This window comes from Phacochoerus africanus, chromosome 5 (assembly GCF_016906955.1).
Source record: "Phacochoerus africanus isolate WHEZ1 chromosome 5, ROS_Pafr_v1, whole genome shotgun sequence".
In the NCBI taxonomy this organism is placed as follows: domain Eukaryota; kingdom Metazoa; phylum Chordata; class Mammalia; order Artiodactyla; family Suidae; genus Phacochoerus; species Phacochoerus africanus.
In genome coordinates this window covers 30,572,537-30,860,894 of record NC_062548.1, presented here as the reverse complement: position 1 = coordinate 30,860,894, position 288,358 = coordinate 30,572,537, and the positions used below count along the sequence as shown (strand labels likewise).

Below are 288,358 nucleotides of genomic sequence, written 5' to 3'. Positions count from 1 at the left end.
TGACTTACAGAATTTTCTGTTCAATAACAACAGAATACACATTCTTTGAAATTCTCATGGATCATTCAACAAGATATTACGGGTCATAAAACAAGTTGAAATGATACGAGGTACACTCTGTGAGTATAATGGAATTAAATTAGAAATCAATAGCATAAAAGATATCTGAAAATTTTCTAAATACTTGGAAACTAAACAGCACCATTCTCAGTAACCCTGGGATCAACAATGAAGGTATAAGAGAAATTAGGAAATACACTGAATTTAATAAAAAAGAAAACTTGACATATCAAAAGGTGTGGGACAAAAATAAAACCGTGTTGAAAGGGAAATCTATACCATTAAATACTTATGTCAGAAAATAAGAAAGGTCTTAAATTATGGCCTAAATCAGAAAATAAGAAAGGACTCAAATCATGGCCTAAGCTTGCACCTTAAGAAACCAGGGAAAAAAGGAAAATAAAATTAGACCCAAGGCAAGCAGAAAGAAGGAAATAATAAAGATAAGTGCAGATCAATGAAACTGAAAACAAGGAGTTGCCATTGTAGCTTAATGGTAATGAACCCATCTAGTTTCCAAGCAGAAGTGGGTTCGATCCCTGGCCTCGCTCAGTGGGTTAAGGATCTGGTGTGAGCTGTGGTATAGGTTTCAAGAACAAGGTTCGTATCTGGTGTTGCTGTGGCTGTGGGGTAGAGTGGCAGCTGCAGCTCTGATTCACGCCTAGCCTGGGAACTTCCATATGCCGCAGGCGTGGCCCTAAAAAGATGAAAAGAAAAAAGAAATAAAAATATAACTGAAAACAGAAAAGCAGTAGGGAAAAATTAATGAAACCAAAAGTTGATCTTTTAAAAAATCAGTAAATGTAATAAGCCCTTAGCCAGACTCATCAAGAAGAAAAAAAGGGAGAAGACACAATTTATCAATATCAAGAATTAAAGAGGTGACAGCACGATAGTTAATGCAGATACAGATACAGCAGACATTAAGATGATAACAAAGGAATATTATGAACAACTTTATGCCAATAGACCCAACCAGTTAGATGAACTGGACAAGTTCCTTGAAAACAAAAGCTAACAAAACTCACTCAAGAAGAAATAGAAGATCAATACACAAAAATCAATTGTATTCTATATAGGAGCAAAGCTCAATACGAAAATGAAATTAAGACAATTCCATTCACAGTAGCATCAAAGAGTAAAAAATACTTAGGGATAAATTTCACAAAAAAAGTACAAGTCTTGTACACTGAAAACTATAAACATATTGCTGACAACAATTTTAGAGTGAATAATAGAGAGAAGTTCCACATTCAAGGATCAGAAGGCACAAAGCAATTAAAATGGTAGTTCTCTTCCAAAAGGTCTGCAGACATAACATCATTCCTAACAAAATCCCTGGAAGTGGAGTTCCCATTGTGGCTCAGTGGAAACAAATCTGACTAGTATCCAGGAGGATGCAGGTTCGATTCCTGGCCTCACTCAGTGGATTAAGGATCTAGTGTTTGCTGTGAGCTGTGGTGTAGGTTGAAGACACAGCTCAGATCTGGCATTGCTGTGGCTGTGAGGTAGGCCAGCAGTTGCAGCTCTAATTCGACCCCTAGCCTGGGAACCTCCACATGCTGAGGCTTCGGCCCTAAAAAAGACAAAAGACAAAAAAAAAAAAAATCCCCGAAAGCTTTTTCAATTCCATCAGTTTTTGCCTTATATGTTTTGAATTATTTGCCTTATATGTTCCAAACTATTATATATTGTAGTATAATAGTATATATATAATAGTTTATATATATAGTATTGTATATTAGTATATATATAATAGTATATATATATAGTATCGTATATTAGTATAATATAATAGTATATTTGAATTATTTGCCTTATATGTTCCAAACTATTATATATGCTATTATACTATTATATATTACTATATATATAATAGCATATATATAGTATCATATGTTAGTATATATAATAGTATATATATTATACTAATATATATGATACTTATATATATTAGTGTATATATAATAGTGTATATATGATACTAATATATATATCAACTTTTGGAGAGATATATAAATTTATATATATTTACATATAATATTATATAAAAAATATATACACACACACACAAATGCAAAGGACCTAGAGTCTCCAAAATAACTTTGAAAAAAGAACAGAGTTGGATGACTTGCATGTTCCAATTTCAAAACTTATATGAGCATTTACAATGGCATCAAAAGACATGAACTACTTAGAAAAAATGTATATGTGCAAGATCTGTATGCTTTAAACTACAAATACTGATGAAAGAAATCAAAAAACCTGAATAAATAGAAACATACACTGTGCTCACGGGCTGAAAGACACTGTTAAGCTGCCAATTCTTCCCAGGTATAAATTCAATGCAATTCAATCAAAATCCCAGTAGGATTTTTTTCTTTTTGCTAGATATCAACAAGATTCTAAATTTTATATAGAAGGTCGTAAAGAACTAGAAGAGCAAAAGCAAATTCTTTAAAAGATGAACAAAGTTGGAGAACTCATGCTACCTGATTTTAAGTCTTACTATAAAGCTATAGTAGGAGTTCCTATTGTGGCTTAAAGAACCTGACTAGTATCCATGAGGACACACAGGTTTGATCCCTGGCCTTGTTCAGTGGGTTAAAGATCCAGCATTGCCATGAGCTATGGTGTAGGCCACGGACGCAGCTCGGATCTGGTATTGCTGTGGCTGTGGTGTAGGCTGGCAGCTGCAGCTCCAATTCGACCCCTGGCCTGGGACCTTCCATATGCTGTGGATTTGCGCTCCCCCCCCAAAAGACAAATAAATCAATAAAGAAAGCTATAATAATTCAAGAACATGTGGTCCTGGTGATGAGAAACACATAGATCAATAAAACAGGATAGGGAGTCCAGAGAGTCACGCAAATATAGTTAACTTATTTTTCATAAAGGTGAAAAAAGAACAATTCAATGGTACCGAAATAATAATTGAACATTCGTACTCAAAATAACAAACCTTGATCCATGTGCCACATCGACTGCAATAATTCACTCGAAATGGATCCAAGACTTAAGTATAAAACCTAAAATTATAAACCTTCTAGGAGAAAATGTGGCAGAAAAATCTCTGTAATCTCATTACGCAAAGATATTTTAGATAGGATACCAAAGGTATGAATGAAAAAAAAAAAGACAAATCTGACATGACAAAAATTTAAAACATCTCTTCAGTAGCCACTGCTAAGAAAATGAAAAGGCAAGCCACAGGAGTTCCTTGGTAGCTCAGCAGGTTAAAGTTCCTGCATTGTTGCTGCTGTAGCTCAGGTCTCTGCTATGGCGCACGTTCAAACCCTGGCCCTGGAACTTCTACATGCCCCAAAGGGAAAAAGCAAGCCACAAACAGGGACACGCAAAATGCATATCTGATACCTGGACTTATATCCAGAATATATTTTTTAAACACTTAAAACACAGTAATAAGAAACAAGTGATTCAGTAGAACACAGGCAAAAGACTTGTGAGTGGCAAATTAGCACCCTAAAAGAAGCTCAACATTACTAGTCATTCACCAAAATCACAATGAAATACTACTATGCGCCTATTAGAGAAGGTCTTTTTTTGGCTACGCCCACAGCATGCGGAAGCTCCCAGGCCAGAGATCGAACTTGAGCCCCGGCAGTGACAAGAGCCACAGCAATGATTAACTCCAGATCCTTAACCGCTGGGCCACCCACCAAGGAACTCCCAGAGAGGCCTTTTTTTTTTTTTTTTTTTAACTGACAATACCATATGTCAGTGAGGCTGCAAAGCAAATGGAACACTCGTTCATTGCAAGTGGAAATGCAAAATTGTCCAGCCACTTTGCAAAGCATTTTGGAAGTTTCTTATAAAGTTCAGCCCACATTTACCAAATGATTCAGCAATCCCACTCCTGGGATTTACCGAATGAAATAAAAATGCCTGCTCATGCAAACTCTTGCATGTCAATATTCTGGCAACTTTCTCATAGTCACTCAGCCTTGGAAACCACCTAACTTATATCCTTCATCTGGTGGATGGACAGACTGTGCAAATACCTAGGCAATGGACTCAGTGATAAAAAGGAAGGAACTATTGATACATGCAACAACTTTATGAATCACATATGCTAAGTGAAAGATGGCCACAAGCTGTATGGTTTCATTCAAATGCAAAAGGCCTCTCTGGGAGTTCCTTGGTGGGTGGCCCAGCGGTTGCATTTTGGAAAAGGCAAAAGTATAGAGACAAAAAACAGAGCAGTGGTGGCCAGAAGCAGCAGGTAGAAGGAGCAGATGGGAACATTTTGGGGGGGAAATGATTAAAATGTTCCAGATCTTGATTGAAGTGATTGTATGTATGTGTTTGTCAAAATTCATAAAAGAACAAAGTCAGAGGACCAATTTTTCTTTTTTTTTTTTCTTTTTTCTTTTTAGGGCCGCACCCAAGGCATATGGAAATTCCCAGGCTAGGGGTCAAATCAGAGCTACAGCTGCCAGCCTACACCAGATCTGAGCCACATCTGCGACCCACACCACAGCTCACGACAACACCGGATCCTTAACCCACTGAGCGAGGCCAGGGATCAAACTCACATCCTCATGGATACTAGTCAGATTCATTTCTGCTGAGCCACATGGGAACTCTGAGGACCCATATTTTGTGATTTCAAAACTTACTACCATTTATAATAGCACCAAAAGACATGAAATATTACACATATCTTTAAAAGGTTGAGGTTTATTGCATGTGAATTATGTCGCAATTAAAAAAGGGTGAATTTTCCTGCATGTGCACTCTAGCTCAATATTTTTTTTTTGTCTTTTTTTTTGCTATTTCTTTGGGCCGCTCCCGCGGCATATGGAGGTTCCCAGGCTAGTGGTCGAATCGGAGCTGTAGCCACCAGCCTACACCAGAGCCACAGCAACGCGGGATCCGAGCCACGTCTGCAACCTACACCACAGCTCACAGCAACGCCGGATCGTTAACCCACTGAGCAAGGGCAGGGACCGAACCCGCAACCTCATGGTTCCTAGTCGGATTCGTTAACCACTGCGCCACGACGGGAACTCCTCAATATTTTTTAAGTATTTTACATCTGATAACATAAAGTAGCATCTACAACCATGCCTGGCCCATAATAGATGCTTAATAAATATTTATCAAATGCATGCAGTCATTGCTACTAGAACAGATTTTCATCGTTGCAGTGACTTTCGTCTTTATCTGTTCAGCACCTCACGCCCCACCCCCTTCTTGGCCACAACAATCTCATCTGGCATCATAAGCATGTGACACAAATTTAGGCAATTAGGAGTTCCTGTCGTGGCTCAGTGGTTGACGAATCTCACTAGGAACCATGAGGTTGCGGGTTCCATCCCTGGCCTCACTCAGTGGGTTAAGGATCCAGTGTTGCCGTGATCTGTGGTGTAGGTCGCAGATGCAGCTCGGATCCTGCATTTCTGTGGCTGTGGTGTAGGCCGGCAGCTGCAGCTCCATTAGACCCCTAGCCTGGGAACCTCCATATGCCACAGGTTCGGCCCTAAAAAAGCAAAAAAAGAAAGTCACTTTTTCCTTTCTGGTCATACACGGGGTGCCAGATCAGCCTAAAGTAATGCCTTCTTTCAGCAGAGAAGCTGGTCCAGAGTCTGAAACTGACAGGAGAGGGAGAAGCAGAAACAAGACAGCAAGAGAGAATTGATGAGGCGAGTCCTCAGACCCCAATGTCCTGAGCCACGTGGCCCCTCCTGTCTTTTCCTAGGTTTGGTTGGTTACATGAGTCAGCAAATACTCCCTCTTCTTATTTTATTTTTTTTTTCTTTTTATGGAAGTTCCCGGCTAGGGCTCAAATTGGAGCTGCCTACGCCACAGCCCCAGTAAAACAAGATTTGAGCTGCATCCGTGACCTATGCTGCAGGTGCAGCAATACTGGATCCTTAACCCACTGAGCCACAGAGGGAACTCCAGATTTTTACAGTGCTATATATTTGAGCCACAAAGGGAGGTAGTCAGAACAGTATAACCCTAAGCTTTATTAAGCCTCCAGTGATGCAAGGACTTTGCCAATCCAGCCCGGCTATCAGAACAGGAGAGATGCAGGAAGAGCATTCTTGGAGCCTCAGTGATTGGGTTTTACCACCTGAATCCTGGCTCCGACACAATAGCAAGAGTGATAAAAACCTATGTCCCCCAGACAGTGGGGCTTTCTGCCATATTTTCATCCTATTTTCAGCGAATGTCTCAACAGACAAAGGCTTTTTCTTTGGGGGAGACTTGCAGAAAGATAAAATTTGGGATCTGTCACTGCGTTTATCCATCACTCTGTCAGCCGGGTGTAAGGAATTACTTCATCACTCCGTTATTCTTCCCTTTTTCTGCGAGAAGAGTTGCCACGGATGTTCTCAATCTGGCTTTTTAGACAGAAATAAAGCTGTTCCTTTCCCAGGAACGAGTAGCACTGTATTCTCTAGAGGAGACGGAGCTATGTGGGATTCTAGCACATGGGACAGAAAACATTCATCTGGACCTGCTGGAAAGGTTGGCTTCATCCTGCCCAGGAGACGTGACCTTACACTAGCCCTCAGCTTTAGGACTCCAACACTCATTCTAGCCCTGTTGAGGAGACAGCGCCACTCCCAGGCCACTTTCTATAAAGATCCTTTTTATTCAGCTGTTAAATTTCGTTGGGGAGTCTAGTGGTAGAAGCCAGTTAGCATGAGGGTTAAAAAGATGAGATCTGGACCCAGGCAGACTTGAGTTCCATAAGAGTCCCCTCCGGCTATCATGATAAAATACCGCGACCTGCATGGCTTAAACGAGAGAAATTCATCCCCCCCCCCTCCCCCGCCTCGAGTTCTGGAGGCAGGAAGTCCAAGATCAAGGTGCTGAAAAATTCAGTTCCTGGTGACATGAATATTCAGTCCATACCACTCTCTGAGCCTGTATTCACCGGGATTTTTTCGATTGCAAGGGCCAGAAAACCCAGGGCAAAACTGGATTAGGCACAGAAGTGACTGTTACAGAAAGAGAAAATAGGAGTTCCCGCTGCGGTGCAGTGGGTTAAGAAATTGACCGCAGTGGCTCAGGTCTCTGCAGAGGTGCAGGTTTGATCCCCAGCTCGGCACAATGGGTAAAGGATTTGGCGAGGCCATAGCTGTGGTATAGGTCACAGCTGTGGCTCAGATTCAACCCCTGGTTTGGGGACTTGCATATGCCACAGATGTGAAAGAAAGAAGGAAGGAAGGAAGAAAGAACAAGTGGTTGCCAGAGTGGAGGAGGATGGATTGAGAGGTTACAAATTTCAAGTTGTAAAATAAAAGAGTATGAAAAGTGCAAAGGGGGGAATCCAGCCAATAACTACACAGTATCTTCGTACAGTGACATCATAACTAGACGTATCGTGGTGATTATTTTTGAAATGTATAAAAGTGCCAAATCACTATGTTAGGGCCACAGAAACGAACATAGTGCTGCAAGTCGGTTGTGCTTCCAAAACCAAAAAAGCCTAACGAACTCATCGAAAAGGAGATCACTGTGCTTACCATAGGCAGTGAGTGGGCGAAGGGGGCATTGGATGAAGATGCTCAAAAGGTACAAACTTCCAATGATCAGATAAACACGTACTAGGGGTGTGATGTACACCATGATAAATATAGTTAACACAGAGTTCCCATCACGGCTCAGCAGAAACGAATCTGACTGGCATCTGTGAAGACGCAGGTTCCATCCCTGGCCCTCCTCAGTGGGCTGAGGATCCAGCTCTGCCATGCGCTGTGATGTAGGTTGCATATGCATCTTGGATCCTGTGTTGCTGTGGCTGTGGTGTAGGCCGGCAGGTGCAGCTCCAATTCGACCCCTAGCCTGGGAACCTCCACATGCCACGGGTTGGGTCCTAAAAAGACAAAAGACTAAATATTTCATATTTAACACTGTTGTATGTTACATATGAAAGTTGTTAAGAAAGGAAATCCTGAGAATTCTCATCACACACACACACAAAAGGTTTCTTTTCTCTGTTCTTTAATTTGATACCACTATGAGATGATAGCTGTTCACTAAACTCATGATAATCACTGCACAGTGTATGTAAGTCAAACTATCACTGTACACCTTAAACTTATACAGTGCCGTATGATAATTATATCTCAATAAAACTGGAAGTAAACAAAACAAAACAAAAAGAAGTGAGTGTGTTGATTCACAAACAGAAAAGTCCAGAGATATTCTGGCTCGAGGCAGGTCTGGACTCAGAGGCTCAAATGGTAACAACTAGAACCATCCTCCCATTTTCCATCTCTTTCCTTGCTGTTGGTTTCATTCTCTGGTAGACCAGGATGCCCCATCTCCTCTTGGCTCATCTTCCACAGCCTGAGCCACCAGAGCCCAAAAAAATGACAGCACAGTCGCTTAAGCCTCCAACAAAAATCCCTCCCACATCTGGCTCTCATTGGCCTCACACATCTATCCTTGAACCAATCACAGGAGCCAGAGAAGTAGGATATTCAGATTGGCCAGTTCTCAGGTACAAGCAGCCAAAAGAGGGTTAATTCTATTTGAGCTGTGGGCTAGGAACAACAACAACCAAAAAAAAAAAAAAAAAATGTTCTTTTTGAACATAGCAAGAAAACTAAATATAGAACTACCATATGATCCAGCAGTCCCACTCCTGGGCATATATCCGGACAAAACTCTAATTCAAAAAGATACATGCACCCTTATGTTCACTGCAGCACTATTCACAACGAAGCGAAGACGTGGAAGCAACCTAAATGTCCAAGGACAGATGGATTCAGATATGGTACATCTATACAATGGAATATTATCTGCCGTAAAAACAAATGAAATAATGCCATTTGCAGCAACATGGGTGGACCTAGAGACCACCATACTAAATGAAGTCAAGTCAAAAACAGAAAGGCAAATGCCATATGATATCGCATATGTGGAATCTAAAACACGGCACAAATGAACCTATCTTCAAAACAGAGACAGACCCCGAAGACATAGAGAACAGACTTGTGGTTGCCAAGGAGGAGGGGGAGTGGGAGAGGGTTGGATGGGGAGTTTGGGATTAGAGGATGCAAACTACTACGTGTAGGATTGATGAACAACAAGGTCCTGCTGTACGGCTCGAGGACTATAGCCTGTGCTAAACCATAACGGAAAAGTCGATGAAAAGATATTCAGATATGAAAGATTCAGATATGTATTACAGCAGAAACGAACACAACATTTTACATCAACTATTTATCAATCAAAGAAACATTTTAAAAAGAATCAAAAAAAAAAATGTTTTAAAGATAGTCACCACGCAGCCCCAGTTACTTAGTTACAGAGTGGGAGAATGGTTCTGACCTCTCAGGAGTTCTGTGAGAACAGAATTAAATTGTATGCATTCACAGAATACGGCATGGCACCAGCAGCACAAGTGGACTTGAACAAATGATCATGCATGCATGTACGTGCTTACGTACACGCACGCACACACCTGTATTCCAATATTCTATTTTCATAAAGCCCTGCCCGTGACATTCCCCTTCTGCAGCGATCATATATCTCCTGTAAATCACAGTAGAAATGAAAGTATTGTTCAGACATACCGACCCTTGGGAGGGAAGATGATAATTAATGAGATTTCAGCAGGGATGAGCAACCCTTCCAAAGGGACGTGTCCAGAGTCGCCCCCAGAAGGAGAGACCAATCGAGGCCTCAGGAATTCCCCCCTGAAATGCAAATGAACCAGGAAGGGCTTTATCTTAAACACGAGCTAATAGCTACAGAGCTATCACTTAGAAGAGCAGCAGGGATTATTGCAAATAGGGCCTGATAGGGCCTCTGGAGGCAGAAGGGGAAGGAAGGCGTGTCTGGTGGTAGCAGAGAGGAGAGGAGGCCCAGTTTCTGCTTTCAGCTTTTTTCCCGGGGCACCGTCTTCACACAGTTCTTTCTCAAATCCGGGCTGATGAATCTTTTCAAGGAATGACAGCAGCCGCAGTTCAGAGAGATTTCCCCTAGGGACCAGGCTCCATGCTAGGCACCCAGGAACATGATTTTATTTGATCCCAGCTCTCACAGTGCCCTACGCAGTGTGTGGCCTTGGGAAAGTTACAGCAGCTTGATGAGAGGTCCACCCCCCCTCCATTTTTTTCCAGCCAAAACATCTAACAATACGGGGATAACACGAACTATTTACCAGATGCCAAGCATGTTTTTTAACATGTATTAACCCATTTAGGCTTCATAATATCCCCACGGAGTACAAGTGTTATTTCTGTTTTATGGGTACAATTACTATGATTCAGAGAGGTTAAATAACATGTCCAAGGTCACAGAGCCAGGAACCGACAGAGCCTAGATTTGAACCCAGGCAAAGCCCTCTTGGCTCCTACATTGCCTCAACACTAATAAGCTCAGCAAGCAGCAAGCTTTCAATTACATTAGCTATCATTGCTATTTCTCTATGTTAATAGGAGGATATGAAAAATGGAAGGATTTTTAAAATTTTTTAAATTAAAGTATAGTTGATATACAATGTTGTGCCAATTTCTGCTGCACAGCAGAGTGACCTAGTCATATAAATATATATACATATTGCCTGTGTTATACTATTTTCTATCATGGTCAGTCCCAAGAGACTGGATATAGTTCCCTGTGCTGTACAGTAGGACTTCATTGCTTATCCATTCTAAATGGAATTGTTTGCACCAACTAATCCCAAACTCCCCGTCCACCCCACTCTGTCTAATGGAGGGATATTTTATCATCAACATCATCATTATTGGAAACATCAACAAAGATATTTTTATTTTGGAAAATAAAAATAATAAAATGAACTATCTTATGTTATTTACATCTGTATCACATAGGGGTATTTAAAAGCAAGCAACAGATGCCTCCCCTAACACACTCAAGCAGGACTTAATACTTATTGAAAAGATATTTGGAAGATCACAACAATGAAAGGAAAATGTAGCTAGAAAGATATAGATGCAGGTATGGATACAGATACAGATACAGATAGAAATATAGATACAGATCCAGAGGTAGATGGATGTGTTAACCAAAAAAGTCTCCTTTTAAAATGTATATTGCATCAAATCATCACAGTCTATGGTTTAAATATCTTACAATCTTATTTGCTAATTAAACTTCAGTAAAGCTTAAAAATTTTTAAAGAAATGAAGGGGAGCAGAAACTCATCAACAGCCTCTAAAGTAAACGACTTTGCTTCAGTCATTTCTCAGACTCCCAGAAGAGAGAGCTTGGACTGACCAGCATGGGTCACTGACCCGGCCTTCTAGCCAGCGGTGGGGTGCGGGGGAACCGGATGGAACAGGGATACAGAGTTCCATGATTGACAGCCCCATCAGAGCCCTTCAACACACACAAGGGGTAACTCCCTCAAAGAAAGTGACACTGAGCAAACAGAAACAACCAATGCCGCCAAGAGCCACTCCCATCGTACCAGGGCTGCTTCTCAAAGTGACAGAACCTCGTGGGAGGGGAGGTCTTCTCAAAATCTGTCATTGGAAGAGCTCCAGACAGGCATAAAGGGCTCAGGTAACAAAGAGAATGTAACACTCAGTTAAGAGTTGGAGGGTGTCTCTGACCCTCTTTGGGATTCAAGGCCAGAGCTGGATAAGGACTGTCAAGGTCCTTAAGTGGCTTCCCAAGGTGCAATACCCAGAAGGAAACGTTAACCGGATTTATGGGGCATGTTACTGATAAACCCAATGACCATGTGTCATAATTTAACAGGCTGAAGAAGAAGCAAAAGGCGCTAAAAGACTTTGTATTAACTAGATAGACCCTGAGCCTGATTTATGTGTTGAGTGCAAATTGCTCCCAGGGGGACCCAGAATGACACGTCTAAACTACCTCTTGTGTCTTTGCTTCTTGATGCCTTCCTTTGTGCCTGAAAGGATTCACCAGGCAGTACGACCTTTGCAATGTCAGCATTGCCTGTTATATCTGTGCTGAGAGTTGGACCAGAAGTGGAACCACACCCATGAAATGGGACACAGCCACTGTTGGACATTTTTAATGTACTTTGGAAGGAGATATCATTGCCCCTTGTCTTTATAGATATAACATAGCCATTTATTTACGTGTTTATCCTTCTCTTTTATTTTATTTTTTTGTCTTTTTAGGGCTGCACCTGCGGCAAATGGAAATTCCCAGGCTAGGGGTAGAATCAGAACTACGGCTGCTGGCCTACACCACAGCCATAGGAACGCAGGATCCGAGCTGCATCTGCCATCTACACTACAGCTCATGGCAATGCCAGATCCTTAACACACTAAGTGAGGCCAGGGATCGAACCTGCGTCCTCATGGACACTAGTTGGGTTTGTTTGTGCTCAGCCACAAAAGGAACACCTGTTTATCTAACACTTAATTGACAACCATTAAGAAACAGACTCTGGGAGTCCCCTGGTGGCACAGTGGGTTAAGGATCTGGTGTTATCATTGTTGTAGCTTGGGTTGCTGCTGTGGCACAGGTTCAGTCCCTGGCCCTGGAACTTCCACATGCCATGGGTGTGGCCAAAAAACAAAAAAAGAAACAAGAAACATACTCTGCTAGGCATTATGGTTACAAAAACATACGAGATGTAGTGCCCACCATCAATGTTTCTCATAAAGTAGTGGAGACTGAACATACTAGAAAATGTACTAAAATGGGGTGAAAAGACATAGGTTCTCACCACATCTGGATCACCTCTCTATTCAAACTCAAGCATATTACTTACCCTCTTTAATCCCCAGTTTTCTCATCTGAAAGATGTAGAGGAGTTCCCGCTGTGGCTCAGAGAGTTAAGAACCTAACATAGTGTCCATGAGGATGCAGATTCAATCCCTGGCCTCTCTCAGTGGGTTAAGGATCCGGCGTTGCCACAGGCTGTGGTGTGGGTCACAGATGTGGCCCCCATTCGACCCTTAGTCCGGGAACTTCCATATGTCGAAGGTGTGGCCCTAAAATTTAAAAAAAAAAAATGCAGATAATAGTAAATTTATACCTGTGCCAAAGGCCATTAGGAAGCTCAAACCATCTAGAGTTGTGCGCGTCACAGCACGCAAATTCAGAATGACTCTCAATTCATGACCATTCTCATACAGCACCTGCAGCCCTAAAAAAAATTTAAAAATAAAAGGCCACCAATCTATTGGACTAATCCCTCCCCCACACCTTATGATCGCTTTCAAACTTAATCACGTCTTTAAAGGCTCTATCTCCAAAAACAATTACACTTGGGGGTCAGTGAACCATAGAAACACAAACCAGTTCACAACACTATTCAAACTGACGCCATCAATGAGTGTTACTTACGACATAAGAAATTGACAGAGGAAGGGATCTTCGCTTGGCTGATGCAGCAGCTCAACACTGACATCAGGAATCCAGAATTTCTCTGCACACTATGTGCCTGCCTCACTCTGCAGCATGGGTTTCAGCCCCGGCCTTGGCTCCCCTCGCTAACAGGGATACCCGAGGAAACTCCTCAGTGGGCTTCTTTCATGCACGTACCATTAAGGCGGAAACTGGGTTTCCTTTCCCGGAAGCCCTCAGTAAGTCTCTCCCCACATCTCATTGGCTCAGATTGGCATGGGCCCGCCCACCCCTGAACCAATCACTGAAGAGGGGAAAGGCGTTGCTGTGATGGGTAAACCATCCGGAGGGAAATGGATGCGTGGGGTCCACCACGCCGCCTGTCAGCGCTTCCTGTCCTCAAGGAGTTTAAATTCTAAAAACGAAAAGCAAAGGTATCTTTGGAAAGGGGATGCTGGGTGAGCCAATTTTTCTTTTTAATTTTTCATTTGTCTTCATGTGTATATATACTCTCTGTAACTATCTGCTTAGAAAACTATCTGGTTAGAAAAGTTTAGAAGTTGACTTTCAATGACGAAAAGGGGTTCTGCTGTGGTGCAGCAAGTTAAAGATCCAGTGTTGTCATTGCAGCAGCTTGGGTTGCTGCTGTGGTGCAGGTTCAGTCCCTGGCCTGGGAACTTCCGCATGCCGCTGGGCAGCCAAAGAAGGAGGAGGAGGAGAAGAAGAAAAAGGAAAGAAGATTGTTTGATGGGGCAATGGCGCAGCCATGACAACATTTTTACCTCCTCGTTAAAGAGGGAAAGTACAGTAGCTGTGTTACTAGGATGTGATCACATTTTATCCTCGCACCCTGCCTAGAATACTAGCAGCATGAACGTTATTCCCGCTATAGAAGAAAAAGACGCCCATAGGTTCAAGGAATGTGTTCAAAGTCATACAGTTAACAATGGCATCAGAACCAGAACCCCCGTGTGTCTGACTCCACATCCGTATTATTTCCAGCTCTTTATGATGATTCCTAAAGACAGCTGGAGGTCTTCTCTCCCACCCACCCCCTTCTTAAAAATCTTTTTAGGGCCGCACCCATGGCATATGGATGTTCCTAGACTAGGGGTTGAAACAGAGCTACAGCTGCCAGCCTACACCACAGCCACAGCAATGCAGGATCTGAGCCGAATCTGTGACTTACACCACAGGTCATGGCAACACCAGATCCTTGATGCATTGAGTGAGGCAGGGATCCAACCTGCATCTTCATGGATGCTAGTCAGATTTGTTTCTGCTGAGCCATGATGAAAACTCCTCCCCCTTTTTAATAGCTGCAACAATGAGTTACATTTATTGAGCACTCACCATGTGTCAGGCATTATACAGAATACCTAAGAAATGCTAGCAACAGGAGTTCCCATCATGGCGCAGTGGTTAACGAATCCGACTAGGAACCATGAGGTTGCGGGTTCAATCCCTGCCCTTGCTCAGTGGGTAAGGATCCGGCATTGCCGTGAGCTGTGGTGTAGGTTGCAGACGCGGCTCGGATCCCGCATTGCTGTGGCTCTGGCGTAGGCCAGTGACTACAGCTCCGATTCGACCCCTAGCCTAGGAACCTCCATATGCCGTGAGAGCGGCCCAAAGAAATAGCAAAAAAAAAAAAAAAAAAAAGACAAAAAAAAGAAATGCTAGCAACCAAAAATATAATCTGTGAAAACTAATAAACAGAAACCTCAGTTAAGATAGAGTCAGAAGAGAGGTTCCCACTGTGGTGCTAAGATATTGACAGCACCTTGGGAGTGCTGGGACGCAGATTGAACCCTGGCCCGGCACAATAAGGATCCAGTGTTGCTGCAGCTGTGGCTTAGATTGCAACTGTGGCTTGGATCTGCTCCCTGGCCCAGGAGCTGTGGTGTAGGTGGCAGACGCGGCTCTGATCTGGCATTGCTGTGGATCTGGCGTAGGCCAGTGGCTACAGCTCCAATTAGACCCCTGGCCTCGGAACCTCCATATGCCCCGGGTGTGGCCCTAGAAAAGGCAAAAAGACAAAAAAAAAAGAAAAAAAAAAGAATGGTCTTTTCCTTTGCTCTCTGGACTTGCCTGTGGTTTGCCATACATGGCTTGTACTGAATTGCAGTTTTTTGCTGTTCTTGAATAAACCAATTTTGCTGATAAAATAACCGGCTGTTTTATTGCTTTAGGTCAACACATGTATTTAAATCCTCCCCCGCCAAAAAATGAATGTACTAAGGCTTCTTGGAGAAAAATAAAACTCTTATAATGACTATTTAAAATAAAACCCTGAATGAAGTAAAACAAATACCATGTTCATGAATATAATATCTAATATTGTAAGGATATTAATTTTCCCCAAGCATTAATCCATGGATTTAGTGCAGTTCTAATGAAAATTCCAGAAGACTTTTTTGAAAAACTGATTCTAAAACTTATCTGGTGGAGTTGCCATCGAGGCTCAGTGGTTAATGAAACAGACTAGCATCCATGAGGATACGGCTTCGATCCCTGGCCTTGCTCAGTGGGCTAAAGACGTGGCTTGGATCCCACTTTGCCGTGGCTGTGCCATAGGCCAGCAGCCACAGCTCGGATTCGACCCGTAGCCTGGGAACTTCCATGTGCCATGGGTGCAGCCCTAAAAAGATAAATAAAATAAAATAAAATTTATGTAGCAATTTAAAAGGCATGAATATAAGAAGGTAACTTTGAAAAATGGAAGTAGAGGAAAGATTGATTTTACTAAATATTAAGACATATTACTAAATAGTTGTAATTTTTAAAAGTGTGATATAACTAGATGAATGAAACAGCATAGAGATTCCAGAAACACTCCTACACATTTAGGAGATTTGGTGTCATGGCCCAATTATGAAAAAATGAATTATTTGGTAGATTTTCATGGGAAAATTGGTACGCTGTATGGGAAAAATAAAACTGGATTCCTTTCTTCACATCCGAACATGAAAGACAAATTGTAAAAGTAAACAAAGAAAACAAAAGCAATATCTTTTCGACTTCAGAAAATGATAGGTTCCAGAGTTCCCACTGTGGTTCCGTGGGTTAAGGATCCAGCATTGCCACAAGCTGCGGTGTAGTTCACAGAAGGAGCTTGGATCTGGTGTTGCCATGGCTGTGGCTTAGGCCCCAGCTGCAGCTTCAATTTGACCCCTGGGCTGGGAGTTCCCATATGCCACAGATGTGGCCATACAAAGAAAAAAGAATAAAAGGAAAGAAAAGAAATGGGGGTTTCCTAAGCAAGTTCTACAAAGAGTCAGCCATAAGGAGAACAGGACGTGTGTGATTACATTAAAACAGCTTTCTGCTCAGTAAGCATCATCCACACGTTTCACAACTTTGTAGATTATGAGACCATCTCTAAAACGAGGCTGACATTGATATCTGGAGAAATCCCTACTACCAAAAGGGGGGGGGTGCAGGAAAATTTCAGGAAACCCAATAGAAAAATGGGCAAAGTCTAGGGAAAGAAAATTAATGGAAGAGGAAACACCAATGTCTAATAAGTATATGAAGAGAGACTCAACCTCATTAGAGAGAAACAAATTAAACCAACAATGATCTATCACTTTACTCCCATCAGATAGGCAAAAATTACAAAGCTGGGGACCATTAAGTGCCAGGGGAAGTGTAAATTAAGCTGCCATTCCAAGGGGCAATCCCTCGGAAGTCAGTGAAATTAACTATTCATCTGCCCAACAATCACATGCTCAGATATGCACCCCAGAGAAACTTTCCCACAAAACGGTAAGGACACGTGCCTAAGGATGTTCACCATTGTTTTCTTTGGGACCAAAAAGACCATCAGGTCCCTGTTCTTCATCCCTTAGGGACAAGCCAATTGTGGTCTATGCATACATTGACTCCCAAGCCATAGTCAGAATTTAATTCATTAGATTTACATAGAATAAATGAAGAGATGTCAAAAAGATAGTGTTGAGGACATTCCCGTTGTGGATCAACAGAAACGAATCTGACTAGTGTCCGTGAGGATTCAGGTTTGATCCCTGGTCCCACTCAGTGGGTTAAGGATCCAACATTGCAGTGAGCTGTGGTGTAGGTCATGGAGGCGTCTTGGATCCTGCATTGCTGTGGCTGAGGTGTAGGCCAGCAGCTGCAGCTCCGATTGGACTCCTAGTCTGGGAACTTCCATATGCCACAGGTGTGGCCCTAAAAATAACACCATATATATAGTGTTGAGTTAGGGAGAGTGAGGTTTGGGACCCCAAACTGTTTATGTAAATGAATCAAAAACATATGAAAACAGGAGTTCCCCCATGGCACAGTGGGTTAAGAATCTGTTTGCACTGGCTCAAGTCACTGCAGAGGCACGAGTTCAGTCCTTTAACTGCAGTGGGTTAAAGGATCCAAAGTTGCAGCAGCTGTGGCATAGGTCGCAGCTACCACTCAGATTCAGTTCTTAGCCTGGGAACTTCCATATACTGCATGTGCAGCCATTAAAAAAATAAGAATAATCATATGAAAACACCTCTCTATGTTTTATCAATGGTGTACCTATATCTACAGTAACATGTGAATGGAGAACTGAGAAAGTGTCCATCCTGGTACCAGAATGATGCCTATGGCTTCGGAGAAGAGTTTAAGGAAACCTTGAGCTAGAGGGAAAAATATAACAAAAGGAAATGAGAACGTGAGGGGCTTTGCTCTGACCAGTGGATGTGGAGACGCCTACTCTGTGCTTCTCCAGCACCAACCTTGGTCACCAAAATGGTACGGAAATTGCTTTGCGTGCAAAATCTAGTACACACACATACACACACAACATCGATATGAGGTAAGTTATCACTGTTCATCCCATTTCTGTTTTGAAAATTATGTCTCAGGGAGGGTAAGGAACTTGCCCAAGGCCATGGAGCAAGTAGGTAGGAGAAGAGGGATCTGAAATAGGCCTGGTGCCCCTAGAAGCTCCACCCATAGCAACATCCTCCACCCTCTGTGGTCAAAGAATCCCTCTACTCAAGTTCAATGTGAAAGAATGTAACAAAATGCAAAGCTATGCAATTACTTCACTCACATCTGAGTTTCCTTAGAATCTAAGACTTTCTCTGACACAGGTTTATTTTTAGTGGAGTAGCAACACCTGACCAAACAAAATAACAACTTGAGCTCAACAATTTCACAGCTTCTAATGAAAAACAAAGCCTAAACAAAAACTGTTCCTTGCAGCCCATCTTTTTGCATGATGCAGCAACTCACACCACAGACCGTCATTTCCCAAATAAGTTGCATGAGATTTTCAATGCCAAGTATACAGTTATGTAAGAGTCAAAATCTATACAAACTCAATTCAACATTTTGCTTTACTTTAAAGAAAACACCAGAGTTCCCATCGTGGCTCAGCAGAAACGAATCTGACTAGCATCCATGAGGACGCAGGTTCGATCCCTGGCCTCACTCAGTGGGTTAAGGATCCGGTGTTGCCGTGAGATGTGGTGTAGATCACAGACACAGCTCTGATTTGGCTTTGCTGTGGCGGTGGTGTAGGCCAGTGGTGACAGCTCCAATTCGACCTCTAGCCTAGGGACCTCCATATGCTGTGGGTGCAGCCCTAAAAATACAAAAAAAAAAAAAAGGAGCACCCATAAAGAAAACACAAAGGGCAAGTTTACCTTCCAAAGTCATATTATAATAGAAAATGCAGTCTTGGAACCCTTGAGTATAGATGGCCTTAGATAATACGTGGCACGTTGTCTATGCTTGATAAATGTTGAATGGGTGGGTAAAATGAGTGGCTAGATGGATGGAGGAAGGGTGGATAAGAGCCCGGATGGATGGATGGATGGATGATAGGGAGATAGATGATGGATGGATGGGAGGGTGAATAAATAAATTATTCTTGGCTCCATGGCTGGGATTTCTAACTAGTAACATAACTTAGATGCATCCATGAGTACATCGCAGTGGCTATAGTATTTCACCCTCTTCCAAAAAAAAAAAAATGTCCTTGAAAATCTTACTGCTATTTTAAGCTGGTATTTTTTTTCTTAAATTTCAGAAAACTCATTAATCTGCCCATGACTACTCCAAAAGGACAAGCAGCCGGGAGGATGACAGCAGTGCGACTTAGTTCAAAAACCATCCTAGGGACTCTGAAGACTTTGGAAATTGCTTCTTGTTTTTTCTTCCCTTGCATTTTTGCTTAGTCCTAGTGTTAGGAGGAAAGATGAAAACTCATCATTAGCTTAACAGAATGTCAGAGTTTTCAAACAGAGAGCTACATGGGACCCTGGGCTCAGCTCTCATGTTTTTAAACGCCCTGGGAAATGTCTTTCCTTGAGCTGTCCTTCGTAGAAGTTGGGTCTGTCTAAAAAGAATCCCAGTTTCTGCTGCTACATACCGAACTCACGCCACACCCTGAGCTGTGTGCCTTCCTTTCCAGCCCTTCTGACACAGCCCAGGTCATCAGAATTATTTATCAAACGTGTCCACGATACAGACGAGGGCTCCAGAGACCAGAAACTTCGAAGTAAAAAATTACAGTTCAGATGCCTAAACAAACATCTCCTTTTCCATAAACGATTTCCCCACCGGAGTCATTTCCACTTGCTCTTTGTCCAGCACCATTAAGCAAGGTTCTGCCTGCTCACGAGTTATCAGGAGCTCAGTTGAGATGGCGTAACACAAATGCAACTTTCTTTCCCCAAAATCTCGATGCCGTTCTCTGCCTGGTAACCCAGCCTCACAGAGCCTTCATTAACCTCCTATATTGAAACGTAGGATGATACCGACGACTCCTCTCTTTAGCTTATATAATAACATCTGTCTCAATTCTCAGTTGAAGGAGGAAAAGTCAGGATTATAGGATTATATTTTATGAATGCCAGTTCCTAGCCTTAGGTAACTTCCTTAACCATCCTCAGCTTAAATCTGCTTCCGCGTAAATGGAAAGAAAATACTCATCTTGCAAAGTGGCTGTAAAGATCCCTTTGTCCAGTTTTTGAGAACTACTCGATGCCTAAAAAGTATTAAGCAGATGATGACATTTAGTGCTGTGGGAAACACAAGTTGATGGGAGCGAATACAAGCCAATGACAGTGTCGCTATGCAGGAGGCTCACTCTATTTTTTTTTTCTTTTTCTTGCTTTTTTTCTTTTTTCTTTTGGTCTTTTGAGGGCCACACCTCGGCACGTGGAGGTTCCCAAGCTGGGGGTTAAATCAGAGCTACAGCTGCCAGCCTACACCACAGCCACAGCAATGCCCAATCCTTAATCCGATCCTTGAGCAAGGCCAGGGATCAAACCTGCATCCGCTTGGATGCTCGTCAGATTCGTTTCTGCTGAGCCACGATGGGAACTCCTGGAGGCTCACTCTAAATGTTAGACCATATCCATATCTCTTCTTCCCTACATAGGTTATTACCTAATTTGAGCAAGGCAAGGAGAGAGCTAGAAAGGGACCCAAGATCTGAGAGGTGCAAAGCTGGCAGAAGATCCTGGAATTCTCAGGTTGGATGCTCTCTGGGGCAGAAAGAAGTTCAACTGCGTTCCAAAGGAACCACTGAACTACTGGGCCAAGGTAGGGGAGGACAGGACATCACACAGGTAAATACCACCCACTCAGAGCATGGGTACAGAACAACCATGACTAGTTCCAGCCATGAGAAGTCTTGGAAGGACCGAACAGCAAGTTCCTGCCGTGGTGCCTCGGAAACGAATCTGACTCGTATCCACGAGGATGCAGGTTCGACCCCTGGCCTCACTCAGTGGGTTAAGGATCTGGCATTGCTATGAGCTGTGGTGTAGGTCACAGAGGCAGTTCGGATCTGGTGTTGCTGTGGCTGTGGTGTAGGCCGGCAGCTGTAGCTCCGATTCAACAGAGAAGATGCACTAAGCCAAGACCCTCTGATTATGCTATGAGCTAGAGCAGTCGCTGCCACCTGAGGAGAGTCCATCCTCCGACGGTGACCACTGACACCAGAAGGAAAGAGAGCTGATACCATGTTCTCATTACAGACACGTGTAATGCTGTGCAAGGACCCTCTCGTAGGCATGAGACTTACTGAAGTTGGAAAAGAAAGCGCTTACAACTCTGTTGGCGCTAAGGGCCAGAAACCCAATTCAAACTGATTTAAGCCAAAAAAATGAAATGTATTAGGTTGCCTGATGGATGAGTAAGACTTTAGACATAGCTAGACTCAAGTATTCAAACGATAGCATCCGGAATCTGTCTTCCTCCATATCTTGGCTGTTTTTCTGTTTTACCTTTTCTTCGAGGGAGAGGAAAAATAACTAAAAATTGTTTTAAGTCTTGTTCTTTCAAGCGTTCCAGAGAGTTCCTGTTGTGGCTCAGCAGGTTAAGAACTGGATGTTGTCTCTTTGAGGATAAGGGTTCGAGTTCCATCCCTGGCCTCACTCAGTGGGTTAAGGATCAGGCGTTGCTAAAAGCCACAGCATAAGGTACAGATGTGGCTCCGATCTGGTGTTGCTATGGCTGTGGCGTAGGCTGGCTGCTGCAGCTCCAAGTCGACCCCTGTTCTGGGAACTTCTGTATGTTGCAGGTGTGGCCATAAAAAAGGAAAAGAAAAACAACTCCAAACCAAATAAGCAAAGGTTTGGGAGTCCCTGTGGTGGCGCGGTAGAAACGAATCCCACTAGGAACCAGGAGGTTGCGGGTTGGATCCCGGGGCCTTGCTCAGTGGGTTAAGGATCCAGCATTGCTATGAGCTGTGGTGTAGGTCACAGAGGCCACTCAGATCCCACATTGCTGTGGCTGTGGTGTAAGCTGGCAGCTGTAGCTCTGAGATTCAACCCCTAGCCTGGGAACCTCCATATGCCATGGGTGTGGCCCTAAAAAGCAAAAAAAAAAAAAAAAAAAAAGAAAGAAAGAAAAGAAAGAAAAGGTTCTCTTTCCCAAGAGTTGTAGAAAAAGCCCCAGAATCACTGGCTCTGATTGGTCCAACTTGAGTGATGATGTTTTGATTGGCGAGGTCTGGGTCATAAGCCCACCCTTATCACTAGAAATAGATCAAGTCAGGAGTTCCCCTCTTGGCTCAGCAGAAATGAATCTGCCTAGTAGCCATAAGGATGCAGGTTCGATCCCTGGCCTTGTTCAGTGGGTTAAGGATCCAGCGTTGCTGTGGCTGTGGTGTAGGCCAGTGGCTACAGCTCCAATTCAACCCTTAGCCTGGGCACCTCCATACACCTTGAGTGCGACCCTAAAAAAGTAAATAAATAAAAAATAAAAAGATCAGGCTCATCTGAATCACCTACTCTCAATGGAAACTAGGGGTGTTATTACTCAAAGAGGGGGCATGCATCTGTGGACAGGTGAAAAACTTCAGAGAGTCACTAAAACTTCTTCCACCATTGTTCTTGTTCTAGGCATCCTCAGAACATCTTCAAACATATTCAGAAGCGAACCAATCTCTGATGATGTCAGCCAGGGTAAAAAGAGAAACAGAAATGCCCGGACTTTGGAGTTAATTATATGAAAAGCATCCCCCGGACTGATCATGCAGCGTTTAACCTCAAGAACACAAGCCTCCAAGTCTTTGTTGACCAATGGGAGGTGAAGTTTCTAAAGACCAGCAGATAGGACCGTGACTTACAAAATGAAAAAAAAAGGAAACAAGAAACCCAATTTGGTGTGATTTAATAAAAGATCTGTTCCTACCACTTCTCGTGGGAACCTCAGCCCATTTTCCTTCCACTGACTGTTATTATCTCTGCCTTTATGGAACACAGGCACTGGAACACAGCTGCCGAGGATCAGTCGAGAAAATCATTCTTTTATTAATAAGACTGTTATTAGCAGGGAAAAGAAAAAATCCACGTTGGGGGGTTTGCTCTGAAGTTACAGGCCATTTCGAAGAACGATGGCTGACTAGTGCCCACATCATTTCAGGCAATTTCATGATCAAATGTCCTGTTAGGTTGTTTAAAAATTTTATAGAGATCGTAAATCAGAATGCTTTGTTATTTGCCCTAAATATTTAGATGCTACAGGGAAAGGCGATCGAATGAAAGGGTATTGTGCACATTTTTAACTGGGATCTCCCAGGGATATCAATCATTCTGCCTGTACCACGGAGCTCTCTGGTAAACACGTTTGTGAAAATATCACCCAATGCTCCTCCAGCGCCCTCATTAAAGGGATGATTTGGGTTACAACAGCAAAGCCAGGTCCTTCCCACCTGCGAACCAGGGACCAACCACAAGGCAAGATTCCGAGAATACTTGTCAAAGTTTCCCCAGAGATCCACTAGGAATAGGTTTTGGGCTACTTCTGTCCATTGCCTCAGCCCCAAATCACACTATGGGATAAGAATCAGAAGAAAACAGGAGAAACAAAGACCTGTAGCCATGCTGGGAGGAATTCTTCTTGCTTTTTAGAAACAGAGGAGGGATATCCATCCAACGTTAAGGTGCATATCCCTGGAGTTCCCTTCCTGGCTCATAGGTTAACGAACGTGACTATGCTCCATGAGGATGCAGGCTCGATCCCTGGCCTCGTTCAGGGGGCCAAGGATCCAGCATTGCCGTGAGCTGTGGTGTAGGTCACAGATGCGGCTCAGATATGGCATTGCAGTGGCTGTGATGCAGGCTGGCAGCTGTAGCCTGGGAACTTCCACATGCCAAGGATGTGGCCCTAAAAGGCAAAAAAAAAAAAAAAAGATGCATATCCCTTGACCTAGCAATTTCTTTTGAGAGATTTAATGTACACGCACGCATGTGCATAAAGATAAATGTTGCAGGATATTCAATGCCACCTCGGTTGTAGTAGCCGAAGATTGGATATGATCCAGATGTCTTTCAATATGGTTCTAATGAAATAAATTACGGCACGGCCTCGCAATGGGAAACAAGGCAGCCGTTTAAGAGAATGGAATGAGTCTAGCTAAACTGAAATGAAACCATCTCTAAGATAGGCTATTTAAGAGGGGGAAAAAAGGAAAGCACAGAGGAACAAATCTAGTAGAATGCCATTTTGCATTTTTTTTAATTTTTAATTTTTTATTTTTTAATTTTTTTGGTCTTTTCTAGGGCCGCACCTGTGGCATATGGAGGTTCCCAGGCTAGGGGTCAAGTCGGAGGTGTAGCTGCCGGCCACAGCCACAACCACAACAACACAGGATCGGAGCTGTGTCTGTAGCCTGCGCCACAGCCACAGCAACGCAGGATCCTTAACCCCACTGAGCAAGGCCAGGGATCAAACCCACAACCTCATGGTTCCTAGTTGGATTCATTTCCACTGCGCCATGATGGGAACTCCTCATTTTGTATTTTTTAAGTGCATGAAAATATTTGGTTGTACATAGAGAAAATACCTCCTGCTGTGGCCCAGCAGATTAAGGATCCAACGTTGTCTCTGAGGTGGCATGAGTTGGATCCCTGGCCCAGCAGGTTAAAGATCAGGCATTGCCCCAGCTGTGGCACAGGTCGCAGCTGTGGCTTGGATTTGATCCCTGGTCTAGGAATTTCCATAGGCCACATGTGCAGCCAGAAAAGAAAAAAGAAAAAGAAGGAAAGAAAAAAGAAAACACCTCTGGAAAGAAACTCCAGTATTTACTTCCATGGAAGGAAACAGATCAGTCTTATTTTCACTGTTATATATTTTAGTACTACTTTTATAGGTTTTACTAGGGGTACATATGTAATGTTTAACTAAAATTTTAAACGAAAAGAAATATGGCACCTTGCATTAAATTTAACAAGGCATAGAAAAGATTTGGAAAAAAAATAGTAAAACTATCAGACATATATATGAAGAAGTGCACAATTTCCTAGGATGGTGTGACAGATTGAACTATTGTTCCCAACCCTTTCCTCCCTCTGTTAAGAGAAAGGAATATCTCTGGACTTTTGCAAACTTTCCATGGTGGGTGGAATGTTCTTCGTGACTCACTGATGGAGTCTCAGCCCTGTGACTTGCTCTGACCAGTAGTGTTAGGGAAGGAGATATCAGCAGAGGCTTTAAATGTACCTCTGCGGGAGTTCCCATTGTAGCGCAGCTGAAATGAATCTGACTAGTGTATCCATGAGGACACAGGTTCCATCCCTGGCCTCACTCAGTGGGTTAAGGATCCGGTGTTGCTGAGAGCTGTGGTGAAGGTTGCAGATGGAGCTCGGATCCCGAGTTGCTGTAGCTCTGGCGTAGGCCAGCAGCTGTAGGTCCGATTCAACCCCTAGCCTGGGCACTTCCATATGCCCCGGGTGCAAAAGTACCTCTGGATTTAGCTTCAGCTTTGCACTTCTTCCATTCACCATGAAAAAATCAAACTCTTGGTTGCCATTGGCCCTGGAATGAGGAGATATACAGAGAAGACTGGAACACTCAGAGCCTGGAATCAAGCCAAGCTACTCCAACAGAGCCCAGCTAATCCAACAGAGCCCAGCAGAACCATACCCTACATGAAGACATGTGAGTGAGAAAAATCATTCTTGCCTAAGCAAAGATTTTAGGGGATACATGTTATGCAGCTTGTTGAAACCATGTCTTCCTGATACAGTTGGGAAGACTCAATTACTTCCTTTGGCACTCTCTCATCTCTTCTTTATTATTTTCTTTTTCTTTTTTTTTTTTTTTTGTCTTTTTAGGGTCACACCTGTGGCATATGGAGGTCTAATCAGAGCAACAGCTGCCGGCCTACACCACAGCCACAGCAACTCGGGATCCGAGCTGCATCTGCAACCTATACCACAGCTCACGGCAATGCCAGATCCCTAATCCACTGAGCGAGGCCAGGGATCGAACCTGTGTCCTCATGGATACTATTCAGATTCATTTCCCTTGAGCCACGATGGGAATTCCCCTCTCCCACCTCTTCTAAGAAAGGGTTCCTGACTCACCTCCCCCTCGCCAGTGGCCTCTTCAATGACAGAAACTGTATGTTACTCACCTCTGTGTCCCTAGTCTTCTGTGCAATGCCTGGCATAAACTTAAGAACCCCAGAAAAACTTTGACCATCCTCTCCAGGTGCAACCTCTACCTGACAGTTCATCTCCATCACATCACACAGTTTATTTAGCTCAGACCATTAATCACTTCAGATCATTAATCTATCATTATCCTACTACTTTCTCTTATCTCCCTGGCTAGAATATAAACTCCCAGAAGGAAATGAATCAAGGATTTGGGGGAAAAAAAAAAAAAAGATATATGACCTTCTTACTCTGATTTGCATAATATTAAGACTGTTTTACCACTCTCTCCAAATCTCTTGGCCTACCCTTCAAGGCCTTTCAAAGGCTGGCCCCAGAGTTCCCATTGTGGCTCAGTGGGTTAAAGACCCAATGTTGCCTCTGCGAGGATGCAGGTTCAATCCCTGGCCTCACTCAGGGGGTCAAGAATCAGGTGTTGTCATAAGTTGTGGCGTAAGTCGCAGGTGCTGCTTGGGTTCAGTGTTGCCAAGGCTGTGGCATAGGCCTGCAGCTATGATTAGAGCCCAGCCTGAGAACTTCCAAATGCTGCAGGTGTGGCTGTAAAATAAATAAATAAATAAATAAATAAATAAACAATTAAAAAAAAAAAAAAAACAGTCTGGCCCCAAACTGGCCCCAGTTCTCTCAGCCATTGCTCCCCTTTAGGCACTGCCAGGACATTTTTTCAAGTTCCCACCCATTAGTCACAATTTTCCTTTTTCAGCAACATTACCCATGATGTTCCCTCTGACATGAGTGCTCTTCTGTACCCCCTCTGCTTATCTAAATCCTGACCATATGTATTATTTTAGATAAGGTTCAGCTATGAATAACTGTAAAACTCAAAACCACAATGGCCTAAACAAGATAAAAGTTTATTTTCCCCTTTCTTTAATAAATTTAGAGATAGTCAGATTAAGATTGGAAAGGTAATCTAGGGTCTCACATGAAAGAGACTCTCCTAGTTTATGACTCTCCTTGGGTTTCTTCCATTTCTAAATGTACTTCATTGTCCAGAATGGCTGCTAGAGCTCCAGCTATTATACTCTCATTCCAGTCATCAGTAGGGAAGAAAGCTAGATGAAGAGCATGCCTCCTTTGAGTAAGTAAACTCCTCAAGAATCATGCATAGCATTTCACTTATATGTCATTAGAGAAAATATAGTTACATAGTACCCCTAACTGCAGGGGACATTGTATTAGTTACTTTTGCTATGTCATTAATATACAAACACCACCACCTCAAAACATAGTGGCTTAAAACAATAAGCATTGATTTGACACATGATTCTGTGGGTTGGCACTTAGGACTGGATGCAACTGGACAGTTTCTGTGGTCTTAGCTGAACCTACTCATATACAGGGCAGTTAGCTGTCTGGTCGGCTGGGTGCTGACTGGCCTAGGACAGCCACTGCTAGGACAGTTTGTCTCTGCTCCAGGTAGGCTCCTATCATCCAGAAGGCTGGCTCTGTCTTGTTCACATGGTGACTGGGCAGAATTCCAAGAGGTCACCTGGAAGCATGCAAGGTTACTGGAGGCTTAGGCTCAGAATTAACACAAGGTCACCTCTGTCACATGGTATTGGCCAAAGCAAGTCACATGTCTCAAAGCAAGTCATCAGATGGGGGACATAGAGGATGCTAATACCAAGGAAGTAGAGGGCAATGAAAGTGAGAACAGCCTGCGTTCTCTGTGACACCACCTTTAAAGCTCCGTTCTAATGTACTTCCTCCTCCTGGAAGCCTTCCTTGAATCAACAAGCTAGAATTCTGACCACTGAAGACTTTTACCTGTATGTTTTACGGCCCTTGCCTAACTTCCTAGAGGGATGATGGCCCATGAGTGTTGGCGCAGGGTGATAGAAAGTGAGCCCTCAGCCCTCTTCTTCTCTTTCTTTCTTTCTTAGGGCCCCACCTGAGGCATATAGAAGCTCCCAGGCTAGGGGTCAAATCAGAGCTGCAGCTGCCAGCCTACACCACAGGCCCAGCAAGGTGGGATGCAACCCACGTCTGTGACTGACACCACAACTCATGGCAACACTGGGTCCTTAACCCACTGAGCGAGGCCGGGGATTGAACCCACATCCTCATGGTTCCTAGTCGGGTGCGTTACCACAGAGCCACTCCAGGAACTCCAGCCCTTAGCCATCTTCTGAAGCCTCTATGAACGTGGATGCCATCTCTTTGGACCCATTAACATTTCTGTTGAAACAAGCACCTCTCTTATTTGAAAGCAATCAATCTCTTGTTTAAAGAGTGGGAGTATGGAATTTTTACTCTTGCTTCCCGCAAACCCACAAGAGGTACAAAGAATCCATGCAATCCAAGGATGAGAGGTCAAATACGAAAATCTGCCAGGAATCCCTCAGCACCAAGAGCATCAATGGACATATACACTCCTCGTCAGAAAGGGTGTTGGAACTAGTCCGTAGGCTGGTTGGCATTTGCTTTCTCCCTTCGTAATTTGTTTTCCTCTCGGTATGACTGGAATACAAATCAGTAGCCTAGAGTCCTTCTGGTTAACAAGGTTCTCATTTGGGAGGTTGTAGCCTAGGAGGCTCTTAAGAAGAGAAAGAAAAGCTTCTTCTATCAACATTTCCTGCCAGCTGCTGCCAGGGCTGAAGGGGAGGGAGGGAAGGCGCTGGGGTGAGAGCGCAGAGCAGGGCATTCCAAGGAAAAAAAATCTGTAAAGAGTAAGAATTCTTGGTCTGGGTTCCTGGCAGATGGTCCATGAATAGAAGCCCAATGAATAAAAAGAACCCCCCCCGCGGGGGGGGGGAAGAAGAGCAAGAGAGAAGAGAGCCTTCCACGGATCCAAAGGGTTCAAAGCACAGCAGGAGGTCAGAATCCCCATGGGGACTTCCAAAGGTTTAAGACTAAATAGCGGGACTTGAAAAGCTGGAGGAGGGGTGGCCTGATGCCTCAGCATCCTCCATCAACTCCAAGGGGAAGAAGACGGAGGAGGAGGAGAGCCTGCATTTGCTGGGTCCCCACAGTCAGCATCTTCGATGCATTAAGGATCTCCACCAGCCTTCCTCACGGTGCCAGGAGGTTGGAGCTATTATTATCCCCATTTTCCCTATGGGCCTGGTGGATGCTCTGAATTTGCCCAAGATCCTTCGGCTAACAAGCAAAGAGCAGAATTCAAAACTGGTTTCTCTGACTACATAGGCCGTACTCTTGGACCTCTGCACTATCCCAAAGAACGGTGCCAGATTCTGTCGTAGAATCTATGGTAAGATCTAAGAATCTACAAATAAGAATTAAGCAGCAACTACAATAATAAATGGAGCAGGGAGTTCCCATTGTGGCTCAGCGGTAATGAAGCGGACTAGTATCCGTGAGGACAAGGTTCGATCCCTGGCCTCGCTCAGTGGGTGAAGGATCCGGTGTTGCCTCGAGCTGTGGGTAGGTTGCAGATGGGGCTCCGATCTGGCGTTGCTATGGCTGTGGGGTAGGCCAGCAGCTACAGCTCCCATTCAACCCCTAGCCTGGGAACTTTCATATGCCGTGGATGCGGCCCTAAAAATAAATAAATAAATAAACGGAGCAATTATATGGTGCCAGACACTGAGCTGTTATATATATAATCTCACTTAATCCACTGACATAAGAATTACTGTTCCTACCTTAGAGATGAGACAACAGGAGCACAGAGACGTTCACTCACGTGGCCAGGATTTCACAGCCCAGGAGAAGCAGAGCTAGAATTCAAACTCAGATTTGACGCTGAAGGGTAAGCTCGCTTCCAGTCCTGAGGCGAGTCTGCAAGTACATGGGTGGTTCAGCCAGTCACTGCTTCATTCATGCTTCAAACAGAAACTGATATTCACCGGAGTTCCTGTCGTGGCTCAGTGGTTAATGAAACCTGCTAGTATCCATGAGGTTGCGGGTTCGATCCCTGGCCTCACTCAGTGGGTTCAGGATCCAGCATTGCCATGAGCTGTGGTGTAGGTCACAGACACAGCTCGGATCTGGCGTTGCTGTGGCTGCGGTGGAGGCAGGCAGCTGCGGCTCCAGTTCGACCCCTAGCCTGGGAACCTCCATGTGCCAAGAGTGCGACCCCTAAAAAAAAAAGAGAGAGAGAGACCCAAGAGATTGATATTTACTGTGTTTGGAAATTTTTAAAAATATCTGAGATGCGGAGGGGCTAGAAAAAGAAAAATCTTTATGTTTCTGTTTGACGAAAGGACAACAACTGCTGCGATGAAGTCAGGAGGGGAGAGGATAGGAGGGAGAAGATGAAAATAGGGAAGGTCTCAACTAAGGCAGTCGGATCTAACATCTTTTTTTTCTTTTTATGGCCGCACCTGCAGCCTGTGGAGGTTCCCAGGCTAGGGGTCGAATGGGAGCCGCAGCTGCCAGCCTACACCGCAGCCACAGCACCAGATCAGAGCCGCATCTTTGACCTACACCACAGCTCACAGCTATGCCAGGTCCTTAGCCCACTGGGGGAGGCCAGGAATCAAGCCCACATCCTCAGGGACTCTAGGTTAGTTCTTAACCCACCGAGCCACAACGGGAACTCTGGGGTCTCACATCTTTAACAGGAGGTCAACGTGGGGTGGCTGAGGGCGGCAGGTGGGACAGCATTGGAAGGAGGTAACACAGGAAGGAAGAGGCAAGAATGGAGCTGAGGCGGGTAGAGTCACATGACCAGACGTAGGAGGGTGGGGGGCGCAGGTCTCTGAGACATCGGGATGGTGTCACGGTCAAGACCTGGGACACCAGAGTCAGACCGCCTGGATGCAAACCCCAGCTCCTTTCCACACTACTCTAGTTATCCGAAAGCCCGCTTCCTCTCGGAGATCCGCTTTCCTCGTCAGTAAGAACCTGTTCCCTCACAGAGTGGCCGTGAGGATTGAATGAGCACATGAAAGTGGGTGCTCGGCAAGGTGCCTGACTCCACGCTCAATGCTTTCCGCCAACGCATCCCCCGGGCTCAGCTAAACCTGGGATTGAACGGGGGAGAATGAAGTTCATGGCAGTGATGGGAATAATAGGATGATAATAACTTACATCCTTCTAGGTCCTGCCGGACAGCACAGGGAACTGTATCCAGTCTCTTGGGATAGAATGTGACGGAAGATAGCATGAGAAAAAGCATGTATATATAGATGGGACCCGGTCACTTTGCCGCAGCAGAAATGGACACAAACTATCAATCGACCACGATGCTTTACAAGTTTAAGTAACTTGCTTAAGGTCACAGAGAGGGCAGCCCTTCTCAAATGGAAACTACTTATTTCAGACCCAAGTTTCTTAACCACCACATTCTACTACCTTCCTTCTGTTATTATTATTGTTGTTGTTGTTGTTATTAGGGAACCATTGACGGAAACCTCCCGCCAGTGGCCAGGCGTCATAGTAGCTGTTGGCATGAGTTGGCTCACAATAGCGGCCCCCAAGAAGGAACGTGGCGCTACCCTGAAAAATAACCAGGAGGATTTGGAAGGGGCCAGTGGGAGGGCAGGGATGACCGAACTCCCAGGGTCCTTAGCACTGGAATCTACCTTGGCTGAGAGGTGCATGTACCACCAAGAAGGACCCTGAGCCAGACCAAGGATGGTCTGAGCAAGACGACTGGCCAAAGACAACCTGGAAACTAATCCCCTTCCCATGAAACCTGAGACTTCGAGCCACGTGGCAGAGGAGTTCTCCTGGGTTCCCTCACCGTGAAGCTCTCCTCCCAGGCGCCCCTTCCCAACTAAGTCTTTTGCTTTGTCCATTTAAAAATAATTTTTTCCTTATGCGTTAGTTATCGATTGCTGCATAACCAATGACCCCCCCAAACTTAGCAACTTAATACAAAAACAGTAGTTATCTCACAGTCGATGTGAATCAGGATTCTGAGTTTAGCTTATTTAGGCGGCTCTTACTCAAGATCTCTCATGAAATTGCAATTAACCCATCAGATGCGTGCTCCCAATTTGAAGGTTCCGCTGTGAGGAGGTCTCCTGCCACAAGCATTTATGTGATAGTTGGTGGCCTTGACCCCTTGCTGCATGGACCTTTCCACGAGACTACTCATGATACAGCAGCAGTAGCTGGCTTCCCACAGGACAGGCAACCCAATAAAGAGCATCTAAGACAGAGGTAATAATTGTTTATTTATTTATTTAGTCTTTTTGCCATTTCTTAGGCCGTTCCCGCGTCATATGGAGGTTCCCAGGCTAGGGGTCTAATCGGAGCTGTAGATGCCGGCCTCCGCCAGAGCCACAGCAACGCAGGATCCGAGCCATGTCTGCAACCTACACCACAGCTCACGGCAATGCCGGATCCTTAACCCACTGAGCCATGCCAGAGATCGAACACACAACCTCATGGTTCCTAGTCAGATTCGTTAACCACTGCGCCACGACAGGAACTCCCGTAATAATTGTTTAAATCACCATCTCAGAAGTGACAGTGCATCACTCCTGCCACACCAATTCATTGGAAGCCAATCAGTCCAGCCCACGCTAAAGAGGAGATAGTACACAAGAGCATGAACACCAGGAAGTGAGGATAACTAGGGGCCACCATACATGGGACGCCTGCCACGTCGTATAGTCAATAAGGTCACAAAACCTTCCGTCGTTCTATCACCTGATCTCAACATCTGATCTGCTTGCTCACAGAAAATGATGGTATAAATCGAGTTCATCATCCTCAGGAAAACGGAATCAAAGTAAAAATGTGGTTTGCAGGTTTTTTGGTGACACATTTCCCTAAATAAAATTTTCTTCAGTAGGTGAATGGATAAACATGTTGTTTTATAGTCATAAAAGCAAATACTAAATTCAAAATTTAAAAACAGAAAAGAAGGACTGATACACACAACACCACAGATGAACAGTCAAAGCATTATTCTGAATGAAAAAATCTGAACACAGGCACACACATTGCACAGGAAGCTCTTGAAAATAAAAACATGCTGTATTATCGGAGTTCCCGTCTTGGCTCAGTGGAAACAAATCTGACTGGGATCCATGAGGATGCAGGTTCCAAACCTGGCCTCACTCAGTGGGTTAAGGATCCGGTGTTGCCGTGAGCTGTGGTGTAGGTCGCAGGTGCAGCTCGGATCCTGTATTGCTGTGGCTGTGATGTAGGCTGGCGGTTACAGCTCTGATTCAACCCCTAGCCCGGAAACCTCCATATGCCATGGTGTGCCCCCCGCCCCAAAAAAAGGGAAAAGTACCCAGAAGAATCACCCCATATATGTGGTTTAAGTCACCTCTCTGGCACTCTCCTTAATGAGGGGGACCCCCACACCCTCCCCTCCCCTCTGGGTGTGTGTGACTGCTTTGCTTCTGCCTCAGATAAACAGACGACTGCTCCGTGTGCTCTCCTGCCTGTTGTCCTGTGTTTCTAACAATAAACTTTATACTGTCGTTACAGTCTTTGCCTCCCTGAAATATTCTTGTTTTCAACAGGGGGCAAGAATCAGGGCCCTTCTGCTTTTTAGCCTCTCGCTGGTCTAGTGGCCAGGATTCCTGGTTTTCATCCAGGCTGCCCAAGTTCAGTTCCTGAGCAGAGAATTAAGATCTCATTTCAAGCCGTCACCCACTGCTATCTCTCCAAGATCAGTGCTGCGTAAAATCACCATACAGACAGCCCTTTTGTACCAGCAGTAAAAGTCTGCCTTAGTTCTCATGGTTTCTGGTGCACACTCAGCCTCCGCAAAGGACAGAAATACCGGTCTCGTCTCCCTTCCTCTTTCCTTCTCTCTCCCCCGCCCCCTTCTTACTCCTTTGTCCCCTTTATTCATCTCTCCCTCCTCTCCCCCTTCCTTCCTTTCTCCTTCCATGCATCAATTTAGATCCTAGTTGCTCTTTTGCAGTTTTTGCCCTGCTGCACCTCTCTTAGATACCGGCTCTATACAGATCCACCTTCTGCTGTTTAATGGCTACATTGAAGTCTATTGTATGGATCTCCTAATGTGTTTTAGCATGGACTAAAGTGGTAAAAAATTTATGATGTTTCCAACTTGGATTTTTTTTCTTCTTCTTCTTCTGAACTGTTTTATTGTCAGAATTGCTTGGGACAAGACGATTACATCCCACGGGTCGGGAGATGCCACTTCCAGTTAGAAAAGGCCAGCATCTGTCCCGATTGACTTAATATCCATCTTCCTCATTCTGGACATGGTCGGGCCGTGGCCATCTTCTTTCCCCAGGGACCCTTGTAGATGGGCGCATCCTATCTGGCCCTCCTGGGATGAATTTCCAACACCCACCTACAACCCAGAGACGAGAGAACACAGCAAGCGTTTTGAACATCCTCTGAAGGCTGTGAAAAGAGACAGCACTTGAGCTGTTATTAACACCTGATAACTCATTAAAACCAGACGAATTATCAACAAGCAGCAGGTTCCTCTTGCCCTCTAAACGAAGCAGCTCCAGTTCCGTAATGATAGCTAAATTAAACCCAGAGAGTCTGCCAAAGGCCTCCTCCTATATAGCCCTGCTCCTTTTTGGGACTAATTAGTTCTCCTTTCTTCATCAACTGCTTGGGAAAATAAATGACCGGGTGGTACATGTTCCTCCACTTCGTGGGTAAGACTTTCCATGGAATATGCTGATAACGGAGTTGATAATGACAATGGCCATCGCATAGGGAGCCACTTGCCATAGGCTCTATATTTTACACAGACGATCCCACCGAACTATATTAGTGTGCAAAGGGCAAGTTCCCATCGTGGCACAGCAGAAATGAATCCGACTAGTATCCATGAGGACACAGGTTCGATCCCTGGCCTCGCTCAGTGGGTTAAGGATCCCACACTGCTGTGAGCTGTGGGGTAGGTCACAGATGCGGCTCGGATCTGGCATTGCTGGGGCTGTGATGGAGGCCGGCAGCTGTAGCTCTGATTGGACCCCTAGCCTGCGAACTTCCATAGGCTGCGGGTGCAGCCCTAAAAATAAATGATAGTAATAATCCCCCCTCAAAAACCTCTAACTCATTTCAAATATCTCAGTAAAACATGTCTCTCTTAAATATCTAAAAACATCTAGATGCCTGATACCCTGTAGGAAAAAAAAAAAAAAGCTCATGTTTGCCCACATTTTTCAGTGTGGGCATCATTTCAGCACCTTTCAAGTCCAACACCCTTTGGACAATGTGCTCTTCCCCAAAGACTCCAGCACTGTGTTATGGAAAATGAACAGGTCCAGAAGTCCTGTTAGTATTGCAGGAATATCCGCTGCCTCTGTGCACCAATGCCAAATCGAAACATGGAGACAGAGTTAGAAGAAACAGAAAGAGTAGTTTTAGTTGTCAGGCAAAGAGGGGAACACAGCAGGCCAGCATCTCCAGGACTGTGGCCCCCCCCTCCCCCCGTCCCCATGGAAGGGGTAGTGAGGAGTCTTAGAGTGTTTGAGGAGCAGGGCGTGGCCAGCTCATGGACAGTTTCCTGATTGGTGGGTGGTGAGGTCACTGGGAATCAGCGTCATCAACCTTCTGGTTCCAACCAGTCTGGTTCCATGGTCTGGGGTCTATGTGCCTGTGGGCAGCATACAGGCAACTTCTTCCACCGAGTGGGGGCTTCAGCACCTGCAAACCAACTCCAAGGACACGGCTCAGAATATTCTCTATAGCCCTTGAGGAAGAACTAAGTGTCCTTGACCTCGTTGAATGGCCAAACTATCCTTATTCTGTCCTGCTTGACTGTTTTCCTTTTTCTCTGTGTTTTCTCATGTTTCTGATTAAATTGGTTCTTTTCTTTCTTTCTTTTTTTGTCTTTTTTTTTATGGCCACATCTGCAGCATATGGAAGTTCCCAGGCTAGGAGTCGAATTGGAGCTATAGCTTCTGGCCACAGCCACAGCCACATCCATGTCAGATATGAGTTGCATCTGCAACCTACACCACAGCTCATGGCAATGCCAGATCCTTAACTCACTGAGCAAGGCCAGGAATTGAACCCAAGTCTTCATGGATACTGGCTGGGTTCTTTACCACTGAGCCACGACATTAACTCCAAATTGATTATTTGAGTAAAGTTTTTCTATAGATAAAAATGCAGGTGGAGTAGGAACCCACTTGCAGGGTCCCACTCAGTTACACTAGGGATCTTGGGCAAGTCTATTCTCATGAATCAGCTGGTTGATCTATCGGACCCAAGTCCTAGGATTTTCTCCCCCAGGAATCTGAAACTTAGAAACTGGGAGGGGAGGCACATTAATGGCAGAACCCGAGAAGTCGACCATGAACTCCATCTGCTACTGAGCGCTCAGAGCTAGGCTGGTATGTCCCTTCCTAACAAACCTTTCTCTCCTTCCCCAGCAGCCCCTGCCATCTTAGTGATCAGGAATTGATCTTCCTTATAGTAACCAGAGTCCGTTGCTTAGAACCAGCCGAGACTTCGCTGTGGCTCAGATGGAAAGAAGTCCTTCCTGTACAGGGTGAAGGGAACTGGGCAGTCAGGCAAAGGCGTCTGACCCCCAGGGAAAGGCTGCCGCAGAGAGCAGCTGTCATCCTTGTGCTAAGAGGCAGGGACCCAACAGGGCAAGCTGTCACATTTAATAAAGATTCTCAGTTGGCCGGGCTGCACTCTCAGAGTACCCAGGCGTGAATCCCCCAGGGTGAGGGAGCAGAAAGAAGTGACAACAAACAGGATGTGTAGTCTCCACCTCCCAGCTCCCCACACCTGGCTGGCTGTGTGCCCACCTGAAACCACACCTGGCTGTGGGCTTTGATGTCTCTCCTTTAGACACTTTTTGCAGCTGCTGTTGGAAACTTTCTAATGCCATGGCTCCCAATTGGGGTGATTTTGCTCCCCAGAAAAACGTGGCAATAATGTCTGCAGACATTTTTGGTTATTGCAACTTGAGATGGGGGACTACTGGCATCTACTGGGCCAGTGTGGAAGTATTTGCTTCCTGTTGCTGCTATAACAAGTGCTTATAAACTTAGGGGTTTTTGGAGTTCCTGTCGTGGCTCAGCGGAAGCAAAGCTGACTAGAATCCATGAGGATGCAGTTTCGATTCTTGGCCTCGCTCAGTGGGTTAAGGATCTGGCATTGCCGTGAGCTGTGGTGGAGGTTGCAGATGTGGCTCAGATCTGGCATTGCTGTGGCTGTGGTATAAGCCAGCTGCTATAGCTCCAATTCTTTTTTTTTTTTTTGTCTTTTGTCTTTTTGTCTTTTGTTGTTGTTGTTGTTGCTATTTCTTGGGCCGCTCCCTCCGCATATGGAGGTTCCCAGGCTAGGGGTCTAATCGGAGCTGTAGCCACCGGCCTACGCCAGAGCCACAGCAACGCGGGATCCGAGCCGCGTCTGCAACCTACACCACAGCTCACGGCAACGCCGGATCGTTAACCCACTGAGCAAGGGCAGGGACCGAACCCGCAACCTCATGGTTCCTAGTCAGATTCGTTAACCACTGCGCCACGACGGGAACTCCTATAGCTCCAATTCTAACCCTAGCTTGGGTACCTCCATATGCCTAGGGTGCAGCCCTAAAAAGACCCCCCCACAAAAAAACCCCACAAATTTATTTTCTTACAGTTCCAGTTCAGAGGACTAACATGAGTCCACAGGGCTACTTTCCTTCTGGACCCTAGGGAAGAATCGACTTCCTGGCATTTTCCAGCTTCTAGAGGTTGCCTTGGCTTGTGGTCCCTTCCTCCAGCTCCAAGGAAAAAAGAGCCGTATTATCTTCTCTTTCTTCTCTGCTTCCATCATCACATCATCTCCTCTCGCACAAGGACCCTTATGATTATAGGTCAACCAGGATCAACCAGGATAATCTCCCCATCTCTAGAAACTTAGTTTAAATCATATCTTCAAGGGGTTAGTCGGGTTGGGTTGGTTTGAGTTGGGTTTTTCACCATGTAAAAGTAACATGGTCACAGAATCTGAAAATAAGGATTTAAATGTCCAGGGGCTATAATTCTACCTCCCACATTAAGGATCCTGCTAGATGTCATATGGCCCCGGCAGTGAAGAATCATCTGGTTATTATTAATTTTTGTTGCTCCAGAACCACTCGATTACAACCTGAGCACATAGTAGGTGCTCAGGAAATATTATTTGATGAGATGAAAAAATAGTAACAGTGTGTGCTAAACTGGGTTTCATCTGGATATAAGGAAGGCATTTCTACCGTAATAATGGTAAACACAGGTAAATATAATGAAAACAGCAGCTGGAATCACCTTTCCTGAAGATATTTTTGAAAGAATGGAGTCTTTTTCTGTGTGTGTGGTTTTTGTTTGGGTGGGGTTTTTTTGGTTTTTGTTTTGTTTTGTTTTGGTCTTTTTAGGGCCACACCCATGGCATATGGAGGTTCCCAGGCTATGGGTTGAATTGGAGCTGTAGCTGCCAGCCTACCCCACAGTCACAGCCACGCAGGGTTGGAGTCGTGTCTGTGACCTACACCACAGCTCAGGGCAACGACGGATCCTTAACCCACTGATCAAGGCCAGGGATTGAACCTGCATCCTCCTGGATACTAGTCAGGTTTGTTACCACCAAGCCACAGTAGGAATTCCAGAGTCATCTTATGATCATGAAATGAGGAAAGTTTTCTTTAATATGTCATAAATCCAGGAGCTGGAAAAAATATACATTTGATTACGTAAAAGTTTTTTTTTTTTTTTTTTTTTAAGTCTGCAGACCCCAAACCACCACAAGCAAAGTCAAAATGCGAGTAACAAACCTGGAAATAATGTTTGTGAAGCTTAGCCTAGACAAAGGCTACTTCTCCTAATGTATAAAATCACTAAGAAAAAGAGCAGACCAATAAAAAATGAGCAAGAGAGAAGGACAATTTATAAGAAAAGAAATATAAGCAATTCTCAAAGGAAGAAATGCTCTGTTTCATAATAAGAGAAATTCAAATGGAAACTATGCTGAGCTATCGATTTTCACCCAGCAGATGGGCAAAAGCAAAAAGAACCTGATAATCAACTGTGCTTGATGGAACGATAGGGAAAGAGACACTCAGCTCTTGCTGGGGATGGGGTGGGAATCGGGGCAGCCTCCTTGGAGAACATTTGGATGGTATCTAAAAAGAATGTACCATTTGGCCCAACTCTTCCACTTTTAGAAATGTACTCCACAGATGTATTCATACATAAACAAAGTATGCAGGTTTCAGACTATCAATTGCAGCTTGGTTTTTTTAGTTTTTAATTTTTTTGTCTTTTTAGGGCCGTACCTACAGCACACGGAGGTTCCCAGGCTAGGGGTCGAATTGGAACTACAGCTGCCGGCCTCCACCACAGCCACAGCCACGCCAGATCCAAGCCATGTCTGCCACCTACAGCCCAGCTCACGGCAATGCTGGATCCTTAACCTACTGAGCGAGGCCAGGGTTCAAACCTGCAACCTCATGGTTCCTAGACGGGTTCGTTTTCGCTGTGCCATGATGGGAACTCCAGTGGCAGCTTGTTTATAATAGCAAAAGAGTGGAAATAACCCAAACATCTGTCAATAGGCTACTGCTTGAATGAACTATAGCCAATTATACAGTGTACTCTGCGGTTGCAGATAAAAAGAATAAGAAAGTTCTCTGTGTCCTGAGGATAGAATCTTCTCTAAGCTGTACTTAAGAGAAAGGAGGGAAAAGCAAATGACAGAGAAGTGGACATTTTTATGTTAAAAAAAAAAGACAGAGAAAACATTTACGCATGTGTATACATACATATATGGCACAAAAATTTTGGTAACGTATACATATTTCTAGAATGACTCATCTGTTGCCTCAAGGGCAGGAGGGATTGTAAATGAAAAAATGAGAGAATCTTCACTGTTTATCCTTTTGTATGTTTCAAAGTTTGAACCATATGAAAGTATTACAGGAGTTCCAGTCGTGGCTCAGTGGAAATGAATCTGAGTAGGATCCATGAGGACACGAGTTCATTCCCTGGCCTCAATCAGTGGGTTAAGGGTCCAGTGTTTCCATGAGCTGTAGGTTGCAGATGCAGCTCGGATCTGGTGTGGCTGTGGCTGTGGTGTAGGCTGACAGCTGTAGCTCCAATTTGACCCGGAGCCTGAGAACCTCCACATGCCTCGGTTGGGCCCTAAAAATACAAAAAAAAAAAAAAAAGAACAAAACCATTAACGTCTCAAAAAACGAATGGGGCCTCCCTTCTACTTCAGAACCTTCTTTTTATTTATTTATTTATTTTTTTTGTCTTTTTGCCATTTCTTGGGCCGCTCCCGCAGCATATGTAGGTTCCCAGGCTAGGGGTCGAATCGGAACTATAGCCCCCGGTCTACGCCAGAGCCACAGCAACGCGGGATCTGAGCTGCGTCTGCAACCTACACCACAGCTCACGGCAACGCCGGATCGTTAACCCGCTGAGCAAGGGCAGGGATCGAACCCGCAACCTCATGGTTCCTTGTCGGATTCGTTAACCACTGCGCCACGACAGGAACTCCCCAGAACCTTCTATACAGTGTTTCCACAGTCAGAGATCCTCTGCCTGTAACTCACACACGCATACATCTTCCTCCTGGAAATATCTTGTCTTTCTTTAAAAACTTTATTCAGATGTCACTTCCTCCAGGAAGTCTTTCCTGAACAGCCCCACCTACTCCACAGACTGTGAGTTCTCTCTGTTATACCCATTTGCAGTACCCTGTGCAGCTATTACAACTGATGTCCATTAGCAGAGCTCCCTGGGGGCCTAGTGGTTAAGGATCCAGCACTGCTGTAGCTCAGGTCACTGCTGTGGTACAGGGTCACTCCCTGGCCTGGGAACTTCCTCATGCAATGAGTGTGACAAAAAAACAACAACAAAAAAACACTGGAAGCTATTTAAGTCCATTAATAATTATTTAATACCTGTTTCCCCCACTGGAGGGAGGGACTAGCCGCAAGGGACTGGTTTACCAGTGGATCCCAGCCCAAGATGTTACACGAGAGGCTTTCTTCCTTTGGGAGGGAGGCTTACAAACCAAAGGTTTGTACCCTCAAAACTGCTATGTTGGAGTTCCCATTGTGGCTCAGCAGGTTAAGAACCTGACTAGTGAGGGTGCCGTTTCAATCTCTGGCTTTGCTCAGTGGGTTAAGGATTTGGCATTGCTGTGAGCTGTGCTGTAGGCCAGCAGCTGCAGCTCCAATTCACCCCCCCAGCCAGGGAATTTCCTTATGCTGCAGGTGTGGCCATAAAAGAGAAAGAGAAAGGAAGAAAGAAAAAAAGAAAGAGAGAGAGAGAGAGAGGAAGGAAGGAAAGAAAGAAAAGGAAGGAAGGAAGAAGATTGATTCATCTGTTGAAATCATAACCATCTCATGATGATCCATAAGGAGGTGGGGCCTTGGAGGTGATTAGGACATGAGGGTGCAGCCCTCAGAGACGGGATTAGGGCCCTTATAAAAAGAGGCCCCAGAGAGCCAGCGAGCTCTGTCTCCCATGTAAGGACAGGCAGAAAAGGCCTATGCACACTGGAGGAGGCCCCCCGAGAACTTGACCAGGCTGGCACCCTGGTCACGGACTCCCAGACTCCAGAACTGAGAAGAATCAATGTTTATTGTTTAGGCCACTTGGTCTGTAGTAATATTTTTAGGCAGTCTGATTAAGACAAAAGGACGAAAAAAGAAAGGAATACCAACAACAAAACCAGTTGCTGCACACCTACTCCGAGCTAGCCGGTGGTCTCAGTGCTTTACCCATCTTAGCATATTTAATCCAGACAACACGTGGGTCCTGTTATCACCAGCATTTGACAGATGAGGAAACAGAGGCTTGGGGAGTCTAAGTCACCTCCCCACGGTCACCAGAGACAGAGAGTCTGTTTCGGGAACGCCGGAGCTTAGCCCCTGGAGGAAAGAATGGATGGGGAGAAAGAGGAAGGAAGAGGAAGGAAGGTTCCCACAGAGCAGTGGGATGGAGCATCTGAGCACCCCTCCAACGGGGGACCTCACTGGGCCAGCAAGCTGCCCAGTCTTTGGGAAGATACCAGAACCTCATTAATGAAGGTTTGATATTATACGTAAAACACTTGCAAACCTCAATAAAGAGACTGCAGGCCTGAAGTATGACAGCTGTCTTGTCTAGAGGAGCAGGTAACATACATGGCAGACAAATACACTATCTGATGTGAGTTAATCGGTTTCATTGAATTAATGATGACAGAATAATTACAGCGACAAGCAAAGCAGCAGGGAGACTGGGGATTCTAATTGAGGGTAATTCCAGGGCCAGGCAGGAGGGGAAGTTTTGACTTCAGGACTGTCAAGACTTCCCTGAGATTGGAGCTTTAATTTAATTTAATTTAATTTAATTTAATTTAATTGCTTTTTAAAAATTTTTATTTATTCTTTTTTCTTTTCTTTCTTTTTTTTTTCTTTTTAGGACCACACCCGTGGCATATGGAAGTTCCCAGGCTAGAGGATGAATCAGAACTGTAGCCGCCAGCCTACACCATAGCCGAAACAACTTGGGATCTGAGTTCATCTGCGACTTACACCGCGACTCACAGCAATGACAGGCTCTTTAACCAAAGGAGCGAGGCCAGGGATCAAACCCGAGTCCTCATGGTTACTAGTCGGGTTCATTATCGCTGAGCCATGATGGGAACTCCTATTTATTTGCTTTTTAGGGCTGCACCTGCTGCATATGGAAGTTCCCAGGGGTAGAATCAGAGCTGCAGCTGCCAGTCTACACCACAGCCATGGCAACTCAGGATCTAAGCCAGGGTGTGACACAGCTCATGGCCATGCCAGATCCTTAACCCACTAAGCGAGGCCAAGGATCGAACCCACATCCTCATGGAGACTTGTTGGGTTCATAACACACTGAGCCACAGTGGCAACTCCTGGAGCTTTGTTCGTTTTATCACGTTCAGTCGATACCATCACCAGGACTTGTCTGAGCTCTCTGCCAGGCAACAGTAAGTCCTCCGTAGAACAGGAAAAATTACTAAGAGAAAGGAATGGAAAATAAGAAAAGCAATGGAGTTCCGATTTCTGCTGTTTCTTCTCAAATAGGATTTGTCCCTGATCCCTAAGGTTCAGACTGGATCCTGGCAAGCACAAGGGAATGGGGATTACGTTTGAGTAATCACAACAGCAATGCAATATAGCTGTCATCTACTCAATCCTTACCTCCAACCAGGCTCTGTAATAAGTCCTCTTTATGCCTTAACTTACTGATCTCCCAAAATAATTCTGTGGTTTGGGAGCAAACATGTTCCTTTATTTTATGAGTAAGACATCTAAAGCTCAGACCAGCAAAGTGACTTGTCAAAGACCACACAGCCAGAAAATGTAAAAAAGGGGAGGAGGGTTAAACCGGAGCTTGGAGTTCCCATTATGGCTCAGCGTGTTGAGAACTCAACTAGTATCCAGGAGGATTCAGGTTCGATCCATGGCTTCACTCAGTGGTTTAAGGATCCAACGTTGCTGCAAGCTGCAGCATATGTCACAAACATAGCTCAGATCTGGCGTTGCTGTGGCTGTGGTGTTGGCCTGCAGCTGCAGCTCTGATTTGACCCCTAGCCTGGGAACCTCCATATGCTGCCGGTGTGTCCCTAAAAAGGAAGAAAAAGAAATTAGAAAGTGGGAGGGGAGAGGAGGGAGGGAGGAAGAGAGGAAAAAAGAAAGAAGGAAAAGAAGGAAGGAAGGAAGGAAAAGAAGGAAGGAAGGAAGGAAGGAAGGAAGAAGAAAGGAAGGAAGGAAAGGAAGGAAGGAAGGAAGGAAGAAAGGAAGAAGAAAGAAAGGAAAGGAAGAAAGGAAGAAAGAAAGGAAGAGGAAGGAAGGAAGGAAGGAGGAAGGAAGAAGGAAGGAAGAAGGAAGGAAGGAAGGAAGGAAGGAAGGAAGGAAGGACGAAGAAAGAAGAAGAAAGGAAGGAAGGAAGGAAGGAAGGAAGGAAGGAAGGAAGGAAGAGAAGGAAGGAAGGAAAGGAAGGAAGGAAGGAAGGAAGAAAGAAAGGAAGGAAGAAAAGAAAGAAGGAAGGAAAGAAAAAAAGTAAAGGCTTTAGAATAACCTCCAGGAAAGAGTCATTTCTGAGGGAGGAGGTAGATTAAAGAACTCAGCAGAAAGCCAGTCCTTGGTATAACTTGTTGATATGCATGAATTCCATTCAGTTCAATAAGGATCCCCTGGATCCCCGCCCTGGGCCCAGCACAAAGCAAGTCTCCTGTTGTAGATTATTTTTTCCCCAAACAGTCAAGGCGATAGCTCCCATGCCACGTGTCCTTAACAAGGTGACCTTGGTGCCATTCATGCCAAGTGATGGTGATGGAGTCGATGATCCTTCTCCCTTGGACCTTAGCAACTGCCTCAATCCATAGGTTATGCGTTGAAAGGATGCTCTGTGACTTCCGGAGACAGAGCGTGATAAGTACACGCGCTTCCTGCTAGGGACGCTCACACTGGGATCCGGGCCACCACGTTTTCAGGAAGCCCAGAGAGCCCAGGAGGGGAGACCACAGGAAGAGCCCACGCGTACATGTTTTAGGTAACTGGCTAGCTGAGGTCTTAGCTAACAATCAGTCGGAACCATACACATGTGACAAAATAGGCCTCCAGATGAACCCAAGCCCTGACCATCAAGCCACTCTCACCTTTTGCATTTTCCCAGCTGAGTCACCAGATATCATGAAGCAGAAATTAGCCACCTTGTCTGCACCTAGTCTGAATTCTTGACCCAGGGGAGCCATGAGAATAATAACACCGTTGTTACTGCCATCAAATATTGGCGGGCATGACTTGTTACAAAGAAATAGTAACTGGATGAGCCCCCACAGAGTAATTTTGTACGAAACAGGATCTCTCCGTCTACTTGGGGAAAAAAAACTCCTATGATAGAATTTTAATCAAAAGACAATGTGTCCTTATGCTAAGTGAAATAAGTCAGAGAAAGACAAATACTGTACGATATCCCTTGCATGTGGAATCTGAAAAAGGCAACAAACAAGCGAATATAACAAAAAGGAAGCAGGAGTTCCCATTGTGGCACAGCAGAAAGGAACCCTACTAGTAACCATGAGGATGCAGGTTCGATCCTGGCCTCGCTCAGTGGGTTAAGGACTTGGCATTGCCATGACGGCAGCGCAGCGTAAGTCAAAGACATGGCTTGGATCCCACAGTCTGTAGCTGTGGCATAGGCTGGCAGCTACAGCTCTGATTCGACCCCTAGCCTGGGACCTTCCATTGCCATGGATAATAAAAAGTGAAAAAAAAAAAAAAAAAGCAAATTTATAAATGTAGAAAACAACTAGTACAATGTTCCCATTGTGGTCCAACAGATTAAGAACGTGACATAGTGTCTGTGAGGATGTGGGTTCGATCCCTAGCCTCGCTCAGTGAGTTAAGGATCCGGTGTTGCCCTGAGCTGTGGTGTAGGTCACAGATGCAACTCAGATCCTGAGTTGCTGTTGCTGTGGTGTAGACCGGCAGCTGCAGCTCCACTTTGACCCCTAGCCTGGGAGCTTCCATAGGCTGCAAGTGCAGCCAGAAAAAGAAGAAAAGCACATAAAGAGAGAAGCCAGACACAAAAAGCCACACATGGTATAATTCCATTTATATGAAACCTTCAGCGTGGGCAAGTCCACAGAAAGAGAAAGTAGATTTGTGTTTGAGAGGGGTCCAATGAAGAGTAACTGCCTAAAGGGGTGAAGGGTTTCTTTGTGGGGGTAACTCAATATATTAGAATACATATTAGATATATATCATCTATCTAATAAAATATCTAATATTTTAGATAGTGGTGAGGGTTGAAAGATCTTGTGACTATACAAAAGCCACTGAATTGTACATGCTTAAAAGGTGAATTTTATAGGCTATGAATCATATTTCAACTTAAAAAAAAAAAAAGCCATGTGCCATACGAGGGACTTCTGCAGGAGTCTTAAGTTCACACGCTCAAGTAAATGTGGGTTATTATCCACAGATGGCCAATTTCTAATTGTGTGGACTTGGGCAAGTTCTTTGATCTCTCTGGGGATCGAATTATACATCTGTAAAATGGGACTAAAAGGACTCACTTTGCAGGGCTCTTGAAAAGGATTAATATTTGCCTGGTCAAAGTTTGTAACAGAAACCCACTCAGGCCGCAAAAATCAAGCAAAGGATTTCATTAAAGGAATCAAGGACGGGAGTTCCCGTTGTGGTGCAGTGCTTAATGAATCCGACTAGGAACCATGAGGTTATGGGTTCAATCCCTGGCCTTGCTCAGTGAGTTAAGGATCCAGTGTTGCCTTGAGCTGTGGTGTAGGTCACAGATGCAACTCAGATCCCGCGTTGCTGTGGCTGTGGCGTAGGTCGGCAGCTGTAGCTCTGATTCAACCCCTAGCCTGGGAACCTCCACATGCCGCGGGAGCGGCCCTAGAAACGGCAAAAAGACAAAAATAAATAAATAAATAAATAATAAAGGAATCAAGGACATCTCACAGACGCCCAGGTCACTAAGAAGGATCAGCCTCATAAGAAACTTGAACTGGAAATTTAAAAGCAATCCAAAGTCATGGCTGAGATTCTTTCTGGCATATGTGTAATGACGAGGGGAATGTCTTTGAAATCGTTGATTTGTAGAAAATTGAGATTTTGCATCATATTTTAAAGGTAATCCATTAGTCACTTAGTTATTTGCAAAAATAACATTTTTGTAAAGGAGACTTAATTTGAATACCAAATAAGAAAAGGCTCAGTCTCCTAACTGGACGAGTTGAAAAGCAGTTAAGGTTCATAAAGCTTGGAGCACAAAATCAACCTCCTGTGACAAATTGAGTTTATGACCTTAGGAGGACAAATGGCCTTTTCTACAACAAACATTTGAACACACAGAGGTTCTTAAAACACGTTTTTAAAATCTCAAGGTTATAAGTTAACAGTCCTAGGATCTCTGACAACAAACTTTAAAATCGTATAGACGAGTGCGCGCCTATTTTATGAATAAAATTAGAAAGCAACTGAATTTTATGATAACAAGAGACCACATGATATATAGACTTTGCTAAATTCTTTATGGTAGCTGCCCCAGGATTTAATGGTCTTCTTTATTCATCTTCAGATGAATGAGTGGTTCCCAGCCTTGGGTGTACCTTAGAATCACGGAGCACATTTTTTAAGTATATACTGAATTCATTAACTTATGTATTTATTTTTCTTACTTTTCTTTTTAGGGTTGCCCCTACAGCATATGGAAGTTTCCGGGCTAGGGATCAAATGGGTACTGCAGCTGCCAGCCTACACCATAGCTGCATCTGCAATCTGTGCTACAGCTTATGGCAACGCCTGATGGTTAACCCACTGAGCAAGGCTGGGGATTGAACTCGCATCCTCATGGATACTAGCCCAGTTCTTAACTCACTGAGCCACAATGGGAAGTCCACTGAGCACCTTTCTAAAAATATCAGGACCCTGGAGTTCCCTTGTGGCCAAGAGGATTAAAGATCTGGTGTTGTCACTGCTGTGGCTCTGGTTACAGCTGTGGTGCACGTTTAATCCATGATGTGGGAACTTCCACATGCCATGGGTGTGGCCAAAATATATACATATAATCTCAGGACCTCACCAAAATGTCTGATTGAATCAGTATGAAACAGGACTGGCGTGTTTGAGGGACAGCAAGGAGACCAGGGCGGCGGGAGCAGAGTCAGGGATGGCGGGAGGAGACTTCACTCTAAAAACTAGGCAGCCACGGCTGCAGGTGCGTGGTGACAAGCAACATAAACCCAATTCAAATCAGCCCAAGCAAAAGTGGGAAATCACTGGTTCTGTACATCCAGAGCAGCTGCCTTGCCCCTGTCTGCCAGTCTGAGCTCTCATGCCTGTGAATCCCAAGAGATTGCCCCGTTTTCTTACAACCACCCCTCTGCCCTTTGGTTCTTAAGCTGCTTTGATAGTATCAGCGCCCTGAAAAGACAGTGATAAAAATAGTTATATGTTGAGAGTTCACCTTGTGGCACAGCAGAAATGAATCCAACTAGTATCCATGAGGAAGCAGGTTCACTCTCTGGCCTCGCTCAGTGGGTTAAGGAGCCAGCTTAACCGATCCTTACTGTCAGTTTGCAGATGCGGCTCTGATCCCGCATTGCTGTGGCTGTGGTGTAGGTCGGCAGCTGTAGCTCGGGTTGGACCCCTAGCCCAAGAACCTCCACGTGCCACGTGTGCGGCCCTAAGAAGCCAAAAAAAAATTTATAGATTTATACCCACAGCTCAGGATTGCTATGATGACCATCAGATAAGATCAGGCATTTGGAAGTTCCTGGTAAGCTCTAAAGTTCTATGCAAAAAACAGCTGTAATGCCTAATCCTACTCTTTTAACGCTGTCTTTGGAGTCACTGAGCAGCTGTAATGTCTAAACTTAGACCATCCGAAAAGCTGCAGCAGAGGAGACCAGACATTCAGAGTCGTGCTGTCCAGTACTATAGCCCTGGTCATATGCAGCTACTTCAATTGAAAGTTAAGCAAAAGGAAATTGTAAATTGCCAATGGCACTAGCCACATTCAGAGCTCAGCAGTTGCTTGTGGACGTGTGACTAGTGATTGAACAGCAAACATACAGATGACTCGCCGTCGCGGTGTGGATGATTGGGACAGGAAGCTCTCACAGAGGAACTGAGGACACATTGCTAAAAACAATTCCGAAAGGGAGCTCCCAGAGTGGCTCAGCAGGTTAAGAACCCAACTAGTATCTAGGAGGATGAGGGTTTGATCTCTGGCCTCACTCCAAGGATCTGGGATCTAGTGTGGCTGTGGCTGTGGTGTAGGCAGGCAGCTGCAGCTGCGATTCAACCCCTAGCCTGGGAACTTCCAGATGCCGCAGGTGCACCCTAAAAAGCAAAACAAACAAACAAACAAACAAAAAACCAATTCCAGAAAATATTGTCAAAAGAATGGGGTCATGTCCCCACTCAAATCTCAAATTTGTACATGATTCTTTTTTTTGAAGTGTATCAATTTTGGACCTTACGTATTTATATGTTCATACTCAGCCTCTACCACTGGTTGGAGTAAAAATCCCACGCAGGTCCTGCCCATCGTGTGACGTCACTTCTTTTGTTTTGACCTCATTCTAGCTTGTTTTCCCAGCTTAAGCTGGCATCATCTCATTCCACATTTCCAGCGACAGGAGATTTACTGGCCTCTGCCAGGTGGCATCTGAGGTTGACTAGAGCCAAAGTAAGTCTCTTTCAGAAATGGGATTCATGGTTTTACCGAAAGTCAGCCTTCCTCCTCTCCCTTTGCAGCTGGGCAGGGAAGCAGCCATGAAGGATCACAGTGAGAAATTCTATCACTGCGAGAAACCAGGTGACAGAAATGACCACTTAAATATAATCACCCACACGGAGGTGTTGGGGACTCACCAAACACCCCCATTTCAGGGAAGAATACTCAATTTTGATAAGCATCAAACTCTTTTCAGAAGATGCTATGGGGAGTTCCTACTGTGGCTCAGCAGGTTAAGAACCCAACTAGTGGAGTTCCCCCTGTGGCTCAGTGGTTAACAAATTCAACTAGGAACCATGAGGTTGCAGGTTCGATCCCTGGCCTTGCTTGGTGGGTTAAGGCTCCGGCGTTGCCGTGAGCTGTGGTGTAGGTGGCAGAGCGGCTTGGATCCTGCTTTGCTGTGGCTGTGGCGTAGGCCGGCAGCTATGGCTCCAATTAGACCCGCAGCCTGGGAACCTCCATATGCCGCAGGACCAGCCCAAGAAACGTGAAAAAAGACAAAAAAAAAAAAAAAGAATCCAACTAGTAACCATGAGGATGCCGGTTCAAACCCCAGCCTTGTGGGTTAGGAATCCATCGTTGCCGCAAGCTGTGGCGCAGGTCACAGATGTGGCTCCGATCCCTGGCTGGTGTGGCTGTGGTGTAAGCCAGCAGCTGCAGCTCCTAGCCCAGGAATTTCCATATGCCGCCTGCACAGTCCTAAACAAAGAAGAGAGAGGAAAAAAGCTGAAGATGGTATGAATGTTAGAAGCTGCCTTTTATTAGGGACTTACACCATTGGGTCTGTGGTGTTGATTGTTTTATGTGCATTATTTCAATCACCCACAGCGATTGTGGGTGGTAGAAATTTCCACTCTAGAGAAGAGGAAATGGATCTCAAAATGGTCTATAACTTGTCCAAATTTACACAGTAAGTTGGCAGAGCCAAAAATCCCACCAAGTGTCTTTGATTCCACAACCGGCATGAAAAATTACTAAACCAAACAAACACGTTTCTCTCCCTGAACGATGATAAATAAACCATAGATCATAAACTCGGAGACTCCAGTGTATATACATTAATGCAGCTTCTTTCACTGAAGTTCTTTCGAAGTTTAATGACCAAGCAAATTATCAACCGTTGGCAGTAGTTTCCCTTCCTGAAAGGCCAAGCACTAGCTGCCACAATAAAGCGTTTACTGTTAAGCCTCCTTTTATTACAGCAGGTGGGTTTGATTTTTCTCTTTTCTTTCCTGTTTCCTTTCTTCCATTCTGAAGGGAATTGTCCCTAAGTGTTTGGTTTAAAGGTTCAAAAACAACATCATGACTTTGAACCGCGGGCTAAAGGAATTGTCCGCAGATGAACACAGGAACCACCTCTAGGAAAACAATCAACCACAAATTCCTTCCGGCCACGTTCTTGGGAAAAGTCAGTGCTGTGACTTCTTTTGTCCACCGGAATCCCTCTCTTTTAACACTTGACTTCTGTATATGTGCTCTACCTCATTTTCGAATTGCTCTCATATTAATATTTCTTGGTATTTCACTGCCTCCGTTTCCTTCCCTCTGAAAAGGAGGCATTGAAGTCTGTATCCCAGCATCTGGTACATGATAAGGGCTAGATATGTGGCACTTTAATGATAGGGCTACTGTTAATCAAACTATCATTCATTCATTCAACAAACACCTAGGTAGAACACAGCCAAAGAAATCCAACATTCCATCTACCTCTGGTTCTTTTTTAGTATTTTCATTTGTATTATTTTTTTGTAAGTCAAGAATTTCTCTGTAAGAATTTATGATATGTTTATCTTCGGGATTCACACGCGATTACATACAAACTTTTTTATGGCCTCACCTGTGGCATATGGAAGTTTCCTGGCCAGGGACTGAATCTGAGCCACAGCTGCAGCAACACTAGATCTTTAACACACTGTGCTGTGCAGGGCATCGAACCTGTGCCTCCACAGTGACCCAAGCCACTGCAGTTGGTTTCCCAACCTACTGCACCACAGTGGAACTCCACAAATTTTGTGTTTGTTTGGTTGTTGGTTCTGTTTTGCTTTTTAGGACCACATCTCTGGCATACAGGGTTCCCAGGCTAGGGGTCTAATTGGAGCTGTAGCTGCCAGCCTACACCACAGCCACGGCGACAGCAGAGCTGAGCCTCATCTGTGACCTACACTGCAGCTCACAGCAACGATGGATCCTTAACCCACAGAGTGGGGCCAGGGATCAAACCCACATCCTCATGGATACTAGTCAGATTTGGTAACTGAGCCACCCACAAACTTTTTAAAAAATTTAAGCGGAGTTGATTTACAAAGTTGTGCCAATTTCTGAGATCCTCTGGGCACGTTTGAGCGCTGTCAGCCGAGCCCAGGTCCCTGGAGAAGAAGGAACTTGCCACACTCAGCAGCCGGGGGACAGGTGCCTTGGCCTCTTCACTGGGATCCGGGCGGGAAATGAATAGTGTCCCAGACAACATTCAATAAATACTTGCTGGATGAATGAGTCGTAGCCAGAACATAATTCTGCTCTCTCTACGTGCTTTCTCTATACACAAGTCGGAACTTTCGCCATATGGAATTTCACAGTCACTGTCTCTAATTGAGGAAGCTTCCCCACACCACTCAAAAGGATCACAGACAACCCAGCAGGCCAGGGTCACATCTGACGGGGTTTGATTACCATGTTGCAGGAGGAAGGACATAGCGCTTGAGGTTTTAGGCTATGAAAGGATACCCTCACCCGTAGCCAAGGCCACTACAAATTCATGGTTGTGCTGGGGTTTTGTCTGACAGCTGGATAAAGCCAACTCATGCCAAGGGACCAGAGACATCACGTGAAAAGTCCACTAGAATTTTATCTCCCAAAGAGAATATGTGCTTCTCATGTCCTTGTACTGCCCCTGGGCTGAGAACTCAACCTGGGGACCAATACACCTGTCATCCTGGCATCAAGCAGGAAACTCTGGTAGGAGGAATTAGCCAGCTCTTTCTACCTTTTTTCCCTCAATTACACCCATTCTCCACCGGGCTCTCAAATGCCCTGCCATCCCCCTGTCCCCTCCTGCCTCCATCCCACGAACAGAAGTGGCCCTAAGTGGGAGGGAAGAGCTGCAGAGGGGAAACTTAGAACGAAAGTTTTTTTCCCTAAAGGAGAGCCCTGATCCATGCTCCACGCTGCAGCCAGAGTGAGCGTCTGCAAATCTGTTGATATCCCTCCTCTGCTTAAAACCCTTCAACCTAGGGGCAAAATGAACAATCTTTAATAGAGCCTGTTAACGTGGCCCACACCAAAGTTCCCATCGTGGCTCAGGAGAATCGAATCTGACGAGCACCCATGAGGATGCAGGTTCGATCCCTGGCCTCGCTCAGTGGATTAAGGATCCAGTGTGGTCGTGAGCTATGGTGTAGGTTGCAATCGGAGCTACAACTGCTGGCCTACACCACAGGCACAGCAACACCAGATCCAAGCCGTGTCTGCAACCTACACCACAGCTCATGGCCACGCTGGATCCTTAACCCAATGAGGGAGGCCAGGGATGGAACCCGAAACCTCATGGTTCCTAGTCAGATTCGTTTCTGCTGCCCACGATGGGAACTCCTGCTAATGCCTTAAGACCGTGCCCCTGTTAGGGGAGATTAGAAGGTGGTTTTATAATTTGGGGCGTGAAAACTAGGGCTGCAGATAAGGATCAGGGCAGAGGCCAGCTTGCCTTGTTTTCGAAGCTTGTGTTCAGGGGTCTTCGGATCTTCTTTCCCGAATAAAGAATGCTTCATTAACATCTTCTATTCATTGGGGGGGTTACTTCTGTAGACGAACTTAAAGATATTGTTATGTATATTCCTTGAGGAGGAGCTAGGACCCTGCCCCCAAGGCTGCACTATTGTGTCTCCACTGCTCCTCCCCGACTCGGCATCCCCTCCCTTCCCTTGAAACGAACAGGACTAGAGGCCTGAACGTAGCCACCACACAGACTGGGACTTGAACCCACATGCCAGGACTCCAACCCGGCCTAAACCCAGATGGGGACTTGAACCCACATTTTAAATTAGAATCACTCACCCTGTGTCTGGATTCACTGAGGTTCAGGTTCTTCATGCATCTTCTCAGAAGGAAATCAGCGAGAGACAAGGTGATTGGCAAGCAATAGATTTATTAAGAGAGGACGCTTGTGAGAGCTGCGAGCGGGCAGGCACAGAGGCTCTGCCCCCAGGATGCCCTGGGCCACAGTTTTATCCTCCAAGGGGAGTGGGGGTGGGAAAAGACCGCCTCCTCCTCTTTCTTTGGGCAGGAGTTCCTCCTTAGTATCCGGTAAGGTGTGTATTTAGATCCGCAGAAGTGCGGTCCTCAAACTCTTGCCCTTCCTCTGAATCCAAATGCCGGCCCCATCCAGTCCCCGACCCAACGACCTGAGGCAGTTCTCCTCCGCTAGTCCAGCAAGCCTGCTTTGTGCTGATGGCTTTCTCGAGCAATTATTAACGTACGGTGATCTCCCAGCGTCCTCTAAGTTTCCCTCTTTATCTGTGGCCCCTTACTGGGACTTCTACAACTACCCGTGCCTACTCCATCCCTATCAGCTTCAGGAGCTCCAAGGATCGCCTTGGATGGTGGACTCCCCGCCTCATCACCCTCACTGGGGGTTGGACCCATATGCAGGACACCTGCTGCTTTGGATTCATTTGCTCAGCATCTGGGCCTTCGCACAACAGCAAGTCACCCCTCCTGCCCTCTTGGATGGCAGAGGGGCACAGAAGGAAGCAGTCTGTCCCTCAGGGCCACCATGAGGCTCCCCCAACCCCAAATTGAGTCTGTCCATCTGAGATCCCCAAGTCTACTTGGTCCCATTCATGCTATTTGGTCCAGAACCCAACTCCTGTGCATGGAGCATCCTCTCAAAATAAACTCTCGGAGCCTTCCCCACCCCCACCTTCCTCTGCACCTGAGGCCATTCTTACTTGTCATAAACAACAACTGCCAGCTGTGAGTAGCATTCAGCTCACTGTTCTTAAAAAGCCTTATAATCGTTTCTCTCCGAGAAGAATTCTCTAACCCCATGATGGTTCTACCCAGCCAATCACAGTGCCGTCCTGAGCCAATGTTTTGGTAAGATCATCTGTCACTGTCAGCTAGAGAGATGCTAGGTTCTTGCTGCCGGGAGGGGAGGAGAAGCTCCAGGAGGGAAGGGTATCTGACAGCTGCATCTGAAGGCTGGACAAAAGTCAACAGACAGAACGAAAGCCACTGTTTCTCAAACACCTGCATGCCTCACCCCCGTCCAGCTTCACACATGCCTGCTTCTCATTTGAGCCAGCTTCTCAACTGACTTGAAGCCAGAAGGAAAATGTTGGAGGAACAATGAGGCCATCTGTGGTAGCCAGCCTTGAAGATGGTCCCCCAGGGTCCTCATCCTCTGGCACTAACACCCTGTGTTATGTCTCCTCTGTCCCCATAGTGCTGGAAATGAAAAATAGCGCCGCCACGTCAGTAAACCAAGGACGTTGCAGCCATCGAGCCACCGTATTACAGCTGCCCTCCCTGAGGGTGAGCCCTATGGAAGGTCAGGATGGACATGGGTGCCCATTGCCAAGCCCTCAGCCACGACAGTCACCCCGAGCTGTGAACCCTGAGGGAGTTCAGGATGGTGAAAAGCAGGATGCTCAGGTTGCTGCAAAGGTGCAGCTTCCCTCTCTATGCCATGGGAACGTCCATATGCTATGGGTGTGGCCATAAGAATTTTTTTTAATTTGTTTTTAATTGAAAAAAAAAAAAAGACCCACCGAGCAATCTCAATGTGTAGGACTTCAGGTGGATTCTGATTCAAAGAAACTAAAACATTTTTTTAGCTGATTTTAAACAGCAGCTGGCTATTTGATGCACTAAGCTATCTTTTTTTATTTTATTTTATTTTTGTCTTTTGTCTTTTTAGGGCTGCACCTGCATATGGAGATCCCCAGGCTAGGGGTCCAATTGGAGCTGTAGCCGCCGGCCTACACCACAGCCACCGCAGTGGGGATCCGAGCTGCATCTTCAACCTACACCACAGCTCACGGCAATGCGGGATCCTTAACCCACTGAGCAAGGCCAGGGAATTGAACCCACATCCTCATGGATTCTAGTTAGGTTCATTAACCACTGAGCCACGACAGGAACTCCAGTGTGTCATTGTTAATGGTCTAGCTGTACTGATGGTATCGAAATTATGTTTGTAAGAATCTTTACCTGTTAGAGGTGTAATATTTACAGATGAAGTGTTAGTGTCTGGAATTGGCTTCAAAATAATGTGAATTGCCAAGTTTCCGCTGTGGCACAGTAGGTTAAGAATCTGACTGCAGCAGCTCAGGTCACTGCAGACGCAGCAAGTGAAGCATCCAGTATTGCCACAGTTGTGGCGTAGGTCACAGCTGCAGCTTGGATTCCATCCCTGGCCCAGGAACTTCCATATGGCATGGGTTCAGCCTTAAAAAATAAAAAAGGTGGATTGGGGGAGGGTATAAGTGGAACAAGCCTGGCCCTGAGTTAATCATTGATGCTAAGGAGTGGGTACCTGGGATGCAACACACTGATGTCTCCACATTTGCATATGTTTGAAATATCCTTTAATAAAAAATAATGATAAAAATGAAAAATAAATAATTCTTTTTAAGGTATTTACATTTTTTAATTTTTAACATATATATATTTTGTGTGTGTGTGTGTGTCTTTTTGTCTTTTTTTTTTTTCACGGCACATGGAGGTTCCCAGGCTAGGGAATCACAGCTAGACCTGCTAGCCTACACCGTAGTCACAACGACTCGGGATCCAAGCTGCGTCTGCGACATACATTGCACCTCACGGCAACGCCAGATCCCTGATCCACTGAACGAGGGCAGGGATTGAACTCACCCTCATGGATACTAGTCGGATTTCCACTGCGCCACACGGGAGCTCCTTGTTATCACCGTTCATCAGCCTGCACACCTACCTGTAGGCCCTGTTGTCTGTTAACAGAGATGGCCCCTCCATGTAAAATGCTCTTCTGCACAACTTTCCACGAATCCTCACCAGCCTTCTGTTCCCCTGGTCCCTGTTCTGTGGGGCTTCAGCTCTCCGCCCAGTATAAGCAGACAACCCCATGTCTCCACCACACTTGCTGTTGCAATCCTCAGCACTCTTACCATCGGAGAGTATCTGGCTTCTCCAACCATTTGCTTCCTTCTGTCCCTCTTGACCTCACCCCCTCCTCCACTCTCAAATGCATTCTTCCTGAGGACAGGAAGTTTGTCTGCCAGTCCATTACCAGGCACAGTGATGAGTGATTGAATGAGTGAATGGATGCCGTAAGTACTTTGATGAATAGCTCTGCAGAGCCTGTGATTTAGCAGAGCAAATGCATTCTTGCTAAGAGGCTTGTACATTCGTATAGCTGTATCATATGTTCTGTAGTCTTTCTCACCAAATCAGAGGATTAGCTGTGAAGCAGTGATTAAAGTTTCTTTTCAAGGCAATGGAGATGCACAGACCATTCCTTTCAAAAAGAAATTTAAGGAGTTCCCACTATGGCACTCAGATACTCAGGTCACTGTGGAGGTACAGGTTCAATCCCCTGCTGGTGCAGTGGGTTAAAGGAGCTGGCATTTCAGAGTCCCCATTGTAGCTCAGCGGTGGTGAACCTGACTAGGATCCATTTGGACTCAGGTTTGATCCCTGGCCTCGCTCAGCGGTAACCCTCACGGGATCTGATGTAGCCGTGAGCTATGGTGTAAGTCATAGACACGGCTCCGATCCAGCATTGCCATGGCTGTGGTGCAGGCTGGCAGGGACAGCTCCAATTCGACCCCTGGCCTGGGAACTTCCACATGCTGCAGGTGCAGCCCTAAAAATAAAATAATATAAAATAGGGAGTTCCCGTTGTGGCGCAGTGGTTAACGAATCCGACTAGGAACCATGGGGTTGTGGGTTCCGTCCCTGCCCTTGCTCAGTGGGTTAACGATCCGGTGTTGCCACGAGCTGTGGTGTAGGTTGCAGACGCGGCTCGGATCCCACGTTGCTGTGGCTCTGGCGTAGGCCGGTGGCTACAGCTCCGATTCGACCCCTAGCCTGGGAACCTCCATATGCCGCGGGAGCGGCCCAAAGAGATAGCAAAAAGACAAAATAATAATAATAATAATAATATAAAATAAAATAAGACTTTGGATTTTTATCCTAAGGGCGGGGAAAGCCTACCTAGGGTTATCCTCAAAGGGAGTAAAAAATCAGATTTGGTTTTTTGGAACCATGACACTTAGTGTATCCAGATAATGGACTAGGAGAGAGAGATACTGGGAAACCAGGAGAAATTAAAAAAAAAAAAAAAGAAAAAAAACTCGAAAGACTTACAGCACACAAAATAGAGCTCTGAGGCCAATTCTCATGGAAAATCAAAGTTGGCCCCCTGGAGGTTTACCACGCCAGACAGACTCCTCCTTCAAACAGGAACAAGAACATGTTTTAATTTTTCAAAAAGTGGCTTGAAGACCATCATGAGGGTCTAGAAGCTCAGCTTCGAATGAGTCGAGCCAAGAAAAAAGGATAGGGAAATAAAACATAAAATGAGACTCTATTTTCCACTTTTGGTGAAGCCAATACAGATGGAAAGGAACCCGCAGTTTTCCAGGGACAACAACGGAAGCAGGAAACACAGCTAACTATGATTATGATGACTGGTGTTATTTATGTTACTAACAACATTCAATGGGACTATTTAAAGAGAGGCTGCCCCGAGGGGCAAAGACGGTCCAAGGAATTTCATTGTCAGGGTTTCCTGTGCAGCACCCACTCTCCTTAGCATCACTAATTAATATTCTCTCCCTGAACAAATTAGGATGGAGGAGGTGGGCGAACTACCGAAATAGCGTTTATCACAGGAACTGAGGGAGAATAAGCAGAACGAAAGGACTGGGGTCACACTCGCGATTATTATCATCCGAAAGTGCTTCTGAGGCACAGCTCGGCTAAATGCGCCTGCACGGTGATGCCTGGCAGATAAACAGCCTCAAAACAATTGAAAATTAAAACAAAGCTCAGGTTAGTCACTGTATTTGAACATTGGGGAAAATGCACATTTTGCTCTAGCCATTCATTCTTGGCAGGCTGGTTTGAGTTTGGTTTGGATTTGTCTTTTTTTTTTTTTTTTTTTTCATGCACTGGCTTTTACAATGTGATTCCTCACCATCTATTTCTCATACACACTGGATTCCTGGTGCTGCTGAAAGAGTGACTCATTAGGACATGGGCTCTGGGAGTTCCTGTCGAGGCTCAGTGGTAATGAGCTCAACTAGTTATGAGACTCGGCCATGAGGATGGGGGTTCGATTCCTGGCCTCGCTCAGTGGGTTAAGGATCCGGCATTGCCTTGAGCTGCGGTGTATGTTGCAGACGCAGTTCAGATCTGGCACGGCAGTGGCTGCAGCGTAGGCCATCAGCTGTAGCTCCAATTTGACTCCTAGCCTGGGAACTTCCATATGCCACAGATGCAGCTCTAAAAAGAAAAAGAAAAAAAAAAAAAAAAGAACATGGGCTTTGACAGATGTGGGTTCAAATCCTCATTCTGCCATTAACTACACGTGATTAACAGCCAGTCTGTGTCTCTTTCCCTAATCTGGAAAATGGGGGCGATAATGCCAGCTAACCTCACAGAATCTTGAAGGGTGATGAGTTTAAGGCGATGAAGCCCTGAAGCACCTGAATGGCAATTGTTACAGAATGGCTGTTACGCTGCAAGTCCTTCCTCTGCTCAGGGAAGGTAAAAGAAACTGCCCACTCTGGGTCAGATTCTGCACTGGGCCCCCTGACTTTGAGTAATGTGTGTTATTTTATTGTGAATGAATGCCTGATCCTGGTAACTGGTCACTCTGATTTCCCACCCAGTTTCTAGAACTACCTGACTTTTTATTGTGTAAATGGCAAGTGGATCTTGTTGTGTGCTGATTATAACAAGCCCTGGTTGACAGAGAGAGAGGAAGTCCTTGAAAGAGCACAGAGAGGGCAGAGAGCCCAGACCATGAACCTTGAGAAATGGGGTCAGTGAGATCAGAAGTTCCAACTATTGGCTAGGTGGGGGGTCCAAGGAGCAATTTTTTTATTTTTATTTTTATGTTTTTGCTTTTTAGGGCCACACCGGCGGCATATGGAAGTTCCCAGGCTAGGGGTTGAATCAGAGGTGCAGCCGTCAGACTACACCACAGCCACAGCAATGCAAGATCCAAGCCACATCTGCAACCTACACCAAAGCTCACAGCAACGCCAGATCCTCAACCCACTGTGCAAGGCCAGGGATTGAATCTACTTCCTCATGGGTACTGGTGGGATTCATTTCCACTGCGCCACAACGGGAACTCCCCAAGGAGCAACTTTTAAATTCTACATAGCAGAGGTCTCTTTCGGACTCAGTAAATATTGCCAACGATCACAAATAATACCTATCACTCATCACGTGTTTACTACACGCCAGGTATTTGGCTTAGCGCTTTAAATGCATTATCTCGTAGAATCCTCACGACAGTAACTAGAAGGTCGAAGTCTCCATCTTTCCCCCATTGTATTCTGAGGAAACTAGAAACGGAGAGATAAAATGTAGTTTTCCCAGATGACCCAGCTGGAGATATCCAAGTTCTAACAATCCCCATACTTAAGCACCATATAGTATCACCTCCCAAGCAAAGACAGATCCTTGGCTAAATATCATAAACCTATCCCCTGCTTTAGTTTCTCATGACTGCTGTCACAAAAGCCCCACAAACTGGGGGCTAAAACCACAGAAATGTATTGTCCCACGGTTCTGGAGGCCAGAAGTCTGAGATCAGGGTACTAGCAGTGTCGGTTCCTCTTATGCGAAATCTCTGTTCCACACCTCTCTTGGTTTCCGATGGTTGTCAGGCACTCTTTGGCATTCCCTAACGGGCACCTCACTTCATTGGCACCTGGTGCCCTCCTTATGTGTATGTTTATCTCCAAATTTCCCCTTTGTATTTATTTATTTTTAGGCAGATGGAGGTTCCCAGGCTAGGGGTCCAATCAGAGCTGTAGCTGCCAGCCTACATCACAGCCACAGCAACACCAGATCCGAGCCAGCCTCGTCTGTGGCGAACCCCACAGCTCACAACCGTGCTGGATCCTTAACCCCCTGAGCAAGGCCAGGGATCGAACCTGCCACCTCATGGTTCCTAGTCAGATTCGTTTGGGCCGAGCCAGGACCGGATCTCCGATTTCCCCTCTTCAAAGGAACACCAGTCCGATTGGGTTGGACGCCCACTCTCTCCCACAGTGACCTCATCTTAACGATCCACACCTGCCATAGCCCCAGCTCCAAGTAAAATCACATCCTGCAGTCCTAGAGGTTGGGATTTCAACAGTGCATGGGGGTGGGGGTGGGGGGCTGGCAATTCAACCCAGAACATCACCCAGACCCATTTGCCTTAAAGGCTTCTCCCCTCATCTTCTGACCCAGGAGTACGGGGGAGGGGTGCGCGTTTTCCCCACACTCACAAACATGCTGCAGGATGTACCTCTTATTGCAAACCCCGCAGAGCCATTTATCCTCTGTTAGAAAGAAGGACTGAAAAGGGATACAGCGCAAAAGGTGTCAAACCAAAGATAAATGTTTCCTCGGGGGCAACGACGTTCAGATATTTGAGTAGTAAGTTTTTGAAAAATGGACACACGAAGAACAAAGGTTGAGTTTTGTGAAATCATTGATAACCCCCAAGACAACGCCTAGCCTCCCCCCATGATTATAAATGGAGGGATTCGAAGTGGAACTTCTATTGTGTGGCTTTCACAGCCCTCCGTGGCCCAGAGGTAGTGAATCATTTCTAAGGTAAAGCGCTTCCTTCGAACCCAGGGGAAACAGAAGTAGGCAGACAAAAAATGATAACGCAGGAAGCAGATTTATGAGCAACCTGAAATCTGAACACGGCTTCTTTATATTCTTGAAGAGGGACCCGTCCTGTGGCCCAAGTGGGGATGAAGAAACTTAAAATTGAACAGCAAGAATAAAATCTCCCCGCGTGTCCCAAACTCCTGCAGGAAATCTCACACGAGCCCCTCCCCGACAGACAATAGATAGGATGTAAAATGCAGATTCCTTTGTCTAACAATGGACACAAGAAGATGAACATTTGTTTCGTTCTTTCAACCGTTACTTCTCCTGAGCGACCACCATGTGCTAAGCACGGACCCAGGTTTCCAAAAAGAAATACATCAAGGTGGAGTCCCCTCTGTGGCGCAGCGGAAACAAATCCGACTAGGAACCATGCGGTTGGGGGTTCGATCCCTGGCCTCGCTCAGTAGGTTAAGGATCTGGTGTTGCCGTGAGCTGTGGTGCAGGTCGCAGACTCGGCTTGGATCCTGCGTTGCTGTGGCTGTGGTGTAGGCCAGCAGCTGCAGCTCTGATTTGCCCCCTAGCCTGGGAACTTCCGTATGCTGCGGGTGTGGCCCCAAAGCCAAAAAAAAGAAAAAGAAAAAAAATACATCAAGGAATGTTTACAGATTAGGTGGATCCCAAATTGAGTAATTAAAGCACAGATCTACAGGGGAGTTCAGGGGTCATGTATGCAGTGGAAGGCAAAAGAAATAGAAATAGAGGAAGTGTGTCTTGAAATTCTGTTGTGTGTCAGTGAATGAACTTGTCACAGCAGCCTGTCACGGTGATGTCTTTCCTGTGAACCAAGGTTATTGGTGTCATTCCTACCATTTTGTAGGAACCAAAGTGACTGAGTGAGTTCCTTTTCCTCCTTTTTTTTTTGTCTTTTTTTAGGCTGTACCCATGACATATGGAGGTTCCCAGGCTAGTGGTCGAATCAGAGCTGTACCTGCTGGCCTACATCACAGCCACAGCAATGCCAGATCCAAGCCACACAGTGACCTACAATGAAGCTCACGGCAACGCCGGATCCTTAACCCACTGATCGAGACCAGGGATTGAACCTGCATCCTCATGGATACTAGTCAGATTCATCTCCACTGAGCTCTGATGGGAACTCCCTGAGTTCCTCTTCTTTTGATCCAGCATAATTTCCAGCTACACTCTCAGAACCATCATTTCCTTTTGAGCTCTTCCTATCTCGCGATGGCCAAAGTTATTCAAGGAAAAAGAGGTGTTCCCTATTGGGGGATACTAACAGTTCAGAGGAATTCAGATACATAAAAACGTTGTTTTGGAAGTTCCCTGGTGGCGCAGCAGGTTAAGTATCTGGCGTTGTCACTGCAGTGGTCTTGGTCACTGCTGTGGCACAGGTTCAGTCCCCAGCCCCGGGAACTTCCACATGATGCAGGCGTAGCCAAAAAAAAAAATAAGAAACAAACAAAAGAACAAAAGGTTGTTTCCGTAACAAAGGTAATGATGCAAAAAATACTTTCTTAGGGAAGAGGTTGACAACTGGCAGCCCCTATAGGTCACCTCCTGCCCGCACATATTTTACTGGGCCTGTGCTTTCCCCTCCATGCCCCATCTGACATCTTATTTTGAAAATCCTCAAATCTAAAGAAAAGTGCAAATATAGTATAATTATACTCAGACATCCCTAAAACACACGTTTTTTTCCCTGAAATAGTTGGGTTTTTTTAAAGAGTTCTAAACTTTTTATTTATTTATTTTTATTTTTTGCTTTTTAGGGCCACACCTGCTGCATATGGAAGTTCCCAGGCTAGGGGTCGAATCAGATCTGCAGCTGCAGCCTACACCACAGCCATAGCAACACAAAATCCAAGCCTCGTCTGCAACCTACACCATAGCTCATGGCAACGCCAGAGCCTTACCCCACTGAGCAAGGCCAGGGATCGAACCCAGATCCTCATGGATACTAATGGGTTTTTTTTTTTTTAACCACTGAGCCACAATGGGAATGCCCCTGAACTATTTGAAAGCAAGTCGCAGACAAGAGAATACTCTGGAACACTTCTGCAGACATTTCTTAGTAATAAGGACATTCTCCAGTATAGCCACAGTACAATTATCATACTTGAGAAAATAAGCAATTATTCCATACATGTTGTGTAACACATAGTTCATATTCTGATTTCCTCAACTGACAAAATTAATGTCTAATATATGTGGGCGAGTTCATTTTTTAGATTTGGAGACTTCACTCAAGGATGCAGACTTTCAAGAGTTCCCGTCGTGGCTCAGCAATAACAAATCCAACGAGGATCCATGAGGACGAGGGTTCGATCCCTGGCCCTGCTCAGTGGGTTAAGGATCTGGGGATGCCATGAGCTGTGGTGTAGGTGGCAGATGTGGCTCGGAACCCGCATTGCTGTGGCTGTGGCGTAGGCCGGCAGCTGTAGCTCCAGTTCAACCCCTAGCCTGGGAATTTCCACATGCTGCAAGGTGGGACCCTAAAAGACAAAAAAAAGAAAAAGGAAAAAAAAGAAAAAAAACCCTCTAACCCTCCATCTACAGCCCCATGACATTCCCAATCCCCCTTATCCTGCTTTACTCTTTCTTTTTGGCCTAGGACAGATCATTCTCGGCACTGTACATATTTATTTATTATAATTATTGCCTCCCCTCCCTCTGCTAGAATGTGAGGGTCAGTTCTGTTCACGATGCATCCAAGCGTGGTGACGAGCATTTGAAATGGAAACGTAAAATGATGTAGCCCTGGAGGAAACACTGGCTCAACAAGCTAAACACGTACCCTGTGACGCAATAATTCCACTCCCCAAAGAAGCAAAACAGATATTCACACAAATGGTACACGAATGTACAGCACCCCCTTCACAACAGCCCAAAACGTGGAAACAATTCAAACGTCCATCCATGGATGAGTGGATAAACAAACTGGATTAGATCCATAAAATGGAATGTTATTCAGCCGTAAAAAATGAATGACTTATTGGAGTTCCTGTTGTTAAGAACCCAACGTAGCGTCCCTGAGGATGTGGGTTTAATCCCAGGCTTCGCTCAGTGGGTGAAGGATTTGGCATTGCTGCAAGCTGCAGCATAGGTCAAGGATGTGTCTCAGATCTGGTGTTGCTGTGGCTGTGTGGTAGACGCCAGCTGCAGCTCCGGTTTGACCCCCAGCCTGGGAACTTCCTTCCATATGCCACAGGTCTGGCCCCCAAAAGAAAAAAATAAATAAATGACTTACTGATATACATTACAAGGTGGATGAACCTCAGAAACCTTATGCTAAGTGTCAGAAGCCAGATGCAAAGGTGATTTTTTTATATATAAAATATCCAGAATAGGTATGTCCTTCGAGACAGAAAGCATATTGGTAGATCCCAGAGACTGGGGGAAGTAACTGTGCCATGAGCATGGGTTTTTACTTTGGGGTGATAAAATGTCTTGGAAATAGATGGAGGTGGAAGTTGTGCAATACTGTGAATATACAAAAGACCACTGATTTGTTCACTTTAAATTGATTCATTTGGTGACAAATTCATTCAATTTATTTTTAAGTTTTTATCGAAATATGATTTACATTGCTGTGTCGGTTTCAGGTGATTCAGTTATACATGCAGATAATACACATATATATTCTTTGTTCACATTCTCTTCCATTATAGGTTATTACAAGACACTGAGTATATAGTTCTCTGTGCTCTACAATAGGTCCTTTTTGGTTATCTATGTTATATATAGTAGTATGTATATTTTAATTAAATCCATTCAATTTAACCTCGATAAAAAGAGCACCTCAAAAAAATAGGTCTTCAACAAACATTTGGGTTTTTGGGGAGGTGGGTTTTTTTTTGTCTTTTTAGGGCCACACTGACAGTATATGGAGGTTCCCAGCCTAGGGGTCAAATCAGAGCTACAGCTGCCAGCCTACACCACAGCCACAGCAACACTGGATCTGAAATGCATCTGACCTATACCACAGCTTGCAGCAACACCCGATCCTTAGCCCACTGAGCAAGGCTAGGGATCGAACCTGCATCCTCATGGATGTTGATCAGATTTGTTTCCACTGAGCCACGATGGGAACTCCTCAATAAACATTTGTTGAATGAATGAATAAACAAACAACAAATAAATGAATACTTACGGTCCCGAAAACAGCTCACATGAAAACGTAGTCTAAGGAAAAGCATTTGGGGAAAATCTGAGGTCTTTTACCAACCACATTTAAATTATGTGGTGAGGGTGCCGGTTCAATCCCTGGTCTCAATCAGTGAGTTAGGGATCTGACATGGCCACAAGCTATGGCACAGGTCACGGATACAGCTCAGACCTGGCAATGCTGTGGCATAGACCTCAGCTGCAGCTCTGAGTTGACCCCTGGCCCAGGAACTTCCAGGTGTGGCTGTAAAAAGAAAATACATACATAACACATACATATATAAATAAATAATCCCGGGAGTTCCTGTCGTGGCTCCGTGGTTAATGAACCCGTCTAGTATCCATGAGGAAGAGGATTCAATCCCTGGCCCCCCGCTCAGTGGGTTAGGGATCCGTTGTTGTCATGAGCTGTGGTGTAGGTTGCAGACGTGGCTCAGATCTGGTGTGGCTGTGGCTGTGGCGTAGGCCAGCAGAGGCAGCTCCAGCTCGGATTCAGCCCCGAGCCGGGGAACCTCCATATGCCACAGGTGTGGCCCTAAAAAGACAAAAATAAATAAATAAATAAATAAATAAATAAATAAACAAACAAACAAACAAATAATCCCATTGGGGGAAATGTAAGCATTGGAGTGGGTGTTGGCCTGGGGGTCTATAGCCATTCTTGGTGGCCTTGGTGCTCATGGAGAACAGAGACAAAGCCTGGGGTCCTACCAGGGAAAAAACCCTTCCTGTGTTGGAATTTTCAGAACCTACTGCCTTCCTCCATGGCAAGACACATCTCTGATTGCTGGGAGGACCTCAAGCCAGTGGGAGTTAGTTCCATCTGCCTGCAGAGAGGCAGGAACATGATCTGTCTCTTAGTCTCTTACTGCTTCATGAGAGAGTCTTCTGGCCGGGGTGGGGCGGGGGTGGGGGGAACCTTTCCTGTCCCTCACCGTGACCTCAGCCATAGGACCACGTTAGAGAGCATTACCAGGCCGGGGAGAGGGGGGCGGGCGGGAGCTGACGGGCTGCCAGACTGGAACTAAATTAAAAATAAAGCTCCCCTTATTAAATTCATAATTATTGTGAAGCTGTGAAATCTTATTTTAAACCTCCGGCTCCTTTCTTTTGTCCAGGGTACAGGCTGCCTGCTTCCGAACCCCTATTTTGCTTTATGGACAATTTCTTTTTAGCATTCTGAGCATTTAACCTTGAAAAATAGTGTTGTTTTGCTGCCGTATTTTCTGATTGTTAGTCTCCAGGCATCTCCGTGGCATCTTTATAAATCTGCAGGAGCTGGTAAATATTTCTTTCCGACCGGCAGCTGAAATCTGAAAATACCAGCTCACTTTTTAGCTGTCAGGCAATTAATGTAATTCAAAGGAAATGAAAGGTATGGGCAACTGGGACGGCTTTTAATAACAGGAGGGTTCTTGGCTCAGACTTAGAAAGGCAGGAGAGAAGAATCGATAAAAGGCAAACAGAAAAGGTAGAGCAGGGCATGGAGTTCTCCAGAAACATTTTGTCAGCATCCAGCAACACCACTAATCTGTGCCCAGAGAAGCTGATAAACACAGCCATTGACGGTCAGCTTAAAGATAGGTCAACCTTCAAGGCATGGACCTGAGCCTCCAGGCTATAAGGAGCTTTTGCGTAAAGGGGGAAAGGTGCCCCACCTGAGCAGGTGAATCAGGAAAAAGTGTCACATGTGCGTGGGTGCAGGCCCACACTGGGACACACAAGCTTGACAATCAGAGAAGAACTGGATTTCAGCCCTCTTCCTCCAAACTCATCCTTCTAGCCAAGGGGTTTGTGCAGTGCACAACCTGTCCAACTGTATACAGCTGCCCAATCCCGATCACTTACCACTTCTCCATCTGTTATAATAATAGTTCCCCGTTCTTCTCGCTAAGAAAGAATCAACTTTGTTAGCTTTGGATCTCAGAGGAAAGAGAAGTATAATTAGCTATAAAATGTAATATGAAGAGTTAGACTATGGAGAAGAGTGAGGGGAGTGCACTCGGGTGGCAATGCTGTTTCCTTTCTCAAACAGCCCTCAATAGGTTAGAAGAGGGAAAATTATTTCCTTTTAGTCATAGGTAGACTAAAGTCATTAAAGAGAGGCATTTTCCAATGCAGGGAAGGGTAAGTCTATCTATGTCTGCCAACTTTCATATACTTCTAGCAGGGTAGTCAGGGTTGGGTAACAAGCAGGGTGCCGATCTTGTGCTACTTTATGTATTTTTTGTTTGTTCATTTTTGTTTTTTGTTTGTTTGTCTTTTGCTGCACCCGTGGCATATGGAAGTGCCTGGGCCAGGGATCAAATCTGAGCTGCATTTGTGACCACAGCCGCAGCAACACTGGATCCACTGTACAGGCCAGGGGGGATCAAACCAGCGATGCCACAGAGACAAGGCAGAGCATGAACCCCCTGTGCTGCAGCAGGAACTTCACATGTGACTCTGTGCAAACGCTGCCTTCCTGAACCACAGCGTGAATACTGTCCCCTGGTGGTGTACAGTTTGGCAACTCTTAGTCTATGTGGTCTGGGTGGAATTCCATTCTTCGTCCTACATGTAGAGGGCGTAATTCTGGTTTTTAATAATCAGTGTCCTAATTTAGTGTCACTTGACCTAAACTGATCTGGTCAGACACAATCAAAATCAGGACTTTTGTGGAGAAAACCAGGCCCAAGATGCTTATCTTTTGCCAAACAGAAGGCTGGATAATGGGGTTCCAGGAGCAGCTGTCAGCCATCCCAAGACTATGAAAAAAAGCTTACCTGAGAATGCAGCCAGCTCTGAGGAAGCATAGCCTTGTTCAAAAGGACGAGACAGAGGCGTTCCTGTTGGAACTCAGAGTAATCTGCTCAGTGGTTTAAGAACCCAACATAGTGTCTGTTAGGATGAGGGCGTGATCCCTGGCCTCATTCAGTGGGTTAAGGATCCAGTGTTGCCGCAATAAGAAGAAAGAAAAAAAAATATTTTTAACTTTTAAAGGAAGAACAAGATAGAGAGCCCAGAACGAAATCCATACTTATGTGATCAATTGTGTTTTACAGATGCATGAAGGCAACTTGAGAAAGGATAGTCTTTTCAAAAATTGGTGCTGAAATAATTGGGTAGCTGCCACCTGCAAAAAAATAATAAGTTTTGACACATATTTTATATACAAACTAATTCCAAATGGATCACAGACCTGTATGTAAGACATAAAACAACAAAACTCCTAGAAGAAAACATAGAAGTAATTTTTTTTGATCATGAGTTAAGCAAAGATTTCTTAGATATGACACCAAAAGTATGATCAATAGAAGAAAGAACTGATAAATTGGACCTCACTGACTTTTCAAAACTTCCAGAGAGTCTGTTAAGATAATGAAAATGCCAGCCACAGGCTGGGATAAAGTATTTGCAAAGCACATTTCTGGTAAAGGATTTGCCTCCAGAATATATAAAGAACTCTGAAAACTCAATAATAATAAAACAACAATATAATTTTATATGATAATATGTTATTCTATTGACTCTGGAGTTCTATGTCCTTCTGCATATTTTAGCTTTTTATGAATAGGCTCCATTATATAATTATTGTAGTTGTTTCTATTCACTCAAACTTGACCTATGAGAATTCTACCCAAAAAATTGTGTTTCTCCTCAAAATAGGTAGAACACAATTTTTTTTTAATGGGCAAATGATATGCACAGTCACTTCACCAAAGAGGATGTACAGATGGCAAATTAACTTGTAAAGAGATAATCAGCATCATTAGTTATTAGTAAGACGGAAATTAAAACCACCTTGAGAGGCCACTGCACACCTATTAGAATGGCTAAAATTGATGATACTAAGTATTTGTGGGCATAGGGAGCAATTGGGACTTCCCTGCTGATGAGAAAGCGAAGTGGTCCAGCCACTTTGGAAAATAACTTAGCAGGTTCTTACAAAGTTAAACATAGATTTACTATATGACCCAGAATTCCACTACTAGGTATGAAGCTCATTTTTACCAGAAAAATGAAAACTTATATTCACAAAAAAAAAAAAAAAAAGCCTAGGCACAACTGTTCATGGTAGTTTTATTCACAGTTGCAAAAAAAAAGGTAACAAGACAAATTTCCTTCAGTTAATGGATAAACAAATTTTTGTACATTTATAGAATCAACTACTACTCAATAGTTAAAAAAAAAAAAAAGTAGAAGAATGATCTAGGAGTTCCTGCGGTGGCTCAGTGGGTTGAAAAGCTGACTAGTATCCATGAGGATGTGGGTTCAATCCCTGGCCTTCCTCAGTGGGTTAAGGATCCAGCATAGGTCACAGACATTGGTCACATCTGGTGTTGCTATGGCTGTGGTGTAGGCCAGTAGCTACAGCTCCTATTCGACCCCTAGCCTGGAAGCCTGGAAACTTCCTCATGCTGCAGGTGCAGTCCTTAAAAAAAAAAAAAAAAAGGCAAAGAATCATCTAATGGAGTTCCCTGGTGGCTCAGCAGGTTAAGGATCTGGCATTGTCACTCCTGAGGTTTGGGTTGCTGCTGTGGCATAGGTTCAATCTCTGGCCCAGGAAATTCCTCATGCCATGGGTGTGTCAAAAAAAAAAAAAAAGAATGATCTACTGATATATGCAATGGCATTGGTGTATCTCAAAGGCATTGTGCTAAGTGCAAGAAGCTGACTCAAAAGGCAACATACTGCATGATTCTATTTAAAAGATATTCTGGAGTTCTTATTGTGGCCCAGTGGAAACGAATCTGACTAGAAACCATGAGGTTGTGGGTTCGATCCCTGGCCTCGCTCAGTGGGTTAAGGATCCAGCGTCGCTGTGAGCTGTGGTGTAAGTCGCAGACTTAGCTCAGATCTGGTGTTGCTGTGGCTGTGGCGTAGGCTGGTGGCTATAGCTCTGATTAGACCCCTGGCCTAGGAACATCCATATGCCGCAGATGCGGCCCTAAAAAGACAAAAAAAAAAAAAAGATATTCTGAAAAAGGCAAAACTATAAGTACAAAAAAAGATTAGTGTTTGCTAGGGGCTGAGAGCAGCAGGAAAAGTCGACTGCAAAGGGATAGAAGGGATTGGGGGCAGGGGTGAAATGTTTTATATCCTGATTGAGGTGGTGCTTACATGCCTGGATGTGTTTGTCAAAACCCACTGAACTGGACAGTAAAAAGGTGGATTTTGCCATAATAATTATACCTCATTCAGCTTAATCCAAAACAACAATAATAAGTAAACAAATAAGAGATATTGCTTTCAGCCCTGACCTGAGATTTACTCTTGGATGTTCCAGCTATGGAAGTCAGTAATTCGCTCTTTTCTTAAACTGCCTGGGCTAGATTTTTCTCTTGCTGGCCATTAAGAGTCCTAAATGTTACACGGGCCCTGTCTTATCCAGCACCTAGAATTAACGAAGCTGGCTCAGCGGTTAACGAACCCGACTAGCATCCATGACGACTCAAGTTCAATCCCTGGCCTTGCTCAGTAGGTTAAGGATCCAGCATTGCCATGAGCTGTGGTGTAGGTTGCAGATGTGGCTCAGACCCCACGTGGCTGTGGCTGTGGGGTAGGCCAGCAGCTACAGCTTCTATTCAACCCCTAGCCTGGGAACCTCCATACGCTGCAGGTGCAGCCCTAAAAAGACAAAAAAAAAAAAAAGAATTACTGAAGCTGAATAGTCTCCCCTCAGTTCAAATGTCCCAGAAACAGAAGAGTATTAAGTTAGAGATGGAAAATGTGCAGAATGTGCATTGAACCCACTTCTGTGCCCATGACAGTTATCAGCAATCTCTCAACTTTCAGAGTAAACACGCTTCAGAGACCTTCCCCACACGGAGGGTGTTGTGTTCATGACAGGCTGACATCACTGCCATTCCTTCCCTGTAGCAAGTAGATGCTGAGATGCCCCTCAGTCATCCCCACCTCCTAGTATTCTTGTCCACGTGTAAACCCATAGGCATAGGCAGGACTTACGACTTTTTTTGTTTTTTGGCTGACCCCGCAGCATGTAGAATTTTCCGGGCTAGGCATTGAACCCACGCCACTTCAACAACCCAAGACGCTGCAGTGACCATATCTTTAATCTGCAGTGAGGGAACTCCCATGACCTCTTTTTTTCTTTTTTTTTTTTTTGTCTTGTTTCTTAGGGGCTACAGCAGCCGGCCCACACCATGGCCTCAGCAATGCAGGATCCAAGCAGCATCTGCAACCTACACCACAGCTCACGAAAACACGGGATCCCCGAGCCACTGAGCGAGGTCAGGGAGCAAACCCACATGCTCATAAATACTATTCGGATTTGTTTCTGCTGTGCTACAGCAGGAACTCCCCAAGTAAGATTAGACTTACTTCTAATCAACAGAAAATGGCAAAGTTGATGAGATGTCACTGCTATAATTAGGTTACAAGAGACTGTGAGTTTGATCTTGATAGGACATTCTATTGCCTTCTTGGTTTACATGCTCTGATGAAGCAAGCTGCCACTCACACGGCAAAGCACAGAGAGTGGATTCCAGCCAACAGCCAGCTAAGAACTAAAGCCCTCAGCGCAATGACCCTCAAAGAATTGAATTCTGCCAGCAACCACAGGACTATAGAAGTGGGTCTTTCCCCAGGTGAACCTTCAGATGAAACCCCAGCCTGGCCAATACATTGGCTGCCATTTGGGAGAGACCCTGAAGCAGGTTGCAGGGAAGCGGTACCTAGATTCCTGATCATTCAAACTTTGTAAAATGCTGAGTGTATGTTTTTAGCTGTAAATTTGGGTGTAATCATCACACATCAATAGATAATTAATGCAGTCCACCCTCACGGAACCATTTCAAAAGACACAAGTAATATGCAACTCAGAGTAAGAATGTTTCCTGGCATTTTCTTAACTACATGCTTATCTGATAAAGATTAAACCTCACTCTGCTAAACTGCCTGTGGCCTCTTCTGTGGGCTGATTTCCTCAGACTAAAGCAAAGCTTCTCTAAACACATTTTCTCTTCCTTCTGCTTATTTTTTATTTCCTAATAAAGCAAGGTAATCTCTGGGACCCAAAACAATAATTCTCATGTTATTTTTATTCTTTTTTTTTGTCTTTTTGCTATTTTGGGGGGCTGCTCCAGTGGCATATGGAAGTTCCCAGGCTAGGGGTCGAATCGGAGCTGTAGCCCCTGGCCTACGCCAGAGCCCCAGCAACACGGGATCCAAGCCGCGTCTGCAAACCACACCACAGCTCACAGCAACATCGGATCCTTAACCCACTGAGCAAGGGCAGGGACCGAACCCGCAACCTCATGGTTCCTAGTCGGATTCGTTAACCACTGCACCACGACGGGAACTCCCAATAATTCTCATGTTATAGATTAAAATTACTGCACGGGCCCTGCAGCCAGACCCCAGGACACAGCTTTGCCTGCCAGTGGGCCAACAATAGCCCCAGACTTGGCTTCACCCATCAGTAGATGGACACCAGCTCTAGGATCTCCTAGACCCCAACTCTACTCACCAGTGATCCAGCACTAGCCCTGGGACCCCCCAGTGTTCCACAACCAGCCCCAACAAAGAGCAGCCAGAAGCCTCTGCACCAGCACAGCCTAGCAACCAACTGGACTAGGGATCAGCAATGCCTTCCAGACCAACCATAGTGGTCGGCCCACCACAACAGAAGGACACACACATAGGGGTCACCCCAAAAGCATACAGCTCTGGTGACCAGGAGGAGTGCGCTTCTGGGACCCACAGAACATCTCCTATAAAAGGCCACTTCGCCAAGATCGGGAAACATAACCAACATGCCAGATACACAGAAATAGAAACAGGAGGCTAGGCAAAATGATAGGACAGAGGCACAGGTTCCAAAGGAAAGAATGCGGACAAAAACCCAGAAGAACGAAATGAAGTGGAGATAGCCAGTTGACCCAATAGAGAGTTCAAGGTGATGCAAGGTGATGACTGTAAAGATGACGGAAGAACTCAGGAGATGAATGGATGAACAGAGTGAGAAGTCAGACATTGTTAACAAGGAGTTAGAAAATGTAAAGGACAATCAAAGCAAGATGAAAAAGGCGAAAACCAAAATGAAAAATATTCTAGAAGGGGTCAACAGTAGACTAAAAGATACAGGGTTAGGGATGCAGTTAGCTGGAAGACAGAATATGAAAATCACTGACACTGAACACAAGAAAAGCAATGAAGACAGCTTAAGAGACCTCTAGGACAACAATAAACACACCGGAATTAGCATGATCGGGGTCCCAGAAGGAGAAGAGAAAGAGAGAAGGAGGCTGAGAACATATTTGAAGACATAATAGCGAAAGCTTTATTAACCCAAAAGGAACAAGGACATCCGAGCCCAAGAAGCACAGGGTCCCAAACAAGATCAACTCAAAGACGACCACACCAAGACATACTGTGATTAAAATGGCACTAAATTTTTGCCTTTTTTTTTTTTTTTTTTTTTATGGGCCAAGGCGTATGAATGTTCCCAGGCGAGGGATTGAATCAGAGCTGCAGCCACAGCCCCAGCCCCAGCCATAGCAACATGGGATCCAAGCCACGTCTGTGACCTACACCAAAGCTCATGGCAACGCTGGATCCTTAACCCACTGAGTGAGGCCAGGGATCGAACCCACATCCTCATGGATACTAGTCGGATTTGTTTCTGCTGTGCCACGACGGGAACTCTAAGACTGGTGATATTGGACACTTCACAAAGAAGGTGATGGCTGATTGAAGAGGAGGAGCTGGCAAAACAGAGCAGACACATTAGGGCTTTCCAGGCAAGGACAGTAGCAAAGTTGATGAATCCCTAAGGATTAAGTTCCTACAGAGAGTGGTGGGTTGAAAAAAATAAGCAGGAGAAGTGTTTAAGGAACATACATCCTTAACATGAAAATGAGCTAAAGGAATAAAGATAATGTATGGAAAAGTCTATTTTACCTTTAGTAAATAACACTAAAAAGCAGTGAGCGGAGTTCCCGTCGTGGCGCAGCGGTTAACGAGTCCGACTAGGAACCATGAGGTTGCAGGTTCGGTCCCTGCCCTTGCTCAGTGGGTTAGGGATCCGATGTTGCTGTGAGCTGTGGTGTGGTTTGCAGACGCGGCTTGGATCCCGTGTTGCTGGGGCTCTGGCGTAGGCCAGGGGCTACAGCTCCGATTCGACCCCTAGCCTGGGAACCTCCATATGCCACAGAAGCGGCCCAAAGAAATAGCAAAAAAAAAAGCAGCGAGCACTAAAGAGATTACCAGCGATTTTTTTTTTTTTTTATGTCTTAAATTAGCAGCAATCAGGACCATGGAACTCATTTTCCATGTGCTGCCTCGAGACTGCAGGAAATTTTTTCAGGTTCTCCCTCCCCTGCATCCGCAATAAGAAGCTTACAAATTTGTTTCACTTTGTTACCAATAACATGCAGGCTAAGAGGCATTTTTTCCCCCTCTCTCTGTACATCCATCCAAATAGGCCTTTTCTGATTTTATGACTTGAATTTGTTCACGTGCCCTTCCCTCGGGGATTCTCTTCTGCCACAGAGACACCAAGCTTGTAAAGCCTTATTCATTTGATGTCCTTAATAGCTGCTGACATTTATTACGTGCTTAATATGTGCCAGGCATGTTGATCTGTGCCTTAGAACTATCACATCATGGGACCAACACAGCCTCCCTGTGACCATACCAGCAGTCTGTGAGCGCCTCTGCTGTGGCATTTCTCCTCAGATGAAAGCTCAAGCATGAGGATCCAAAAAGTGAATGTGGAGTTCCCGCTGTGGCTCAGAGGGTTAAGAACCCGACAGAGCGTCTGTGAGGATCCAGGTTGGATCCCTGGCCTCCCTCAGTGGATTATCTGGCCTTGCCACAATCTGTGGCACAGTTGGCAGTTGTAGCTCAGATCCCGTGTTGCCTGGCTGTGGCGTTGGCCAGCAGCTGCAGCTCTGATATGACCCCTGGCTCGGGAAATTCTATATGCTCAGGAATTTCCATAGTCCAGCTATTAAAAGAAAAGAAAAGAAATGTGAACGCCCTCGAGGTCGACCCACTTGTAAGCAGTAGAGTCAGGATTTGAACCCTGGGCTGACTCCAGAGAAGGAGCTTCCTACGAACTCCCCTTGGCCCGGGAGAGCAGCTCCTTTCTCCAACCCCTTCCAGGTACTGAAGATTCTAGAACTGTGGCTGTCCCAGTAAAACCCCAGGCTAGACAGTGCCCTGAGGCATTGGCACCTGTTACACGCAGTCCAGGACCTCCTCCTGGAGACGGGGTCTGGCGCCAGAGCGCTCTGAAGCGCAGCTTGCCTTGCCCTCTGCAAGGCTTGCTGCAGAATCTCTGCTCCCACTCCACTGAATCACTGCCTCCCTCTTCCACTTGCAACCTCCCATTTCCTCCCCTCCCAGAACACCCAACGGAGGGGCTCACATCTGCTTACCTAGAACTAAGATTCCTCATCCTCCGAGAAGAAGTTCGGTGCCGGAGTTCCCGTCGTGGCGCAGAGGTTAACGAATCCGACTAGGAACCATGAGGTTGCGGGTTCGGTCCCTGCCCTTGCTCAGTGGGTTAATGATCCGGCGTTGCCGTGAGCTGTGGTGTAGGTTGCAGATTCGGCTCGGATCCTGCGTTGCTGTGGCTCTGACATAGGCCGGTGGCTGCAGCTCCGATTCGACCCCTAGCCTGGGAACCTCCATATGCCACGGGAGCGGCCCAAGAAATAGCAAAAAGACAAAAAAAAAAAAAAGAAGTTCGGTGCCTTTGTAGTTTTATGACATAGATGTAAACACACCAACTCTTTTTTTTAATTATTTTTCTTTATTACTCAATGAATTTATTACATTTATAGTTGTACAATGATCATCATAATCCAATTTTATAGGATTTCCATCCCATAACCCCAGCACATCCCTCCACCCCCCAAACTGTCTGTCTCCTTTGGAAACCGTAAGTTTTTCAAAGTCTGAACACACCAATGGAGACAAAGATAAAACACTCTCTAAGTGGGGTTATTTATTTGACCCAGATAATAACAGACAGCACGGTAAAGTACCTGCTACGTCTGAACTGGAGACATCTGTATAGACCCATTCTGCAGATGAGGAAACTAAGGTGCAAGCGCTAGTCTCTTCTAAAAGTTGGTGCTGAGTAGGGTAGTCTCCACTCGAGCTGTTCCTCCTGGGGAAGCAGACACTCATTGCTACCGGGGCACAAGTGGCTGCTGTTTCCTGGAGGGACCAGGCAATACCCATCAGAATCACAAATGCAGTTTTTGCACAGCAAAGAAAACCATAAAAAAAAAAAAAAGACAACCTACGGAATGGGAGAAAATAGTTTCAAACGCTGCAACTGACGAGGACTTAATCTCTAAAATATACAAACAACTCATACAACTCAACAGCAAAAAAACCAACAATTCAATTGAAAAATGGGCAAAAGAGCTGAATAGACATTTCTCCAAAGAAGATACATGGATGGCCAACAAGCACATGAAAAGATGCTCAACATCACTGATTATTAGAGAAATGTAAATCAAAACTACTATGAGGTACCACCTCACACTGGTCAGAGTGGCCATCATTAATAAGTCTACAAATAACAAATGCTGGAGAGGGTGTGGAGAAAAGGGAACACTCCTGCACTGTCAGTGGGAAGGTAAATTGGTACAACCACTGTGGAAAACAGTATGGAGGCTCCTCAGAAAACTAAATATATAACTACCATATGACCCAGCAATCCCACTCTTGGGCATATATCCTGGACAAAACTTTCCTTGAAAAAGATATATGCACCCCTGTGTTCACTGCAGCACTATTCACAATAGCCAAGACATGGAAACCTCCTAAATATCCACCGACAGATGAATGGTATATATACACAATGGAATACTACTCAGCCATAAAAAAGAACAAAAGAATGCCATTTGCAGCAACATGAATGGAACTAGAGACTCTCATACTAAGTGAGGTAAGTCAGAAAGATAAAGAAAATTCCGTATGATATCACTTATATCTGGAATCTAATATATGGCACAAATGAAACTTTCCACAGAAAAGAAATTCATGGACGTGGAGAACAGACTTGTGCTTGTCAAGGGAGAAGGGGAGGGAGTGGGATGGGAGTGGGATGGGCTGGGAGTCTGGGGTTAATAGCTACAAACTATTGTATGTGGAGTGGATAAGCAATGAGATCCTGCTGTATGACACAGGGAACTATATCTAGTCACAGGATGGATTATGTTGGAGGATAATGTGAGAAAAAGAATGTATGTGGGTGTGAGATAGTGAGAGAGTCTGGGTCATTTTACTGAACAGTAGAAACTGACAGAAGACTGCAAACCATCTATAAAGGAAAAAAAATATAAAAATCATTTTAAAAAATCATAAATGCCTACACACTTTGACCCAGTAATTCCACTCCTGGAAATTTTTCCGAAATATATGTAACACCATGCATGTACAAGGTTATTCATCACAGTGCATTTAGCCAAAGAAAATAGTTGGAAACAACCCAATGTCCATCTAGAATGGACTGGTTAAATCGAGCAAAGTGCAATCTATACCGGGACATTCTGCAGGTGGGAAAAAAAGAATGAAGAAGCTCTGTATGTGCTGATAGGGAATGATCTCTAGGCTATATTAGCAAATAAGAAACCAAAGCAAAAAACTCAAGGTACAAAACTGAAATAATAGCTGATATTAATATTTGCTGATATAGTCAAAGGAACCCTGGATAGATACACTAAAATGTTGACAGTGATTTCTTGTCACAGGGAGTCAGTGGAAGGGGGGCCAGGTAGAGATAGACAGGAATGAGAGGAAAAGTTTTCACTGTATTTTCTTCTACGTTTTAGGTTTTTAACCAGGCAAATGTATTGTCTATGTTTCCAAAAATAAGTAGGAGGAAATGTGTTCACAAAAAGTAGTCTTGAGTTCAGCCAATTAAGAAAGGTATTTAGGGAGTTTCCATTGTGGCTCAGCAGTAATGAACCCAACTAGTATCCACGAGGTTGTAGGTTCAATCCCTGGCCTCGCTCAGTAGTTTAAGGATCTGGCATTGCCGTGAGCTGTGGTGTAGGTCGTACACATGGCTTGGATCCTGCATTGCTGTGGCTGTGGTGTAAGCTGGCAGCTGCAGCTCGGATTCAACCCCTAGCCTGGGAACTTCCACATGCCACAGGTGCAGCCATAGAAGGAAGGAAGGAAGGGAAGAAATCTAGATCCTAAATTTTGGCTTTGCAAGAGCCTGGAATCCTAAAAATACTGCTTTTGCTGGCATCTTGATCAGATATTTTTCTACATCAGACTGGGTTTAACACTTCTCTTTCCCAGTTACGACACCCACTCCTAAATGGAAAATTTAGAGCTAGATCCTCCAAAAAAATTTTTTTGCCAAGGGACCATGATTATAGTCTTATTTTGCATATTAGACACTTTTTAATCAGCTCAGCATCCCCCCCTCCAGATGCTGGTGTTACTGAAATGTAAAGGATTATATTATTAGCAGCTGCTATTTAATAATTGATGATCTGTTTGCTTAACATTCAGTTATTACTTGATATAAGAAGTCTCTAGTGTAAAATATTCTCTGCTAATGGCTCAAATAAAATTGATCCAGTGAGGCTGGGTTGTTGGTTGTTGACTTTTTTTTTATCCAACACCAGTTCTGTATCTGTGGATAAGAATATTTGAGAAAAGGTATTTGTAGCAATGCTTTTGGTGAATGAAACCAAAACCAACCATTATTAGGAAAATAATACTTGCATCCTTAAGTAAAATGCAAAGTTCTCCTACTGTATATAGCACAGGGGACTGCGTCCATCTCTTGTAATAGACTGTGAAGGAGGATGATACGAGAAAAAGAATGTATATATGTGTACAGCTGGGTCACTTAGCTGTACAGCAGAAATTGGAAAGACATTGTAAATCAGCTATACTTTAATTTAAAAAATACAAAAAAAAAAAAAAAACCTCTTTGACCCATAGCAGTCTCAGCTCTTAGGATTACTCACAGAGTAATCACATCAGAAGTGAGAAAATTCCAGCCAGATAAGAAATATGGAAAGATGTACCAGAGTTCCCGTTGTGGCACAGTGGAAACGAATCTGACTAGCATCCATGAGGATTCAGGTTTGATCCCCAGCCTCACTCAGTGGGTTGGGGAGTTAGCATTGCCATGAGCTGTGGTGTAGATCACAGACGCAGCTCAGATCTCAAGTTGCTGTGTCTGTGGTGTAGGCCGGCAGCTGTAGCTCTGATGCCATCCCTAGCTTGGGAACTTCCCTGTGCCGCATGTGCGGCCCTAAAAGGCAAAAAAAAAAAGATGTTCCCATGAGCATCAAAAAAAGATGGTATAGGGAGTTCCCTGGTGGCTCAGCAAGGTTAAGGATCTGGCATTGTCACTGCTGCGGTGAGGGTTTCATCCTTGACCTGACAAATTCCTCATGACATGGATGAGGCCAAAAAAAAAAAAAAAGGTGGTTTATGCTGTCCAGGTGTTAAACTGAAACCCTCCCTCAAACCCCTCTTCACCCACACACATCTGCAGGGCCACCCTCAGAACTGAGTGACAGAGGGGACACCTCTGTCACTTGGGATCTGCACCCAGCACTGGCCAAGCAGGACCCATTACCCAAAGCATCCATTCTGATGATCAAGGCCATTCAGAGAAACACTTCTAGATCTTGACCTCTCTCCTCAATATCGAAGGCAACTATGCCAAACAACTTGGGTACAATGCCAAGGCCAAAGCAGAGATGGGCCCCGCTGGTGGTTCTGGGATGACCTGAGTAGCCTGAGCACTTAGGTAAGAGGGAGGACAAATTAACTAACTTGTCAAATACTCCCCTTCAGATAGAGTCGCTGCAACAGATTCTTGGTAGCATGCGTAGAACTATTTCCCCACAGTGCTGACTGCTTATTTCCTGCTTCTTGTTGTGTCCCAATTTGTGGCTCTGGACCTTTGCAGGAATCAGTATGGCACTTGCAACCACTGCATATTGTGACCAAGAAAAATGCTAGAGCATTAAACAATTCACAGTACTCTTAATTTTGTGTATGTGAAAGTCTGGGCCTAACATAGACCCCATACTCTTGCTTCTTCTCTCTCCTTTTTTTTTTTTTTTTTAACTGCTGCACCTGCAGCATATGGTACAGGTTTTTTGTTTGTTTGTTTGTTTTTGGCTGTGCCTGTGGCATGCAGACGTTTCCAGGCCAAGGATCAAACCTGAGCTACAGAAGATTTGGCCGAAAAAGGAAAAGGAAAAAAAAAAAACCCTAAAGAGAGATGATAACAAATGTTTTGGTGAGGATGTAGTAGATACAGTGTTGGTGGGAATGCAGCATGGTGCAGCCACTTTGAAAAACAACCAGGTAGTTCCTCAAAGATTAAACATAGAGATACCATATGACCCAGCAATTCCACTCCTAGGTGTGGAATGAAAACATATGCCCTCACAAAACCTTGTAACAAATGTTCATAACAGCCAAAGATTGGAAACAATCCAAATGTCTATAAAACAGATGAATGGATGAGTGAAATGTGGTATGTCCATACAGTGGAATATTATTTGGCAATGAAAAAGAATGACACACTGACGTTCCAACACAGATGAACCTTGAAAAAAATTATGCTAAGCTAAGAACAAGCCCTGAGACTGGTCCTGGTGGTCCTCCTTCTTTCTTTTTTTTTGTCTTTTTTTTTTTTTTTTGCTATTTCTTTAGGCCGCTCCCTCAGCATATGGAGCTTCCCAGGCTAGGGGTCCAATCGGAGCTGTAGCCACCAGCCTACGCCAGAGCCACAGCCACGCAGGATCCGAGCCGTGTCTGCAACCAATACCACAGCTCACGGCAACGCCGGATTGTTAACCCACTGAGCAAGGGCAGGGACCGAACCCTAAACCTCATGGTTCCTAGTCGGGTTCATTAACCCCTGCGCCACGATGGGAACTCCTCTCCTTCTTTCTGAATGAAGAATACTTCACTGTCTGTTGTATGATTTCAATTACATGTAATGCCCAGAACAGGGAAATCTATAGACACAGTAAGGAGATTAGTGTTTACCCAGCGCTGGGAGGTTGGTGAAAAATAAGGAATGATGGCTAATGGGTATGCAGATTCATTTTTGGTTTTGTTTTGCTTTTTAGGGCTGCACCCACGGTATATGGAAATTCCCAGGCTAGGGGTCCAATTGGAGCTGCAGCTGCCAGTCTATACCACAGCCACACCACCACCAGATCCTTAACCCATTGAGCTGGATCAGGGATCAAACCTGCCCTTCATGGATACTAATTGGGTTCCTTAAACACTAAGCCACAATGGGAACTCCTGGAGATTCCTTTTTGGCATGAAGCTGTTATAAAATTGATTGTGGCAATGGTTGCACAACTCTGTGAATAAACTAGAAACCATTATATTGTACACCTTGAATGCATAATGAATCATATCACAAAACTGTTTAAAAAAAGACAAACATCAGTAGGAGAAACAGGGCAATCAAATAACCTTTGTCCTGGCTAGAGCCTGGTCCCCTGCCACTTTGTCCTTGGCCTGGCCCCTGGTCGGGCTCCCTGGCCCACATCAGCATCTCCCCACCCTTTGAAGGACAGCAAAATTCTGCTCTAACCCCCACCGCACATTAACAGAGGATTAACCTGAACGACGGATGTGGGTGAGCATTCAACCTAGGCCAGCACATCATCTCCTGCAGATTAGAAAGAGCCAGTGAAAATGAAATATTGTTCTCTAAACTAATATGTAATCTTCAGAGACACCATCTTATTAAAGTCTGAGAAGCCAAGCCTCAGGCCAAGCCCACCTGTCGGCTTAGGAACCTGACTGCAGCTCCTGCTCTGGGCGCTGCGGACACCAGTCTCCCTCCTCCTCCGCACCCCGCAGAGCTGGTCCTTGTTGATTCTCTAGAATCTCCCTGCAAGGACGGGGGTGGGGATCGCTTTTCTCAGCAACTCTAGGCCTGTGTGTATTAACGTGGCCGCGTGCTTGGATTTGATGGAAGTGCTGGCTTAGCCACATAAGCTCCTCGCGGGCGGATGAATAATCACAGATAAAAACTACTTTCAAATATGATTAGGCTCTAGCGGAGACGGAGGCCAGAGGGAGCACAGCTCGCAGAGAGAGCGCGGAGCCCGGCTTCTGACGCCTAGAATAGGCGATTAAGGCCTCCACTAGGACGCCTGGGACTCTCCTAGGGACAATATTACAGAGATTGGAGCATCTCTGTCGCGCTTCTCTTTCCCCCGCTTCCCCCTCCTCCCCCCTAAGCCTTGTGCGGCTTCTTTCTGCAGGTTGTCCGTTTCCTCTGGGAACAAGGCGGCTCTTCCCCCTGTGACTTCTCAGATCCTTAATCCAGGCTGCCTGTCACTGACGCCTAAGTGGAAGTCCAGTAGGACTTCTATTTGCCACGCTTTCTCCCAGTGGATAGTAACTAGCGTTTCTTTACTGATGTCTGTGGCTGTGTCCCCACCATAGGCAAGCCCCACAACAACAGCTGAACACCCAAGCCAGATGAGGTACCAGCCACTTTAAACAGTTGCATATATAAGCTTATGGAACCTTCCTAATAGAGCTGTTGTTACCAAAACGTGGCCTCTGTCCACAGGTGTCGAGTAGAAATTCAGAAACAGTGTTTGGGGTGAAGGAGGAAAAAAAAAAATACCTTTTATCGCTTTGCCAAGCAAAGGAGGTCAAAGCAGATGAATGCCCTAAAGACTGTGCCCTCCTTTGAGAGAGACTAGGGTGTGGTTGTATAGTTTGGGGAGTGGAAAACAGGGCCACAGATAGGGATCAGGGTAGAGGCAAGCTTTCACTCTTTTTTTTTTTTTTCATCTTTTTAGGGTCACACCCGCAGCATATTGAAGTTCCCAGGCTAGGGATCGAATCAGAGCTGCTGGCCACAGCCACAGCCACAGCCACAGCCACTCGGGATCCAAGCCGGATCTGCAACCTACTCCAGAGCTCACAGCAACACCAGATGCTTAACCCACTAAGTGAGGCCAGGGATCGAATCCACATCCTCAGGGATACTAGTCGAGTTCATTCCTGCTGAACCATGATGGGAACATTTTTTTTTTTTTTTAAGATGAGTTCAGGAGTCAGCCAAGGCCAGAGCACACAAGGCCTTGCAGGTCACCCAAGAGCAGATGCCTAGCCCCCAGTGAGAGAAGGTGACACTTGAATAGAGGCCAGAATGATGAGAACACACCAAGCACAGGGAAGCCATGGAGTTGCAGGAAGGGGACCCCTTCCAGGACCTGAGCGCGGGCTCTTGCCTAACACTGGGAAATGAACTATCCGAGGAGACACATGTGCTGACAGAGGAAGAGATTTTATTGGGAAGGGGAGCCCGGGTGGAGAGCCACAGGGTGAGAGAACCCAGGAGAACTGCTCTGCCACGTGACTCAGAAGCCTCGGGTTTTATGGAAAGGGGGTTAGTTTCCAGGTAGTCTCTGGCCAGTCATCTTGCTTAGCCCTTACTTGGTCTGGCCCAGGACCCCTTTGGAGGTACAGGTACTTCTCAGCCAAGATGGATTCCAGTGCTAAGAATCCTGGGAGGTTGGTCATCTCCTCCCTCCTATTGGCCCCTCCCACATCCTCCTGGTTAGTCTTCAGGGCTGCACCCTGTTACGTATCAGGGCCTCCTGTCATGAGACAGCTCGTGCAAACGGATATGATCGAGCCTGGCTAAGGTGGGCAGTTTCAGTCAATGGTCCCCTCACAATGGGAGAAGCATTGTAGATAAAGGGAGCAGCCCAGAGTTCCCGTCACGGCTCATTGGTAATGAACCCAACTAGTATCCATGAGGATGTGGGTTCAGTTCCTGGCCTCACTCAGTGAGCTAAGAACCCAGCATTGCTGTGAGCTGTGGTGTAGTTCACAGACACAGCTTGGATCCCACGTTGCTGTGGCTGTGGTGTAGGCCTGCTGCTGTAGCTCCAATTCCACCCCTAGCCTGGGAACTTCCATACGCCAGGGTTGCAGCCCTTCAAAGAAAAAAAAAAGGGGGGGGTGCCAGGGAGCAGCCCATATATTGGGTACCAGTTCCAGAGGAGGAAATGTACTTTTATGATGGAGAGGTTTGGAGTTAGCTCTTTAGCCCAGGGCTCAAGAGCAGCTTCGCCAAGAGAGGAACAGAGACATTTATGCCCTCCTGGCCTCACATGATGTGGAATACATGGCATTGCTTTCACAGATCTTGTTTCACTTCAATCTACTCAAGGCTCCAAAGGAAACTTCTGGTTTCCAGGAAATGCAAGGAACAGAAGAACAAGTTAAACAACACCGGGAGGCGATGGCAGACAAATCCTGATGTGGGCTTTACACAAGAGTCAATGCCTTAGACTTCAGTTGAAAAGAAGAATGTTAAGTCAATGTCATTTAAAAAGGGGAACTCTGTGAGACATTCTGTATAAAGACATCCACAGATCAGGGAGAAAAAAAGCAAACACTTTATCAGACCATATTTCTCCCTTTTGCTTTCAGAAAAGAGGACCTCTGCATATATAGATTGCCAATCCTTGCCCTTTGCTCCTCCAGCAGCCAAGATTCCAGTGGGGGCTAGACGCCTGTGGCTGACAGATCAGACTGTGAATGGGGCCAGCAGCTGGATTCCACCTTCCTTCTACCCCTCCTGCTTGGGGCTGGGAGCCCCAACTCCATCCTTTTAAATTGAGTTCCTTCTTCTGTATTCTTAACTAATGCCAGCTTTTGAAGAGGATATTGCTTTGGGGAAGTTTATAACAGCTGTAAATATCTCTATTAACCATCCTTTATCAGTGAGATAAAGCCCAGCTGTTTCCCTAATTGCCCTTAACTGCTTGGGCTAGATTATTAATGAATGCCCTTCCTTGAGTTCAAACAGCTTAATTAGCTCAAGTTAAGTGTTCCCAATAAATTTACTAACCTATGATAAGCTTTTCTCTAATAAGAAGGGAGCAGTTCTTAATTAAGTAGAAAAATTTACAACTCCATGTCTATTATAAGTAATGGTTGCCCAGTTACCATGTTACCTAATTAGATGATATTGAGACTCTTCCGCGGGGGAACTGAGGGTACAGTTGAACATGCCCTTGCCCAACCAATTTGTCAGCAAGCCCGTCAGCGATGTGCCTGCGGAGTTTCCGACAGATCATGGTATCAGCTTCTGGGACAGAATCTGCTCCCTGCCACTCACAAGGCACCGGTAAAATGGGCTCTAACTATCGGCAGAGCCTGTGAGGAGGTAAACTGGATAGCATTTGCAATCACTCAGGAGTTCCCATCGAGAGTGACTCAGTGGTTAATGAACCCGACTAGTATCCATGAGGACGTGGGTTTGATCCCTGGCCTCACTCCTTGGGTTAAAGGATCTAGCACTGCTGTGAGCTGTGGTGTAGGTCACAGACAGCGGCTCGGATCCTGCCTGGCTGTGGTGTAGGCCGGCATCTGTAGCTCCGATTTGACCCCTAGGCTGGGAACTTCCATATGTGGCAGGTGCAGCCCTAAAAAGACCAAAAAAAAAAAAAAGCATTTGAAAGAAGAAAAAGACAAGTTAATGCCCTCTTTAAACTCCTAAGGGCTAAGGGGTCACATCTTTATAGGTAAAGTTATTCCCAGTGGAAATTTATCTGGATAACAAGCCCCACCCCACACCTACCAAAAAACCCCCTCCAATGTAATCATGAAAAAAAGCATCCAGTAAACCTGGGAACTCTCTGCAGGATACCTGGCCTGTAGACGCAAGACTATCAGGTCATAAAAATAAAGAGTGAAAAAGTGTCACAGACCATCGGGGACTGGGGACTCATGACAATTAAATGCAATGTGGTGATACTGGAAAGATGATACCAGAATCCAGGTTCTTGTTCATGGCTGTCGAAGAATGGAGTCCGTGAACACACAGGCAGCAAGCAAGCAAAGTCTTTATTAAAGGAAAGTGGAGAGCTCCCAGGGGCTGCCAGGAGGGGAGAGAAGAGCCCTCCTTTCTCTATTGTCCTATGAGGTTTTTTTTTTTCCCTTAAATTTGGGGGGGGTACGAACGTGGGGTCCAGAAAACTGTGGTTTTCTCACGTTGGCCTTGTTCAATTGCCCATATCCGTCCTTGTCCAATAGGGTCTTAGGGGTGGAAATGTCCCCTAAGTCTCATAGTATCTTCGCCCTTTTCTTCCCATAAACTGAGTCACAGGGGATTTGGGATGAAAGTCCCTCTGGGTGTAGATACACTCCCTACAGTAAACAAGGCCTGAGGGGATGTTGCTCCCTGGAGCCCTTAAACCACACATGTTAATCAGTGGCCATAGCAACGAATGCACCGGAGCCCATGCTCCTACACTGTCTGTGTTAATATTCTGCTTCAGTGGTACCCTGGATTGGATACTGCACAAAAAAGAGGGCATGAACAGAAAATGGGCGAGATCCAAATGAAGTCTGGAATTTAGTTAAGAGCAAAGTGCCAGCGTCTGTTGCTGAGTTGTAATCAATGGACCTGGTGATGTCAGCTGTTAATGACGGAGGGAACAGGAGGCAGGAAAGGGTGTGTAATACGGAGCGTCTCTGCGAAATGGACACACCTTCGACTCGAACCCAGATAAAACCCAGATTGGGATGGAACCCATGGTTTTCAAATTAGAATCCCTCACCTGGTGTCTGGACTCACTGAGGCACAAGCTCTTTGCGGCTCAGTGCAGAAGGAATTCAGTGGGAGACAAAGTGATAGGCAAGAAATAGATGTATTGATGTTTGTGAGGGATACAAGCAGGCAGGCAGGGAGGTTCTGCCCTGAGGATTCGGTGGGCTACCGTTTCATAATCCCAGGAAAGTGGGGGGAGGGGAAAGCCCCCCTTCTTCCTCGTTCTTCTGGGGGACGCCAGGCTTACCTCATTAGCTCCTCCTTGTTATCAGGTAAGAGAGTATCTGACCCTATGACGTCAAACTAGGACAGTCCTGGTGCTTATTCAGATGAGTAAAAAGGTGTAACAGAGGCTAAACTTTGTTGGATCATCTCAGGTTTCCATATAATGAGAGTTTCCTACTTTGGAAGGTCACCTTCCCCCAAAGTTTCTGTCCTTGCTCCTAAGGATCCTTTTCTTGCTGAACTTGAACACAGGGCTCCTTTTATCTTTCATGTAATGACCTGAGGCAGATCTTGTGTTTTCTTGATGGTTTTATAGTTCAGCAAGCCTGCTTCACTTCTTGTGCAATTATTAACTGACCCTGTTCTCCCCAAGTCCCCTAGGTTTCCCTCTTTGTCTATGGCCCCCCACTGGGACTTCTAAGACTCTCCGTGTAACTCTCCTACTCTACCCCTATAGCATTTGTACAATCTTGATACACTTTTGTAAATCTGAAATTACTCCAAGACAAACATTTTGGAATGCTTAACTTTTTACCGGTGTTCCCAGGTAAACACTGCTTACTTTTTGGATAAGAGAAGCTTAAAAATAGTCTCGTCCAATTGATGGAGCGATAAGTAAAACAGAGCATAGCCCTACAATGGAATGTCTTTCAGCTGGAGAAAGGAACAGAGCATGCGTGCATGCAAGACAACTTAGATGAACCCTGAAAATGTGCTGCGAAGTGACAGAAGCCAGACACGAAGATCACATATTCCACTGATATGAAATATCCAGAATAAACAAATCCATAGAGACAGAAAGCGGATTAGTAGTTGCCAGGAGCTGGAAAGAGAGGGAAATAAGGAGTGACTGCTTAACGGACGCTGGATTTTCTTTGGGGGGTGATGAAAATCGTCAGAATTAGATAGAGATGGTTGTTGCCTGATATCAGGAATGTACTAAATGTCACCAAGTGAAATGGCTCGCATTATAGCAGAAATCGACAGTGCATTGTAAATCAACAATAACAGAAAAAATATTTGCATCCACATGGTTGGAACTAGAGACTCTCATACTAAGTGAAGTAAGTCAGAAAGAGAAAGACAAATACCATATGATATCACTTATAGCTGGAATCTAACATACGGTACAAATGAACCTTTCCACAGAAAAGAAACTCATGGACTTGGAGAACAGACATGGTTGCCAAGGTGTGAGGGAGGGAGGGAGTGGGATGGACGGGGAGTCTGGGGTTAGTGGATGCAAACTATTGCCTTTGGAATGGATAAGCAATGAGATCCTGCTGTATAGCACTGGGAACTGTATCGAGTCACTTGTGATGGAACATGATGGAGGAGAATGTGAGAAAAAGAATATATGTATATATGTATGATTGGGTCACTTTTTGTACAGTAGAAATGGACAGAACACTGTAAATCAACTATAATGGAAAAAATAAAAATCTTCAATAAGTTGATTTAAGTTTAAAAAAAGAAAAATCTTTAAACATTTTTTTTAAATTCTGGATTCTAGATAAACAAATAAAATGGCTTATGTGGTAAATGCTGTTGTATATATTTTACCACAGTATAAACGATAATAAAAAATAGGTTTGTCATGATGACTGGCATGATGGGCACTATTTAAAGACATTTCCTTGAGCTTTTCCTTGTGAAAATTCACTTTGTGTTCCAGGAGTGTTGAGTACACCTCAGGTCCCCATGAGTAACTCTACTTTTTTGTTGTTGTTTCAGCTTTTTTAGGGCATACAGACGTTCCCAGGCTAGGGGTCCAACAGCAGCTGCCGACCTATGCCACAGCTCACAGCAACGCCAGATCCTTAACCCACTGAGTGGAGCCAGGGATCGAACCCGCATCTTCATGGATACCAGTCAGATTCCTTTCTGCTGAACCACCACAGGAACTCCTGAGTCACTACTTTTGTCTGGTGGGAAGGAAAAAAAGACTAAGAGACACCGGCTCCAGGCAGGACCAACATGGCACTTTTTTTTGGGGGGGGGGCATGCCTATGACATGTGGAAGTTCCCAGACCAGGGACTGAACCCATGCCACAGCAGTGACCAGAGCCACTGCAGTGGCAATGCCTGATCCTTAACCCACTGAGTCACCGGGGAACTCCACGTTACAGAGATGTAACAAAAACGAATACACTGTGTATATCCCATGCGGCCTGGTGACCCCAATTTCATCATGATCAAAAGACCCCAAGAGAGTACACGTCTCTAATTTTGGCAGACCAGCAATGTTTGACAGGTGGCATGGGTGGGAGTTCTCAATATAGCTCAGTGAGTTAAGGATCCAGGGTTGACATAAGCTGCAGCATAAGTCACAGATGTATCTCGGATCCGATGTTGCTGTGACTGTGGGGTAGGCTGGCAGCTGAAGCTCCTATTCAACCCCTAGTCCAGGAACTTCCATAAGCCGCAGGTGTGGCCATAAAAAAGTAATAATAAAATTTTAAAATAAAATAAAATAAAGGTGGTGTGGCTGAAACACAAAAGAGGGACATGATTCAGCCATCAGACCCAACAGGTCATACTTTGAACCTTATCTTGGTGGAGGACAGGCATATACAGACCACAGGCATCCAGGCAGTGTGATTTCACTGTTCACCTGGACAGACACCAGGCATCAATTGGGTTAGTTATCATTATCCCTGACCAAGAGAGGAAACCCTATAAAGCCTACAACAATAAAATTATCATCTTAATAATATAAGTATCACTTTCACATTATAATAAATCCTGCCATCACACATTTGGGCAGAGCTTGGAGCCTTTTAAAAAAAAGTTTTTGCATCATTTACGAAATCCTCACATAAGTCCCATAATAAAAATGACAGGAATTTTTTCCTTTTACAGCCCAAACTGCAGCATATGGAAGGTCCCAGGCTAGGGGTTGAATCGGAGCTGCAGCCACCGGCCTACACCACAGCCACAGCAACACCAGATCCGAGCAGCATCTGCGACCTCTGCCAAAGCTTACAGCAACACCAGCTCCTTAACCCACTGAACAAGACCAGGGATTGAACCCACATCTTCACGGACACTATGTCAGGTCCTTAATGGGATGAGCCACAACTGGGAACTCCGAGACAGCAGTTTTTTGATTTTTTTGGGGGGAGGGTCTTGTCTTTCTAGGGCCGCACCCTCGGCACATGGAGGTTCCCAGGCTAGGGGTCATATCGGAGCTGTAGCTGATGGCCTACACCACAGCCACAGCAATGCTGGATCCTTAACCTACTGAGCAAGGCCAGGGATCGAACCCATGACCTCATGGTTCCTAGTCGGATTCGTTTCTGCTGACCCACGATGGGAACTCCCCAAGACAGAAATTTTTGGTTGCTGTTTCTCTGATGAAACAACCGAGGCCTGTGTAAGGTTTTTTTCCCTCCGTCTTTGCTCACCTGTCCATCCTTCCGCATCACCCTGCCTTCCCGAGCCCCGCCCCCCCCACCTCCAACAATCTCTTTTTGACAACCTGGAGTGTATTTTTCCAAATTTGTCTCCATTTTCATATAGCCACATGCAATTATATGTATTTACACCCTCTGCACGGTACGCGGGCATTTGTCATTTTGTTCACATTCCTGGTTCCGGTTTTCTCATTCTACCACGTGCCGTGGCGATGCCTCCAAGGCATCTGGTATGACGCTAATTCATCATTTTTTAATGGCTGCACAAAACTCCGTGGTGTGGATGTCCTGTAATTTATTCAGTCATTAACAAGCATGCACTTGTGTCCCCTCTTTTCCAACTCACAACAATGCTGCAATAAATATCCTTCCTACAAATGTCCTTATGTACTATGGCTTTTTATTTCTGTGAGATGGAGTCCCAGGAGTGAGATTGCTGGATCAAAGTGTATATGTATTGCTTTTTAACTACGTTTAATAGAACAAAGCAAGACAGTAGGAGGGGGGTTATCTGGAGAGAAGCTTGCAGGGGGTCCACGGTGGTGGTGATGATCCAGTTCTTAGGCTGGAAGTGGGCTCATGGATGCTTCTTTCATCATTATTCTTTGTAATTTGCATGCAGGTTATTGCCTATATTATTTGATGTGTATCAAACATTATAAAATAATTTTAAATAATCTGCATGTTTTCATCTGAATAAATGTAGCCAAAACAGCTGAAGGAATTCCTATCTTCATCCATATAAAATAACCATTCCCCTGGAGTTCCCATTGTGGCTCCACAATGGGTTAAGAACCCAACATAGTGCTCATGAGGATATGGGTTTGACCCCTGGATTAAGGATCTGGATTTGACACAAGCTACAGTGTAGCTTGCAGCTATGGCTCAGATATGGTGTTGCAGTGGCTGTGGTATAGGCCACAGTTGCAGCTACAATTTAATCCTTAGCCCAGGAACTTCCATATGCTACAGATGTGGCCCTAAAATGGAAAAAATAAATAATAATAATAATCCTTTCCCTGCTTTCTTACCGGTAATAGGTGTGATTGGTTTTTTCCATTTTTTCCATATTTCCTGAGAAATGTATCTCATTATTACCTTCATCTGCATTTCTCTGACACTGATGAGTCTGATCATCTTTTCAGATGATGGTCCTCCATTTGAATGGATAGAAATGGTAGGTTAGATGCTCTGTAGACCTTTTCTAATTAAGTACAAAGGGGGTGGCTGCTATTCATTGCTTTTAAGCTCACCCTTCTAAAACATAAACCTCAGAATTTTCAAATACCACAAACAAAAATAAAGAACATGAATGGGTTCTCTCTGGTCTAAATTCCAGATACGACGACGACATGAGCAACTTATAGGGAAATCTGCAAAGGACAACCAAGACCCCTGAAACACGAGACATAAATGCTACCTCCTTGTGGGGATCAAGGAAACCAATCATGGCCACTGCAGAGGTGCAGTGAACTGAATGACTATGTCTCCCCAAAATCCACCTGTTGAAAGCATAACCTTCCAGGCGATGGCATTTAAGTGAGGCCTTTGGGAGGTGATTAGATCATGATGGTAGTGTCCTCGAGAATGGGATTGGAGCCCTTGTAAGAGACTGCAGGAGTTCCCGTTGTGCCTCAGCAGATTAAGAACCTGACTAGTCTCTGTGAGGATGCAGGTTCAATCTCTGGCCTTGCTTAGTGGGTCAAGGATCTGGTGTTGCTGCAAGCTGTGGCATAGGTCACATATATGGCTCAGATCCAGCATTGCTCTGACTGTGGGGTAGGCCAGCAGCTGCAGCTTCAGCTCTGATTTGACCCCAAGCCTGGGAACTTCCCTATGCGGCAGGTGCGGCCCTAAAAAGAAAACTAGATAGATGATAGATACATAGATTATGTTAGGGGCTGCACAGGGGCTCATGGTTACAATGGCTCTTTCTACTGACCCATGAGACTGACCACCTTGCTCAGGCAACATCCTGTTTTCACCACTGGTACCTGCTTTCCCAAGACGATGAGACCCTTCCCCTTCACCGTGGGACACCACACACCTCCAGCTTTCTCAGCATTACGAGACCGCCCTACCGTGAGACACCTCTGACTTTCTCATGACTATGTGACCACCAGAGTCCAACTACAGGCGAAAGATAAACTAAACTCCCCCCCTCATCTCAGAGAATCCTATTTCCCATCCATGGGCTATAAGAAGGCCCCACAAGAAGGGTGGGGGGCTGGCTCTTCTCAAGGGTCAACCACCCTCTCCCTTTCCCCTCTAATAAATTTTCTTCTCTTCATCTGAACACCTGGCTCATTCTCTTTTTCTCCGTGCTCATCTTACAAATAGATAGACAGATAGATAGACGAAAAGAACCCAGAAAGTCCACCACCCCCCTTTTTGTTCTTTTTGTTTTTTAGGGCCGCACTCACAGCATAGGGAAGTTCCCAGGCTAGGGGTCGAACCTGAGCTATAGCCGGCGGCCTACACCATAGCCACAGCGACTCGGGATCCAAGCTGCCTCTGCGACCTACATCACAGCTCAGGGCAACTCGGGATCCTTAACCCACTGAGCGAGGCCAGGGATGGAACCTGCATCCTCATGGATCCTCGTTGGGTTCATTAACCTCTAAGCCATGAAGGGAACCTCCTCCCCCGCCCCCCCCTGCCCCCCGCCTCCATCCTTTGAAGACACAGTAAGAGGATGACCATCTGTGAACCAGAAAGTTCTCCCCAGACATGGAATCTGCCAGTGGCTTAGTCTTGGACTCTCCAGCCTCCAGAACCGTGAGCAATAAATTTCTGTTGTATAGAAGTCACCTCGTCTATAGTATTCTCCTACAGGAGCTTGAATGGATTACGATGGAAAGTGAGTGTGTCCTTTTCTGAATGAGAGGCTACCCCGCCACCCCATGGGAGAGGTATAACCTCTGTCCTCATCCATCTGGCTGGCCTCCTTCGGCGACTTTCTCCTTGTCAGTCCTAGCTTACAGGGGGTTGGTGTTTTTACACGGGCTCTCTCCTCATCACCCCATCCCTCCTTTTCTCACTTTACAGCACTCCCTTCGCCCCTCTCCAGGAAAATGGCCAGAGACGCATCTGATTTTAACAGCTACACAACATCCCATTGTTTAGGTGTATCAGTTGTACCTGCTCATTTGCTAGCGACGATGGACATTCAGCGGTTTCCACTTTGTTTTACTTTTCCATTATGACAAGCAAAATTGTAAATGTTCACGAGAGTGTATCTTCTGTAATTCTAGGACAGATTCTTCTCCACTCCATACCCTCTTCAGAGCCAGATGTCATTAGCTACTGTCATTGTTGTTTGTTTGACAAAATCTGAGGGGCTGTTCCCATCGTGGCTCAGTGGAAATGAATCTAAATAGTATCCAGGAGGATGTGAGTTCAATCCCTGGCCTCGCTCAGTGGGTTAAGGATCCAGTGTTGCCAGGAGCTGTGGTGTAGGTCGCAGACGTGACTCAGATCTGGCATTGCTGTGGCTGTGGTGTAGGCCGGCGGCTACAGCTCCGATTCGACCCCTAGTCTGGGAACCTCCATATACCATGGGTGTGGCCCTAAAAAGACAAAAAATAAAATAAAATAAGTGAAGGGAATTTCATGTAGTATCAGATTCTTTAGCGCTCTTCTACAGAGAGGTCACCTCTTTAACTATAGCTAGAATTTAGTTTGTATAGTTTCTCATTCCTTTTCTTCTTTTTTTAAATTTTACGGCCACGGCATGTGGAAGTTCTCAGGCCAGGGATTAAAGCTGAGCCAAAGCTGTGGCAACGCCAGATCCTTTAACCCACTGCCCTGGGCCAGGGATCAAACCCCCGCCTCTGAAGGGACCCCAGCCACTGCAGTTGGATTCTTAGTCCACTACGCCATAGCGGGAACTCCCTCCCCTTCCTTTCGATCAGCTGATTTATTGGCTTTTTCTTCCCCTCCTGGAATTTTTGTTTGTTCATCCATTTGGCCACATCTGCAGCATGTGGAAGTTCCTGGGCCAGGGATCGAACCCACAACCTGTGCCACAGCTGCAGCAATGCTGGATCCTTAACCCACTGAGCCACAAGAGAACTCCCCCCTCTTGGAATTTAGCTATCATTATACGCTAATGATAGTTAATACAGATTTTAAATTACATTAATTTTTTAAATTACAAATTCCCTTTGAACAGTTGATTCTTTTGTTAGTATTTGGAGGCAGGAAGTTAAATCCGATATAGTCCCTGCCTACAATTAACTGTCTTATAGGAGCGTTAGGACATGCACAAGTAAGTACACTGAATAAAATGTAGGAGTTCCCGTTGTGGCTCAGTCGTTAACGAATCAAACTAGCATCCACGAGGACGTGGATTCAATCCCTGGCCTCGCTCAGTGGGTTAAGGATCTGGCGTTGCCATGAGCTGTGGTGTAGGTCACAGATGTGGCTCAGATCTTGCATTGCTGTGGCTGTGGTGTAGGCCAGCAGCTACAGCTCCTATTCAACCCCTAGGCTGTGAACCTCCATATGCCGCAGGTGCGGCCCTAAAAAGCAAAAAAAAAAAAAAAAAAAAAAGTAAACACCACAGTGTATGCATAAATGCGGCACTCATAGGATTCAGAGATGGGACAGGAAGATGGAAAGGCGGCGTGAAGGAAATGACATTGGGGTTAGGCCTTGAAGCACAGGTCCAATTTTGACATTTGAAAATGAGTGGAAGGAAAAGAAGTAGAGAAGGAGAAACAACGTACTTTTCAAGTCCCTGGCCAGGAATACAAACAAGTAACCTTGAATTGCAGATCTGCATTGATTAGGGATGACTGCTGGTGAAATGCATGCATGGTAGTGCATATGCGATGAATGCATTATGCGTATCTTCATTGCGTGAGATCTCCGTGCATAATGACAGGGAGTTAAGGCAGGGCACATTTTCTTGATCCTGCTCTATGACAGCATTACATGAGAGTAAATTCAATGGCAGTATTGAAAGGAAAAAGGAAAAAGCTAAAATGTGTTCCAATAAACTTTAACTGCTCAACAAATAACTAATATTTTAGGTAAAGGAGATAAATGATGAGAAAGACGGCGAGCCCAAGGTGACGCTTATGCTCATGAGGGAACGTGAGAAAGTTTAAAGAGCAATGAAAATAAAGTCTGCCACCAGCTGCCAGTCTTGGATTCTTTCTTTCTTTCTTCCTTTTTTTTTTTTTGTCTTTTTAGGGCCGCACTCACTGCATACATTGATTCCCAGGCTAGGGGTCGAATCAGAGCTACAGCTGCCATCCTACACTACAGCCACAGCAATGCAAGATCTGAGCCACATCTTCGACTTACACCACAGCTCATGGCAACTCCAGATCCTTAACCCACTCACTGAGCGAGGCCAGGGATCAAACCCACGTCCTCATGGATCCTGGTTGGGCTTGTTACCACTGAGCCACGATGGGAACTCCCCAAAAAGAATTAACTTTTTAAAAAAATTTCAAATAATATTTTTCAATCTGATGAGTGAATAATTTTATTTCAACTTTAAATTTAAAATCTTAAAACACTGACAGAGCTGAACACGGTTTTAGAATTTGCTTTGGTCATTGGCATGTCCTGCCTTGTGAATAGCCTGTTGCTCTCCTTTGAGCCTATATCCTATTGGGTTGTTTTTATTTTGAGTTTATGCTGTTATTTTTTTGTTTGTTTGTTTTTTCTTTTTATGGCCACACCTGCAGCATATGGAAGTGTTTGGGCCAGGGTCAAATCAGAGCTGCAGCTAGGGCCTACACCACAGCCAAGGCATCGATCCGTACCACATCTGTGACCTACACTGCAACTGTGGCAATGCCAGATCCCGAACCCACTGAGCGAGGCCAGTGTCCTCAGGGACACTTTGTCTGGTTTTTAACCCACGGACCCACAATGGGAACTCTTATGCTATTGTTTTAAATCAACTTGTAATGACTGTGGGTGTAGGGGCAGTAACTCTTTGCCATGAGTTTCAAATATGTTCTCATGATTTAGAGTTTCCCCCATCTTATGCTGCAGAATTTTTATTAGAATATGGTCAAATCTGTCAGTTTTTTCTTTTGAGGTTTCTGGGTTTCGCATCATGCTGCCATAAATTGACTTTCAATTCTAAGACTAGCCTTCGCTGAGAAGAGCTCACTCAGCAAGTCCCAGAGGGCCGGAGCCCATAAATTCTCCACTAGCCATTTCAGAAGCTATCTCCCCAATGTGTCTCTTCATTTCTTTTTCTTTTTTTCTTTTTTTTGTCTTTTGTCTTTTCTAGGGCCACACCCGAAGCATATGGAGATTCCCAGGCTAGGGATCAAATTGGAGCTGTAGCCTCTGGCCTATGCCACAGCCACAGCAACACAGGATCCGAGCTGCGTCTTCCACCTACACCACAGCTCATGGCAACACGGGATCCTTAACCCACTGATCCAGGCCAGGGATTGAACCCTCGTCCTCATGGATGCTAGTTGGGTTTGTTAACCACTGAGCCACGACGGGAACTCCGTATCTGTTCATTTCTGTCTCCAGCTGGACTTTAAGGCATTTCCTTTGGACACAATGCCTCATCATTAGCCAAGGATGCCAACACTTCTTACCATGGAAACCTCAGAAAGTGACCATGACGAATGCAGGTGTTTGCAGAGAAAGAAATGGAGGTCAAGAAAGGCTGAGAGTGAATTTCAACCCCCTTGCTAAGTCAGGGACCACATCAGAGGCACTTTTCCTCCAACTTTTAATATTTTAAAGTTTCTAGAGTTCGCACCATGGCTCAGTGAGCTAAGACTCCATCTGCAGCAGCTCAGGTTGCTATGGAGGCATGGGCTTGATCCCCAGCCTAGTGCAGGAGGCTAAAGGATCTGGCATTACCACAGCTTTGGTGTAGGTTGCAGCTGTGGCTCAGATTCAAGCCCTGGCCCAGGAACTTCCATATGCCATAGGTGCATAAAAAAATTCCAACTAAAAAAATTCCTATTAAAAAATTCCAATTTATGGAAAAGTTGTAAGAACGATACAGCAAGACCATACATCCATCCCACTCCTGGGCATATAGCCAGATAAAACTTTCATTCACAAAGATACATACACCCCTATGTTCATTGTAGCACTACTCACGATAGCCACGACATGGAAACAACCTAAATGTCCACTGACAGATGAATGGATTAAGGAGATGTGGTACATATATACACTGGAATACTATTCAGCCATAAAAATGAACAAAATAATGCCATTTGAAGTGCCATGGATGCAACCAGAGATTCTCATACTAAGTGAAGTTAAGTCAGAAAGAGAAAGACAAATAACATATAATATCATATGTGGAACTGAAAATATGGCACAAATGAACCTATCTACAAAATAGAAACAGACTCACAGATGTAGAGAACAGACTTGTGGTTGCTGGGGGGAGGGGGGAGGAAGTAGGATGGATGGGGAGTTTGGGGTTGGTAGATGCAAACGATCACATTTATTTATTTATTTATTCTCATCTTTTTAGGGCTACCCCATGGCATATAGAAGTTCCCAGGCTAGGGGTCGAGTTGGAGCTACAGCTGCCAGCCATGCCACAGCCACAGGGATGCCAGATCCAAGCTGCGTTTGCGACCTACACCACAGCTCACAACCACAGTGGATCCTTAACCCACTGATTGAGGCCAGAGATCGAACCCACATCCTCATGGATACTAGTCGGGTTTGTTACTGCAGAGCCACAATGGGAACTCTCAAACTATTCCATTTAGAATGGATAAGCAATGAAGTCCTACTGTACAGCACAGGGAACTATATCCAGTCTCTTGGGATAGAACATGATGGAAGATAATCTGAGAAAAAGAATGTATACGTATGTATGACTGGGTCACTGTGGTGTACAGCAGAAATTAATCAATGATACCCTAATAAAAATAAATTTTAAAAAAAGACATGTTTCAAAAAATACTCTCTTCACGCAGAGAGAAATAAACATATCTGCATAGATCTATATTGTGCTAAAACCCACTGAGAGAAAGTTACAGCTACTTCATTCCTCAAAAGCCTGTCCTGTGTTTCCTAAGAACAAGAACATTACGCTATAAAATTATAGTACAATTATCCCACTCTGGAAAATTACCATCAGTACAATAGTATTAACTAACAATCAGTCCATATTCAAATTTTCACATTGTCTCTGCAACTTCCTTTAATGCTGGATTTTTTTTTTCTCTTTTTTTTGGTCCAGGACCCAATCAAAGATTCCCTATCATGGAGTTCCCATTGTGGCGCAGCAGAAATGAATCCGACTGTGGGTTTGATCCCTGGCCTCGCTCAGTGGGTTAAGGATCCAGCATTGCCGCAAGCTGCTGCGTAGGTTGCAGGTGCCACTTGGATCCGGCATTGCCATGGCTGTGGCATAGGCCAGCAGCTGCAGCTCTGATTGTACCCCTAGTCTGGGAACTTCTAAATGCTGCCAGAGTGGCCATAAAAAGAAAGAAAGAAAGAAAAAGGCAGAGGCACCAATGAGACAAGAAAACTAATACATTTTTCTAAAGTTTAACACAATAGACAGACTTCCAATGGCGGGGGATGGAGGGGGTTGGGAATGGAGAGGTTTGCTTAATCTCCTACTCACTGAAGACACTTAACGCATCAGAAGTTTATTGGGGAGTTCCCATTGTGGCGTAGTGGTTAACGAATCCGACTAGGAACCATGAGGTTGCGGGTTCGGTCCCTGCCCTTGCTCAGTGGGTTAATGATCCGGCGTTGCCGTGAGCTGTGGTGTAGGTCGCAGACACGGCTCGGATCCCGCGTTGCTATGGCTCTGGTGTAGGCCAGTGGCTACAGCTCCGATTGGACCCCTAGCCTGGGAACCACCATATGCCGCGGGAGTGGCCCAAGAAACAGCAAAAGGACAAAAAAAATAAAAATAAAATAAAATAAAATATTTAAAAATATATATATATTAAAAAAAAAAGTTTACTGGGAAAAAAAATTTCATAGAGTTCCCATCGTGGCTCAGCGCTAACGAACCTGACTAGTATCCATGAGGACACGGGTTCGATCCCTGGTCTCGTTCAGTGGGTTAAGAATCCGGCATTGTCATGAGCTGTGGTGTAGGTTGAAGATGCAGCTCAAATCCCTCTGTTTCTGTGGCTGTGGTGTAGACCGGCAGCTACAGCTCTGGCCTGGGAACTTCTATAGGCCGAAGCTGCAGCCCTAAAAAAACAAAAACAAACAAACAAAAAAGGCTTACTGGGGGGGTCAGTGCCATCTGGGGTGGCAAAAACGAGCAAGCCCTAGTGGTTTTGCTCATAGAGGGGAAACAGCCGCCTGTGCCCTGAGCAGTGTGATAGCTTCCTCTCCTGCTGTGTCACATTGACACCAATGGTGTGCTCAGACCCTTCACGGTGCACCGCCAAGTTGTGGTACGTGGGCAAACTCCATTTTTTTCCTACAGTCGGGCTACTGACTGTTACTGTGATGTCTGCATGATTTCTGCTGAGCTGAATGGGTCATGCAAGACTTTAGAAAGTGAAACAAGGAAATACAAGCAGAGCATAACCAGGGTATGGCAAGAAAAGACACCGTATTTCCCAGATTCTCGATATTCAAAATGTGATCATCGCACCAGCAGCGTGGATATATCCTGGGAGTTGTGGGAAATGCAGAATCTCAGCCCCACCTCACACCTACGGAGGCAGAATCTGCATGTTATCAGCATCCCCAGTGATGCACATGCATGGAAAGGTTTGAGGAGCTCTAGCTTAGAACAGAGAAGACCTTCCTTGTAGGAACATATGAAAGACTATGGTCAGCGCATTAAGCAGACCAAATAACATCCAAAGTCTACCATGTAATTAGCAGATAAAATTGAAGAGTGACAGGTAAAATATAACCTGTTCTGTGTGCTGCCACAGTTTATTTTTTCTTTCTTTCTTTCTTTCCTTCTTTCTTTCCTTCTACGGCCACACTCATGGCATACAGATGTTTCTGGGCTGACGGTCAAATCGGAGCTGCCGCCTACACCACAGCCACGGCACCACAGGATCTGAGCCACATCTGCAACCTATGCTGAAGCTTATAGAAACACTGGATCCTTAACCCACTGAGCGAGGCCAGGGATCGAACCTGTATCCTCAAGGAAACAACGTCCGTCGGGTTCTTAACCCGCTGAGCCACCACAGGAACTCTGCGGCCACCGTTTCTGATGTGTGAGAGAAGAGGGACCAACTCAGACAGCTGAGAATTACCATCTGCCCAGCGCTTACATTACAGCCCCCTCTGTGACAGTCACCGCAGCCCCGCAGGCACATAGGACAGGCTCTCGTGCCTCCCCCATTTTATGGGTAGAGAAACTGAGGTTCTCCGAGGCAAAGAGACTTGCCCAAAGTCACGTGACTCCAGGGAGTCTAAATGGGCTTGCACATGGACTACCTTGCTGTAGGAAGCGGGTGCTTCCACAGCTGCTTCAAACCACCGTGATAAGAGCCAGGTGGGTTGTGAGACTGAAATGAAACCGAGTGACAGGCGTGTAGAGAAACACGATCCCTCTACCAGCAAGTTGAGAAAAGTAGGTAGGCTGACACGAGGCTAGAAGCTTCAGATAGCAGATCCCCGGTGTCTGGCCCCGTGAAAAATCCACCTCCACATTTGTACATGGGGGTGAGATGATGCCAGCGGGTCCTCTCCCTGAGACCCAGAAACCAACCAGGACAACGGGTCCCATATATCTAGGACAGGTGCCCTCTTTTGGCAATAATGGCCTATTTTTCTCCCCAGCGGGGCGACAGAACTCTTTCCTGCATTTCCAAAGGAGGCTGAAAAAACCAGATTTAGGGCTTCTTGCAGATCTGAACTAACTTGAACAGAAAACTCATTGTTCAGCCTTGTTTCCTCAGCCACCTGCCTAACCTGATTGCAGGCACTTAGGAGTGCCCCGCAGGGAAGGTGAAGAGCTTTGCTTAAAGCAATTAACAGAGACAAGGGGGCCACTGCAAACCTCAGGAGACATTTTCCCAACTCTGCCCAAGTCCATTTTTCTCCCTCCTCCTGACACCACCTGTAAAGTTCTGGATCCTGATGGGCTTCACTGAAAGGGACCTCTTGGATTCTGAGAAACAGATAAACTGGGGAAAGGTTGGAAGGCTCAGGGCACTGGGTAGGAAGGTTAGCATCTTGTGGGCAGTGTAGCTTGGCACCCGGATTGCCTGCCTCCTAGAACCACTATCTTCATGCAAAAAGCCAATGTGGGAGAGGAAGAAGCAGAATTCCTGGAATAATGCTCAATTAAACTAACTTTGTACCTCGCTGGGTCATTTCAGGTTACCTTCAGGATAAACAAGAAGTCCCAGGAAAAGTCTTAGCATTAATTACGTGACATCCAGTCATGGATTGACTAGCTATATTCAATGCAGCATGACACCAAAACAAAAGAATTGGAGTTCCCTGGTGGCCTAGTGGGTTAAGAATCCAGTGTTGTCACTGCTGGGGCTTGAGTTCAATCCCTGGCCCAGGAGTTTCTGCATGCTGTGTGTGCAGGAAAAAGAAAAAAAAAAGAAGAAGAAAGGAGGAGGAGGAGAGGAAGAATTAATTAATATAATGGGGAAGCCCTCCTGGGCCTATAGGGTTAGGGTTGGCCAATGTTTTTCTCATACCTAGAAGTGGACAGTTTCTCATTATTCTGTGCCTCCCACCCACCCCAAGATTAAGGATTTCCCGTGCTTGCACTCCAGAAAGTAATAGTATCAGCAAAGCAGACACCCCTCTAGGTATTTCAGACAAATGAATTGATGATAAGGGTTTGGAGATAAGTGGAAGATCAATTGGAAAAGAGGGTCTGAGAAACAAACAAACAAACAAAAAGGCAGTGATACCCAGATATCGGAAGCTGCTAATGCCTCTGGATTGGATCCATGAGCCTGAACCTAATGCTGTACTATCAAAGATGCCAACTGAAGCCACTTCTGGATTTATCAAAGCGGGGCCATGCCCACTAGGGCCAGCATCACACAAAATGTGCTGCTACCATCTGGGATCCTAGAGTCTGGAATCACTCCAGTTGTGCCGCTACTACTGCTACAGAAATCTCCCTCCTTTCCTGCCTTCTGATCTCCATCCAGTGCACCCTAAGAGGATGCCAGATGGTAAAGGAACTCAGGAAAAAACAATTTGCAAATCCACAGCCCCAGAGCTGATTATAGGACAGGTGTTTAGCCTCAGCACAACCACCAAGCTGTCCCAGGTTGATAGTGCCACCTAGTGGCCATCAATGGAAACAACATGACCCACCACCTTTTTTCTTGTGCTGGTTCTAAGCCTCAGGCTGAAGGAGCAGCAGCTACCCAGGATAGGCTTTTCTATAATGGATCGTAAGAGTGCAAGCAGGTGAGCCAAAGCCCTCAAGCACATTTGAAGCATCAGTTTGCATCCTATCTGCTAGACACAGCAGGTCTCAGGACCACATCCGATGTTTTGCCATTCTCTGGGTGGTCAGACTGTGCTCCAGGATAGACTCTATAATATGAGGGCAGCCAAAGTTCAAAGGCAATGAGGGTTGCTCAAGGAAGAGACCATGCTTGACCCAATGTCACTGAAAACAGACCACCAGCACACCAGGATCAAGTGGTCCAGTGTTTGTTTGCAGCAAGAGAGGAAAGAGAGGCAACTCCAGGCAAAGCACTAGACCCCGAGGACAGGAGGACCCACAGCTGATCAGCACATACCCCACATCATGCTGCTGCACAGGACCCCAAAACCCAGCCTTCCTCCTGGGCTCTGAAATACAGGAAGCTGGGGCATGCATGAGGGCCATTGATGCATGCGCTTAAGCAGAACAAAGGAGAATGCATCAAGGCAGGAACAGAGAAAGACATTCCTTCTCAAGGCCATAAGCCCAACACTGGTTGTGGGAGCTTTTTATCTCCCAGTAAGGAAATAGTCCAGGCTCAAGGAAATAGTCCAGGCTCAAGCCCTGTGGCCAAGCTGGGGTCAAGAGTGCATGCAGGAGTTCCTGCTGTGACACGGTGGGCTAAGCATCTGATTGCACTGGCTGAGGTCGCTGCAGAGGTATGGGTTTGATCCCCAGCCTGGCACAGTGGGTTAAAGGACCTGGCGTTGCCCTGAGCTGTGGTGTAGGTTGCAGACGAGGCTCGGATCCTGCGATGTTGTGGCTGTGGCGTAGGCTGGGAGCTGTAGCTCCAGTTGACCCCTAGCCTGGGAACCTCCATATGCCACAGCCCTAAAAAGAAAAAAAAAAAGAGGATCTGGTGTTGCTACAGCTGCACAGAGGGTCACAACTACAGCTCAGATTCAATCTCTGGCCCGGAAACTTCCATGGGCTGCAAGTGCAGCCATTAAAAAAAAAAAAAGCATGCAGGAGTTCCTGTAATGGCACAGTAGAAACGAATCCGACTAGGAACCATGAGGTTGCAGGTTTGATCCCTGGCCTCGCTCAGTGGGTTAAGGATCTGGCATTGCCATGAGCTGTGGTGTAGGTCAAAGATGCGGCTCGGATCCTGGGTTGCTGTGGCTGTGATGTAGGCTGGCAGCTGCAGCTCTGATTGGACCCCTAGCCTGGGAACCTCCATATGCTGCGGGTGCGGCCCTAAAAAGACAAAAAGACCAAAAAGAAAAAGAAAAATGCATGCAGAGATCACCTTTCCCAACATCCAGCATCCTCACTCTGCTCGTCTACTACACAGCACAAGGATTGTTGACATTAATTATACTGGCATGAAGCAACGTGAGTCATAATATGTAACACAGTCGTCAAGAAAATGGACTTTAGACTCACAAGGACCTGAGCTCACTGCAAAATGAAAGAGCCACTTTAAAAACAATCTGATAGTTTTTATAAAGATAGACATAAATATATATTAAACCAAGCAATTCCATTCCTAGGAATTTACCCAAAAGAAATCCAAACAGGAGTTCCCTTGTGGAGCAGCAGGTTCAGGACCTGGCATTGCACTGCGGCAGCTCAGGTCACTGTTGTGGTACAGGTTCGATCCCTGCCCTGGGAATTATTGGAACTATCACATGTTGTGGGTGTGGAAAAGAGAGAGAGAGAGAGAGACGAGAGAGAGAGAGAGAGAGAAAGAAAAGAAAGAAAGAAGAACGAAAGAAAGAAAGAAAGAAAGAAAGAAAGACAAGAAAGAAGAAAAGGAAAGAAAGAAGAAAGAAAGAAAGAGAAAGAACAGAAGAGAAGAGAAGAAAGAAAGAAAGGAGGGAGGGAGGGAGGGAGGGGAAAGGAAGAAAGAAAAACATACTTCCACACAAAGACACATGAATGTCTATAACAGAATTATTCATAACAGCCAGGAAATGGAAATGCTTATCAATTGGTAAATGGAGAAACAAAATGTAACATGCCCATACAATGAAATACCCTTCAATAATAAAAACGGGTGTACTGCTAATATACATAACATACATGCACCTCTGGCTAGAGAGCAGAAGCCAGATGAAAAGACCATGTATTATATGATTCCATTTACATGAAATGTTCAGAAAAAAGTAAATTTATAGAGACATTCAGTAGATTGGTAAGTTTCCTGGAGCTAACGATGAGAATGGAGATTGAATTCAAATGAGCACAAGGGATTTTTTGGGGAGGTAATGGATTATAGTGATGGTTGCACAACTTCTAAAATTTATTAAAAATCTCAGCTATAAAAAAGAACAAAATAACACCATTTGCAGCCACATAGATAGATGCAACTGGAGATCCTCATACTAGTATAGTAAGTTAGAAAGAGAAAGACAAATATCATATGATATCACTTATATGCGGAATCTAAGATACAGCACAAATGAACCTATCTACACAAGAGAAACAGACTCACAGACATAGAGAACAGACTTGTGGTTGCCAAGGGGGAGAGGGGAGGGAGTGGGATGGGCTGGGAGTTTGGGGTTAGTAGATGCAAACTATCACATTTAAAATGGACAGGCGACGTGGTCTTACTGTATTGCACAGAGGACTATATATACCCAGTATCTTGGGACAGATCACAGTGGAAAATAAGAAAATTTATTTTCACAGAGTTCCTGTCATGGCTCAGCGGTTAATGAACCTGACTAGGATCCATGAGGATGCGGGTTCGATCCCTGGTCTCACTCAGTGGGTAAAGGATCCGGCATTGCCATGAGCTGCGGGTGTAGGTTGCAGATGTGGCTCGGAACTGGCGTGGCTGTGGCTGTGGCTGTGGCTGTAGTGTAGGCCAGCAGCTGCAGCTCCGATTCGACCCCTAGCTTGGAAACCTCCATGTGTCACAGGTGTGGACCTAAAAATCAACAAAAACAACAACAACAAAAGAAAAAAAAATATTTTTTTTCTTATATATATATATTATAAAAAAGGGACTATACAAAATATGTGACTGGGTCACTTTTCTATACAGCAGAAATTAGCACAACATTGTAAAACAACTGTGATTTTTAAAAATCTGTACAATTAAAACTTACTAAAAAGCATCAAAATATACAAATGAGTGAATAAAATAAAGAGGATCTGGATTCAAACTCTAGCTGTACTTACTATTCACGTGACCTAGGGAGAATTATAGTGACATGACTTCTGTGAGCTCAATTTCACCATCTGTGAAATGGGGCCAAAAGCCAGGCCTGTTGAGGGATCAGTAAGACCATGCAACTGAGCCCAGGGCCTGACAGTGTCCGAGGAGCTGTAATGAATTCTCCAGCACCCCGTGCTTTTAGGGAATACACTTCCACCCAAGTCCATCCCAACACCAAGGACCAATCCCTGTTGGTAAGTTGCTGCTTCCAGATACCCTTGGGGATATGTCAGTCCCTGCCTTGTCCCCAAATCCCTGGCACAAGGATTACTCAGAATATTTCCGGGCTGAAAATAAAAATATGTCAACTTCGCCCTCTTTGCAGCTTCAGAAACTAAGCCTTTTCCAGAATGCTGATGAAAGAGCCTCTGACCAAATACAGGCATTTCCTCTCCCGTTTTTTGGCTTTTGTTTTTGTTATTTTTCTTTTTGGGCTGCAGCTGCGGCACATGGAAGTTCCCAGGCTAGGGGTCGAATCAGAGCAGCAGCTGCCAGCCTACACCACAGCCACAGCAACACAGGGTCTGAGCTTCGTATGCGACCTATGCCACAGCTTGTGGCATTGCTGGATCCTTAACCCACTGAATCCTCATCTTCATGGAGACTACACAGGGTCCTTAACCCACTGAAACACATGGAAACTCCTTTTTTGTTTTTGCTTTATTCTGCCAAGCCCATGGTATATGGAAGGGCCCAGGCCAGGGATCAAATCCAAGCCACAGTTACAACCTACACCACAGCTGCAGTAACCTCAGATGCTTTAACCCACAGTGCGGGGCCAGGGATCCAACCTGAGCCTCAGCAGCGACCTGAGCCACCACAGGTTCTTAACCCACTATGCCACAGTGAGAACTCCAGTTTTGTGGTTTGTTTGCTTTTAAATGAATAAAAAGTCTGGGCTTAGCAGTTCTGGGCTGCCTAGAGCTGACAGATTCCACAAGCAAGCTGCAGGAAACCTCCCAGCCTTTGCAATGAAACTTGTGGGAAGGAGCAGCCAGAGAGAAGGTGATTTACTTCGATAACAGCTTCCTGACAAGGGCTCAAACCAACTGGAGGGTCAATTTATGACTTCACAAAAGACTCAATAAAAGTCATAAATAAAAGGGCACGTGGGTGTGAGTGTGCCGCACGGAGTAGGAAGGTCCCAGACGGCAGAACAAAGGCCAGTGATGCCAATTTGGCTCGAGGTTTATCACTGATGCAATGAAAGGTACAGAGCCCTCTGCCAGGGATGTTTTGTCGTCCAGTGCAAACAGATGGCGCCCAAGGATTAGGGGAGACCTTTCTCAAATTCCTCAGCCATGGGACTGGGCGGTAGGGGTGAGAAAAGGCTGCTTTCCTGAATAAATCAATCGTGGTGGCTCCAAGGTTGACCCTGGATAAGGACTCTTCTGGAAGTAACTGGATCTGTCCTTCCAAACTGCCTGACTGTCCACCATTCAGTCTGCTCTTGGCACTGAATGCTTCATCTTGTTGATACAACACAAAACAGCTTCAGAGAGGCCACATGTGGAGTTCCCTTCGTGGCTAGTCAGATAATGAACCTGACTAGTATCCCTGAAGATGTGGGTTCAATTCCTGGCTTCACTCTGTGGGTTAAGGATCTGGCATTGCTGTGAGCTGTAGTGTAGTTCGCAGACTCGGCTTGGATCCCACGTTGCTGTGGCTGTGGTGTAGGACAACAGTCATAGCTCCAATTAAATCCCTAACCTGGGAACCTCCATATGCTGCAGCTGCATTCCAAAAAAATAAATAAATAAAATTGATTCTGCGCTCAGGTCCCCTTCTGCAGTAATACAAACTCCAAGGTGTTGCTGTGATGGTGAGGGTTAAATGAGATCAAGGTAAAAAGAGTTCCTATTGCGGCTCAAAAGGTTAAGAACCCAACTTTGTCTCTGTGAGGATTCGGGTTTGATCCCTGGCCTCCCTCAGTGGGTTAGGAATCCAGCATTGCCCTAATCCATGGTGTAGGTCGCAGACAGGCCTCGGGTCTGGTGTTGCTGTGGCTGTGGTATAGGCCAGCAGCTGCAGGTCTGTCTGAACCCCTCGCCTGGGAACTTTCATATGCCATAGGTGCAGATGTAAAAAAGAAAAAAAAATTTCTAATGAAACAAAAATAAATAGGGAGTTCCCTTGTGGTGTAGCAGGTTAAGGATCCAGCAGCATCACTGCAGCAGCTGGGGTTGCTGCTGTGAATGGGTTTGGTCCCTTGCCTCAGGATTTCCACATGCCACAGGCACAGCAGGAAAAAAAAAAAAAAAGTAGAAAAAAGGGAAAAAAATGCAAAAATGAATAAAAGAACCCCAGAACATGCCTGGTACATAGAAATCCTCCATAAATGGTAGCTATATAATTTCTCCCTATCTAACCCCTTTCTCATGAAAGGATTTAAAACGCACACAGGGTTAAAATAATAAAATTAATAGTAAAAATTATTACCTTTATTAATCACTGCTATTAATTTGTTTTGTGCCACACTGTTCTAGAAGCTCTGGGTCCTTGCTCTCATTTGGAGAAGGTAGTATGTAGATTATATACAGTAGACAATATACAGCTACATGTAGATTTTATATGTAGTGCAATATTTGTGTGTGTATATATATATAGCCAGAGAATGCATGATAAGAGGACAATTGTGATATGGTTTTGGGGGGTCAGGAAAGTTCTCCCTGGTCACATGACATTTGAGCAGAGTCCTGAACCAAGTGAGAGAGATGGCCAGGTGATATGTGGGGGAAGAGCATTCCAGGTAGCAGGAACAGCAAGTGCAAGGGCCCTGAGGTGGGATCGAGCACAGTACGTTTGCAGGAGTAGAGTGAGCACCCAGATCAGGGGAGTAACACCAAAGTCAAGTGTCAGGAGCCGGCTCCTACAGGACCTCCCACGCCAAGGGGAGGAGTTTGGATTTTGTCCTAAACGTGGTGGAAAAGTCAATGCAGGGTTTTCTGCTGAAAAGTAATGGGATCTGATTTACTCCCTGCAAGATTGCTCAGGCTACTGTGTAAAGGGTGGATTATGAAGAGGTGAGGGAGGGAGTTGGCAGAACAGCTAGGAAGCTACTGTCGCCATTCAGGCAGGCGATGAGGGCCCCGAACCCCGGGCGGGGGTGGGGGATGAAGAAGACTGGGTGGATCTGGGCTGAGCTTTGGAGGCAGAACCAATAGAACCAAAGGACTGCATGGCGGGGGGAGTGGGAGAGGGAAGAGGGGAAAGAGGAACAACGGCCACTGCTACATCTTTGTCACGTGCCCCAGAGGGGAAGGATGGCGCCGTTCGCTGAGTAAAGACACAGAGAAATATTTGGGGGGGAAATGGTAAAAGGTAAAATAGGATGAACCTGGATCCCATTTTAAACCTTGCCAGTCATTTACGTCTCTATGTGAATACGATCATGACATGATCACGACTTTTCCATTTACAAGAAACTTTCATCTCTGCTACATTAGCATATACAAACATATGGCATATTGCACAGTATGTACTGTATATAACAATATAATACATAATAGATCATGTATTATACAATACAGATGAAAGCTGGTTATATACAGATACATTACATAGTATACTATACTATATATAGTACATATACATTGTAAAACATCGTCATAATAGTATAGCATCTACATTAGATCTACAATAGAGAGCATATTACATATTATACTAACACTATCATATACAGCATCTATATTATAGTATGTATTTACAGTATACCTCATTTACATTATAAAATATTATGTCATGTATTTTATATTATATTTATATTACATTATGTATTGTATTCTATAGAATATAAAAACTATGTACTATCAGAGTTCCCGTCTTGGCTCAGTGGTTAACAAATCTGACTAGTATCCATGAGGGCACAGGTTCGATCCCTGGCCTCACTCAGTGGGTTAAGGATCCGGTGTTGCCTTGAGCTGTGGTGTAGGTCACAGATGCAGCTCAGATCCCGCATTGCTGTGGCTGTGGTGTAGACCGGCTCCAATACAACCCTTAGCCTGGGAAACTCCATAGGCTGCAGGTGCAGCGCTAAAAAGAAAAAAAAAAAACTATATAGTATATTTTACATATGTGCTATTCATGTTATATAGTTTATGTGACAGAGTACCTGTTTTACTATTACATACTGTTTATATACTATACCATATATTATACACATTATATAATAATACCTAGTAAACTATAGTATACTGTGTATATTAATAATATACTGGATTCTATGTGGTATATTTGTATATACTATGTATACATAGTATGTATATACTATATAATGTGCTACATTAGTATAGTAGAGAGTTTCTTGTATATTAGTCTATGTTATATGGTGCATATAAAATATATAAAATAGTATATATTTACATTGTGTGTGTGTGTGTGTATATATATATATAGTATTACATATACATTATTTACTTTCTCTTTGGGCTTCAAAAATTCTTCAACTTTCCCCCTAGTTTTCTCTCAAATTCGGGGTAAATAGTCTCAGAGAGGGAAAAGACTTTGCCGAAGTCTCAGAGATGGCAGGACCCAAGGAGCTGGAGCCAGACCTAGAGGATTAATTCCATGTCCCCTACATTGCTGTGTGAGCTTCAGACCCTTCCACAAGGTTTTTGATAATAAGAAATTTTTTGCTCTTTTTTTTTTTTTTTAGGGCTGCACCCATGGCATATGGAAGTTCCCGTATGGAATCAAACCCCCATCCTCATGGATACTAGTTGGATTCGTTAACCCAAGTCATGACGGGAACTCCTTTTTTGCTCTTATTATAGAATGTAAATACACTCCAGACACCACACTAAGAATTCCTAAATTGTATCTCATTTAATCCTCCCCACTGAGATTACACTAAAGTATATTTTTTTTCCCACAGTCATGTCTCCACAGATAAGAAAACTGAGGAGTTCCCGTTGTGGCTTAACATGGCTCGGATCCTGCATTGCTGTGGCTGTGGTGTAGTCTGGCAGCTGCAGCTCTGATTCTACCCCTAGCCTAGGAACTTCCATATGCCGACTGGTGCAGCCCTAAAAAGAAAAAAAAGAAAAAAAAAGAAAAGTGAAGCTCCGATAGATCAGGGACTGTGCCCAAGATCACAAGGTTGAGGAACAAAAAGACAACTTAACCCGCCACCGTGGGGTACCTGGATGGAAAAATCCACATGCCAGTTACATCTGTTTGGCTATGGGAATCCATGTGTTGTTTCTGCTAAGTCTATGGAAAGAAATGCACAATTTTCCTGTGACATTCCCCTTCCCAACTATCCTGTCTGTGCTGAGAGAGATCTCCAGTCTGGGCTTAAGAGCATTGATTATGTTGCAGAGTTAAAGCCTCCTCCTGGAGGGGAAAAAAAAAGAAAATCATTAAAACTGAGCCTGAAAAAGAAAAGACTAGCACACAGGCAGCGAAGGTGGAGTCAAAGCCACCAGAGATGGAAATTATCTAAAGAGCAGCCCAGATTCCTAAAAGGTAGACTCTCCCATCCAGGTTCTTCAAAAGCTCCAGCTGCTTGAAGGAAAATATCCCCACATAGACATTTGTTGCTTATTGTTCCCTCATTACCTGTGCAAACCCAGCCTCCTAAGCTACGCGTTTCTCATATGTTTCTGTTCTCCATCATGCAGGGTGTCTAGAGCCCATGTCTCCATTTTTCAGCTCTTAGAATTGCACGCAGTTTCCCAAATCACTGCCCACTGCCTTTGGTCTGTCAAGATTCGTGTGTAGTCTGAGATACTGGCTAGAAGCGGAAGGGAGATGGGAGAATGAGGAGGCAGAAGGGAGCAGGAGCCTGAGTCTCACCCAGGGACACAGGAAAATGAGCCTTTGCTCAGGCAGCTCAATAAGGTGTGGGTTGCATGAATTTGAAGGACAGGGCAGTGCCTCCTTCTAGAACATGGTCAGTCTCCAACAGTTCTCTCCCATAGATGAGAAGAGAAAGCTATCAGCTCTTGGGGGGCGGGGAAGAGATCAGGAGCCAACATTTATTGAGCACCTACTATATACCAGACACACATTTCCCTAATCCTTACAGCAGCCCCAAGAGACAGAGAGCATCATTTTTTTGTTGTTGTTTGTTTTTTATAGCCACTTCTGCAGCATATGGAAGTTCCCAGGCTAGGGACTGAATCAGAGCTGCAGCTGCCAGCACACAGCCACAGCAACACCAGATCCAAGCCACACATGCAACATACACCACAGCTCACAGCAAGACTGAGCGAGGCCAGGGATCTAACCTGCATCCTCACGGATACTAGTCAGGTTTGTTACCACTGAGCTGAAATAGGAACTCAGCATCATCTCATTTTATAGATTAGAATAACTGGAAGCTATAAATACCATAACGGCAGGGAGTAGGTCTGTCCTGTGTGCCCACATCATCAGCACCGTGCCTAACACCTGGTAGGCACTCAATTAATATTTGCTGAATGAATGAATGAATGAGGAAACTAAGCTTCACAGAAATACATTTATAAGAGTAAAAAAAAAAAAATAAGACCTTGGAGGTGGAGAGAGCTGAGTGTGAGCCAGCTTTGCCACTTACTGGCTGTGTAATCTCCAACATTAGCCTCCAAAATGGATCCAATAGTGGACCCCATCTCTTGGATCTGGGCAAGGATTAGATGAGCGAATGATGACCAAACTACTTGTAATCAAGCCCTCAATAGATAGTAGCTATATTATTATTATTTTTATTATTATTATGACAATCAAGCTTACCCCTTTTTTTTTTTGGCTTTTTAGGGTCACGAGCACAACATATGGAGGTTCCTGGGCTAGGGGTTGACGCAGAGCTGTAGCCGGCCTACACCATGGCTACAGCAACGCCAGATCTGAGCCATGTTTGCAACCTACACCATAGCTCAAGGCAATGCCAGATCTTTAACCCACTGAGCAAGGCCAGGTATCGAACTCGTGTCCTCATGGATACTAGTCAGGTTCGTTAACCACTGAGCCACAACAGGAACTCCAAAACCTACTCTTGAATTAATGTTTGTGGTGATGATGAAGAGAGAGGAGGAAGAGGAGAAAAGACCAGGATGGTCTTGACATGGAGAACAGACTTGTGGTTGCCAAGGAGGGGGAGAGGGAGCGGGATGGACAGGGAGCTTGGGGTTAGTAGATGCAAACTATTGCCTTTAGAATGGAGAAGCAATGAGGCCCTGCTGTACAGCACAGGGAACTATATCCAGTCTCTTGGGATAGAACAGGATGGAAGACAGTATGAGAATAAGAATGTTTATCTATGTATGACTGGGTCACTTGCTGTACAGCAGAAATAGGCACAACACTGTAAATCAACTATACTTTAATTAAAAAAATATACGTTTCGTCTTTTTAGGCCCACACCCACAGCATATGGAAGTTCCCAGGCTAGGGGTCGAATCAGAGCTGCAGCTGCTGGCCTACACCACAGCCACAGCAACTTGGGATCTGAGCCTCGTCTGCAACCTACACCACAGCTCACAGCAGTGGTAGATCCTTAACCTGCTGAGCGAGGGCAGGGATCAGACCTGCGTGCTCATGGATACCAGTCAGGTTCGTTACCACTGAGCCATAAAGGGACTCCCTAAAAAAATTTTTTTGGAAGATGGTCTCAGTAGTATCAGTGGAAAAAAAGATTCTGACTGGAAATCTTGTGAAAGAGTCTTGGGTAGATGAAACCTTCCCAATAACTTCGTACTGAATTCTATCAGTTTCTGCACGGGTCACCATCTGTCTTGAACATTCTAGGGACCCAGAATTCAAGCCTCGCCTTTCCCCACTCCAGCCAAGTGAAGTCGGGGGTGCCTTTTTTCCTTCCCCTGTCCGCTTTGGGAATGACTTTGCAAGTTTTATCACCTTTGAGGACATTTCATGCAGGACATACACAAAAAATGTGTGGATTGAATGTATCTCACCTATAGTGATGCTCAGAGCATTCTTCCCAGACCAGCAGCATCAGTCACACTAGGACCTGGTTAGAAATGTGAATTCTCTCTCTGTTTTTTTTTTTTCTTTATAGGGCCACACCCTCAGCATATGGAGGTTCCCAGGCTAGGTGTTCAATCAGTGCTACAGCTGCCAGCCTATACCACAGCCACAGCAATGCGGGATCCGAGCCATGTCTGCAAACTACACCACAGCTCACGGCAATGCGGGTTCCTTAAACCACTAATCGAGGCCAGGGATTGAACCACAATCTCATGGTTCCTAGTAGGATTCATTTCCACTGCACCATGACAGGAACTCCCAGAAATTCTTAGACCCACCCTAGATCTCTTGAAGAAGAAATTCTGGGGGGTGGAGCCCAGTGGCCAGCGTTTTAATGTCTTCCATATGCTTCTGATGCATGGGTAAGTTTTGAGCATTGCTGCTCTAAATGAAGCCAAATAGGGCAGCCCAAAACTGTCCACTCTGTTTAATCCCTGCGAGATTTCTGATTTTCAGATGAGAAGAATGAGATGGAAGCAAAACTCCCTAGAGAATGGACAGTTTCTCCAGCAAACGGCAAAGGCATTCTACATGACAGGAACCAGAAAACTGTGTTGCTCAGTCAAGCAAAAAGTTATTGCGTATTGGCTATGTTCCAAGGGCTGGGCTAAGTACCAGGGAAACCATGACAAACCCGACGTAGGATTCCAGCTCTCCACGACTGCACGTGGGCATGAAAGATCTGCATTTCACACACATCCAACTGGCAAAGATGAAAAGTCTGGAGTTCCTGCTCTGGCTCAGTGGGGTAAGAACCCAGTTAGTATCCATGAGGATGCAGGTTTGATCCCAGGTCTCACTCAGTGGGTGAAGGATCTGGTGTTGCTATGAGCTGTGGTATAGGTCACAGACATGGCTTGGATCCCATGCTGCTGTGGCTGTGGCGTGGGCTGGCAGTCGTAGCTCTGATTCGACCCCTAGGCTGAGAACTTCCATATGCTGCAGGTCCAGCCCTAAAAAAAAAACAAAAGAAAGAAAGAGAGAAAATAAAAAGTCTGACAAAACCAAAGGGTGGGGAAATAGAAACCCTCACGAACTGCTGGTAAGACTGGAAATGGGTACAACTGCTCTGCAGAGCAATTGGGTAAAATCCAGAAAAGCTAAAGATGTACAGCGCTTAGCGATTCCATTCCTAGGTTTATACCCTAAGCCTGGAGAAGCTCCATCAATTGTCACAAAGAGAAATGTATGCAAACATTTACTGTGGTGCTTGTCGTAATAAAAGGAAAATAGAAACAACCTTAATGTCCATTTACAGGAGAATGGACACACAAATCCTGATAGAGCTGTACAGTGAAATGCCATCAGTAACACAGTAACACTAAAGTAGTAGGAAATGAGTGAAACGCAACTTTGGTAAATTGCACAATCACAATAATTCACCAAAAAAAGCAGGTCATGGAATGATAGGGGCAGGGATTCTATTTCAAGTTTTCACATAGGTTACACAAAACCACAGGTTGATAACAGATAATACATACGTAATGAAAGCACAAAAATATGCATGGAATAAAAATACAACTGGAGGATTGAGGTCACCAACGGGAAAGGAGGTAGAGAGGAAAGGACACAAGATTGAGATGGGTCCAAATTGGGATCAAATTACATTTGCAATGTTACATTTTTTTTTTTTTTCTTTTCAGGGCCGCACCAGCAGCATATGGAAGTTCCCAGGCTAGGGGTTGAATCTGGGCTGCAGCTGCCGACCTACACCACAGCCACAGCAACAATGGTTCTGAGATGCATCTGTGACCTATGCCATGGCTTGCAGCAACGCTGGATAATTAACCTACTGAGCGAGGCCAGGGATTGAATCTGCATCGTCATGGATGCTATGTCAGGTTCTTAATCCATTGAGCCACAATGGGAACTCCAGCGTTACATTTCCTAAGCTGAGTGATGAGTAAATGGTTGTTCACTAGTCTTCATAGTTGTGCTCCTGAAACATTTCATGATAAAATAAGCTTACACAAGCCATTGCAAATAATTAATTAATATTTATGAATGTGGAAAGCCCTGCAAAGAAGGACTAAAGCTTGTCCTGAGAGGAGACTTAACAAATCTCTTTATTCCCACCCTGTCCTTAACTTGCCTTCTTAAAAGTCTTACTGTTATTCCCAGTCAGTCATAACTTATATTTCATATTTGCCTATTGGTATTCTTTTTTTTTTTGTCTTTTTGTCTTTTTAGGGCTACACCCACAGCACATGGAGGTTTCCAGGCTAGGGGTCTAATCAGAGCTGTAGCTGCTGGCCTACACCACAGCCACAGCAACAGCCACACCAGATCCGAGCTGCATTTGCGACCTACACCACAGCTCATGGCAATGCCGGATCCTTAACCCACCAAGTGAGGCCAGGATGGAACCCGAAACCTCATTGTTCCTAGTCGGATTCGTTTCCACTGCGCCATGACGGGAACTCCGGTATTCTTTTTTTTTTTTAGGTCCACACCCATGGCATATGGAAGTTCCCAGGCTAGGGATCAAATTAGAGCTGCAGCTGCTGACCTACACCATAGCCATGGCAACACCAGATCCTTAACCCACTGAGCAAAGCCAGGGATGGTACCCATGTCCTCATGGATACTAGTTAGATTCATTACTGCTGAGTCACAACGGGAGCTCTGCTGATTGGTATTCATTCATTTTCCTACCAAAGAACTGAACCACTTGACTTTCAAGATATCTAATTGATATTTGTGAATGAAGCCATCAAAATCAGCTTACAAAAGTTTGCATGGGGTATGCCAAGTTCCATATGTCTAATAGTTGCTTTTTTTTTTTTTTTTTTGCAGTGCCCATGGCATGTTGAAGTTCCAGGCCAGGGATTGAGCCCTTGCCATTGCAGGGACTCAAACCACTGTAGTGACAATGCCTGATCTTTAACCCACTGAGCCACGGGGAACTTCAAATATACACTTTTAAGTATAGACACATATGGAAGGGAATGGGGAATTCTAGACAGATCTTGGTTAAAAAATAAAGTCAGAAGTCATTATTTCTGGGTGGTGGGAATATTGGAAATTGGCAGGAGTGTAGTGACACCCATTGTTTTCATCAATTCATCTCCTTCTCTTTCTTCTGGAACAGAAGCTCTCCTACCTCTGGCAAACCTATTTCCTTGTATTTCAAGTGAAATTTGCCTTGATTCCACCTCCCTGGGCCGTTGGCTCACTAACCTGACCAATCGGAATGCTTCATTCACAGCCACAGGGATTGGCTCAAGAATGTGCATGTAATATACACCCAACCAATCAAGTCCCTCCCAGAGACTTTTCTACCCCAGCTCTGGGAAAAGACATTCCCATTTTGGTAGGTTGTTTGGTTGATAGGGATTAATGTGGGACTAATAGTGTCCACTTTTTCCCCCATCTGGAGAAGGTCTATTAGAAAATGGATAGGGAGAAAGATGGTATCCCATTAATATTTTGAGCCTTGGACACAGTCATGCCTGATTCGTCCCCAGAACATCCTTATGTTCTGTTATGTGAGCCTATGGAGATCCTAAATCAGTTTGAGGTTGATTTCGGACACTTACGGCTGAACAAGTTCTGACTTTTATGCTTCTATTTTGTTCCCCTCCATCTTATATATTTTCCACAATGAGCATGTATTGCATGTAGAACATGTTTCAGATAGAAAGAAAGAAGGAGGGAGTTCCTGCCATGGCTCAGTGATTAACGAACCCAACAGGCACCCATGAGGACACAGGCTTGATCCCTGGACTCGCTCAGTGGGTTAAGGATCCAGCATTGCCGTGAGCTGTGGTAGAGGTCGCAGAGGCAGCTTGGATCCCGAGTTGCTGTGGCTCTGACGTTGGCCGGCGGCTACAGCTCAGATTCGACCCTTAGCCTGGGAACCTCCACGTGCCACGGGTGTGGTCCTAAAAAGCAAGAAGGGAGGAAAGAAGGAAGAAAGAAAGGAGAAAAACAGCAATCAGCTTCATCCGCAAGGGGCTGGCTCATGGATACTTCTGCTCTGAGGTGTAGGCTGAGCCTGCCTGATGTGGGGAGGAGGCCATGGTTCGCCTCTGGCTCCATGATTCCACTGGTCCCTCTGAGGCTTTCAGGCCTGACTCACCACTTCCAGACAAAAGACTCCACTCCCCTAAATCAAGAGCACTGTCAAATCCACCTTTTCCGGCACCCCCCCTGGTCTCTGCTTTAAAGTGATAATTAGTATAAAGTTGGGTATCTTTTTCCCTCTGGGAGAGAATATTCTTTAACGGGCATGAAGTGGAGCAGTGTAGGCGGATTTAACAAGGAGGTAAGGATGCTTATGTAAGTGGCATTATTATATGTGATTATATCACCGGGGTAAGAGAAACTTATTCCTCCTTGGGTGTTATACCAATCATTAAGTTTTAGGCTTGCATGAAATAGAGGGATGAAGAAAAGACATGTTCTCTCTCCCTCCCCCAGCCCCAGAATCACGTCAATACTTTTTCAGCCTTACTGTGTTCCTGGCACTGTTCTAAGCTCTTCCCATGCACTAAATGATATAAGGGACATATCATTACCATTCCCATTTTGCAGAAGAGGAGAGTGAGTTAAAGACAGAGAGAGCACATAATTTGCCCAGGATCCCCTAGCTGAAAAGGGGGAAGGTCAGGTTCCCAACCCCCGCTGGTCAGGTCCCCACATCCACATTCGAAACCTCTCAGACAAGCCAACACCAAAACCTGGTACAAAACCCCAAGTCAACAATTCAGGGGAGTTCCTGTCATGACACAGTGGAAACAAATCCAACTAGTATCCATGAGGATGAGGGTTCGATCCCTGGCCTCGTTCAGTGGGCTAAGGATCCGGCGTTGCCATGAGCTGTGGTGTAGGTCACAGACGCAGCTTGGATCTCACGTTGCTGTGGCTGTGGTGTAGGCCAGCAACTATAGCTCCATTTGGACCCCTAGCCTGGGAACCTTCATATGCCATGGGTGTGGTCTTTAAAAAAAAAAAAAATTCAGACTTTTCAGTTTGGTCAAACACATCATAAATTAGTCATGGGGGTGGGGGTGGGGGGATCAACCCAACTATTTTTGTTTTACCTTAATGACATCGACCTGGCTTGTGCAACATCACAATATCAGGAATTACTCTAGCTGATGTGCATACATGGCAGAGGTCTCAACCTGGAGGGCCACTGACTAGATTCAAGTCACAGGTGTGTTTGCTTTGGCTGGATCAGGCTATCTTTCAAACTGTTTTAAACAGGGCTGTCTAGTCTACCACAGTCCCCTCTACTCCCTAATATCTTACACCCTGTCCACTCATTTACAGGGAATCTGATGATAGTAGCAGCCTTTGATGTAACAAATGCTTGGTAACATAAGGAGAAGGAAACTCTTTTTGTTAACAATATTTGCTAACAAACAGTAAGTGCTGGAGAGGGTGTAGAGAAAAAGGAACCCTAGTACACTGTTGGTGGGACTGGTGCAACCACTGTGGAAAACAGTATGGAGATTCCTCAGAAAACTAAAACTAGAACTACCATGTGATCCAGCAATCCCACTCCTGGGCATCTATCCCGAGAAAACCACGACTCACAAAGACACATGTACTCCGATGTTCATTGCAGCACTCTTTTCAATAGCCAAGACATGGAAACAACCTAAATGTCCATCGACAGAGGAGTGGATCAAGAAGATGTGGTACATACACACAATGGAATATGACTCAGCCATTTAAAGGAAAGAAATAATGGCATTTTTAGCAATACGGATGGACCTAGAAATTATCATGCTAAGTGAAGTCAGTCAGACAATGAGACACCAACATCCAATGCTTTCACTGACATGTGGAATCTGAAAAAAGGACAGACTGAACTTCTTTGCAGAACAGATACTGACTCACAGACTGAAAAACTTATGGTTTCCAAAGGAGACAGTTTGGGGGGTGGGGGGACCCCCTGGGATTGTGGGATGGAAATCCTATAAAATTGGATTGTGATGATCATTGTACAACTATAAATGTAATACATTCATTGAGTAATAAAAAAAGAAGAAAAAAACAATATTTGTTAATAAATATGGGTGTATTGGGTTAATAATATGTGGGTATTGGTTAACAGCATTTGGATAACACTAACAGTAAAATGTGCTGAGGGCTTACTCTCTGCCAGAAGTATTTTACATGCCTTGTCTCACCAGATCATCGCCTTGATGGAGGAGGACAGTCACACAGGGAGTTGTAGATGTCCCAAGAAGGGTCCATAGATAGAGAGGGAAACCTGGAGAACTTTGGGAGACCAGTGTAAGTTCAAAGTCACTCAAGAAAGCCATCAGAACATCTTGGGACAAAGCAGCCTTGCTTAACTATAACACTATCAATAAAAGCACAAGATATGCCTCAGGTCATTAAGGGAAAGATAAAATGAGGCTTGTACTCAGTTCAGTAAGATAGGGATCCTTAGGACCAAGGACAGGAATTTTAGGGAAGGATGACCTTCCAAGGTAGGAGACCCTCATTATACAGAAACCTGAGATGATTCAACATAGTTTGGCACCTGTTACTGCCCTTCTGTTGATTTGAATAAGCACCATGACGGTCCAGCTTGACCTCATAGGTTCAAATACTCTTTTACCTGATATAAAGGAGGAGCTAGTGATGTAAGCCCGACGTCTACTCAAAGAAGGAGGAAGAAGGGACCTTTTCCCCCGCCCTCACTTTCCTTGGATTATAAAAATGTAGCCCACCTAATCCTCAGGCAGATCCTCCTCACCTGCCTGCTTGTGTGTCTCAGAAGCATCTTACCTTAGTAAATCTATTTTTTGCCCATCGCTTTGCCTCTCACTGAATTCCTTCTGTGCTGAGACACAAAGAACCTGAGCCTCAGTAAGTCCAGATACCAGATGAGTGATTGGGTTCAAGCCCCCATCTGGGTTTAGGCTGGGTTCAGAGTCAGAGGTGTTTTGGTTTCAGCATCAGCCCTGTGAGACCTCAGGTGGTGTGGTGACTATGAGAATACACCTGCTGGATTTGAAACCCATTGCATCCCATAGATGACAAGTGCAGTGGGGGAACTAAGGCAGGCTCATTCCTAAAAAACATAGGGCTCCTCTGACAGCCTATGTGGACACCCCACCGTTTCTCAGGCTGCACAATGAGGATATTTCCAGGCAACCTCTCTCTCTTTCCTTCACTCAGGGTCAGACTCACATCACTGTCTGACTTCTTTCACACTAGCCCTTCCCCTAATTGAGTTCTTGCACACTGTTTCTCAAAGGACCCATACTGACGCAGGGTCGCATGACCAGCAAGCAACAGAGCCGAGATTTGAACCCATCCTGGATCAACCAGGCTCCACCTTGACTCCACAAGTCAGAGCTCAGAACCACTACCTCAGATTCTTCTTTTGCCTTGGGCACTTCTTTTCCCAAACTTCTTGGTTCAGAGCAAGCAGAAATCACCATCTGGACCCAAGAGGGAGCCAAGGCAAGAGGGAGAGTTTCACTGGATTCCTAACGGTTGCCATGGGGACCAGGAAAATCCAGAACTGCAGGAAGTACATGGAGCACCAGTGATTGGAGACGGGATATGGGTCCATGATGCTCTTTGCCCAAAGCCCCTCCCTAGAGCTGCAAGGAAGCACAGGCCACATAATACAAAAGCGACTGCTGGACTGAGAGTCTGGGGATGCACCCAGCCCACCCCATGGAGATGCATTAGCAAATAGGATAACTCAGGGCTCTGTAACCCAGGAAGTTTTCAGCATTTTTTGTTTGTTTATTTGTTTTGCTGTTGTTTTCTGCTTTTTCAGGCTGCACCAGTGGCGTGTGGAAGTTCCCAGGCGATCCTTAACCCACTGAATCAGGCCAGGGATCAAACTCTCATCCTTATGGATACTACTCAGGTTCAGTTCCACTGAGCCACATTGGGAACTCTTCCGCCCAGGAATTATTTTCATGTCTGCCATCATCACATTTGCTCCTTAGATATAATAATATTAGTGCAAGTCTGTGTGCCCAACGCACAGCAAGGCTAAATAAACCGAAACATTGGAGTTTGGAGCAGAGAAAGGTTCATTACAGGCCATTCAAGATGACAATGGCTTGTGAGGAAAAAAAAAACCTCCAAACAACATTGTGAATCTTTTTTTTTTAAAGTTTTTCAATGATTTTTATTTTTTTCCACTATAGCTGGCTTACAGTGTTCTGTCAATTTTCTACTGTACAAGGTGACCCAGTCACACACACATATACACATTCTTTTTTTTTTTTCACATTATCCTGCTCCATCATAAGTGACTAGATGTAGTTCCCAATGGTAAATCATTTTTATAAGCCAGGTGAAGGAGCTGGGTTGCAAGGTAAGTGATCAGCTCATGCACAATTCTCTGATTGGCCAATGCTGAGGTAACAGGGCAGAATCACAAGGGTTAACTTTTTTTTTTTGCTTTTTAGGGCCACATCCATGGCAAATGGAGATTCCCAGGCTAGGGGTCAAATCAGAGCTACGGTTGCCAGCCTACACCATAGCCACAGCAACGCAGGAGACAAGCCACATCTGCGACCTATACCATAGCTCATGGCATCGCCAGATCCTTAACCCACTGAGCAGAGCCAGGGATTGAACCCTCGTCCTCATGGATACTAGTCTGGTTCATTACCACTGAGCCACAAGGGAAACTCCAGCCCTTAGTTGGTGTGGTTCATGCACCTCTCAGCCAAGACGGATTTCAGCACCAAGGATCCTGGGAGGTGATTTGTCATCTCTTCCCTCCAATTGGCCCCTCCCAAATTGTACCTGTTAGCCTTCAGGGCAGCACCATGTTCCTTACTGGGGGCTCCTGTTGTGAGACAACTCATGCAAGAGGCTATTACGGTACCTGGCCAAGGTGGGCAGTTTCAGTCAGTGGTCTCCTAACACACCCAGAGCCCTTCCCTCCAGCCCATTCTCACAGCCACCAAAATAAACATGCTGACACCCAAACCCAATCTTACAATCTTCTGTTTTAAAATCCTCCAATGGGAGTTCCTGTTGTGGCTCAGCAGGTTAAGTCCCCAACATTGTCTCTGTGAGGATGTGGGTTTGATCCCTGGCCTCTGTTAGGAGGTTAAGTCTCTGGAGTTGCCACAAGGGGCAGTGTAGAAGATGCAGCTCAGATCTGGTGCTGCGGTGGCTGTGGCATAGACCCCCGGCCCAGGAACGTCCATATGCTGCAGGTGTGTCCATAAAAAGAAAAAATAATAAAATAAAATAAAATCCTCCGATGGTGCTCCATCACCGAATTGGATACACCTGACAGGTCATATTCACAAAAGCAAGACCCTCTTTACATATAGGATGGGGGAGGGAGGAGTATAATTCCCAGCACACTAATCCTTCTTTCTCTCTGAGTCAAAGAAGCTCATTCATATGCAAGTACAAGAGAGGGCCACTATTAAGTGTTGGGCTTCAAGGCCCCTTCAAGGAGATTGAACTCAAAGCCTCTGGCCAAGGCAAGAACTACCAGACCCTTATCATCGCCCCACCCATCGCATTGTAATGTGCCCCTCCCCCTACCCTGAGCATCCAGGCCTACTCCTTCCTGCCCCCACTAGGAGAGGTATGTGGCCCACTCCTCACCCCACCCCTATCTGGGCCTTATAGGCCCCCAACCAACCAGCAAGTGTATGGTAAGGACCCTCTTCCCGAACAATCAGCAGGTCAGCAGATATGTCTCAAGACCTCCCTTCTCCTTGGGCTATAAAAACAGACGCGACCATAAGCTCATTGTTGGCTCTCCCTGAGTACCAGGAAGCCATCCCGCTGCACTTGCAGCATCTCTTATCTCAGTCAACTCGACTTCCTCTCCACCTTGCCGGTGCTCAATAAACTATCCTTCCTTTTCCTGATACGAGTCTGGAAATTCTTCTTCCAACCCACGTGCACAGACCACAACATTATGGACCTATGTCTGCATTTATTCTGTTTTTACTAAATAAGTTGCTAGGAAGGTTCTTTCCAGGAACCATTACACTAATAAAATGTTTCCCAGTGGGATGCAGTGAACTGAGGCTGTGACTTTAAACCTGGTAGGTGCTCAGTAAATGTAGGTTGAATAAATAAAGGCATGAACAACCAGAAAAGGGAGAAGATGAAGTATAGTGGGCTACCAGAGATGGAGGGACATCCTGGATTTACGAAGGGCCCAATGATGTCAGGGGCTGTGCTTGCAGAACCAAAGGAATCCAGACTCAGGATGACATTTCCTAAACTGCAGTCACTCAAGAACCACCATCTCTAGTTTGTGTGTGTGTGTGTGTGTGTGTGTGTGTGTGTGTGTGTGTGTGTGTGTGTAGTCTTACCTATACTATTATTTACTTCATAGATTTATATTAAAGTAACTCTCATTTCTAAAAAAAATTAAATACATTTATTGAAAATGGAAGCTTTGTAACACTCCCATAAATGGAAAACCAATATCATTTGTCATAAGTTGTAGGCAACCATAAAACATAAATACAATGAAGACTTCCCTCCAAATCAAATATTAACTAGAATTCTCTGCTGAAAGCTCTATGCCATGAGGTCTGCTCTCTCTTTATTAAAATAAAAGGGAGGGGTGGAAAAGCATCAGAGACATTCTGGTATCAAACTGAGATATTCTCCTTTGTGTGATCAGGTTAAAAGAGAACCAAAATAGGGCTGAGAGTTTTACTTCAAAACACATCCCTGGGGAGTTTCCACAGTAACAAATCCAACTAGGATACATGAGGACTCAGATCGGATCCCTGGACTCGCTCAGTGGGCTAAGGATCTGGTGTTGTCATTATGAGCTGTGGCATAGGCCGCAGAAGCACCTCGGATCTGACGTTGCTGTGGCTGTGGCCAGCAGCTATAGCTCCAATTTCACCACTAGCCTGGGAACTACATATGCCGCTGGTGCGGCTCTAAAAAGACAAAACATATCCTTGGAGTTCCCTGGCAGCTCAGCAGGTTAAAGATGCAGCATCATCACTGCTATGGCTGAAGTTGCTGCTGTGGCAGAGGTTCAGTCCCTGGCCCAGGAACTTCCGAGTGCTGCAGGTACAGCCAAAAAAAAAAAAAAAAAAACACATCGCAGCTCTTCCCTTCTCCACCATCCTATGTGCGGTTGAATTACTTCCTCGCCTTGTCTTCTCACAAGACTTTCAGGATCAGGAGATTCCTAGGCAAGAAGCAAAAGCAGAATCGTCCCATCCCCCAATGGCTTCAAATGAAAACTGGTAATAAAATCAGGTACAACTCGAAGAGAAGACATTGGAGAAGAGCCAAGCTGAGTCTATAAGGAGCCTCCGCACATGAGGTGGCGCCTGTATTTATGCCATGTGGGGTCACTTCCATATCACACTGAAAACAGCACAGCCACATTTGGATATATCGGGAAATGGGTTCTCTTTATGTTGTTGTCTCTTTATAGCACTTTGCCTCAGTAATAAATATGTGAAGGCCTCTTGTTGAAAAACAAAAACAGAAACATCCCAGACAAGATTCCTTCTTAACAAAGCATGGATACCACCTTCGTGGAAGTCACCATCGCCCCTCTCCTAGCTCTCTGTGGCTCAAAGTGTTACCAAATCAGCATCCTAGCCTGGGCTGAGACCCCTTGTCTCTGCCAAAGAGATCTTTTTCTGCTTGGATTCACACAACCAGCGAGGAAACCGATGCTGAGACTGGAAGAGCACAAGCTTTATTCAATGGCCAAAGAATAGAGAAGCAGGAAATTAGTTTGCAAATCAACACCCCCAATTCTGGTAGAGACACCGCATATATAAGAAGGTCAGGTAAAAGGGAGGGAGTTGGAAAGAGGTTAGAACGACTTATCTAAAAACAGGTTTGGACCCAGTGCTGCTGTAACTCCTTTTCAGTCCTTGTACAGGCTTTCCCTGTTGTTGTCATGGCAACTGGCAACTGTCATGGCACCTGTGGATGTGTCATTTAACATATTCTAATGTATTACAATAAGCACATAATAGGCTCCAGGTCCACCAGAAATTAAATCTTCCACCATGTTGGACCAAGTTGGTTCTAACCAGCAGCATATGGAAGTTCTTAGGCTAGGGGCTGAATCAGAGCTACAGCTGCCAGCCTACACCACAGCCACAGCAACACAGGGTTCGAGCTGCATCTGTGACTTACACCACAGCTCATGGCAACGCCGGATCCTTAACCCACCGATCGAGGTCAGAGATCCAACACTCATCCTCACAGATACTAGTCGGATTCATTTCTGTTGAGCCACCACAGGAACTCCCCGGTTCTAACCATTCTTGTTTATCTCTTTGTGGCTTCATCCTGACACTTAGATCAGAGCAATTTTATTTCCAGTCAAGAAAGTGGCACGGGTGTGATTCTGGGGCAACAGCCTTGATAATCAAAGCCATCTTCCTAAATGCACAAATCACATCACTTCATTTCCCAGTTTAAACCTCCAAACACTTCCACGGGGCTTAGCATAAAATCCAAAGGTGTTCGTTTTCCTGCCAAGGTCAGAGGCTAACCCCTACCTCCCCCTCTGAAACCTAACTCCTACCACTTTTCCAGCTGGGGCTACGCTTCTGCAAATCCTAGCACATGCCTGCCTCAGGGTCTTTGCATGTTCTGTTCTCTCTGCCTGGAAAGCTACTCTGCCGACATGGCTGCAGTTCACGCCCTCGCTTCATTCGGTCCCCACTTAAATGCTACCTTCTTACACAGTTACCACCAAAAGGCTGCCCTTCTTCTGATGACCAATTCATACAAGGTTGCCTGGGACTGTCCCAGTTTTAAAACAAAATCTCCCATGCTGGGAACCCTTTGCGGTCGCCAGCAAAATGGACCAGCTGTTCAGCCTACAGTCCCCATCACTCCCTCCCATAGGACGCTGCTTTTCCTTCTTACCATCTCACATGTTCATATCTTTGCTTTTTCGTTTTCTTTCTCCTTCACTAGACTCCAATGAGGACAGGGAGTTTGGGGTATTTTATTGATGGCTATATTCCTGGCCCCTGGAATGGTGCCTGGCACACAACTGGCATTTAAGATTATTTGAGAAAAATATCAAAAGAAGGACCCTTGTGATTTTTTGGGAGGTGGGGAGCAGGGAGGTTCCTGGGCTAGGGGTTGAATCTCTGCCACAGCCACAGCCACGCCAGACCTGAGCCTCGGCTGCAACCTACACCATAGCTTGGGGCAGCACTGGATCCTTCACCCACTGGAGCAAGGCCAGGGATCAAACCCATATCCTCATGGATCCTGGTCAGGTTCTTAACCCACTGAGCCACAATGGGAACGCTGCTCATGGTTTATTTAATCTCTTGCTTAGAGTTTAGTTGCCTCCCCTGTTTGGCTGCAATGAACAAAGCTTTCTCCATATTTAGATTAATGTCCTTGGGCTAGGTTACTGGAAGGGGATTTATTGAGCCAAGGAGAATGTCCCTTTTAAGGTTTTGATACTCAGTGCCAAATTGTTTTCCAAAAGGGATCAGACCCCCAATTCTCATTGCAGCCATGGTTCCCTTATCTACCTCACTCCACTCTGGCCAAAGCCAGCATTATCATTGTTAAAATCCTTCCTGGGTGGAAATGTAGCAGTGTGTTGTTTTAATTTGCATTTCTTTGATTACTAGGTAGGCTGATCATTTCCCCATGTGCTTAGCTAATTGCATTTCATCTTTTTGAATTGTCTGCTCACGCCCCCTTTGCTTGTTTTTCTACCCGGTTTCAGGACTTGGATTGTTGATTTGTTGGAGTTCTTCGAAAAAGAAAGATATTAGCTCTTTCCCCCTCATACATTAAAGCCTTGATTCTTTGCATTTTTCTGACCCCTGCATTCAGTTTGTCCCTTTCATGTTTCCTTATTCCCTTTTTTCACATGTTCACACCCCTTTTTGCATGTCTTTTTACTTGGTTTTACTTTTTTTCCCCCACAGTAAATTTTTTTTTTTTTTTGCTTTTTTAGGGCTATGCCCATGACACATGGAAGTTCCCAGGCTAGGGGTCAGATCAGAGCTACAGCTGCTGGCCTACACCACAGCCACAGCAACGCAGGATCCGAGCTGTGTCTGCAACCTACACCACAGCCCACGGCAATGCCAGATCCTTAACCCCCTGAGTGAGGCCAGGGATCTAACCCGAATCGTTATGGATACTAGTCAGGTTCTTAACCCCCTGAGCCACAACAGGAACTCCCAATAGTCCATTATTGAATATATGCTTTTTTCTTTTCGGCCGCACCCACAGTATGTGAAGTTCCCAGCCAGGGATTGAACGCTGGACCCTTAACACACTGAGCCACCAGGGAACGCCAAGACACATTTTTTAAAAATCGAAGCAAGGTCATCCAAGATCTGTCTTCACACCCCTGTATCACCGCTCTGACCTTAGTTCCTACTCTTCTGTCCCCTGAGTCTCTCTCTGCTCCAGACATTCTGGTTTCTCTGCTGATCTGCAAACATGCTGGCCACACCCCCACCTCAGGACCTACCCATATGCTTTCCTCTGCCGGGAAGGCCCTTTCCCCAGGAATCTGCACGACTCCCTCCCTCCCTCGGGTCTTTACTCAAGGACATCTCAATGAGTCCTCCCCGGCCACCTTATCTAAAATGTCAGCCCTTGTGGTAGACAATGACTGCCCCCCAGATGTCCACATCCCACCCCCCAGAGGCCTGTGCATATGTCACAGCTGTTGCAGATGTGAAGATTTTTGAGATGAGGAGATGATCTGGGTGGGCCCAGTCGAATCATAAGGGTTCTTATAAGAGGGAGGCAGAAGGGCCAGAGTCAGAGAGGGAGATATGAAGTGACAGGGGCTAGTAACCAAGTCACTTGGGCAGCCTTTTTTTTTTTTTTTTTTTGTCTTTTAGGGCCACACCTGCAGCATATGGAGGTTCCCAGGCTAGGGGTCGAATAGGAGCTGTAGCTGCCAGCCTATGCCACCGCCACAGTAAGGCCAAATCCAAGCCGCGTCTGCAACTACACCACAGCTAACGGCAACGCCAGATCCTTAACACACTGAGCAAGGCCAGGGATCAAACCTGCCTCTTCACGGATGCTAGTTGGGTTGGCTAACTGCTGAGCCATGACAAGAACTCCCACACCAGGTTTTTAATGAGGTGTAATTAAAGTTAAGTACAGTTTAGAATCCATGCCCTTCTCGGCCCTGGGCACATTGGCAGCACTCAGTAACCATTTGCGGCCAGTGGCTCCCGTTTGGGACAGCGCGACCCCACAGTGCAAAGTCTGGTAGGCGATGCATCCTTATGCGCATCGCTGAAGCTCTCTGAAGCTCCTTCCATCATGGACAGAACAGGCGATGACAATAGCAGCTATTTTGTGGGTTAAATGAAGTTATGGGTGAAAAGTAACAGGTCCAGGTAAACACTTTATAAATTGTAGCTATTGTTACTCCAGGGCAGTTTCTTTTCTTTCCAAGGAAGGAGCCCCTGGTTAGAAAAAAGGAGACTGAACTGACCTTTAAGGAACACCTCCTGGGTCCAGCCCTGAGCTGGACAATCTCAAACTTCCCAGCAAAAGCGCTCCCGTCATGGCTCAGAGGTAAAGAACCTGACTAGTACCCATGAGGGTGTGGGCTCAATCCCTGGCCTTACTCAGCCAGTGGGTTCAGGATCTGGCAGTGGCGTGAGCTGTGGTGTAGGTCAAAGTCACGGCTCAGATCCAGCATTGCTGTGGCTATGGGTTTAGGCTGGCAGCTCTGATTTGACCCCAATCTGGGGAACTTCCATATGCCGCATGTGTGTACCCCCCACACACAAGAAAAGACTTGCCAGCAAAAGCTTCAAGGGGGGAGTTGTCATCTCCAACTGCCCCCCACCCCGGCCCCCCGCACCGCCCTGAACTGCCACGCTGCTGGATGCAGCCTGCCTCGCTGCCGGCAGAGGATGGCAGCCCAACAGAAACTGGGAAGTACAGCCATGCATTTCAGTTACCTTCAAAGACAGCTGCCTGGGAGGCTGTCTGCTGGCCATCCAGCTCCTTTTCCCTCTGCTCCTCCCTTCCCCCCACCTCTCTCTCTCACCCTCACTCTGGCCCCACCTCACTCACCACTTTTGCAGGGTAATCCAGGAGCTGCTTCCCCAGTCGGTTTAGACCGCCCCTCCCTTGTTGCAGAGATTTTTCAACACGGTGTTTTGTTTTGTTTTCTCTCCAAAGGGGATGGGGCATGGCAAATGGTGGCTCAAATCCATTCTTTTTTTTTTTTTTTTTTTGGCTTTTTAGGGCCACACCTGCAGCATATGGAGGTTCCCAGGCTAGGGGTCAAATTGGAGCTACAGCTGGTGGCCACAGCCACAGCCACAGCAACACCAGATCCAGGCCACGTCTGTGACCTACACCAGAGCCCACAGCAACACTGGATCCTTAACCCACTCGGCGAGGCCAGGGATCAGATCCTATGTTGCCGTGGCTGTGGTGTAGGCTGGTGGCTACAGCTCTGATTCGACCTCTAGCCTGGGAACTTCCATATGCCATGGGTGCAGCCCTAAAAGACAAAAATATATATATATGTGTATATATATATATATACACACACACATATATATATTTGTGATCATCTATGTGGGAAAAAAATCTGAAAAAGAATGTGTGTATACATAAGACTGAATCACTTTGCTGTACAGCAGAAATTATCACAATATTGTAAATCAACTATACTTCAATAAAACTTTTAAATAAATGAAGAGGAGTTCCCATTGTGGCTCAGTGGGTTAAGAACCTAACAAAGTGTCCGTGAAGATGCGGGTTTGATCCCTGGCCTCACTCAGTGGTTAAGGATCCAGTGTTGCCACAAGAGGCAGTGTAGGTCTCAGATTCAGCTCGGATTCACTGTAGCTGTGGCATACAGCTCCCATTGGACCCCTAGCCCAGGAACTTCCATGTGCTGCAGATGCAGCCGACATAAATAAGAAATAAATAAATACATGTATTTTCATATAAGGATGTTGTGCCCCCTCCAGACCAGTGAAAATGTGTGTGTTCCTTTCTCAAGATCGGGGCCAGGATGAGGATGAGGCAAACAAGGCACTCTCCTTGCACCAAAAATCTCAGTCATCAAGATAAATAACACTTTGGTACAATATTCTAAAGAATCAAAAAGAATACAAAATCTCCATGAAGAATTAAAAAAAAAAATCAGTTTTAAATAAAGACAAGGCCAGTAGTGGAGTTCCCGTTGTGGCTTGGCAGGTAACAAACCCACCTAGTATCCACGAGGACAAAGGTTCGATCCCTGCCTCACTCAGGGGGTTAGGGATCCTGTGTTGCCTCAGGTCACAGTAGGTGGCAGATGTGGTTTAGATCTGGCGTTACTGTGGCTGTGGTGCAGGCTGGCAGCTGCAGCTCCCATTCAACCCTGCCCAGGGAAATTTCATATACTGCGGGTATGGCCCAAAAAAGTAAAAAAAAAAAAAAAAAAGACGGAGTTCCCGTTGTGGCGCAGTGGTTAACGAATCCGACTAGGAACCATGAGGTTGCGGGTTCGGTCCCTGCCCTTGCTCAGTGGGTTAACGATCCGGCGTTGCCGTGAGCTATGGTGTAGGTTGCAGACGCGGCTCGGATCCTGCGTGGCTGTGGCTCTGGCGTAGGCCAGTGGCTACAGCTCTGATTGGACCCCTAGCCTGGGAACCTCCATATGCCGTGAGAGCAGCCCAAAAAATAGCAAAAAAAGACAAAAAAAAAGACGAGACCAGTATTACCAATTGTTCCTTTTGCCCTCAGCTCCACATGGCACTGCCAGGCATGGCCTAAGGCCTTTTCAAATATTAACCCATTACATCCTTATAATAACCCTGTAAAGGAAGCACTTCAAATATCAACTGTTCAATCCTTACGATAACCCCATGAAGTAACCACTGTGGTTCAGGTGAGGAAAAGGAGAGCCGGAGACATGATGAACTTGCCCGTGTGGTTCAGCCCCTAAGTGGCAGAACCAAGACTAGAACCCAAGTAGTCTGACCTGAGGCCCAGTTCCTACTCTATGCCATCCCTGCCTGGGACACAGCTCTCTCTGCCCAATGGTTCTTTTTGTTTGTTTGCTTTTTAGGGCCAAATCCGCGGCATATGGAGGTTCCCAGGCTAGGGGTTGAATCGGAGCTACAGCTGCCAGCCTACACTACAGCCACAGCCACATGGGATCCGAGTCGCATCTGCGAACTACACCATAGCTCACAGCAATGTCGGATCCTTAACCCACTGAGCAAGGCCAGGGATCGAATCTGCATCCTCACGGAGGTTAACCACTAAGCCACAAAGGGAACTCCTGTTTGTTTTTTAAGGCTGCACCTGTGACACATAGAAGTTCCCAGGCTGGGGGTCAATTGGGAGCTGCAGCTGAGGCCTCCGTCACAGCCAGAGCAACACCAGATCCTTAACTCACTGAGCAGGGCCAGGGATAGAACCCACATCCCCACAGAGACAATGTCAGATCCTTAACCCACTGAGTCACAATGGGAACTCCTGCCGGCTTGTACTTACATCACGAGATCTTGTGCCAGGCTTTAGTGCTTAAACAGGGCCCTCGTCCTCTCACTGGAATCACAGACAGACCCCACCCCCTGGGCTGGGTTCCACAGACACAGAAATAACTACAAAATAGTACCTGTCCTTAAAAGGGCAGGTCCCTTGCACTCTGAGTCGGGGGCTCATGCCACTGCTCTTAGGGGCCTGGACAAGGGCTCCATGAGGATGGAAGAGGGCTTTAGCCAGGTCACTTGAAATGCAGAGGCATTTTTGCCTCCCATCCTGTGATAGCTGATGTACCTTTGAGAGATGAGTAAGTGTTTGTCAGCTGGAGAATACAAAGCAGCAATGTCCCCATTGGACACACATGGAAAACTCTCAGCTCAAAGTGATTTTTACCAAAGGCATGTAATTCACAAGGTGAAGGCCACTCAGTGTTCACTTGCAGTTCTTTCTTTTTTTTTTTTTTTGTCTTTTGTTGTTGTTATTGTTGTTGTTGTTGTTGTTGCTGTTTCTTGGGCCGCTCCCGCAGCATATGGAGGTTCCCAGGCTAGGAGTTGAATCGGAGCTGTAGTCACCAGCCTACGCCAGAGCCTCAGCAACGCAGGATCCGAGCCGTGTCTGCAACCTACACCACAGCTCACGGCAACGCCGGATCGTTAACCCACTGAGCAAGGGCAGGGACCGAACCCGCAACCTCATGGTTCCTAGTCGGATTCGTTAACCACTGCGCCACGACGGGAACTCCAGTTCTTTCTTTTTTTAAAGGCTGCCCCCTACCCCCCATATGGAAGTTCCCAGGCCAGGCAATGCTGGATCCTTTAACCTACTGCGCTGGGCCAGGGAGCGAACCCTCATCTCTACAGGGACTGGAGCCATGGCAGTCAGATCCTTAACTCACTGCACCACAGAGGGAACTCCTACTTTTCGGCTCCTCGTGGGTTAGCAGATGGCCCTAAATTCTCCCAAGATCTTTCAGGAGCAGCATGAGACAACAGTGACCAGCATGGAGTCAGACACTGCATTTTCTAAGCTGGGTGACCTTGGGCCTCCCATCCTGGCTCCCTGGCCTCAGTTTCCTCATCAGTAAAATGGGGATAGTGATGCCAACCCCATGGTTGTGGGGACTACATGTAATCCATGGATATAAAGTACCCAGAGCAGTGCCAGGCATGTAGAAAGCACTCAGTAAGTGGTAACTGCTGCCATTATCTTCAAATATGGGTTGCAATGCTTTCATTGACAAACTGAAACCCAAAGACATTGTTATTTAAAAAGTCCCTCAGGAGTTCCCGTCGTGGCACAGTGGTTAACGAATCTGACTAGGAACCATGAGGTTGCGGGTTCGGTCCCTGCCCTTGCTCAGTGAGTTAACGATCCGGTGTTGCCGTGAGCTGTGGTGTAGGTTGCAGATATGGCTCGGATCCCATGTTGCTGTGGCTGTGGTGTAGGCTGGTGGCTACAGCTCTGATTGGACCCCTAGCTTGGGAACCTCCATATGCCGCGGGAGAGGCCCAAGAAATAGCAAAAAGACAAAAAAAAAAAAAAAAAGTCCCTCAGAAAAGCTCCTTGATTTCACCCCTGGAGATTCTGTTTACTTTGGTCCGGAGGGTCTCAGCATCAGCATCATTTTCTTGTAAAAGTCTTCCCATGAGCAGCCAGGGGTGAGAACCAATGAGCAAGTGGGAGAGAAGGGGTTAACTGGGGGAAGGGGCGTGGCTTGCAACCCTCTGGGAGTAGATTCAAGACTGTTCTCTAGAATCATCATTCATTCACTAAACCTTCATGTTCTAGGCGCTTTCTGTATAAATGCTATATTTCATAGCCTTGACTTTTTATTACGGAGAATATTAAACATACACTGAGTAAACAAATGCCAAGGCCAGTCCTGCCTCATCCACTCCCAGGCTCCACCTCCACCAGTACTCTGAAACAAAGGCCAGGCATGAAGTCATTTCATCCGTAAATATTTCCATATGTAACTCTAAGAGGTGAGCCCTTTTGTTAACACACCCACACGACCACGATGACAAACTAATGATCTTACTGCCCTCCAATATCCAATAAGCGCTCCAGGCGTCGCATAAATATCATACGTTTCAAAAACTTTTTTCGGGATTTGAAGGTCTGCACTGGGCTGATTTGTCCAGCAGATCTAGTATTTCAGCACTCCTCACACTGTAACACGCACACAAATTTCCTGGGGAGCTTGTTAGAAGACAGATGCTAACTGAGTAGGTTTGAGGCAGAGCTTGAGACGCTCCGTCTCTGACATAGTCCCAGCAGGTGATACCGATGCTGCTGGTCCAAGGACCACAACTTAAGTGGCAAGATTCTATTTCATAGGAGTTCCCCTTGAGGCTCAGTGGTAACAAACCCTACTAGTATCCATGAGGACACAGTTTGGATCCCCGGCCCTGTTCAGGGCATTAAGGATCCAGTGTTGCGGTGAGCTGTGGTGTAGGTCCCAGGCTCGTCTTGGATCTTACATTGCTGTGACTGTGGTATAGTCCGGCAGCTGTAGCTCCAATTAGACCCCTGGCCTGGGAACATCCCTACGCCACAGGTGTGACCCTAAAAAGAAAAAGCACGTATAGAAAAAGTTCTATTTCATAACGAAAGGTTTTTTTTTTTTTCTTTTTTGGCCGCCACACATAGAGTGTGGCATATGGTATTCATGGGCCAAAGATAAGATCCCAGCCATAGCTGCGACCTACACCGAAGCTGTGGCAACACCAGATCCTTAACCCACAGTGCGGGGTTGGGAATCAACCTGTGTCTCAGTGCTCCAGAGTCTCCACTGACCCCACTGCACTGCAGTGGGAACTCCACTGTTTTTCGTTTGTTTTGTTTTTGGGGTTTTTTTGTGGGGTTTTTTTGGCTTTTTAGGGCCGCACACGTGATATATGGAGGTTCCCAGGCTAGGTGACAAATTGGAGCCATAGCTGCCAGCCACAGCCACAGCCACAGCCGCAGCAATATAGGATCCGAGCCACATCTGCGAGCTACACCACAGCTCATGGTAATTAATGCCGGATCCTTAACTCACTGAGCAGGGCCAGGGATTGAACCTGTGTCCTCATGGATGCCAGTCAGATTTGTTTCACCTGGGCCACGAAGGGAACTCCCACATTTTTTTTTTAAGTCATGCTGAAATCTCTGGGCAGACGCAGTGATTTGGGAGACAAATCACCCCTGGCTGGAAAGGGCCATCACCTTCCCACGAACTGCAGTGGATAATCACACCTGCTGGGTGTCTAAATGCCAAAGGCAACATCTGAGCCTCCAGATTGGTCCCTGACACCCTGGCCATCCAGAGGCTCATCCTGACGGGGTCAGACCCTCCTGCAACCAGAGGCCACCTCATCACAAGCTTCTGAACCTCCCAAAGTACATTGACTTGTTCAGTTTCTGGCAGGCAGACAGAAATGCTGGCTGCAGAAATAAGGCCGTTACCTTTTCTCACAGTTAGAGGTTTAATTAAAAAGCCCTGTGCTGCCAGATTCCAAGTCCCCTCCACTGATCTGCGAGACCTATTGATTGCTTAGCTCTCCCCGCAAGACACAGTGGAGAGAGGAGTTTATCTTCCTTTAATCAGACCTGCTTCCCTCAGATCCAGCTCTGACAGGGCTGCCGGCTTCCCCTCACCCACTTCCATTGCCCGGTGCTCAGCTGGCCCGGAACACAGTGGGTGGCCCCAGAATCAGGCCCTGGGAGCTGGGAGGTCTGCGCCCCAGGGAACAGGCAGCCACCACCGTCAGCACCATCCCCACGGTCAACCACCCCGTCCCCAGTCTGCTTCTCACCAGGCACTGAGCCAAGTACTATTTCTGATGCTTTCTCTCCTCTGATACATCCATGTAATTAATTTTCCTGTGTGTTATGATGCTCTGACTGCCTGATAGCACGTCACCTGTACCGGGCATTCGTTCTCTGTCAAGACTGCCTGTTCTATTTTCATCACAGCCCTTGTTATTATCTGAAACCAGATGTATCTCCTTGCCTACCTATTCATTGTCTCTGCCCCTGGATTTTAAATTCCCAAAGAACAGAGGTTTGATCTCTCTCATTCAGAACAGAGTCCCCTGTGCTTAAAACAGCTCGAGCACATAGTTCTCGGTAAATGTTGAGAAGGTTCATCCATGTTGCCATATACTGCAAATTTTCCTTTTTAAGAGCGAACAGTATCTCCTTGTATTTAATATATACCACATTTTCTTTTTATTTATTTTTTACTTTATTTTGTTTTTTTTTTTTTTAGGGCTGTACTTACGGCATATGGAAGATCCCAGGCTAGGGGTTGAATAAGAGATGTAGCTGCCAGCCTACACCACAGCCACAGCAACGCCACATCTGCAACCTACACCACAGCTCATGGCAATGCTGGATCCTTAACCCACTGAGTGAGGCCAGGGATCGAACTCACGTCCTCATGGTGCTAGTTGGGTTTGTTACCACTGAGCCATAACGGGAACTCCTACAATGATTAAACCTCAACATGATATATATATTCATATATACATACACATATATATATGTGTGTATACATGCATATTTGTATATGGTTGACTTTGTAATCTTATGGATTTTATGTTTTTAAGAAATATTACTCTCTGGAGTTCCCATTGTGTCTCAGTGGGTTAAGGACCCAAAGTTTTCTCTGAGGATGCAGGTTCGATCCCTGGCTTCACTCAGTGGGTTAAGGATTGGGGTTGCTCAAGGTGTAGCTCATAGGTACAGCTCGGAACGGGTGTTGCCATGGTCGTGCTGTAGGCTACAGCTGCAGCCCTGATTTGACCCCTAGGCCTGGAAATTCCATATGCCACAGGCAGCTGTAAAAACAAACAAAAAACCCAGGAATTCCCATTGTGGCACAGAAGAAATGAATCTGACTAGTATCCATGAGGATGTGGGTTTGATTTCTGGCCTTGTGCAGTGGGTCAGGGATCCGGCGTTGCTGTGACCTCTGGTGTAGGCTGGCAGCTGTAGCTCCTATTTGACCCCTAGCCTTGGAACTTCCATATGCTGTGGGTGCAGCCCTAAAAAGCAAAAAAACAAACAAAAAAGAAAAAAGAAAAAAAAACCACATTACTCTAAGATGGGGCCAAGGCACAAAAAAAACACAGAACCAGGCTCTGGAACCCGTGCTCTGACCACCTGGGTGAGTGTCAGAAAGAACCCTGTTCAGGACCTCGGCTCCCAGCATTCAAGGGGGTCCCGAGGCTCAGTGTGGGAAAGTGACAGCGCAGACACACGGAGAAGTTGAGTCCATGTCTCAGCTAGAATCCAGGTTTTCCCACTCTCAGCCCAGTGCCTTTGCAGCTGCACCACACTGCCACCTAAGGACACAAAGCACTTCAAACCTGCCACAGCCCAGCCGTCTGTGTCTGTGGCCAAGGGCTGGGCCACTGGAGGTCCTTTGAGCAGTGGATGAGGGCACCGGCTTTGGGCTTCAGGGACTTGAATTCACTTGTTCCTGTGAAACAGTCATTATTAGCTCACTCACTGCAGGTGAGGATGCAAATAAGGTCAGCAAACTTGGAAAGCAACTGGGGAGCACCTAGTAAGAATAGGACTGTGGGAGTTCCCTTTGTGGTTCAGCAGGTGAAGAACCCGACATGGTGTCTGTGAGGATGCAGGTTCCATCCCTGGCCTGCTCAGTGGGTTAATGATCCAGCATTGCCACGGTCACAGATGTGGCTCAGATCCTGCGTTGCTGTGGCTGCGGCGTAGGCCTGAAGCTGCAGCTCCAATTCCACCCCTAGCCCCATGTGCTGAATGTGCAGCCCTAAAAAAAAAAAAAAAAAAGATCCTGCATTGCCACAGCTGCAGTATAGGTCACAACTGTGGCTCAGATCTGATCCCTGGCCTGGGAACTCTATATACCACAAAGTGGCAAAAAAAAAAAAAAAAAAATATATATATATATATATATATATATATATATATATATGCAGCATGGTGTATCTTTGGGCTTTTTTTTTTCTTCTTTTGTCTTTTTGCCTTTTTCTAGAGCCACACCTGCAGCATATGGAGGTTCCCAGGCTAGGGGTCTAATCCAAGCTGTAGCCATCGACCACAGCAAGGCCAAATCCAAGCTGTGTCTGCAACCTACACCACAGCTCATCCTGAACCCACCGGATCCTGAACCCACTGAGCAAGGCCAGGGATCAAACCCGCAACCTCATGGTTCCTAGTTGGATGCGTTACCACTGCGCCACAATGGGAACTCCATGTGAATGTATTTTAAAGTCCCTGATGATACAGACCATATTCATACCAGTGAAAGGTGGGAATTAGGGCTGAGAGCTAAAGGGACTTTAGTTCTGTATTTTTTTTTAAGGAGGAAAATGTACTCATAATTTACACAAGCAATTAAAATTGATTCTAAAAATCAGTATGTTTTAAAATATTCCAGGAGTTCCCATTGTGGCTCTATGGGTTAGGAAGCTGACATTGTCTCTCTCTGTGAGGGTGCAGGTTAAATTCCGGCCGCGCTCAATAGGGTAAGGATCCTGGAATTGCCACAAGCTGTGGCTTGGATCCAGTGTTGCCATGGCTGTGGTGTAGGCCTGTAGCTGTAGCTCTGATTTGACCCCTAGCCGGGGAATTTCCATATGGCATGGGTGTGGCCCTAAAAAGAAAAACAAAAAACAGAGCTCCCAAGTTTCAGCCAAACTTGACACATTGATTGCTTCAGCCCACAGCTATGAGGCCCAACCCTCATCCACGAATCCCTCATTTAAGAACGAATACTGAGGAGTTCCCTTCATGGCTCAGTGGTTAACAAACCCAACTAGGAACCATGAGGATACAGGTTCAATCCCTGGCCCTCCCTGGCCTGCTCAATGAAGTAAAGGATCTGGCATTGTCATGCAGCTAGCATCTGGTGTTGCTCTGGCTGTGGTGTAGGCTGGCAGCTGCAGCTCCAATTCAACCCCCTAGCCTGGGAATTTCCATATGCTACGGGCGCAGCCCTAAAAAAGAAGAATCCAGCATTGCCTCGGCTTAGATCGAGACTGTGGCTTGGATCTGATCCCTGGCCCAGGAACTCCATATGTCAAGGAGTGGGGAAAAAAAAAAAAAAAAAAAAAAAAAAAAAATATATATATATATATATATATATGGTGGTGTGCTGCAGGTCATAGGCATTCCAGAAACAATGAGGGCAGGAAGAGCCAGGAATCAGCAGAAAACCTAGAGAGGCGGTGGGTCCTCCTCAGAAACGGGATGGGGGGTGGGGAGGCAGAAGGGACATGGACATTCAGGGAAATTTTATCAAGATCACAAGGTCTCAGATAACATCTGGTTTACATTAAGAGAATATATTACAATAGAAATAGGGTAATAATATTGGAAATGCTAGTCACAGGGGCACCACAGACTGGCTCAAAAGTTCTTCACAATCAACAAAATGAGGAAAGCAACACTGGCACTCAGTAAAACATAGTACCGGTTATTCTTATGAGTATGTGTATGTGTGTATGTTCTGTGTATACGTGTACACATATACACACAGTATAAACACATGTATATATGTATGTGAATATCAGTATATATGACATATTAGTTGACATGTAAATGATAGATATCAGACATACATATGTACGTGTGCATGTATGTATATGCACATGTATGTCAGTATATAAGATATATACCAGTATGTATATGTGTGTATATGTATTAGTACGTATATATGTGTGGATATATACACATGTATATTTATATGTATCTCAGTATGTGTGTATATGATATATATCAGCATGTATACATATCTATCAGCATATGCGACATCTATTAGTACAGTAACATCTCCAACTTGTTTCCTTAGAAACATTTTTTTCTCTGAAACCTAGAATAGATACAAGTCATCAAAGTCAAACTTCTGATGTTCCAGAGGTTTCTCACTGGGGGATTTCTTCACCTTCAAGGCTCAACCAGAATGTGCAGAAAGGGTGGGCCAGCCAGTGCTTCCCTGTGATTCAGGAGAACAATGTGTCCCCACTTGGGTGACCAGAGGCTTCAGCAGTGTTTTCAGTTCCTGTGAAGGGCTATGGCGCAGAGGGAAAGGGAAGAAGCCCAGACTGGGTGCCAGCACCTAAGTCTCATCATAGACTTGTGAGGTTCACGGCTTATTCTCACTTTGCAGGTGGAAAACAAGCCCAGAAGATGTGCTACATGATGACTACTGAACTAAAAAAAAAGGAGTTCCCATTGTGGTTCAGTGGTAACAAATCCCCCCAGTATCCATGAGGACGCAGGTTCAATCCCTGGCCTTGATCAGCAGGTTAAGGACCTGGCATTGCCATGAGCTGTGGTATAGATCACAGTCATGGCTCAGATATGGCATGGCTCTGGCTGTGGTGTAGGCTGGTACCTACAGCTCCAGTTGGACCCCTAACCTGGAAACTTCCATGCCAAAGGTGGGGCCTAAACACACACACACACACACACACACACAAGGATGGCTCAAAGTTAGGTGCCAGCTCAACGAGGGCTGGGGCTGCCTGTATCTGTCTGGTTCACTACTGCATCTCCAGAGCCTAGTACATATGCTCAAAAACATTCATTGGATGGATGGATGGTCCATGGACTGGGTGCTCCAACTACTCCTGTCTTCCAAACCTCAAACAACTCTGTTTCCTCAAAGCCAGCAGGTGCCCATTTTCCTTCCTCTTCCCTCTTAGAGTCACCTCTGCCGCAACTAATAAATACTCAGCCCCAAGTATCTCACTCGCCCTCCCACCAGGCTGGCCTTGGGCTATTTCAGGACATTTGTGGTCATGTGCTGCCACCTACTGGGAGACCTCCGGTACTGCGGAGGAGCCCTGTTTGTCTTAGCGCTCAGAGTACGCGGAAACTGAAGCGTGAAAAGGCTTTTAGGAAGGACTAAAGGCCACGGAAGTTGCGGGGGGTGGGGGGGTTAATTTAGAATATTCATTCAAGAGAGAACAGTGTAAGAATTCTGGTACACTGAGCCCAGAAATGTTAGCTCAGGTGGAGCAGGAGAAGGCAGATGAAGGGAACAACCAGGAGCAGGAAGGAGCATCTGTCTAGGAGTTGCTTATTTCACTTCAAATCAACCCTGTGAGGGGTGTGTCCATTTAGCCTTATTACTTAAAACAGAAACGGGGCTCCATAAAAGGCAATTTAGAAAGTCCCAGAATAACAGAGCTGAATAAACAGGCCTTGGAAAACAGGAACCAGGACAGCTCATAAGATCCCAGCCAGAGGGACCCAGGAGCTCTCCAGGGTTCCAACCCCTGCTGTGGAGGTGTCTCTGCAAAAGAGGCCCATACCTGCAATGGAGTCTGTCCCAGAAGCCTGCTTTTTGTGGCCCTTGGAGGTGGGGTCCAAGATTGGCAGGCCCAGAAGTGCAGTGTTTCAGATAAAAGTCATCAACCCAAGGAAGGGATGGATGCTGAACCTGAAAGCCACAGCGGTGAGCATTTTGCAGGTGAGGAAACTGAGTCTCTGCTTTGATGTGTCTGGGGTTGTCCATCAGGGCTTAGTAGGTTGCAAGGAAGAGAAACAAGTCTCAGGTTTCATAACAAGATTGGAAAGACCAAAGTTAGCTTTCTGTGGCAGCAGCAGCTCTAGTCACCTGAGAGCATCTACTGTAACTCAGGGGAACACGTTGTGGATGCCCCTCAGCAGGGACACCCTAGCTCTGTGCTGTGGCTCCACCATCACGGGGCCTGGCACCTCTGGGTGTTGGCCTGTTTCTCTGCAGTCCCCACTCTACTCTCTATTATCAGTTTCTGCTGTCTCACACTTCTGTCAATTCACAGCTCCTACTTACCCATACATAGTTTATGCGGTTTTTGTTTTTGTTTCGTATTTTCTTTGTAGGTCCGCACCTGCGGCATATGGAAGTTCTCAGGCTAGAGGTCAAATCAGAACTACAGCTGCCGGCCTACACCACAGCCACAGCAACGCCAGATCCAAGCCACGTCTGTAACCTACACTGCAATTCACAGCATCAGATCCTTAACCCAGTGAGAAGGCCAGGGATCAAACCTGCATCCTCATAAATACTAGTTGGGTTCTTAACCTGCCGAGCCTCAGTGGGAACTCCCTGCTTTTTGTTTGTTTTGTGGTTTTTTTTGGTGGGGGGCGGTGGGGGGGGGGGAGGCACACTGCAGCATGCATAAGTTCCAGGCCCAGGGATTGAACCTACACCACAGCAGGGACAACACTGGATCCTTAACTCACTGAGCCACCAGGGAACTCTACCCATGGCTTATGTTGATTTGAGGCTTCTACTTAGAACTCTCCTTCCGCGTGTCTCTCTGCTTCTGCCCCTGGTACTGATACTCACTCCGACGTCTCATATATTCTATAGAAGGAAGGATCTGAATTGTTCAGTTGGTCCCCAGTGTCCCTGTGGGTTGGATTTCTCATACTGCGCCACCTCACTGACCAGCCTAGACGTTGCCTGAACTGAGCAGGGTTCTGTTCCTGTCGGAAGAGCTGTACCCTGGGTCCTGAGGTACAAAGTAGGTAAGTCAAAAGTAAAGAAGCCTCTGAAGGGGCTGGGGGTGTGGGGAGAATGCAGAGGTAATGGGCTCCTCTACAAGCCAGCTTGTATGTGACAAGACCAGGGTTTGGGGCCAGGTTTTCCGGTTCCACGTCTTTCCCACTTGAGTACACAGGCTATTCTGCCCCTGGGATCAAGAAATAATAGGAAGTTCCCTTCGTGGCTCAGAAGTAATGAACCTGACTAGTATCCATGAGGTTGTGGGTTCAATCCCTGGCCTCACTCAGTGGGTTAAGGAGCGTTGGCTGTGAGCTGTGATGTAGGTTACAGACAAGGCTTGGATCTGGCGTTGCTAGGCCTATGGCGTAGGCGGGCAGCTGTAGCTCCAATTTGACCCCAGCCTGGGAACTTCCATATGCTGTGGGTGCGGCCCTAAAAAGAATATACAAAAAAAGAACAAGAAGTGTAATCATACAGTGTAAGATCTTTTGCATCTGGCTCCCTTCACTCAGCAAGTTTTCAAGGCTCATCCATTTTATAGCATGTGTCAGTACTTCATTTATTTTTATTGCCTAATAATATTCCATTGCATGGATATACAATATTTTGTTTATCCATTCACCAGTTAGTGAACACTTGAGCTGTTTCCACATTTTGGCAATCATAAGTAAAGCAGCAATGAACATTCACATGCAAGATTTTGTGGAGACATATGTTTTCATTTCTCTTGATCTTTTTACTTATCTAAATGGGGTTATTGGGTGATTTTAAACCACATACACAGCTGACATATTTCTGCTGGAGAGCACAGGCCTAGATCTTTCACCCTCGTTCTGACAAATGTTAAAATACAGACACCATGAATGTTCTACCAGGGGAGGCCCTGGTGGCTAACTCTGACTTCAGCTCCCTCCCCACCCAAGCTAGGTGGTCCCCAGCTTAGCAATGGGCTAGCAAAATGCTGAGCAATATACATCAGTCCAGGGCCTGCCAAGAAATCCCAACTGTTCCAGAGACCCAATAACTCAATCGATTCTTCGAGTTCAACAGGAACAACAAGGCACTCCAGGTGGTTAATAATGGGCATGCTTCCATTACAGAATGCTGGTTATCTAACGAATAGGATACATCTTGAGACTTTGCCTATGAAAACCAGTCAGGCTCTCCTTCACTGGCATCAGTTTCTCCATGAAACACCAACAATGGGTAACCTAAATTTCTGGGTGGTCTGAATTCCTTAGTGCCCAGTTAAAAATAATTATAGCTACAATAATTTGTTAATAGGCATACAATACAAAAAGAGGTAAACTGTGACATCAAAAACATAAAAGGGAAAGAATAAAAGGGTAGAGCTGCTGGAGTTCCCTTCAAGGCTCAGTGGTTAACAAACCTGACTAGGATCCATGAGGACACAGGTTTGATCCCTGGCCTTGCTCAGTGGGTTCAAGCATTGCCATGAGCTGTGGTGTAGGGCGCAGACGCAGCTCGGACCCCATGTTGCTGTGGCTGTGGGGTAGGCCAGCAGCTGTAGCTCTGATTTGACCCCTAGCCTGGGAATTTCCATGTGGCATGGGCGAAGCCCTGGAAAAAAAAAAAAAAAAAAAGGGCGGGGAGGGGGGGGAGTAGAGCTTCTTTATACAAGTTATTATCAGCTTTAAATAGACAGTTATAAGATGATTATTTAAGCCTTATGGTAATCACAAAGAAAAAAATCTATAGCAGATAAACAAAAGAAAAAGATAAAGGAATCAAAGCATGCCACTATGCTAAAATCATCAATTCACGAAGGAAGATAGCAGGAAAGGAAGAAAGGAACAACAGAACTACAAAAAACCAGAAAATAATTAAGATGGCAACAGTAATTCCTTACCTGCCAATAATGACCTTAAATGTAAATGGATTAGATTCTCCAATCAAAGAGCAGAGTGGCTAATGGATAATTAAAAAAAAAAATAAGATCCAATATCTACTGTCTACAAGAGATCTACTTCAGCCTTAAAGACACACATAAGCTGAAAGTTAAGAGTTGGAAAAAGATATTCTATGTAAATGGAAACAAAAAAGAGCAGGGGTAGCTATACTTATATCAGACAAAATAGATTTTAAGTAAAAAACTGTAACAAGAGACAGAGGTCATTGTATAATGATAAAGGAATCATTTCACCAAGAGGATACAGCAATTATAAATATGCATGCACCAATACTGGAGCATCTAAATATATTAAGTAGGGAGTTCCCATTGTGGCTCAGCAGTAATGAAACTGACTAGTATCCATGTGGACATGGGTTCCATCCCTTGCCCTACTTATTGGGTTAAGGATCCAGCATTGCCATGAGCTGCAGAGGAGCTGCAGACACGGCTCAGATCTGGCATTGCTGTGGCTGTGGTGTAGGCTGGCAGCTGCAGCTCTGATTTGACCCCAGGCCTGCGAACTTCTATATGCCATGGGTAGGGGCAATAAAAAGAAAGAAAGAAAGAAATCCCTCTGACAAGAACATCAAAAACAATAAAATCCTTAGGTTAAATTTTTTTTTTTTTAATTTTTTGTCTTTTGTCTTTTGTCTGTTGTTGTTGTTGTTGTTGTTGCTATTTCTTGGGCCGCTCCCGCGGCATATGGAGGTTCCCAGGCTAGGGGTTGAATCAGAGCTGTAGCCACCGGCCTACGCCAGAGCCACCGCAACGCGGGATCCGAGCCGTGTCTGCAACCTACACCACAGCTCATGGCAACGCCGGATCGTTAACCCACTGAACAAGGGCAGGGACCGAACCTGCAACCTCATGGTTCCTAGTCGGATTCGTTAACCACTGCGCCACGACGGGAACTCCCTTAGGTTAAATTTAACTGTAAGACATTAAAATAAATAGAAGATACAAATAAATGAAAAAGTATCCCATGTTTATGGACTGAAAGTATTAATATTGTTAAAATGGAGTTCTCGGAGTTCCCATCATGGCTCAGTGGCTAACAAACCCGACTAGTATTCATGAGGACACAGGTTTGATCCCTGGCCTTGCTCAGTGGGTTAAGGATCCAGCCATGAGCTGTGGTGAAGGTTGCAGATGCGGTGGCGTAGGCCGGTAGCTACAGCTTCAATTGGACCCCTAGCTTCGAAACCTCCATGTGCTGCACCATATGGAGACATACAAAAGACAAAGAAAACAAAAATGAGCAAAAGATCTGATAGACATTTTTCAAAAAAAGACATACGAATGGCCAAGAGGTACACAAAAAGATGCTCAACATTACCAGTCAGTGAAATGAAAGTCAAAACCAGCATGGGTTATTACCCTACACCTGTTAAGATGCTTATTATTGGAGTTACCCCTTGTGGCTCAGTGGTTAACGAACCTGACTAGTATCCATGAGGACACAGGTTCAATCCTGGCCTCTCTCAGTGTTGCTGTGGCTGTGGTGTAGGCCAGAGGCTACAACTCCGATTAGACCCCTAGCCTGGGAACCTCCATATGCCGCAGGTGTGGCCCTAGAAAAGACCAAAAAAAAAATTTTGTTTTTGTTTAAAAAGGAGGGAAATCCCTCTATTTGCAACACCACGGATGAAACTGGTGGGCATTTATGTCCTAAGTGAATAAGCCAAACAGAAAAAGACAAACACTGTATATCACATGTATATCTGGAACCTAAATATATATGTATATATTTAGTCTTTTTGGTCTTTTTGTCTTGTTGTTGTTGTTGTCGTTGTTGCTATTTCTTGGGCTGCTCCCGCGGCATATGGAGGTTCCCAGGCTAGGGGTCGAATCGGAGCTGTAGCCACTGGCCTACGCCAGAGCCACAGCAACGCGGGATCTGAGCCGCGTCTGCAACCTACACCACAGCTCACGGCAACGCCGAATCGTTAACCCACTGAGCAAGGGCAGGGATGGAACCCGCAACCTCATGGTTCCTAGTCGGATTCGTTAACCACTGCGCCACCACGGGAACTCCTATATGTATATATTTAGACACAGAGAGCATAGAACAGTGGCTGCCAGGGCCTCAGGGGTGGAGTATATGGGATACTATGGGATAGTACTATGGGTTAGTAGTCAAGGCATTCAAAATTTCAGTTATGAGATGAATAAGTTCTGAAGCTCTGAGGCTCCAATGTACAGTATGACTATTATAGTTATTTTATTTATTTATTTATTTTTGGTCTTTTAGGGCCACACCTGTGGCATATGGAGGTTCCCAGGCTAAGGGTCCAACCCAAGCTATAGCCGCCAACCTACACCAGAGCCACAGCAACCCTGGATCTGAGCTGCATCTGCGACCTACACCACAGCTCACAGCTACTCTGGCTCCTTAACTAACTGAGCGAGGCCAGGGATTGAACCCAAGTCCTCATGAATGCTAGGGCAGGTTTGCTAATCACTGTGCCAGAACAGGAACTCCCCAATAATACTATATCCTTGAAGTTTGCGAAGAGAATAGATCTTAAGCAATCTCACCACCAAGGGGGGGGGGGGGGAAAGCACCTAAGTGAGGTGACAAATGAGTTGTAGTTATTTCAGTGTATACATGTATCAAACGGCACAGGAGGAGGAAGGGACAGAAGACGACCAACTGAGGGCGCAGTTCACACTGGACCTCACACGATGTTCTGATCCCTTTGTGTTTTGTCTCCACTGACCCCAGGCCCAAGCTCTGCTCAAAGTATGGCCTGTGTGACCATGTCCAAAGCCGATGGATTGAAGAACAAGCAGGGGGCACAAACTCTTATCCCACAGCTGATGAATGTTAAGAATTCACTTCCAGGAGTTCCCGTCGTGGCGCAGTGGTTAACGAATCCAACTAAGAACCATGAGGTTGCGGGTTCCATCCCTGCCCTTGCTCAGTGGGTTAACGATTCGGCGTTGCCGTGAGCTGTGGTGTAGGTCGCAGACGTGGCTCGGATCCTGCGTTGCTGTGGCTCTGGTGCAGACCAGCAGCTACAGCTCCGATTAGACCCCTAGCCTGGGAACCTCCATATGCCGCGGGAGCGGCCCAAGAAATGGCAAAAAGACAAAAAAGAATTCACTTCCAGGAGTTCCCATTATGGCTCAATGGATTTTGAACCCAACTAGTAACCATGAGGATGCAGGTTTGATACCTGGCCTCGTTCGGTGGGTTAACGATCTAGCATTGCCACAAGCTGCAGGATAGGTCAAGGGTGCAGCTCACATCCCATGTTGCAGGGGCTGTGATGTAGGCCAGCAGCTGCAGCTCCGATTGAACTCCTCAGGTGAGGAACTTCCATATGCCTCAAGTGAGGCTGTAAAAAGACAAGAAAAAAAGAGAATTCACTCCCAGCTTCCACAGTCAAAGTCTCCCAAAATGCCACTTGGAAGCTTCTAATCCATGAATGAGGGAATTTAACTTCCTGCCCAGACAAGGACAGTGGAAACAGAGGACATGAGAGGGATCAACCACTCAGGGAATCCAGACACTCTCCTCCAAGGAAAATCCCACTTGTAAAAAATAAGAGGATTATCTGGCTGTGAGATTTGCTTAATAATTAAATAGGAAACTTATTTTGATTCCCAAGGAAAAAGTCAGACATTAAGTAATGCAAATTCCCATTCAGCCACAAGCCAAAGCAGCAGAAAATATGAATCACTAGTTTCTTCCCCATGTGTTCTATCTTACAGGAAAGAAACAAAGAAAATAAAAAACTGCATTTTTTCTAAGATCCACCAGTTCAACAGATAGTTGCAAAACGAGGTTCCCCATTCCTTATTTATTTATTTATTTATTTAGCCTTTTTAGGGCCACACCCACAGCATATGGCAGTTCCCAGACTAGGGGTTGAATCAGAGCTGTAGCCACTGGCCTACACCACAGCCATAGCAACACCAGATCTGAGCAGAGTCTGCAACCTACACCACAGCTCACAGCAATGCTGGATCCCCGACCCACTAAGCGAGGCCAGAGATAGAACCTGCATCCTCATGGATACCAGTCAGATTTGTTTCTGCTGAGCCTCGACAGGAACTCCCCCATTCCCTCTTAAAAGTGGTTGTTTACCCAAGCATACCTGACCTTAACAGAGTTGGAGAAAACCCCCACTTAGATGTTGGGATTCTGACCTGGTAACAGCTGATTTTCTAAACACTTATCCTGTGCCAGACACTGGACTAAGCTCTTTATGTGTTCACCCATTTAATCCTCATAAGCTGGAGAAGCCAGTGCAGTGCAGTGGTTAAAACAGAGGCCAGAGTCTGAATCTGCCTCCTGCAAATACTAGCTGTATGAATGACTTGACTTCCCTGCACCTCCACGACCTCATCTGTAAAATGCATATTACGTTACCACCCTGTGACAGTGATATGAAAATTAAATGAGTTATGTAAGTGTCCAGAATGCAGTGTGCACAGTACAAGCAGGGCTGTCATCATCATCATCATCCATTTTCACTCATGACATCACTGAAGGCCAAGCTATAGACCCACAGTTCTTTCTACTGTCAAGTTCATTGTTAAACCCTAACACTCCCTTACATTCCATTATACAGCGACTGGGTTACCCTCCTGGCTGGGTTGCCCTCAAGGCTATGGTCTCATGGGACAAATGGGACCAATAAGAAAGAAAATTAGGGAGTTCCCATCGTGGCTCAGTGGAAACGAATCTGACTAGCATCCATGAAGATGCAGGTTCAATCCCTGGCCTAGCTCAGTGGGTTAAGGATCCGGCATTGCCATGAGCTGTGGTGTAGGCTGGCAGCTACAGCTCCAATTTGATCCCTAGCCTGGGAGCCTCCATATGTCATGGATGTGGTCCTAAAGAGACAAAAAAAAAAAAAAAAGGAAAAAAAATTAATCGAATCCAATCTGTGGGCTTTCCAAACACGGACTTAAGATGCCCCAGGGAAAAGGGACACTGCATCTTCACTGCTTTGGGAGCAGTGGTGCTGGAAGCACAGCTGGACATGGACCTTCTCTCCCTAGGCACCTATTCACCCTCCCACAAGTCTGCCCCCTTGGCCAAAAAGCACACTCCTGGGAGCTCCCCACAGTTCTCCCTGGCCACCCTGTGGCATACGGAGTTCCTGGGCCAGGGATCAGATCTGAGACAGCAGCATTTACAACTCAGGTCACATAAACCAACAACATTTAATGCATAACTACTCCGTGCAATCTTTGATATAAATGCTGTCTGAAAAACACTGAATTAAGACTATGCCTGCCTGGTTTAAAAAGCAATTTAAAGGAGTTCCCATCATGGCACAGCGGAAACAATCCAACTAGGAACCATGAGATTGCATTGCAGGTTCAATCCTTGACCTCGCTCAGTGGATTAAGGATCTGGCCTTGCCGTGGCTGGCAATATGGAGTTCCTGGGCCAGGGATCAGATCTGAGACACCAGATCCTATAACCCACTAACCTGTGTCCTGGCACCAGACTCCACAGATCCCACTGCTGCCACAGTGGCAACTTAAAACATTTTGAAATCAAAATGTTAAAAAAAAAAAAAAAAAGCCAAAGATTTCTGTCTTAATGTGACTACAGGTTTAATTACACATTTGGCTCTTATTAACATTCATACTGGACAGCACTGCTCTTAGAGAATTCCCACTGTGGTTCAGCAGAAATGAAACTGACTAGTACCTATAAGGACATGGCTTTGATCCCTGGCCTCACTCAGTGGGCTAAGGATCTGGTGTTGCCATGAGCTGGGGTGTAGGTCACAGCAGCAGCTCAGAGCCTTGCACTGCTGTGGTTGTGGTGTAGGCTGGCAGCTACACCTCAGATTCAACCCCCTAGCCTGGGAACTTCCACATGGTATGGGTGTGGCCCTTTAAAAAAAAAAAAAGGAGAGCACACACCCTGCCTGGTCTGTTTCATAGCCATCCTGCCCTCTTTGGTAGTTGAGCTCTTACCAGCACTTCCCAGGTGAAATGGTCCAGAAAACATGAATTCTCCCCAAGCCCAGAATACATATAGCTGACGGTGTTACACTTGGTAACAGTAAAAATAGTTTCTATAAGATGTTCCTTTTTTTTTTTGGTCTTTTTTGTTGTTGTTGCTATTTCTTGGGCCGCTCCCGCGGCATATGGAGGTTCCCAGGCTAGGGGTCTAATCGGAGCTGCAGCCACCGGCCTACGCCAGAGCCACCGCAACGCAGGATCCGAGCCGTGTCTGCGACCTACACCACAGCTCACGGCAACGCCGGATCATTAACCCACTGAGCAAGGGCAGGGACCGAACCCGCAACCTCATGGTTCCTAGTCGGATTCGTTAACCACTGACCCACGACGGGAACTCCAAGATGTTCCTTTTTAAATGACATTTTATAAAGACAGACTGCTAAAACGTCAGATATGCCAAACAAGCTTACTTTTTTGAGATGAGTCTTAAGTGAGTTGTGCGGCTCTACTTATCTGCTTCCTTATGAGCACTTACACAGCCAACTGTAGCCATGTCGAATTTTCAGGGCATGAAACGGGAACTGTACCAAGCTAAGAGGAAGACCACCACTCCTTCCAGGGCTAAAATAAGACTCCAGAAAGGAACAGCTTCACCATGGGACCCCAACCCAGAAACAACCATCCAAAGCCCAGACACCCCCTCCTCCGGTGAGCCACGAGGGTGATGGTTATCGCCAAGTTATCCCAAGTCAAAATTTTCTTGTACTTCGGGGAAACAGCAGTCACCATTAAGAGGCTGTACACTCCCTCAGACGCTCTTTCCACTCTGCTGTAAAAAAGCTCAAAACACGACTGACGGAAGCACCAAAGTCCACTGAGCCATTTTATTTGCACATATGTATTACATCCCTAGAAAAAGAATCCAAGGATTTTCCCTCCTGTGTGTTTTCGTCTTGCTTCTTCATGGTCCATGATGCCAGCTGAGGTTGTAAGTACAATGAACCTACAGAGTTTAAAAAAATAGTTCAACATGGAGCTACTTTCTGGTATAGCAAAACACCAACATTCATCAGTGCTTAAGATGCCTTCCCAAAAGGGACACACAGACTAAAGCTGCTTACACGGGCTGGCATGGCTCTGAGAACCGGAGACCTAAACCCAGAGACCTCAGCGATACATACACACTCAGAGCCCTGCCCTCAGCTAACAATGAGAAACAATGCTGTCTAAAAACAAAGACTGGAGTTCCCATCGTGGCTCAGCAGAAACCAATCTGACCAGTATCCATGAGGATGCAGGTTTGATCCCTGGCCTCGAGCAGTGGGTTAGGGATCCGGAGTTGCTGTGAGCTGTGGTATGGGTCGCAGATTTGGCTTGGACCTGGTGTTGCTGTGGCTGTGATGTAGGCTGGCAGCTATAGCTCTGATTTGACCTCTAGCCTGGGAACCTCCATACGCCACGGGGGCGGCCCGGGGTGGGGGCGGGGGGAAGTAAAAACAAAGACTGGGACATTAACTTGACATTAACTTCAAAATGTCACTTTCTGCTCTCAAGGAGACATGGAGTTTAAAGCATTAAAGTATTGATATAAACTTGACTGAATTGTTTCTGCTGCTTACTCCAAGTATGATCCCAGGCAAGCTACTACTGTAGAGTGTCCCACCTAATCTGGCAACCTCATGGGTTACTGTGGGTACCAAGTTAAGACACAGAAGGTAGAAAGTCAACTGTGGGCATTAAAATCAGTATCATAATTATAATCAGAAGCGACTCACTCAAAACTATACCTATTATACAATAACCATGAAATGGGAGTGAATTCAGCATCACCAAACATATCTGGGAGCTTAAGCTCTTAACCACAAACAGGTAAGGGCTTACTGTGTCAGATCTTAAAGTGCTTTGCCAGAACTAAATCAGATGGTAATACAACTTATTAAGAAAACTACTATCATTTTTTTAAGATGAAGAAATCGAGGCTTTGAATGCCCAAGGCAGTCAAGAATTTGAACCAAGGATGAAGATTTTCAAATTGAATCTCCCCAGAAGCCTGTGGTTCAGAAGCGATTCTGGCCATAGGAGCAGATTCACAGCAAACACATATGAACTATATGCACTGAGCCAAAAGAGCAGACATTAAAGGGCACACAAATCTGCTGTCTCTCAGCCCTAAGATGCCTCTCAGAAGCTAGCCCCTAACACATGAGATATGGCGACACAGGAGTCAATCCTGGGGTCAAGCTGGTTGAATGGAGATAACTACTACTGCCAGAACTTGAAAAAAAACTCAAGTCAAACTGCATCACAGCAATGCATAGCATTAGCTTCTTTTTAAATGAGGAAAATCAACTCACCCAAACTGACGGGATGGGAGCAGGTTATTCTGCCATTTTTCTAGATCTTTGAGTTGCACATCAAACCTTGGACTGATAACTCCACACTGTAAAACATAACAGAAAAAGCATTTACAAGTCACATAAACCAACCAACAACATTTAATGCATAACTACTCCATGCAATCTTTGATATAAATGCCATCTGAAAAACATACTGAATTAAGACTATGCCTGCCTGGTTTAAAAAGCAATTTAAAGGAGTTTCCATCATGACGCAGCGGAAACAATCCAACTAGGAACCATGAGGTTGCGGGTTCAATCCGCGGCCTCGTTCAGTGGATTAAGGATCTGGCCTTGCCGTGAGCCATGATGTAAGTCAGTTGTGGTGCAGATCTGGCGTTGCTGTGGCTGTGGCCAGTGGCTGCAGCTCTGATTGGACCCGTAGGCTGGGAACCTCCATGTGCCGCGGGTACAGCCCTAAAAAGACAAAAAGAGCCCCCCCCCAAGTCACTAAGATAACACATGGCAGTCACTAGTGTACATACATCCCCATAGCCTGCAAAGCTGTCCCCACACAACCAGATTTTAAAGAACTCTGACAAATAAAATTGTGATCAAGGAGCTCCCGTTGTGGCTCAGTGGGTTAAGAATCCGATTAGTATCCATGAGGATGGAGGTTTGATCCCTGGCCTCACTAAGTGACTAAAGGATCCAGAACTGCTGTGAGCTGTGGTATAGGCTGGCAGCTGTAGCTCCAATTTGACCATTTCCCTGGGAACTTCCATATGCCGCAGGTGCAGCCTTAAAAAATTAACTTAAAAAATTGTAGTCAAGCTTACTAATCTAGCAAAATGGAGATAAGGCAGAAAGAGGTAAGTTATCCCACCTGCTTGTTACTGGAACACGACAACTATCCTCCAAAGTGAGAGCTAAGAGCCAAAGCACTGTACTTTAATCAATCACATCTAGATCATAAAACACAACAAAACATCAAACATCTTCTAACAGGCTACCTGAACTTACCTAAGGGTTCACATAGGTTCTACGACTAGATCAACTGGGTGAAAAATAGGGGATCAAAAGGCTCTTCAGAGCTAAATATGACACCCAACACCTGACTCACATCTCACGCATTGAAAATATCAAAGCAGAAAGTCTGCTATTTCCACATAAGAAATGATCATGTGAGAACATGCAGGATTGATTAGTACCATTGAAGTGTAAATCTCCAAGTGCAGGTAGACAGACATGTGTGCACATCCATGCAAGACGAATCAAGATGTTTAACAGTAAACTACAAGAAACTATGAGGTTAGAACTCAGTGCAGTCCAGGGCAGTTACACTTCCCTACAGATCTGAACCCATATAAACTGAAAATGGACCTGTGAGGCCCAACGGCCCTAGGGCAAGAAGCCCACACAAGTTCTCTTTTTAATAACACCATCTCAAAGAAACAAAAACAAAAACAAACAAACAAACAAAAAAACGACAGGAGTTCCCGTCGTGCGTGGCGCAGTGGTTAACGAATCCGACTAGGAACCATGAGGTTGCGGGTTCCATCCCTGCCCTTGCTCAGTGGGTTAACGAGCCGGTGTTGCCGTGAGCTGTGGTGTAGGTTGCAGACGCGGCTCGGATCCCGAGTTGCTGTGGCTCTGGCATAGGCCGGCGGCTACAGCTCCAATTCGACCCCTAGCCTGGGAACCTCCATATGCTGCGGGAGCGGCCCAAAGAAATAGCAAAAAACAAAAAAACAAAAAAACCACCATCTCATAAGCTGCAAATGTCACTTGAGTGTCAAGGGCAGTTCCATACTGAATTGGAGGAATACAGGAATAGAAAAAACCCAAAGCCACAGTCAAAGACCTTTCTAAGGCCTCTATCTACACAACCACAGGCAGGCTTTCTTTATTCCAGCAGCAAAAATCCCTTTCATTCAACTAGCAGAATTCTAGCACACCTCTCCCAAACCGGATGAATCCTAAGAGGATGTGCTCAAGGCCAGAATTTTCTCAGTTAATCTATAGTCTTCAAACACTACCTCCCAGTCCCATGACATTCCCGCAGAAAGAAAACTGAGGCAACAAAGTCTGATAAAGGAAGAAAACTAAAAATGAGAAACCAAAAATGAATTCACACAGCTAAGTAATAAGTGTGGCAACTATCTGTTAGCCAGGATTTTTCAAACTAGTGTACCACGGAACAAAGATGTCACAAATGAGTTCCATTTGGGACAGGCTTTGCTCAAACCTGTCAAAGTACTACGTATAGTGAATGTTGAAGAGAAATGTGCTACAATGCATTTCTCCAACTAAGCGTTTTGGTTTTGTCTTTTTAACATCTTCTGCAAGACAGCTTTAAGTTGCTCTATAAACTATATACTAAAACCAGCTCTTCCACAATTACTGAGATCTTGAGCTGGTCTCAGATCTTAGCTTAACTCGAAAAAAATACACCAACACACTCTCCTCTATTTCAAGAACACATTGTGAACGTCAGAGTGAGAAAGAAGAATGAATCCAAATCCTTCCTTGGGATTGGGGTCTAATGACTACAATAAAACATAAGACAAAGACCCCAAATTTCCTTCAGAAACTTCAAATCTCTCCCAAAGGGGTCCAGTAGTTTTCATCTGACATTACACCTTGCAAGTGCGAAAGCTTCAAACCTGAACACAGAAAGTAAACTCAAGACCCCAACTTGCTTTTAGACAAACACCTGACCTCCAAAACATGCATCAGTTAACATTTAACCCACAGTCATAAAAAAATCAAACAGATCCACTAGATTAAGCTTACAAGTCAAACTGAAAGGGAGAACAGACCTCAAAGACACACATTCCACCTATACCAGCAAAACCAGAAGCATTTCTACAGGAGTTCCCGTGCTCAGCAATCAGCAAACCCGACTAGCAACCATGAGGACGTGGGTTCGATTCCTGGCCTCGGCCAATGGGTTAAGGATCCTGTGCTGCCATGAGCTGTGGTGTAGGAAGCAGACATGGCTTGGATCCCCGAGTTGCTATGGCTCTGGCATAGGCCAGGGGCTAAAGCTTCGATTGAACCCCTAGCCTGGGAATCTCCAAATGCCGCAGGTGTGGCCCTAAAAAGATAAACAAACAAAAAAATCCAGAGAACCCCATATTCTGTCCAAAATACCCATCAGCAACAGAGGTGAAGGACCAAAGTTATTTACACTGACAAAATGAGAGGCCATTGAGTGGCTCAAGTCTAAGCCAATGAGGGCAGTTTGTTAGCCGCCCCCATGCAAATATGAGGAACCACCAGTTGTTCATTTTGCCCCAGGCCTCCACATCTCCCTTCAGATACCTCACACTCCACAAGCAATTGTCAACTCACCATTCTACCTGGAGAACAAAGTAAAATGTGATATAAAAATGAACAATTTTAACTAGTTCCTAATTCTGTTTAAACTAACTAGGTAAAGGAAGCACCGTTTAATTTTACAAGGGCAATTACAACACACAACACCATGTGAGACCATTTTGAAGGTTCTTAAATGTGGAAGACAATCAATTCTTACCTTATTTAGCCTGCCTGTGAGGTTCACAACAATTTTCCCAGCTCTATGATCGTCGATGATTTCAAATTCGCCAATGTAACCTATAAAACACAAGACACTGAATTGAAAACAATTTTTAATATTTAGAGGGCAACACCCAAAACCATCAACCCTGAAATTTTAAAAAGGGGATGATTTCCTCTGTCCTTTCATAGCTTCCCACTCCCAAGCCCAAGACCTTCAGCAATCCTCCTCTCCACCCCAAGGAGCTCCCAAAGCCCTTTCAATGAGGTGCTGCAGCTGCAATTATCACAAGACGACTATTTTAGGTGCCAAACACCTAGCAGGACAAGTCACAAACTTCCTCCTTACCCACAGTCCTAACCTACCCTAGCATTTCTTAAACAGCATCACTTGTCTAGACTATCCTGTCCACAGCCCAAATCAATTACAGTACTTCCCAAGTAGGACTGACACCTCACCCCCATCTTCCTAGGCCTCTCCCCTACAATTTCTACTGGACTCTTTCTGTAACAGGTTTACCTCAAAACAAAACACATTAAGACACTTACCATGCTTCATCATCACAGTTAGAAACCTGACGATGACTTTGGAGCACGGCCTAATAAGAACCTGGCGTTTGCCTCTCTTTTCGGCATTGTTGATGCTCTTGAGGGCATCGGCCAGGACGTTCATGCGCACCATTGTGGCTGTTCAGGTAAGACAAAACAGGGGTATTAATGCCATGGCCATTAACAGACACCCAATCATTCCACGGCTAACACATGCTTTTCTTTCTGCCTCTATCAAGGTTCCCATCTCTACACAGGCTGGTTCCCTTGTAGCCCCGAAAGAATATGTCACCTACCAAAATGAAAATACCAGCTATTGTAGGCCAGTTAATTCAGAAAGGGAGCAAATGGTCACCATCGATGATTTCCAAATTTCTGAAAACCACCAAGTCCTTTACATAAACCAACTAACTCAGTGTCGGCCTCGTCCTAAACATCGCAAGATACCACTTGACTTTCTCCTAACGCCCGTAACTATTAAAACGACTGTACAGGTGCCACCCAAAATTATGCCCCACAGCAAGCATACCAGAGTGGCAAGTATTTTACTTGCACCTCATCAGACTCTATCCCAACAGACACGAACTTATCTAACAAAGTTTTGAAAGCTAAGGACAAGTGCCAAAGCATGCTTTCAAACGACAACAGGAGGAGTCCGACCGGCTTCCTCAAGCTCAACAAGTATCTGGGGGAAAACCTGGAGCCCAGAAGACACCAGCAAACCTCCACCCCAAGCAGGATGCAGTCTTCCCTGCCGAAAGGGCCTCAGACTCCCAAGCTCCCAGCGCGGCCGCAGCAATAGGAAGCTGTACGGCCCATTAGGGTCCCAGACTCCGATGCTTCCCGCCAAGGAGGGGCGTCATCTACTAAGGGCGGTACTGGCATCGCCGATCGCGTAGGGGGTCCGGTCCGACCGAACAGCCGAAAAGCTCCGGGTCCGGCCAGGGCTGCGGCCTGCGCCCCACAGCCCGGACTCCCCAGAGTGCAGAGCATGGGGCGGCTGAGCATGACTCTCTCCTCCGCCTGCTCAGACCCCCGCGAGGCCAGTATTCCCGGCACAGGAGGCCGCCGGCATCCTCGCAGGGAACCAAAACCGAGCCTCAGACCACAGGATGGCACCGATAGCGAACGGATAAAGTTGGATCGCTCAGAGAAAGATACTCACCGGCACGGAAAGATGGCGGAAAGAGGAAGGGAGGGGCGAGCGCACGGAATTATGGGAAGAGGTCAGGCTATCGCGAGACTTTCAAAGGCCCGCCAAAAACAAAAAAAACAACAAAAGAGGGATTGCCTAGCGGAAGGAGGTGGGTGAAGGGGCGGAGTCTCCTCAGGGGTGGGCAGTAGAGAGTGGATGGAATCGAACACCCCAGGCGCGATCTGAGGGAGTTTATAGAAGGGCAACGCTAGCCACCGAATCGATTTCTTTCTAGCAACTAATCTGTAAAAATAAACAAGTGACAAGAGCCTAGATATTTGCACGTTTTTACTGCAATAACTGGTCACCATTTAGAAAATTTTGATACTTAAGTATTTACAGTATCTATGGAAGAACCCGCAGAAATGTGTAATTGCCTCTGAGGAGGGCGTTAGGAACTGGTAATGGGAAGAATTGCTTTTTTCCCTATAGAAATTCGTTCGGGTTTTTTTTGTGTGTGTTTGTGGGTTTTTTGCTGCTGCAGCTTGATGTGGGATCTCAGTTCCCAGACCAGGGATTGAACCCAGACAAGCAGCGGTGAAAGCACCAAAGCCTAACCGCTAGGCCGCCAAGAAACTCTTTAAATTAAAAAAAAAAAGACCTCTTTGAGTTTGCTTGTCATCCTTGCAGAGGAACCATGATAATCTTCTCTGCATGGGTCCAATTTTAGTATAGTGTGCTGCAAAAGCCAGCTCTCCCTTTGTTTCTTGGAAACGTGTATGGATGACTTTTTCAAAGCAATCAAAAACTTTTCCCGCTGTGCCTCTTGTGGCTGCAGGGGGGCGGATTGGATCCCCGAACATGGCTGCAGTGGGTTAAAGGATACGGTGTTGCCGCAGCGGCGGCTGAGATTCAATTTCTGGCCTGGGGAACTTCCATATGCAGTGGGGGCAGCCATAAAAATTAAAAAGTAAAAATAAAAAATTTAAAAATTGATGCTTCCTTCTGGACTCTCCCTAAATGTTAGAAATTATTGGAGTTTCCAGTTGTGGTGCAGCGGAAATGAATCTAAGAACCATGAGGTTGAGGGTTTGATCCCTGGCCTCACTCAGTGGGTTAAGGATCCAGGGTTGCCGTGAGCTGTGGTGTAGGCCGGCAGCTGTAGCTCCAATTTGACCCCTAGCCTGAGAATCTCCGTATGGCCCAGGTGTGGCACTAAAAAGCACCCCCCCCCACCACCGCCCCCCAAAAAATTGTTTACTGGAGTTTCAGACTTTTCTCTCAGTTCTGAGATAACACAGTTTGGAAGAAAGCCACAAGTGTTTTGAAATAAATGTGCAGCCTCTTAAAGGTTATTGCTACGGTCAGGTGAGCTAATGGTGCCAAGGGGCTCGTCAAAGCCCCTGGCATGTGGCAAATGCTCAGTAAGTTGTTCCTGAAGTCAGGGGTCTGATCGCTCCAGAGGGAGTGAATTCTAGCTCTGCTCTTTCTGAAGCTGGGTGACCTCAGGCTAGTTACCTAAAATCTGAAACTGCTGCTTTAGCCTTTCCTCCAGGCTTTCCCACTTACCCTCCCTTCTGACCCTTCCCTGTCTTTCCCACGTGGCAGCTAGAAGGATCTTTTTACAACTTAGAGTTACTGTTGTGGCTCAGAGGGTTACTAGGATCCATGAAGATGCAGGTTCGATCCCTGGCCTTGCTCAGTGTGATCTGGTGTGGCTGTGGCTGTGGCTGTGGTGTAGCCAATTGGACCTATAGCCTGAGAACTTCTATATATGGCCCTATAAAAAGCAAAAGCAAACAAACAAATAAAAAATTAAGCTAGACCATGCCCTCTTCAAGGGGTCTTATCAACTCAGTAAAATCCAAATTCCTTGCAAAAGCTTACAGGGTCCTCCCTGAGATGCACACCAGTCTCCTTGCACAGGAAAAGAGACCTCTTCCCACTGCTTGCTTTTCGAATATGCTCAAGCATATTCTGCCTCAGGACCTTTGCATCTGCTTTTCCCTTTAAGGTGAATGTTCTTTCCCTAGTTTACCAGGAAGTTTGCTCCAACCCCCTTTTCCTCAGGTCTGTTTTCAATCACACAAACTCATTCACACAGCCTCCTCCCCACTCCCTCCAACCCCACTGCCCTGCTTAATTTTTCTATGTAGCATTTACCATGTGAAATATTGTCAAGTGTAATTTACAGTCTGTCTCCATTCAGCAATCGGGGATGTGGTTGGTTTTGTTCCCTGCTGTACTGTGAACCGGAGTTTGGCACTTGCCAGCACCTGCCATCAGCCTCTATAAGGATTCTATCATGAGTCTCTGCAGCTACCAACCCAAGGCACCCACCCCCCACCCCGCTCAGAGCATAAATCAGGAGCGAGGCTCTCTGTGCTTTGGGAAAACTGGAAGAACAGGTCTTCAGATTGTTCGATTATTTTTAGAAGATTTTATGTGCCTAATTCTTGCATCTCCTATCTAGAAAAACACTAAAAAAATCCTTCATGGTGATGTCTGCTCCCTGTGAGTAGTTGCCACCTTAAGGAGATCAGCAGCAAACTTTGGTAAAATGTGGGCCTGATATTATTTCCCTTGCCTCTTTGGGGCTGTGTTTCACACTCATCTTCGAATGCAGTCATCTCAAAGGTAAGAGCAGGTCATCCTGCAGGTTGTGAAAACTCAGGATACGGGTGCTCAATAGCTGAGGTGCATATCAAAGGAATGATTGCAGTGAGCCCAGGCCTCTTTTGTTCCTGCTACCTATGCTTTGTTGCAAAAACTCCCGTATGTCCTAGCTCGTCCCTCACCCCCTCGTAGTGGTTTGGTTTCTCAGGGCCACCTGAGATGCTGTCTCCTGGGCTTAAGTCCTAATTTTGCCCCAAATAAAACTTAACTCTCAACTTTCAGGTTGTGCTTGCTTTTTTTTTTTTTCTTCCAGGGCTGCAAGTGCAGCATATGGAAGTTCCCAGGCTAGGGGTTGAATCAGAGCTGCTGCAGCTGCCAGCCTACACCACAGCTCATGGCAATGCCAGATCCTTGATGAAGGTCAGGGATTGAACCTGCATCCTTATGGATCCTAGTCAGATTCGTTTCTTCTGCACCGCAAAGGGAACTCCCCAGGTTGTGCATATTTTTAAGTCACCCGTACCCACAGCTTCTAGAAGAGTTATCCAGCATCACAGTAGGTACTTAATATAACATTGATGAATAAATGATGATACTACCAATCACTCGAAGTGACGGTGAGGATGAATGAAATAACCCAGATAAAAGAGACCCATACAAGGAGTTCCTGTTGTGGCACAGCAGTAAGGAATCTGAACTAGTATCCATGAGGACTCAGGTTCGATCCCTGGCCTTGTTCAGTGGGTTAAGGACCTGGTGTTGCTATGGCTGTGGCTGTGGCATAGGCCAGCAACTGTAGCTCCGATTCGACCCCTAGCCTGTGAACTTCCATATGCTGTGGGTGCACATGGAGGACAAAAAAAAAAAAAAATAGTACCATCATCTCTCTCTCTCTCTCTTTTTTTTTTGTCTTTTCTAGGGCTGCACCTGCAGCATATGGAGGTTCCCAGGCTAGGGGTCTAATCAGACCGCCGGCCTATGCCAGAACCACAGCAACATGGGATCCGAGCTGCATCAGCAAACTACACCACAGCTCACAGCAACGCCGGATCCTTAACCCACCGAGCAAGGCCAGGGATCGAACCCGCAACCTCATGGTTCCTAGTCGGATTCGTTAACCACTGTGCCACGACAGGAACTCCACCATCCACTCTTTATACACTTCATTCATCCCTTCATTCAACAAACATCTAATGAGTGCCTACCATGTGCCAGGTGTTAGGACAAACATATCAGTTCCTGCCCCTGAAAAGGTCCAGATTCCAGTGGAGAGAGATCCCTTAAGTAATAACATGATACTGGGCAGTGTGCCACACGGGGTGCCAATACGAAGTGCTGTGGGAATAGGAGGTGGCCTGGGAGGTAGCTAAAGCTTTCACAGAGGAAGTGCCATTTGATCTGCGTCATGAAGGGTACTAACAACTACCAATTCCTAACTCCCACTGAGTGCTTCCCGCAGATTAACTCTGAGTCCTCAAAACACGTGCAATTGCATAATGTTCCTGTGAGATCCGGTCTGTCATCCCCACTTCACAAATGAGGAAGCAAACTAAATTTAATCTTGCTTTTGTTGTTGTTGTTTTTTCTTTTTTGGCTGCACCAAGAGCATGTAGAAATGCCTGGGCCAAGAATCGAAACAGCACCGAGATAGCAAGCCAAGTTGTGGCAATGACAACCCTGGATCCTTAACTTGCTGGGCCACAAGAGAACTCCTAAATTCAATCTTCAACTAACTTCAGTCTTGAAATTTTGTTGTAAAGTCAAAACAAACAAATGGTCACTTATAACTTGTCTAAGCTACTAAATTCCTTGTGGGGCTTTGGGATCTAGGCCTGCTTGATCCTGAAATGTTGGGCAGGGTGTGTGGTCTATAGATATTTTAACAGCCCCAAGAGCTAGGAGAGCATATAAGATGAACAGGAGTTCCCGTTGTGGCTCAGTGGGTTAAGGATCCAGTATTGCTGCAAAATGCAGCATATGTCACAGATGTGGCTCAGATTCAGTGTTGCCATGGCCTCAGTTGCAGCTCCAATTGACCCCTGGCCTGGGAAATTCTATACGTCGCAAGAAAAAAAAAAAGATGAACAGACATTTCACAATGGCTGGGTTGGAATTAGGAAAAGGATAAAGAGGAAAAGGAGCAGAGGGCCATGTGCAAATTCCCACTTGGAGTCTTGTGAACTCTGGGATGATAGGACTCCTGCCAGAGGTGGTGCCAAGGCCAGAGTTGCGCTGTGGCCTGAGCTGGCACAGTAAGTGGCCAAGCTGGCCTGGGAAGTAATAATCAGCTGCATTTCTGACCTATGCTGACTGGGCTGAGCCTTCCCTTTTCTGGATATCATCCAACCCCTAGGGGGCGCCAAAGTAGGTATCCATACAGTTTGGGGGGCGGGGGAGCAAGAGCGTTGACATTGAATCTGTTCCCAGGACCCGCTAAGTACAGACAGTATGCTCCAATGATAAAAAATATCTAATTTGGGCCCTATTTTTTTCTTCCTTTAAAAAACAACAAAAATGACAGCCACACCTGCAGCACATGGAAGGTCCCAGGCTAGGGGCTGGAGCAGCAGCTGCTGGCCTGTGCAACAGCCATGGCAATGCCAGATCTGAGCAGCCATGACCTATGCCCCAGCTCTGGGCAACAGCGGTTCCTTAACCCACTGAGCAAAGCCAGGGATCAAATCTACATCCTCATGGATACTAGTCAGGTTCTTAGCCCACTGAGCCACAATGGGAACTCCCTTTTTCATTTCTTAGTCACTTCGCTCCTTTGATTTTGTTGTTTGCTTTTTTTTTTCCCTTGGTATGTGAAAATTTCTGGGCCAGACATGGAACTCGTGCCAAAGCAGTGACAATGCAGGATCCTTAACTGCTAAGCACCAGGTAAATCCTGGGCTATGGTTTCTAAAAAATTCTAAGTGCATTCAAAATTCACCCACCTGGAGGTCCCATTGTGGTTCAGCGGGTTACGAACCCAGCTAGTATTCATAAGGAGTGGGTTCAATCCCTGGCCTCACTCAGTGGGTCAAGGATCTGGTGTTGCTATGAGCTGTGTTGTAGGTAGCAGATGAAGCTCGGGTCCTGCATTGCTGTGGCTGTGGCTTAGGCTGGCAGCTGCAGTTCCAATTTGACCCTTAGCCTGGGAACTTCCGTATACTGCAGGTGCAGCCCTAAAACAAACAAAACAAAAAGTCACCCACAAATTACTGAGAACCTCAGGGACCAAATTCTGAGCTTGGCCCTGGGGTACAGAGTGTCCTTGGCGGGTGCTGTCTGCAGCCTACATTGTTCTCACCTTTCTTTCAGCCAGGCCCTTTCACACATCCCCTTCGGCCATGGCTTAATCATTCTATCTCCTTTTCCATCTAGGGCGGTGCCTGGATGATTACTGAATGATTTAAACCTTTTTTTTTTTTTTTTGTCTTTTTGCCATTTCTTGGCGGGCTGTAGTTGCCGGCAACGTGGGATCCCAGCGGAGTCTTCGACATACACCACAGCTCACGGCAACGCCAGATCCTTAAGCCACTGAGCAAGGGCAGGGATCGAACCCGCAACCTCATGGTTCCTAGTTGGATTCGTTAACACAGAACCATGAAGGGAAGTCCTAAACCTTCTATTTCATTTTGTTCCTCTTTCTTTTTTTAATGGCCCCACCACAGGCATCTGGAGATTTCTCAGTGCACAGGGTCAGGGGTTGAACCTATGCCTCCACGGGGACCTGAGCCACTTCACCCGGACTCTTAACCCACCACGTCACAGCAGGAACTCCTTCATTTTGTTCCTAAAGAACTTAGGGCCATGTAATGGTCACACAGGGTAGTTCATTAATTGGGGACATAAATCCAATCAGGTAAACGTTGTGTTGGCTGAACTATAAAGAAAGCAGGACACGAGAAGGGATGCCGGCTTTTTTATTTTTCCCCTTTTACACAAAACAAAGTAGAAGAAAAAATACAGGCTTAAAACTGCAAAAGTAGTTAATTCGTAAGTAAAACACATATACACACAAAAAAAATCTGGAAAGGAAGACAAGCTTATTTACAACGAGGAAAACACACGTTAAGGTAGTTTGTGGTTTTCATACAAAACATTAAGAAAGAAAAGGCAAACACAGGCTATATGGGTGCCACTGTTCACAGCAATATTGAAGGGGAGAAAACACTTACAGAGAGACCGTCTGTGACAGGGTCCAGGTTTTACAGCATCAGTGCAACAAATTCACAAACTATATCACAGCTACTTCATCAGAGTTGAAAGAACTGTTCCCAAATGTGTCACATTTTCAGCCCGCAGAGGTTCCTTCCTACAGGTTTCAACTACTTCGATTTCTAGGTACTAAGAAGGAGAATGAGGCTAAGACGCTTTCAAAAGAATTACACGGTCTCTGGAGACCAGAGGCCGACTCTGGCCACAGTCTGTCTGCTCTCACCAACAGCCCTCGCATGCTCCAGAGAAACATCCAGGGAAAAAGTCAGAGGCCAGCGTCCCTCCACCTCCTCCGCCCAATTTATGGGGACCGAAGCGGCCAGCACTACCGTAACCCAAGAAGCCTGAGGCTTGCTGGTCTTGAAAAAAAGAGAAGTTTTTCTATGAAAATGAATCTTGACTAAACACAGGCAGACGTCTATCCTTTATTGGCTGGTCTTGGAGTGAAGGTTATAGACATGAGAGTCTTCACCTATTAGATACTTCAGTTTTAGTTAGTTGAAAATCAGATATAAAACCCTAAACACCAACTTTTGGAAGCCTGCTACCAAAAAGCCTTGAAGGCCGTACTAAGTTCCAGAGCAAGGGGACAAGAGGTCTATCGAAGGCTGTCAGTTTCCCCATCCGGGAGGGAGGATCCGAGCTTCCTACAAACGGCTATATTCTGCACAAGGGAGAAACCAGCCCATACTACGGCATGGAATTAGTTTCATGTCACTCCATGAGGTTTCTTCTCCCATGGTACTGAAACAGAAGGAGGAATGAGTCTTAATTGGTCTTTCTTCTTCATCAGAAGCGGTAAACTTGGTCTCTAGATTCACGAAGCCACAGAGTTTTTTAAGCAGCCTGTGGAAGTAGACAGCAGAACCAGCTTCCTGTCGTCATAGACCACTACGAGCTAAAGCAAAGATCAACTCCAGCAATTATCCCAAGTCACTGTTAGGTGTACGAAAGAGTGAAGCCCACCACTATCTTATTGGAAAAGACTTTAACTAACCCTGGGTGAGAGTGATCAAGAAAAGTGAGTGGTACAGACGAATGAATTGTCCATATAAGGGCAGCCGATGAGGGGGCAGCCACGGAGACACGGGGCCACGAAGCCTTAGAGGAACTTCTAATAACTAAGGGCACAAGGAGAGCGAGCAAAGAACTACTTCCATAACGTTTTAGTATCAGATAGCATAACAAACACCGTTTCCAGGGACAGCGTACACGCCAGTAATCACACTGAATAAAGCAGGTGCATCATTCATTTTTCTTCTCTTTTTGTTTGAGAAGCTTGTTTATCTCCCTTTTGGCCATTCCAATGTACTTCGAAATGATGCCGTGTTGGTTTAGTCCAGGAAGCAACAGGAAGAAAGTCACTTAAAATAAAACAAACAAAATTAAGGAGGCAGCAGTTAACTTTCTTAAGAGTATTAACATCTTCCGGAGGGGAGCTTCTCAGACAATTACATAGCTAATGGGAGGAAGCAACGGGAAGTCCACATTCCCCCTGGTATGTTCCCCAGAAGCTTCTGCTGTCTTGCCTCCCAAATGCAGAGAACACACGTTGCTTATTCTTACCTCTTGGGCATTACTTTCCACCTGAGTTCTTCGTTCTTTGTCTTAACTTGGGGTAAGACCCCCATGGAGCTGGAAATAAGGACCTGGGTTTGACTGACTAGCTTTCTGCATTCATACAGGCCTGGGATCACTGTCTGGCACTTGGCGAGAGGGAACATACACACTTTACCAAATTCCAATTAGACGTCCCTGGCCAGCATGTGCCTACAGCTCTTCCTCCAAGACTTACCTATCAGGTAGGTCAGAAGAAGGTTGTGGACTTGCTGTCCCACCCAAGCCACCGCGGCAAGAGAAACGATCATGGTCATGAAGTACTAGTAACGAAAACGACAAGAGGTTATCAACTCCCGGGAACAGACTAAGAGGCCTGACTTTAGGAGGCTGTTTCAAGGGTTGGAAAGTAACTTCAGTTTGCAGTACCATTTTTCCTTAAGATTATTTAGTATGTGCATATTATTTAAAGCCCATAGAGAATTCCCTTGGATCTACTTTTATAGAATTTAGATACAGTTTCTCCTGAAATAACTGTACTTCTACATATAATTAAGTAGTTTATAATATAAATTACACTACTTTTGCAATTAATAACTTCACATAGTAACCTTGAGGGAAGCTAAGGCAAAAGAGAATCCTTTTTTTTTTTTTTTGTCTTTTTAGGACCACACTCGCAGCACATGGAGGTTCCCAGGATTGGGGTCTAACTGGAGCTGTTGCCACTGGCCTCTGCCACAGTCTCAGCAATGCCAGATCTGAGCCGCATCTGTGACCTACACCACAGCTCAGGGCAACGCCGGATCCCCAACCCACTGGGCGAGGCCAGGGATCGAACCCTCAACCTCATGGTTCCTAGTCCAATTCATTTCCCCTGCGCCACTAAGGGACCTCCAGAGAACAAACGCTTTTTAAGCATATGTCTTTCACACCTATTTATAAATTTAAAAAGTTCACTTTATTACTAGAATAAAAAATTAAATGTGAAGTGTAATTTTAACTTCTAGTCTAATAGAGATAAATATTTATGAAGGCACTCAGAGGAGTTAAACCAACAGATATAGGGGTTTTTTGTTTTGTTTTTGGTCATGCCTGTGGCATGTGCAAGTTCCTGGGCTAGGGATTGAACCCGCGCCACAGCAGTAATCCAAGCCACTGCAGTGACAACACTGGATCCTCAACCCACTGAGCCACAAGAGAACTCCAGATATAGTTTGACAAACATCAAACTGTAACTAGAGTAAAGCAAGAAGGCTTTAGACTACAATGAAGTAAAAATGCACTGAATCTCAAAATATTGCTTTACTTAAGTAAGTCAAAACCAAAAAAGTACCATTTTAGGCTTTTCTTCCTTTAGTGTAAAGAGACGTTTCCACCAGCCCACAGCTCTGCGTCGAGTTTTTACCAGATTGCTGCAAATTTCATGGAATCTTTGCTGTTGCTCAGTGGTCCTAGAAAAAGAACTTTAGCCTTCACTATAAGCAAATCTTAATAGTAAACAGATACACCATCCTCTCAAATTTACAAAGCTATTTGTCTAAAGAAAATCTAAATAAAAAACAATAGTGGTTCACCATTTTCTTATAGAAAAATTTCTTGTACCAGTTAAGTCTCTTTTTATCACATAGGAATTAACTTTTAACATAAAGATGTGTGTGTGTGTGTGTGTGTGTGTGTGTGTACAAAGCAATGGTTATATGTGGTTCTCAAACAGTATTTGGTCAATGATAGAAACAAAAGATTCATGACTGCTACAAGCCATGCAGTAATCAATATGAATTAATTTCCCTATTCCTGTAGTATTCTGCGGATCCCAATGAATCCTGGGCTATAGCCCATCTGAGGCCCACCACTTTGATAAGGCAGAGACCTTTCTACCAAACCGCTGTATGTAAGCACTCTTCTTCAGTAAGGTAAGAACTACTAGCATTCAAGGCACAATACCCTCAAATGGGCTTCACCCATTTGATGCCAAGGCAGCAACAAACAGCTCAAATCCAAATTCTTTATAAATTTAGTTCCTTTTTAAAATTTTTTTTTCTTTTAATCTTTTCGTCTCTTTTAGGGTCGCACCCGCAGCATGTGGAGGTTCCCAGGCTAGGGGTCTAATCAGAGAGCTGAAGCCGTGGGCCTACACCACAGCCACAGCAACTCAGGATCCGAGCTGCATCTGGGACCTATGCCACAGCTCATGGCAACACCGGATCCTTAACTCACTGGGCGAGGCCGGGGATCAGATCGAATCCGCATCCTCATGGATGCTAGTCGGGCTCATTAACTGCAGAGCCACGACGGTAACGCCTATAAATTGAGTTCTCATGAAGGGAAAACAGAATCTTACTGAAGCAAAACTTCAGTAAGAACACAAAAAGATCTTCCAAGAAAAATCCTTTTTAATTCATAATGTATTTTGGGTTTTGATAAAAAAAAAAATTGCCTTGGTAGTGTCTCTGCTAGACAGACAGAATGGCTGCTATTGTAAAGCAAGCTCTATATACTGCGGGTGTTTTGCTTTCGATCTCTAGTCCTCGTCCTTGTGAGCCTGCAGGGACACACTGTAGAAGGGTTTCCGCTAAGCCCTGCAACTTCCTGTAAATAATTACACCTCATATGCTGTTCCTGGTTAAGGCTAGACTGTGGCTAGGTAACTGTGTTCTTCCTTCCTCATAAAAGCCAAAAAACTAAAACTGCTCTGTGGGTAAGACTGAGCCACACACTGAAACCTCAAACGTTTACTGCTGAAAACTTTTCTCCAGGAGTTTAGTGAACTAGCAGATTAGAATGTCACCTGCTAACAAAGTCAAGGTCTGAGGTTGATTCTGTTAAGTTGTTACACTGCATAGTTACAAACGTGCCCCCAAACAGGGGCATAATTCATTACTGCACAAGAAAAACAATTCAAAGGACATTTCATAACACTAATCCATTCTGCTGCGGCAGAAACATCTTAATAAACATGCTTAATTATCCCATAACTTAAGCAAACACTACTGTTTAAAATTGTTGTTTTTACAGAATTATTTTATAATTCGCTATTATCAGGGGAACAAAATAACTAAAGGCCTAAGTAGACTACTAATCAAATTAAAATAAACACCCAAGGTAGAGAAGCAGCTAGCAGGAAAAAAAATCTAGTTATCTAGTTTTGTTCACTATTAGGATCAAAAGTGAGAAATGCAACCTTCTAGAGGGAAGGTAAAAATAATAGGATCTGCAGCCATTTAACTTTATCTTGGGAACTCATAAGTAACCATTTCAAAGAAGAGCAGAGATGAAAGCAAGAACCCACTTGTATATATAGCCTGAACCTATTCTAAAGCACTTAGCGTGTATTTTGCCAACCACCACTGCACTGTGTCAACTTGAAACAAAGGATCTTAAAACTCAAACTATTTCACAGCACCCAGGGCAGTCAGTGTGTCTTAACATAAAAGTAGATATTCAATAAATAGGTGCTAAATGAATAGGCCAAGGGAAAAAACAAAAAAAAAACCAAAAAAACCCCCCCAAAAAACAAAAAACACCTCCAAAAAACTATATTACTATTCTCATATTCATTCAGAAGTAATTTGTAAAATTAATATTATCTTAAATATCAACGGAAAAAAATCTAAAAGTAGACATACTACTTTTATGGAAAGCTCATGATGAGTTTTGCAATCCTAGATAAAACATTACCTAAAAAAGCCTACTTCAAGCAATAAATCTACCCCCCGCTATCTGACAGTGAAGACAATTCTCTGGGCTTAATTACAGCATACTAGTCACAGATACCAGGTTCAGTAACTTCTCAGAAACTAGACTGCCAAGCCATTGTTCCACCTACCATTTATTGGAGCCAAAAATTCTAGGTGCTAGAATGGGAACCAGGTAGTCAGCCAAGCACAAAAACATTACAAAACAGGAAACACCGGACAGAACAGATGGATCTAGATAGTAGATAGTCCTGTTTAAAAAAAAAAAAGAAAAAGAAAGAAAGGTTAGAAAAACATATTATTCCTAGCTGAAGATGTTTATTCACCCAGACCTCTGCTTCTCAAAGAGATTATCTGCCCTTTCCATTCTAATTTTTTCACAAGTGGTTTTTTGGAAGCTTCATGACATGATGACATCAGAGCTGCAAGGGTTCATGTAAATATCAAGAGACAAAAGCTTTTCGGGGTACTCAATACTTTTTGGGAGCATAAAGGCTCCTAAGGCCCAAAGCTTGTCATAGATTTAAAAAAAATCTTGTGGAGTTCCCGTCGTGGCGCAGTGGTTAACGGATCTGACTAGGAACCATGAGGTTGCGCGTTCGGTCCCTGCCCTTGCTCAGTGGGTTAACGATCCGGCGTTGCCGTGAGCTGTGGTGTAGGTCTCAGACGCGGCTCGGATCCCGCGTTGCTGTGGCTCTGGCGTAGGCTGGTGGCTACAGCTCCGATTGGACCCCTAGCCTGGGAACCTCCATATGCCACGGGAGCGGCCCAAGAAATAGCAAAAAGACAAAAAATAAATAAATAAATAAAATAACAAAAATTTTGTTGTTGTTGTTGTCTTTTGTCCTTTTAGGGCCACACCCATGGCATATGGAAGGTCCAAGGCTAGGGGTCTATCTAATCGGAGCTGTAGCCGCTGGCCTATACCACAGCCACAGCCACGCCAGATCCGAGCTGCATCTGTGACCTACACCACAGCTCATGGCAATGCCGGATTCTCAATCCACTGAGTGAGGCCTGGGATCGAACCTGCAACCTTATGGTTCCTAGTTGGGATTCATTTCCACTGCACCACAATGGGAACTCCCTCAAAAAATTTTTTAATCAAAGTATAGTTGGTTTGCAATGTTCCGTCAATTTCTGCTGTACAACAAAGTGACCCAGGCATATATACACACAAAACATTCTTTTCCTCATGTTATCTTCTGTCATGTTCCATCACAAGTGATTGGATATAGTTCCCTGTGCTGTACTGCAGGACCTAGATTTATTTCACTGCATTGGGTTATGGAGCTTACAAAAGTACTACAAATTCTGGAAACCAGGCCTGCGGTTCTAAGAAAAGGCATTCTTCACAGATTATACATTACAAAAGACTTCAGGCACTTACATAAATGGAACTGGAGTCTTTATTAGTAACAAGCACAATCCACAGTAATTTAATATCTCACTTACAGAAACACCAAAGAAACCACGCCCATGATGGCAGGTGGAAACCAGGCTCTTTCCCATCGGAGGACTTTATCTGCCATCAGCATCACTTCTCCCCATCCCTGCAGCTGCTCTTCCAGATTTGCAGTCTCTGCAGCCTACATATGAGCAACATTTAAAGGGATTATTTTACTAATCTCCATATTTTCGTGGCTCCTAGAGAGTTAAATTCTTCTAAGGCACCAAGCATGTAAAAGAGCTCTTATAAATCACTATGGTTTTTTTGGCTTTTCAGGACCACAATCATGGCATACGGAGGTGCCCAGGCTAGGGGTCGAATCAGAGCTGCAGACACTGGCCTAGGCCACAGCCACAGCAATGTGAAATCCGAGCTGCATCTGTGACCTACACCACAGCTCACAGCAACACTGGATCCATAACCCACTGAATGAGGCCAGGGATCGAACCAGCCTCCACATGGATACTAGATGGACTCATTACCACTGAGCCACAATGGGAACTTCCACAAATCACTATCTTAAACAAGTTAGTCTTTAAAAAAAACTCTGCAGTTTTGATACCAAAGCCAGAAATTACGGGGGAAAAATTATCACTTAATGGTCACCTTCCAACTCTAAGCACTGGGCTATTCTTTATGTACATAATAACCCGTATAGAACCTCATAAAATAAGGATAATTAGATCCATTTTACAGTAAAAAGAAAGTGAGCTCAGAACAGTCGCTTTCCAAATTCTCTTGTGGTGCATCGAGTTAAGGCATTGTCACTGCAGTGGCTTTGGTTGTTGCTGTCGTGTGGGTTCAATCCTTGGCCTGGCCCGGGAACTTCCATACACAGGAGGGCACAGCCAAAAAAAAAAAAAGTTGCTTTCCCAAAGTCATGTCCTACTAAGTGGCAGCTTTCTGAAAATGAAATTACATCACTTTAAGTTTGCTCATTTCAGGTGGTTACAACTAATTTGTTGTTTCATTTCACTGACTTAACCCCCTACTTCTGAATCCATTAGGAAAGCCTCTTCCTGAAGAGCGGTTTCCAAAACAGCTCTCTGTATAATGGAATCATTTAGATGTTGGCATCGTCTGCACAATTAGGAAAACTACTGTGCTTTCACCAAATTATATGAGGCACAGTAAGCCCAATTTATCTCAATAAAATGCTTCTGACACTTAGCAGACATTGTGGTTAGACTTTAAATTTCTCTGCAAATCTGACAATCACCTGCAAGGAAACTTCTAGGATGAAGCCAGTGTGACAAAAAGCCTTTAAACTGATTCTGGTAGAGGAAAAAAAAAAAAAAATTGGAAGAAACCCATGTATCCCTATGACTGTTATTACAGGGAGACAGGCAAATGATAGGAGACAGTGCCGCTTAACCTTGTTGAAGATGACATCTGTGGAGTTCCTGTCGTGGCTCAGCAGAAACAAATCTGACTAGCATCTGTGAGGACGCAGGTTTGATCCCTGGCCTTGCTCAGTGGGTTTAGGATCCAATACTGCTAAGAGCTGTGGTGTAGGTTGCAGACTTGGCTTGGATCTGATGTTGCTGTGGCTGTGGTGTAGCCTAGCCTGGGAACCTCCATAGGCCATGCGGGCAGCCCTAAAAAGAAGGAAAAAAAAAAAAAATGCTGTGCCACACTGATCACTTAGGTGGAACCTCAATATTTCTGACCTTATATACTATGTTTAATAAGTTAAAAAAGATTATCATGTGCCGGAAACTCTGCTAAATATTTTCTGTGTTTATACTTTAATCATTTCTCGTAACAAACTGAAAGGAAGATGTTGTTATTATTCTCATTTTATAGATAAGGACACTGAGATACACAGAGGTTAACAGATCTGAATCTGGCAAATCCAAGGCCAAAGGCCTGTCCTTAAAGCCACACTGCTCTGCAGAGAGAGCAGCAGAGCAGAGCCCATATGGGCAACTTCTTTGTGCTACAATCAATTCTTAAAACGAAGCTGGCTGGGGCTAACTAGGCTTACCACAGAGAAGAGGTTTCTGCTGTGTGTGTGTCATGGGGCAGAGGTCATGCGTTTCTAAAAACCAATGCAAAACGAAAATCATGCACAATCAAAACTGCCCTGCAAAGTCACTTAATTCATTAGCACTCTCCCTGGGGAAAATGCAACGTAGAAAATGGACTGATCCTTCCTTCCCTTTTGCCTAGATCCTGCGTAATTCTCAGTGAGGTTAAAATTGTCTGCCTGTGATAGAACCTCACTGCAGTTCCTTTAGACCCCTGCTTACACGAAAGTCCTCCCGTGACCCTCCCCCTTCCTCAAAGGTTTATCAGTTACAGACTAACGCCGAGACCTCCCATAGTCCTTCCGGCTGGACTCTTACTTTCGGTTCCCAGCGGTGAGTTTGCAGCCTCGCTGCCGTGTTAAGCTGTGCCAGCTCTAACAAATTATCGGCAGCAACCCTTTGACCCTCAACCCCTGACCAAGTACTGGGGAAAAGGGCGAAAGGATGTCCTGCTTAAGATCAAAGAGGGAAAACCCGGATACGGCTGGGGCCTGGGCACCCCGAAGCACTCGACAGGGCACTCGCGGCCCTCAGCCAGTGACTGCACCCCAGGCGGGTCCCAGCCCCTCTTCTCTCGCTTCCTCCTCAACCTCTATTCGCGGTGAATGATCACGCGCCCTCCTCGCTCCGTCGCGAACCGTCCCCAAGGGATGTTAGGCGTGGACACGACTAGTGACCGCCAAGCAAGGCTCACCCACGACATCCAAAGGGCAGGAGTCGTCGCCTGCACCTGGGCACTGGGAGAGGCCGGGCCCGCGGCAGGTGATAGGAACGAAGCCGCAGCGCCGTCCCATGGAGCCTACCAATATCCAGAAACCCAGCGCAGTTCCCTCACGACGAAGCCGCCAGGACTCACCAGCAGATTGGTGCTGCGATTATCTCCCTCTGCCATCGTCCCTGAGGTGTCGCCTCTAGGAGCGAAAGACGCCACCAAACCAAAAGCTCTCTCGAACCCCTCAAGGCTACCCTGGCATCAGTGTACGCCCCGCAAGCCGCTTATATAGGCTGGCTGCCTTTCCCGACAGACCCCGCGAAGCTCGCTCCTCATTGGGCAAATCAAGACGAAGCTGAAGCCGGGGCGGCCAATCGCTGTCCAGCGCATGTCTTGAAACCGAGGTCAAAGGAGAGTGAGAACGCCGGGGCCGAGGAGGCGGGGACACTGAATGACCAATCAGCGCCCAGGAGGTGTGCGACGCCCCGCCCAGGCCTTTCAGAAGCGGTTGAACGGCCGCTGCCCGGGGCCTGGTGTGGCCTTAGTATCCCCAGGGCCTGTGGGAACCGTAGCTCTCGGACGCTCTTTCTGGGGGACCTCAAAGCAGCCAAGGAGACTCTCCGGAATTAGTCCTCGAGGAAATATGCCACCCAGTATCAGGCGGAAGGCAGAGGTGGTCATGTGACGCTAACTTCATTGTGATTAAGGGGGCCGGCTGGGATCCTCTTAACAGAAGCAGCCTGTGGCCCTCGCCCCAGCAGTTCCCCGTCGGCCCCGCCTTTCTTCTGATCCCTGCTCCCGCAGCCTTGAGCAGTTTAGCCTGGATTTGTGACTCGTGCCCATCTCGTGAGGTTTCGCGGACAAATGAATAGGGCTATTTATGTAGATTTTTTTTTCGCAATGTTTCTACCTTTAGGAGTAAGGCCTTAGTTTGATGGGGGTAGGAGAAAATCTGGGCGTAGTTCGACGACTTGTGAAAAATGCATTGACTTAAAAAATCGGCCTGTTTATATAGGGTGTTTGGGGAAATTCTTTGGAACTCCCTCTCCAAAAAGGGACTGGTTTTGACAGATCTTTTTACATTAGAGGTCATGCTAAGGAAAGATGTCAACCCTCTCATAAGGGTGGAACGAATTGGAATTTAAGAACCAGATGAATGCCAGGGGAGCGGCCAAACAAAAACAAACTAGATGAGCTGTGTTGAGAAATCTTTTCTCTCCAGGACTTCAAAATGCATTAAAAAAATGCTTTCATTTTCATTGCTCGAAACATGCTAAATGTTGACCTGGTCAGATGTCTTTTTCAGGAAAACTTAGCATAGCTTTTAACTTTTTATAGTCATCTATATTATGCCATTGTTTGTTTTTGGGTTTTATTGGTATCTCATGTGGCATTTTTTTTTTTATTATTTTTTTATTTCTTGGACCGCTCCCGCGGCATATGGAGGTTGAATCGGAGCTGTAGTCTCCGGCCTACGCCAGAGCCACAGCAACGCGGGATCCGAGCCGCATCTGCGACCTACACCACAGCTCACGGCAACGCCGGATCGTTAACCCATTGAGCAAGGGCAGGGACCGAACCCGCAACCTCATGGTTCCTAGTCGGATTCGTTAACCACTGCGCCATGACGGGAACTCCCTCATGTGGCATTTTTAAATTATACTATTAACCAATTGTGGTTTGTTTGGTTTTTTTCCCCCGCTGTACAGCATGGGGACCAAGTTACACTTACATGTATACATTTTTTTCCACCCTTTGTTCTGTTGTGATATAAGAATGTAAGTTTATTTTTTTATTTTTATTATTTTTTTTGTCTTTTTGCTATTTCTTGGGCCGCTCCCGCGGCATATGGAGGTTCCCAGGCTAGGGGTCCAATCGGAGCTGTAGCCACCGGCCTATGCCAGAGCCACAGCAACGCGGGATCCGAGCCGCATCTGCGACCTACACCACAGCTCACGGCAACGCCGGATCGTTAACCCACTGAGCAAGGGCAGGGACCGAACCCACAACCTCATGGTTCCTAGTCGGATTCGTTAACCACTGCGCCACGACGGGAACTCCAGTTTCTTTTTTTAAAGCATTATTTAAATAACTACCAAGTTCATAAGAGTTCAGGGAAGGCATAAAGAAATATGAGCCAACACAGCTACATACTACAGGCTGCCCCTAAGAAAGTTAGGGAGACAGGAGCATTGTGAATTTCATGAAAAGTTACAAAATTTACTGTGAAAAAAAATAAAGCATCTGATCAGGTATAAACACTTGGAGGGAGATTTAAAAAAAAAAAAAAGCCTCTGCAAGGGAAGGGGACTGACTCTTCAGTAAAGTGCCACTTAGGGAATGTTGGGGAGAAAAACAGGTTATGCAGGTAAAATGCAACCAGTTGATATATCCCATTTGGGGAGATTTTAGTTGGAGTTTGAAGAGTAGGCCCTTCCCTACCTCTTCAAAAGAAAATCAGAAGGTCGAAAACAGCGAGCAACCAACCACATGATGAATATAGAGTACTGAATGCAAAACAGTACTTTAGGTACAGTAACATCCACTTCCGAAGAAGAGGGCATCAGTTACTAGAGTTTAAAAACTGCCATTTGTACATTGGGAAATCAGCTTTTGCTAGAGTGCGTCTGGTTTTTACCCAAGTTCCCTGTGTACAACTTCAGAAGAGACTTCTCTTTCAACTGCAGCTTGTGCAATTCAAGTAGCTGAAAACTGAAGGATCTGCTTTCAAACAGCACAGAGTATCTCCACAGAGTATCTCTTACTCAAGGAATGTGTTCCCAGACCTAACCAGCAACTTAACACCGAGCACTGGTAGAAGGTCTTTAAAATTCCAGTCACCCTATTAAGAACAAAAAACACCTACCCTTAGCATGGCTTTCTTGGATGGAGCCTTCCCCCCCGCCTTTTGTACTATAAAGGCAAGACAGAATCTTTCGAAACATGTTGGATGACTAAACAGTTAACATAAATCTTCCTAACATAATCCAACAAATGCAATCTTATTTCCAGATATTAAAACAGGTTGGCCATTTCGTTTTCCTTCATAGCTTTCATACACCAGGGAACATAAATGTGAGTAACATTCCACAGGAGTTCTTATTTAAAGATTTACAAAATTAAGCTTAATTGTGCCTTAATACTAAGAACTTAATCATGGAAGTAAAATTTCCACTGCTAATTCAAAAGTACTATTGAACTCTGAGGGCAAAATATATTTGAGAATTAAGTTTTAAAAAAACCTTCTGGATTAACGCTTTTTAAAAAAATTATTCATATTCCAAAATTAATTTTTCTGGAAACTTCGATCAATCAGAGCTTAAATCTTTTAAAACTTTATTTTTTGAAAAACAGGTATTTCATACAATCTTTGCCATGTTAATGCAAATATGCACAAAGTAGGCATGTGTTTTGTTTTCCAAAAAACGCATTATGAATATTTTCAGGAAGCTGGTGTGTTTTATTCAACTTTTAATCTTAAATACAATCACAAAATTATATCCATCAGGAGGCCTTACAAACCATTTGTACAGAAAAGCCATTTTATTTATACAATGTTACTAGAACAAGGAAGATTCAGTTCAACTCAATTTGCTCTTAGAATAAAGGGTAAATAAGTGAATGATGTTGCCACTGACATTACAGGTGGAAATATAAGTAAAATTTAAACAAGAAAATAACTGACACAAGAACTTTAAACAGGAGTTGAAACTTGTACTGTCAGGAAAAGAAAAAAAAAAATCAGCCTGTTTTGAAAGAAAAACATTCTGCAAGTTTCTGCATTTCAGAACAACATTCAGTTCCTTAAGTTTACCATCTTCAAAAGCTGAGCTAATTCTAATTGTATGGCACTTTTACATTAGCACAACAAACAGCTTTTCCTTAGTAAGCCCAGTCAAATTCCCTTGGAAAGAGACTACACGGTTCATGTTGTACAACTAACCCTTGAACCTATAAAGCTTCTCTCAATTGAAGTCCATTTGCCCATATGTAAAGAATGGTGATATTGTTACCCAGGCCTAAAAAAGCAGGAAAAGTGCAACAAACCCTTCTGGGTTTAGAACAGTGAATTTCCTTCCCCAGTGTATGGAAAATTTGTAATGCTAGCTAGGTTTTCCCACAGGAGGACTCTCTCTAATAGAACCCAAATATTGAAAAAAAATCTGCCTTCTTTAAAAGGGACCCCCTTCCTTTAACATAGTTGGCCTCCTGGATTTGAGGAAAGGTCCTAGCTCTAAATTACTGGCATTTTTACAAGGCAAGATACAGAATGGAAGGTCATTGGTTTTCATATTCATCTGATTTTTATATAAAAACAAAGATACTTAAATGTGCTAATAGAAAAGCATTCACTGATTCTTGATGCATATGAATAGAACTAACAAGCTAATTTGTAGGTGCCTTCTTAAATATGAAAAGAATTGGGAGAAAAGAAGAACCAGCTCCTTTGATTTTAGTACTGCCACAACCAGTAAGCCCCCAAAGTAATTACAAATATGTGGAGGAAAATAGGCCAGGAAGACTTTTTAAAGTACTGCCTATATCACCCCAGATTTAAAAGGACCTAAGATTGCACATCAACTCTAATATTTGGCTGTACTTGCATTGCCCTGCTTGGCATTTTTTAATGGCTCTTTCCTTAGATTTCACACATCAGAACAACCACAAACAAAAACAATGCAGATAACACCAGACATTGGACAATATTAAGAACACTAAGTTTACGTAATCGAGGCAAATGTTAAGGGCAGAAGTGACGGAAGTTTTTCTTTGTATTACAAACCCTCACCCTGAACCTGGGGTTTGGGCTCTAAAAAAGCAATTCAGGGAAGCAGATCAAGAGCTTGATTATCAGTTCTCACACAGAAACCTCACATATCTCAAAAACAACTCAAGTGTCAGACACAAAAGAATCTTACTAATCATCTAGCAGATTACATTAAGAACTCATGACCAGAAATAGATAATGCAAGACACACCAAAGACAGAGCCAAAAACAGCTCCATCAACTATTAAGCCTCCACAGCTTTATAGAGAAATCAACTAAAGTTCAAGCAATTCTAGAAAATTAAAAGACAACACTTAAGATACACTTCAATTTCCAAGGGTACTTTGAAGAAGAGGTTATAAGTTATTCTGTACCCCCTGAATGTGAGAGAGAGAGAGAGAGAGAGAGAGAGAGAAAGAGAAGAAGAGGAGGAGGAAGAAGAAGAAGAGGAAGGAGCAGAAGAGGAAGAGGAAGGAGCAGAAGAGGAAGAAGAAGAAGAGGGAGGAAGAGAGAGGAGCAGACACCTGGTTTTCCACAGGTATTTTTCTGTCATCGAAAATGTGTGACTTCATAACCACAGCACTCTGAACTTCACGTTATTTTGCAAAATCATCCCCCGAAAAGAGCCCTGTCTTCCGCTGGTATCTGCTATATCACCAAGGTCTTCTACCACTGATGACAGCTCTGTTGAATTCCCTTACGACGGTTCACAATGGCAAGGCTACTTGCCGAATGACTTCCCAGAAGCGGGCAAAGGGTACAGCCTGTGTTCTTGTCCAGAGTGCAGCACAGAGCAAGCTTTGAAGTCACTGGTTATTTAGATCTGCCCCACAACCAAATATGCACATGCCACACTATTCGCTGAAGGACCATTTTAAAATAAAAGTGATGGATAATTTAGCAGAGGCACAGTTTTGATATAAAGCTGTTTTCACTAGGATAAGGTGCCAGGTACCTCTGAAGCCTGAAATTCACAGGCGATAAAAATTCACTTATTTATGTTCTTTATCAGAGAGAAAAAGCAATTTCTGAATATTACCTTTAGGGACAAACTAGTGTGAACTAGTTTTGTCGCCGTGATAGAAGTTTTTCCTTGTGACAAAGAATGTTCTTGAAAAGACTGTTTAATCTTGAGAGAGTAGAGGTAATTAAGTGATGAATGCAAGAGCTCCCACAGCCTCTAGGAAACAAAGCAGTGTGCAAAACACAGTATGGCATTATTATTCCCGATAGGTTGTTTTGATTTTGAAAATAAGGTTCAAAATGAATGAAGAAAATAAAACTTGATGCACTAGGTTCCTTAACCTGCTATTAGACACATGGGTACTCAAAAATACCACCTTTCTCGTAATACTTGTAAAAGTATTTTTAAGAAGCACTGATACCAAAACGCATTCTCCTACGAGTATTTAAAGATTATAGATAAACATGGCAATGAGAATAGAGAAAAGGCCAGAGTTCTGTGGAATTTTCCCTTAATACCTTTTCAAGTTTGTCTGTGAAGACTGGCACCTAGAACGTGATCACAGCCCTAATCTCTAAAATGCAGGAAAAACGTACTCAATCAAGATTTTAATCATGTTCGTTCCACTTTGTGTTGGTACGTGATTTTAAGACTCCTGGTCTGGATTTTTATCTTGGAGCAACAATTGGGCTTACACAGTCAGTCACTACTGAAATGCAATGCTAAATTTAAGGAAACCTTGACCATGAATTCACTATAATGTATTTACTCAACAGCAAACTATTAAAATCGTGCAAAAAGTAAAGTACTTCACACACTAATACCTGAACTTAATAAAAGATGTTGGTGGCTCTTGCTGATGTTTCATGTATATGTCCTAAAATGCCAGGTAAACTAAAGCACTTTTAATTTACACCTTGTAAATTGTAAATTAAAAGTATCACATGAGAAAACTGAATTAAAAGAACATTTCACTCTACCTCCACCAGAACATCACTTTATTGTTAATCTGTCATCAACAATGTAAAACTCTAATAGGTACTCTATCCTGGTTTTTAAAAAGGTAAAAGATTACATTGGCTTAGCTACTTTCTATGAAAGAAACTACAGCAATCACAGAAGAGGGAAAATTTGAATGACCTCCAAAAAATGCACACTATAAGCAAAGGGGAGTGTACATTAAATCAAATGTCTGTTAGATTCATTACTTTTGAATGCACAGTGACAATTCTGGAAACTGTACATGATAGAATCACAGAAATGACTTAACCAGAATTCGTTTGTAATCATCAGACCTTTAAACAATCCTTGAATTTTCCATGTTATCAGTGGTTTTGGAGAAATTTCTGCTCATCACTCCAAATATAAGGTGTTAACAGCATCGAGACAGAAGTATATGAAACATAAGGATTGAAATAAAAGTGAATGTGACAGATGGCTAATCTACGAGATCAGGTAAAAGGGGAAAGGGGAGGTGGTGGGGTTTGGGGAGGAGGATGACAGGGTGGGGTTTTTTTTCCCTTCATTTCAGAAGTCAGTTCTTCCCATGTAGTGTATCTATTACATAGCTCTCCTTCTTCAGTCCATTTCTGAAATTCATATCGCATAGCCTTTTTGTACCTACTGGTCAACCCAACCAGTGCTGTTGCCAAGCAACAAGTGTTACACAAGAATCTGAATGCATCAAATCTTCCTTGGCTGTGATTTCTTCGCGGCCCCAGTTTTCTCTGTGTCCAAGCGGGGTTTGTTTTTTCCTGGATTGTGCACACAGGGTCAGGTGGAATGGAGTTCCAAATCACTCTGTGCTCCGCGGCATCCCGATTTCTTTCTGCAGCTAACCTCCTGACACGTTTGCAGCTGTTCTGTGGCAGAAAGACAATCTCCGTGTTCAGGCGGTGAGCTTTCTTTCTTTCACCCTTGACCCTGGGGTTGCAGGCCATGGTGTCGGGCGTATCCCTGAGTGCAGCTGTCCTGCAGGATTCACTTCCTAGCGCACCGAGATTTCCTAGGTTTCCTCAGAGTAAGCCCCCAGTTGCATCACCACCGACTGTGGTGTGGCTTTGGATGCCTGAGGCTGAGTTGATTCTGGTGGATGTCTGACCTCGCTTAACCAGACTCATCTACTGTCTTGCCATTCATACCCAGGCTGTCCAACCTTCATACAGCTGAGCCAAGTTATCTAGATTAGTTGCTTCCTTAATGACATAGTCAACCTGTAAAAATAGGCAGGATGGTATTTAAAGCCATTTAAAACTCGAAAGGACATGGTTCATGTCCTACATGGTTCATGTGTTAAGTACATATGAACTGATTCTAAAGAGTTAAGTCATCCAAATTAATTATCCAAAGACGTGTAGCTGCTACCATGGGAAGAGAAGTTATTAAGTAATTTGAGATTCCCCCATAATTCCATAACTTACAAAATGTGTGTCTTGAGAAAGTCACAACCCCCTTTGAGCTTATGAATCCTGAGATGAAGAGAGAGCACCACTGATGCCATGAGTGAGATTAAACATGAATTCACTGGGCAAATGATAAACTAGGTGTATTAAAAAGTGCCCAGCAGATTCTGAAACCTAGTTTGGTACTAGACAGATATCTGTTGATTCTGACTCAGCTAAATTATCTTTTATAGTAAGACAGCTATCCAGAGCATCCACCAGGGTCCAATTATATGGTAAATGCTTGAAAAGTTGTGTGCAAAGAACTCTATACTTACCCCACTCCTGTGAGCCCTTTAACTTTCGTTCATATAAAATTTAACAACTATCCGAATAAAAAGCACATTAGCCGAGCACCCCTTTAAAAAGATGCACAGAGACCTAAGATGGATAGTCATGAAAGCACACAACCCACTGACCTACCAGAAAGTTTGTGAAATAAAGATACCCCTGGATCCAGAACACTGTCCATGGTTTTTTTTTTGTTTTTTTTTTAATAAACCTGACAAACTCTATAAAGAATGACTCAACTAAGAAGAGCTTAAGCTCAGGTCCCTATGTGGCAATGTATAGCAATGTAGCATTGTTTAAAATTAAAAAAAAAAACAAAAACAAACCAAAAAGTCTTTCCTTGCTGATGTAAAATTTGAACTGCGGATGCCAAACAATTAGAAAACAGGGTATTTTTTCTCAAATTTTTACTGCACAGAAGAAAAAGTACGTTTGTAATGGAGAATTCAGGAGAATGCTACCCTTGACCGAGTGATCTAACTTTACAACAACAAAGATAGCAAAACCAGACATGTGTCCCTTGATGTAAAATCCTGAAAACACATCACTGGTGAAATATTCTTACCAAAATGTTGACTCTGAATCTAATTGTGAAGAAAATATCAGACAATACAAACTGAGGCACAATCTACAATTCAAGTGTTCTGGACATTTCGAAAATATAAATGCCAGAAAAGAAAAGAACTTCAGACAAACTGACACCCAAGAGAACTTTATTTACTATCATTATTTGGTTTTTTTTTTTTGTAGGGTCCCACTTGCGGCATACGGAAGTTCCCAGGCTAGGAGTTGAATCAGAGCTGCAGCTGCCAGCCTACACCACAGCCACAGCAACATGGGATCCAAGCATCATCTATGACCTACACCACAGCTCGCAGCAACACTGGATCCTCAACTCACTAAATGAGGCCGGGAATCGAACCTACATCCTTATAAATACTAGTTAGGGTTGTTACTGCTGAGCCACAATAGGAACTCCTAAGAACACTTTAAATAGACACTTTATAGATACTATGACATCCAAATTGTCATCCTTATTTCATTTGAAACCTTCACATAGTCCTCTTCAAAATGCCAATTAACTGTCTTCTGGTAGAAGACAGGGTCAGGTCCAACTTTAAATTTCTTTTATAAGAGGGTTGTGAAGAAAGGAAATGCTAATACGGTGGAGTCAAACGGTAAATATTCGATAACCCAGAGCTGTGTTACCCAAAATCTTCTGAAGCCTGAAAAACAGATTTAAGTTCCTTATTTCTCCATAAACTATCAAAGAGAAGGGTGAAGAAATGTTTATACCTATATTGTTTCAGCAACTTTAAAATGTGTAGTTTGGAGTTCCCGTCATGGCGTAGTGGTTAAGGAATCTGACTAGGAACCATGAGGTTGCAGGTTGGATCCCTGGCCTTGCTCAGTGGGTTAAGGATCCGGCATTGCCGTGAGCTGTGGTGTAGGTCGCAGGCGTGGCTTGGATCCCGAACTGCTGTGGCTCTGGCGCAGGCTGATGGCTACAGCTCCGATTCGACCCCTACCCTGGGAACCTCCATATGCTGCAGGTGCGGCCCTAGTAAAGACAAAAAGACAACAACAACAACAAAAAAAGTGTAGTTCAAGTTTAAAGATTGGTTACCTGTTCAGCAACTGACATCCTCCTATTCGGATCAACATCTCGGCCCTCTAACTTGGCTTTCACTCTCTTCCACACGCTCACTGCATATGAATTTCTCTCTTGCACAGCTATGAAGCAATGGACACATACGTAAGCCAAGCCACTACTTTGTATAAATATTTAAGGCATTCCTTTTTTTTTTTCCCACCACACCCACAGCATATGGATGTTCCTGGGCCAAGGATCAAATGTGAGCCACGAACTGTCATCTACACCACAGCTACAGCAATGCCAGATCCTTAACCCACTGCTCCAGGCCAGGGATTGAACCTGTGCCTTTGCAGTGACCCAAAGCACTGCAGCTGGATCCCTAACCCACTGCACCACAGCAGGAACACCAAGGCATCCTTATTCTAACAACTTACCTTTCCCAGTTTTAGGGTCTCTGACGGCCTTTTTAGGACTGCAAGCAGCACTCTTGCCAGTTCCTGGAACAGTGCTTGGTGGAGTATCTGCTGATGTAGCTAGATTTTTCTGAATCAGCTTTCTAGCATTCTGTGACATGACATCAGGCTGAGTCTTCTGGCCAGTGTTGCTCCGGACTGCTACAGAGAAAGAGTTGGTAGCTCAATTTACATGCACACAGAAAATGGAGGAGCAGGACAATGCTCGCTCAGTCATTCATTCACTACAAATTGACAGCTTTGACAACAGACAAAAAAGGTTATTTAATGTTAGGGAAATAATCAAATTTTTTTTTTTTTTTAAGGGCTGCACCCATGGCATATGAAGGTTCCCAGGCTAGGGGTTGAATTGGAGCTGCAGCTGCCAGCCTACAACACAGCCACAGCAATCCCAGATCCAAGCTGTGTCTGTGACCTACAGCACAGCTCACAGCAATGCTGAATCCTTAACTCACTGGGCCAGGCCATGGATTGAATCTGTATCCTCATGGATACTTAGTTGGGTTCGTTACCATTGAGCCACTAAGCAGACTCCACAAAATAAATTATTTAAAGAGTATTTGAACACATGGTGTTTTTTACTCTCTCATATAAGTACTTTAAAAATTAAACCAAAGTTTGTTCAGTTTGAGATATGACAAGAGTTTAGGGAAACCCTTTAAAAAGGTCATGACTATAAACATATTAGACGCATACTAAACATCTTAGGACCCATGTGGATCAAGACTGAGGTAGGGGAGTCCTACCTGCAGCAAAGGATGGCTGATACGTAGCAGATGACGTTGGACTTGAACATTCATTTGTTGCATCGGTGACTAGGGGTGATGCAAAACTCACTAAATTATTATAGACACTGAAATATAAAATAAAATGGCATATTTATGAAATGCTTTAGCAGACAACTACTTATAAGTATGAACAGAACTGAAATAAAATCAAATGAATTAAATAACAAAACTTACTCTACCAAATGTTGTGCTTATGTTTCAAATGCAGGCCAGAAGGCATTCTTACCTCTGACTTTGTGTTTTCAGTTCTTTCAAGGTGGGAGTTATTTCCTGGAGCATTTCAACATGTTCCTGACTTCGAACCTGACCCATGGCTTGGACCAATGTAAACAGCACAGTCTGAATGTTGTCTTGCCAAGATTTATATTCACCCAAGAACTGCCTCACACTGTTCTCATAGGGAACATCTTCGCCATCTGCCAGAGCAGCTTCTTCATCCTAGAATCAGTATGTTCATGAATAAGAAAAATGGTATTTGCTTCAGTAATGACTCTTAAGACAGTTACCTTTTTCTGTTTTCCTTTTAGGGTTGTGCCCATGGCATATGGAGGTTCCCAGGCTAGGGGCTGATTCAGAGCTACAGCTGCTGGCCTACGCCACAGCCACACAACACCAGATCCAAGCCGCGTCCGAGAACTATACCACAGTTCACAGCAATGTTGGACCCTTCACCCACTGAGTGAGGCCAGGGATCGAACCCCCAACCTCATGGTTCCTAGTCGGATTCCTTTCCGATGAGCCACGACGGGAACTCCAAGACAGTTACTTTTGTCTTTCAATTTTTATCACTGTGTTTAATCTGCTTATTATAATTTAAATCCTTTTCTACAGGAATCTTGTTTCCAGCAAAAATAAAAACTCCAATTAAAAATAAATCCAAAAAGGAAATGATGTATTGTTTTCTAATGATGAAGTAACGTAGCCTTTTCTGGGGATTCAGTTTCCTTGCTATCTAGAGGGAAGAGACAACAGTTCATGTATTTTGGAAACATGAGTGTGGGGAGGGAGGAGGACCTGAGACTAAGTTTCAGCTCTTTTATAAGCTATGTGACTTTGGATGAAAATTTCTCTAAGTCCCAGTTTCTCTGTGTACAAATCAGAATACTTAATTACTCCCTGCTCAAAAAAAAAAAATAACTGATGAAAACACAAATTAACTCAGTTACAAATGGTAAGACATGACCTGAGAGCAATTTGTTTTCCCTCCTGAGTAAAGCCATGAGTAATTTCATGAAGGGGGGAGGGACTGCGGACTGACAGCACTGGTCTTACCTTGGCCATTGCTTTCAGGAGATGTTTGACATCTCCAAGCTGCCGGTTATGACCTGTGAGCACAGTCTTTATATTATCAACCAGATTCTGAATTGTTTCACAGACCGTTTCTATCTGCTGCTCTTTCTCCGTCTGAATTGCTCTCTGCGTAGACATATCCTGGGTCAACTGTTTGTGTGCTGATAAAAGCCATTCAGAGCTGCCAATAGGGTGTTCAAGGCTTGTGTCCTAAACAGAACAAGCATTTGTTTGATTTTAAGTATCAGCCGGAATAAGATTTTCTTCATCATCAAAAGATATTCAAAATTCGAGCTGACACAAAGAAATTCAGTCATGAATTAATTACACGCAAAATAGTACTTGACCCTAATTTAAACAATCTGTGAAATACAAAGTAAGATTTTTCACTTTTCTGTATAATCATACAGGGAATAAATGCTTAGTTTAAAACCTAGGAAAATATATCTGGAACAGCAAAGATGATCCATATCCAAGACCCTAAACCCATTGTAAATCACTCTTTAAAATGAAACCAGAGCCTCCTAATACACAGCCTAAAGCCTTCCCACAAAGTATAAATACTGAATTTCACAACTTGCTACTCCAGAATTCATTCATCTTCCACTAGTCCTCCGTCTGCTCCCCTATTTTCAGTGCATCTAAGTCACTGGCTACACTGTCTTTTCTCCTCCCCTCGGAACCTCCAAAGTACTTCTAGTTGTAGCTCTGAGAATTCTTTTCATTTTTTCATTCATTGTATTATTTGTGTAAATAAGTTCCTTGAGGGCTAAAAGCAATATTTAATCATTGTTGTATCCTTTATAACAATATCTTGTATACAGCCACACTCAATAAATGTACACTGAGTGATTAAATTGATTTTGAAAGTATATAATTGGTTTCATTTTAATCACCAGGTCTCTCTGCTCCCACCAAGACTCAAGACTCACCACTCTCTGTAATAAACGAAGCTCTAACTCAGAGACTGAACTGTTAAACTGTGAAGCAAATGAACACATTTGCTGACACCGTTTGATTAGCTCAAATAATGCAGCATCCAGGTTTAAGGCTTCTGCAGTTCTAGTTCGTAAACTTTCAAAATGAATAATATTGCTGCAGAGGAAAGTGACCTGTGAAGAGGCAAAACAAGAGTGGAATCATTACAAGGAAGGAAAAATTCACAATTAATTAAATAAAAAATACTGCCCATTCATTTCCAGAATTCAGGACCAGAATCAGTCCAAAAAATGTACGAATGTGTGACTCTTGTGGGAAACTGACCTATTACTATAAAGGCTGTACACCATTTTTTGGATTGATGCAGTTTTGCATGGGGCCAAAAGCACCTAATTAGAATTAGGTAAATGATGTTCCATGTGAATGTTTTTTACACAGAAATTTTACTCCATAATAAAACTGTTACTGGGAGTTTCTGTTGTGGCACAGCGGGTTAAGGATCCGGTGGGGTCTCTGTGGCAGCCTGGGTCACTGGTGAGGGGTGGGTTTGATCCCCCGCCTGGCGCAGTGGGTTAAAGATCCGGTGTTGCCATAGCTGTGGCTGGTGTTTGATTCCTGACCTGGCTGGGAACTTCCATTTGCTATGGGTGCGGCTGAAAAAGGAAAAAACAAATAAACAAAAAAACCTACCAGATTCAACTGCAATGTTTGCGCTATATCAAAATTCCAATCTGAAATGTTCCTCTTCTGTTTCTACTCCTGCCTGCCTTTACCATAAAGATCACAAAACACTAACTGGACATTTGACAAATACTAAGCACATTTTAGTTTAGCTTTTTTGGCCGCGCCTGTGGCACACGGAAGTTCCCAGACCAGGGATTGAACCTGCACTGCTACGGTAACAATGCCGGATCCTTAACCTGCAGCATCACAAGAGAACTCCAATATTAAGCACATTTTAAATGGTATAATAGTATTGTGATGATGTTCTCAAATAATTTTTCTTCTTTTTTTGTCTTTTTAGGGCTGCACCCACCGCATATAAAGGTTCCCAGGCTAGGGGTTGAATCAGAGCTGTAGCCAATGGTCTACACCACAGCCACGCCAGATTCGACCTGTATATGTGACCTACACCACAACTCAGGGCAACACTGGATCCTTAACCCACTGAGTGAGGCCAGGGATCAAACCTGCAACCTTATGGATACTAGTCAGATACGTTTCCAATGAGCCACGATGGGAACACCCTTAAATAGTTCTTATCATTATAAATACATACTGAAATATTTACAGATAAGATGATATAATATTTGGGATTTCCACTAAATATGGGATGGGAAGGAGAAGTAGGAAGCATAGAGGAAATAAAATAGGACTTAAGTTGATAATAATTAAATTTGGGTGATGGGTATACAGGATATGGGAATTATATCAGCCCAATTTTGTGCCTGACTGAACACTACAAAGCAATTTTTTAGTTTTGGCCCCCAATCACAATAAAGTCCATCCACAGCCTCTGGCAGTACACAGGGTCATAAGACATTTTATTGCCATGTGGGAAAATAATATTTGAATTTTTGGATAACCTTAGTTGCAAATAAAGAAATCTTAGATAAATTTGGAATTAAACTCTTTATTTTCCAAGAGGCTGAATCCACTTTATATTTAACTGGGAAGCATTAGGGGTCCAGGGAAATAATTGGCTGTGAGCCAGCCTAAGGATGCCCTGTCCCTGTTCCCAGTGTCAGCTAGAGGTGACCTCTCAAGCTACCCTAACCATCCCACGAACTCCTTCCCATCAGTTATGTAATCCAGCAACTGAAGACAAGACGGCGTACATGAGTGCCCATACCTGATTGGCTCTTTGGCTCTCTTTAAGGACAAGATTTCTTCTTTCAGCTATTGTTGCTTCAAAATCTTGTAGTACTGGTGCCAGTGCAGGGTTGGCACCACCTGCCCACTTGAGTCGCTGTTCAATACTTGCTTCAAGTGCTGCCAGTTTCTCCTATAAAAGCCAGCAGAATCTCAGTAAATATTTGACACTCTCCACTTCCTGTCTGTTGAGCCCAAAACAGGCATGAGTGATGTAGAAAAACATCATTAACAAATCATCACAAAAAAACCCAAAGAAAAAACCCCCACCCCAAATCGTTACCTTTTGAAATTAATCTTGATTTCATGTTGAATATTTAAGGCTAAACATGTCTGAGGTAAGGCCTGGCTTTCAGTTTACTATCTTAAAATTTGCAGAAAAGTTTCATTTTCTTTCTTTCTTTTTTGTCCTTTTGCCTTTTCTTGAGCCGCTCCCACGGCATATGGAGGTTCCCAGGCTAGGGGTCGAATCGGAGCTGTAGCCACTGGCCTATGCCACAGCCACAGCAACATGGGATCCGAGCCACATCTTCAACCTACACTACACCACAGCTCATGGCAACGCCAGATCCTTAACCCACTGAGCAAGGCCAGGGATCGAACCTGAAACCTCATGGTTCTTAGTCGGATTCGTTAACCACTGTGCCATGACGCGAACTCCTCATTTTCAAACACAATAGTCTTGAAAACAAAACTCCTGCTACACCAAATTCCCACTGCACTACATGTGCTATCTATAAGAAAATCTATTTATACTTTTGACTGTGAAAGATGAAAATCCGATTCCCACAAAGGTTTTTATGAATGATGGTAAAAATCCACCCTGATTATCATGACAAGAAAGATTTTATATTAAACAGTTACTTCATTATTTACTCAACATTTCAAGTACACTAATTTATTTTCATATTCTCTCCTCCCCCAGGCTTTCTTTCTCTCACACGTATATATCTCTAAAAACAGAAAGAAAGAGGGAGTTCCCGTCGTGGCGCAGTGGTTAACAAATCCGACTAGGAACCATGAGGTTGTGGGTTCGGTCCCTGCCCTTGCTCAGTGGGTTAACGATCCGGCGTTGCCGTGAGCTGTGGTGTAGGTTGCAGACGCGGCTTGGATCCTGCGTTGCCGTGGCTCTGGTGTAGGCCAGTGGCTACAGCTCCGATTGGACCCCTAGCCTGGGAACCTCCATATGCCATGGGAGCGGCCCAAGAAATAGCAAAAAGACAAAAAAAAAAAAAAAGAAAGAAAGAGCATGAGTTCATTCTCGTAAGTTGAAAACTAGGACTAATATGCTGCAGAGAAAAGGTATTTTAATCTTCAAAGAAGTGAGCTCCAGAAAAGTTTTTTAAATTTTTTGGCCATGCCTGTGGCATGTGACTGTTTCCAGGCCAGGGATCAAATCCGAGTCACAGCAGCAACTGAAGCTGCTAGAGTGCCAATGCTGGATTTTAGCCTGCACAGGAGAACTCCCCAAAAAAGTTTGATTAAAATTTCTAAAACTACTACAAGTGATTATACTTGATTTTTCACTAAGAGCAGAAAAACATCAGTTACCACCAACTATGTGAGATATAAGAATACACGCTAGGAGTTCCTGTTGTGGCGCAGTGGTTAACGAATCTGACTAGGAACCATGAGGTTGCAGGTTCGATCCCTGGCCTTGCTCAGTGGGTTAAGGATCTGGCATTGTCATGAGCTGTGGTGTGGATTGCAGACGCGGCTCGGATCCCGCGTTGCTGTGGCTCTGGCGTAGGCCGGTGGCTACAGCTCCGATTCGACCCCTGGCCTGGGAACCTCCATATGCCGCGGGAGCGGCCCAAGAAATAGGAACAACAACAACAAAAAAGACAAAAAAAAAAGAATACACCCTATAGAGATATATATAAAACCATTATCAAGACCAGTTTCTCTTATTTAAAAAAAGAAGGCAAGATTAAATATTTTGGTGAAATGACAAACAGAGTCAATAACAATGACTTGGACAAATGTTCTGCTGCCTTTGACATCACAAAACTCCATTAACTATACAACGGAAGTAAGAAATGCCTAAGCTGCTTGGGTATTAATAATAAGCCAAATGTTTAACTGCTTTATGTACATTTCAGTAAACAAGTATTCAAGTTTTTAATTATCACCCACATTCTCTCTTTTTTTTTGTCTTTTTGTCTTTCTAGAGCCACACCCTGGGCATATATATCGAGGGTCCCAGGCTAGGGGTCTAATCGGAGCTGCAGTCGCCAGCCTACGCCACAGCCACAGCCAAGCCAGATCCGAGCCATGTTTGTGACCTATACCACAGCTCATGGCAACACTGGATCCTTAACCCACTGAGCAAGGCCAGTGATCAAACCTGCAACCTCATGGTTCCTAGTCGGATTTGTTTCCTTTGTGTCACACTGAGAACTCCTCACCCTCGTTCTCTTAATGTATAAAGGCATAGTAATATCAAGTTCATAAAAAACCTGAAATATTTAGCATGTCTCTATCTTGGTTCAAAATAGACTGCTAGGATTCAGTTACCTCAGAGGGTAAGAAATACAGATATAAATTAAAAACAGAAGTGAAAAGGGATTATGCTCCTGTGGCTCAGGAACCGAGGACAGACTGAACAGAGCACTGACACTTCATTGCAGTGGAGGTCACTTCTAAAAGTAAGATGTGCCAGAAGGAGGCTCTGACAAAACACACCTGAACTGTTGCAATTGAAGTTTCAATCTGGCTCAGAGTATGGAGTTTCTTTTTCATGCTGGTTAGGATGGCAGATCGTGGGGGAGGTGTGACCGACATCGCTTGTGGTCTGTTGATGAGGAGATCTTCATGCTGCCACTGTTCAAAGAAAAAGAAACGTAATAAAATAAGCAGGTAAAAAACCCTTTAGAAAAACAGGGGGAAGAGATATGATTTAGGATGTGGTGGGGAAGAGGGAAAAAAACCCAGCTACACCAAAGCAGGGTGGGCAGGGAAGAGAAGAAACACAACAGAAGAATCAACTGGGTGGAAAATTTCCTGAGGTAGAGAATGACTGATACATTTCTTGGACGGGTGATACGCAACATCTGAGTAGTAATTCTGAAGATGTTTCCTAGTCTATGTAAAAGTCTACTACACACTCCCTCTAAAATATAATCTCCAGTTAAGAAGATGGAACAGGGGTGGTGGTGGGGGGAAGAGTTGCCCAGAATGAAAGCTGAGCAAGGGACTGAAAAGAAACAGCAGCAGTCACAGAAGAAAGAGTCTGCAGAGAATCTGCCAATGACAGAAAGGCCCAGGCAACTGGCAAGAGAGGATCAAGCCGTCTTACACACTGTAAGGTGGCCCCAGAAGGCCCAAGGGACATTTGGGCTAAAATTTAAAAGTTATATACTGTGCTTAGAGCTTAAAATGTGTTTAGGTGAACAAAACTGGAAGGACTTTTACAATGTTTTCCATATAGTTTGTCAATTTTTTTTAAGGTAGTAAACTCTAGAATATATAAAATAGTAACACCTTTCAGCACATTTTTTAGAAACAAACAAACAAAAAAACCCCAATCCCAATGTGCTAGGACTGTTAATACATAATAAATGCAACTTCAGAATTTGATTAAGTTGCTTTTATCAACTTATGAGCTAAGAAAATAGCTAATGACAAAACTGTAAAGAAAAGGAAGTACACTGGTGCCATGCAACATCAAGTCTACTCCCAGGAAGCAGCTCTAACATAGATGATACAAAGTAACCAGTGGTTTTGGTTTTTGCTTTGCTTTTTCAGGGCGGCACCCAAAGCATATGGAAGTTCCCAGGCTAGGGTTTGAATCCAAGCTATAGCTGCTGGCCTATGCCACAGCCAGAGCAGATACCAGATCCGAGCTGTGTCTGCAACCTACACCACAGCTCATGGCAACGCCAGATGCTTAACCCTCTGAGCGAGGCCAGGGATTGAACCCGCAACCTCATGGATCCTAGTTGGGTTCGTTAACCACTGAGCCACGAAGGGAACTCTAACCAGCGTTTATGCTAAAAGAGGTCCCAGGAAAATATAGTCCCCCAGTATTACTTCATGAGTTACAACTTGTCTGAAGCTACTGACAGTACTGAAGCCTATATTTGGAAAAAAGAAATGGGAAAATAACTACAATTTATAATGTGCTTAGTGTCTTACATAGATCATCATTTTAAAACTCAAGTCATCAACCTTTAGAGAGTAATGAAAGGTAACTTAAGGGAAGTTAAACCCAAGTTTATATACCTGAATCCAAATGTATCCCACTCCCAAACCCTGCCATACTGCCCCTAAACAAATAAGGACAACAACAGGCTTCTCAAAAACAGTCCCCAAATATGACACATGAAATGCACAGAGCTTAAAGAGTCAGGGAAAGAGAAGTGACTTCACAAATAACTATGTTAGACAATACAGGAGGCATATCCACTAAAGAACAAATCTGACCGTTAGAATTTACCTTTACAAAGTAACACTTAACAATAAAACTAACCATACAACACTGAGCGAAACAAATTCCAAGAACACAAAATTATCTCAACCATGTAAAAGAAACCAAGAATGACTGGAAAGACAGCACCGAAATACTAAAGCTGGGTTTGCTCTGGGCTGGCACAAGGTACGAAGCTTACAGGTTTCTTTTCTATGTTGTTTTCTACTAGGTCCCCCTGTCTTCCAAATTTCTACACTGAGGAAAAACACCTTATAAAGAAAAGCACTTAACCTGAAACATGGCGATATGCAGCTGAACGCGCTGCAGGCTCGTCTTACAGGAGGAGATACTGGTCTCCAGCCTGCGCACCAAGTCGTGCTTCTTCCAGGCAGTGTCATAGGAGCTGGCGAGCACAGTTGCCCTGTTCATGACCAGCTGAGAGAACTTCCCGACCTGGATGTTGTGCTCCACTGCTTTCTTACACAGATCATCAACAGAAACCTTGCTTTCAGCACCAAAATCCTTGGCCTCCACTTGAGCAATGATGTCCACTCCTAGGGCACTGATGAAGCTGCACAGCGTGAGGCCCAGGGCTTGGTTCGGGAGTCCAATCAGGAGCTGCCGCACGAAGTCAGCTGTGAAGGCCTTTATAGGTTTGGCCATCTGGTCTTCACTGAAACAAGAGTTCCTAAAAAGAGTTTTCACGTTGACAATCGGTACAGGCCCATTTACAGTATTCTGGTCTTCAAGTGAACTTGATCCTAAAAAAAGACATTTTTCTTTAATTATTTCATGCACAACTAAAATAAGGTAATAAAGCTGCTTACTGAAAAACGTGAAGATTGCATGAACTTACGATTCTAATTTAAGTTACAATTAAATAAGCCTACTCTATCCTGTCCCCCTCCAAAGTTCTACACAACTAAGTCCAGCTTCTCTGAATGTGAATTATTACCTGACAAAGTTTTAGAAAAGGTACCGCAGAGTCTGAAGAACTCCTTAATTGTCTGCAGTCGTTTTAGAAAGAAAATCTCTTCCAGCACCTGTCGGTGATTATCATCATCAAAAAAGTTGACTTGAGTGCTCCTGGCTTCCCTTATAATGTCAATCTTTCTCCAAGCGATAGGAATTTCCATCTTGTTTAGCTATGTAAATTAAAGAAAAAGGTCATTTCTCCATTCTTCATACATTGAACAACTACTTCACGAAACTTGCATTTTCATAAAACCAAGTCAATATTTACCTTTTCAACTAATAAGCCAAAAGCAGTCTCAACTTGGGCAAACATGCCATCAAAGGCTACCAAAAGCATCTGGCCAGCTGACATTTTTGGTGTTTCATCAACTGAACCATTTCTTGGTTGGATTAACTCACCATATTGAGCATGAAGTATTCTAGAGTAAAAGAAAAGGGAGTTAAACCCTCACTGAAGAGGAATAAATCTGGGGAAAAACATAAGATCAACAAGTCTTACAACCAGCATGTGAGGTCTAGGAAAAAAGTCTTTTTGCATGAAGGAAGGCGTGTTATGACAAAATGACATTCAATGTCAATCACAATGGGAAGTTCGTGGTTCCAATTCAGTTATTAGCCATTGTTCAGTATTAGCAGAAGCCACTGCAGTGACCACACCAGATCCTTAATCTGCTGCACCGCAAGAGAACTCCTAATTATTATATAGTTTTTTCTTTTTCGGCAGCACCTGCAGCAACACCAGATCCTTAACCCAATACGCCGGGTGGGCAATCGAACCAACGCCTCCACAGAGACAAGCCAAACCATAACCCCACTGCACCACTGCAGGAACTCCAATATTTAAAGGAACTATATAAAATATTATGGTCTCACAGGAGGTAACAGAATCCCAATAAAACACAAGTGTCAAGAAGCACACAATTCTAAAGCTGCTGGACCAGCTTTAAACTGTCTAGCAAAAATTGTCAAGCACTTGTTCACACTACTGTCACACCGCAGAGCCATCTATAGACAGCAAATGGAAATACCTGTCATTTGGGGCATGCTGTTTTGAATAATGCATAGTTTGAATGTAAGTCTTCAGAAGTTCACTTCTCACATTATTATTAACTCAAGACTTGAACAGTATTTATGCAACCAAGCACTGTTCTCAACATTTTATACAGAAAAGCAAAAATACAGTCTCTACTACCTATGACCACTATCAGTAATATTAACTAGATTTTCAGCCTTATCACACACATGTAAAGAAACAGCTATAAAACTACTGAGTTATTAAGAGAACTAAAAAAATTTTTTAATTTAAATTTTTCTAAATTTTTAATTTTTAATTTTTTTTGCTTTTAAGGGCCACCCCTGCGGCATATGGAGGTTCCCAGGCTAGGGGTCAAATTGGAGCTACAGTTGCTGGCCTATGCCACAAGCCACAGCAATGCCAAATCCTAGCCGGATCTGTCACCTACACCACAGCTCACAGCAATGCCGGATCCTTAACCCACTAAGCAAGGCCAGGGATTGAACCTGCGTCTTCATAGATGCTAGTCAGATTCTTTTCCACTGAGCCATGACAGAAACTCCAAGAGAATTTTTAAAAATTTCTTTTTAAAAGGAAGGCTATTAGAGAAATTATTAATGGAAAAAGAGCTGCATAATGGTATAAAATTTCCCTTGAAATTATCAGAAAGTATCTCTAAACAAAGTACAAACAGGCTGTAACAGAACCAGACATTAAGTCTGTCACCCAATGTATACATGAAAGTAAACATTCCTCCATTTAAGACTAAAGGTAGTCTGAATTAGATATTTTTTGAGGAAAAAAAAAAAGGGTATCGATTTAGTATATAATGGGAGTTCTGCATGTAACTTTTTAAGTAATGCTAGAAATTTTATGATAAAGCTCCTATGCAAATAATCTTAAGCCACTATTTAACTGACATTTATGTTTATGCTTTACTAATTACACTTTTAAAAAATTGAGGAAAGAATGTAAATCAACTACAATAAGTTTTTTTAAATTTTATGGCAAAACAGCTATAAAGAAATATGGGAAAATAGGAAAATTTCGAATTCAGGATAAAACTGAATGTTAAGGAATCACCGTTACCTTTTTAGTGAAATAATGGCACCATAATTAAGAAAAATAAGTTTACAATTGGAATATATACTTCCTATCATTTAGGATGAAAATGTATTTGCTTCAAAATAATCATGGAAGTATCATCTAAATAAAATTGACCACACGCACACACAAAAGACCAGGTGCAGATAATTACTGAAGGTGGTAAAATAGGGGTTCATTATTCTATTCTCTCTACTTTCCTGTATCTTGGCATTTTCCCATGGGAGGAAGCATGGTGGGTCTTTATTTCTACTCTCTCAATTATACTTTCTGGAGTGTACTGGACATCAGTGACAAAGTAAGAGGAATTGAGTCATCAGGGACAAAGGGGCTTAGGGCTTAGCTTCGGGTATAGGGCATGGCTGGAGAAAATGCCCAACTTCTACAGGTCCCAAAGTCAAATTGTTTCCTTGGACTTAAAAGACGAGAAATATAATGTTCACCTGAAGTGAGGAATATACTCCATCAGCTAACTAAACTGGCTCAGATACTTGCATGGAGCTTTAAGGGCTGGCTTAAAAAATACCATACTCCACTTTGTGTGTGCACATGTGTGGTGCGGCTACAGCCCTAAAAGGATACATGTATGTACATACGGGATAAAACCACACAAAGGCACATACAAAAATGAGTACATGTGTAACTGTGAAATCCCAGCAAGCCCTGTAGGTTGTAGATGTCGCTGCTGTACTGTAGGTACCCGAGATGCTACACTATAGCAGGGACGGAGTGTGCACAAGACCTTCCTGCACACTGTTCTCCTGTTGTTTTTTTTTTCATAATTTACTGTGACTCTGTGATTATTTCCAAATAAAAAGGTTTGTTTGTTTTTTTAAAAAGATATATATTACTGGAGTTTCCGTTGTGGTGCAGTGGGAAAGTATCCATGAGGATGTGGGTTCAATCCCCGGCCTTGCTCAGTGGGTTAAGGATCCAACGTTGCCATAAGCTGTGGTGTAGGTCGCAGACATGGCTGGGATCCCACATTGCTGTGGCTGTGGTGTAGGCCTGCAGCTGCAGCTCCGATTCAACCCCTAGCCTGGGAACTTCCATGTGCAATGGGTGCAGCCCTAAAAAGCAAAAAACAGAACAAAATGATGTTAGTTATAAATGCATATATATATATATTATCTGCTCTAGAAAATAAAAAGGAAGCTTATGGTAAAATAAGAGCTCAGAAAACCTTTCTCTGGCTTCCCCTCTTTCACAAGAAAACACAGCACAGCTTAGCAGCCACTTGCCTGGCAACATCGATGTAATGGGCATGTGTTTCTTCTTCAAGTCCCATGGCTGCGTTTCTTAAATAGGCTTGAAGAGATTCCACTAGAGTCTGCAGAGGAACGCCATCAGTGGTCTGCTCAATAAGGCTGTCTAGTTCATGAAGCATACTTTCTAATGTGTATTCGCCTTTCATTAAACATCTCAGTGCTTCTGGAAATATGATTTGCCGGAAATTTGAATTTAATTCCTATAAATACGTGAGAAACATATTTTAATGTTTTCTGAGTTTAGATACGGCAATGTTAAAGGGAGGAAGTCAAATTGCTTTTCTGAACCAGAGATGAGAAATACAACATTCAATATATGAAAAAAAGTGTTGAATTTAAGCTAACTTAGAAGTGCTCACCTGAAGTGAGGTGTATACTCCATTAGCTAAGTGAACTGCCTCAGACGCCTCCATGGGGTTAGGGATGTCTAAGTCCTGTGGCACCAGGTGACACTGCTTCAGTAACTGAACAAGGCAAGTGACATTTCCACTCATACTGCAGAGCTCCTCCAAGAACCAGGCTCCATCCCGAGAAGTCAGATCCACCAACTGCTCTCCAGCACTCGAAGCTGCCCCTTCCATCATCAGGTTACGCCTGAATGTGACAAATATTTGTACAGTGAAACTGACTTAAAACACACATAAATGAGGATACCTCAAAATCTGAAAGGAGATAAAGCAGTCTTTCAGGATGCAAGACTAATGAAAGCAAAAGCACATCTTAAGTTTGGGATGAAATGAAAGATACGTGAAATCTCAATAAGCATTAATGTTTGTAAGAAACAAAATGGTCCTCCAACATAGTCCTACACAATAATTGGACAGTAGGTTTTTGCCAAATAAATTTAACAAACAAAGAAAGAAACAAAATGGTCTCAATATGAGGTCAGCTAACTAACTCACCTTGTAAGGGTACAAAGGGCAGAGATAATAACACTTGCTAGACTCAAAGATCCTTCTTCTCCATTCTCATGAAGGAAAACTTTGATGCAACGTTCAATTTCTTTCAGCTGATCTTCACAAACAGGTACGGTGACGGCTTCTTGTTTCAATCGTTCCACCTGTCTAATAAGCCTACTGTTTATATCTGCTGCGTACCGCTGCAGGGTCATCTCAGTGGCAGTGATGAACTGACACACTGTTGGGGGCGGCTGGGGTGCATACTGCATTTCATATCTACAAACAAAGAAAGAGGTGCTTCTAAAGAATGTTAACACTTGACAAAATCTAAAAAAGACAGTATGGAACACTGCATTTGATCCTCAAACCTTGAACGGTAGAAATCATTACTTCCATTTTACAGATAAGGTCTCAAGAACAAAAGTAACTTTCTAAGATGACTTATTATTGAGTGATAGGATCAATATTTGAATTCATGGAGTTCCCGTTGTGGCTCAGTGGTTAATGAATCCGACTAGGAACCATGAGGTTGCAGGTTCGATCCCTGGCCTCGATCAGTGGGTTAAGGATCTGGCATTGCCGTGAGCTATGATGTAGGTAGCAGACACGGCTCGGATCTGGCGTTGCTGTGGCTGTGGCGTAGGCCGGTGGCTACAGCTCTGATTAGACCCCTAGCCTGGGAACCTCCGTATGCCGCGGGTGCGGCCCTACAAAAGACCAAAAAAAATTTGAATTCAGTTCTCTTTACCTGATCCCACTGCTCTCACATTGGGATATATTTTGATTATTTAGGAAAACCACACTGCTTTATAAAGGAAAACAAGCTCCAACCCTCTTGAAACCAAGAGAAAAGCGACTCCATTAAAATTCCATCTATCAACCATTTCTTTCAGAAAAATAAAATTATATGCAATTAAAAATCTGAGAGTTCCCCTGTTGCACAGTGGATTAAGAATCCAAACCCAGTGGCTTGGAACACATGAGAAGGTGTGGGTTTGATTCCTAGCCTGGTACAGTGGATTAAAGGATCCAGCATTGCTGCAGCTGCAGTGTGGCTCTAATCCCTGGCCTGGGAGCTTCTATATATGCCATAGGTGTGGCTTTTTTTTTTTTTTGGTCTTCTTAGGGCTGTACCTGCAGCATATGGAAGTTCCCAGGCTAGGAGTGGAATCGGAGCTGCAGCTGCAGGTCTATACCACAGCTCATGGCAACGCTGCATCCTTAATCCACTGAGCAAGGCCAGGGATCAAACCCACACCCTAAGAGTACTAGTCAGGTTCACTGCCACTGAGCCATGATGAGAATTTCAGTGTAGCCATTGAAAAAAAAAGGATATATGGCACAAATGAACCTTTCCACAGAAAAGAAACTCGTGGACTTGGAGAAAAAACTTGTGGTTGCCAAGAGAGAGGGGGAGGAAGTGGGATGGATTGGGAGTCTTGGGTTAATAGATGCAAACTATTGCCTTTGGGATTGGTAAGCCATGAGATCCTGCTGCATAGCACTGAGAACTTGTATTTAGTCACCTGTGATTGAGCATGGTGGAGGATAATGTGAGAAAAAGAATGTGTGTGTGTGTGTGTGTGTATATATATATGTGTGTGTGTATGTGTGACTAGGTCACTTTGCTGTACAGTAGAAAACTGACAGAACACTGTAAAGCAATTGTAATGGAAAAAATAAAAATCATTAAAACAAAACAATCTTAACATAACTTTGGTTCCAGTTTTGATGAGAAATAAAGAAAATTGAGAGCAACCAACTTACTTCCTGTAAAGTTCCTGACAGCGCTCTACAGTGGTGTTACAGATAAGTTCTTCCATCCAGGTCTTCCACTGCTCAATTCGATGTTTCTGAAATATGGCCTTTGGATATTGCAGAGCTACAGTTGCATAGTGATGCAGCTGCTCCAGACAGCCTCGCAGCACCGAGCGCCTCTGCTGCAGGAGGGCGCCAACTTCCCCCTCTAACTGCTCACACTGGCTAATCAAGTGGGCCTGGCCAGCGTTCTGAAGAAAGGCTGTTGCTGGCACATAGCTTGGAGGACCTTGTGGTGAAAGATAATTATTAAACACAGCGGAACCATTTGAAATTGGCAGTCGTTGAAAGAGAACACAAATCAGAACCCCACACATAAATATACAACAATGAACTCACTGTGTATCTAAAATAAGTCAACCCCTACCTAGGTCCATCTGTGTGCTTATCTCCTGAAGCAAACTTGCCAGCTGTGTTGCTTCTAAATTATTGAATGCAGCCTGATAATGTGTTATCCACTGTTCAAATTCATTCAGCTTCACCTGGATTGCCTCCTGAACAGCTCTCTGCTGAGTCTGTAGCTGAGTGTGTTCAGAATACCTAATGGAAGGAAAAATTTTTAAATTGATTGCTGGTCTTTCTTCTGTGTACTTTCGTAATCCTCAAAGTGCATTTTGCTCATACTTGGGCTGCCTGTTAAGTTCCTTCTCAATCCTGAGGGCACTGCTCAAATGTCCTTTCCTTCTGTTTTTTCCTGACCCTATAGTTCCTAACCATACTCACATTTTAAACAAAACTTAACCACTTTCGCCAGCGTTTGAGTTTTCTCAAGTGTGGAAGACCGAAACTTGATCTCTGTAATCGCAGAGTCTCCTGCAGTGCTTGGCACTCACACTTTTAACCACCCTTCACCGAGCTGAACTTCTGCCCCATGTGAGGTTCACTCACTTAGATCACTCTTAGTTTAATGCTTGAAGAAACTCAAACTCAGCCAGGTAGACAAAAATCACTGCCACTGTACAAATGAATAAGGATTTAGATAAAACCATAGAGGTTTTCTGAATCTAAGTTCAGTATTCTAAGTATTCTGCCCACCACCTCCCATAATTAAATATATTAAAAAAAGCAGAGAAAATTGAACTAAATTCTGCTTTATTAACACTCTGAAACTGTAGTTCTTGGGAGAGCTTTGATTATGTGAGTTGCTGCAATAATTCTGATTCAGGTTGACAATGTTTACACGAATGTGAAAATTCTCCTTCGTGGTATATACTTAGAAACAGAGTTTAACACTTGTTTTAAACCTGTGTTGCAGAGTATGAGAAGGATGATCCACTCCTTCAGCTCCTTCTAGAAACTCTATTTCTTCCAGAAGTTTGCCCTGCAGTTTTTCCACATCTGTCAGTTGCTCTTGCAAGCTCAGGTATTCATCTAAGCTGCTGTCCAGCTTGGGCAGTACAACCAGCATCTCGTCCCTATTCTTAAACCAGTTCACCTGTAAAAAGACATCATGATTAGGAAGATTCCTACAGGGCCAAGGCTAAGATGCACTGTCTGTCACAAGGATCATGTTAGAAGGACATCCTGCACGTATTCTTCTATTTACATCTCAACACAGCCTGGGCAGGGGTGGGATAAGGTTAATGGCATCATCCATATTTTTATAAAGATAACTGATGTGCTCCATTCGCACAGCCACAAATGAAGACTCAATTCCACAATAACACACCACCATGCCAAACCAAACAAGAATAGCCTCAGAGTTCTCTTGTGACGCAGTGGGTTAAGTGTACTGTGTTGTCACTGCAGCAGCTCGGGTTCAACCCCTGGCCCGGGAACTTCCACCTGCCACGAGTGCAAAACATTAAAGGAACAGCCTCAATGGCAAAGGTATAATTATTTTCAAATCATTTAACAAACTTCCTACGAGTGAGTATGACCGTATGTGTCCATGCACTGGAGCATTTCCTAATAAAAGAAGACAGAGAACTGTCCTATTTCACCATCATTTCAAAAACAGTTTCACTAACTCTTTTATGAGTGTGTTAGGTGTTAAACAAAAAGATGACGATGACCTATGGTCACTGGCTTCACCTTAATTTCAGCTACTCTCGAAGAAAACAGGCTGCGGGTGATTTCTCTTTCCATCTCTCTCTTGCTCTGCTTGCTCTCGGCCTGCTGGCCTCCCCCACCGTAGACGGCACCAGCAAACCCAGCCTCGCCCCCAGCTGTCCAGTCCACCAGGGGGTCGTACACAAAGGCCTCCAGTAGTGTCAGCAGAGTCTCTCTGCCACGCCGCATGATATGCAAAACCTGTTTTCAAGAGTATTTTGTCACAAGCCTGCTCAATAAAATTTAGTTTTTCATACCATAGGACTTGTTAATTTAACAGGTACACGAAGAGGTAGAAGAGAAAACCACAAACCTGCTCACATGAAAGTCTAAAAACACCTTCTACGCCAGTTACACCCAGTGCTGTTTCAATGTTCTGTGTCATTCGAAAAGGAACTTTCTCAGGAACTCTAAGGCTTTTACCTTGAAAAGACAAACAGTTATATTTTTTTCTTTCACCAAAACACATTCAACCCTCATATAAAAAGTCTACTTTAACTTTACCTTTTTCAAAGCAAACATTGTAATCTATGTGAACAACCTCTCCAGTCGTCATATCTATGAGGACGTTATCCAGATGTCTGTCTCCAAGGCCAATTATGTACCCGACCATAGACATGACCGCGGTCGATCTGGCGTAAGACTAAAGAAGAGGGGGTGGGGGAGGAGGTTAAGCACCATGAGCCAATTTCCTTCCAACCTGGACTTGACTCTCTAAAACTTACAAACCTGCACAATCCTACTCCCTTCTTCTAAATAAACAACTAGCACTCTCCAGGGATGCTGCGTGAGGTCACAGAGACGCTGTGCATACAACAGCGCAGCAGCAGCAGCATGCAACACCGAGGTCCTCGTTGGGTTTACTTGATCGCTATCAGAATGCAGGATTTGAAAAACCAAAACAACTATTCTTCAGCTTCTCTACTTATCCCTTTCCAAAGTCTTTACTCTCCTTCTCATCTCATCCACAATCCCGGGCATTCTGCCCTCACACAGTCATAGCCAAGCCTTACAAAAGCAAGTGTAATATAAGATTCAAAGGCAGGTCTCCAACTACCAAGTCTGGAGGGGGGCAGGAGGACAGTGAACAAGACAAGACAGGAGGCAGGCAGAACAAAACGCATACCTGTGTGACTCTCCACCATTCATCAGGGGTGGTACAAGATGACCACAGCTCTTTAGCAAGGAGATTTGGAGGCGTGGCCTCCATCAACTCTTCTAGCACTGCCTTCATCACGTGAAGAGGCCAATCCCGCCGGGACACATCCAGACTAAGTCCCACTGCTTTCAAAGCAGGACCGATTTTACTATAATAGAGTTCACTAGGACGGGGTACAATTCCCGGATTCTGAGGAGTCTGGTAGGAATCTTGGGCCTTAAAAAAATTTTTTTAAAGAGAAAATCAAATTTAGGTAAGTATAAATATCACTGAATATAAAGTAGTAATTTAAAAACTGGTTTTTCACCAAAATTCTCCACTTAGCCAGCTAAATCTCAGGCATTAAACAGCCAATTCTTCTGGACTATGCATCTTTCTTACAATCTATGTATCTTTTTAATTAAGTACTTTATTGAAAAGTTGGACTACTGCTCTATTTTAAGTTCAATTCAAGCTCAACATCCAAGTTACACTCTTCTTTGTAATATGTAATTCAGTTTAAAATTTATCATTCATATTTATGTACATATTTCACTCTTCACCAATAAGACTTATTCATCAATGTACAATTAACAACAGATATTCAGAAACATCACAGAAAAAAATTTATATAGCTCTTCTCTAATTCTGCCCCCAATTTACTGTTCAACAACTGTTCTGCAGTCTCCTATGCCTACCTAAAAAATCTGACTCCTTTCAAACTCCTGCTCCCTTCCACAGCTAGTTAGAATAATTTTATTTGTCTAGATGGAGGAACCTCAAGTTGAGACTGTTTAAAAATTTAGTAGTGTGTCTACTCCTTCTTTAACTCTATTATAAACTTGCAAAAATGTTCAAGTGCAGTGAAGTCTAGACATATTTCACATACAAGGGAGAACAGACTAATAAATATACTTGCTTATTAACATTTAAATAAAAGTGTATATTTTAATTTTAATCAACCTTTTGTGCTTGTAAGGCAGCTTCCCGTTGTTGCCATCGTTTGTAAAGACCAAATAAGGGTGTGGCTCCATCCACCCACTGGATCAGTCCTGATCGAGTTCCCAGTGGTGTTACAGAATAGTGCCGCGCATGGAAGCGGGGTGTCTCCTGGCGATTGATTGTAGCAAACATAGTATTTACAATAGATAAAAACTGCATTATTCTCTCATCCAGATGTAAGTCCTCCAATCCTAGGGAAACAAATTAGAATAGCTAGAGTAGGGGATCAAATGGGGTGAAGTGCAATGGGATGGGACTGGAAACGTACCACTTTTTGTGTCCCTCGCAAAGAGCAATAGCAGTTAAGAACTGACAGCTCAAGAAACACAATGAGAGCATTAGAGAATATTCTGGTCAGTCAGTCACAAGATATTAGATACTAGCATGAACAGCTGCACCTCAGCTGCTATTATGCTTATATGAGTTTATAAGCAAGAAGACAGGAGGGAAGAGAAAAATCTTAGAACACAGTCTCCAATCACTTTCATCAAAATACAACACTCCAGGCTATCCATGACATACAGAAATTCACCTAAAACAATCCTTTCCTACTACAGACACACACACACAGACACATACACACACAGGGCATTAATAATCAGACTCATGTTCTTTTAAATCCCACCTTTGAAAAGATAAGGATAGCTCTTCCCATCCGATCCTAGAAAGAGAAGTTTCTTTGGCTTGGTTTTGGTGGGTAAGATTGTGATGGTTCCGCCCACACTGTGGATTGTGACAGTGTCTCTGGCTGAGACTTCTCCAGGAAGAGCAATTTCAGTGTTAGTCATGGCAGCCAGCCACGGGCTGATTTCTTCAAGACGCAAGATGTAGCTTGCACGTTTCTGTGCTCTCTGTTGCAAACTTAGCATTATCTATATTTAAGATGGGAAAAGTGTACATTATCATTACGACACGTATTTCCCTCTACATTTAATTTGGCATAAAGACAAATTTAAAACACCTCTTCTTTGGTTATTACATTTAATTTGTTGTTACGTATTTGGGCTATCCTGGGAGACAAAACGCTGGTGTGCTGATATACCCTAGGGGCTTTCCACTTTGTTCAGACCTCTCCCCTCCTCCTCTGTACAAGTTAAGCAATGGACTCAGAGCAGATGGAAAGAAATCACTGTGTGATCACAAAATTCAACGCTTGCAGCAAACTAGTTCCTCACTGTTAAGCTAAGTCCAGTCAATACCCAAACAAATCACTTCGGTCCTTGCAATAGAGCAAAAGATGTAGCCAGCTCTTGGCTGCCAGGCAGATACACCCTTAGGAAGCCATCTGAAAAGCTGGTAACAATCTAAAGCACTGTGACTACTTGAAGTATAGAGTAAAACACCACAAGCTCTGCTAATAACACACAGGGAGTGGATCACAAGCATAGCTGTGGCCAACTCAATAATCCACACCTGAATTAAGGAACTTTGGGGGTCTGCTTTCATGTGAAGACTTTTACATCAATCTTTAGCAAGCTTTGTTCATAAATGGAAAAAGGCACCTGGAAACGCCTCAAGAATCCACTGACATAACAATGGATAAACTGTTGTATTTTTCTATAACTCATCAATATTCAGATGCATACAAAATATGGATGAATCATTAAAAAAAACAAAACAGGAGTTCCTGTCATGGCTCAGTGGTTAACAAATCCGACTAGGAACCATGAGGTTGGGGGTTCGATCCCCGGCCTTGCTTAGTGGGTTCAGGATCTGGCGTTGCCATGAGCTGTGGTGTAGGTCACAGACGCGGCTCAGATCCCATGTTGCTGTGGCTCTGGCGTAGGCCGGTGACTACTGCTCCGATTCAACCCCTAGCCTGGGAACCTCCACATGCCTCAGGAGCGGCCCAAGAAATGGCAAAAAAGACCAAAAAATAAAAAAACAAAACAACATGCCATGGGGCAGCCAAAAAAGAAAAAACAAACAAAACTTAATGCTGATGCATCAATTATGGAAGTGGGAAAAACAAATGGGCACATACAGTATTCCTCTTGTCTGAGTTTCTTGGTTGATTTATTGAAAAGACAAAGCAGCAAGAAACTACTGCTGGAACATGAGGAAACAAGTTTTGGCTACGGCTACACATACTAAACGTCCTTCTTCACATTAGTGTTCTCATCTTGTGCTTACAGCCATTTCCTCTGAATTGAGCAATTCTGCTAGTGTGCTTTTACTGGTATTTAAAGTCAGGTGTACTTTTTGCCTCTACACTGTATCCTCTAACAGGTCTGTCATTACTAAAGTTAAGTAAGGAAATCGGTTAAGAGCAATATAGGTAAGGGACAGAGAAAGAAAAGATAAGAAAAATAAAAACCTACAAGGTAATAAATAGGCTCTCCCAACTAGTGGTGCTATTACTACAAGAGATAAAAACCAAAGAAAATACAGTAAATCTGTATCCTTAAATAGGGGACCAAAACATAAAAGGATTCCCAAACATTTAAATTTACTAATCATCCCTCAAACAGCCTAAGCAGAATTGCTACTAAAAAAAATTACTTACTAATATTGATGTTATTATATACGAATATTTTATCTGTTAGAAATACTGAATATCCCTTCATCAGAAAAACTACATAAGTACAAGATTAAATTGCTTAATCATTTATAAGGAGAATATAGCAGGCAGTCAATATTTAATTAGCTCAAACCCAGAGCCCCTTCCTTGTCTAATTTTGTACAGCATATTCTTCCCTGGTGTAAACCTTCAATAAACAAAAGTTTCACCCTAGGTCCACTCATCTTCAAATTCTCAAAATGAAGAAAACACCCTTCTATTCCTTTTTTTGTTTGTTTTATTTCATCTTGCTCTTTAGGACTGAACCCCTGGCATAAGGAAGTTCCTGGGCCAGGGGTTGAACTGGAGCTACAGCTGCCAGCCTAAGCCACAGCCACAGCAATGCAGGATCCAAGCCACATCTGCGACCTAAACTATAGCTCACAGCAATGCAAGATCCTTAACCCACCGATCAAGGCCAGGGACTAAACCCATGTCCTCATGGATACTATCCAGGTCTGTTATTGCCTAGGCACAACAGGAACTCCATTTTCTCTCTAGTCTTTTTTTTTTTTTGTCTTTTTTGCTATTTCTTTGGGCCGCTCCCGAGGCATATGGAGGTTCCCAGGCTAGGGGTCCAATCGGAGCTGTAGCCACCGGCCTACGCCAGAGCCACAGCAACGAGGGATCTGAGCCGCGTCTGAGACCTACACCACAGCTCACGGCATCACTGGATCGTTAACCCACTGAGCAAGGGCAGGGACCGAACCCGCAACCTCATGGTTCCTAGTCAGATTCGTTAACCACTGCGCCACCACGGGAACTCCCATTTTCTCTCTAGTCTTTACAAAGAACTGATTACTGGCTGCCTTCTGTGGGCTTATAATACCTCTTGTGTTCTTAGTAAAAAGAGTCTCCTTCCTTAAATTTTGTATCTCAGGTTATTTCCATTTCAGTTAGCATTCTTGAGATTTTTCTGTACCTCTTTAAATGGAATCCAACTGCTTCCAGGCTTTGCGGGGTTTGATGGTGTCTTCAGTTTTTCTAGGGCATTTTCAATTGCATCACCATAGTTATCTTGAAACCACTTTTCATGAGGCGTTTCTGCAGGGGCCGCCGTGATACTCCTCACGTGCTCCAAAGCAAACACAATGGGCTTCATCAAAGCTGTGTGCTTCTCTCGCATGATTGCAATTTTCTCTTCTCTGACCAGAAAGAAGTACAGAGTTCAATACAAATAAGGAACAATTTAAATTGTCAAGTTTAAGAAAAGAGTATCAAAGAATAGTCAAAATAAAGCAATAAATTATTAGCAAAGTAACTTACTAAAACAGCGCTGTAAAAAAATCCAGCATATAAAAAGAGGTAGCTTCTCTTTTCAACAAATGGTGCTAGGAAAACTGAATATCTACTTACAAAAGAATGAAGTTGGACTCTTACCTCATACTATATGCAAAAAATAAGTGAAAATAGATCAAAGACCTTAACATATGAGCTAAAACTTTATTTAAATCTCTTAGAGGAAAAACAGGGGAAAGGCTTCTTAACTAGATCTGGCAAGGATTTCTCAGATAAGGCACAAAGCACAGACAACAAAAGAAAGAAAAGATAAACTGGGCTACCCCAAAACTAAAAACTTGGAGTTCCCATTGTGGTTCTGCAGGTTAAGAATCTGACATAATGTCCATGAGGATGCAGGTTTTATCCCTGGCCTCACTTTGATGGGTTAAGGATCTGGCATGGTCACAAGCTGTGGTGTGGGTCGCAGACATGGCTTGGATCCACTGTTGCTGCGGCTGTGGCACAGGCTGGCAGCTGTAGCTCCAATTCGACCCCTAGCCTGGGAACTTCCATATGCCATGGGAGTGGCCCTAAAAAACAAAAAAGCAAAAATGGGCAAAGGATTCAGACACCTCTACAAGTAAGATATACCAAGGGTCAAAAGGCAATCAAAATGATGCTCAAGATTATTATTAGTCATTAGGGAAATGCAAACCAAAGCCATTAATATGTATCATTTTATACATATTAAGATGTTACTATAAAAAGACAGAAAAGAAAAACAATTAAAAAAAAGAAAGAGACAGAAAACAACAAATGTTGGCAAGAATATGGAGAACCCCGGTGCTCTTCCAGTGGGAATATAAAATGGTGCAGCCACTGTGGAAGAGGGTTTGGCAGTTCTTCTACAAGTTAAAACACAGAATTATCATATGATTTAGCAACTCCATTGGCTCACATAAAAATTAACTGAATGCAGGGACACAAAACAGATACTTGTACACCAATGTTCACAGAAGCATTGTTTATAACAGCCAAAAGATAGGAGCAAGTGTCCACTGACAGGTGAGTGAGTGCATAAGCAAAGTGAGGTATATCCAGGAGTTTCTGCTATGGTGCAATGGGTTAAGCCAGAGCTGTGGCTCGGATTTGATTCCTGGCTCAGGAACTTCCATATGTCACTGGTTTGGCCAGGAAAAAGATGTGGTATATCCACACAAGGATATTCAGCAATAAAATTTATTCAGCAATAAAAAGGAAGGAAATTCTGAAACATGCTATAACACAAAATGAACCTTCAAAACATTATGGTAAGTGAAATAAAGCACACAAAAAATAAAAATACTGTATGACTCCAGTTACACAAGGTACTTGAAATTAGGAGTCAAATGCGTAAATATGGAAAGCAGAACAGCAGTAACCAGGGGCTGGGGTCAGGGGAGAACAGAGAAGTACTGTTAAATGGGGATACTCCTCTTGTTTGGGATGATGAATAAGTTCTGGAATTGGAGAGTGGTCATGCTTGCACAACACTGAATGTACTTACTGCAACTGAACTGTACACTTACAACTGGCTACAATGGCGAACTGTATGCTGTATGTATTTTACCTTCGAAAAAAAAGAGGCAGCTACTTTTTTGGAAAACATACTTGCGTAAGGTGTTGTTATTCTGGACTCTCTTCACTTCGTCTTCCAGCTGCTGAATTCGTCTCAGGACATACATGTGCTGCTGTAACAGAACTCCCAACCAGAGCTCATCCCAGAGAACAGTGACCCTGCGCAGCTCGGCCACGAGCATCTGAACCTGCAGACACGGCACATCAAGGTATGCTCATCTGGAGTTCCCATCGTGGCTCAGTGGTTAATGAATCCCACTAGGAACCATGAGGTTGCGGGTTTGATCCCTGACCTCGCTCAGTGGGTGAAAGATCCGACACTGCCGTGAGCTGTGGTGTAGGTCACAGACTCGGCTCGGATCCAGCGTTGCTGTGGTTCTGGCGTAGGCTGGAGGCTACAGCTCCGATTAGACCCCTAGCCTGGGAACCTCCATATGCTGTAGGTGCGGCCCTAAAATGACAAAAAAAAAAAAACAAACAAACCCCCAAAAAACAAAAATATGCTCACATCTACAAGTCTATACTCAGCACAGTTCTATAAACACTGGAAATTACAAGTGAAACGTGTGCACCTTTTGCTCATTATCCAATTAGAGAACCCTGATCAGTGATTCCATCAGTACAGATTTATGAAACCAATTCTGATTTTAAAAGCTTTGCTCCTTAACATTTCCATAACAGTTTTATGGGTTTTGTTTTTAGGTGATGTTTTGTTTTGTTCTGAGGGAGAAAGGGGAAAGGGTTGGTTATAATAAAAATTCATTTTAAATCATACGAGTTGGGGTTTTTTTTGGTACCTGTAACACCATAGTTGGGTTTGCAGAGGACAGTTTATCTACAATTTTGCTGTAGCAATCCTGCATCATAGCTTGGTCTTCATTCAATCCACTCTTTGGTTCATCCTTATTGCTATCTTGGGAAGCAGGAGGACTTCCTCCCTCACATTCAGAAACCAGCAATTCTTCTCCTTGAATATTGCCAAGTAAAGTTGGAATTGCAGAGGAAAACTTATTTCCTATAAATAAAATGGGAGAGAACAGTGAGGTATACTTTGGATATTTCCCTCATGTGCATATATGTTGAGTTACGAAAATCATCAATAATCTATTTGATTCCAGAGCACTCATTTAACTAATTTACCTTCTGTGCATCAAGGTGACCAAAGATCATGGATATTTTGCCTTTTTATAAGCTGAACTTTATATTTATTAATATAATAAGCTAATAAAAGATAAATAGGGGAAAAGATAATAGTTACTTCAGCTCAGTGAACCTGAGAGTGACTCAGTTTCTCCAAACCTTGGTGGATTGCTGTGAGACAGAAGATAACATATGAAGGACACATCCTACTGCCACCATATATCAGTTACTTGCTCAATAAATGGTCTATTGAAAAAGCTACAAACACTATCAATCCTGGAACATAAAAAACTCAAAAAATTTTTACGTAACAAACACTGTTTGCAAACCAAGTTATACTTAAAGAAGTATTTTAATGTGCTGTACCTGAAGCCTGTGACTCACTGCTAAGCGATATGGTGCCCACTATCGCAGGGTACAATATGAGATGGGGGGAATCCTGAGCGACACGGCAGAGAAGGTTACAAATACTTTGGCGCACATACACTTCAGGGTGGTTTAAGCGTGAGAAAAGTTGTGGAATAATTCCTTCAGGATAAGAAGAAAAACACAGTTATTAAAAACTGTCAACACAATGCACGCAAAAGGATAAAACTTGATTATGTGTTGGCATTAGTTCTAAGAGCCTCAAATTTCTCCCTATGATAACAAAGAGCCATACACAATAGCTCATGATTTGCAAGTGTAGTTTAGGCTATAGAGCTGGAATCAAAATCCAGGGCAATTCAAAAAAGTTACAGAGAAATGTGTTTTCTGTGAATGCCTGTAAAAGAAGGCAGACCTGGACAGTTTTTACAAAGGGTATATGAAACTTTATGAAAGTTATTTTTATCACTCTCACTAAAATCCCTTTTGTATTAAAAAAGCCTCTCCCTCTCAGCCTCCCATTTCTCTGAAAAGTGGGAGGAAAGTGGAATAACAAGCAGGGTGTCCTGGGAACAAGTTTAGCTATTTTGTAACACGTTCAAAGAATAAGTGTAAATTATTATTGTTTAACTGTCTTATTACATTCTACCTCAAAATAATTTTTCCTGAAACACTTTATTGAGACCATCACCTCTCCAGGGAGCAGTGGGTGTTGTTTCCAAGCCATGTTCCAGATACTGCCTGAGCTCGCCGGCATGTTTCACGAGCAGTCTGAGCAGCCTCAATGTGGCCATCACAATCACGTCATCCGTGCTCTGCTCCGGTCTGTGACTTAAATGGAGCCTGGGGTCATCTTCATCTAAAGGAATCTAAGGATGAAAGACAAAAGGAAAACATAATTCAGAATACTCTTTTCATCTACTAGAAATGTCAAATAAACTTTCCTGTCACAGCACCGTGCCACCTACCTGACCAGCATTGAGCTTAAGGAAAGTAAAATAGGCGCTGCAAGACAGTTTGTACAGGCTGAAGATTCTATCTACAACTTTTCTCCACACTTTAATAACGCCTTCTGTTGCACTTTCATCAAGTTCTGAAAGCCAGGGGCAGCTCGATATTAACTGACGCCAGATAACATCAACCATGTCATCTTCCTCATTATCTTCACTTTCTGTTATCTGAAGCGTTATATCTTCATCCTGAAGAAAAATAGGGCCAAAAAAAAAAAAAAATTCCTATCTTTGGACATAAAATGAAAAAAAGCATATGATTTTCCTAATACAGCGTTTTCTCATCTATGAAAGACCAAATGACTTCACACTTAGTGCTATGCATACTAAATCAATGTTACCGTGCTTTTCTTTATGATACATTCACTAACATACCTAATGAAGAAGGATATACACATTTAGCAAAGATTAAAGATTTTGATTTGGGGACTATAAGTGCCTAAGAGTTATAATGTTCTGCCTGCAGAGAAGCACCTTACTCTTACGGTACTGCACTGTACTTAACAGCTTTGGCAGACACTGGCAAACATATGCTGAAGTCTAGATGAAGAACTGAGTCAACACAGCTTTAGCTCAGCAAATAAAATCCTAAAGTCTACAACTAAATACTGAATTGTTATAACATTCTAGATGTGACAGCTCTGAGGGGGAGGGAGTCCTACATCAAGATCATCAAGTCTGCTGGTTTCCAGCGCTAGCTGCACATTAGAAGCACCTAGTGGAGTTCCCGTCGTGGCTCAGCGGTTAATGAATCTGACTAGCATCCATGAGGATGCTGGTTCAATCCCTGGCCTTGCTCAGTGGGTTAAGGATCCAGCATTACCATGAGCTGTGCTGTAGGTCGCAGATGTGGCTCGGATCCTACATGACTGTGGCTATAGCATAGGCCAGCAGCTATAGCTCCAATTTGACCCCTAGCCTGGGAACCTCCATATGCCATGGGTGCAGCCCTAAAAAGTGGCTCGGATCCTACATGACTGTGGCTATAGCATAGGCCAGCAGCTATAGCTCCAATTTGACCCCTAGCCTGGGAACCTCCATATGCCATGGGTGCAGCCCTAAAAAGACAAAAAAAAAAAAAAGAAGTGATCTTGACACTCTTTTCCCCAAACTGTATTGTATTTTCCTTGCCTGAATTCCCGCTGGCCGACACACTGCCTGCCCAAGAATACCATATATTCTCTCTTTTTCTTCTTCAGTGATAGTGTCTGGGAGCAGATTCTGAACTTCAGATTTTTCTCTGGGCAACAGACGAACACCTTCTCCCTGACTATAAATATAAAACAAATCATCAGTGTTTCAGCTACCAAAACTGCGCCACATGAGCAAACATTTTAAATCTCTATTTTGCAATGTATCAAATAAATTATATATTTCAACATACATACCTGGCATTGTCAACGACCTTTCTGCCCCATCTATAAGCCCAACTAGCCAATGCTGCCCAAGATTTGGCTACTTCAGGTGCCTGTACTGAAGATAGGTGATACAACTGTCCCAAAATGAAGTCAGGTTCTCCAACTCCGATATGTACTGCCGTGAAGAAAAAATAACAATGTTATATTCATAAAATTTTGTTTTTTTTTTTTTAGGGCCTCACCCATTCCAAATTTAGGATTTTACTATCTGCAAATAATCACATGTAATTCTATAATAATATATAATACATAATTTGATAAAACACACACTTGTATGGTGCTTTTCTGAAAGGCTGATATGTTAAAATGAATCACTCAGCTTCCCAAGTAAGCTTAAATTATATTCTGTAAAACACATCACGTCTTTTATAACAAAGAACTTTACAAAGAGTTCAGGTGTCAGATGTGTTGTAGAATGTCTTGCATTCTGGATCTGACTGGCCATTTCCTCAGTTACATTCAGCTTAAACATCCTCGCCAAAGTAAACAGGTAATGGGTATACACATCTTACTTGATCAGAGATTCCTAAGTATCTTTATTCCCAATTTAGAAGCGGAGAAATCTCCTACAGTGCCACTTGTCAATGTGAAGATTTATAATGAACACAAGATATATCCTTTACAATGCATGGATTAGAATTTTACTTTGCAGGGCCAATATAAGTAATTAAAACTCAAGGCTTCACAACATGAATAAAATCTCATGTTCTGGCAGAGCATAGTTACCTCCCGATGCGTAATACCCGGACGTCGGTGCCCACCACAGCAGGTACTCACTCAAACACTGGATGAATCGGCTACCTACCTGTTGAGTACCTTTCTGTTACTAACACCAGTGTCAGGATGTGAAACTTGAACCTTTCTATGGTTTCTGTGCTCGACCAGTCAACAGAACCAGAGGCTACTATTCTGCACTGCTACTGACCCTCCTGGTGTGAGGTGGAGTTTCAGGTATTTTGAATAGGACCTCTCTACCAGCAACTAATTCTATAAGAGCACTGTGAACTGAGGAGGTGGGAGGTACGGCCTGGAAGGTGGAGTTCAGTGACTTCCATAGGGGCATTAGAGGCTAAAGACATGTGCTCTAGTAACTTCAGGCAATCTTACACACTCAGTTTCCACACAGTTTTGTGCCAACTTACAGCCAGCATTAACACTGTAAACCTTAAAATAGGGGGAAATGACTTCTAAAACTCACATTTTCAAGCTAACAAAAGAAATCCTACCTGTAGATTCGCTCTCGATTCGAGGATACTCTTCTTCCACTGTATTAACAGATGGGAGTTCAATTAGAGTGAGTATGTTTTTAGATAAAGTAGAAAGACCTGTGAAGTTTTGCTGCTGCTGAGCTCTGTAAACCTGTTTCAGCTGCCCTGATATTTCTTTCCATTCTGCCTGGATCCATTTGGCCAGTGTAAGAATGGACTTGGCAACAGCATGTTCAGCTTTGGCAGACTTGCAGAACGAGATGGCGCAAGAACTCAGCATCTCCATTGCGTGTGTTGACTGGCCTATAGAACAGCAAAACACCAGCCCCCATGAGCATGGAAGCAGACAATGACATGCTTTCAGGATAAAGTAATACTGTCAATCCTGTGATAATCAATGATCTCTGGAAACATTTACTTTAATAAACATTAACAACATTTCCTCTTCTAAAAGCACCAAATTACAGATAAGTCAATTACACAAAACTTATTATTCAGGACTCAAATGTTCTGCAAGAGTTGGAAAAAAGCCCAACTTTTCTATGCCTGCCTTACATCATACACAGTAAGATGCATACAAATGATTTTTATTATAATCGTGCATTAACTGTAATTCATTTTTACTAACCTGCTGTATATAGCAATTTGGTTTTTTCAATGTCAAGTTCAGGCCCCCACTTTTCATCCACTTGACCTTGAGTTGACAGCTTTTTAAAATGCTGGACTAAATCCTGCGCAGTCGTGGTCTTTGCCAGCTGAACCTCACTGCACTGTGCCAGCAGTCTTGTTGCAAGTGACACATTCCCCCGTTTTCTAGCAAATTTTGCTGCTGTTAGACCTAATTCCATGAGATGGCTTCTAATTGGAACTGTTTGTTCTGGAGAGAAGAAAAGGTATTAGTCCCTGATTGGTCTAATCCCAGATTGCAAGGAAATATGGCCACAAAAATTCTTCCCCAACTCTTTCCTTCCCCTCCACCTCCCTAAACAATGACTCATTTTTCATCATCTTTAAATTCCTAGCAACTAGCATTGTGCTTGGTATACAATAAACAATAAATGTTTGTTAAAATAAATGTATACTACAGAGCAGACAAGGGTAAAAATCGTTTACTACGAGCAGTGAACCGTTTAGTTTCTGAATCTCTTTAGTAAAGAGCCTAGGCTAAAGGGTGGGGATGAGGGTAAGGCCTGACCACCCCGCCTTCGTGAGTAAGGACCCTCTGCCCTTCGGCCAGGCCACTCTCTCCTGGTTTACTCCTACCTTTCTGAAGACGCCTTCTCAGTCTCCTTCTCGTCCACTACCCATCCATTAAAACTGCTGTTCCTCAGGTTGGTCTAGGCTCTCTACCCACTCTGCATACTCTCCCTGGACAATATCATCTGCTCCTGTGGCTTCAGTTACCATACAAATGCTGACGGCTCTTGAATCTTTATCTCTAGCCCAGACCTGACATCTGCGCCCCATCTGCCTACTAGTCGCTTATGCTCAGGTTATTTCAAGGGCACTTTAACCTGAGTTACGTGGAATCTATTTTCCACCGCCCTCCAAACCTTTTTATTTCCTTGTTTTCTCTCTCTCAAGTAAAGGCACACGATCAACCTGGCTACCTGAGCAGGTGCCTGCTAAGCCTTAGACTTTACTTTCAACCCTCATATCCTATCTGCATTTTTGTTCCTATTGCTACTACCTTTAGCAGGGGCTTCAGCCTAACTGGTCCCTCTGCCCCAGTCTTAGCCTCTTCTTTTTTTTTTTTTTTTTTGTCTTTTGTCTTTGTTGTTGTTGTTGTTGCTATTTCTTGGGCCGCTCCCCGGCATATGGAGGTTCCCAGGCTAGGGGTTGAATCGGAGCTGTAGCCACCGGCCTACGCCCAGAGCCACAGCAACGCGGGATCCGAGCCGTGTCTGCAACCTACACCACAGCTCATGGCAACGCCGGATCGTTAACCCACTGAGCAAGGGCAGGGACCGAACCCGCAACCTCATTTCCTAGTCGGATTCGTTAACCACTGCGCCACGACGGGAACTCCCCCAGTCTTAGCCTCTTCTAATTCACTCTCCAACCCGAAACTGAACTGATCTCACACAAAGGGAAATCTGAACACTTCCCCTTCAGGCCTTTCCACTGCCCCTCTGACAAAGCCCCTACTCCTGAATTTGGCACTGACACCTTACATTCTATTCTAATCTCAATCTCATCCAGCTTCGTCTTTTCTCATTCTTCCTTGAGCACGATTTAAAAATTGAGTCATCTTTTATTATTATTGCTGGCCTTCACATACATTTTCTCTAAATTAGTCTGCCTCCATTGCTCTCTCTACCTCCTCTGAGCTTTCTTCCTTTCTGATACCTAGGATTAAATCAGTGCCCCCCCCTTTCTGTGTTATTTTAAGCACCATGCATGGGTACTTCCATTTAGCACATGATATTGCTGTTCCTTGATGACAATTTCCCTGCTATACTCCAGAATCCCTTTAGTCTTAGGAATGGAGAATACAGGCTTGTCTGGTTCACCATTACATCCCAACTTAGAGCGCAGTACCTGGCACACTTGATAAACACTGGCTGAATAAAGAAAAGAGAGGTGGAGTGAAGTTCTGTCTCCAAATGTAATTGTTAGGTTACTGACTTTTTCTGTCCAACTTTAAAACTTATTCAATTATGGGAAGGATGAGAAAGGAGATGATATTGTAGTCCTATTAAATGCCATGCTCTGTGCTAGTGCTTTTATATACCTTGTTTTGTCTCCTGTAACCCTTACTTCATGAGTGGGGCAATACCCATCACTGAAAAGGAAAGTGACTTAGAAGTTCAACGATCTTTCGGAGTTCCCATCATGGTGCAGTGGAAACAAATCCGACTAAGAGCCAAGAGGTTGCGGGTTCAATCCCTGGCCTCGCTCAGTGGGCTAAGGACCCAGCATAGCTGTGAGCTGTGGTTCAGGTCACAGACACGGCTTGGATCCCACACTGCTGTGCCTGTGGCTTAGGCCGGCAGTTGTGGCTTGGATTCGACCCCTAGCCTGGGAACCTCCATATGGCCTGGGTGTGGCCCTAAAAAACCAACCCCCCCAAAAAAAAAAACAAAGGAAAAAAACCCAACAAGCTCAATGATGTTCCTAAGGTCCCTCAATTTGCAAATAATTAGGCTAATGATCCAAACCCAAGTCTATCTGGCACTAAGAGTCCAGGTAAGTCAGTTTCCAGTAATCACCCTGCAGGACAAGTTCGTATTGAAGCATTAGCTTACTTGAAATTTAAAACTCAGATTTACTTAGTAACTGCAGCTACCACATTTTTAACTAAAATTTTACAGAATTCTGGCAACTTTTCCCTTTTAGAGCAAAACTGAAATTGCTGACTTTTTTTTTAACATGACATTTCTTTCTTTAAAATGACACATTTATACAGGGAGTTCCCACTGTAGCACAGTGGGTTAAAAAAATCTGATTTCAGTGTCTCAGGTCACTGTGGAGGTGAGGGTTCAAGCCCCACTCTGGTGCAGTGGGTTAAAAAAATCTGATTTCAGTGTGTCAGGTCACTGTGGAGGTGAGGGTTCAAGCCCCACTCTGGTGCAGTGGGTTAAAGGATCTGACATTGCTGCAGACCTGACCCAGGAACTTCAAAAAATTTATACAAACACGGGAGTTCCCATTGTGGCGCAGTGGAAATGAATCCTAATAGTAACCATGAAGTTGAGGGTTCGATCCTTGGCCCCACTCAGTGGGTTAAATATCCGGCGTTACCGTGAGCTGTGGTATAGGTCACAGACATGGCTCAGATCCCATGCTGCAGTGGCGGTGGTGTAGGCTGGCAGCTGTAGCTCTGATTCGACCCCTAAGCCTGGGAACTTTCATATGCTGAGGGTGCGGCCCTAAAAAGAAAAAAAGAAAAAAAATTATACAAACACTAATTCTCTTAACTACTCATTTGAAGTATTTAAAATATTCACATTGTATTATCTGACAAAGAATTTGAATCCAGAATGTATAAACAAGTCCTATGACTTCATTAAAAAGGGCAAGAGTTGAAGACCTACAAAACAAGATATATAATGGCCACCATCACTCCAGTGGCTAGAATTAAAGACTCACTAGAGCAAATATGTAGATGTCAGAAGGAATGTAAAATGTACAACCACTTCAGAAGAAACTGTGGAATAGTTTTAAAAGTTAAATCATATGACCCAACAATTCCAATCCTAAGCATTGAAAGGAAAATGTATGTCCACCCAAAGACTTGTGTGTGAATTTCAGAGCAGCTTGATACATTAACAGCCCAGATTGAAAATGACTCAAATATACATCAAAGGATCAACAGATAAACGAATTGGTATATTCATACAATGGATACTACTCAACTATAGGAAGGATGGCACTACCGACACATGCAACACAGGGAACCTTAAAAAATAAAATGCTGAGCAAAAGATGCCAGACACAGAGCACACTGTACCATTTACGTAAAACTTCTGTAGAGACAAGTCAAATCTATAATGATGGGAAGCAGATGGACAGCTGCCCAAGACAGGGCAGATAGGAGAAATGACTGGGAAGAGGTGTAAGGAAACCTTACAAATGTTACAAATGAGACAAATGTTCTGTATCTTGATTATATTGGTGGCTACAGAGGCGAAGAAATGTCAAAACTCATGACCCATACAATTAAAATGTATAATTACATCTCAATGAAGTTGTCTGAAAATAAACCTAGTTACCTTTTATTTTCTCCAACAACTGACTCTGGTACATGGTGTATCTTAATGCCTGCATCCATGGCCTGACATCATGCTGTTTACATGAACGCAAAGCTTCACTGAAGAGTGGGATAAGACAGTCCTGCCGCAGAAAAACCAAAACTACTTAATGTGAACAGGTTCCTTACATGTTTGTACACTGAGTTCACGTACATCCCCATAGGTCAGGTACTTCAGATTTTTTCCAGGTCTATCTATTAAACTTTCCCCTTCCTTCACTGTATCTTTTAACTGCAAGAGCAAAAGACACTCTGAAGAGAAAACCTTTGTTTTGCCAAAAGAAAAAAAATTTTTTTTCAGAATATTAAGTTCAATTTATCAATATACTTATCAATAAAGTAGGTGCAACTTAGTATATATTTACATAACCAACCCCTCTTCCAAAAAAAAGGATGAAAGGGAGGAAAGGAGGAAGAAAGTAAGGAAGAGAGGGAGGTAAGGGAAAAAAACTAAGCAACTAGCCAGACTTGAGATTATGCACCTTAGACTCCATCCTCCTTACATACTCCTCCAACGAAAATGGCATTTTAGATTTCTGGATTTACGGGCTTGTCCAACAACTGCAATTTTGAAACTTGAAATCTAGCCTTTGCTCTACACTAATACCTATTACTGTTCAGAAGACTATCCTGGTAAAAAATACACACCTCTGTTGAAAGTCTGTTGGAAACTGTGTTCTCCAAAGCAGAAGAGCAATACAGCTGCAAGGTACTTAGAACTGGCAGAGACTGTGAAACTGTTAAAGTAGAAAGTCTCAGTGGCCCGATAGCTATGCGGGAGGTTTGCTTCAAGTACTTCACCACGTTTCTGAAACAAAATATTTACTGCTAATTAATAAATAAGATTTTTCCATTTGTAACCACTGAAGGGATAAAAGCAGTACGCTAAGATGCTACCTTACTGGCATCCAGAGCAGGGGAAGGAAAAGGAGCTGCCTGCTCTTAAGTAAAATGACATCAGCAAGTCAAGACATATGCTTTTAGGGCTATTAAAGAATGTAATCTTACTTAGTTGCAACCCCTGGATATTAGCAAGTGGCATACGCATATATGACTTCTACAACTACACTGAAGCTGTCATGTCTGGCAGTGCAGCAATCTGGTGACTGCCTCATCCCCACCAAACTACATACATTTATCATATGGTACATACACATAATGCATATTTACCTCCTCGGGATGAAACTTACTCAGTTATAGACTGCCACTTCTGATCCTGTTCAATATGGTTTAAAGCAGTTGCCAAACAAACAGAACTTCTCAGCAATTGAACTTCGATGGATTTCTGAAGTTCTCTTGGATCTGGACTTAACATATTAGGAAGTAGTTTTTTCATATCTACAAAAATTAAAAAGATTCCACTAAGTTAATCTGTTTTTAATGTACAAGAGTGACAATATTAAATACCAAGCACCAATCAGTACCTTCTTTCCTGTTTTAAGTTCATATTTAAATTCAGGCAGTTTTCACAGTAAGTTCAGGCACTATGATCAAACATTTCTGACTTTTTTTTGTTATATTAAAATACTTTACATAAAATACCTGAGACTCCTCCCCAAATGAGTTGATTTTTCCAAGACTCAAAAATCAATAAATCAACCTACTATTTAAAGGGGCAAATCTTACTCAATTCAGCAAATCAATATTGACACCCAAAATATTCACAATATTAACCTCAGTATTACATTTTACAAAATGTTCCAGTTGTGATAAAGAACTTAAATCATGAACCACATCAAGATGTCAAGCAAGCTAAATACCGGGTTTATCACTATGACAAGTTTAACACTACTTGTACTTTTCCAAAGAAAATGGCTAGATAGATCTCTAGGTATTACAATAGCCATTTTTAGTTTGCTTCAATTTTTTTTCTTTTTGGCCACCCCAACAGCAAATGAAGTTTCTGAACGAGGGATCAGATCCGAGCCGCAGCTGTGCAACACTGGGAATCAAACCCGAGGCAGCACGCCAGCGCTCCAGAGATGCCACCAATCCCGTTGCACCACAGCGGGAACCCCACGTTTGCTTCATTTTTATTAAACTGTTAAAAATCAAATGTGAAGAGAACAGCCCTAATTTTTTGCTTCACCCTCTGCCTCGAATAACATACAAAAATGTCCAGATTTTCCAGTAAATACGCTAAAGCCAAACATTTAAAACAATCTATCCATTAAAATACTTAATTTTAAAATCATTATCTCAAATACCTATTTTTTCTTTTGATCCTCCAGCAAGTAGATTGATATTTTCTCCTGGTAACAATTCCAATTGCTCAGTACATTCAACAAATTCTCCAGATTCAAAACTGCTTAGTGATCTGTAATTAAAATATTGGCTAGCTTGTATTACACTCTATCCAGCCTGTAGAGCCATTCAGAAGAAAAACAAAAAACAAAAACCAGAACAAATTCTAGAAAAAAGAAAGTAGTTATCCAGCATTCCTTTGATAAAGTTCCTTCCACGTAGTCCAGCATTTTATTTTTATTTTGAAGATGTGACTCTCTTAATGAGCACTGAAACTGGAGTGGCAACCTGCAAAGGCACAGCTACAGTTTAGCGTACTCAGCCCTCCGTGTGTTCCTCCTCTTTTTGCAGCCTATCTTTGGGGCCTGACCAAAACACTAATAGGAGAGCTCTGAGTTCTCCCCAAGCTACCACTGCACTCCCTGCACGGCCGTATTCCTCACGGGGAGCATGAGCCCCAGCAGGTCTATCCTGTTAACTCGATCTGATAGCACCTCCCTCCTTCTCTTCCTTTCCACTGCTTCAAGGAACCTGTTTCTCTTCTTTCACAGAATTCCTTTCCTTCTCATCTTAGCTGAAAATGGTACAGCTCTGAAACTCTTTCCTCTAGTCTATATATGACCCCAATGCCAAGACGAGGGCCTCAGCCACTCAGCTGCCCACTGCTACTTTTTGATCTCTCACTCCATCCCTATTCCTCTTCCAGCTGCTCTCCAACTAACAAGACAACTTACAGTTTCTCAATCTCCCTCTTTTCCATTAATCTCTCATCCTCTCCTGTCCCTCTCATTCTATCACCTCCCTTAACAACTCAGCCTGAATACAGCACTGGAAATGTATTATCAAGGGACTATACCTGCTTCTTTCTACCTTAATAAGCCCCGAGTCTGGACCAATACAACCACCAGCTTCTCAATGAGCCATAATCACTGGGCACTGATGAACTGGTGCTTTCTGGTGACCAACACACTTATCATTTCTGCCACCACAGGATCTGCATCTTCTCCAATGACAGGTCTGCTGTGTCACCACTAAGCCCTCCCATGCCCTTGTACTTTCAGCTATCAACTGACTTCTCAGAAAGAAAGAGAGACTTTCACTTCCTCTACTCTTACCCCCAAATCCACCAAGCACTCCCCAAACTGTCTGTACCCAGCTTTAGTGACTTCTATTGTGGCACAAGAAAGGTGAGGTTCAGTTAATCTTTCAATCAATGTTCTTTATCCTGCTTCTTCAACCTCTGCTTTCTAACAGCTCCTTCCACTTGGCTTAAAAGAACAGCGACTCTCTCCACTATTTACAACAAATGCACTTTATTCTGTTCCAGTCACAGCCTTTTCTCCTTGACTTCATTGCCCCATTAACCTAACTAAAGCGTTTCGTTTTCGTATTTCTCCACCACTCCAGAATATTCAACTAGGCTGCTTCTCCCGATCTCTCTACAAAGCTCTCTTGCTTGCAGTCTGTAAAGTGCCCATAAGGCTGATGATTCCCATCAGTTCTACATGGCCGACATTTCCCTCCTCAGGGCCCTTTCGTTTTCGTCAGTGGCTTCCTCTCCCATTCCTTAACACAGATGCTCAAAAGGACTCTGACTCTCTCTTTCACCCCCTCTTCTCCAGAGCGCCGTCAGTGGTGGGGTGGCTTACACAGGCTCTGGAGTATAGAGAGTAAAAGGGAAAGATGGCCTCCAATTATCGCCTATATAGTAATGATTCCCCATGTATCTCTCTAGCTTAGAGTTTTCTCCTTAGTTTCCAATCCAATTCGTAACTGCTCACTACAACAACTTCCTCTGCATGTTTCCTGCACCTGAAACACAGCTCACTATGCTCTGTGTGTTCCCACTTCAACGAAGAGCATCTGTTCTCCTCCCTCTACCTTCGTCCTGCAGAGCAATGGTCTACATGCTTCCACCCTGGCCCTTGAGCTCCAGCCTCTTGACAACACAGCAGACTGAGCCAGTTAAGTCACACCATGACATACGTCTTATGTTCAAATCTCACCAAAGATATTCTTGGTCTTTTTCAAAGTCTTTTTCACAGTTCTACCTACTTCTCTACCCTTATCTCCTCTCATTTACTCTGCTCCATCTACAGTAGCCTCCTGGGTATTTCCTGAACACTCCAAACCCATCTTTTTTTATTTTTAAAGTGAGAGTTGTAATGTTTATTTCAAGTTCTCTTTTTTGCCACACCTGTGGCAATATGGAAGGTTCTGGGCCAGGTACTGAACCTGTGCCACAGCAGTGACCCAAACAACAGTGGTGAAAGCACAGAAGCCTTAACCCACGAGGCCACCGGAGAACTCCTAAGCCCATCATTCTTGTATCAGGTCTATCTGTGCTCAAACGACATGCTGATGGCATTCCCTAACCTAGTCTGTATGTCTCCTCCTCATTAGCAGGTCAGTTCCTCAAGAGTCGGAATTGGTGTCTGTCGTACACAGTGCTGCACCCCCCTGGCTGGCACTTAGTACATTACATGCTCAATGGAGAAATGACCCACTAACTCATTTACTCACTAGAAGCAGAGTGATGGCAAGGACAGCCAATGACCCTTATTATCCCAGCCAAGTGTCTGGGACACAGTATGTACTCAGACTTTCAATTAAGAGATTAATAAATGCACAGCGGAATAAAGAGAAGAAAAAAACAAGAAAGCGGGTTTAATTTACAAATGTCCTAAACTCTGTCCTCTTTAGAACAAATTTGTTTTTGATATATTAACACCTAATTTAGAAACATAGCCATCAAATGTTATCCTTTCTGAAAGAGTGACAAATTCTCTTTATATTCACTGTGATTTCAGAACAGGCTCTGAGAATCAGTACCAAATGACTGTTGCAATACACAAATCTGTTTTCCCATGGCACAAATACCATCTTCACCTCTAATGCTGGTGTCTCCTTGTAGTTATCTTTAGAATGGCAGTAATATTTGAACTACAACCATCTAGCCATAGTAAATATGGGCAACGTTAATATTTTTCTGCCACAAAGGAAGACTTTAAAGTTACTGAAAAATTTTTAAATGGCATTATGTATCACAGTTCATAAATGAAAAGAAATCCTTACTTTATGTAGTTGAAATCAGCTTTTAGATTGAGAGAAGTACTGCTGGTACTCTTTTTCAAGTCATGGATAGCATTTTGCCATTCCTGTACAGCAGTCCAATCGGCAATTGCAATGTAGCACTCACATGCTTTATTTCCCAAATAATTTATAACCTCAGGAGAAGAGTCAGTTGGTTTGGACAGCACAGTTTTTCTGGATTCACCTGATTTTATAAAATAAAAAAAGATCCAAAGCAGTTATAAACATTTCAAAGAGTACAGATAGCTAAAAATATACAGTAAGACCATTAGCACAAACTATTCGACCACAACTTTTTACTTAAACCCTGAATGCTCACCGTTCAAAGAATGTTTGGGGCTGGCACTGTTACGCCCAGTATTAGCCAATGTGAGAACAGACTTGTCAAAGCTGGAGATGCAGCAATCCACACCTGTCATGGCACACAGGTGCTCCTGGTACTCCACGGAGGCCTTTTCAAACCTTCAACATAAGTCCAAACAGTCTCATTGTAAAATTATCCACATATTTCATTTCCCCCAAAGATGGAAAGAATAAGTTATTCTATAAATTGAGCTAAGACAATGACTAGGCAGCATGGGATTGAGGGGGAATAATGAGATCTCTTCCTCATAAAAAATGAAAATAAATTCAAAGATGGTTAAATATATAAGAAAATAGACATAACAGAAAATATCCGTATCTGATTTAATGTGTACAAAATCTAAGAAGAAGAATTAATAATACAAGAAAAGAATACATAAAGTAACAGATCTAATGACATAATTTGATATTTCTGGGCATCAAAAAATAAACCCACCATAAATATTTAAAACAAGCTACAGGAGTTCCCGTCGTGGCGCAGTGGTTAACGAATCCGACTAGGAACCATGAGGTTGCGGGTTCGGTCCCCGCCCTTGCTCAGTGGGTTAAGGATCCGGCGTTGCCGTGAGCTGTGGTGTAGGTTGCAGACACGGCTGGGATCCCGCGTTGCTGTGGTTCTGGCGTAGGCCGGTGGCTACAGCTCCGATTCGACCCCTAGCCTGGGAACCTCCATATGCCGCGGGAGCGGCCCAAGAAATAGCAAAAAAAAAAAGACAAAAAAAAAGAGAGATTATCATACTACATAAGTCAGACACAGACCGAGAAAGACAAACATCATATGATATCACTTATCTGTGTAATCTAAAACAAGCTACAAATCAAGAAATTAGATAGCATCGATAATCTTGGTATATAATAAAATCTCACAGATCAATAACCAAAAATACTCTGAAAAATGAAAAGTCACAGAGACATATATAATCTATGTTTTTAAATATCAAAAATGGTTGATAACATATAAGGAAAGCTCTACTATCATTAATAAAGAAATGTAAATTAAAACAAACATTTTCACCAATATGATAACAGGGTTCTTGCTTCTCAGTGGCCTTCTGTGCACAAAGGTGAAGGGAAGGCATTGATTTACTGTTAGGAATACAAATCAGAACCATCTTCTTCTGTAGAAAAAATTAGCAATAGTATGTATCACAGTGTCATGGTCTACAGCCTTTCTTTTAGTAAATCAACTTGTAGGAATGCATTCGAAGAAAACAATCACAGCCATAAACAAAGGATGAAGTGCCATGGTTCTTAAAGATTAGTAAAAACATCAGAATAACCTTACTGGGGAGTTCCTATTGTGGCTTAGAGGTAACGAATCCAACTAGTATCCATGAGGATGCAGGTTCCATCCCTAGCTCTGCTCAATGGGTTAAGGATCCAGTGTTGCTAAGAGCTGTGGTGTAGGTCACAGATGTGGCTCAGATCCCATGTGGCTGGGACTGTGGTATAGGCCAGCAGCTGTAGGTCTGATTTAAAACCTAGCCTAGGAACTTCCATGTGCCACGGGTTCGACTCTAAAAAGCCAAAAAAAAAAAAAAAAAGCCCTCATTGTAAAATATTTAACATGGCAAAATATTTTTTAAAATACTGCTGAATAGGAGTTCCTGTTGTGGCACACTGGGAACAAATTTGACCGGTATCCATGAGGATGCAGGTTTGATCCCTGGCCTTGCTCAGTGGGTTAAGGATCTGGTGTTGCCATGAGCTGTGGTGAGGTCACAGATAAGGCTTGGATCCAGAGTTGCTGTGGCTGTGACATAGGCTGACAACTGTAGCTCCAATTTGACCTCTAGACTGGGAACTTCCATGTGCAGGTGTGGCCCTAAAAAGCAAAATAATAATAATAATAATAATTCCAGAAAAAAAATAAAAATCTGCTGAATAGAAAAAGCAAAACCATGCGACCAACGGAAACACTGCTATTTCTGTGAAAAGAGGGTAGAAAACTATACATAAAAGAAAAAAGAAGGCATATACACCAAAACCAAAAGTTACTGCTCATGAATGGAATTATAAGCCATTCTTTGCTTTTCCCTACATTTTCCAGATTTGGTTAAACTTACATAATTTATACACAGACCATCATGGTACATGCTCATTCACTTCACTTAAGATGCCTCCTACACTTCAATTACTGAAATTGAACAAAGCTGTTTTAATGTTTAATTACAATGCCAGTACTACCAAAAAAATTTTAACATAAAGAAATCTTATCATTCATTTCTTTCCAATTTACCTCCCTTCAGCCTGTTGGGCCACTGAATTAATCCAGAGAAGATTTTTTCCAACGATGGAAGATGACCAGACAGCAATTCCTTGTATAGCTTCTGGACAATGAAGTTCACACAGTGCTTCTACCACCATCATGATAGTTACTTCCAATTCATTCCCCTGAAAGTGTTATTCAGAAAAATCAATCACAGGAGTTCCTGTTGTGGCTCAGCAGTAACGACCCCAACTAGTATCCATGAGGACTCGTGTTTGAACCCTGGCCCTTCTCAGTGGGTTCAGGATTCAGCATTGCTGCAAGCTGCAGCATAGTTCGCAGATACAGCTAGGATCTGGTGAGTCTGTGGCATAGGCTGGCAGCTGATTCAACTCCTAGCCTGGGAACTTCCATATGCTGAAGATGCAGCCCTAAAAAAAGAAAAAAATTAATTTTTTTTTTTTTTTGCTTTTTAGGGCCACACGCATGGCACATGGAGGTTCCCAGGCTAGGGATCTAGTTGGAGCTACAGCTGCCAGCCTACACCACCGACACAGCAACATCAGATCAGATCTGAGCCTGAAACCTACACCACAGCTCATGGCAATGCTGGATCCTTAACCCACAGAGCAAGACCAGCGATTGAACCCGAAACCTCGTGGTTCCTAGTCAGATTTGTTAACCACTGAGCCACGATGAGAACTCCGCCCCGATTTTTCTAATTAACAGATTTAATTAACTCCACATAGACCATTTTACCTGAGATGGATTTGTCTTCATTTCTGTAAGCAAATCAAAGCCATGTCTCACTGTCACAGCAGGCTGGCCGGCTAACAATCCAACCCTCATGATGGAGAGTCGGATTCGAGTCAGCCAGTCTTGACAAGTCTGGCGGTTGGTATAGAAAAAAGTCCTAATGACCTTTAGAATAAAGAGAAAAAAAGAACTCAGGACTGGGTCAAATTATAGGCATAGATGTCTCAAATACACATAAAACATAGACACAAGTCCAGTGTGATTTCAGCTCTGCACGTACTGCCAAGTTTGAGCATGAAACTGCTGCAAAGCAACCTGTAGTTACTGAAACCAACCTTGGGAGGTGATGTCAACGCATTGGCACATCCCTCATATGCATTATACATTAACTTCTCCAGGTTTTCCAGATATTGCAGAAGAAGCACAAGTCTAAGCTGGTTGCTACTGTGGCCTTCGTCATTGTCTGCAGTTGTCCACTGACTAACATCCTGATCAGGGTTTAAGGTGTGAGCTGCAAGACTTCTGATGATACCTAAAACCAAAGACAACATTCTAAATTTAAAAGGAATCTTCAAAGATTCTAGAAGTTCTTGGAAATAATTTCACAAATTCACACTTATCAAATATCCTCTATACATCCATCATTTAAAAACAAAACTCCCAACATGAAAGATCTCTTCATTTTTAGAGGAAAAAAATTTTTTCTCTACATAAATCCTTGAAGTTTGTGACGAAAAACAGATAAACACAATGTTGCCAACACAACTATTCAATGAAAGCTTTTGCTTCTTCTTATTTTTTTGGCCACACCCACAGCATGCAGAAGTTCCCAGACCAGGGATCGAACCTGAGTCACAGCAGTGACAACACCAGATCCTTAACCCACTAAGCCACCAGCAAACTCCAATGGAAGTTCACACTGGAGTGCATATCACATATCTAAAACATTAACTAATAAAGTTAACACATATCTAGAACACATATCTAGAACATTAATAAAGCACTAACACATATCTAGAACATTAATAAAGCACTAAAGAAAAAAATCATGTACTCTCAAATTTTTGTTTCAATAAAGTAAGAAATTCTTACCTAAGCTTCAAAGTATTTACATACCAAAGTTTGAAAAAAGCACAGAGTCAATTACCTTCAATTGTCTGGAAGGTATCCTGAGCTCTGCCCAGTGGAGTTCTCAACTTAGAAAGGACAGTGAACTGTGCTGCTTCCCAAATAGCCCACTGCCAAAGGACAGCATCTGTCTTTAGAAGATTGCGAGGAATTGTTGATTGGTCACGTTTATCCAGTCTCTGGCAGCTGTAGAACAATCTTTCTAACCAATTGTCCTTCCTGGGAAAAGCAGTTTCATATTTAACAGACAATGACAATTTATGGCAATGACATAATTATGTTAAAAAAAAATTGCAAGGAAAATGGGAGCAGGGGAATCACAATTTTCCCAACCTGAAAAATGCCAAAACACATACAACTGGGAAGCACATTATATCCCCACCTCTCACTTTGAGGAGGACTTCTCCATTTGAAACAGGATAGCCCAGGTGTGGATGGATTATCAGAGTAAAAGGCTCAAGGCAATTTGGCTATCAACATAAAATAGTTGCTGCAACTAAACATCCCCAGAATGTGTATGCCCTCAGGCCCCTCCCAACACACTGGTGACTAAGTCAGATAAGTGAACTGTCAACCACATTTCACCATCAATTTCAAAGCCCATTTTTATTTCTGCAGATGCTATCTTCAAAGCAATTCTTTCTACTACCGAGAACTAAAATTACCCATTTGAGAAGACTGTTACTTCTATGATGCCATCCCTGACATATTTTCTCCTCATCAATGGGCACAGGGTCAAGATATTCAAGTATATTTAAATTACTTTTCCAAGATGAAAGTCAAAGAAATGTCTTACCCTGTTCTATGAGAGTTCCCATACAAAATAAAACTAATAACATCAGAGAAATCTTGTGGGTGGAATGTATTACTTGGTGCTTTACTCATGTGACTTCTTAATGCTAAAGAAATTTCTTGAATTTCTGTGTGATTGTTATTGCTGTAGACAGAAAATAAAGTCAGTGTTACGTGAAATGCTTTAAAGGGTTAGTTCATACTGTAAATGAATTATTTCCTTGCTAACTAAATTTGAAAGTAAAAAATGAAGAAAATTAAACAGATATAGAGATATTACTACAGCTTTGAAATTTTAGGTTCTTAAAGCACCAAAATTAACCCAATCAAAAACTATACAAGAATATAGTTTAGTTTTTCAAATTGTAACTACTGAGAAATACATTTTGGCCCTATATGCATTATTCTGTACTAATGATCATGAGCTTATAAGTTAATAAACATTATAAATTTTTGTTATTTCCTTCTAGACCTGTGTAATTTGATCCTTTGACATTTTGTCAATGAGAAGTGCCATACAAGATGTGACATCAATTCACTGAAAGGCAGCTTGTCTTATCCTAAACTAAATATAGCGGGATGTCTTTGCACTGACACAATTCTTATACCTCAAGACAACATCTAAAGGAATTGACTTCAATAGCTTTCCAAATGCCTGGCGAATACGAGTTCCACTATGGACTAGTTGAACACGGCAAACATCAACACACCTACAAAAAAATTAAATAGATAAGACAAGTGCAGCAACATGTCTAATTTATTAGGGCCAGGGTCAAAAGACTGGATCATTAATCCATACCTCTGTAAAAGATCATCCGGTAAAGACGAGGACAAAGCATGTAGACTGCTGCAGGCTTGCAGACAGATATTCGTATCTTCAACAAGAGCTGTTAAAAATTTAAACATACTTTCAGCTTGCCAAAAAAAGTTATATGCTATTATGTCATAATTTTCTGAATGCATTCATTTCAACAATGAGTGCCTACTATAGATGCGGGGCTGCTCCCGGCTGGAATCTGCGCTGGCAGTAACATACGGAAAAAGGATACAGTCAACAAAATCCACTTAGGGTGACTAGTTTTCACCTGAAACTTTCTCTGAAGGAAATTTCTTTCTTTCTTTCTTCTTCTTCTTATTATTTTTTTGGCTTTTTAGGGCCATACCCATGGCCTAAGGAAGTTCCCAGGCTAGGGATCAAATAAGAGCTACAGCTGCTGGCCTACACCAGAGCCACAGCACCTGGGGTCTAAGCCGTGACTGCGACCTACACCACAGCTCATGCCAACGTTGGATCCCCAACCCACTGAGTGAGGCTGGTGATCAAACCCGTATCCTCACAGATACTAGTCAGATTCGTTTCTGACCAACCACAACGGGAACTCTCACTCTAAAAGCAATATATATATATATATTTGGTCTTTTTGCCTTTTCTAGGGCCACTCCCACAGCATATGGAGGTTCCCAGGCTAGAGGTCAAATCAGAGCTGTAGCCACCAGCCTACACCACAGCCACAGCAACTCAGGATCCGAGCCACGTCTGTGACCTACACCACAGCTCACGGCAAAGCCGGATCCTTAACCCACTGAGCGAGGCCAGGGATCAAACCCGCAACCCCATGGTTCCTAGTCAGATTCGTTAACCACTGAGCCACGACAGGAACTCCTCTAAAAGCAATTTTAAAAGTACATGGAATGTATAAATATTCAGGTAAGCTTAAAAATGTAACAATCACCTAGAACAACTTAATTTTCACAAATTAAGCAAACAAAAACAAAAACAGACTATGCATTTGTCATTAAAATGGAGATTACACATTTCCAGTCATGAAGAACACTCAAGTGACTATCTTTCTCCCGTTACCAAAGATTGGTTTTAAGCACTGATTAACAAAATTAAAGAACCACAGAATCTTACTGTTGGCTAAAAGGCCTTTGGAAAACTTATGGAAAGATGGCAGAGAGAATAAAGGTGCATATGTTTCAGACTTCTTCATTAAAACAGCCACTTCCAAAGCCCAGGTCATTAACAGTTTCCTGAAACACAAAATATACAGTTAATTTTACATTAAAAAAACAAAAACAAAAAACAGAAAACAACCTGAAAAACCTATTCTTTTTTTTTTTTTTTTTTTGCTGCACTATCAGTATGTAGAGGTTCCTGGGCCAGGGATCAAACCCATGCCACAGCAAGGACCCAATCCTCTGCAGTGACAACACCAGACCCTTAACCCACTACGCTATAAAAGAACTCTCAAAAAAACCTATTCTTTTTACATCAGTTTTCTTTTATTTTTTAAAAATACCTAAGGTACAAGAAAGAAATACTAAGAGTTCCTGTCATGGTTCAGTGGAAATGAATTTGACTAGCTTCCATGAGGATGAGGGTTCGATCTCTAGTCTCGTTCAATGGGTTAAGGATCCAGCATTGCTATGAGCTGTAGTGTAGGTCGCAGATGGGGCTCAGATCCTGCGTTGCTGTGGCTGTGGTGTAGGCCAGCAGCTGCAGCTCTGATTGGACCCCTAGCCTGGGAACCTTCATATGCTGTGAGTGCAGCCTAAAAAAACAAAAAAACAAAAGAAAAGCAAATAATAAAACTATGCAAATTCCTTTGTCAAAACTGTCTTTTAAGAAACACCACCACCACCAAACGAGCATAAATTACAGCAAAAGATATTTTAAAATCTCTATAGGTACATTCTTCTGTAAAATGTTGCAGAATGGGGAAGTTTCATACAATTCTTTCAGGAAAGAAGTTCTAGGTTAAATAATAAAACAAAACTGTAAAGTGCTTCAAAATGAAGAAGCCACTCTATTCCACCTTGATAGTTTTCATTTCTTTTTTTCAAATTATGAAGCCAAATTAACAAAAGAAAGAAATAATTGTCTTTTTTTTTTCCGGTCTTTTTTTAGGGCTACACCCGCGGCACGTGGAGGTTCCCAGGCTAGGGGGTCTAATCAGACCTATAGCTGCCAGCCTATACTGCAACACCAGATCCTTAATCCGCTGGGCAAGGCCAGGGATCAAACCTGCAACCTCATCGTTCCTAGTCAGATTTGTTTCCACTGCACCACAACGGGAACTCCAAGAAAGAAATAATTAATATTATAAAATGTTAGTTACCTTGTGTCCTGGTTAAGATTATCCTTCTTTAGTAATATTCCCAAGAGATTTAATATAATTGAGAAATGTTTTTTGGTGGCTGTGGTTACAGTACTAATCACGGCTCCATCAAACAAAGATGGGGACGAAGAACTCAGACTACTAGATATAAAGTGGTCATGCCTAGAAGACAAAATTTGGGTCATCTTTTCATCTCTTTTTAAAAGAAAAACAAAGAGTGATTCCAAACTTAAATCGACACTTATTTTTCAAAATGTATACTCAAAAGGACCCATCTAGCCCTTAAAATTTTTTTTTGTAAGAAGTATTTGTAAATATATTACCTAGTACAATGTGAATACAACGTGTAGAGCACTGCATACTGAATGGCAGGGAAGTGAACGGCCAGGTCACCATGCACAATCATCAGATTCTTACTCAGGAGTGCAAAGACGGTTGGAGACAGCGCCCACATCTGATGACATATAAAAGAAAGTAAATGTTGGGCTATGCCACGACATACACAAGCATTCAAAAAATATACCCTTCAAAACATGCCTACATATTTTTAAAAATTAAAACAACAGATTTAAATTTGGAAACAATCTAGTACACTAACCCTAGGGTCGGCAAACATTTGTTGTGACGATAAGAGAGTAATAAGCAGCTTAGGCTGCAGTTCCTGTCATGGCTCAGCAATAACAAAACTGAGTAGGATCCATGAGGATGTGGGTTCAACCCCTGGCCTTGCTCAGTGGGTTAAGGACCTGCGTAGCTGTGGTTGTGGTGTAGGGTGGCAACTACTGCTCCAATTCAATCCCTAGCCTGCGAACCTCGATATGCTACAAGCAAGGCCCTAAAAAGCAAGTAAATAAATAAATAAATATCTCAGCCTTTGCAAGTTACTTGACACCTCTGCTACAATGTCCAACTCCTCAACTCTACTACTGCAGGCAAAAAACAGGAATGAAAATAGCTATGTTCTTCCAATAAAAATTCTTCACAAAAACAGGTGATGCTGGTGATGGGCCAATCCTGTGAATATACTAAAAATCATTGGATTATATACTTTAAATGGGTATTATATAGTATGTGAATTATATCTCAATGAAGTCTTTTTCTTTTTCTTTTTAGGGTGGCACCCATGGCATATGGAAGTTCGCAGGCTAGGAGTCTAACCGGAGCTGCAGTTGCTGGCCTACACCACAGCCACAGCAAAGCCAGATCCAAGCCACATCTCCAACCTCACAGCAACACTGGATCCTGAACCCACTGAGTGGGGAGCCAGGGACTGAACCCACGTCCTCATGGATGCTAGCCAGGTTCATTACCACTGAGCCACAACAAAAACTCCAATAAAGTTTTTTTTTTGTTTTTAATAAAGAAAAAAAAAGTTCTCTAGTGGCTCAGTGGCTAAGGATATGGCATTGTCACTGCTGTGGCTCAGGTTCAATCCCTGGCCCAGGAACTTCCCCGTGCTGTGGGCATGGCTGAAAACATTTTTTTTTTTTTTTAATTTTAAAAAAGGGAAAAAAAACCCCAAGCAACCAGGCAGTGGGCCATATGGTCCATGGACTGTCTAAACAAAGCCCTTATACATTTCAACACAGCAGATCATTTTCCCTCAATGTTCCACATACTACAAATGGCAGGTTGCCCTGCCCAATAAGAAAAGGGGCACAGCCTGCCACTCTAAGCCTTCCCTATCCTCTCCTTTCTTCCTACTGCTAAGACACTCCTTTCCCCGGCCTGCCCTATCTCAAACCCGTCCCGTTTCCACAGTGCAGGATGTGAACTTCCTCAAATGTAAACACAATGTGAATTCCTCAACAATCAGATTTCAGAATGCAGAGAAAGGAAAAGTCTACTGCAGCCTTCCAACCTAAGACATTGCTGGCAGTGAGGGAGAGAGCAGCTACGCAGGGACCCGAGGCAATGTGATCTACAAAATACAGAGAGTATGCAAGCATAAGCATCAAATGCTGACTTTTCCCTCCCTTCTCTCTCAGAAAACATTTCCCCTTAACTATATCCCATTACTTTTCATTGTAAGTAATGTTTTTCAATCCTGCAGGTCTCATAGAAGGGAAAAACATACTAACCACAGCAAAAATTATAAATCAAAAAAGCACTTTTTAAAGGAGTGAAATGTAAACATGCAATAAGAAGCCTAAATGTGAAGAAAACAAAGCAACTGTAAGTAAATACTAACCCCAATTAGTGAATTTTTAGCATTCCCAATTGTAGTCAGAGCACTGAGGTCAAATATAACTACAAATTTTGCATTGTCTACGTTGAATACATGATTCTTAAAAGCCTCATGTTTTATTTCAGAACAGGCATCGGGAAGTTGTAGACTATGTAGCAGGTTGTTTAGGGCACAAGTCATTTCTCCCAAAATTAATTTATAGGCAGTCTCCAAAACAGGAATATTCTTCAGGCTGAGCACTGCTTGATAAACAGCATGGGCTACAGCAACAACCTTAAAAAACAAAATTCAGGAAAGTGATATTTAAATGGAAAGTATATTACTATATGCACAATAGTGAGGATGCAAATGAGTTTAAGATGGATAAATTCACTGTCCAAAACACCAAAGATCTTAATTTTTTAAAAAGCAACTTAGAGAACCTACATATATCAGTGAGCTTTTAAAAAACTACAAAGCTTTATTACAAATAAAAAGGGCCCTCTAAACTAAAAATGATAACGTGAGACTTAAAAGGCCCCCTCTTTGAAAAAAACAGTATCAGAACACGTAACAGCAGTTTATTAAGACAGGTTTCCCACATCTACTTGGAAAGTCTGTAGTGGCTTTGACTGGGAGTTGGATAAGAAGCTACTGAGGAAGTTTTATTTGCTACATACACAGTATTTCTGCATTCATAAAAGTCAAACAAGTATTTTTGTAAAAACAAATGATGAAAATCCAAAAAAACTATCTGCACGTCGTTCATCAAGGTATACAATATGACAATCAACAAGTATTAAGTGAATCATCATAATTTCTATATTCTAAATCAACTACTTACCATTTCAACTTCATTTGTGTAGCCTACTACGCAGCATGAATCAAACTCCTCAATGACTTAAGTTCTTAAAAGTCTGAATAATGGTATCACTTACCTCTTTTTCTTTATGATAACGCAAAAATAGTAGTTTAGATGATGGTATAAATAGTTTTTCTACAAATGATGAAGGCAGTTTTGTATTTATCTGTTCAACAATCTAAAAGAATAAAATAAAACAAGCTATTAATTCACAAAAGAACATGGATGAACCTTAAATGCATACTGCTAAGTGAAAAAAACCAATGTGAAAAGGCTACGTACTGTATAATTCTAACTATATGACATTCTGAAAAAGGCAAAACATGAGCTCCCGATGGGGCTCAGTGGATAAGAATCTGACTATTATAAATCAATCCCTGGCCTTGCACAGTGGGATAAGGATCTTGTGTTGCTGTGAGCTGTGGTGTAGGTCACAGACGCAGCTCAGATCTGGTGTTGCTGAGGCTGTGGTGAAGGCCAGCGGCTACAGCTCCTATTCGACCCCTAGCCTGGGAACCTCCACATGCGGTAGGTGTGGCCCTAAAAAAGACAAAAAAAAATTTTTTTTAAGTAAAAAAGACAAAACAATGCAGATGGTAAAAAATCAGTGGGTGCCAGCCATTAGAGGGGTGAGAAGAGGTAGAACATAAGAGATTTTTAGGGCAGTGAAACCCTTCCATAAAATATTGTAATGGTGAATACATGGCATTATACACTTGCCAAAACCCACAGAATGTACAATACAAGGTAAACCCTAGAGTACTATGGACTTGAGTTAATAATAATGTGTTGGAGTTCCTGCTGTGGCACAACAGGATTGGCAGCATCTCAGGGCACTGGGACGCAGACTGGATCCCCAGCCCAGCACAGTGGTTTAAGGATTTGAGTTCCTGAAGCTGGGGCATAGGTCCCAACTGTGGATTGGATCTGATCCCTGGCCTCGGAACTCCATATGCTACAGGGTGGCCAAAAAAGAAAAAGTCAATTTGTCTCATCAGTTGTAATAAATGTACCCCACTAAAGCAAGATATTAATAATAATAGAGGATACTACTGGGGGTGAGAGATTATATGGGAACTCTTTTTTTCCTGTAAACCAAAAAAACTGCTCTGAAAAATATCTATTAGAGAAAAAAAATAATACATACATATAAGCTATATTCTCAGGTCTTAACATTACAACATTAAAATGTTTAGATACCAAAATAGGATACACATATTTACACGTTTTTTGTCTTTTTAGGGCTGCACCTGTGGCATATGGAAGTTCCCAGGCTAGGCATTGAATGGGAGCTGCAGCTGCAGGGCTACGCCACAGCCACAGCAATGCCAGATTCGAGCCATAACTGCAACCTACACCACAGCTCATGGCAAGGCCAGATCCTTAACCCACTGAGTGGGGCCAGGGATCAAACCTGAATCCTCATGGGTACTAGTCGGGTTCATTACAGCTGATTCACCACAGAACTCCTGTATTTACATTTAAACATGGCTATTTTTCACATTGGTGAAGGGAAATCTAACAATGGCAGCAATGTTCAGCATTATGATTTGACTTCTAGCCTGGGAACTTCCAGATGCTGCGGGTGTGGCCCTAAAAAGAGTCGTGGGGGGGTGGGGAGCCACACTGAAATGAGCTACCAAACACTAAAAGTAAATAGATACTACAGCAAAAGCAAACTAGATTATATAAATAAGACTAATTAAGGCAAAAAAAGAAAAATCAAACCCAAACAATTTAAGGGCCTGAATAAACACATTAAAATGCAACAAAAAAGAATTCACATACCAATGTGAGTAAATTCAAGACTGAGATGATATAATCTGTACCACAAGTCTGGCAATTCTCCAGCTGATCTAATCCATATGTAATGACCATGTCACAATGTATAGTCATGCTTGGATCCAAGCTGCCGAGCAAAACACCAACACACTCATTAGCAGCTGTCAACACAGCCTCAGAAAAAAACACCTGGTTTGCAGCCGTCACACATCTCATTACTCTGTACAGAACCTGTAAATAGGGAAAACAAGCAGCCTTTTAAAAAAACTCATATTCCTCCACAGAGCAAGAAAATATTTTCTATTTAATGCAGTTTCAACTGAAAATTAACTGCCTGCCTTGCCAACAGTCTCTTAATATTCTAGTTGTCAGTGGCTGAATAATAAGGATATCTTTGGTATAATACATAAGAAAGATCTTGCCTAAAGAATTCTAAAGTACTACTGTGACAGGCAATGAAATCTGTCATCCTCTCTTTCCCTTACACCCAATTCTTCTTCCCCCACCAAAGTCACTAAAAGGCTGAAGTTCAAAATCTTTTATAACAGTCATGAAATACACCAGAAACATATTAACGTATTAACAGCATGGGAATAACCTGCCATGAGAATAACTTTCCATAATCCAGTAAGTGGACTTTTAATCAATTTTTTTAAACTAAATATCGGGACAGCTTATGAAAGTTCACATGTTGATGGTTTCTTTGTAAAGATAAATATTACCATTCATAACATATAATACCTATTTAAAGCTTATAAAAATCATATCATTTCCAACCAAAAAACCCCACTAAACTATAGTAGTCAACATTAATTTTCTAATAAAAATAAGAGGAAAGAACAAGTTGATATCAAAGAATATTTACCAAAATTTCCTGTAACATTCAACAACTACTACATATAGGTTTTTGGTATATTTTTTAAACCTATATATAGGTTTAAAAGACCTAAAAGACAGTTTTTGGCAAAACCTAAAAAACCTTTTATAAAAAGTGCATTTATGGAGTTCCTGTCGTGGCACAGGGGAACGAATGTGACTAGGAACCATGAGGTTGTGGGTTCAATCCTTGGCCTCACTCAGTGGGTTAAGGACCCAGTGTTGCCATGAGCTGTGGTATAGGTTACAGACTCGGCTTAGATCCAGTGTGGCTGTGGCTGTAGCTACAGCTCCAATTGGACTCCTAGCCTGGGAATCTCCATATGCCACGGGTGTGGCCACAGAAAAGACAAAAAGACAAAAAGACAAAAAAAAAAAAGGATATGTTCTTGTCTTTTTGTTTTACATCCAGGTTAACTGCTTTTATTTCAACACTGATGAAGTCATCAATCACCTTTTAGACAGTAAAAATAAGATACTTCAAATCACTCTGATCAGTTTTAGGAGTTCCTGTCGTGGCGCAGTGGTTAACGAATCCGACTGGGAACCATAAGGTTGCGGGTTCGATCCCTGCCCTTGTTCAGTGGGTTAAGGATCTGGCGTTGCCGTGAGCTATGGTGTAGGTTGCAGACGAGGCTTGGATCCTGTGTTGCTGCGGCTCTGGCGTAGGCGGGTGGCTACAGCTCCGATTAGACCCCTAGCCTGGGAAACCTCCATATGCCGTGGGAGCGGCCCAAGAAAAGGCAAAAAGACAAAAAAAAAAACCAAAACTTATCTTTAGCATCTGACATTTCTTGTCAAATACACAATTAACTTACCAAGAGATAATTAATGTCCTATTTTATCTAGCAATATGTTCAACAGAAGTGCATGATCATCAAAGGTAAAATTTTACACTAACAATAAAATTTTAATCATTCAGGTTAAATCTTTAAAGAATTTAATCACGCAGGTTTCTCCCTTCTAATTCAAGCAGAGTATAATCACAGGGGTTCAATTCTCATGTCTGTTACACTGAACCACTCACTGGACTGTAATCCAGTGCAGCTCATGTCCAGGGCTGCTGCCATGCTGCAATCTAGCTACCTCTTATTAATTGGTCTCCCACTACTACAGATGTTCTATATATCTGAAGTCCTTATACCTTTATATCCTTTGATGACAGGCTGTCAAGTTACTTCATCTTGACATGCTTAGAGAAAATTACTTTCCTTTTTTTTTTTTTTTGCTGCACTTGCAGACGTTCCCCAGCCAGGAATTGAAACTGCCACCACACCAGCGACCTGAGCCACTGCAGTGACAACCCAATGACCTGCTGCATCACAAGGGAACTCCCAAGAAAAGTACTTTTCGAGGCTTTCTCTATAAATGAAATAGACTATTCACTTATAAACCAAAAGGAGAAAAATTAAAAGGAAACACAATTTTAAAGCAAAACTTATTACTAAAAAACTAAAGCCCAAGACTTTAGCATTATGTGTTAAAAATAAGAATAAATGCACCTACAAAAAAATCTCCTAAAAGAGGAATTCCTGCTAAGGTGAAACAGGATTGGTGCATCTCTGAAACACTGGGATGCAGGTTTGATCACCAGCCAGGCACAGTGGGTTAAGGATGCAGCACTGCCACAGCTGTGGTGTATGTCGGCTCAGATCAGATCCCTGGCTTGGGAACTCCGTATGCTGCAGGGTGACCAAAAAAAAAAAAAAAAAAAAAAAGGAAGGAAGGGAGGTAAGAAGGAAGAAAACAAGGAAGTTCCCATCACGGCTCAGCGGTAACGAACCCAACTAGGATCCATGAGGATGAGGGCTCGATCCCTGGCCTCGATCAGTGGGTTAAGGATCTGGCATTGCTGTGAGCTATGGTGTAGGTTGCACACGTGGCTCAGATCCTGGGTTGCTGTGGCTGTGGTGTAGGCTGGCAGTGCAGCTCCAATTCGACCCCTAGCCTAGGAACTTCCATATGCTTCCATATAAAGCAAAAAAGGAGTTCCTGTCATGGCTCAGTGGTTAATGAATCCAACTAGGAACCATGAGGTTGCAGGTTCGATCCCTGGCCTTGCTCAGTGGGTTAAGGATTCAGTGTTGCCATGAGCTGCGGTATAGGTTGCAGACTCGGCTTGGATCCGGTGTTGCTGTGGCTCTGGTGTAGGTCAGTAGTTACAGCTCCGATTTGACCCCTAGCCTGAGAACCTCCATATGCCACGGGTGCAGCCCAAGAAATGGCAAAAAGACCAAAAATAAAAGAAAAAAAAAAAGAAAAGAAAACAATAATCTTCTAAAAGAAGTTCACGGACATTTAAAATTTCACAGTATACTTTTCTTCATGGGGGGGCTGAACGGGAGTGGGATATAGAATTCCCTACTTTTCTGGTTATTTAAGAAAATAAGCAGACATATACACATATGCTAAACAAACGAAGGGTTAAAAACACAGTTCACTAGGTAAAGAGAAGCATTTAAAATAAAAAGTCATTTTTGTTGACTGATACTAAAGACTACTAAACTTACATCTGTTACATATGCCTCTGTAATTGGAGGACCCCGAATTGGGCTGAAACGTTCCCCAATGCTTCTCACCACAGTACTGAATACCCGGAGGAGAGCTGCCAGCTTTGGTAAGGACACTGACGGAGGAGGAACGTCTTCATCCACTGACTCCCCGGAGGCCACATGGCTGAGGTCCTAGATGTGAATTTACAGCATTCTTAAGTAGGAAAATTGTTTACAAAACAAACAAAAAGGAACTCCCAATTTTTAAATCAATTCACTTTATAATACAATTTTACAAATGAAGAGGCCTATGAGAAAAGGAAACGGGGATATAAATAGAAAGTGGGTTTTACTTCTCTAATTATTTAAATAAGCCAATTTTAACCTCAACAGTTAAGGAAATAACCTCTTATACCAACTCAGATAGGTACTGAGAAGAAAATAAATTCTACTATGTAAACTACAGTTATATTATACACGTATAAATAGAGCCAGGGAATTTTTGCCATTCCTGAATTGGGGTTTGCTAAAATCTCATTCCAGGTATTTTGCAAGCCTCTCAATTCAACAATTAGTTGAGCTAATATTATGCACATGAAGATCAAGGGGGATTGGGGTGGGGGGGATTTTAAGATCTTATAAGGCCTACAGATTTATAATCTAGTTGAGAAAATTAGATATACTCAAAGGAAAATATAAGCAAAACATGGCGTAGCATCAAACAATCAAAGAGAATTAGATCTCTGCAAACTTGAATGAGTGGCTTATGAAAAGCAGGTGGGCTAGGAATCAAGCCATTCTAGGTGTTTTGCATAAGCAAAAGAATATGTGTCAGCAAACTATTCCCTCATTTTTCTCTGAAAGGAAGCAAAAAGACTGGTACAGTTGGAAATAGTGACTTGCTTGCTGGAAAAAAGCAAAAGTATAAAGAAAAGATAAAGCTGGAGTTCTGGTCATGGCACATTGGAAACAAATCCGACTAGGAACCATGAAGCTGCGGGTTCGATCCCTGGCCTGGCTCAGTGGGTTAAGGATCCGGCATTGCTGTGAGCTGTGGTGTAAGTCGCAGATGTGGCTCGGATCCTGTGTTGCTGTGGCTCTGATGTAGGCCAGCAGCTGTAGCTCCAATTGGACCCCTAGCCTGGGGACCTCCATATGCCATGGGTGTGACCCTAAAATGTAAAAAAAAAAAAAAAAAAAAAAAAGATAAAGCTAAATCTTTATGGAAGCCTAGACTACCAAAGAAGTATTACGCTAATTACTTAGTGTAGGTAAGAAACACTAAGAGATTCAGACATGGCCGTGATGATGGCCAAGAAATCCAAGCAGCAGCAACAGAGACTCCAGTCACACTCTTGAAGCTGCTATACTCAAAAGGTGGCTGAAGCCAAGCCTGTCCCCTGAAGCATGATCTAAGATCGCCAATAGAAGTAAGAAGAGAGACTTCAGGGGCTTTTATACGACATCAATTCACCTTCTTTACAACCAAAAAAAAAAAAAAAGAGTGAACCACAACTGAAGAAAATATCTTCAGAAAACTACCAGCTACCAAGATTATTTTCAAGCATTGGGAAATGAGACCTGCAATTTTTCCCTCTCTCCGGTAATTCAGATATAACTTAAAAACATCTTCAAAAAAATTAAATATTGCAATGCTCTTGTAATTTTTGCTTAAATGTCAAATGATCTGAATTATTTTTATTTTTGCCTTTTTCTTAACTAAAATCTTAAGAAATTACTTAAAAGGTACTCACCTCAGCATATGCCTCCATGTCCTCTAGAAACTGACCAAGAAGAGTGGTAGAAAATGCAAGATCAGCTACCCAGAATGGCTCCAAACTCTGCAACCACCCTAGGAATCAGATAAGAAATTTTAAAGGGTAGGAAAAATTTTTATTTTATTTTTTTAGGCAAGAAATAGATTTATTAGTATAGGATGCTTGTGAGAAATGCAAGCGGGCAGGCACAGAAGCTCTCTTTTTTTTTTTTTAGGCAAGAAATAGATTTATTAAGATAGGCTGCTTGTGAGAGAGAAAAAAATTTTAAAGTCCAAGTTTAAAAAAATATGTAAGAGACTTACTTCTATAAAGGTATCTAAGTTTTCAAATTGCCTACTCTTTTTTTTTTTTTTTTTTGGTCTTTTTAGGGCTACACCAGCAGCATACGCAGGTTCCCAGGCTAGGGGTCAAATCAGAGCCGTAGGTGCTGGCCTACACCACAGCCACAGCAACTTGGGACCCAAGCTGCATCTATAACCTACATCACAGCTCACAGCAACGCAGATCCTTAACCCACTGAGCAAGGCCAGGGATCAAACGTGCATCCTCATGGATGCTAGACAGATTCGTTTCCACTGAGCCGTGATGGGAACTCCATGTTGCCTACTCTTGAAACATGCCCTACACATCATAAAATATTATAACTATAAATTGTTAAATATACTGATAAACCCACTACCTCTTAACGCCACAGAAATGAAAATTCTCCAGAAATTAAAATACAATTTCATGTCCTTATTTTTCTTTTTTTGTAGATTTAACAGCATACTGTCACTACTAACATGGCTCAGACTAAAATGCCCCAATCCACAACCACCATGGCTTTCGCCTCTGGCCACCAAAAGTATACATTCATCTCCTTGGGAGAAATGGCACCACTCACCAGTGGAAGTGAGAGAACTATTCTCACCCGTATATCTTAATTTCAAAAGTTTACTGCATCAAATAAGCTACAAGAAACTATAGCACCTGGAATAAGCTGAAATTTCCAAGTCATACAAGTGAGTCATGAACTGGTAAAAAAATTTCTTCTTTATCATTTATGACAATCCTCCAAATTAATCCATTTGTTTGTTTTGAAATCACTAGAAAAATAATAAATCACAAATATCCAGAATCTTTCATCCTACACTTCAGAGTATTGCCATTATCTCTTCCTAGGAGTACACACAAGAAACGACTGGAGATAAAATCCTTACTCACAGGTGCAACATTACAAACTATACTCACTCTCCCTTTTTGCTTTGAAAAGATAAATTTAGCTAACAAGTAATATTCACCAAAATATATCTCTGAAGGAATTCTTTTTCTTGCAATATCAAAGAAGCAGTATTAACAGCTGGTCTTTGTAAGACCAGCACCCCTTACCACAATATTTAAATGACTGACATGTGCTGAACAACTCACCAGACACCTGCTGTGTGAGGGAAGGCTTCTGAGTATGATCTATATGCCATCCGACTAATATATCAACTGTATCCTGGATGGAGACAAAGAGGAGATTAGTCATTTTAAGGCTTTACTACTGTTCCATCTGTGGACCATTTCACAGTTAAGAGATCCTAGAAAGAGCATCTTACAGCCTACCTACCTGACAGTATAAAAACTTAAAGGGGGGGAAGGTGGGGGGGGGGGGCAAGAGAATAATGGAACTTCATTTAAGACGCTATCTCTTTCTTTAACTATTTTAAGAGATTAGTTTAAGTACAGGTGGTACTTTTTTTTAAAATGAAAACTGTATTATTGCATCATTCAATCCTGGACCTTAAAACTGATTATATTCAAAGCAACAGAAGCTTTTGTTTTCTAACTCCCCAGGTCCTCATATATGCAACCAATCTCTCTAACCCCATCATCTGAAAAGAGAGGGTTGGGGAACTCACCCTAAAATTAGTGCTGAAAATATGAGGGTAACATCGAGCTACCAAAAGAATGCACTTAACACATTTGCAAAGTAATTCTGGTGTATCCACATTTTCAAGAATGGACTGCAGGCTGGTCATTACAAGCTAAAAAAACAAAAGTTACAAACTGTGAACATTCAATCAAAACAAGAGAAATGAATAAATTAGGTTTATTATTTAATAGGAACTATATATATAACTGATTATGAATCAAGGAAAATAAATCCTATAGTTTTAGTTCCCCGGAAAGTTGAAAACAGGATTTCCCTAATGGCCTGGTGGGTTAAGGATCTAGCATCGTCACTGCTGTGGTTTGAGTCACTGCTGTGGCCACTGCTGGAAACATGGGTGCAACAGAAAAAAAGAAAACATTTCAAACCACTAAGATATTAGGCTGAAAATAAACACTGTTTTTCCCTTCTTTAATGTCTGTTAACATTATTCCTAAGTGCCCTCTTCAATACCATGGCTGTGATTAAAATGTCAAGTACAAAAACTAAAATGTGCTTGGGAAACTTGTCTTTAAAGTACCAGAATATTGGGAGTTCCTGACGTGGCTTAGTGGTAACAAGCCTGACTAGGATCCAAGAGGGTATGGGTTCAATCCCTGGCCTTGCTCAGTGGGTTAAAGACCTGGTGTTGCCATGAGCTGTGGTGTAGGTTACAGATGCAGCTAAGGTCTGGTGTTGCTGTGGCTGTGGTGTAGGCCGGCAGCTGTAGATACAATTAGACCACTAGCCTGGGAACTTCCATATGCCTCAAGTGAAACCTTAAAAAAAAGGCAAAAAAAAAAAGTACCAGAATATTTTCCAATTCAAAATACAGAGCAAATGCTGTACAATCTATACTTCAAGATATTAGTACTTACTTCAAATTGGAATGATTTAAAGATTAGAATGACCCCAACACATGAATGACACAGAGGCTCATGTTACCATTTAAATATACATATATTTTAAAAATAAATATGTGGCATACTACTTATCGAATATTTTGCAGCTGTTAAAAACCCATTTTTTCCCCAAAAGGAAAGCTCTTCTTTACAAAAGAATGCTACAAATACAGAAGAAATGCTAGAACTAGAAAACCACCACTTTCAAACAGCCTGTGCCATCATCTATACAAGGTACAGAATATGAATGGATGCTAAAATTGAGCAAAATACCATGAAAAAAACAGGCTATTCAGAAGTTCTCACTGTATCATGTCCAGATTACTCATTAATTACAAAGGGAGATGTGTGTAATTTACTTTCAAATGATTCAACAAAAAAATCACTGGTATGAGTATGTGTCGAAATAACTACTACAGCAAAATGTTAACAAGTGACAGATCTGCCAAGATATACGGGTGTTCACTGTTTTGGCCCATCTGTTTTCCTATGGATTTGAAATTCCTTCAAATAAATACTTGGGGAAATGTTCATAATATAAAAGATGTATGTGGGAGTTCCCGTTGTGGCTCAGTGGAAATGAACCTGACTAGTATCCATGAGCACGCAGGTTTGACTCCTGACCTCACTGAGTTAAGGAGGTCAGGAGTTGCCATGAGCTATGGTGTAGGCCGATGGAATAGCTCTGATTTGACCCCCTAGCCTGGGAATCTCCATATGCCACGAGTGCAGCCCTAAACAAACAAACAAAAAGACCAAAAAAAAAAAACCCGCTTATTTTAAATCTACCTTTAATGTATATCCTTTACTCAAATTCAGAAAACGGAATTTTATTTACATCAATGTACTTATCAGTAGATAACCCCTACTCTAAGTTTCCTTTCCCAAGCTCCCCCGTAAGGATCTGTGTTAAGGACAACATTCTTCCCAAGTACATCATCAGTCCCCCCATCCTCCCCTCACTCTTACCTGCATTACAGATGAAAAGGCTTTCTTTTCTCCTACAGTCTCTAGTGCTTTGTAGGTGGCACATAAGTAGAGAAGTTTCACTTCATCTTTTGCAGATGAGCTAAATTTGCTAAAAATCCATTTGAAGATCTTCTCGGCCTCATAGCTCAGGGAAGCACAAAGAAGGCCAAGACAGCAAGCTCCCTCCTGTCTCAACTCCTGAAGCAATTTGCTACTGTTTTTTTTTAATTGTAAACAAAACAAACAAAACACAAAAAGCTTAAGCTGTCAAAGATGACAAGAATGACACATCTTACAATAGAATGTCTAAATGATTATTAAATTTCTGTTCAACTACACCAAAGGCTGAAATTTTATCCCCTTTAAGTAGTCTCTCTCTATCCTGCAGTGCCAAAAGTATCTTTGTTACACTGTAGATTTTCTTTTTTTTTTTTTGTCTTTTGTCTTTTTGTTGTTGTTGTTGCTATTTCTTGGGCCGCTCCCGCGGCATATGGGGGTTCCCAGGCTAGGGGTCGAATCGGAGCTGTAGCCACTGGCCTACGCCAGAGCCACAGCAACGCGGGATCCGAGCCGCGTCTGCAACCTACACCACAGCTCACGGCAATGCCGGATCGTCAACCCACTGAGCAAGGGCAGGAACCGAACCCGCAACCTCATGGTTCCTAGTCGGATTCGTTAACCACTGCGCCACGACGGGAACTCCCTGTAGATTTTCCTTTATAGAATCAATTATTTACAAACAGTAAAGAAAGTCTAAAAACACTAAAATTCATGCCTCAAATTCCATCTCAAACTACACTGAGTCACAGAAAAGGGCAGCAACAAATGACCAGATGAAACACATTATATAATTATATACTATGTCATATCCAGTATATAGGGACTATAAAATAGGAAACAGTAATAGTTAAACACAGTAAACTTAAAAGGTTATCAACACTGATTTAAGTATAATATTAATGAGTAACTACAGAAAATCAAACCATCAAAAAGCAGTAAAGTTCGTGATCTGCAGAGATGAGTTTTTGGATGCTTTCCAACACTACAATTCTTTGGGAATCACCATACAAAGAAATGACCACACAGCTTTGGAGACCCCCCAGTAGCCCTGGAGGACAGATGGCTTGAAGCCACTGTTGCCCCAAGAAGGAAGTTCCCTTTCACCTCTACTCTCTAAGCAGTTTCAAAATGCTCTAGTTGGAGTTCCCGTCGTGGCGCAGTGGTTAACGAATCCGACTAGGAACCATGAGGTTGCGGGTTCGGTCCCTGCCCTTGCTCAGTGGGTTGACGATCCGGCATTGCCGTGAGCTGTGGTGTAGGTTGCAGACGCGGCTCGGATCCCGCGTTGCTGTGGCTCTGGCGTAGGCCAGTGGCTACAGCTCTGATTCAACCCCTAGCCTGGGAACCTCCATATGCCTCGGGAGCGGCCCAAAGAAATAGCAAAAAGACAAAACAAACAAACAAAAAATAAATTAAAAAAAAAATGCTCTAGTTTACAAAGTTAATAGCATTCACTCAGGCTCGCATTAAGAGTTCATGTCATTCTACATCAATGCTCAATTATTCATTCATGTTGACAAATTAAAAAAAAAAGGAATGACTCCCTTTCAAGTGGATTCCACTTGTATTCAGTGGCAATTAATGTATAAATAATTTAACACAAATAAAGAGAACCCAGTGAAGCGTTAAAAAGATGTTCATAAATGAAACCAATGGGTTTATCTACTTGTATACATTTTAATACTTTCTAAAAAATATATTTTAGTTTTTAAATTAAATTAGCCTCTTACCTTTCATTAAGCACATCATGTACAGCAGCCAAGATATTATCCAATTGTTTAACTAGTACCTTAAAAAAAAAAACACACATTAGTTATAACTAATTCTGTGTTATAACTAAACACAGAATTCTGTTACTTTTCTTCTTATTCTCAGGCCCCAATTAACAGTATCAGGTGTACCATAAGTTTCCTTTCATACTCTTAAAGAAATTTATCCATAAGAAATACATAGCCATGGTAATCAATGAAAAAAATAAACTAAAAAAACTTGTTTTATGTACTCTGAAATGCATTTTGGAAGGAAGGGGTTTGCAGCTGCAGCATGCATAAATTCCTGAGCCAGGGATCAAACCCGAGCCACACAAAGCAGTGACCCTAGCCATAGTAGTGACAACACTGGATCTTTAATCCACTGAGCCACCAGGGAACTCCTGAAATGCACTTTTTTTTTTAATGGATTGATGGGTAAAGAGGTAGAGATATATATGATAAATCAATATAGAAAAGTGTTGATTGCAGAATTTAGATGCTATAACAGTCACTGTAAAAATCTTTCAGATTGCTGTGTATTTGAAATTTTTCATAATACAATGGGGGGGGGGTTGGAGGAGGCTCTGCTGAACCAAATGTTCATTTGACTCACCATACTATTTTCATTAATTTTCTCCTGATCTATAGCAAGTTCTTAATTTAACTTTAGGAGAATTACTAGAGGAGAAAGAAATTTTTAACTGCTCCTGTACTTTGTTCTTTTTTTTTTTTTTGTCTTTTTAGGGCTGCACTGGCAGCATATGGAGGTTCCCAGGCTAGGGGTCTAATCAGAGCTGTAGTCACCAGCCACAGCCACAGCCACAGCAATGGGGGATCGGAGCCACATCTGTGATCTACACCACAGATCACAGCAATGCCAGATTCTTAACCCACTGAGCAAGGCCAAGGATCAAACCTGTGTCCTTATGGATACTAGTCAGATTCATTTCCACTGAGCCACAATGGGAACTCCCTTCTCCTGTACTTTGTTCTTTAAAGGGTTTTTCCATTTATTTAGCCCCGGCCACCAGACCAAAATTAACCTTCAACAAAATATGTTACCTCCTACCCCATATTCACATATGAAAAACAAAGAGAGATTCTGTCCTGGAACACACACACACACAAAAATTCTGAGGACAAAAGAATAAATGCATGAAAGGTAAAAGCACTTCATTGCAGAAGGAACCAATGTAGTTTCAATGTTTGTAGATAAATTACACACTTGGAACATTAAGTTCTAGACTATCATAATATGGGCTAAATTAACCTGGAGTAAGGAATCCCTCTTACTTTCCTTATAAGCAAACCTTTTCTCTTCTTAAACCACTCCAGATAACATCATCTACTGTAACATGGAAACACAAAACTTATCGACATTTCCAAACATACTATACTGACCAGCTTATTTTCTGGTTGCTGAATAAACTCTTTCAACTGCTTTACAGTAGCCAGTCTTCGGTCTCTGTCGTCTTCCCGGGTGATCCTCCGAAGAAGATTCGACAGTCGAGACTCATCAGAATAAGACATCGATCGCTCTGTGAATATAAACATTGTATCCACTGAGTATGAATCAACATAGAAACTTTACAGCCCAAATATTTTAAAGTATATTAAAAATCACAGTCCAGCAGACAATAAAAGCTCAATGAATGCAGGTCCTGTAATACCTCTGTTCATCATTACAAACCCAGCGCCAGCAGATGGCCAGGCATACAGCAGAATCTCAAAAAAGATAAACCTACGCAAACATCTCATTTCAGATGACCAACTGAGAAAGAAGAAAGAAAGGCTTAGAAATTATTGTCTTTGGATCTGTTCCAAGCCGTTTTCAACATCCAGGTAAAGAGCATGGCTATAGCTAAGAAAGGCTACAGGTCAGGGTTAAAGTCTTTATCAGGCAGAAACAGACATTATGTTTCTATTTCTCCCTCAGGGCTCCCACTGGAGGGGAGCCTCCTGTTCACATGGCCATCATTTTCTTGAGACAAAGTTTTGGTGCACTGCAATCACACATTCGGTTTAACAAATGTCTTATTACCACCTATCATGTACGAGGCATGCGAGCCCTAGGAAAGTGGCAAATCAAAACTTGTCTTCCCTTTTTTAATGACAAGAACAAGGAGGAATGCTCAAACAATGTTGAATACTACTAATAAAGATTTTAAGCACTAGATTTTTCTTTTTAAATTTTCAGCTCTGCTATTTATCATAACCAATGTACGTTAACATAAAACCACATTAAAGGGCCTGAATTTCATTTCTAATGAATAAAAGGAAAATTGGATAATAAAAGAAATTACAACATCTGAGAGAAGGAATAGGGTTTTCAACAATCCCTATCCTATACAGTATTTCAGTAAAATGACTGCTAAAAATGTCTTTAGGTTACTAGTCAGGACATCCAGGCTCTATCTACAATTCTGCCCACTAGCAAGCTGCTAACTCCGAGCTTGCAAGGAGAAACTAGACTAAGTCAGTTTTAACTCTATCATACCTGAAAACCTAAGATTACAAATACTTTTAAAGAAGAGTATAGCCTTTGACTAGTTCATTCTATTTCAGGAAATTTATCTAAATTATTTTTTAAAACTAGATGCAAAAAAACCTCTTATAGGAGTTCCCGTCGTGGCACAGTGGTTAACGAATCCGATTAGGAACCATGAGGTTGCGGGTTCGATCCCTGGCCTTGCTCAGTGGGTTAAGGATTCGGTGTTGCCATAAGCTGTGGTGTAGGTTGCAGACGTGGCTCGGATCTGGCGTTGCTGTGGCTCTGGCGTAGGCCGGTGGCTACAGCTCCGATTGGACCCCTAGCCTGGGAACCTCCATATGCCACGGGAGCAGCTCAAGAAAAAGGCAAAAAGACTAAAACAAAACAAAACAAAACCAAACCCTTATATACACAATTATGCTCACCAAGATACACAACACAATACACACACACATACCCCTTACCGGGAAAAAATGGTCATAAGCAAAATGTCCAAAGAGTAATTACATCCAACCAAAGTGTATAAATCAGAGATCCTGATTTCTTAATCAGTTTTAACAATAAAATAAATGTCTCTTTTAGAAAAAAAAAGATCATCATTACCTCTAATCCTATGAATTTTGAGGTACTTTACCTACACAGTGAGGCCTGTATTACAAAGCATGAAGCAGTAACTGCATTTAACTTTAGAAAAGGACCCACTCCATGCACACCCATACTCTCACACTAGAGCTCAAGAGCTTGCTGCAGTAAGACCTCACCATACACTATGCATTCAGTATAGTATAATCAGGAAAATCTCTTTTTTAAAAATCCTACCCAGTCTTCTAATCTTATTTTAAGAGAATTCTCTTTTTAAAAGTATTAAAAGACCTTTTTTGGAGTGCCCTGTTGGCCTAGTGGGTTAAGGATCCAGCACTATCGCTGCTGTGGTGCAGGTTCAAATCCTGGCCTAGGAACTTCCGCTTGCCAGAAGAAAGAAAAACCCTTCTTGTGGACTTTGTGCTGGGAAAAGAGTTCACAGGAAAAGGAACGATAACAATTATCACCTGCACATATTTTTCAACTCCAAGTAAGCTACCCGACTCACGCACGGGCAAGGGATTGGTACAAAATGAGGCATTCAGGAGCAGGCTTGGTGGAGGCATGTGTGATTGCTCAGCCTTACCCTGTGATTTCCTCATGTCTTTGATGGCTAACGCACGACTGCCATGCTGAATACTGGTGAACTCAGGGCTGGTCACATTGTTAACCCTCAGCTCTTGCCCCAACGACTTCCGACCATAAGTATTTTCCCCAGATCCTCCATTGACACTGTAGCCACCTAAAAACAGCAACATTTACATTATTTCAACAGGGCTCTTTGTTTCAATCAATGAATCCCTGACAGTTCAGGTTTTTATGCCTATTCTGTAGCTCAACCAGCCTTTGCTTCTACTCTTTCCCTGTCATGCATGCCTTGATTTCACTTTATCTTCAATGGAAGATAAGAAAAATGGAAACTGGGAGTTCCCGTCGTGGCGCAGTGGTTAACGAATCCGACTAGGAACCATGAGGTTGCGGGTTCAGTCCCTGCCCTTGCTCAGTGGGTTGACGATCCGGCATTGCCGTGAGCTGTGGTGTAGGTTGCAGACGCGGCTCAGATCCTACGTTGCTGTGGCTCTGGCATAGGCTGGCAGCTACAGCTCCGATTAGACCCCTAGCCTGGGAACCTCCATATGCCGCAGCAGCGGCCCAAGAAATAGCAAAAAAAAAAAAAAAAAGAAAGAAAAATGGAAACTAAATTAACTCAGATTTTGCACTTTAAAATGTTTTAGAAGTCTAGAGGAGAGACAGTAGTCAGGAAAAGACTTCAGCTTTAGTGATGATATTGTATCGGGCGAGGGGACAAGGGGAGAGAGGCAAGGAAACTGCATTTATGTACTATATGTATAAAAAGAACATTTAAAACTTCAATTAAGAGGATAAACTTATGAAGTTTCAAAAATAGCACTGTGGGAGTTTCCGTCACGGCAAAGTAGAAATGAATCCACCTAGGAACCACGAGGTTGCAGGTTGGAGCCCTGCCCTTGCTCAGTGGGTTAACAATCCGGCGTTGCCATAAGCTGTGGTGTAGGTTGCAGAGAGCTCGGATCTAGCATTGCTGTGGCTGTGGTGTAGGCCAGTGGCTACAGCTCCAGCTCCAATTGGACCCCTAGCCTGGGCACCTCCATATGCCATAGGTGCGGCTCTAAAAATCAAACAAACAAAATAGCACTGTGTTTATATTATATTTAAACACATTAGAAAAAGAGAGGTAGGGAGAAGGAGGAAGAAAAGGAGAGGAAGGTAGTTTAAAAAAACAAAACACACAAAATCATGCCTCTAGCAATAAGTAAATACATATACCCTTTTCGTCATTTTGTATGTCAGCGTGGATTCTGGTATCATCGTGCCTTTGCCGAGACACCACAGCTGAATTTGAAGGTTGCAGTCCATAAGAGGAAGACCCACCCCTATCTCTGGATGAAGAATATTTTAAATTATCTGGGTCGGCTGATGCACTATCAGTTCTGCAAAGAGAGAAGAGTTTAAGGTTACAATTTTAAATATTTTGATAACCCAAAACAAAAATTTTTTAATACAAGCCTCTCTCTTCTCATTACTATTATATATAAGCACTTCAACATCTAAGAAGAAGTCTTTCAACTGAGAAGGGATTATCAATGGAAAAAATACCAGCTTTTCCACCCCTTCTACTATTCTAAAGACTCATTCAGAAATATAACCACCAGGATTAGGGTGATCAACTCATCTTGCTTTGCTGAAAACTTAACCAGGTTTTAGCACTGCAAGTTCCAAGAACCAGGAACCTCCTCAGCCCCAGGCATACAGAGACAGCTGGTCACCCTGGTCCAAGATTCTTTTCACGTGACTTGATAAAAGGAGTAATTCTTCCTAAATCTCCTCCTCCCAAGAGAGGGTTAATCAGTGGAAAAATTACAGTCTTCCCAGTCACAAAAATAAAAAAACACTGGCAACACACCAGGCATGGACAATGTGTCATCAAAATTATTTTTAAAGTTCTGCCTCATGGTAATGTGGCACTCTCTCTCACCTAAATTTGTAACTTGACTATTGGGTGGGAAAATAAATTACAGAATGAAATCTGAAAGCAAGTTCAACAGGACACAAGGAAAAGAACACATTAGCTGCAAAGTAAGATGATTTTAATGTATGGCAATACTGAAGAATTCATGGAAGATTCCTTATACAAAGAATATTTATTAAAATTATAAAAAGAGAGGAAAATAAAAGGTATCAGGAATCCAATAAAGCTAAAGGTTGGAGTCTATAATCTATGTAAAATTCAAGTATTGGAGCTCTCGTCGTGGCTCAGTGGTTAACAAATCCGACTAGGAACCATGACGTTGCAGGTTCAATCCCTGGCCTCGCTCAGTGGGTTAAGGATCCGGCGTTGCCATGAGCTGTGGTGTAGGTCGAAGATGCAGCTCGGATCCCACGTTGCTGTGGCTCTGGCGCAGGCCAGCAGCTGCAGCTCCGATTAGACCCCTAGCCTGGGAACCTCCATAAGCCATGGGAGCAGCCCAAGAAATGGCAAAAAGACAAAAAAAAAATTAAAAAATTAAAAAACAAAATTCAAGTATTGCCCTGGATATTAATAAACAAGTGGTATGGTCCGAGGGTAAAATTAGCACCCTTACTAAGGATCAGCTCTACGCCTCCATGTCCTCATCAGTAAAATAGGGAGCTAAGCTTTACCATTGCTCATGAGCCTTATTCTTCCTACCATCTACCATAGTGTATTAAGAAATAAGACAACACTAATCACTCTATGGCAGCATATGAAAAATGCCTCCTCTGCTACTGATATTTCTTTTGAGAGGAATAACCTTCTGGGGGGGGGGAATTGTTATGATACTTCCTAAAACTTCTGCACCGATAATTATTTGGAACAGTTAAAGATACTGGCAAGAGCAGTTCCTCAACCCCCAGACCCCTTTCCTATGTGGAAAAAAAATAACTGCAGGGTTTGTGTATGTATTTCATTTAGAGTTTACCATCCTTTCCTTGTCTCACCCACAAGAACACTATGAAAAGTTGCATATCCTCAAGTACCCTGATCTGTACCTACTGCAACCACTGTTAATACAGAATACAGACAAATAGGTTCAATGAAACTTGGATACATAAGTGGCACAAGTCTAAATTATTCCTAAAGGCTCTCAGTCTGGAACTTGATAAAATACCATAACCCAAGCATACTAACTAAGCATATAACTAAGGCTCCATAATGCAGTAACTTCCTCAAACATTCAGAGTTCACTTGGTGACAAAGCTCAGAACTTCCAACATATGAAAAAATAAACTCTATGGAATTTCAACAAAAAAAGTATGAGGATATTTTCTAAGTATATTAAGTCTATAAGCATTTAAATACCTTTACCACTAATGGAGCATAAGAATTATTTAAATTAATGTAATGATATTCCCCATGTATCTAAAAATAACGAAGTAAATGAGCACCTATTATAAACCATGACATAGCCATTAATCTCTAAAAGGGAATTTAAAAATAAAAGCTTATGAGCTTCTCTGGCAGATTTTGAACCTGTCTGTATGTATGGCACCTAACGCAACCTGGAAAAGTAAGCTGTTAGCAAATGAATGAATAAAATATTCTGAAACATTAAGATAAGTGAAATCTATCAATATTAAATCTTAAAATATTCTAATTTTCTAGTTTTCATTATGCTTATATATCACATATACTACTCTTACTATGAAGAGTTAAATATTTGTATCTTTTTCTGGTGACATAGCAGTAAACACAAGGCAATAGAGAATATGGGTTAAAAAAAGATCTGGGCTCAAATCCCAGCTCCAGCAATGTAAACGTATGTCTAACTTTGCACAAGGTTCTTAATTTGCAAGCCTTGGCTATCTCCTGCATGAAATGGGGACAATACCTAACATGGAAGGTTGTTGTGAAGCTTAAAAAGGTAATGAATTCTTAAGAAATACTTAGCTTACAAAGTATACTCAAAGTTAATATGATCATAATACTAAATATACTCAAAGTTTCCAGTCTAACAGATAAATATACAAGTAGTCTGAACATATGAATACGATCAAAATAAGTGTTTTATACTCAATATATAGCAGTGATTTTAAGTTCTTCATTTAAGAAATTAAGCAAACTATTGCTACCAACAAATCCATTTCTATCTAACCAGGAAGCATTTGATTTCAAATTAAATTGGGGGGGGGGGGGACCAAACAGGAATAACTTCCCAATTTTTTAGAAATACGTATTTTAAAATCTCATGAGTTATAAACACCAAGATTGTTTCCCCCAGAATTTGGGTTTTCAGAAATGTAACAAAATTCACTAGGGCAGAACTACTGTCTCAGAACTGACAAAACTCCCTGGTTGCTAAATTCTTTTACTACAAACTGATCAAAACATTTCTAACCAGAATTTAAGTTACAGGAATTCTGAACCCCAAAACACAAAATGGTTCAGCATTTATATGAAATCTCTATTTTTATATCTAGATAGTTTTCAAAAAATCAATATCAGGCTGTTAGCACCAACAAGTTCATCCCAGTCCAATAAACAGAAAACTGTTAAGAACGGAAATGAGCTACTTAAGGTGAGGCAGTCACAGGCACAAAATAGAAAATGCAGATTTGAACTCAAAGAGGCAGGCATAAATGTTAAGCTAGTTATAAGGACTGAAAAAGTCTGCCAGAATTAGTGTCTCCATTTAGTGATAAAAGAAAACGTATCTGTTGAGACTAAGTATCCTAGCCAGGATCCAAAAATACCTCTATAGCCCCTTTAATACTTTAAAAATATTGTGGAGAGAGAGAGAGGGAAAAAAAAAGAAATGCATAAATTCCCCAAAGTGATTAAAGTGAAGTTCAAGCCTGATGTACATGCCACATGAGAGGTAAGTTTCTAAAGCTCATACCTCAAAAATCGCATACTGTATAATATGGAGCCTTTGTGATGTTTTTGCATCAAGTCAATCTGTAAGACAGTAGTTACAATATTAGTGAAGACAGTGGGTTAAAACATTTGTTGTTCAAACATGAAGCAAATATCATTCACGGGTTAGGTGCTTTTAGTAGCACTATGGCCCTCAAGGTTCATATGTGGAAGCAAAAATTGAAGTGGGATGCCACTCTGAACCTTAGAGAGGCTTAAGGTGGCAACAAAATTTTTTTTTAGTACAAAAGAGATTTTAAATGTTAACTGTAACATACAAATCACATGCAAATATAGTTACCACTCGTTTTAGTTACATATTCGCCATTTACAGAAAATGTACTAAATCTGAGAGGTTATTCATTTTCAATGACCCAAACCCTCAGACCTCACATCAACCACGTGTTAGGGGATAGTAGCTCTTGGCTAAATGTGATCTTTGGTCCAGTTCTTCTAAGTTTTATGAAAAGCAACTAAGGAAGGGGAAAAGCCAGCCTGGAAATCTGAAGTTAGAGAATTCCCTATCAGGAAGCATTTCCATAAAGCACCCCAAAATGACTTGATGCAAACACCACACCTAGTGGTGCCACTGGAATAAGCATCATGTTGCTTCAAGTTGTTTTGTTTTTTTAACTAGGCTTATTAAGGGATTTTGCTTGCATGGTGAAATCTAATTTGTAATGGATATCAACCAGGAAGTGAGATTTGCACTAAAGCCAATGAGATGGGAATGCATTTAATCTCCAAAGCAATGGTACTCAAAGATATTATCACTATCACACAGCAGTTGTAGGATATGTGTTTTCATACTGACAGGTAATACCACAAAAAATGATTTACCTTTTAAAAATAAATTCAAGGTTATTCTTGTGATGTCTCTTACTCACCTGGATTCAGACACACTTTCAAAAAAGGATAACAAAAAGGTAAAACTATACATATCTCTGGGACTTGTGTACATTTTCACATTAGAAACACTGCTCTAAAATATGAATCTATGGCTAAAATTCACTTGGGAAGCGCAGGGACTTCATTATACAAAACTCCACAGGAGAAAATAGTTCAAATTTAATAAAACAGAATAGAAACATCATGCCTAAATTATATACGTTTATCTGTTTTACAATAATGAAATACTAACAGTTAATATAATTTCTTGATGAAACTTCCTTAGTTACTTAAGTATTGAGTGTCTATAATACCAAATCTTAATTACCTACTTATGAGTTCTTTATTATCAATTTTATACACCAATCAAACCTCAAATAGTCTCTGAAGCCTCAAAATATGTATTTAACTACTGTTGTAGAACTGTAAAGAATTTTACCTTGCCCAAAGAAAGGTCTGGCCTTATTAACCCTCAGCTTCTGGAAAGTAATCTCTTAACTCTTGGAACATAATGCCTAATGAGTGTCCCTGTCCACCTGGAAACTTTGGGACATGCCAGAAAGTATAACAATGTGATCTATGGTGGGGCCTTTGGGTCACATGGATAAACTCAACCTCCAGTAGGGCTGGAAACTAAGTTCATGCACATGGGCAGCTGACCATGGAGCCCAAATAAAAACTCTGGACACCAAGGCTGGGGGGGCTTCCATGGCTCATTGTACTCCCTACTTGTTATCATACATCAATACCAGGAAAGTAATACTGCTGACTACTCCACAGGGAGAAGCTCCACACTTGGAACTTTCCTACACTCTGTCCTGGGCAACTTTACCCTTGGCTGATTATATAATCTGTATCATATAGCTATAATAAACTGTAACCATGAGTATAACAGATTTCAGTGAATCCTGTAAGTCCTTCTAGTTAATTATCCAACCCAAGAGTGGTCTTGGGGACTCCCAAACTTACAGCTGGTATCAGAAATAAGAGTGGTCTCACGGACATGCCCCCTCTAACTCTGCACCTATATTTAAAATCACTGAATGTACTCTAATTCAAAATTTAAAAGGTTGTAAATTTTGTTTTTAAATAATATCTTTAGCAAACATAGTAAAGATTTGACTTCAGTAGAGTTTATTGCCCTTCCAAGGAATCTCAAATACCCTCTATGGAAAAACGTCTAAGCGTATTAACCAAAAAGGACAAAAAAAGCAAGTAACTAGGAGCTACTACATTAGATTCACCTCATTTAATTTTTACCATAATCCTATTTTGATTATTAAAGATGATAAATTACCATTTTACAGAGGAGGTAACAAAGACTCCAAAACTGACCTAAAGTTGCACAGCTAGTTAAAGGCAGAGCCAAGAACTCAAACTCAGTTTTTCAACACTCACCACTGTCTGTCAACTTTCTTTCAATAATCCTCGGAGTTCCCTTTGTGGCTCAGTGGTTAACGAACCCAACTAGTATCCATGAGGATGTGGGTTCGATCCCTGGCCTCACTCAGTGGGTTAAGGATCTGGCATTGCCGTGAACTGTGGTGTAGGTCGCAGATGTGGCCTGGATCCCACGTTGCTGTGGCTGTTGTGTAGGCCAGCTCCAATTCGACCCCTAGCCTGGGAACCTCCATATGCCCCAACTACAGACCCAAAATCACAAAAAAGAAAAAAAAAAATCCTCAAATCCAGCTATATCAGCACACACAGCCTTTCTTCCCATCATACTCACATAATAGAACAAATAATCCTCTGGATCCAAATACTGACCTATATTCTGAGGTATGCCTTGGATCTCCGACCTTCCTACTGCCCATCATATCATCATCTGAACATACTTATGTCCTTCCCGTTAAAAAATAAAAGCCTCAACTCTTTTTCTCTTTCTATATCTAATTGTCTAGATAGACTCTTCACAGTCCAATCTCTTGAGAAAAATTCGTCTTCCTAAACTTCACTCACTTTTCAACTCACTATAACCAGGGTACCCCCCTCAGCCCGCCACATAAAACTGTTCCTGCCAAAGTAGCGACTGCCACCAGTGGCCTACTTGTCTCTAAAATCCCATAAGCCCTCTTCAGTTCATCCTGTTCAAAGCTCCCTAGTGACTTGCTTTTGACAAGTCTCTACTCACACTTTCTCAATACCACTCTAAAGCTTTTTTTTTTTTAAAGTTACTGCAATTCCAGTGACTTCCTCTTTTTCCCAATCCAAGTACTTTCTTAATTTCCTTCTCTCTTTTTTTTTTTTTTTTAGGGCTACACTCATTGCATATGAAGTTTCCAGGCTAGGGGTCAATTTGGAGCTGCACCTGCCAGCCTACACCACAGCCACAGCAACCCCAGATCCTTAACCCACTGTGCAAGGCCAGGGATCGAACCTGCGTCCTCACGGATACTAGTCAGATTCCTTCGCTAAGCCACAAGAGGAACTCCTCAACTCCCTTCTTTAATTAGTTTAGATTTCATGGTCTCTCATTTCAATAACTCTTGCCAATTCCCTTAAGCTCCCTTAATATTTTCCTCACACCAATTTGGCAAAATCCCAACCCTGGATAAATGCAAAGATCCATCATCCATCATACATACCATGTAAGCACCACATTCCCAGGTCCTGTAACGTTCATCTCCCATACTCTACATGCACTCTCCAGACCTCGCCCAGTCTCTTCAGATTCCTAAACACTCTCCTAAATACACCACACACACACTCTCTCTCTCTACTTGACCAGGAAGGGGGAAAAAAAAGCTATCATAACACACCTGCACCCAACTCTTGGCCTTGATTAGGATTCTACCTACTTCTACCTTCTCTTTTCAAGACTCTCTCTTGTGCAGCATCTATCTTTCCCACCAAACTGAATCCTCTCTTCAAACATGTAAAATTTTCTAATACCTCCCATTTAAAAATACAAAAACATTTAAAACACTCACATACACAAAACAAACAGAAAAACTCCACCAATCCCAGGACCCTCCAACCAATTTGCCTTCACTCTCTGCAGTCAAACTAAGAACTGTGTCTTCTCCCCATCCCATTTCTTCACCTCTACTAGCTCCTGATCCAACTTCTGCCCCATCACTTCTGGCAAAACCAGCTAAGACCACTAGGTTGCTAAAAGCAAGGTATATTTCGGGCTGCTTCTTACTCATCCTCACGTAGCAGGTTTTCACAGGGCTGCTGAGCAGGGTTGATCAGACTGTGGACTGCACAAAGGTGCCTTGCAGAGAAATGAGGTGGGCTGAATGAAAACTTCTTAAAATCTTTACAATAACCTGTTCTCATATCCTGAGAATTCGAAATAACCAGATTCTTCCTGTCCTTCGGCTTGCTGGATGTCATACTCTGTATTTCTTCCTACTTCTCTGGCTCTGCTTTTTTCTGAACCTTTGAAGGCTTGCTCAGCCTCCTCTACCAAACTACTAAATCTTGGTGTTTCTCAAAGCCCAACCATAGGCCCTCTAGTCCTCTCACCTTGTACTCTCCCCCTCAATCCATGCTGATGGCAGTACTTAGCACCTGTATGACATTTTTCCCAGGTCTAGGCCTCCATCATAGATGTCCACTCTGAGGTCAAGACCTATACAACTGTTTAGAAATACAACCTTAATATTTAGAAAAGCAATCTTAATGTTTTATTGCCTCAAACACAACAAGTGGCTCCTTTCCTCCTGAGATACCATTATTAGCTATCTTCCAATAAATGGCACTATTTGGTCAGACATAGTATGTTTCCCACCTCCAATTCTCATCTCTGTTCCATTTCTCCTCCACGCTGTAACAAAAATAATTCCTAAAAAACACAAATCTGATGTCCTCCCACTATCCTTACCATCTTATGTACCTTAATTCCCTTTTCAGCTCTATACACCCTTATAATCTTTTTACACTCTATGCCCCATCCATCCCACTCAGTGCCCTAGAAAGAATCACCTTGCTTAGCTTAGCCCCTGACTGCCTGCAACAGCCTTGTCCTCGGCCCTCACCAACCCTAGCTCATTTCTTTATGTCCTTCAAGGTTCAGCTTTCCTTTTCAAAGTTTCTGATTCCCATGAGGCTGGCTAGGAGACTCTGCTATATATGTATATATAAGTGCTAACAGAGAACCTAACAGTTCCCTTAGCTCTTCAACACCATTTGAGAAGTTATTTAACCGTGTTCTGCCAGGAGACTGTAAATACCAGGAGGGCAGGAGTCTGCCAGTGGTGTTTATTATTGTCTCCACCGCCTGGATGGTCTACCAACTACCTACCTGTTGACTAAACGACTGTCTAGTTTCATAATAGAGGCCCTTTCTGTTGACTCTGGAATGCAGTCCCCTAATCTAACCCAACACTCACTTTTCTTCAAGATTCAACCTAGAACTCATACTCCCTTTCGAAATGTTCTACTAAAATCAACAATATTTTCTCCATTATTTTCTACAACAAAAGCACTAATTAAGAGCTAATGACCCCAAAAGGTGAAGTGAGATACTGCCAACCCTTTAAGAATTGACAACCTAAAAGGAAAATAATTCTAAGTCAGTATAAGTTCCAATTAGGAGTAGAAAATGCTCTCTCAGAGTTCCCTTTGTGGCTCAGTGGTTAACGAACCCAACTGGTATCCATGAGGAAGAGGGTTCGATCCCTGGCCTCACTCAGTGGGTTAAGAATCCAGTGTTGCTGTAAGCTGTGGTGTAGGTCGCAGATGCAGCTCGGATCTGGCGTAGGCTGGCAGCTATAGCTCCGATTAGAGCCCTAGCCCGGGAACCTCCATATGCCGAGGGTGTGGCTCTAGAAAAGACCAAAAAAGAAAAAGAAAATGCTCTCTGATTTCAGAAAAAAATCAATCATTCAGCTCTTTCTTCAAACTCTTACAGCTCTCCAAGTGCACACCACACTAGCTTATACTTTAGTAGTTATATGCTAGCTTCAATATGCTTACTTGTTCGAGATGTTAATATTGAAGGCAGAAGCATTATCAAGCACCACTTATCTTTCATAGGGAAAAGAGAACAGCACAGTGGTTGTTGCACTGAGAGCAGAAGAGAACTAACTAGAAGATGACTCTGGATCCAAACTCATCATGACCATTTAAATTAAGTAAAACTTTTGTCTTCTAAGTTAAAAATTCTGTAACTATGGAGTTTCCGTCATGGCACAATGGAAACGAACCTGACTAGTATCCATGAGGTTGAAGGTTCGATTCCTGGCCTTGGTCAGTGGGTTAAGGATCCGGCGTTGCCATGAGCTATGGTGTAGGATGAAGACGTGCCTCAGATCCCGAGTTGCTGTGGCTGTGGTGTAGGCTGGAAGCTGTAGCTCTGATTAGACCCCTAGCCTGGGAACCTCCATATGCCACAGGTGCGGCCCTAAAAAGCAAAAAAAAATTAAAATTAAAAAAAAAAATTCTGTAACTAAAATTTGGTCTATGTTTATGATCTTAAGAGCAGCTTTTCTTTTTTCTTTTTAGAGCCACACCCATGACATATGGAAGTTCCCAGGTTAGGGGTCGAACCCACACCCTCACGGTTACTAGTCTAGTAACCACTGAGCCACAATGAGAACTCCAAGAGTAACTTTTCTGAACACAAAAAAGAAGCCAGTAATAGAAAGGGATGGCTTCAGCAATGTATTTAAATGAATTCTGAATTTTTTTTATCTACTTAATATGCATTTTATTTTTTTAGTTTTATTAAAGTATAGTTGATTGATTGATTCTGTCTTTTTGCCTTTTCTAGGGCCACTCCCATGGCACACGGAGGTTCCCAGGCTAGGGATTGAATTGGAGCTGTAGCCACCGGCCTACACCAGAGCCACAGCAACGCAGGATCCGAGCCACGTCTGGCAATGTCAGATCCTTAACCCACTGATCGAGGCCAGGGATCAAACCCGCAACCTCATGGTTCCTAGTCAGATTTGTTCACCACTGAGCCATGACAGGAACTCCAAAGTATAGTTGATTTACAATGTTGTGCCAATTCCTGCTGTACAGCAAAGTGACCTGGTCACACACACACCCACTCCCTTTCTTCTATTATCTTCCATCATGGTCTATCCCCAGAGACTGGATATAGTTCCCTGTGCTATACAACAGGACGTCATTGCCTGTATATTCTAAATGTAGTAGTTTGCATCTATTAACCCCAAAGTCCCAGTCCATTACACTCCCTCCTCCCTCTCCTATGGCAACAAGTCTGTTTTCTATGTCTGTGAGTCTGTTTCTGTTTTGTACATACATTCATCTGTGCCATATTTTAGATTCCATACATAAGTGATATCATATGCTATTTGTTTCTTTCTGATTTCAGTTAATATGAGACTCTCTAGTCACATCCATGTTGCTGCAGATGGTATAATTTCATTTTTTTATGGCTGAGCAGTATTCCATTGTATATTATATGTACATATCTTCTTAATCTGTTCATCTGTCGACAGACATTTAGGTTGTTTCCATGTCTTGGCTATTGTCAATAGTGCTGCTATGAATATACGGGTGCATGTATCTTTTCGAATTGCAGTTCTGACCAGATACATGCCCAGGAGTGGGACTGCCGGATCATATTTAATATGCATTTTTAAAGTATTACTTTTTTTTTGTACAAAAGACACTATCAGGACAGTGAAATGGCAACTCACAAAACCAGAAAAAATATTTTCAAATCATATATGAGTTTACTTTCCAAAATATATAAAGAACTCCTATAAAAAAAAAAAAGACAATCCAATTTAAAAATAAGCAATACACCTGAATAGATGCATTTCTCCAAAGACATACAAATGGCCAATTAGCACATAAAAAGTTGCTCAACTTCATTAGTGATTAGGAAAATGCAAATCAAAACCACAAAGAGAAGCAACACCCACTAGGATAGTTTCCCGCCCCAAATTATTTGTTTATTTATTTGGCTGCACTCATGGCCTGCAGACATTCAAGGCCAGGGACTGAACCAGTGTCATAGCAGTAACCAGAGCCACAGCAGTGATAATGCTGGATCCTCAACCCACTGAGCCATCAGGGAACACCCCCATCCAAAATTTTTTAAATAGGAAGAAACTAATGTGGTAAGAAGTGGAGAAATTAGAGCCTTTGTACATTACAAAGAGAATGTACAAAGAGAATGAGAATGTAAAATGGTACAAATCACTTTATGTATTTATTTGCTTTTTAGGGCTGCACCTAAGGCATATGGAAGTTCCCAGGCTAAGGATCCATTGGAGTTGCAGCTGCTGGCCTTTGCCACAGATCACAGCAACACCAGATCCATAACCCACTGAGCAAGGCCAGGGATGGAACCCACATCCTCAAGGATACTAGCTGGGTTCGTTACCACTGAGCCACAATAGGAACTTTGGTACAAATCACTTAAGAGAAAAGTTCTGCAGTTCCTCAAAAAGTTAAACATAGAATTACCACATGATCCAGCAAATATACTCCTAGGTACATTCCCAAAAGAACTGAAAACAAGCGTTCAAATAAAAACTCATATGTGAATGTTCACCACAACATTATTCACAATAGTCAAAAGACAGAAACACAAATATCCATCAAATGATGACTGGATAAACAAAATATGGTATATCTATATAATGGAAGATTATATAATGTGGTGTAGGCCTCAGCCTACTACAACATGGATAACCCTTGAAAATGGTACACTAAGTCAAAGAGGCCAAACACAAAATGCTACACATTATATGATTTCATTTATATGAAATATCTAGAACAAACAAATCCATAGAGAAAGTAGATTTGTGGTTGCCAGGGGCTGGGAAGAGGGAAAAATGGGGAATGACTGCTTAACTGAGACTGGGTTTCCATCTGGGGTGATAAAAAGCTCTGGCACTAGATAGTGGTCATGGCTGCACACACCGTGAATGTCCTTAATACCACTGAATTGCAAAATGGTCAACTGTATGTATATTCAACAATTTTTAAGAATCTTTTTAGGACATTCTTGAAAAAATAAAAGCATAGAGGAAAAAAGACAACAGCTGGAAGAAATGAACTATAAAAGGGCACAAGGAAACTCTGAAGGGGGCGGGAGGATGAGGGAACTATTCTACCGTAGTAATACTATATGCATTTGTCAAAACTCAGAGAACTCAAAGCAGGTAAATAAATTACAGAACTTAAAGCAGGTAAATTACACCTCAATAAATCTGTTTTTAAAGGAAAGTGTCTATTTCTTTATGGCAAATGTGTAAAAGGTAAGTAAAAAGACTGTTGATTTTTAAAAATAACTCAGTATTTCATGTCTTATATTGCCTACCATACTTAGTAGCATTCTCAGTGGAAAAGCAAAAATGTAGCACTGGTTGCTTTCCAATGAAACTAAAGATTGTTAGCGTCTGAATTAATCAGGCACCAGAGCTGGAACTTTAAGCTCAAGAAGGATAAACCTAGCAAAGGTATAGGAAGAAATTAACAGTGCATTTATACCTGTAAAAGACAACTGTTACCTGTACTAACAGTAAAAAGTTCTAAATTTCTAGCAGAATAGCAGTATTACTATTTATCAATGCCTGTGAAATGCCTGAGATAAGTCCTTATAGCACTTAAGTTTTTAAAAAAGAAACATTCTATAAATTCTTTTTTTTTTTTTTTTTTGGTCTGTTTAGACCCGTACCCACAGCATATGGAGGTTCCCGGACCAATCAGACCAGAGCCAGAGCCACAGCAACGTGGGATCCAAGCTGCATCTGTGACCCACACCACAGCTCATGGCAACACTAAATTCTCAATCCACTGAGCGAGGCCAGTGATCAAACCTGCATTCTCATGGAATACTAGTCCGGTTCGTTAACAGCTGAGCCTCAAAGGGAACTCCCCCTATAAATTCTTAGTATTTTATTGTCTACTGATTTTGAAAGCTTTCAAAAAAAACCGAAACAAAGTCAAAGCACTATAGCTGGCAGGATCAGGAAAATCACTGGCTGAAAGAAAGCTCGGCAATCCACTTTTTTTTTTTTTTTTTGGTCTTTTCAAGGCTGCACCCATGGCATAAGGAGGTTCCCAGGCTAGGAGTCAAATCTGAGCTGTAGCTGCCAGCCTATACCAGAGCCACAGCAACTTGGGATCCGAGCTGCGCCTGTGACCTACACCATAGCTCATGGCAACACCGGATCCTTAACCCACTGATCCTTAACCCAGGGATTGAACCCCCATCCTCATGGATACCAGGGTTCGTTAACCATTGAGCCATGATGGCAACTCCCAGGAATCCACTTCTAATCTATTTTATGTATTTAAGTATTCTGAGGTTCTGTACCTCATCTAGTATAAATTCGTATCTTATGAGGCATTAAGAATATTTTAATATTGATAGAGAGTTCCCTGGTGGCTCAGTGGGTTAAGGATCCAGCATTGACACTGCTGTGGCACAGGTTCCATCCCTGGCCTTGGAACTTTCGCATGCCAGTGAAAAGAAAAAAAAATACTGTTAAGTTATAAAACCTAGTGCTTTTAATGTCCAATACAAATGTGAATCCAGTTTTCAGCATTTAACAAAAAATGTAAATCAACTATATTTCAATAAAATTTTTTAAAAACAATAATTTTGGAGTTCCTGTTGTGGCTCACAGTAACGAACCTAACTAGTATCCATGAGGATGCAGGTTCGCCCCTGGCCTTGCTCAGTGGGTTAAAGATCCACTGTTGCTGTGAGCTGTGGTATAGGTCTCAGACGCAGCTTGGATCTGGCATTGCTGTGGTTGTGGTGTAGGCCGGTAGCTGCAGCTCCGATTCAATCCCTAACCTGAGAACTTCCATATATTGTGGGTATGGCCCTAAAAAGCAAAAAATATAATAATAATAAACAATAATAATTTTGTTTTTGCTAAGTAATCATTTACCTGAAGGCTCCTGAATCTAAGGCATACATTAATTTGACTCACTTTCTTCCTGGTCTTCATTTTTGACCCAAACTAGTTCACTGCCTTAAATAAAACTCTGCTTAGTCTACCATTTGCATTGCTTATCTTGCCCTTTTGTCAGCAAGTCCTGGAAGTACTTTAGAAACATCCCATTTAGCCTGGGAAATTGCCAAGACTGAAAGGAAATCTCTTACTCTATGACCTCTCTCGAAGAGGAAGGACAAAAACACTGAAAGTCTACAAAGAAACAGGTCACATGCCCTCACTCCTACCCAGACTCTCCAGATAAATGCCAAACATAGCCCCTTAAAACAGAGAAGACGAAGAAGCACTAAGAGTTAAACACTTACGGAATCCTAAAAGGAAGAGTCTTGAAACTAAAGCAGGAGTCTAATCAAGGAAAAGGCAGAATGTTTTATAAGAAATGTGTGCAACCATCTTTAAAAAGTCCCGAAAACAGGCAAATAGTGACTATAGAGTTATTCTGATAGAGTTCCTCTAATACATTCAAGCATATCCCCAATGAACTAACATGCTTGTGAGAGTCTCTAACAATGATGTACTTTAAACCTTTCCTTTAAAAATAATCTAAAAAAGCACTGACTGAGGTCTTTTTTAAAAATAAATGTACTGCATTCCCGTCGTGGCTCAGAACCCATGAGGACATGGGTTCAATCCCTGGCCTTGCTTAGTGGGTTAAGGATCCAGCTGTGGTGTAGGTTGCAGACGTGGCTCAGAGCCGGTGTTGCTGTGGCTGTGGCATAGGCCGGTGGCTACAGCTGCAATTCGACCCCTAGCCTGGGAACCTTCATATGCCGCGGGAAGCGGCCCTAGAAAAGGCAAAAAGACAAAATAAACAAATAAATAAATAAATGTACTGTTTGAGTTCCCTTGTGGCACAGCAGGTTAAGATCTGGTGTCACTAAGGCGGCTCAGGCCACTGCTATGGCATTAGATCGATCTCTGGCCCGGGAACTTCCACATGCCAGAGGTGCAACTTAAATAAATAAATGTACTGTGTAACAGATAACATCATTACCACCTTTAAAAAAGAAAAAAAAAAAAAAAAGGTCAAGAAAAATGATGCGGTTGTCGTAAATCACTCATAAGTAAATTGCATTAAGAAAAGTAAATACAGGTACTTTTAAGGAAACCTTATCAAATCAGACACTTACTGCCACAATGGCACAGTCTACCCTACAAATCCTGGGCACAGTCAAGGATTTGGACATCAAGAGAATAATATTTTAACACGCATCCCGTAACATGTAAAACATCTTAAATACAATGGCAAATATGAAAAAGATACTTACTGAATTTCATATCCCACATATGGTTCTCAACACAGAAAGACATTACCAGAAATATCTTTAGAAAGTTCTCAAATTACACACATGAACCCTCACCCCACCCTAACCCTTTTAAAAAATAAATTCTATTTATTTAGAGAAGTCTAAAATACCTTGGTTCTATTTCTAAAACTTCACCAACATAATTGTACTAAGACAGCAAGTGATTTTTAAATGGACTCTGATCTCTTTCAACACCTCAAATAACTCCTCTAGGATCTATCTCCTTATGTATCCTAGGATAGGAAATACACTATTAAACACCAAATGGTAAAGAAACATACTACCTATATTGGAACCTCTTTTTCAGAGGTGTTTTTGAAACAGCCATTGCCTCCTATTAAACATATATAAATAAAAAGCTATCATAGATCAACCTCAAAAGACCTGGACTCCTTAATCAAACAGCTGGGAAAGGAAGATAGCTTTCAGAAAAAGCACATTATTCTAACCATAGGAATATTTATTAAATGAAACCAATTTAAGATAGTTACTGAAACATACTAGTAAGCAGTAATCAAGAGCCAGGAAACAATGCTCTCTCTGTGCTCAGCAGTAGCCAGAAACATACTGAAGTATTTAAAGTATTTAGCCTTAAGTTTGAGAAAGCTACTTGCAACAGTTCAAAATCAACACTTAAGCCACTTTAAACTCAAAAGGTCTAAACAGATCCTATCCTTTTCTTGCTATATTTTATACTAAATACACTTTTATCAGATTGAATTAAGTGTTATAAAAGAACCTTCTATAATTCCCTTTTACAACAAAAGAGAGGAAAATCAATGTTTCTGGATATGAAGTTATTAGCTAAGAGATAGCATTTAGTCATTTTGAGTAAATTTATAGTGCCGTAATTTAAAATAGTACTAAAATCTCATGACAGCTTCATCCTATCTGTTTAGAAGATACATATGGTTCTTCTTTAAGTACTTCAAACTATCACAATGGAAGAGTATATCCCTTCCATTACTCCATGATCCACCCTCCCTACTGCCTTTAAAACACACATACATACTAGACTAGGGGACAAAGCAATGCAGCAGTCAAGTGACATGCTTATAAGAACGAGTCCTAAATTCTAACTGTATAATGAAAGTTAGTTAAGCAAGGTACAAGCTACCTTTTAACCTAATCTGTCTCTATTTAATTCCATTTGCACCTGCCCTACGATAAATGCAGTTGCAAAGATTAGATTATTTTTGCTGGCTCACAATTCAAATGTTATCAAGTTCTTAAAGTGTGAGTAAAAAGATAAGAGAAAAAATAATAATGATGCAGGTTTATAGTCAAATTCCTTACCAGCCAACCTGAAAGAGGCTTACAGCCTAATGGAAATGTTCTTTCTAGGAGCCTAGAGTAGATACTGTAGAAAGAGGAGTTAATCTGACTAGCATCCAGGAGGACGTGGGTTCAATCCCTGGGTTAAGGATCAGTGGGTTAAGGAGCCGGTGAGCTGTGGTGTAGGTTGCAGATGCGGCTCGGATCCCAAGTTGCTATGGCTGTGGTATAGGCTGGCAGCTACAGCTCAGATTCAACCCTTAGCCTGGGAACCTCCTTATGCCATTGATGAGGCCCTAAAAAGAAAAAAAAATAAAAAGAAAATGTAGAAAGAGAACCACTACAATTAATTGCATCTCCAACAATCTTCTTCTAAGAGTATGCATTTGCCATACTTAATAAAAATTTAACAATTATATAAGCTTCCAGCCATATATCCTCTGGAGACGACATAAATCCCCTTTGTGGAATTTTTAGAAGTCACTACATACACACTCTAGGACTCAGAGTACTAGAAGAGAAAAATGAAATTTGAGGGAGTTCCCATTGTGGCTCAACAAAAATGAATCTGACTAGTATCCATGAGGACATGGGTTCGATCCCTGGCCTTGCTCAGTGAGTTAAAGATTGGGCACTGCAGTGAGCTGTGGTGTAGGTTGCAGACACGGCTGGGATCCTGAGTTGCTGTGGCTGTGGGGTAAGCCGGTGGCTACAGCTCCAATTCAACCCCTAGCCTGGAAACTTTCATACACTGCGGGTGTGGCCCTAAGAAGCAGCCCTAAGAAGCCACCGCCGCCAAAAGAAGTAAAGAAATTTGAACTAGGATGTGAGTCTAAGTGTGTGGTAAATTCTAAAACTTTCTGAGGAAGAGATAAAAGAGAGGTTCTTTAAAATTCCAAATGTGATTCAGATGTGGCAACATAAGCAGCATTTCAAAGTAACTTCCCAAACTTTATCTTTAACCCTCATAACCCTACATCTTCGGGAAGACAAGAATTATCTCCTCAGAGGGACAGCTGGTTGGTCCAGTACAAAAGACCTTTGTCTTCCCATTGAGATTTTCATGACACCAGCCTCTCCTAAGGCAAATATTTGTGAAGGATCAATACTAAAAATGTACATTCTTAAAAATAAATACACCTTAGAGAAGAATTTAAAACACCTTCATTCTATTTCTAACTTCTCCAATGCAATTATATTAAGACAACAAGTAGATTTTTAATGGACTAAAAGAGGGAGGAGAAGAGTACTACGGTATAATTTTTATACCTTCAACAGAATTAAAATAAAAACATGTAATACTAGCATTATAACAATTATACAAGATAGGCCATTTTAACTAAATACAAGGCTGCTTTTACAAAACTTTGATTTATAGTTGATTTTACCCCTGTGCATACACATGCACAAGCTTTCTTAAGCATAAATTCACCTTTAATTTCAGTATTTTCTAACTCAAGTCCTTCAAAAACTGTGCCTCGAGGTAGATTCCTCTAAACTAGATTACTGAATATATACTAAATCTCAAGTTTCACTGTCTTACTGCTGAGAAACCATTTTTATTTTTCTTCACATTTATTAAAAGAATATAAGGACAGGAGGTCCCTTTGTGGTGCAGTAGAAATAAATCCAACTAGGAACCATGAAGTTGTGGGTTTGATCCCTGGCCTCACTCAGTGAGTTAAGGAGCCAGTGTTGCCACGAGCTGTGGTGTAGGTTGCAGATGTGGCTCAGATCCAATTAGAACCCTAGCCTTAGAATTTCCATATGCCACAGGTACGGCCCTAAAAAAGACAAAAGACACATGCACACACACAAACCATGAGCTCCTAGACATACTATGAACAGCAACATTAACCACCAAAGGAGTAACTTCTAACAGAAATACAATCTTCCTCTTTTCAAAGGGTATGAAGATTAATATGAAAGAAGTAATTCATTATGAAAGAAAACTGATTCTGGAAAATTTGGGTTTCAGTCATTCCCTAATCAGCAGGCATACAACTGGCAAGAGGTTGTTTCCCCAGGTATTCTAATAGAATGCCAAAAGAGGCTCAACCCAGTGCTTAACTTTTTAATGCTTAGACTGCTTAAATAATGTATGAACAGGAGTTCCCGTTGTGGTACAACAGACAAGGCTCGGATTCTTCGATACTATGGTGTAGGCCAGCAGCTGTAGCTCTGACTTGACCCCTTGCCTGGGAACCTCCAGTTGCCTTGGGAACAGCCCGAAAGAGCAAAAACAAACAAACAAACAAACAAAAAACCCAAAACACCAGAAAACAAAAAACAAATAGATAAGGATCTGGCATTGTTACTGCTGTGGCTCTGGTTACAGCAACGGCACAGGTTCGATCCCTAGCCCAGGAACTTCCACATGTCATGGTCTCAGTCAAAAAAAAAAAAAAATGAATACAGTTAAAAAAGAAAAATTTATCAATATGTAAGCAAGGTATTTTTTCAAGATGGATAAAACCTATAAATCTTAAATGGCCATAGCCTTTCTCCTATAAAAGATCTGGTCATCTCAGTCCACTAGAACATTATACTTCTGAACCTGTTTAATCAGCTTATTTAAACTGCTGCCTCAGGCTAACTAGGAACGGTTCCCCTCAAAATGCCTCCTACAGTGACAGTGTTGTAAGTCCTGAAGCTAACTCTAAACACAGAAACAAACTTGTAGGTTTCTACTTCCCTATATTTACTTAAGAAAGGACACTCAAATTTAGAGTGCATATTATTTATTGATGTACCAGTAGCAAAGAAGGGATACAGAGGTAAAACCATTATACAAGATGCATATACATATAAAGGTTATGTTTTATTGAGGAAGATACACACAAAATCCTCCGATAGGGTTAAGTGCTAGGGAAAAAAACCCAAGGTGAAGTGTTATTAGAGAAGGCCACTGCTTCTCACTGAGGGGGTGGCATTTAGACTGAGAGAGCATGAAAGCACCGAGGACAGGCACTCTGAGAAGAGCAATCTATGTAGTAGTTATACAGCCAGAACAGCACATGCAAAGGCCCTAAGGCAGAAATGAGTTTGGAGAGTGCTTTAGGGCAAGTACAGAGCAGTAGAGAAAATGACTCACTCAGGCTAAGCCCTCAGGGACTTAAACTAGTTGGGGGAACAAAAAGACTGCAGTGATAAGCACAGTAGACCTGTAGCAAGATCTGGAAAGAAAAGGGATCAGAGAGGGCAGGGGGTAGGGTAAGGGTCTTAAGGGAAGCACAAGGTTTAGATTGGGGGGCGGGGCACAAAAAACAGAGCTAAACCAACAGTAGGTGCAAGAGGGTCCATGAACCAGTACTGTAGCTCACAGGAATAAATCTAACTTCGCCAAACTTAGAACTCTTCTGTGTTCCAGAACTCAAATGCCTGAAAAGATTAAAAGTGGATCCACAACCACAAACTGTTTTCATAAGGATCTTCAGATATCCCAAGTATGTTTACAGCAAAAGAGAAATAAGAGAAATATGTTGAAGATAATGAGGTTATCAATCATCAGAAACCCTAAGTTGGTAGGAAACCATAAGATAATACTCAAAGATTTCCTTTCTTTTTTTTTTTTTGGCCGAGCCTGCTGCATGCCAGGGATCAACGTCATGTCACAGCAGGAACAACAACAGATCCTTAACCACCAGGCCACCAGGGAATGCCTATAATAACTTTTAAGGCAAGATCCACCTGTACACTCTACCAGGGTTTGGGTTTTAGGGTTTTTTTTGGGGGGGAGGGGGGGAAATGAGATTGAAAGGGGAGTAATCCAGCTGCAAAGTCACTGTGTATCTTGATCACGGTCATGGTTACACAGGTGTATTCATTTCTCAAAAACCACAAACTTAAGACCTAGACATGCATAAATTTTATCTCGAAAAAGTAACAAGTTCAAATTTTTGACTTGTTAAAAATTTTTAAGTCAAAAAATTTGGGGTTAAAAGTTTTCTAACTCAAAAGAGTTAAAAAAAATCATTCGACTAAGAGAGGAAAAGTACAAGCAACTAATACAAGATGGAGCAGAACTAACATAATAAAAGTATACATACACCTGAAATTAATATGATGTATGGCAATTACACCTCAATTAAAAAAAAAAGAAAAACACAAACATTTCCTGAAAAATTTAATAGGTTACACTCTACATTAAAAAAAAAAAATTGGAGTTCCTATCGTGGCGCAGTGGTTAATGAATCCGACTAGGAACCATGAGGTTGCGGGTTCCATCCCTGCCCTTGCTCAATGGGTTAACGATCCGGCGTTGCCGTGAGCTGTGGTGTAGGTTGCAGACGCAGCTCGGATCCCGCATTGCTGTGGCTCTGGCGTAGGCTGGTGGCTACGGCTCTGATTCGACCCCTAGCCTGGGAACTTCCATATGCTGCAGGAGCTGCCCAAGAAATAGCAAAAAGACAAAAAAAAAAATCAACTAAGAGAGGAAAAGTACAATCAACTAATACAAGATGGAGCAGAACTAACATAATAAAAGTATACATACACCTGAAATTAATATGATGTATGGCAATTACACCTCAATTAAAAAAAAAAAAACCCACAAACATCTCCAGAAAAATTTAATAGGTTACACTTTACATTAAAAAAAAAGTAATAAGCTAGAGTACTTCATACAGGAATTAAATCCACAAAACTTCTGCAATCTTTACTGTCAGACCTTTATATAAAAATTCCATATAACATATAAAAATGTTTTATTTTACAGTTCCCAAAATAAAACAGGTTCTAAGAAAACGTTAAGATAGCCAGAGAGTTAGCCAAAATATGAAGAAATAGTAAACAAATGACAGCTCATGCACATCCATAAAGGGAGATCCATTGAAAGTAGCCTCAGGGATTTATTTCAGGTGATAGGATAGGAAAAGAAAAGAAAGTATAAGCAAGTGCCTACTACATGTCCAGCAGTGAGGGCAGGAAATCTTAAATTTAAAAGTTGTGAGAACTCAGTGTTCACAAAAAACACAATCAACCACAGTCCATTTTATGTGTATGATCATTCCACACAATGTAAGTGTCCAACCTAAACTGCAGTGTGAGCAGATAAAAAGAATCATTGCAATGGTCATCTCTCAATCAAAAAAAGATAACAAATGAGGGGCTTTAGCTTATGGCAATTCCACATATTGATCTGAAAACTTTTGTCTGAATTTAAACCATGAATTATAAACAGAACATTCAGGTTCTCAACAGTCTCTGGTCTAGATTATTCCAACCGCCTCCTACTGTAGTTATATACACACATATATCAACTAATTCTCATCTTCCTCAATTATGCCACTTCCATGCTGGTAAAATTTCAATGGTTCCCTAAAGTCATTCCAAATACACTTACAATAATTCGAGACCCACAATACACCCCCACTCCAGCTCTAAGTTTTCTCTTATTTGTATCACACCTCACAAGTTCCCTGCCCTTCTAATCAAACTGACAATTTTTCTTACCAAGGACAACTGGGATTTTGTCATCTCCATACTTTCTTTTATCTTTTGAAATAGAATTGTACTGTCAAAATAGTATAGATCAATTTCATGCCCCCTACTCAACTGTACAGCTTTCGCTCCTCTGACTTTCCAAGTTTACACCGTTAATCACATGTAAAAATAATTATACCAAGAATTACATCACAATCAATAGCCACGTAATGCTTTACCATTTACAAAGCCCTTTCTTATCTCTCACACTACCATACCAATAACCTCCTTAAAGACAGCAGCTCTATCAGTCATAAAAATTCCTACAGCATCACTATTTCCTGAATTAGAATACTTTCAACAAATTAGAGTATTTCATAATCTATTATTTTTTGGTCATGCCTGCAACATGTAGAAATTCCTGGGCCAAGGATGGAACCAGTGCCACAGCAGCAACCCAAGCCGCTGCAGTGACAATGCCAGATTCTTATCCTGCTGCACCACAGAAGAATTCCTTTTTTTTTTTTGCCACACCCACAGCATGTGAGAGTTCCCAGGCCAGGGATCAAATCTGCACCGCAGTTGTGACCTGCACCACAACTACGGCAACCCAAATCCTTAACCTGTTGCTCCAAACGGTAACTCATAATCTCCTGTTATTTTAAAAACCCTTCAGTTATACTCGCAACTTAAAAAGGAAACACAACTGGAGAAAAAAGGTTCAATTTAAAGATACAATTGTCTAGAGTTCCCATCGTGCTCAGTGGTTAACGAATCTGACTAGGAACCATGAGGTTGTGGGTTCGATTCCTGGCCTCGCTCAGTGGGTTAAGGATCCGGAGTTGCCATGAGCTGTGGTGTAGGTCACAGACGAGGTTCGGATCCCGCATTGCTGTGGCCCTGGTGTAGGCCGGCAACTGTAGCTCTGATTAGACCTCTAGCCTGGGAACCTCCATTTGCTGCAGATGCAGCCCTAGAAAAGACCAAAAATAAATAAATAAATAAATAGATAGATAGATAGATAGATACAGCTGCCAAATGTTTAATAAGGGAATATTTATTCTATAATGGAAAAAATAAGCTTTCCCCTAAGTTAAACACCCATACTCAATTACCTAAAACTATTTGTCCTTGGAAATCTGTGGTACAGAATTGGCAACCATTAAATTCTATTTAACTAAAGCTCCATTTATACTTACAAAATATGTAACTCCACTTAATTTTATCCTTTATATATTTCACTATATTATGCACCTATGGACATCAGACAGTACAGATTCATAAAAGTCTGAATAGATAACTCTGGTTTCAAAAATTCAGCTTCTCACAACATCAGACATACTAGTTTCTGGCTTTTCCATCTTCACAACACTCTTCCTCAGCTTTTGGTCTGTGATAGTGGAGCATGAAGGTATCTGCACTTGTGACAACTTCAATATGACTACATTTTACCAGAAATGGAAGCTGTTTTTAATACACAGTTTCACCCTTTTAGAACTGTAGAAAGATCCTAAGTTTGGGCACAGTAAGACATCCAATAAGTATCTGCTAAATGAATAAAGCCTTAAGACTGCCAAGTGTAGAAGTAAAATCTATGTCTTTTCTGTTGACCAACTGCTTTCTCTTGTTTACTGAACTAATCTATATTTGACTCCAAAGTCGAATTAATCATGTCATTTTGGAGTATTAAAATGAACAATATAACGAATTATACATTTAATTTTTTTTGTTTTTTGCTTTTGAGGGCCATGCCCGCGGCATATGGAGGTTCCCAGGCTAGGGGTCGAATCAGAGCTGCAGCTGCTGGCCTACACCACAGCCACAGCAATGCAGGATCTGAGCCGCATCTGCAACCTATACCACAGCTCATAGCAACACTGGATCCTTAACCCACTGAGAGATGCCAGGGATCGAACCCGCAACTTTATGGTTACTTGTCAGATTCGTTTCCACTGCGCCACTACAGGAACTCCTATACATTTAATTTTAAAGTAAATCATTCTAATATCTATCTCAATTGGTACACCTGGAGTACTTCTCAAAATAAAGTCAAGAAAAGGACAGACCAGTTAGGGGCAATAGTAAAACCACTCATTTGCCAAATCACTTTTAAATGTTAATGGAGATTACAGTGAATGAAAAGGAAGACTATAAGCCAGTGCTATAGAAATGCTTTCTGCTAAAGGAAAGGTGGGCTTACTCTGTTGCCACATGACACGAGTCTATTCAGCCACCTGGAACACTTCCTGTCAACATGTGTGAAGTATCATGTGTGGCCATGACTGACTCAACAGTCAGGTTTCCAGACTAACTGACAAACTAACGCTAAAAAGAAACTGACAAAAACTTTTTAAAAAAGCCCACCACATCTAGCAAAATAGGATCCAAAAAAATTATAGAAAGACTGGTACAGAAAAGCAAATTAATTTTTTTTAAAAACCAAAAGGATTCTGATAAACCATAAAGAATTCGCCAGCATTTGAAGATGTTTAGAAAAATAAACTCCCATTTAAAGAAGCGGGAAAATCAAGCTCCATTCTGTCAGTTAACTGAGTCTGTCACCTTTCTGAAGTGAAGAGGGGACAAAATAACCTCAAATTTAACTCATGAAAATTTATGACTTGGCAAACACCTTAAGTTTTTTGTTTGTTTTTGTTTTTGTTTTTTTTACCATTTCTTGGGCCGCTCCCGCGGCATGTGGAGGTTCCCAGGCTAGGGGTCTAATCGGATCTGCAGCTGCCAGCCTACGCCACAGCCACAGCAATGCAGGATCCGAGCCACATCTGTGACCTACACCATAGCTCACGGCAACACCGGTTCCTTAACCCACTGAGCAAGGCCAGGGATTGAACCTGCAACCTCATGGTTCCTAATCGGATTCGTTAACCACTGTGCCACGATGGGAACTCCCCACCTTAAGTTTTTTTTTTATTGGCTATTTTACAAAACAACTAGGCAACAGTGCAAAGAAATTTTGCTTTGGTGTACCCTCCATACATTTCTGTTCCCTCCTCTACAAAAAAGTCAAGTATTTCCAATATCCTAACTGACTGTTACTCCACGTAACCAAGTGCATCTTCTCATAGCATCTGTCTACCTAGGCAATAAGTTCTGAGACTTTGCTACAGAGCACAGCTTCAAAGAATGCAGAGCCCCCTTTACACACACACAGAGCCAAAAAATAAGGTAACTGAAAGAAGAAAACACAAGTAATATTAATAACCCATGTACATATTCCATAACTATGGGAGCCATTCTGCTTCATACCTGTCAAATGAAGCCAGGCAACCTCAACCCGTGGCTCCAACTGTGCTACTCCACTTGTTTAGAACCACAAGCTACAGTTTATTCTTCTCCAGAAGTTCTAGGACTGCTTGTGAAGAGCACTTTATTTATTTAGTCCTCTAAAGGGATACCATGCACATTGTTTACACATGCTGACAATACCGAAAAATAATGGAAAATCCACTGTCAAAGAGCTCTCAGATGTTCAATTCAACCTCATTTATCACCTAATTCACTAGATGGGAAAAAGAAGTAAATTTCACACATTTCAATGAACATACACAACCAAAAATGCCAGTTATAGATAAAAATATCAAAACCAGTCAACTGATTTTATTTAAAACACTCACAAACCCTAAGCGGTAAAGGACAGGTCCAACTATGCTTTTCTTCTCAAAAATTTTAAACTACTTAACATCTTAATTCTAAACTAAGCTTTTAACGTCACTTTGTTATATACATCAATTCTCAGCAGACAGGAGACCTGGAAAAACACATGAAACAGAATGAAATGTGTATCACTCGTCAGCCAAAAGATTATTTTGGTTTTTCTATCAAGTCGTAGGGCGTTACATTCTACTATCTTCCCAAATTATTTCCAAACATTGCTGGAATTGCATGCAGCCATCAGGAAATTAAAAGTCATCCCAACAATGTGTGTCTAACATTTCTCTGGCCAGTTCCTGGACAATCATAATGCAAGAGGCTCAAAGTTCGAGACCTCCATGAATCAACTAACCCTACAATGTTATATACATTTAGGGAATTCTTCTAGGCACTGGGCTAAGTTCCAAAACAGTCTTGAGTATTACAAGCACTTATTGAGTAAGAGAGATGAAAATCAGTCCAAAATTACGTACAACTGCCCCATAATTAATCAGAAAGAAACGAAAATTAATTTTCTTTAAAAAGTCGGTACCCTTTAATATGTTCATTTCCAAGGAGGCCCCTGTCGGAAATCAAACCCTTTACTCTTCTAAGCGAAAGCCCGCTCAAGTGTCCAGGCATGAACTGCTCTCCGCCAAAGTAGCTGCCCCCTGCACTTGCGGGAAACATTTTCCAGGATCAGAGTCGGTTGGCCCCATTAACACTGTCACAATCTCCTCTCATGCCCCACAACGAGCCTGCCTAAAGTCAGAGTAAGGCCCTGGAGCGTGGCTGTTTTTTAAATATTAACACGTGGGAGGTCACAGAAAGGATCACAGTTAAGGAGGTCTTTTCACGTGGGGGCTGAGAGGCGGAGAGATAGGAAAGTGAATGGGTAGCGGAGAGGGTCCTGTACTCCCAGGATCCCCCAACTCATATACCAACTTGAGGGGAAGGCGGCAAGTAAAAAAAAACAAAAACAACAACAAAAAAAACCAACCAACACCAGTTTCCCTTCCTTCACCCAACTCCTAGGCCAGTGCCTTCTCCCGGCGCCCAGGGTCTGGCTCCAGCCCTGAGGCTGAAATGCAGGGAGAGGGGAAGCATTTAGGCCTCGCCTCCCAGCGGCCTTCCTTCCCCAGCCGGGGCGGGAGGGAACCCAGGAAGCCGCGCCCGGTTCCTGGGGGGGTGGAGAGCCTAGGCCGCGCCTCCCAGCCCGGCGGCCCTAGGCCTCGGCCCGCCCGAGGCGAGGCCCGGGGTCGGGGTGGCGAGCTGGCCGCCGGCTCACCCACCTGGGTTGCCAGTCATTCCAGCTCCGCGGGTACTTGGTGCCGCCGCCGCCGCCGCTGCTCAGCCGAGACCCCGGGGCTCTGCGGCTCATTACCTTCCCCGACACGACATGGCCAAGCGCCGCCGCCCGAAGAAGCGCGAGTCGCCGCCCGAACCGGCCGCTGCCGACACTCCGCTCCGGCCCCGGGCTGAGAAGGAAGCCGAGAAGGAGGAGGAGGAGGCGGAGGGCGGGGGAGGCGGACGGCCGTTCCGGGTTCCGCCTGAGCCCGCAGCGCAGGACGAGGAGGCGGGAGCGGCGCGGCGAGAGGGAGGCGGAGGAAGGGGAGGCGACGTCTCTTCCAGGGCCGTGCGCGGCCCGCGACGCCGGGGCCCAGGAGGAGGAGGAGGACAGGGAGGAGGAGGCGGTGGCGGCTGCTCCTCACGCTCACACAGCCACGGGTTCCCCGCCTCCCGGCTCCGCCCGCCGCGCCGCCGCTGCCGCACGGCATGCTGGGAGCGAGAGGCGGTGCCGGCGCCCGCCGGGCAGGGGTGGAGGGGCGGGGCCGGACCCGAGGGGCGGGGCATGTGGGCGGGGCCGGACGCAGCAAGTGGACCGCTCTCTCCGCGCCCCGCGCTCGCTTCCAGTCTTCGCGGACCGCGCGGAGGTCCGGCCCCGCTGCGGGGGATCACGGGAGAGGGGGTTCTTCGTCACCATCTCCACGCGCACGCTCTACACACGCCCGGGAAAGCACCTGACCCCCAGAGGGCCGGGCGGTCAGGTGTAAACAGGCTTCCGCTCAAGATACAGGGGTGCCCTTGCGGTGGCGCGCGCAGACACACATGCGTGTCCTTAGAGTTCACGCGCGCCCACGTTCCTCACCTTGTAAGGCAATAAATAGAAATAAAAAACAGAAGGGGTGAACATTCATCTACCCAGTCTCCACCTGAAATGTGCCCATAGATTCCCGACACCTTGACCATTTATTTCTTCCCATTACAAAAAACGAAATAGAGGAAGAAAGCGGAATACTCACGAGCACCAACCTTTGTCCCCTGCAACATGAAATACACTCTGAAATCCTCCCACCGTTAACAGCCACTTTCCCTTCCAAAGAGTCTTGCGGGTGGCGTGGCATTGGGCGGGGGGGGGGGGGCAAACCTGAGCACTTTCTCCTCCGCCGCGACGTTTCCACGGCCCCCACCAAAGAGTTCACTAAAGCATCTTAGACATAAAGTGGATGCCATATACAAAGAGAAAAGGTCAACAAGCTGCACAGCAAAAAGGTAACACGGAGTTAGCACGTGGCTCAGTAGGGTTAAGGATCCAGCGCTGTCATTGCTGTGGCTTAAGTTACAGCCTGGTGCAGCTTCCATTCCTGGCCCTGGAGCTTCCCTAGGTGCAGCCAAACACACACGCACGCACGCACACACACACAGAACAGGTAACAGGAATTAACTCTGGAGGAAAGTCAAAAGGGTCTTACCTTATTTTATGTTGCAAATTCCCTATGTTGCAAAGTCCCTATATATTGCTTGTGTGATTAAAAATGGTTACCAATGGAATTCCCGTTGTGGCGCAGTGGTTAACGGACCTGAGTAGGAACCATAAGGTTGCGGGTTTGATCCCTGGACTTGCTCAGTGGGTTCAGGATCCGGCGTTGCCGTGAGCTGTGGTGTAGGTCGCAGACGCGGCTCGGATCCCGCGTTGCTGTGGCTCTGGTGTAGGCCAGTGGTTACAGCTCCGATTAGACCCCTAGCCTGGGAACCTCCATATGCCACAGAAGCGGCCCTAGAAAAAGCCAGAAAGACAAAAAAAAAAAAAGTTACTAAATTACAAAAGTACTTGAGATTATGAGGTGATCCACATGCATCCCCCTTTAACTTTGGGCTCCTTGCTTATGTCCGTCAACCCTGTAGGCTCTTGCTAGTTCTAAAGGATGGAAAGTTAGGTTTTCATATGTACTTTTCTCCCCTCCCCAATTCGACTCATTCGGGGAACAAGAAGCTCCTTCTATGAACTGGTGCTATTTGACTCAATACAGAAATTCTCATTAGGTTAGACTCCGGCATGGTCACCCACATGTGTAAAAAAAAAAAAAAAAAAATTTAAATAACCTGAGGGAAGAGGGATACATCCCACAGGTATACACTCTATCCTGAAATGTGCCCTGGGTAGCCCATACTTGCTGTGAGGAAGGATCCTACCATTTGTGAAAGGGACCCTACCAATGGTGTCCTTTCTTCCCTACTCTCCTATGAAAAGTCCCTCTTGAATCAAGTCCCAAGATTAGGGTTCTCTCTCAGAAACTGTGAATCCTGCCACAAGGTATTTTGGGTTGTTTGTAGTTAATGTCTAATGACATAAGCAAACAGTAAACACATATGTTTGGGGTTTGGGGGTTTTATTTGGAGGAGTGCCACATCTGTGGCATGCGGAAGTTCCCAGGCCAGGGGTGGAACCCACATCACAGCTGTAACCAGAGCCACAGCAGTGACAATGCCAAATCTTTAACCCACTGGGGACACGAGGGAATTTCCCTCACATGTTTTCAATGTACAGCCTAATTGTGATTAATTCTTTCATTCAACATTTTTTAGCAAAATTTACTGAGCATCTACTAACCAAGCAGTTGGGGACAGGGACAGTGATCCGACTCAATCCCTATCCTCAAGGAACTCTGGGAGTAGGGGTCGGAGAAATAGGTGTATTGTTAGAAATGATCGAAATAGTTACAATCTCCTCTCTCTCCACCACCCTGCAATCTGACCAAAAAAGCCACCTCTCCCAAAGCGTTTTCTCTTTCCTTCCTTCCTTCCTTCCTTCCTTCCTTCCTTCCTTCCTTCCTTCCTTCCTTCCTTCCTTCCTTCCCTCCCTCCTTTCTTTTTCCTTCTTTCAGCTTAAGCCACAGCCAGAGCAAGGCTGGATTGGAGGTGCAAGACCTACACCACAGCTCATGGAAACACCAGATCCTTAACCCACAGAGCGAGGCCAGGGATGGAACCTGATTCCTCAGGGATACTAGGTGGGTTTGTTACTGCTGAACCACAACAGGAGCTCCCCAAGGCATTTTCTCAGTTATAAATTTTGGCTTTCCTTGAACCTGTTTGCCTCACACCCCTTTCTTGTGCTGCAGGTGAGTTGATGCTCTCCTCCTCTTTGGGACCCTCAGACCCACAAGCAAATGGCTGATGTGGCCAACTAATCATTTTGACTTCCTTCAACCGTTTATTGCAATAATGGTGCAATGACCAACTTAATGTTAACTGCTCAGATTCCAAAATGAGTCGCAACAGAATAACCAGAACCTTAGACCCTGGGAAAAGTTTCAGGAGTCCTTTCACTTTTTCAAAGGCTCTGGGTTCAAATTCCAACTCCAGGAGTTCCCGTCATGGCATAGAGGAAACAAATCCGACTAGGAACCATGAGGATTCGGGTTCGATCCCTGGCCTTGCTCAGTGGGTTAAGGATCCGGTGTTGCCTTTAGCTGTGGTGTAGGTCGCAGATGTGGCTCAGAGCTGGCATTGCTGTGGCTGTGGTGTAGGCTGGCAGCTGTAGCTCCGATTAGACCCCTAACCTAGGAAACTCCATATGCCACGGGTGCGGCCCTAAAAAGACACACACACACGCACACACAAAAAAATTCCAACTCCACTTACAAGCTAAGGGAGCATCCACAAAGCTTTTGACTCTCACAGTGCCCTCCCCCCTCCCCCACTTTCTCATCTGTAACAGCGATGATAATAATAGGAGTACTGACCTCTTGAGGATGTTGAGAGGGTTCTTAGCGATCTTTCATGCAAAGTGCTTTTCACAGTGCCTGCCACATGGAAAAGATCAAAAAATGTTAGTTAAAAATCGGATCTGGAGTTCCCGTCGTGGCGCAGTGGTTAACGACTCCGACTAGGAACCATGAGGTTGCGGGTTCGGTCCCTGCCCTTGCTCAGTGGGTTAACGATCCGGCATTGCCGTGAGCTGTGGTGTAGGTTGCAGACGCGGCTCGGATCCCGCGTTGCTGTGGCTCTGGCGTAGGCCGGTGGCTACAGCTCCGATTCAACCCCTAGCCTGGGAACCTCCATATGCCGCGGGAGCGGCCCAAGAAATAGCAACAACAACAACAACAACAACAACAAAAAGACAAAAAGACAAAAAAAAATCGGATCTACAACTTCTCTGAAACACATAGCTATTTGGATAATGTTTGACCAATGGAGAATGAGAGGAAAAAAAAAGTAGCTGGCAGAGGTTGTGCCCCGTTGCTAAAACAATTGATTCTTATTATCATTGTTTTTTTTTTGTTCGTCTTTCATAGAAATGATTAACCCTCAAAAACAGTATTGGCACAGGGTGGTTGTGAGGTCACAGTAGGTGGGTGGGTGGCGTTTGGCAGCAACTTGTGGGAAAGCAATTTAAGAGTGTGGATCCAAAAACTTAAAATTAACACTCATTCCCCCAGTAATTTCTCTCCTGGGAATCTACCCTGAGGAAATTTGCCACACTGCAGACAAATTTTTTTTTAATTTTTAAATTATTTATTAATTTAATTAATTAATTATTTAAGGCTGCACCTGCAGCATATGGAAGTTCCCAGGCTAGGGATCTAATTGGAACTACAGCTGAGCCCTACACCACAGCCACAGAACCTGCAACTTATGGCAACGATGGATCCTCAACTGACTGAGTGAGGCTGAACCTACATCCTCACAGACACTATGTTGGGTTCTTTTTTTTTTTTTCTTGTTGTCTTTTTAGGGCCGCAGCCACGGCATATGGAGTTTCCCAGGCTAGGAGTGGAATCAGAGCTGTAGCCACCAGCCTAAACCACAGCCAAAGCAACGCCAGATCCCACCCACATATGCGACCTATACCACAGCTCATGGCAACACCGGATCCTTAACCCACTCTTCGAGGCCAAAGGTTGAACCTGCATCCTCATGAATACTAGTCATATTTGTTTCTGCTGAGCCACGGTGGGAACTCCACTATGTTGGGTTCTTTTTTTTTTTTTTTTTTTTTTTTTTTTTGCTTTTTAGGGCCACACCTGCAGCATATGGAGTTTCCCAGGCTAGGGGTTGAATCAGAGCTACAGCTTCCAGCCTATACCACAGCCACAGCAACACCAGATCCGAGCCGCATCTGCAAACTACACCATAGCTCATGGTAATGCCAGATACTTAACTTACTGAGCGAGGCCAGGGATGGAACCTGCAACCTCATGGTTCCTAGTCAGATTTGTTTCCACTGCGCCAGGACGTGAACAACTATGTTGGGTTCTTAATCCACTGACTCACAGCAGAAACTCCCAAAGTGATTTTTTTTTTCATTTTTCTTTTTTTCTTTTTAGGGCCACACCTGAGGCATATGGAGATTCCCAGGCTAGGGGGTCTAATTGGAGCTACAGCTGCCGGCCACGCTGAGCGAGGCCAGGGATCAAACCCAAAACCTCATGGTTCCTAATGGGATTTGTTTCTGCTATGCCACAACAGGAAGTCCTCAAAGTGATTTTCTTTAAGTAAGTAAAAATCAGATTGTGTGGAGTTCCCGTCGTGGCTCAGTGGTTAACGAATCTGACTAGGAACCATGAGGTTGTGAGTTTGATCCCTGGCCTTGCTCAGTGGGTTAAGGATCCCGTGTTGCCGTGAGCTGTGATGTGGGTTGCAGACTTGGCTCGGATCCCGCGTTGTTGTGGCTCTGGTGTAGGCCAGCAGCTACGGTTCCGATTCCACCCCTAGCCTGGGAATCTCTATATGCGGTGGGAGCGGCCCAAGAAATGGCAAAAAGACCAAAAAAAAAAAAAAAATCGGATTGTGTGACCATCCTCCTTAAAATGCAACAATGGCTTCCTATTCTTAGGATGAAATCCAGACTCATCATTACTAAGA

At 43.5% G+C, this 288,358-nt stretch overlaps 4 protein-coding genes and 1 non-coding gene across 11 annotated transcripts; 1 reads left to right on the top strand and 4 right to left on the bottom strand.

The window, feature by feature from the left end:
- The first annotated feature begins 118,300 nt into the window (after positions 1–118,300).
- Positions 118,301–125,323, top strand: LOC125128406 (60S ribosomal protein L39-like). The gene is made up of 2 exons (XM_047782761.1): positions 118,301–118,336; positions 125,114–125,323. Exons 1-2 carry the CDS (start codon positions 118,301–118,303, stop codon positions 125,315–125,317), a joined length of 240 nt encoding a protein of 79 aa, XP_047638717.1. The 3' UTR covers positions 125,318–125,323.
- Positions 125,324–151,679: 26,356 nt separating this feature from the next.
- On the bottom strand, positions 151,680–158,480 carry RPS15A (ribosomal protein S15a). Its single transcript, XM_047780422.1, has 5 exons — positions 158,403–158,480; positions 157,238–157,375; positions 156,687–156,766; positions 153,164–153,249; positions 151,680–151,812 (listed from the first exon to the last, which is right to left on the bottom strand). The coding sequence occupies exons 2-5, from the start codon at positions 157,368–157,370 to the stop codon at positions 151,719–151,721; spliced, it is 393 nt and encodes a 130-aa protein (XP_047636378.1). The 5' UTR covers positions 157,371–157,375; positions 158,403–158,480; the 3' UTR covers positions 151,680–151,718.
- Positions 158,481–159,018: 538 nt separating this feature from the next.
- On the bottom strand, positions 159,019–159,123 carry LOC125128525 (U6 spliceosomal RNA). Its single transcript, XR_007135235.1, has one exon. It is a non-coding gene; the product is annotated as a U6 spliceosomal RNA (small nuclear RNA).
- A 5,759-nt stretch (positions 159,124–164,882) lies between these two features.
- ARL6IP1 (ADP ribosylation factor like GTPase 6 interacting protein 1) lies at positions 164,883–174,938 on the bottom strand. 2 transcript variants are annotated; one of them, XM_047780421.1, is made up of 6 exons: positions 174,783–174,938; positions 171,902–172,035; positions 170,578–170,697; positions 168,085–168,202; positions 166,990–167,074; positions 164,883–166,558 (listed from the first exon to the last, which is right to left on the bottom strand). In XM_047780421.1, exons 1-6 carry the CDS (start codon positions 174,816–174,818, stop codon positions 166,440–166,442), a joined length of 612 nt encoding a protein of 203 aa, XP_047636377.1. In that variant the 5' UTR covers positions 174,819–174,938; the 3' UTR covers positions 164,883–166,439. The 2 variants fall into 2 exon arrangements, with proteins under 2 accessions (XP_047636377.1, XP_047636376.1); XM_047780420.1 differs by having other exon boundaries at positions 168,085–168,214; positions 174,783–174,922.
- Positions 174,939–177,950: 3,012 nt separating this feature from the next.
- On the bottom strand, positions 177,951–282,624 carry SMG1 (SMG1 nonsense mediated mRNA decay associated PI3K related kinase). 6 transcript variants are annotated; one of them, XM_047780416.1, is made up of 64 exons: positions 282,502–282,624; positions 258,746–258,804; positions 255,156–255,319; positions 253,936–254,091; positions 251,678–251,814; positions 250,256–250,314; positions 248,466–248,679; positions 246,584–246,709; positions 246,108–246,180; positions 244,677–244,774; positions 242,941–243,114; positions 239,561–239,785; positions 237,849–237,950; positions 236,935–237,204; positions 235,067–235,197; positions 234,744–234,905; positions 233,537–233,655; positions 232,421–232,508; positions 232,230–232,331; positions 231,626–231,766; positions 230,849–231,048; positions 230,037–230,233; positions 229,705–229,866; positions 228,976–229,130; positions 226,693–226,835; positions 226,356–226,557; positions 223,244–223,353; positions 222,227–222,374; positions 221,685–221,844; positions 220,999–221,119; positions 216,912–217,160; positions 216,302–216,586; positions 215,046–215,190; positions 214,789–214,927; positions 213,616–213,846; positions 213,339–213,516; positions 212,648–212,809; positions 211,939–212,156; positions 211,175–211,329; positions 209,226–209,448; positions 206,369–206,615; positions 205,705–205,934; positions 204,730–204,978; positions 204,108–204,246; positions 203,917–204,026; positions 203,586–203,804; positions 202,796–202,986; positions 201,919–202,091; positions 201,501–201,780; positions 199,737–200,009; positions 199,194–199,428; positions 198,808–199,034; positions 195,716–195,866; positions 195,428–195,617; positions 194,764–195,233; positions 192,747–192,884; positions 190,042–190,194; positions 188,183–188,362; positions 187,233–187,460; positions 186,187–186,398; positions 185,919–186,025; positions 185,134–185,313; positions 184,730–184,836; positions 177,951–182,583 (listed from the first exon to the last, which is right to left on the bottom strand). In XM_047780416.1, exons 2-64 carry the CDS (start codon positions 258,793–258,795, stop codon positions 182,506–182,508), a joined length of 10,941 nt encoding a protein of 3,646 aa, XP_047636372.1. In that variant the 5' UTR covers positions 258,796–258,804; positions 282,502–282,624; the 3' UTR covers positions 177,951–182,505. The 6 variants fall into 6 exon arrangements, with proteins under 6 accessions (XP_047636372.1, XP_047636370.1, XP_047636371.1 ...); XM_047780414.1 differs by lacking the exon at positions 258,746–258,804; XM_047780415.1 differs by lacking the exon at positions 258,746–258,804 and having other exon boundaries at positions 185,134–185,310.
- Between the last annotated feature and the right edge of the window lie 5,734 nt (positions 282,625–288,358).

What these genes read in the sequence shown, in the direction of transcription:
- LOC125128406 (XM_047782761.1), top strand. Translation starts at nt 118,301, where the DNA reads ATGAAGTGGAGCAGTGTAGGCGGATTTAACAAGGAG. An exon ending in TAGGCGGATTTAACAAGGAG is followed by an intron (nt 118,337 to 125,113) that starts GTAAGGATGCTT and finishes AACACATCGCAG; the next exon opens with CTCTTCCCTTCTCCACCATC.
- SMG1 (XM_047780414.1), bottom strand. Translation starts at nt 282,590, where the DNA reads ATGAGCCGCAGAGCCCCGGGGTCTCGGCTGAGCAGCGGCGGCGGCGGC. An exon ending in CATACAAAATGACGAAAAGG is followed by an intron (nt 254,092 to 255,155) that starts GTATATGTATTT and finishes TGCTGTTTTTAG; the next exon opens with GTGGCTACAGTGTCAATGGA. An exon ending in TACCTTCCAGACAATTGAAG is followed by an intron (nt 230,234 to 230,848) that starts GTAATTGACTCT and finishes CTTTGGTTTTAG; the next exon opens with GTATCATCAGAAGTCTTGCA.
- RPS15A (XM_047780422.1), bottom strand. Translation starts at nt 157,370, where the DNA reads ATGGTGCGCATGAACGTCCTGGCCGATGCCCTCAAGAGCATCAACAAT. An exon ending in AACTGTGATGATGAAGCATG is followed by an intron (nt 156,767 to 157,237) that starts GTAAGTGTCTTA and finishes TGTGTTTTATAG; the next exon opens with GTTACATTGGCGAATTTGAA. An exon ending in TCACAGGCAGGCTAAATAAG is followed by an intron (nt 153,250 to 156,686) that starts GTAAGAATTGAT and finishes TATGTTTTACAG; the next exon opens with TGTGGAGTTATCAGTCCAAG.
- ARL6IP1 (XM_047780420.1), bottom strand. Translation starts at nt 174,818, where the DNA reads ATGGCAGAGGGAGATAATCGCAGCACCAATCTGCTG. An exon ending in GTGGTTTCTTTGGTGTTTCT is followed by an intron (nt 170,698 to 171,901) that starts GTAAGTGAGATA and finishes TTTTTTAAACAG; the next exon opens with GACTATCTACTATCTAGATC. An exon ending in ATTTTTGGCTCCAATAAATG is followed by an intron (nt 168,215 to 170,577) that starts GTAGGTGGAACA and finishes TGAAGGCTAAAG; the next exon opens with TTCTTTTTCTAGGACCACTG.